This window comes from Podarcis liolepis (genome assembly GCF_965112155.1).
Source record: "Podarcis liolepis genome assembly, chromosome: 7".
Taxonomy (NCBI): domain Eukaryota; kingdom Metazoa; phylum Chordata; class Lepidosauria; order Squamata; family Lacertidae; genus Podarcis; species Podarcis liolepis.
In genome coordinates, this window is record NC_139561.1 from 85,903,836 (window position 1) to 86,147,628 (window position 243,793).

A 243,793-nucleotide genomic window follows, 5' to 3' on the forward strand; every position below is an offset into this window, starting at 1 on the left:
TGGTTTCTCCAGCAAGTCTTGCCCAAACCCCACTGGCGATGATTAAGTTGAAGGCTGATCACTGCCAAGGAATGGCGCCCAAAATGGGAAAAGCACATACCTCATACCAACGCATTCATATTGAGTCTCTGACTCCAAAAAGTAACACTTAAAAGCCCTCAGCTGCATTTAAATTCGACGTACAGAAAGACCCAGGACACAGGATCTTGCATGGCTCTTCCAAGCCTTAGGCTGGTTCCTGGCTCCTTCCCTAGGCTTGGGGGCTTTTGCTGTTTGGTGGGAGGCTGCTGCTGCTGCTCCTCAGTGCCAGGCCCTGGCGCCTCTGGGCAGGATTATTTACATCTTCTCAGAGGCCGGCACATCCCTTTAAACTGATACAGCGCTGTAGGGTTAAGGCCTATTAGGAGGCTAAATATACGCTCTCCTCGGGCCAAGTGAGGAAACTGGCTTGCATCTAGCGGGAGAGGGGTGCTAACCACGGGCAAAGCGGCCACGTTACCCTTTCCTGGTCCTCCGCAAAAGAGGATTCAGCGAGGAGGGGCTGAGAGCCACCAAGTGGCAACTTTTCATCTACATAAGCACAATGACTTATTGCTGCCAGGCTGCGACACCACAGCTCACCCCTCCAGGATCACACCTACTAAAAAGCACTAAAAAGCCAGGAAGCTACGAGGCAGCAGCTTTCTGCTGGCTGAAAGAATGGATGCTCCTCGAGAACACTGATATCTTGGATCTGGAAGGTTTTAACAATGCTTTTGGTTGGCATGCATATCTTTGGTATGATAAAGTAAACAGCGCTTTTAAAAATCACATTGTTAGGAAAGCATTGATTAATGTTTGGATAAGATACAAAGATCTATTGGAAAATAAAACCCCTAGATGGGTGTCACCAGTGGAGGCCAAAGCAGTGAAGAGACTCAATACGGAGGCCGGATGGCCGAAGTATTGGGAAATCTTAGAACAGGATGGAGACAAGTTCAGACTACAAAGTCAGGAGAAATTGAAGCATAAAGTTGGAAACTGGTTTCAATATCGTCAAATAATGGAATTTTTTAAACAGGACAGGAAAATTGGTTTCCAGGTGGAAAAATCAAAATTAGAAACTGAACTGTTAGAACCCAATACTAAGATTTTATCTAGAATATATAACTTGCTGTTGAAATGGAACACACAGGATGAAACAGTAAAATCTGCTATGATTAAGTGGGCTCAGGATGTTGGACATAACATCATGTCAGATGACTGGGAATGGTTATGGAACACCGGTATTAAATTTACGGCATGTAATGCCTTAAAGGAAAACATCATGAAAATGGTATACAGGTGGTACATGACCCCAGTCAAGCTGGCAAAAATCTATCATTTGCCTGATAATAAATGTTGGAAGTGTAAAGAGACTGAAGGTACCTTTTATCACCTTTGGTGGACTTGCCCGAAGATTAAGGCCTTCTGGGAAATGATCTATAATGAAATGAAAAAGGTACTTAAATGTACCTTTCCCAAAAAGCCAGAGGCCTTTCTTCTGGGCATTGTCGGCCAATTGGTGACAAAGAAGGATAGAACTTTTTTTATGTATGCTACAACAGCGGCAAGAATACTCATCGCAAAGTATTGGAAGACACAAGATTTACCCACTCTGGAAGAATGGCAGATGAAAGTGATGGACTATATGACATTGGCCGAGATGACAGGCAGAATCCGTGACCAACGAAAAGAGACGGTGGAAGAAGACTGGAGAAAATTTAAAAGTTATCTGAAGGACTATTATAAACTTAATGAATGTTAAAAATGTCGTGGTTTTCAGAAACAAGGGGGTACAGGGATATATGGTTAGAAGATAGAAAAGGACTAAGTTGACAGAGATTTGAAAGCAATAATTGGGAGTTGCTAGTTGAAGTATGGACATTGGGATGCAGAGAGGGGGGGTATGGGGAAGTCCAAGAAAAGAGGTTTATAAGAAAATATGTACGAAACTATGCGTGTTTGTTTGTCATTTTCATTGTTTGTCTTTTTAAAACGTTGTAAAACCAATAAAAATTTTATAAAAAAATAAAAATAAATAAAAAGCACTAAAAAGCCAGGAAGTGACAAATTGTGATTTTGTCATGCAGCACCTGAACTGTCAACGTGTTTACCTAAACCTGTAATTCTCACGCTGCGTCCCTAGGAAGTTTATCCGGGGCTTCTCTGGAAGATCAATAGCAGCAGCAGGTAAGCGTCCATGAAAAGGCAGCTTCTGGGAGCTTTTGCAAACTCTCCTTTCACACTGGACAGCTGCAGGTGCTGAAAACTCCTCCCTCTACTAACCCCAAGAATCTCCTGTAATACACAGGTGCAACTTAGCAGGGATAAAAATGTGGGAAGCGTTTTCCTTGGGACTGAAAGCTTGAAAAGCCCCGGCCTAGATGAGCCATTGTCATTTTATGGGCCTCTGCAGCTTTAGTGACCCTGGCAAACATGGAAAGGATGGCATAACGATGTGCTCTTAGGAGAAGGTAAAGGACAGGAGAGCTTGACTGACTCTATCCGAGACAAGGCCCTCTGCACTCTTTGCAAAAACAGGACACACTGCTGCTTTCTTGAGAGCCGAGAAAAAAACCAAGACAGCCTCCCCACAACTTGGAAACTTCTAGACGTCACTGTTCGGACTCCAATTCCCATAATCCCTAAGCAATGGTCTGGAGTCCATGTCCAACCTCTGGAGGGCACCAGGTTGGGGAAGCTTGCCCCAGGATATCCTGACCAAGTCTTCACTTGATACAATCCTCTGGTCCAATGGTGGCACCTCTGCTCCTTCTGCTATTGTTTTTGTCCTCCCAAGAACAAGGTCAGACTGCCAGCAAGGGCGCAGGTCAATTCCCCAACAGCCTCAGCGGTGAAACTCCCTTCTGCAGGGTCAAACGCTCACCTCAGTGGGGGCTTCATCCACTGTGGGGAACTTCAGCTGGCGCTCCAATCGCTCCGCTGCCTTCTGCTTCTTCAGCTCGACTTCGTGGGCTTGGAGGAGGAGGGCCTGCAAGGGGAAGGGAGCGGCGTGAACAGCGGAGGAACAGGCCTAGCCGTCCCTCGTGGGACCTCCGCTGTGATGCTTAAGAGACTGCTTCACTCATCCTGGAACGCTCTCTTCCAAGTCAGGCCCAAATGTGGCCCTTCAGCCCTCTCTGTCTGGCCCTCAGGATCCTTCTCAAGCTATGTCCCTCGCCAGCCCTGCTTCACACCCTCCCTGGATGCTGTTTCCTGGCTGCAATGCTTTATTAAACTGTGATATCACTCATTTGCCTGGCTGGCTGGCTGGCTGAGCCAGTGTGGCATAAAGGTTAGAGTGCTGGGACTATGACCTGGAAGAGGCCAGGGTTCGAATCTCCCACTCAGCCATGAAGCTAATGCTGGGTGACCATGCTGTCAGTCACCACCTCTTAGCCCATGGGTAGGCAAACTAAGACCCAGGGGCTGGATCTGGCCCAATCGCCTTCTAAATCCGGCCAGTCCAGGATTCAGTGTGTTTTTACATGAGTAGAATGGGTCCTTTTATTTAAAATGCATCTCTGGGTTGTTTGTGGGGCCTGCCTGGTGTTTTTACATAAGTAGAATGTGTGCTTTTATTTAAAATGCATCTCTGGGTTAATTGTAGGGCATAGGAATTAATTCATTTTTTTTTCCAGAATATAGTCTGGCCCCCCACAAGGTCTGAGGGACAGTGGGCCGGCCCCCTGCTGAAAAAGTTTACTGACCCCTGCTTTAGCCTAACCCACCTCGAGCTCCATGGAAGGTGAAGGTGGTTTATCAATGTAATACAACAGATAAAAAATAATGTGTGTATGTGCATAGACACCTCTAACTGAATCTAGCCCGCTGCACATAGCTGAGAGTCACAACTTCTGCGCTGTCCAAATCTGACTCTAGTCCTGCCTGCCACTGGCATGTGGCCCCTGGAGGCTTGCTGATGAGGAAATGTGGCCCTTGAATTGAAAACGGTACACCACCCTCACTTCAAAAAAGTGTGATGTGTTCCCCTGGCGCCTCCGTTGCCTATGCCCCCTCCCATTACCCATGGCTCCTTCCCCAATCCCTAGCAGTGCCACAGCAACATCCCCACAGGTGGAAAGGCTTGCAGATACCTGGTGGGCTTCGAAACTGGGGTTGTAGGACCCTCCTGGGGGAATGACCTCCACGGCCGGCAGCTGAGATCGAGGCTTCTGCAGACGCTCCGGGCGCTAAGGAGAGATAAAGGAAAAGAGAGGCTGAAGCGGCCCCTGGCTCCCCACGCAACCACCCCTGCTCAAAAGCGAAGGCCCCCACGTACCTTCACGGGCTGTTTTTTGGTCTGCTCCAGGAACCAGGTATCCTTCCCAGCCAGGGCTTTGTCCAGCGGGTCTGGGAAGACAAAAAAGGGAGGGGAGGGGAGGAGAAAGAAAGCATGTCACAAGGCCAGCGAGAGCCAGAGCTTCTGCTTCTTCTGAACAAGATGTGAGATGCAGCCTTTGGGGCTGCAGCCACTCAATTCTCCCCCCGTCAGCACACATACCGGCCTGCTCTGCTTTGGCAACAGTTGCCAACCTGGCCGGAGAGTGTGGGCGGGCAGTCACGTTCCAGCCACCCACGGGAACCGGGCAGTGGCCAGGAGGGAGGTCATTTTGTCCTCTGAAGCACTTAGATTAGCCCTGAACCTTTGACCCCAAGCAGATTGGGGGGGTGGAGGGGGGCAGGAAGAGAGGAGGAGGCGGCGGTAGCGGCAGCAGCAGCTGGGAAGGATAAACACAACAGGCACCTGAAGGTAGGGGAGGAAAGGGGAGGGGGAGCGAAGGAGGGAGGACTGTAGCTGCTCCAACCTGCTTGAATGAGTGTCAGCTGGGATGGAGAGAAATGCCAATCACCGCCCACCACCTTGTTCGCTGAGCCAGAAGCGCCAGGCAACTCCCGCTGGAAGCAACATGCGGAGCATGTGGGAGGGATTCCCCGCAAGGGGAAATCCCACAGAGCCAGCCTGGCCAACTGGGCACGTCTGCTTAGGGAGCCAACCCGGCAGATGACTCTCTCTGCCATCGGGCTGCCCTCTCCGGGTCACAGAAGAGAGTCCCAGAGGCCAGCCTGTGCTCTCTTCGTCTCCCCGCCCCTTCCCAGCCAAAGCTGGAAAGAGAACTCAAGACGAATAGCTCTCAGCATCTCTCCTCTAACTACCGGAAGCCCTCATAACTTTTAAGATATCACAAATTCTTAAAACAGCCAGGATTTATTTATTTATTTGGGGGGGAGGACAGAGGAAAAAAGAGACGCAGCAGAGATTCCACCCCTGGGTTCCTAAAAAAGATCATTTTCCAGCATGTCGCTATGTGAGTGCTGACCTCTCCTGGAGAAAGCTAGCATGACACTGGGCCATGACCTAGATAGAATCTGGAGGCCACGCTGACTTCCTTCCCCTCCCAGCTGAAGAGATTAAAAGCTGGAACAGGTACACATCTTGTACCGTAGAAAAGGCGGAGGGGATGAAGACAAAACCAGGAAGCCGATACAAGCATGTGATTACAGGTACGTCTACTAGAGATAAAGAGATTCAACCACGTGTTGGGGAGCGGGGAATGTACAGTGCATGTCACCAGAAGAGACACAAGAATCACACACACACACACACATGCCCCAAGACCACAAAGGATGACCATCTAGGTAACAGGCACACCTACATCAACCTGCGCAAGTAAGAAGTGAATAAACGGCACAGCGGGTGGTATCACGTCTGCATCACATCAAGCATGAAATGACATTTCAAATTGCTGCCTTTAAGCTTCCGTTCAGTCCTTGCAAACCAGGCACTTTCTACCCGCAAAACATAACTTTGAACAAGCAACCAGGTTGCAAAAGTCTCGAGAGGGCAGCCTGGGTGGATTTTGTTTCGTTTTAGAGAAACGGCATTGCTGAAAAGTGGAGTTGGGTTCAAGAAGCGTCAGATTAGGTGGTTGGGTTCCTCCTAATGGCAAGGTTTCACCCATGCCATTCATGGCACCGCAAGGCATGAAGCGGAGACGTGGAGAAGGGAAGATGAGCCGCAGAAAACATGACTGGAAGAGCAAGGAGCTACAGGTGAGAGGACAACCTGCTGCAAAAGGCACCAGCCGTTCCTTGCACAACTCTCAGGTGTTTCCAGGAAAAGCAACTACTGTTCTCAGCCCCCGCCAGCTATGGCAACGCAGCCAGGGACTAGATATGTGGAAGGGTGACACAACTTTGTCCTTCATCTCTACGGCAAATGTACCGTATTTTTCGCTCCATAGGACGCACTTTTTCCCTCTTAAAAACTAAGGGGGAAAGTCTGTGCGTCCTATGGAGTGAATGCGGGGGGGGGGGGGCAGGCAGGAAAACCCCCGAAGAGCCGCACACAAGCTTGGGCTTTCCCCCAAGAGGGAGAAGGGGCCGCCGCTCCCCGACCTGTTCTGGGGGCTGGGGAAGCTCGGGCTTCCCCCGCCCCCTGCCCTGCAAGCTCCGGGAGCGGAGGCAAGGCTGCCTGAAACCCTCTGAGCGCAGCGGCAGTTCTCACTGCGCTCAGGGGGCTTCAGGCAGCTATCCGCCTGAAGCCTAGGGAGCGGGAGGGGTCGGTGCCCACCGATCCCTCTTGCTCTCCATGCTTCGCTTTGCTGGAGAGGCGCTGCGCAGCTTTCCCTCTCTGCGCAGCGCCCCTTCAGCAAAGCGGGAAGAGAAATAGAAGGGGCTCCGTTTCTCCTGCCGCTTCGCTGAAGGGGTGCTGAGCAGAGAGGGCGAGAATATTTTTTTCCCTCTTCTCCCCCTCCTATGGTCCGGTGCGCCCTATAGAGCGAAAAATACGGTATTTGAGATGCTGGAGGGCCAAAGTAGCCTGCATTCATATAGGGTTCCACACAGACCAACATCCTATTGAATTAGCTGGACACCAACACCCTCACATGCCACTGGAGCTTCCCTCCAGATACACGCAAATGCTGCATGCAAAGGAACTGGCCTGTAGCTTACGTGATGCTTTACGTGAGAAGCTGGGCCACATAGAATGACCTTCAAAATATGGGTGGTACTGTGGTCTAAACCACTGAGCTTCTTGAGCTTGCTAATCAGAAGGTTGGCAATACAGGTGATGGAGTGAGCTCCCATTGTTCTGTCCCAGTTTCTGCCAACATAGCAGTTCAAAAGCACACCAGTGCAAGCAGATAAACAGGTACCGCTGCGGCAGGAAGGTAAACGGCGTTTCCGTGCACTCACGGTGTTCCTTTGTGCCAGAAGTGGTTTAGTCATGCTGGCCACATGACCCGGAAAGCTGCCTGTGGACAAACGCCAGCTCCCTCGGCTTGAAGTGAGATGAGCGCTGCAACCCCACAGTCGCCTTTGACTGGACTTAACTGTCCTGGGGTTATTTACATTTTACCCTTCAGGAGACCTGGAACCCCATTCAGGCCCAATACCCCATGAAAACTGGCTTGCTAACTGCTGGCTTATAACCAAAGCATGAGCTTATGCTCACCTGCTGGACCTTCCAAAAGGATGTAACCTCTACTCCACCACACCTGTTTATAAAGGGGGGTGGGGTGGCAGCAGTGAAACTCTCAAGTCCCACCCACCTACCTGTAACTCACAAGACTCCTCTCTCTTTCTAGAGCTAGGGATAGAATTATTGCACCTGACTGCCGTCTTGACTTACTTGAGTCTGACCACATGTCATAGAACGTCCTGGAAGGATCGATGCCGCTGCCTGCTTCTGCAGCTTTCACCGCCGGGGGCTTCTGCAACCTCTCCTGAAGGAGGCGCTCTTTGCGTGGCACCACCCCTTTCTCCGTCAACTTCTCCCAAAGCCGCTGCTTCCTCTTTAGCTTCTTGCCGTTGGGAACCTGGTGGGCGAGGATGCTAAGGAGAATAAAGACAAGTTCTTGGTCAAGCACAGGGGTCAGCAACCTTGTTCAGCCGTGGGCTGAACCTTTTTCAGCCACTGTCCCTCAGACCATGTGGTGGGCTGGACTATATTTTGGAAAAAAATAATGAACGAATTCCTATGCCCCACAAATAACCAAGAGATGCATTTTAAATAAAAGGACACATTCTACTCATGTAAAAATATGCTGATTCCCAGACCATCCACAGGCAGGAGAAGGCGACTGGGCCGCATCCGGCCCCTGGGCCTTAGGTTGCCTACCCCTGGTCAAGCAGGACTGCCATCAGCCGATGCTGATAATTATGAGGTAAATGGATAAATACTGTCTGATACAGTGGTGCCTCGCAAGACGAAAATAATCCGTTCTGCGAGTCTCTTCGTCTAGTGGTTTTTTCGTCTTGCGAAGCAACCCTATTAGCGTCTTAGCGGGGGGGGGGGGGGAGCGAAAAAAATCGCAAGACTCGCAAGACGTTTTTGTCTTGCGAAGCAAGCCCATAGGGAAATTCGTCTTGCGAAGCGCATCGAAAAACGGAAAACCCTTTCGTCTAGCGGGTTTTTCGTCTTGGGAGGCATTCGTCTTGCGGGGCACCACTGTACTGCAAAAGGCAGCTTCTTATTGAGAGGACCCGAACCAGCCTTTTCCCTCACTTCTCGAATCCTACATAGCAACTCAAAAAACCCTCTGGTCGCTCCCTCACTTTACTTCCCGATACTGTAGCAGCAGCACCTTTAATCTCAGGGCAGCAAGAACAGGGCCTCCTCCTCTGAAGCCCATGGGATGTTGGGTAGGCAAGCTACCTAAAGAGAATAGTAGTTCGAAGGAGGACATTGACCAGCTAGAAAGGAAGCCACAGAGCTGTAAGGTGTGCATCCTAGAGAGTCTAAGTCATATGATGAAAAAGTGGCTGAACTAAACCTTGTGGGGAGGAGAAATACTGAAAAATTCCCCATACTGAAAAGGTCAAAAAGTAGGAGAGAAACACTCACACTTCCCTGAGAATCTGACAGGCAACAAAATGGAAGGAAATTATTACTGTGAATTTCTATTTCCAGAGTCTCCTGGAGGAGTGCTTGCAATATGGTCATATGTAGAGTAAGAAAAAGGCTCCAATGTAGTTCAGTGAACCAAGTTGTGTAAAGAGACTCTGTGAAGGGCAGCCTGCTGCGTGTTATGCAAGTTAGCGCTGGCGCTCCCAAACTTACAACTTATCCTGCCTGGCTGCACCCTCCCTCTCTTGCCTCTAATTGTCTCCCTAAAGCTCAAAGGCTCAGATGGGGGATATCAAGAGCACCAGACAGGCAACGGCTTTCCTACAGTCTCTTCTGCACAACCCAGAAGAAGACGACTTACTCTTTGGGTGGAGGCACTTTGGAATCCGGCTGCAGGATCAAGTCGATCCTCAACGGCTTCTCTTTGCCACACTTCTGTTTTCGGCCTGGAAGGAAAATGCAAGCCAAGGATTCATCAGAGGCACAACCAACAAACAGCACGATGAAGCAAGTTGAGAGCAGGAGTCGCAAGTCCAGGAGGCAGCTTATACTGCACTCAATGGGAACACTTTTGATCCAGGCTCCAATTTCTCTGGTATTGACTCTTTTTGTTTGCTGCAGCCTCTTACCTTTTTCTTGAACGCCAGTGTCTACGAAGAAGAGGGTTTCATTGGGTTTCTCTGACACAGGTCCTCTGGAGAGAAGGGAAAAAATAAATTATCCAGCCAACAGCTACCATTCTGCTCCTGTATCGTAACTACACTGAGAGCCAGTGTGGTATAGTGTTTAGTGATGGACTAGGACCTGGGAGGTCAGGGTTTGAATCTCCACTCAAGTCATGAAGACCAATGGGTAACCTTGGGTCAGTCACCATCTCTCATCCTAACCTACCTCACAGGGTTGTTGCTGTGAGTATAAAATATGGGGGGGGGGGGGAGAACCACATACATTACATTGAGCTTCTCAGGTGGCATATACCGTATTTTTCGCTCTATAACACGCACCCGACCATAACACGCACGTAGTTTTTAGAGGAGGAAAATCCATAGGCATGCCACCCGTAGGCATTCCCTCCATAACACGCACAGACATTTCCCCTTACTTTCTAGGAGGAAAAAAGTGAGTGTTATGGTGCAAAAAATACAGTATATATAAATAATGCAATAATAAACACTGCCAATCCAAATCTCAGGCCACTCCACAATGCCCTCAAGATCTGCACCCACACTGGCTATTTGCACCAACAAAACATCTCCTCTCAAAGGTTTGGCTTCCTGGAGGGGGGTGGGCTCTACTCCAGCCCATAATATCTTCTGCACACCAGTGTCCCATAACTGTGGGTGCATCATCGTGTACTCCCTAGTAATTATCTCCCTGCACTTCTGCAATTGACTCCTCCCAGAACTATCGGTCCTTCAGCACCCCTCTGCTTATTTCATCTTCAACCTCTCCACTTCTCTACAAAGAAAGGCAATCAGGCACAAGAAAGGTGCATGAAGCCACACATGGGAAATGTGGATAGAGAGGTTGTTTCCGCTACCTCTTGTAATACTAGAACCCTATGGGGTCGATCCAATGAAGCCTGATAGGTGGGAGATTTGGGACAAGTGAAGAACTGCATCACACAACACGTAGCTGAGACCTCATGATAAAAGGCGGTATAAAAATTGAATTCACTGCCACAAGACAGAGGGATGGGCAGTTATAGGAATTCTAAGGTCTCAAATATAGAATAAATGTTGATAATTGCACAAGATAAACACACATTCATAACTATATAAACCACATGTCTAAAATAGTATAGAAGAGCAATCCAAAAGCCAACTTGGCTGGAAACTAAGGAGCACAAGGCTATCAGTAGCCATGACAACCAAGTCCTCCCTCCACTGAGTCCCTGAATACCAAAGACTGGGAATCACCAGTGGCGAGGGTTCCACCAGCATGTGCTTTCCATTTTTAAGTTCAGAATTTTCTTGGTGGTCAACATAAGAGGTTTAGAGACTGTCTCAAGGCAAGTCTTTTAAAATATTGTATAAAGACCGACAACTGGGAAACACTGGCCTGCGAGCGCTCCAGTTGGAGAACAGCCTTTACCAAAGGTGTTGTGGGCTTTGCAACAAAACAATAATAAAAAAATTCCTTCCAGTAGCACCTTAGAGACCAACTAAGTTAGTTATTGGTATGAGCTTTCGTGTGCATGCACACTTCTTTGAAGACACTTGAACTCAGGATGCAAGGGAGAAACGTGCTAAGAGGAAGGAAACAGTTTGACAAACCCTCACCATGATCAACTCCCACCCGGAAACCTATATCCCCACTATAGAATGACGTGTGGATCCAGAATTGGCCTCCACAGTCAATTACAGACTCACTGTTAAGACCATGTTCATGGAACACAATCTTACTCAGCTACGAGGGATCGCCAGAGAAGAAGAGCTTGTGGGCATCTATTTATCTGGCTGTCCCCTGTGAGAAAAGCCTGCTGCTGGGCGAGGGTCCTGACCCAGCAGGGGGCTGTTTGGGTCCTGGGTCTTGACCCAGCAGGGGGCTGTTTGGGTCCTGGGCCTCTGGGTCCTAACCCAGCAGGGGGCTGTTTGTCAGCCTATTCCAGCCCCGCTGGTCATGGCCAGAGGCCCCTTCAGAGGCAAACCAGGCTCGCCCCCGCCGGGTATGGTGAGGGCCCCCTTAGCCCTCCTGGAGGATGATATAGGCTGCCCCTGAACCTGGAGGCTCCAAGCTTCGACCGCCCCCCGCGCCCCCGCCGAGGAGATTCGGTCCCAGGCTCACCCCAGCTGCCTCAGCTCGGCCGCCTTCTCCTCCAGCCAGTCTCCCAGGTCCCGGCCGAGCTTGGCCTCCGGCCCCCGCCACCGCTTCCAGCCCTTCTTGCGGTTCCTGGCGCCCAGGCCCCCCGCCCGACGCGAAGGGAGCCGGCCCGGGTCGCGCGAGTTGGGGCCGAAGCCCAGGAAGGCCGCCTCGGCAGGAGAAGAAGCAGCACCAAGAGGAGCCGCCGCCGCCATCTTGGGCCACGAGAAAGAGCGAGTCGAGTGGGCAGGGCGCCGGCGTCCCTTTCCTTCTGCGCGGAACAGGAAGTGAGAACAGCCAACTTCCGGTGGCCATTTTGGGAGAGGCGGAGAGGCGCCCGCAATAGGAAGAGAGAGGGCGGGGAGTGGAGAGGGACAGGTGAGGTCAACTTCCGGTGTTGAATTTAAAGGCGCCGTCCTGCCATCATCATCATCATCATCATTGCATTGTAGAGTTGCACGAAGCCACGGGGGTCATCCAGCCCAAGCCCTTGCATGGCAGGGGGGTGAACTAGTTGACCCTCGGGTGCCTTCCCACTCTTCTATGATTCCAATGCAGGAACCTTTTGCCCAAAGCAGAACTCGAACCCAAAACCCTGACATAGAAGACCATCGTGTTCTGCTGAATGAGCTATCCCAGCAGCAGCCATTAAGCAATAGGAGTTGCAGTAACATCTATTTATTTATTACCCCCACTGGGCTCAGGGAATGTATGCAGGCTGAGCGGGGAGGTCGCTGAGATACTTGGCTTGCCCATTCCTCCTGAGCGATGTGGGCATTTGGGGTTTGTGAGTTTAGAGAGAGAAGGCGGGTAAGAAATGGCATGATTAGAAATGCACAGGGTAGAGAAAGTGGATGGCGGAGAGTTTTCCTTCCTCTTTCATAATGCTGAAGCTCCGATCTGGACATCCATTGAATCTGAATGTTGGTCCAGTGGAACTCCCTCCCACACATAGCTGTCAACTTACAGATTTGAAAATAAGGGACCAGCAGCCAAAATAAGGGATTTTGCTTGGCTTAATGAGTTCCATAGGCCCTTCCCCACCTGAGAGGGAGGGAGAGAGACTCTCGCCCATGCCGCCTGCAAGCCTGGCATGAGGTGGTTGTGGCAGCGCTGTGGCCGCTGAAGCGCCGCCCTTCTGTGTTCCTCCCCCCTCAGGCTGCCTCAGCCACCACCGCCACTGCTGACACCTCCGGCTTCCCCTGGCAGCGCGGCGGAAGTCCCGCAAGAGAGGGGCTGCCTGCCTGCCCACTGCCCCCGTCTCCTCACGACGCGCCCCTGAGGGGGAAAAGGGAGAGACGGAGACGCGGCAGCTTGTGCGCATGCTTTCTCACGGCGGAGGACCCCGAGCCGCTGCTTCCCTCCCGAGCCGGGCGAGCATGAAACCCGGGAAATTGAAGGGACATCATCAGTCCGGGACAGCAGCGGGACACGGCGCTGGGATAAGGGAGTTTCCCGCCAAATAAGGGACGGTTGACAGCTGTGCTCCCACCGGAGACTGATGGCCACCAACTTGGTTGGCTTTCAAAGAGGATTGGACAAATTCACGGCTGAGGAGAGGGCTCTCCGTGGCTACTGACAATGGGGAAGGGGAAGGAGGGTTAGTATTTTATGTTTTTGGAGAAATAAAGGGTTGTTCTTTCTTTAGGGGTGGGGAGAAAATGTGGGGCTGGACTAGATGACCCTTGTGACCCCTTCCGACTTTTCAAGTCTATGATTCTCCGATTCCCTACTCCTGAGGTATATGATAAATCAAAGTATGCACACATATGCATGTCCACTGTCAGTTTTGCATGCAGCCACTAGGGGACAGGCTCGTCCCAGTCCATCTGGGCTCTGGAGGGGCCGGGTGCTGGGTGTGGCTGGCAAAGGCCAGGGTGGTGAGTGTGTTTTTCCAACACTGCTAACTGTTTTCACAGGAGTTTGAGGGCTGGCGGATGTTTCCCCTCGGTATTCATGCCGCACCATCCGCCAGCTGGAAGATACAGGCTCCCCACTGTTGCTTAAGTCAAGAGTAATCCCCGTGGCGTCAGAGTAATGCCAGCCACCCCTACAAAACCCACACACCCCTCAAAATGTGTGCTTTCTGTTTGCACCGAAGGAGAAACATGTGAAAGCTGCAACTAGTTACAGGGGACAACCAGATGTGTGCATTTTGCAGAAATGGAAGAGATTACTTGGACTTGCGATACCATAATGTATGGATTATTGCAATCTGACTCATCATCCATTCCTGGTCCAGAGAGGGAAGGAGACTCCAGACAGATTTTTATTTTATTTTATTTTTTGCAATATGGTGCAAGTTTCCTGAGGCCTTTCGTTATCTGGAACAGAATCTTGCTCCATCATAATTGCAGAGACCAGTTGGGTTGACTGCCAGACTAATAGTTTGGGACTGAAAGCTTGGAGACTTCAATGGAGGGACTTCTATATATCTTGCTGCACTGAGGGATAGGACTTAGTTTATCTTCTCTGCAGACTCACACATGGCTGTTTTATCCCTGTTTTATTTCAGTGTGCTCTTCGATCATCGATGCCTGCATATCTTCCAGTGTGCGGTCTCACAAATCCTGCAAAACTTAGAGGTTCCTTGGGAGGTGAAGTGTTTTGTTGGCAAAAGTCCTGATGTCACTTTTGAGATTTGCACAGCAGGCCTGTGTGCTTGTCCCGGCACCCTTCCGCAAGTCTGCTCGGCATATAAATAAATACAAGATCGCAAAGCCACTGTAAAAGTCCAGCACTCTTCACTCCAAGTGCAAATTACCCTAAACCCCGGGCTGGAATATGTTCCTCATTCCCGGGTTCTGCCGTATTATTTCGGCTAGAAGTGCGGAAGCTGGCATTCCCTGTGTCCCCTTCTCTCCCTCGGCCACAGACTTTCCATAGAAGTGCACGCACAAATGTACTTGGCTCCCTCCACAATTTTCTGACTCACCTTTATAATTCTGACTCACTCCTTTTCCCTGTTCCTGCCCCACCATCTGTTTTCCACTGACCCCTGAAATGCTCTGGGTCTCGGCTCTGACCTCGTTCGCACCCCTTTTCTATGCGTGGGTAGAACCCAGAGCAAGGGTTAGGAGCCGCTCGCTCTCGGTCTCCACTTCTGTTCCAAAATCAAAAGCAGTGACTTGGAAAAGCAGTCAGAGAAGCAGGAGACAGCAGGGAATGCAGGAGAGAAGGGAAATCCTTTATTAAGGGGGACCAAATGGTGTGCTGCAAAAAAGCAGATTTTCCTAAGCAGGTTGGATGACAACCATTCAGTTGGGGTTAAAGGTAAAGGCACCCCTGACCATTAGAAACGCCGTTTACCTTCCCGCCGGAGCGGTACCTATTTATCTACTTGCACTTTGATGTGCTTTTGAACTGCTAGGTTGGCAGGAGCAGGGACCGAGCAACGGGAGCTCACCCCGTCGGGATTCGAACCGCCAACCTTCTGATCGGCAAGTCCTAGGCTCTGTGGTTTAACCCACAGCGCCACCTGCGACCCGCACAGAAGCTGTAATCCACCTTTATCCCAGATATACTGTCCTTTTGAGACTTTGGAGAGACGTTTTCCTTTGAGACTTTTGTGAGACGTCTTCCTTTGAGAGACAGCTTGGCGTGTCAGCTTCGCCTTTGAGCCAGTGACAACAACTGGGCTCAACGTCTTCAGCCCTGACTGGGCCAAGCGAGCTGCGAAAGCACTTCCAGAGACCTTCCACTGCGGGAAGCAGGTCTAAGTGCAATGGACTCACAACTTGGAGCTGTGAGTACCAAACTCAGTTCCAAAGTCAGCGGAGCACAGCAGAGTATAAACTACACGAACAACGGCTCTGAAGCATAACTTCTTTCATTCTTTTACAGCTACTGCGAAACTAAAATAAACTACTAAAGACTATCGGAGATGCTGAACTGCATGAGTGTTACAGTTGCTTAAGCAGTCATCTTATCTCTATACAGATAACACTCAGACTCCTTTAGGCTGGAGCGGAAGAAGCGATGAGCAGATTCCGCCCCCTCCTTTCTGAAACATTGTCAGTAGATTCTTGCAATGGGAGGGGGGAAATATCCACATCCTCCCCCTTTTCATGCCAACCATTGCGTTCCTCGCTATTGATTGATTTGTTTGATTCTTTCTTTGACTCATACATATAACAACTTGCAGTTACTTGTATATTTTGTGAGATGTGTTGCATGATATATAACATCATTTTGAAGCGGCTTATTCATATATTTTGAAGGACATCATAACCGATTATATATTCACTAACAGTTATTAGCCAGCATGTTGCGTTTGCATTTTTGTAGATCTTTGGAAATTAGCTGGAATCAGCTGATAGTTGTTATTGGGGTTTAGGGTTCACTTTCATTTTTACTGTTCTGAATGTGGTGGAAGCATAAATTGTTTAATATTGATTGTAGGTAAAAAGGTAAAGGACCCCCAGACGGTTAAGTCTAATCAAAGGCGACTATGGGGTTGTGGCGCTCATCTCGCTTTTCAGGCCGAGGAAGCTGGCGTTTGTCCACAAACAGCTTTCCAGGTCATGTGGCCAGCAGGACTAAACCGCTTCTGGCACAAAGGAAAACTGTGACAGAAGCCAGACCACACGGAAATGCCGTTTACCTTCCTGCTGCAGCGGTATCTATTTATCTACTTGCACTGGCGTGCTTTCAAACTGCTAGGTAGACAGGAGCTGGGACAGAGCAATGGGAGCTCACCCCGTTGCGGAGATTCGAACCACCGACCTTCTGATCGGCAAGCCCATGAGGCTCAGTGGTTTTGATCACACTGTTGTTCTGGGGAAGCGACACAGTTAAAACTGTTCCACTGTATGTAAACCGTCTTAGGAGCTTGAGTTTGTTAGCTGACTGGTACATAAATAGTAGAAATATATTTATTAGAAACCTGAATAGTGGATTACGCCCCATCCCCTATTTTCCTGCGTGCTTATTGGTCATAAGGAGATTCAAATCCATGTTAGTATAAATAGCCTCTGACCTGGTCGCCTATGGCGAATACTGATCACTTCCAAGCAATCAGGCAGAGAAAATGGTGGTTCTGGGTGTGGGTGGGCCACAAATGATTAATAATGTGAGAGCAGATGGGTTGCAGAAATTTGTGAAGGCTCCTTATTTTTGCAGACTGATTTGCAGGGCTGGTGTGTGTGTGTGTGTGTGTGTGCGCGCGCGCGTGCGTAATAGCTCTTAAACATAACACTAGGCTTGTTTTTCGTGCATTTAAAATCCTTAATATCTGCTAGAGCCTTTAAATCCTGCTGTGAACCATGTCCACATCCCAATCCAAAAGAGCGCCGGTGATTAAATCATGCCACTTGCAGCGCTCCCGTAATGGTTGCATGCACACCATACATAAGGCATTTAAAGCATGCCCACAAAGAATCATGGGAACCATAGTTTGCCCACCACAGAACTACAATTCCCAGCACCCTTAACAAGCTGCCGTTCCTTATGTTCTTTTCCTGTGTGCGCTTTAAATTTATGTGCATGGCCAATGTGTGTGCAGGCCCTCGTTCCTGGTCCTCCCATTGGACATAGCGAAGAAGTGGTTGCCAGACACTGGCTGGTAACTGAGCTTGCAATTGCTGGCCTGGTAGCACTGCAATCTGGAGGGGCCCTCTTGGATTTGTGGAGCCACCACGGCAGGATTTTACGGCACCTATCCAGAGCCCCACTCAGCAGAATGAGCAGGAGGGCCCCTGAGCTCTGGGTGACGAGGTTATTAAGTCAATAAAGTCATGCAAACTATCGTCTGTAGAGCTGCCCCGTTCAATCGTCTTAAATTAGCAAACCGCACCCACTCTGCCCCCCAAAGTCGGGCAGGGGCTTTGCCCCAGCGCTACCCCCACCGTGGAATCTCCATGTACTGAGCCGTTTGGTACCGCCTGTTCTTTTTGGCACCCGAGAGAGGAATGTGAAAGTTTCCTTTGGCCAGGCGAGGAGTGTTCTGGCCGGGGCCCAGTGGGTGAGTCACAGGCTGGGGACACTTGCCATGCCCTGCCAAATGGAGTGAAAAAAGCTACGTGGGTCTCCAAAATTTCTTCCCTCCCCCATGGCTTTGTACGGGACAAGTCCTGCAGATCTCTGGTTTCTCTCAAGGAAGAGAATGGTGCACACATGATGGTTCCTCAAGGGTTGATGGGAACTGTAGCTCTGGGAGGGCTCCGCTACAGTTCCCAGGGTTCTTTGGGGCAACAGTGGAGGACTTGGGATTCTCAAATTTCAGCGGTGCCCTTTGCCTCTGCTCAGGGCTCTGTCCTCTCCGCCATGCTTTTTAACATCTATATGAAGCCGCTGGGAGAGATCATCAGGGGGTTTGGGCTGGGTGTTCATCAGTATGTGGATGATACCCAGCTCTACCTCTCTTTCAAATCAGAACCAGTGAAGGTGGTGAAGGTCCTGTGTGAGTGTCTGGAGGCGGGTGGGTGTGGAGGACTCCCTGGTCCTGAATGGGGTAACTGTGCCCCTGAAGGACCAGGTGTGCAGCCTGGGAGTCATTTTGGACTCACAGCTGTCCATGGAGGCGCAGTTAATTATGTGTCCAGGGCAGCTGTCTCCCAGCTCCATCTGGTGCGCAGGCTGAGACCCTACCTGCCCACAGACTGTCTCGCCAGAGTGGTGCATACTCTGGTTATCTCTTGCTTGGACTACTGCAACGCGCTCTACGTGGGGCTACCTTTGAAAGTGACCCAGAAACTACAACTAATCCAGAATGCGGCAGCTAGCCTGGTAACCGGGGGCAGCCGCCGAGACCATATAACCAGTCCTGAAAGACCTACATTGACTCCCAGTACGTTTCCGAGCACAATTCAAAGTGTTGGTGCTGACCTTTAAAGCCCTAAACGGCCTCAAAGGCCCAGTATACCTGAAGGAGCGTCTCCACCCCCATCGTTCAGCCCGGACACTGAGGTCCAGCTCCAAGGGCCTTCTGGCGGTTCCCTCCCTGCGAGAAGTGAGGTTACAGGGAACCAGGCAGAGGGCCTTCTCAGTAGTGGTGCCCACCCTGTGGAACACCCTCCCTTCAGATGTGAAGGAAATAAACAACTATCTGACTTTTAGAAGGCATCTGAAGGCAGCCCTGATTAGGGAAGCTTTTTAACGTCTGATGTTTTATCGTGTTTTTAATATTCTACTGAGAGCCGCCCAGAGTGGCTGGGGAAACCCAGCCAGATGGGCGGGGTATTATTATTATTATTATTATTATTGGCTCCTGGAACCCTCCCCAGGCCACAGCTGCCGCACCGTAGCATACAAACGTAAAAAACTGAATACCACACTGCTAAACTGTCACACCAATGTGAGGGAATAGCCATAAGCCCTATGCTAGACAGATATACACACACACACAGAGGCACACAGCACTAAGATCCCAGGAAAAGCAAGCCAAACTCTGGCTGGTAAATACAACATGTTTTATTTAGGCTGAAATGCTGTTACAGTGACAAAGGCACATTGCGGAAGCAGCAGGGGGTCCTCTGCACACCTGGGTCTCCCAAGGAAGTGGATCAAGACCAGCAGAGGGGGTCTCAGTGAAGACAGTTGGTTCCTTATATTTCCCCACCACCACCTGGAATCAAACTTCTTGCCTCGATCCTGAGGTTTGACGTGGAGCTGTCTGTCTTCCCTTTACATCCCAGGGGACGGGGCAGCTCTGCTGGTGCAAAATCCTGGGATGCAGATCAGCTTTTGCCTCTGCGGTAAAGTGATTGGGAATGACCTTGCAAATACAGGGGTGCTGGGAAAAGTCTGGAAGCAGAACAAACTGGGTGAAACGGTGTATATATACACACACATAAGGATAGTCATATTTTGAATAGGTGGCTTGCATCATCTATTCTGGGTGCAGAGTTTGGAGTCTTTGGTTGCAGATGTTGGCATTTTAAGCACAAAAGGGGTGACAGCCCTGCCTACAGGATGGGGAACCCACAGCTTCACCAGTGGGCTAAGGGGTTTTCTAAGAGCACTCTAGGGATCTGTTTGGTCATGTAAGTGCCAAACAACTTCCGCCAGAACCAGGCCATCTGAATGTCAGCAACACGCTCTCTGCTCCCTGTCTGTTTCACCCAATCCAGAAATCTCCAAAGTCAGCATCAAGTCACTCCTAAAGCAAACGGCAAGCAAACTCGGCAGATAAATGCTGCTGTTTCAATGTGAAATAATACGCCCATGGCTTCTGCAATAGTAACAATAAGGCTGAATGGAGCGAACGAACAAGCTGGAGTGTGCAGCTGGAATACAGTGAAAGAGGGAGGGATCTGAGCCCAGCAGGTATACATGAAGCAATGCAGATGGAATAAAAGTGACAGCTATTCCCTACACACAGTGCTCACACGAGAACAAACTTGACCTGAAACAGTGCTACTGCGAAAACACAGCTGGAGAGGCCGGGAAGCAGATTTGAACTCCACGACTACTGGCAAAAGTTTGTTGACAAAGTAATGCAATGAATGAACGGAATGCTGTTTGTGTCGCACCCAAAGGATGACATGCCAGCAAAGGATTTTCTGCCCAACAAAGAGCTACGCATCTGAGAACCTCTCGATTCTTTGGTGTACTTGTTTTAAAGCAAGTTGCTAGACCTCATGGATTTGGATAAATGGTTGGAAACTTCTCCAAGTTTCTTCGCCTCCTGATGTTCTTTCTCATCCCTCTAACATACAGTGGTACTTCGGGTTACAGATGCTTCGGGTTGCAAACTCCGCTAACCAGGAAGTGGTTGCTCCAGGTTAACAACTTTGCCCCAGGATAAGAACGGAAATCCTGCGCCAGCGGCGCAGTGGCAGTGGGAGGCCCCATTAGCGAAAGCATGCCTCAGGTTAAGAACCGTTTCAGGTTAAGAACGGGCCTCTGGAACGAATTAAGTTCTTAACCCGAGGTACCACTGTACTTCTTTTGAACTCCAATGATTTGGGAGGGAGGGAGAAAATCAATTAGCAGGAAGAAAAAGTATGGAAGCATATGAAAATATACATCATTAGAAACTTGCAGAGAAGACTAGTTATGTTGAAGCAATAGGTGGAATCAACATCTCCTCTGAACCTCATTCCCACAGAACCAACATCTTTCTCATAAGAACCACGTAAATTGTAAATAGCCCCCTCTAACCACTAATGATCATGCACATTCTGTGACATCACAGCAGCTTAGCCAAGGTACTTGAGGGGGCTCGCAGACAGCTGGCAGCCAATATTTAGGTCAAGGGGGGACAACCTTTCAATATCAGAACATCTACATGTTTAATTGCAGCACAGGAAAAACAACCCAGGAGCTCCGGCTCAAAGGTCAAAAGATTTGGATAACACTGCAGGGACAAGCATCCTTTTACAATTCCTGTAATAGTTGTAAAGATATTATAACGTTGAAGGGTTGCTCACCCATGGCGTAAGCTCTTCAGTGTGTGGCGCAATATATTCCAAAGACTGAATGTGCAAATCACGAATTTGCAACATGGAAAATGCACAGCCCTGCCAGGGAATGCTTCACAGTCCTCCGGAGAACCATTGTGGAGTTAGCTGCCCAAGCTGCTCTGCAGCACCTAAGAAAGAGGATGGGGAACTATGCACCCCCTACTTGTCTCTATGGCTGGTTCTCCGGTTTTAGTCCTACTGACTGAGACACAGAGGCTACGTCTACACGACAGGCTTGAACTGGTTTACCAGTCACTTCCTCTCCCCCTGGTAACAGCAGGTTTGCAACAGGATCTTTAAGGAGATAATTCTCAGCACCCTAAGCAAGTGACAACCCGCAGCGTCCTTTGCAGGGAAGCCAGGATAGTGGAAACCCCAACAACCCAAAGCAGGTATATGTTCATTATGACATGCTCCCGGGTCAAAAGGAGCATCTTGGAAGCATCAAGTGTGGGCAGAACACTGCTTTGGTCTTCTCAGCAAGGTCTGGGTGAGGTCTGGACAGAATTACGAAAGAGGGCCCTCGGATCAGAGCTAGCACCAAAGGGCAGGCTTCCTATCAGTTGCAGAAGAGATCCAGGGTGCTGCTTGGGTAGAAATCCAGCTATGATGCCTTGTAAGAGGGTGAGCCTAAGGCACAGTGTTAGGATAATAAAAATGCAAAACTTTGGCACTGCTAATGCACAGATTTGAGGACCAAGACAGAAAATTTTATTGCATGAAAGCAATTAATGCGCATGGTTTTCATTACATCAAAAGCAGCTGGTGGTGGTGGGGAAGTAGGCTGGAGGGGAGCACGATAAAAGGCTGAGGCTGGGGTGGGTGGGGCTGCTCAGGCTTCCCAATGGATGGAATTTACACAAGAGCCTTGTGGCACCTTAAAGGTAAAGGGACCCCTGACCATTAGGTCCAGTCGTGGCCGACTCTGGGGTTGCGGCGCTCATCTCCCTTTACTGGCTGAGGGAGCAGGTGTACAGCATGTGGCCAGCATGACTAAGCCGCTTCTGGCGAACCAGAGCAGCGCACAGAAATGCTGTTTACCTTCCCGCCAGAGTGGTACCTATTTATCTACTTGCACTTTGATGTGCTTTCGAACTGCTAGGTTGGCAGGAGCAGGGACCGAGCAACGGGAGCTCACCCGTCATTCGAACTGCTGACCTTCTGATCGGCAAGTCCTAGGCTCTGTGGTTTAACCCACAGCGCCACCCGCGTCCCTTAGAGACTCACAAATTCATGATTCCAGAAAGGCTTGTGCCATAACAACATTAGTTGGTCTTAAAGTGTGGTGCAATATTCTGCCTTTGCTTTTGGTGCGACAGATGGGTAACTCAGACAGCCCTCTCAAAATCGCAACACAAACCCCCCGTGCTATGTTAATTGCGTAATTGCAGCCATCGCCAACCTGGTGCCCTCCGGATGTTTTGGACGACAACTCCCACCAGGCCAAGCCAGCGCAGTTGTTTTGCAAGCAACTTCCCCCAATATAAATAAGTCTTGTGTGTTAATTTCAGCAATATATGCATTTCTAAGCAGCGTCTCTGCTAACACATTCATCTTTTTATTTGGCTATAGAACAGAAAAGTGCAAATTTCAAGGGGTGGCTGCGTTTTCGGTTTGCATATTGTTTTGGGGCCTGCGGATTAGGTAGGTAAGTTCATCTTTAAGTGCAAGCTGAAGCAGATTGCTCCCCGATTCCTAACTTCAGGTGCCTTAGTCCAATGTAAGCCTCAAGCCATACACTTCCCATCTGGACATCAGCCCTTGTTCAGCTTTCTCAACCACCTCACCCTTGCAAATGGATGGAGATCTTCTGGGCTGTGAGGTCAACCCAGGCCCCTACCTGGCCTTTGGCCAGTAGAAAAAGCACGATGTTTGGAGGAAGCTAAATCCCAGGAGGCCTTGGGGAGTGGCCTCCAGCAGTATTCAGGCCTAGGAATGGAGGCTATTTCAGTAGTCAGCACAAACAGGCAGCCAGAGCAATTGGGGGGTGGTTTCTCAAAAGCCAGCAGAGGCTTTTGAGGAGTGGATGGGACGGCAGCAACTTCCTCACCGTGTCGCAGGCCTCTGTAGGGAACGACCCTGCTTGAGCCCAGAGAAGGCTCCAAGGCATTTGGTTTTCTGAGACAGAGAAAACAGAGCGGCAGCCTCCCCCAGGCATGACAAAATGTTTAACGACAAACGGAGCAAATGACAACGCCTTTCAGTGGTACCCACCCGGAATCTGGCCTGTGAACGTGAAGGCCAGGTTTCCGCCTCTTGCCTACCGGTAGGGCCGGCTCTGGCTTGAACCCAGCAAATGTGGGCTGAAGCAGAGCTTGCTAAGAGGATCAGAAGAGTCCTGCTGGATCAGATCAGTGGGCCATCTTGGGTTCACAGTGGCCAATCGGGTGCCAATTTGGGAGGTGGCAACAGCCATAATGGCTGATGGGGATGGACGGTGTTATCATCCATGAATCTGTCTACTCCTCTTTTAAAGCCACCCAGGTTGGTGGCCATCGCCACCTCTTTTGTTCCTGTGTAGGAGCTTCCAGTCCATATCCCCATAATACCCCATAACACTTGGGAAGGGGCTCCTAATAAGCTCTTGGTTCTGCCAACGTCTTCCTAGAAGGTGGGGCGGTTGGGGGAAATGCCTGTTGCATTGAGGCGAGCGCTCTTAATCCCGTCTCCAGGTGGAAGACGCTTTTGCCTCCCTGGTCTGCAAGGAGGGCCATCTCAAAGGCTGGATTTGAAAGGCCGCCACCTCAAACATTCTCTGCCACCCAGGGGGCATGGTGCCAGGAGGCACTTCCAACATCTGCTGGTCTCCTGCTGGCCCAACTCTCCTTGCTTTCCCTGAGGGATCTGCACATTCCAGGCAGGCTCTCTCTGTGAAGGGCACCCCTCCAATGGGAAGTAAGGGAGTTCTTTTAACTTGGTTTATCTATCTAGCCCATGGTTTCTACTTTGACTTCCCAAGCCAACAAAACACCCAAGGCATAATTTTCACTTGCGAGGATGGAAAAGAATCCCAGGCAAAGCTCTCTTCTTCCACCAACACTACCTGTGAAATGACAAGCCCCATCCATTTCTTTAGCCTCACCTGGAAATGCCGGGGACCTTCTGCATGCAAAGCGGGTTCCTTACCACTGAGCTATAGCCCTTCCCTAGAGGGTCCTGTACTCTGCATTTAAGGGTTGCTAGGTGAGCATTCATTCTGTGAACCTTGCTCAAAAAAGTGGACACTGTAGTTGAACCAAGCTTACTGATGGCAGGGTCAATGAATACTCTCTCCCTGATTTCTTTAAAGGCTTCCTGGTCAGGTTTGCACGTGGACCTGAGTGTGGACTGATGTTTCTGTCCTTTTCCTTGCCGGTCTTCCTTCACCCCTGCCTCACGTCTCCCCCCACCCTGACTGATGGAGTCCGGCAAGGAGTAATGGCGGCAGCAACCGCCACCAAGGAAACCTTCGACCGTCGCTGTCCATAAGGCCCTGCCGGAATAATGTCCCCGAGCAGCCTTGAGGTGTCCAGCTAGGGAAGTTCAATGTAGAGAAGGATTCTAATGGAACCAGAGGAATGAGAAGGGCACACATTGAAGTCTGAGCTGGCAACAAGGCCAAGACCCAGTGAAAAAAGGTCAGGATTCTTGGGTCAAGGTTCTCTTCGTTTGCGAGCGGCAAGAGAACAGTCCGAAGCTGGTGCCAAGAAAGCAGGTAGCTCAAGTGTGAGATAACTATTGCCGCATTGCTGTAGGAAGCCCTTTTTTTGAGAAAGGAAGACCTCCTGGGAAAGTCTGGCACGTGTGAGGGCCAACGGCCACTGGCCCAACTAGGCCTGGGAGAAGGAAGTGGAAACCTGGATTATGATACCAACTGAAGTAGTTGAAACGATGCTTGGAAGACTAAGGCCTACGTGAGGAACTGAAGCCTGCTGGAGCGGACTGGAACTTTTCTAGTTTTCTTTCGAGTCCAGTAGGGACGAAGAAGAAGGCAGAAGTGGTGACTGGCTTGAAGGAGGGAGCAGGAAGCGGGATCTGCCATGCTGTGCGAGAACGAGGCTTTCACGAGGGCTTTGAGCCAGATAAGGGTGGAAAATGAAAAGTCGGAGCCAAACCAAGGCCTACTGGAGCAGTTCAAGCCTTGGCGTAGGAATGGAGGCCAGCTTGGGGAGATTCCTTACTCTGCCGACCCCTTCTGCCGACGCTTGGAGGGCGGCACAAGGTGGCGGGGCAGGTCGGAGGGCAGGCCGTGGCCCTCCAGCTTGACCTCAATGAGGTGGCTGGCAAGAGCAAACTCCTCGTCATCCAGCATGCCGTCGCGGTCGACGTCGCTGAGCTTCCAGATCTTGCCGAGGACGGAGTTGGGCAGCTTGGTGGTGACCATCCAATTCTTGGCTTTGGTGCCGCTCAGCTTGCCGTCCATAGGGGACAGGTTGTAGAAGATCTCGTCGTATTTGGGCTTGTCCTTGGTCACCACCCACTCGTCGTCGTCCATGCCCTCGTAGGCCCCCTCGGTCGCTCCTTCGATGAAGGGGCCGTTGCGGGTGCCGTCGAAGGCACCGCCGTGGACAATCTGCTCGGGGACCTCCACCTCCTCCTGGCGCAGAAGGGGCATCAGCTTGGCAATGTCCAGCGTCAGCAGCTCGTCCAAAGCATCCACCATGCGCGGCTTCAGCCCGTGGAATTTGGTGAAGTCGTGCACCATGAGCATCTCCTAGAAAGAATTGGGAGAGGAGGAAGTGGCATAGCTTATGGGACTAGCCCTGTGGCACTCCTGCCTGCTTGAACTAAAATACAATGCTGTATCCTATGTACATTAAGTGATGCTGAACCACCCGAAGCTGGGTGACAGGAGCGAGCCAGCAGTAAATCACACTGAGCAAGTCGGAGTTAAAGGTAAAGGGACCCCTGACCATCAGGTCCAGTCGTGGCTGACTCTGGAGTTGCGGCGCTCATCTCGCTTTATTGACTGAGGGAGCCAGCATACAGCTTCCGGGTCATGTGGCCAGCATGACTAAGCCGCTTCTGGCAAACCAGAGCAGCGCACGGAAACGCCGTTTACCTTCCCGCCGGAGCGGTACCTATTTATTTACTTGCACTTTGATGTGCTTTCGAACTGCTAGGTTGGCAGGAGCAGGGACCCAGCAACGGGAGCTCACCCTGTCAGCGGGGATTCAAACTGCTGACCTTCTGATCAGCAAGTCCTAGGCTCTGTGGTTTAAACCACAGCGCCACCTGTGTCCCTTAAGTCGGAGTTAACTATTAGCAAAAACAGGATCAGGAGTGCCAGTAGGTCTCCAGTAGGTCTTGTTCACATGAAGCAGTTGCTGAGAGTGAAGGCGTTCTCACAGCTGCCTAAGTCCCCTCCTCTCCAGGGCTTTCCCCAAGCAATCTGAGACTGTGCCTGCATGAAGCTAACTTCTCCTCTGCCCTCTTCATGCCTCTTCTGGTTCTGGGAGACCAGGAGGGGAACTTGTTTCAGGAGGAGGGGGAGACCCCCTGGCTTCTTCAACAGCCTGACACATCTCTGCCTCTCCAGCCTCTGCTTCTGCCTCTGATTCTGGACTGCTCTCTGCCACAGCCTCTTCCCGCTCACTAAACCCTGTTACCTCTTCAGCTCCCCACACTTCCTCTTCCCTGTCTTCTCCCTCTGGCCGCTCATTGTCACCCCCTGGCTCTGAGCCTTCTTCCCCTGGGGGCTCCCCAGCTGGTGCCTCCCTCCCCTTCTCTGCATCCAAGCAGCCCATGACACTAGGGGAGGATCCTGCCTGCACACCACCAGCTACATTGGAAGGGACACAGATTCCTTACCCCTGACCTTGAGGTGAGGACCATGGCAAAAAAAGTAAAGGAGATGGGATCTGGTACAGTACAGGGAAACCTTTGTTGTTTTGCCTATCATGGCTGCTTCAGATGAGTGCGATGGGAGACAAGGAAACTGCCCTCACCTGCATCTTGTTGCAGTCAGGGAAATCGCCCGGTGAGATGTGATGCTCAAGTTGGATCTTGGCGAAGATGACGGGCAGCTTGGCGATCAGCGCTTTCTTCTTGTTGTCCTTGCCAAAAACGGATGGCATCTCTCTCTTCAGGTGGCTGATGATGTGAGCATGAACCTGGGTGGACCGAAGCAGCAGCTTATGAAGATTGGCTCTCAAGAGCAGCACGTGTGTCTGTCAGGCCACATTCACACCATGCCTTCAAAGGCCTCAAGCCCTGTTTACCTGAAGAAGTGTCTCCAACCCCATTGCTCAGCCTGGACACTGAGGTCTGGCTCCGAGGGCCTTCTGGCGGTTCCCTCACTGCGAGAAGTGAAGTTACACGGAACCAGGCACATGGCCTTCTCAGTAGTGGCACCCACCCCATGGAACGCCCTCCCGTCAGATGTCGAGGAGATAAACAGCTACACAACTTTCTGGAGACATCTGAAGGCAGCCTGTATCGGGAAATTTTTAATATCTAATGTCTGGCTGTGTTTTTACATTGTGTTGGAAGCTGCCCAGAGTGGCTGGGGCAATGCAGTCAGATGGTCAGGCTATAAGTAATAAATAATAATAATAATAATAATAATAATAATATGAATGCATTGGATACTGCCCATCAAAATTTATGGGAGCTGTGGCTATTTTGATGGGTCTGCTCTGACTAATCTTGGATACAACCCCCCTGTTCAGGATGAAAGTTAAGATATCGGCTACTTTTAAAATGAGGCTGCATTTTAAATTGCATTTTTAACCTGTATTTTAAATTGTCCCCCCCCCCATTATGTTTTTACTGTGATTTTATTGGTGTTAGCCACCCTGAGCCCGGCTCTGGCCGGGGAGGGCGGGGTATAAATAAAAAATATTATTATTATTATTATTATTATTATTATTATTATTATTATTATTATTATTATGTGCTGAGGGAGTATCTTGTAGCTTTTTTCTGTTCCTTCTTTCTTCGGTATCTTTCTTTTCTTTATTTCCTGTGGATTAGTTTGGGTTTTCCTCCCCTATTGTAATGTGAAAACTTCAATATATTCCCCCCCCCCAAAAAAGATACACTCCCTCGCCCCCTGCTCCTTGCTCGCCACTGGTTGCAAGGCTGGACCAAGCTTTTTGGCCACCTGAGGCTAAGATAGCGCTGCCTCCTATTCCATGCTCAAAAGCTGATCAAGCTGGCAGGAGGAGGTTCCTTCAGCACTGATGACAAGAACCTGTCCTCCACCACACCTGAGGGTTGTAGGCTGGCTTAGGGCAAGCAGGTCAGGCTTTGCAGCACACACCTAGCGACTGCCCTCCAACATTGTTTAGCTGTGCACACACACACTGGCACCTGCCGCCTTACTCTGACGAACGGTAGGACCAGCCCTGAGTGGCTGAGCTGTCGTGATATCATGGAATGTTCGCAGGCCCTCCAAGTGGGGAGCATGGAGACAAGCAAAAGGTTAAGTGACGTCAGAGCATTTCGGTGCTGAAGAAAGAGAAGGAGGATGCAGAAAGAAGTCAAGGCAGTAGGTGGGGAAAGAAAGACGTGCCGAAGCAGATATCCTGGACTTGTGCTAGGCAGGGTGTTCTTTCCAGGAAAAGGTGTTTTTACAGGGCCAGGAAGCTTGAGGTGGTAGAAGTCACCGACAACTTTTGAATGCTACCTTCAGGCTTCCAACAAAAGCATCACCAGCTTTCCCCAACTTGGTGCACACGAAAACTGATCGTGTTCCTTCCAGGACTTGAGCGATGCAGCACTGAAGAAGATTCTAGCATTTGAGAGCAGCCTAAAGCAGGCTTTGCAGTTCTGGACTTCTGGCTAGAAGATGGATTCCCTGAGGTCGCTTCCCCAACCACCAGCTGGATTTATGGCTCAGGACTTTCCTGTGCAAAGCAGCGCAGCTCATTGTCTGGAGAATAAGGAAATCTCCGCGTCGTTGGCTTGGCTCATCAACCCTTGAGGTGGCAGCCAAGCTGAAGCGGCTGACGTCTGGGGCGTGAGAAGGCTCAGAAGCCCAGGCAAGACAGGATGCAGGGGTTGCGGGAGAGAGATGAGCAGAGGAAACGTCCCCAAAGGGAGCCAGGAGCCAGGTTATAAATCCTGTCCTGCGCCTCTGATCAGAAATGGATAAAGTGAGGGTCCTTTCTAACTGTGCATCCTTGATGATTTGTGCTAGTGATGTTTGGAAGTGAAGTGAAAGCTGGACTATAAAGAAGGCTGATTGCCGAAGAATTGATGCTTTTGAATTCTGGTGCTGGAGGAGACTCTTGAGAGTCCCATGGACTGCAAGAAGATCAAACCTATCCATTCTGAAGGAAATCAGCCCTGAGTGCTCACTGGAAGGATAGATCCTGAAGCTGAGGCTCCAAGACTTTGGCCACCTCATGAGAAGAGAAGACTCCCTGGAAAAGACCCTGATGCTGGGAAAGATGGAGGGCACAAGGAGAAGGGGACGACAGAGGACGAGATGGTTGGACAGTGTTCTCGAAGCTACCAGCATGAGTTTGACCAAGCTGCGGGAGGCAGTGGAAGACAGGAGTGCCTGGCGTGCTCTGGTCCATGGGGTCACGAAGAGTCGGACACGACTAAACGACTAAACAACAACAACAACAATGATTTGTGCTCACGGTGGTGTGAGAGGGCAGTTATAACATCATCCCATTTCAATGCTATTTCAGCCTTCGATCTTTAGCGAGAAAAGTCCCACATTGCAGGGGGTTGGACTAAATGACCCTCATGGCCCTTTCCAGCCCCACAATTCTTTGAAATCTGTTGACTGAGCATTCATCCTGATTTATTTTGCGGGGAAGGGATTTTAATAGCTGCAGATGCACCGCAAAGTTAAAGCACATGGGATCTCCTGCAAAGAATATCGGGCCCTACAATTCTCAGCACCCTGGTATGCCCCGAGGAGGACCTCAAGGTCCACAAATAACAACACTTTGGAGGTCCTGAGTCTCAAGGAGGTTAGATTGGTCTCAACTAGGGCCGGGGCCTTTTCAGTACTGGCCCCGACTTGGTGGAACACTCTGTCACAAGAGACCAGGGCCCTGCGGGATTTGACATCTTTCCGCAGGGCTTGCAAGATGGAGCTGTTCCGCCTGGCCTTCGGCTTGCACTCACTCTGACCCCTTATATGGGATTTGGTATATAAATTTTCCCTTGGCTTTTTTTGCTGGCCCATGTAGGACCAGCATGGAGAGCTGGCTCGGGTGAATATCTGATGTTTCCTCCCTTTATGGTCTTGATTTATGGGCTACTACAAAAATGAGGTTGCATTTTAAGCTGTATTTTAAGCCGTATTTTAATTAACTGGCTTTTTTCTTTTTTCTATTATGTTGTATTGTAATTTATATTTGGTGTTAGCCACCCTGAGCCCAGCCCTGGCCAGGGAGGGCGGGATAAGGTAAAGGAAAAGGGACCCCTGACCATTAGGTCCAGTTGTGACCAACTCTGGGGTTGTGGCGCTCATCTCGCTTTATTGGCCGAGGGAGCGGGTGTACAGCTTCTGCGTCATGTGGCCAGCATGACTAAGCCGCTTCTGGCGAACCAGAGCAGCGCACGGAAATGCCATTTACCTTCCCGCCAGAGCAGTACCTATTTATCTACTTGCACTTTGATGTGCTTTCGAACTGCTAGGTTGGCAGGAGCAGGGACCGAGCAACGGGAGCTCACCCCGTCGCGGGGATTCAAACCGCCGACCTTCTGATCGGCAAGTCCTAGGCTCTGTGGTTTAACCCACAGCGCCACCCGCGTCCCATTATTATTATTATTATTATTATTATTATTATTATTATTATTAATGAACTACACTTCCCAGAATTCTTTTTTTTGGGGGGGGGGGAGTCATGCTCTAAAGGCACAGTGAGTACATTGGGTCAAAGCAAGCGCTATTGTTCCACGCTTCTCTCCTTGCCAAAAGTCTGATTTTTAGTGGGAAGGTTTGCTGCTCAGGAGCCCCAAATCAGCTTCAATCGTGCAGCCTGAATTTGCCAGCACGTGACTGAACCCCCACCCTGAAATAAGGGCTGCCTGGACGTGTCCTCAGTCCTCACTCAACTCCAGGGTTGGTGTGCCTGACACTGGAGAAAAATTCGCTGCAGAGGCCTTGACGTCCTTCCTTGTACAGCCACCCAGCTGTTTTTTGTGGGTTTGTGTTATTTTCTTTTTCCAAAGCCAGGAGGAAATTGCCACTGGAGGGCCCTTGTAATACAAACCCATCCTTACAGGTGACAGGAAAAGATAAGGCTGAGAAATCTGGGGGCGAAAACAGAAGCTTCCTGAACTTTTGGGTAACTGCTAGCTCATTTTCTGGGCAACTGAACTGAAGAACCTTGTAAATAATTTGCAAATCTCTCTCTCTCTCTCTCTCTCTCTCTCTCTCTGTGTGTGTGTGTGTGTGTGTGAGAGAGAGAGAGAGAGAGAGAGAGAGAGAGAGAGAGAGAAATGGAGGAGCCGGCAGAAGGAGTGATACCTCCTTGCTACTGGAATAGATTGGCTAGATTGGCTAGAATTAATCTCTGCAGTGTTTTCTAAGGGCAAATCACGGCAGCGGCTTCCCATATTTCCAAGTCACATCAATCACACTATACACCGAAAGCATGTGACTTCCCTCAAAGAATCCTGGGAGCTGTAGTATAGCCGCTCAGAACTATAATTCCCAGCCCCCTTAACAAACTATGGCTCCTGGGATTCGCTGGAGGAAGCCATGACTGTTGAAATGCTATAAGAGCGCTTTAAATGCACAGTGTGGACGTGACCTAAGTCAGCTATGTATGCCGGCAGAGGGGGACATTAAGGAGCTGAAACCTGGGCCGGCCCTGTCGTTGGACAAGGTGAGGCAAACCACTCTAGGTGGCAGATTTGGGGAGGCCATTTAAGCAAGCAGCAAGCAGCCAATTATCCAGGGCCAAAGGAGATGTGATTATGTGGCCTCTCGTCCCTCCAAATCTTCCGCTGGCCGGAGGTGCCCATCCAAAACATTATTCTAAGATGTGGTGATGCTGTCAGATGAGGATCCCACACAGTACTGTGTAAGTTATTACAGTGGTAAAAGGTAAAGGTAAAGGTACCCCTGCCCGTACGGGCCAGTCTTGACAGACAACAGGGTTGTGCGCCCATCTCACTCACTTCCGGGTCACGTGGCCAGCGTGACAAAGCTGCATCTGGCGAGCCAGCGCAGCACACGGAAATGCCGTTTACCTTCCCGCCAGTAAGCAGTCCCTATTTATCTACTTGCACCCGGGGGTGCTTTCAAACTGCTAGGTTGGCAGGCGCTGGGACCGAGCAACGGGAGCGCACCCCGCCGCAGGGATTCGAACCGCCGACCTTTCGATCGGCAAGCCCTAGGCGCTGAGGCTCTTACTCACAGCGCCACCCGCGTCCCACATTACAGTGGTACCTCAGGTTAAGTACTTAATTCGTTCTGGAGGTCCGTACTTAACCTGAAACTGTTCTTAACCTGAAGCACCACTTTAGCTAACAGGGCCTCCTGCTGCTGCCGCGCCACCGCAGCACGATTTCTGTTCTCATCCTGAAGCAAAGTTTTTAACCTGAAGCACTATTTCTGGGTTAGCGGAGTCTGTAACCTGAAGCGTATGTAACCCGAGGTACCACTGTATTATAATATGAAAATTAGGGATGTTAACCAGTTAAGAATTAAGTAATTTAGTAAGGGCAATTACACACACACACACACACACACACACACACACACACACATTAGTTTTTACAGATAATTTCCAAAAATCATATAACATACATTCTTATCTTATACAATGTTTTGGACTTCCATCAACTCCTTCACTAATAATTCTTATCATGGTTTTCTCTGCAATATTTCCCATAATCCTCCTTACAAAACTTCTTGCAATCCTACTAGCGTAATCTGTTGATTACAATGGCTTTTCAAATAATTCATATATTCAGTCCTCTGAGAATCTCTGGTCCGGCAGGTAGGGGCACTTACCGGGTCTATACACAGCCTTCAGGTGTTCAAAGTGCTTCCCGAGTATCACAGAAACATAGACTCATAGAATTGTAGAGTTGGAAGGCACCCCAAAGGTCATCTAGTCCAACCCCCTGCAATGCAGGAATCAGCCTTCCCCAACCAGGCGCCCTGCATTTTGGACTTACCATGTTGGCTGGGGCTGATGGGAGTTGGAATCCAACACCCGTCCCCTCACCATCCTTACAATAGTGGTTTGTTGCTGTTGCTGTTTCCTTTCAAAGGCCGTGTTCCCTTGGAATTAATCTGTTGGCGACTGCACGCCGGCGGTGGATAGTGACAGAACGTAAGTGGACTAGGCTGTGTCTAAAACTGGATGCGGACAGCACCCAAACCAGAAAAAGTGGGTCGCCCCTTCCCTCTCTATCTTGGCAATGGTAGGGCGGAAGGCAGGGATTCCAACAGCAGTTGGAGTCAGTGCCAGCGACAGGCAGAAGCAGCCGATTCTAGATTGGTACCCATCTTCTCTGCCAATTTCTACAGAAACTGAGGAGGGAGAAGATGACAGGCTGCGCTACTCTCTGGATTGGTCAAAAGCAAGAGGGCAGAGAGGTGTGGGGCTGGCTGCAGGCAGGCTGAGGTTGGTAGGGCAGTGTCCCTCACACCCTCATAGAGCAGCCTCCAGGGACTCAGACCCATGCCTAGCTTGCTAAACGACTGTCTTTCTGATGGGTCAGAAAATAGCTACTGCTGTTTGTGAGAAGTGGGAGCCAGGATTCGATCTATGGCTAGGACGGATCTTTGGGCGAGGCCAGGCTGCTCTACCCATCTCCGCTACTCTGCGTACGCAGAGCAGCAGGCCTGAGAGGAGAGAAACGAGGCAGCGTCATTCATCTAATTAAGACGGCGGAAGATGCCACCTCATCAGGAACGTGCTTAACGAGGAAACCAGAGCAAAACACAGAGGGAAGCGTTGGGAAATAGGAAAGGGGTGGTCGAGCCCATAAACACATTGTACCCTGAAGCACAATGCGGGCTTCCTCTGCGGGGACGGGGCCATTGTTCAGAGGGGGAGGCGCAATAAAGTCCCTTCCCAATTGCTCGGGAGAACAGGAAAAGCAGCAATTAAAAACTGGGCGTCGGGACAAGCCGCGGTCTCCTGCGACGGAGAAAAAGGGGAATGGGGGTGGTTTAGTGGAAGGGCAAGTGTGATCGTATTACTTAAGGTCAATCCTTTCAAAAAGGAAAAGCGGTGTAGTTGGAGGCAGCGGAAGGAGGGCGCTTGTAGGATGAAGCACGGCATGGGAGTCCATCCTCAGTATGGGTGAAGAGAAGTTCAGTAACGCATCTGGTGCATTAGCCAGATGGGTAAAGCCTGCCATTGCATGTCCTCTCCCCACAACCCCATTAAAACTCCGTATTTTCTCACTGTGTAGAGCATCAGCCAAGCCCTTCCTTCAGTCACAAACATGTCTGCAACGCTGGAATATCCTTCCATTCAATAATGCTTGCCATCTCCACCTAGCTGTGGTTGCGATGGGAAATTACCACACTAGCCAACAGTTCTGCAGTCATTAATATAGTGGTACCTTGGGTTAAGGACGCGAGTGGCACTGTGGGTTAAACCACAGAGCCTAGGACTTGCCGATCAGAAGGTTGGAGGTTCGAATCCCCGCGACGGGGTGAGCTCCCGTTGCTCGGTCCCTGCTCCTGCCAACCTAGCAGTTCGAAAGCACGTCAAAGTGCAAGTAGATAAATAGGTACCGCTCCGGCGGGAAGGTAAACAGCATTTCCGGGTGCTGCTCTGGTTTGCCAGAATTGGCTTAGTCATGCTGGCCAAATGACCCGGAAACTGTACGCCGGCTCCCTCGGCCAATAAAGCGAGATGAGCGCCGCAACCCCAGAGTCGGTCACGACTGGACCTAATGGTCAGGGGTCCCTTTACCTTTTACCTCGGGTTAAGTAATTAATTCGTTCCGTTGGTCCATCCTTAACCTGAAATTGTTCTTAACCTGAAGCACCACTTTAGCTAATGGGGCCTCCTGCTGCCGCTGCACCGCCAGAGCACAATTTCTGTTCTCATCCTGAAGCAAAGTTCTTAATCTGAGGTACTATTTCTGGGTTAGCGGAGTCTGTAACCTGAAGCGTATGTAACCTGAGGTACTACTGTATTCCTTCTCTCTCTCTCTCTCTCTCTCTCTCTCTCTCACACACACACACACACTGGGCTGTTCGGATGGGATAATAACTGCTCTTCCTTCAGTCCGCACCTCAGTGGAACACTTTAAGTATAACCTCCCTTGTGCCATTTATTCACACAACACACCCATATCACGGTCAACGTGAAGTTCTCTCAGTGGGCAATTCCTGTTCTCCTTTCCAATCCCATTTCAATGCGACTGTATCCTACAGGTGACTACAACAGAATTCCCACCCCAGCTCCGTTGCTGCACCTACCCCCATTGCAATGGGACATTTCTCCTGGCGGGAGCGCATGCCGCATTCTCCTGTTGGAGAAGATCCCTGCCTGCAACAGATCTCCCTTTGGGATCATTCGCCTTTCACAACCCAGCAAAACCATCTCAAGACACAATGCCTATTTGCCCTCCAATTCCATTGCAAAGGAATGTTCCACCGCCAGCCAAGGATGTTTTGCAACAGAGCATTCACAGCTGCAATGGAGTGTCCCTGAAATGGACAGAGGCCGCACTTCCCTTCCTCCTAATGGAACTGGTCCACAGGGCATCTCAAACTGGGGTCCGTGGACCACCAGTGGCCTGTGAGCATCATTCAGGTGGTCTGGAGTGGGCCTGCAAAAATACAATTAAAAATCCTACAACATCTAGCGCAGTGCGTGATACGTGCTACAAAAGGCAGGCAAATTCATAAGTGTCCGCCAAGACCAGGGGTCAGCAAACTTTTTCAGCAGGGGGCCGATCCACGGTCCCTCAGACCTTGTGGGGGGCCGGACTAGGTTTTTTTTGGGGGGGAATGAGTGAATTTCTATGCCCCACACATAACCCAGAGATGCTTTTTAAATAAAAGGACACATTCTACTCATGTAAAAACACGCTGATTCCCGGACTCTCCGCGGACTGGATTTAGAAGGCGATTGGGCCAGATCTGGTCCCTAGGCCTTAGTTTGCCTACCCATGGCCAAGACCCTCAGCGATTTTCAAGCACTCTGGTGGACAAGGGCGGTTTGGGAACCATCAGAACAGAACATTTTCTTACTGTCATTGACCAACAGCTTATTGTCATTGACCAACCACAGTGGTACCTCGGGTTAAGTACTTAATTCGTTCCGGAGGTCTGTACTTAACCTGAAACTGTTCTTAACCTGAAGCACCACTTTAGCTAATGGGGCCTCCTGCTGCTGCCGCACCGCCGGAGCACAATTTCTGTTCTCATCCTGAAGCGAAGTTCTTAACCTGAAGCAATATTTCTGGGTTAGCAGGGTCTGTAACCTGAAGTGTATGTAACCTGAAGCGTATGTAACCCGAGGTACCACTGTACTGGGTAATAGAATCATAGAGTTGGAAGGAACCCAGAGGTTCTAAACCCCTACAATGAAGGAATCTCAACGAAAGCATCCCTGACAGAGGGCCATCCAACCTCTCCTCAAAAACCTTCAAGGAAGGAGAGTCCACCACCTTCCAAGGAAGTCCGTTCCACTGTCCTAACACTTCTTACTGGCTGAAAGTTCTTGTCATGGGTCAGGAGTCAGCTTCACCTGCTGAACAGCAGCCTGAAGGAGAAGAAGGAGGAATGATGCCACCTGCAGCTGATCAGCCTTCAAGAACAGGAGAAGGCACTGATGAGAACCAGCTGGTTTCAGCCTGCTTAAGCAGAGCTCTCAGCAGTAGTCAGATACTGGAAACAATGCCTGTGGTTCCCGGCCCTGCCTTGCTGTTTCCTGCTCTCCATCTAGACCCTTGTCTCTGTGATCATCTGGATTCCCTGACCTCTGGGTCCCCTGACTTCATATGTGGATTCTGCTCTCAGGCAAGTGTTACTTGGAGCTCCTATCCCCTTCTAGATCAGCATCAGGACCCGAACAGGGCTATGACAGCTCTTCCTGATGTTTAGTCAGAACCTCCTTTCTCATAACTTGACACCCATCGCAATGCATTACCTGCGGCAGGGGGTGGGAAACGTGTGTGCCTTCAGATGTTGTCATATTACAACTCCCATCACCTTTGATGACTGCTGGGAGCTGGAGTCCAAGAACATCTGGAGGGCCACAGGTTTCCCCAGCCCTGATCTACCGAACATCTCCTTGTTGTCCTAGGGTATTCTTCTCCTTAGCCACCGCTGAGACCTTCCCTGTCTACCTTGTGGCCGCCCAAATACTCACCCTGACCAGACGGGCTCTCTTGACCAAATCGTTAAGCTTCCTCAGGGCAGAATTCCGGGGCAGGTTCTGGATGTCCGTGAACAAGTCCTGCTCCTCGAGCTCAAATAACCGTCGGTTATCGGAGATCATCAGGGGCTCCGACCAGAAGGACCCGATGTAGACACGCAGCACCTCGGGCGTGTTGAACACTTTGCCCAGCGACCACATGAGGGCGCCGTAGACCCGCATCAGCTGCTGCGTCTCCACCATGTCGGCCTTGTTCAGGACCACCCGGATCTTGTCCTCGTTGCCCTTGAGGGCCCGGATGGCCTCCGAGAACTCGTCTGAGATCTCCAGCTTGTGGGCGTCAAAGAGGAGGATGATGAGGTCCACGCGCTCGGCAAACCACTGCAACACCGCCGGGAAGTCGTAGCCTGCGGAGGAGAAGAGAGAGCCTTGCGGAATAATGTGGGATGTGAAACACAGAGCAGTCAAGTACAACATCCCTAGAGTGGACATAAAAAGGGGATGTCTGGACCAGCCAGTCGGAACTTCCTGTTTCCTCCTAGGCTGGGACAGACTTCCTCTACATGTGACCAGAGGTGGGCGTGGCCTCACCTGTGCAGGTAACTAAAGCATAGGACTGGCCGCCATCTCTCTCTCTGACTATATTCATCAAAGAAGCAACATCAACTTAGCCTAAGATGCTCTCTTGGCTTCCAGCCAAGAGAGGTCAAAGGGACTATCTCTTTATGGGATAGATTCCAGGTATATTACTTTTGTAACTTAAGTCTGCCTTCTGGGATCCATCTGTAAACAGAATGTTAGTGAGTAAACTCTTTTAATACTTTTATAGAAGACTGTGTCGTGTCTATTTCTTTTATGAGGGACTAAAGGGGAAATTACCAGGTAACTCATTTTAGAGGCTTTAGCGTGCCTCAGCAAACGCATCCTCTGTGCAAGTTTAAAAAGGGGAATGTTACTCTGCTAAATTGTTGAACTTGTTAACACAAGTTGGAAAGGATATAATTAAACAATATATCCTCTCCTGCATCCCTGAACATTCGCACAAATAAGAGGTTATTTTGCACACACACACACACCCCCCGCAAAGTGGCATCTTGGCTCACTTTCAGGGAAAGAAGCAGCTTAACAGCGGTTGCTGCCATTTTTATTTTTAAAATTTTATTTATGCTTTTCAGGTTTATACATTTCACTGATTTTACAATCATTTTAACATTTCAAAACTCAACTTTCTTCCCCCTCTTTCTGCAGTTCTTTAAATTTATTTTTAGTATTTTCTGCATATCCAAATTAACTTAATTTGCTCATTCATCTGCTTTAAATATATAGGTACTCTTATCAAACTACAGGTTAATACAATAATCTTGCCAATGTTCTTATCCATTTACAATTTATCTGTAAATATTCAATCAACCGTTTCCATTCTTTAATAAAAAGTTTGTTATCTTGATTTCTTATTCTTCCGGTTGCCATTTCTGCATATTCCATAAGTTTTTGTATGCATTCTTCCTTTGCTGGGACTTCTGCTTCTTTCCATGGGTGAGTAACGTTCTTGCCACAGTAGTAGCATACATAAATAAATTTCAATACAATTTTGGTAGTTCTGTCCCTATAATTCCCCAAAGGGTTGCTGCCATTTTTGAAGCTTCAGCTGCGTACAGACTGTGCCTTTAAGGCACATGACTATCCCAAAGAATTATGGGAATGGTAGTTTGCCCCTCAACAGAACAATTCCCAGGACCCTTAATAAACTAGTTCCCAGAATTCTTTGGGGGAAGCCATGTCCTCTAAATGTGCATGGAATGTGCTTTAGATCTATGGTGTGGATCTGCATCTTGCCAGACCAGTGGCTGTAGTCTTACTACCGTCTGCAAAATAGCTGGCTGTGGATTTGATAGGAGTCTTTTTGCACTCTACCCAGAGCTGCCGGGTATCAAATCTGGGGCCCCTCTGTTTTTTTCCTTTGCTCTTTGTCTCCGCTGTTAATAAAGCTTCTTAATTTAGAAGCTAGGGCTTGACTGTAAACATTAAGACATCTCAAGGATTTTTGCGTTGTGTGCCAAACTGCTGTTTCGTACTACAGTATGGAATGGGTTGAACTCACTCAGTGGCAAGTCCTGGGGAGTTAGCTGGTGTTTTCTACCACCACAGACAGAAAGCTGCCAGTCTTGTTGCCCTTGGTCAAGACCCTAAAAGGCAAGGATAGCCAATGTAGCGCCTTCCATATGCTTTGGACTACAGCTCCCATGATCCCTGACCATTCCTCATGCTGGCTGGGGCTGATGGGATTTGGAGTCTAACACCACCGCCATGTTGGCTGCCCCTGATCTAAAGTGAACAGAGGGGTAATGTCAGCAATTAAGTACAGTGGTACCTTGATTTACGAACTGAATCTGTTCCGGAAGTCCATTCTTAAACCAAGGCGTTCTTAAACCAAGGCGTGCTTTCCCATAACAGCAAGGGACTCAGTTTACAAATGGTGGGATTGTAATGAAGTTTAAAAAGTTTTGAGAAATGATATACAATGAACTGAAGAAAATGCTCCATCTAACATTTGTTAAGAAACCTGAAGCATTTTTGTTAGGGATTGTAGGAAAAGACCTGCCAAGGAAGCTGAAAAATATCTTTATGCACGCGACAACGGCGGCAAGAGTCTTAATAGCACAAGGATGGAAGAACGAGGAAATCCCGATTGAAGAACCATGGCAAGAGAAACTGATGGACCATGCAGAACTGGCAAAATTGACACATAAACTACGGGACAAGGATAACAGTGACTTTAAAGATGAATGGGAACCCTTTACAAAGTACTGAAAGAAACAACAAAGTGAACTAGACTCCTTGGCAGGTTTTGAATAAACACTCGCAAACTTTTTATTGACAATAACCAGTCAGATATATTAACGATAATTACAGTTTTGTAACATGCAGAGAATAGCAGTTGTAGAGAAACCAGAGATTGGAGCTGAGGGAAGTCGGGGGGGGGGAGGGGGTTATTATATGGGAGGGAATGGGGGGGGGGAATCAAGGATGATATGTTTTAAGATAATATGTTTTGTTTAAACTCTATCTGTGCATAACTATATACCCCTCGGTCATGTCCCCTGCTCCCAGCAACTTGGGTGCCCCTCTTCCTGTCCAGCAAAAGCAGTCCGTCCCCCCCAGCCTCTGTCCTGGACTCTCCTTCTCAGCCCCCTCCCTCTTCTCCATCCCTGCCAAATCTAAACAAGCTCTGCAGCTTTCGTAGATGTTGGATCAGAGCCACCCCTCTCAGCCTCTCTCACCCGCCTCTTGGCAGCCGAAGTTCAGAAGGGCTTGTTCCACAGCACCAAAAAAGGAAACCGAGCCGTTCCATAGGAAAGTCTGAGCAATGAGCCCTCATTGTTCTGACCGATTAAAGAAAAATAATAAAGATGGGAGATCTTAAATAAAAGAGGCAGGGTTGGCCGGCCGCGCAGCCTTATCTTAGAGAAGCACCGGCGGGAAAAGGGGTTGCCAGAGGTCACCCGAACGATGGCGCATGCATTGCCCAAGTGGAATATGCTGCTCCGGATTGGTGTCACAAGACAGAGATACAGAAGGTCAAGACAAAGGAACCATTCTCTGCTCCCTGGTTTGCCCCCGGGGCAGGCCTGGAAAGGATGGCGGGACAGGGTTTAAGCCCGTGTGAGCTCTGGCAGAGGAGCAAGGGTCCCTTTTTGAACATCGCAGCTCAGCCCCCTGGAATATGCGCTACAATAACAAAAGGTGAAAGTGCCCCTGAGTGTGTGCAGAGTGCATTTTGCCTCACCACTGAGCAGCTAGAGCCAGGCAGTACTGGGCTGGGGGGCCTGCCCCAGTATTTAAGGAATTAACTACTGCAGCATGGGAGTCGAGTCAGGAAATTGACAGTCATGGCTAATGGGCCCTTGTTACCCTTGTCAACTACTGCATTTCCGGTGAATTTTACAAGCCACATAAACTCTCCCTTCTTGCACACAAGAGCGGGATTAAAATAAATATATATATTGAGATTGCCTGCAAATTACGAGTTTAAAAAGTGCTGCTTTTTGCAGGTTTCTTTCCTTTCCCCTTCTGGTTTATTAGCACACCAGTGATAAGAGGCCAACTTTCTAGGCAGCCAGCCCTTGCCCTCTGGGTGATAGCAGGCTCCAGGGTTCTGGCCGGATCCAGTCCCAATTGATGAGCAGACTGTGGCTGGCAGAGGAATATCTGGCCCAGGAGAAGAGTGGGTGTTTAAGGAGCGAATGTATCTCCTTGGAGAAGGAATTTCCACCCTTCCCTGGTTTATTTAGTAAAGCAGAGGAGGTGGTGTGAAAACAAATGTTGCTAAGTCTTTCCTGCAAAATGTAATCTGACCAGAGAGCCACACACCCAGTGCTGCCAGAGGCACAAAAATTCTCATGCATGACTCCTGGTGCGAGATGTGAGGTTATGTGCATTCCTGTACATGGAAGTTGTCTTTGTCCATGGAGTTTTCTTGGCAGGGATACTGGAGTGGCTTGCCGGTTCCTCCTCCTCCATAGCTATGGCTATGGTTTTCCCAGTAGTGATGTATGGAAGTGAAAGCTGGACCATAAAGAAGGCTGATCGCCGAAGAATAGATGCTTTTGAATTATGGTACTGGAGGAGACTCTTGAGAGTCCCATGGACTGCAAGAAGATCAAACCTCTCCATTCTGAAGGAAATCAGCCCTGAGTGCTCACTGAAAGGACAGATCCTGAAGCTGAGGCTCCAAGACTTTGGCCACCTCATGAGAAGAGAAGACTCCCTGGAAAAGACCCTGATGTTGGGAAAGATGGAGGGCACAAGGAGAAGGGGACGACAGAGGACGAGATGGTTGGACAGTGTGCTCGAAGCTACCAGCATGAGTTTGACCAAACTGCGGGAGGCATTGGAGACAGGAGTGCCTGGCGTGCTCTGGTCCAGGGGGTCACGAAGAGGCGGACATGACTAAACGACTAAACAACACATGGAAGTTGGAGATTTCAGGGCCACTCAATGCTCCATTGACTGGTGGGCAGTGCCCCTGCAGATTACGGCATAGCTAGTTTCAAGCAGAGGTGCTGCCAAAGTTCGGAATGGCCTGGTTCAAAATGCCAGTGTGGTACAGTGGTTAGAGCACTGGACTAGGACCTGGGAAAACTCGGGTTCGAATTCCCACTCGGCCATGAAGCTCACAAGGTGACCTTGGGCCAGTTGCTTCCTCTCAGCGTCCCTTACTTCACAGGCCTGTAAGGGTTAAATGAGGAGAGGGAGAGGACCACCTATGCGACCTTTAGCTTCTTGGAGAAATAAGAAGGATATAAATGCAATGAAAAAGTTGTCCAATTCGCAACAACTCAGGTGTACAGTGGTACCTCAGGTTAAGTACTTAATTGATTCCAGAGGTCCGTACTTAACCTGAAACTGTTCTTAACCTGAAGACCACTTTAGCTAATGGGGCCTCCTCCTGCTGCTGCTGTGCCGCCGGAGCATGATTTCGGTTCTCATCCTGAAGCAAAGTTCTTAACCCGAGGTAATATTTCTGGGTTAGCGGAGTCTGTAACCTGAATCGTATGTAACCCGAAGCATATGTAACCCGAGGTACCACTGTATTTAGAAACTAAGCACCACATCCCTGGGGGATGCGGGTGGCGCTGTGTGTTAAACCACAGAGCCTAGGACTTGCCAATCAGAAGGTCGGCGGTTCGAATCCCCGCGACGGGGTGAGCTCCCGTTGCTGGGTCCCTGCTCCTGCCAACCTAGCAGTTCAAAAGCACGTCAAAGTGCAAGTAGATAAATAGGTACCGCTCCGGTGGGAAGGTAAACGGCGTTTCCGTGCGCTGCTCTGGTTCGCCAGAAGCGGCTTAGTCATGCTGGCCACATGACCCGGAAGCTGTACGCCGGCTCCCTTGGCCAATAAAGCGAGATGAGCGCCACAACCCCAGAGTCGGTCACGACTGGACCTAATGGTCAGGGGTCCCTTTACCTTTTTACCACATCCCTGAGGTCTTCTCCGACTGAGATGGTACAACAAGATTCTCCCTGTGTGTGGCCAGACTGAGCACCGCTGCTCTGGATGATATTCTCGTTGTTCGCTGTAAAATTATGTGACCAGACCATGTAACCGATCCGCTTTTGACTTGGCAAATATCTTCTCAATATGGGCCAGCTCCTTCCATTGTTTATCACTGCCCTCCATCCAGATCTTTGTTTCCAGGCTTGTTGTTTCGGGAGAAGGGAAGGGGCGCTCTATAGTTCCTAAGAGTAAGGTGCATTTGTGCGGCACCATTCAATATTATTTGCTGCGAATCACAGGTGAGGAAGAGTACAGTGGTACCTCAGGTTACAGATGCTTCAGGTTACAGACTCCACCAGCCCGGAAGTAGTACCTCAGGTTAAGAACTTTACCTCAGGATGAGAACAGAAATCGCATGGCGGTGGCAGCAGTGGGAGGCCCCATTAGCTAAAGTGGTACCTCAGGTTAAGAACAGTTTCCGGTTAAAAATGGACCTCCAGAACGAATTAAGTTCTTAACCCGAGGTACCACTGTACTGTTGTGGTCAGATCCTGGTTTGGGGCTTTCGACAGACCTCTGGTTGGCTACTGTGACAGCAGGCTCCTTTTAGGCGCTAACATTATCTGCTGGGATGAACTCTTGATAATGCTAATAATCTGGACCCTGCCAGGCCTGTGGAATCGCCAACAGCAAATTTCAGCAACCAGCAGAGCAGCCACGATGGACCAAAGCGCACCAGTCATAGCTCAGAGGCGGAACATGCATTTTCCATGCAGAAGGCCTCTGGTTCTCTAGGTAAAGGCTGGCAATGGCCCTTTCCTAAAATCCCGGAGTGCCATGCTAGGAAATACTGACTCAGTAGAAGCCAGCTTCCTATATGCAACTTTGTGCATGAAACAAAGCGCTGTTGTGCGGTTAAACCAATCGATTTGCGTCGGTTATAATTGGAAGCTCGTGGTTTTGCATCGTGGCGTCGTGCCTCGCTGGGTTTTGCTAATGAACAAATCCAAACCCCGATTGGGAAACCCAGTTAACTTTGGCGCATAGGCCAGCAAACGGCTTGGATTAGATTGCCAAATGAGCAGGGGAAAGGGGAGTTTCCCTCCACCAAGATGCTTAAGAAATACCAAGCAAATTCTGAACTGAACAGGGAAGGGTTTCCAGCAAAGAGGGAGTGTGGAATGTGCAGGGTTGGCTGGAGAGAGGGATGGTGGTGAGCCCCCGCCCCCGTCCCCGTCCCCGTCCCGGCTTTTATTGCTGTTGCTGCATCTAGAGTTGTTTTGCCGTGCAAAAGAGAAGGAGGGGAACCCTGCACATTTTTATACAAAGATAAGGAAGAACACGGCAGCCCTGCTCTTCCAAGGCATTTTTCTTTGGTTTGTGCAATCACTGATACTGTGTTGTTGTGTACTGAGTTGAATAGGATCCAAATTGCAGTCGTCTGATTGGTCCTAGAATAGGATTCAGGATGCAGCAGTCTGATTGGTCCTAGAACAATAGGATCCAGAATGCAGCAGTCTGATTGGTCCTAGAACAATAGGATCCAGAATGCAGCAGTCTGATTGGCCCTAGAACAATAGGATTCAGAATGCAGCAGTCTGATTGGTCCTAGAACAATAGGATCCAGAATGCAGCAGTCTGATTGGTCCACAGGAGCCACCCAATCCAACTCCAGGTGGAAGTGAATCCGCAACCTGATTGGCCTACAGGAGAACCCAGGAATGAGCCAATCACGTGGGGTCCATTGTGTAAATAATGTATATAAAGCAGACATTTCGGGGGAACTTCCATTCCTCACTACTATGAGCTGAATAAAGAAGCATGAAATCCACACAACTCTCAGTATATTTCATGTGTTTTAATTTGTTGGAAGCTGCCCAGAGTGGCTGGGGTAACCCAGTCAGATGGGAGGCATATAAATAAATTGTTGTTGTTGTTAGTGATGGTGGTGGTACAGGGAGAACCAGATATGAGGCAGCAGAGGCAGATGTCCAGGGCCCCCAGTTAGCAGAATGAGTAGGAAGGCACCCCAACCTGAAGCAAAGACTGCCTTACCATAGTTTGGCTGCGCAAACACACCATGCATTTCAAGCACGTGACTTCCCCCAAAGGATCCTGGGAACTGTAGTTTGCTAAGGGTGCTGGGAATAGCGGCTCTGCAAGGGGTAAACTACAGCTCCCAGGGTTATTTGGGGGAAAGCCATGCACATTAAATGTGCTTTAAGTGTACAGGGCGTGCGCAGCCTGCGCCTTGGTGCCAGGCAAAAAGGAATCTTTGAATATTAGAAAGATTATGAAGCCCACAGGTGTGTTTCCAAAGCCAGATGGTTGCCTTTTGGAGCTTTTGAGCGAAGGCTGGCAGAGGCAGCGGCGCATCCCCGAGAAAGAGCCGTAATTCACTTTGAAGGGCAGGCGGCTGACTCCGGCTTGTGCCGACTCGCTGCGAGGATTTCCTCTCTGCTCAGGAATCCCATGGATCCCTGGCTGTGCGCAGGAGAGGGAGCCAAGGAGCAGGGCGGGATCTGGACAGGCCTGGGCTGGCAAAACCATAGCACGGAAGGAGAAACTTTCACCATCCGTGGGGAAGAAATCTGTCCTGATCCACAATTGGGTTTTTTGTGTGTGTGTTTTTTAAGGGGGAAGATTTAAAAATACTAACAGCTCCTCATGTCTGAAGGCAGAGAACAAGAGGCCCGTGCTTTTATTGCGGGGAAATCTAGGCCTGTGTAAGTTGTAAGCTGCAAGCAGCCCAGGAACCTCGTACATTTTGGTGCTTTAGGAAGTTGCAGTTTCTGAGGTCCTCCCAGCTGGAGGTTTGCTGAGCTTTGCAGAATGTCATACCCAGTGGCGTAGCGTGGGGGGTGCAGGGGGGGGCCGGCCGCACCGGGCGCAACATCTGGGGGTTAGGGTTAGGGTTAGGGGGCGCAAATCCACGGGTTAGGGGGCGCAACTCCATGGGTTAGGGGGCGCAAATTACTTGCCTTGCCCCGGGTGCTGACAACCCACGCTACGCCACTGGTCATACCATACATCATGGGTAGGCAAACTAAGGCCTGGTAGCTGGATCCGGCCCAATCGCCTTCTCAATCCGGCCGGCGGACTGTCCGGGAATCAGCGTGTTTTTTACATGAGTAGAATGTGTCCTTTTATTTAAAATGCACCTCTGGGTTATTTGTGGGGCCTGCCTGGTGTTTTTACATGAGTAGAATGTGTGCTTTTATTTAAAACGCACCCCTGGGTTATTTGTGGGGCATAGGAATTCGTTCATATTTCCCCCCCAAAATATAGTCCGGCCCACCACATGGTCTGAGGGACAGTGGACCGGCCCCCTGCTAAAAAAGTTTGCTGACCCCTGCCATACATGGTTGGGGGGCTGTGAATCCAATTCACATCTAGATGAATCCAATTCACTAGATGATGTCGGGACAGCTACTGGCCGATGGGATTCCCCCCCCCCCCCCAAGAGCAAACATAAAAGAGGGGGTGTTGGGGCTCGAGGAAGTTGGGGCTTTCTAGCTCAGAAGCCCTGCTTGGCAATCCTAAACATACACAAATTCACCAGCAAGGGAGGTGTACTCCACACATGCTCAGAAGCACTCACTCTTTATTATCAGCACCACCTCATGCACCATTTGGAGACCAAAGGTTTGCACTGAAAGGCAGTTCCGTTTCAAACTAAGCCGTCGCGCCAACCAAATCTGAAGTGGAACTGCCTTTGAATGCAAGCATTTAATTCTTAAATGGAACTTGTGGCGTCGTTGTTCCGGCCTGTCTATAACATGTTTGTGCAAAGTTTGGCTGGGCAAGTTCAGGAGGATGAATTGGGACAGAGGTCGCCAAACGGAATGTGCCACCGATTCAGAATCAGATTATTGTGGAGGGCTATCATATAGTAGTAGGAAAATAATAACAGCATACAGTGGTACCTCGGGTTACATACGCTTCAGGTTACAGACTCCGCTAACCCAGAAATAGTGCTTCAGGTTAAGAACTTTGCTTCAGGATGAGAACAGAAATCGTGCTCTGGCGGTGTGGCAGCAGCAGGAGGTCCCATTAGCTAAAGTGGTGCTTCAGGTTAAGAACAGTTTCAGGTTAAGTACGGACCTCCGGAACGAATTGAGTACTTAACCCGAGGTACCACTGTACTGGTAATATTATCTCCCTGCAAGCAGAAAGTTAGCACGCATCAGAAAAAGAGCCAGTGTGGTGCAGTGGTTAGAGTGTTCAACTCGGACCTGGGAGAGACTTCTCTGCCTAACCTACCTCACAGGGTTGTTTTGTTGCTTAACTGAGGAACCACAGAAACCACCTTGAGCTCCTTGGAGAGAAAAAGGTAGGATAGAAATGCAATAAATAAATAAATAAGGAAGGCAAGAAGATGAAAGTAGAAGCTCAGAGCTCTTGTCTGCTATGCTGGTTTTCTGGTTGCAAGGAGCTTTCTGGTGCCCTGCAGATGTTTTGGACTACAATTCCCATCAGCCCCAGCATGCTGGCTGATAAGGCTACTGGGAATTGTAGCGCAAGGCACCTCCAGCGCACCAAGTTGGTGAACGGCTGCTGCAAAGGGCCATTCGGAAGCACTTATAATGATTTTTCTGCCCGCCGTTGCCATTGCATGGCTTGTAATTCTTATGACTTCTTCGATTTCTGTGCATAGCTGTCAACTTACAGATTTGAAAATAAGGGACCAGCAGCCTCGAAAATAAGGGATCAGCAGCCAAAATAAGGGATTTGCCAGGCACAGGTATGTTCAACTTCTGAGCCCTTCCAAGCCAAAGACAGAAAGCCCAGCCAGCAGCCGAACAAAGCCTCATCAATAAGGGACAGCAGCAGGACATGGCGCTGGGATAAGGGACTGTCCCGCCAAATAAGGGACGCTTGACAGCTATGTTTCTGTGTAATTTGCATGGCAAAGTCCATTCTACCACCTCGTTCTGCTGCAAATACAAAAACACTATGAAACACCAGCCGGAGGATGAGGGTAGCTGGGGAAGAAGGCCTTGCAACAGAGGGCTGCCCGTGCATTTTGTTTTGCATGCCAAGCTAATCCCAGCGCTTGCTCGGCCCACCCAGTTTCCTAGTTACAACTACCTTTGTATCTACACATGTGCACGCTTCGTGCTGCCCTGGAAATGTGCCCTTCCTCCCCCGTCCCTGGCATGCGGGAGACATTCCTCAGCGTTTCGCAAGAGAATCATCTGTGCGCTCCGTTGCCATGGAGCAAGGGCTGCTCTTTCCCACAGACACACAACTGGCGGAAGATTCTCTACCGCTCCCCATTTGTATCACAAACTCTCTTAAAAGTCCCTCCCGGGGCCCCCGGTCAGGGAGGCTGGCTTCTGTGCCAGTTAGGCCTCACCCAGGCTTCGGCCTGCAAAGTCATAATGGCCCATGGCAGGGGCGGAGGGCCATATGTCCTCCTGGGACAACTTTGAGGGCCACAGGCCAGTGGGGCCTCTAAGTTTAGCACTCTCTGGAACTCAGGGCTTCACACACTGGCGCCATTCATTGATCAAGGGGCTGCCCACCATTGGGGGGGCTTCGTGGCAAGGGGTGCGGGAGAATAACCATTGGCCTAAGAAGCAGCTGCTGTAGAAAACTTACTTCACCCTTCACTGCTAGAAAAAAGACACATTAGAACTCTTAACTAATGCTGAGGGGTTTTTTTTCTTCCTTTCCCTCCCTATCCCCTTTCCTTTTGTGTCATGTCTTTTCAGACAGCAAGCCTGAGCAGCAGGGGCAGTCTTACTCCCGATCATTATAAGCCTTTCTGGCTCACGAGCAGGGTCAAATAAATGACTATACAGTGGTACCTCGGGTTAAGTACTTAATTCATTCTGGAGGTCCAGAATGAAACTGTTCTCAACCTGAAGCACCACTTTAGCTAATGGGGCCTCCTGCTGCCGTCGCGCCGCCAGAGCCCGATTTCTGTTCTTATCCTGAAGCAAAGTTCTTAACCTGAAGCACTATTTCTGGGTTAGCGGAGTCTGTAACCTGAAGCGTATGTAACCTGAAGTGTATGTAACGCGAGGTACCACTACAAAAATGAATGAATGAATGAGGGGGACAGATGGAAGCACTCGGAGGTCTAGGTTTGTTGGAGGGGCTGCCAGCTATACTCAAGCTTTGCCATCAAAATCCAGTGGTTGTGAAGCCGCCTAGAACACGACACCTAGCCTAGAGCAAAGGATCAAAGACTGTGGTTGGTGGGCTTTATCCAGGTGGTCCACAGCCACCTCCACATTGATTTTCAACTACAATTTTTTAATCGCTTCTTTTGTTCTCCATACTGCATTTCATTGCACTACCATTCAAATCTGACAGAATGCAGATTCTAAGACTAGAAAATGGAATACAGTATAATGAATGAAAGAAGCAATAGAAATGCAATAGAAAAACCAATAAGTGCTCTGCCGTTTTCAAGTACAGTGGTACCTCGGGTTACATACGCTTCAGGTTACAGACTCCGCTAACCCAGAAATAGTGCTTCAGGTTAAGAACTTTGCTTCAGGATGAGAACAGAAATTGTGCTCTGGTGGCGCGGCAGCAGCAGGAGGCCCCATTAGCTAAAATGGTGCTTCAGGTTAAGAACAGTTTCAGGTTAAGAACGGACCTCCAGAACAAATTAAGTACTTAACCCGAGGTACCACTGTAGTCTTGAGTTGGGGGGAGTTGAGCATAGCTGTCACCTTTTTCTAAGGGAAATTCCCTTATTCCGAATAGGATTCCTTGCAAGAAAAGGGAAATGTTGACAGCAAAGGAGATGGGGAACCCCTAGTCTAGAACACCTAGTGCAGGGACTGATGGGGAGTTGTAGTTCAAACCATCTGGAGGGCACCAGGTTGGAGAAGCCTTGCCCCGGGATGCTGGACTAACACCCTGTTGCAGGAGAAAGCTCACAACCACACACCGTGCTACAGGGGTCAGAGGAGTGTCTCGTCCACAGGAACGCAGATTCTTGGCTAACGCTCCCAAATAAACAAGGCCATTTGTCCAGGGCGTACAGCCTTTCCCAGTTTCCACTTTGCCCTGTTCGCCGAGGCGGGGTCTATCCAGATTCCCCACATACTTTCATGTATAAAATGTGGAAAGAATGCAGCAGACCTGTGCTATCTCTGTACAGGGTTCTCCCGGGGGTGCCCCGGCAACCAAAGAAATATTGGGAGAGAGAGAGAGCTTGAGAGAGGCCTGCCTCTCCGCGGGAATTAAAAGCCACCCTGAACTGACCCATCCCACGCAGTGGAAGGCCAAAGTCCCAAGGGGAGACGAGTACAGGAATGTGAGCGTCACAGGAAAAGAATGAAAGGGCTCTCCCCACCCTGTCCTCTCGGGGGGGGGGTACTTTGCGGGGAACATGTCTGTCCCAGTTGTATCGGAAAAGAGCTAGATGCCCCATCCCCATAGCTGTCAACTTACAGATTTGAAAATAAGGGACCAGCAGCCGAAATAAGGGATCAACAATTACTTTTATAAAATAAATAAAAAAATTCCTTCCAGTAGCACCTTAAAGACCAACTAAGTTAGTTCTTGGTATGAGCTTTTGTGTGCATGCACACTTCTTCAGATACACTGAAACAGAAGTTGCCAGATCCTTCTATATAGTGAGAAGGTGGGGAGGGGTATTACTCAGAAGGGTGGTGGGAATGGGAGATTGGCAGATAGCTGAGATGAGCCTGTTGACGACTCTTAACGACTGTAATAGGTCTTACAGGAAAAGGCAAGGGGTGAGAAGGTTTTATAAAATACATATTTTGTTGCGTGCGAATGGCTTTAGATACCTATTAGGTGCATAAATTACCATATAGCATATATTCAACACAAAAAAAACTGCAACAATTTGTTGTTGACAAGGCAAGTTGGACATAGAAAGGGCCCCATTACCTTCAGTAGCTTATTTAAGAGACATCATCAATAAGGGACAGCAGCGGGACATGGCGCTGGGATAAGGGACTGTCCCGCCAAATAAGGGACACTTGACAGCTATGCCCATCCCTGGGAGCAAGGCCCACTAAATTCTCCCTGCAAGCAAAGGCTCCTTGCAGCTTTCTCTTCTGTTCATCCCCAACAACAACAACAAAACCCCTGTGAAATAGGAACTCCTTCAGGGTCACTGTTTATCCCGCATTCACAGGCCCCTCCAAGTGTCCAAATTTTCCAGGGACAGTTCCGGATTTACAGAAGCCGTCCCGGTTTCTGATTCAGTCCCTGAACGTCCTGCGTTTTCCTTAGGACGTCTCCCGTGACGTGCGTCCTTCATACACCCTTCAGACATTTTTGGCATCCCCTTTCCCCATCTCCCCTGGTACATGCTCACATCTGAACTCAAGAGCGCCCTCGACACACCTTGGAATGAGGATAGCACATCTCAGAACGGCTTTATCGTCTCTCTCGCTCTCTGGCACATTCTGTTCCCGCTCAATAGCTGCCTTTGTAACCAATTCCTTCCTACATCTGCTAAATGTTTCCTTGCATTTTGTAATCTTTGTGTGTGCGCGTGTGCGTGTGTTTAGCTTGTGCGGCCAACACAATTTGCCTAGCGGGTCGTGAGATGCACCCTACTGCCCCTTCTGCAAAGCCCCCACTCTCTGGACCTCTTGACAGCAGCCTTGCAGACAAAGCCAAACGCAGCTTATCAGCCAAATACGGGGGCCAGTCGTGGACTCTATAAACAGCCTCGGTTTTGCCATCTGCCTGGGAATGCAAAAAAACCAGGAGGTTGCATATCAAGCAAAGTACAGAAACAAAAGTATACCCTCCAACATTTCTCCAATATAAATAGGGGTGTCCTCTTCAATCATCATAATTTTATTATTTATACCCCACCCATCTCACTGGGATGCCCCAGCCACTCTGAGTGGCTTCTAACATATATAAAAACTTAAGAAAACTTTGAACTTAAAACAAAACAAAACCTTCCCTATACAGGGCTGTCTTCAGATGTCTTCTAAAGGTTGTACAGTGGTACCTCGGGTTAAGTACTTAATTCGTTCCGGAGGTCCGTTCTTAACCTGAAACTGTTCTTAACGTGAAGCACCACTTTAGCTAATGGGGCCTCCTGCTGCCGCCGCGCCGCCGGAGCACAATTTCTGTTCTCATCCTGATGCAAAGTTCTTAACCTGAAGCACTATTTCTGGGTTAGCGGAGTCTGTAACCTGAAGCGTATGTAACCTGAGGTACCACTGTATATACGTTTGGCTCAGGGGTTGCATAACTCCATACCCTCCAACGTTTCTCTGATGAAAATAGGGATGCCCTAAGGCAGGGGTCTGCAACCTTTAAGACAAAAAGAGCCACTTGGGCCCGTTTCCGAAGAGAAAAAAAACTGGGAGCCGCAAAACCATTGCGACTTTTAAAACAAATATAACACTGCATATATTGTTTCTTACCTTAATGTCTGACAGCGGACGGGAAGGTAACGTTGGGACGGTGCGTGACTAACGCACGCACCGCCCCCATGCGACGTCACAGCCAGTACAGCGCCCGCTACAGTGGGGAGTGTTGGGGCGCACAATGCACCTCCTCCCCTCGCTAGTATCCGCCCCGGAGCCGCGGCAAAGGTGTGAAAGAGCCACATGCGGCTCCGGAGCCGCGGGTTGCAGACCCCTGCCCTAAGGAAAAGTGGGACATTCCGGGATCAAATCAGAAACTGGGACGGCTTCTGTAAATCTGGGACTGTCCTTGGAGGATAGCGACACTTGGAGGGGCCTGTGAATGCTGAATAATGGTCCTGGTATCCAACTAGCTTTTACTCAGAGTAGATCCACTGAAATTGAGGCACCTAAGTTAGTCGTATTCATTGATTCCAACGAGTCCAACATGAGAGGATGCCATCTTGTCCTTTGACACAAGCAGTGAATTCTCTGTGGACCTGACTTCACATTACCTCTTGACTCTCATCTTCTGTTCACACAATCAGGGTGTGTGTGTTATGGTTGTGTTGTAAACTCTGTCCCCATCCCTTGGCCCTGCTCATGTTGACAGAAGCCTGACATGCAGAAATGTAGCAGGAAAAACCTTGTCCTCTCTAGCGGTGATAAAGTCTAGTGGAAACTTTATTTGCTTACAATATTTATTTAACCGCCCTTCCTCAAAAGATTCCAGGGCGGCGCACGAAGATGTGCAAATGAAATCTGCACAATGATAACGGAAGGGCAACGAGACAACTTTTTAAAAGCCTGCCAAATCTAAAAACAGAACCAACAACCCTCCATTAGCAATCTTAAAAGGCTTCTCTTCTTCACCTGTTCTGCTCCTGCATATATTGCTGGTGTCAGAGGCTGTGTACACACCATACATTAAAAACACCCCCTTTAATAATAATAATAATAATAATAATAATAATAATAATAATAATAAATCCTGGGAACTGTAGTTTACCCCAATGGCGCTATAGTTCCCAACACTCTTAACAAACTACAGTTGCCTGGATTCTTTGTGGGGAGGGGAATGTGCTTTAAAGTCACTGGGGAAAAACAGTTAAGATCACTGCGTTGGCCCATAAAAATACGAAATCTGTATTAGGTACCGTATTTTTCGCCCTATAGGACGCATTTCCCCCCTCCAAAAATGAAGGGGAAATGTGTGTGCGTCCTATGGGGCGAATGCAGGCTTTCGCTGAAGCCTGGAGAGCAAGACGGGTTGGTGCGCACCGACCCCTCTCGCTCGCCAGGCTTCAGGAAGCTCTCAGCAAGCCTTGGGAGCCCGCGGGAGTTCCCGTCGGGCTCCCTAGGCTTGCGGATAGCAGCCTGCATCTCGAAGCCTGGGGCGCGCTGCACAGCGCAGCCCAGGCTTCGGTTCCCCAACCTGGTTTGGAGGCTGGCAGCGGGGAGAAGCGCGCTTCTCCCCACCACCAGCCCCACAAGCTCGGGGGACAGCGGGGAGGCGGAGCGCCGCCATCCCACTGTTCCCCGACCTGGTTTGGGCTTCAGGCAGATATCCGCAAGCCGTGGGAGTCCGGCGGGAAGTCGCGCCGGGCTCCCAAGGCTTGCGGAGAGCTGCCTGTTCTGGGGGCTGGGGTTGGAAATAAAGTTTTTTTCTTTATTCCCCCCCCCCCAAAAAAACTAGGTGCGTCCTAAGGGGCGAAAAATACGGTAAATATCTTTATTAGGGCAACTCTAACCAAAAAGGGCTCATTCACATTTCCTTTTTGCCACAGTTTCTCGGCACAGGTCTGCTGGGTTTTTTTTGTCCCTGGGGAAACCTACTGATTACTGCTGAATCGGAACAAATATCGTTCCACAACCTGATTGACGCTTGTTCCGATTCAGCAGTAAACAGAGGGATTTCCTGGGAAAAGCAGTGGGACCAAGAAAAATCGCTTGGATCTGGGCCTATAAATCAGAGACCTGTTCCCAGCAATCGCAACAGGAGCAGGAGTGTGAATAAGGCCTTAGTGTGCAATATTTTGAATTCCCCAGAACTCTTTTAACTAGCTAGATCAGGGATGGCGATCCCCTGCACTTCCAAATGCTGTTGGACTCCAAATCCCCCCATGGGGAGGGTGGGGGGCAACTGGCAACCTTCAGTCTCCCCCCTGCCACCTCCTAACTCCACTTCTCCCCTCTCCGCCAGCTGCTTCCTTTGTTTTGAAATCAATACGCTGCGTGCTTTTGTTTCCTTTGAAATCGGCCTCTGAGATGGGAATCAACGTTTACCAGCCCCAGACCTTGCAGGCAGGAACATGGCAGAGCTGGTCTGGCCGGGGGCCAGGGAAACACCCAGGGATCTGTCACAGCCAGCGGCAACTGGGGACACAGCCAAGGAACCTACAGCTGCCGACACGGGGCTCTGCAGTATCGGGCGCGGGCTCAAGAGGAGAAACTGAGGCACGCAGTGGCAAGGGACGTGGCCAGAGTCATAACCTAGCACAGCCTTCTTTCAGCTGCTGTCCTCCAGAAGTCTTGGACTACAAATCCCATCAGCCCCAGCAAGCAGGAGGAAGGCACAGAATGGGGCTGGTGAGGCGTGAGGCCTGGAGAGAGCAGCAGGGGCCACACAGAGAGACTTGGAGGGCCACACTCATCTCCCAGGCCTGAGGTTCCCCACTCCTGCTTAAAAATGGATGGATTTCTCGAAAATTTTCTACGTATTTATGTTTTTCCTACTTTTTGCAAAGGGTGGCGCTGTGGGTTAAACCACAGAACCTAAGATTGCCAATCAGAAGATCAGCAGTTCGAATCCCCATGACAGTGTCAGCTCCCGTTGCTCGGTCCCTGCTCCTGCCAACCTAGAAGTTCGAAAGCACGTCAAAGTGCAAGTAGATAAATAGGTACCACTCTGGCGGGAAGGTAAACGGCGTTTCCATGCGCTGCTCTGGTTCACCAGAAGCGGCTTACTCATGCTGGCCACATGACCCGGAAGCTGTACGCCGGCTCCCTCGCCCAGTAAAGCGAGATGAGCGCCGCAACCCCAGAGTCGGCCACGATTGGACCTAATGGTCAGGGGGGCCTTTACCTTTTCACTTTACAACTCTGTGAGGGCAGTGCGCCATGAAAGGCAGAGGATGGATCCTTGAATTGATTAATAGAATTGTACAGCAGGAAGGGACCCAGAGGGTCATCCAGTCCCACTCCCTGCAATGCAGGAATCTCAGCTAAAGCATCCATGACAGACGGCCACACAACCTCTGCTTATAAACTCTCCAAGGAAGGAGAGTCCACAACTTCCCGAGGGAGACTGTTCCACTTCTGAACAGCTCTTACTGTCAGAAACATCTTCCTGATGATTAGCTGGAATCTCCTTTCTTGCAACTTGGAAGCCATGGGTTCGAGTCCTATCCTCCAGAGCAGGAGAAAACAAGCTTGCTCCCTCCTCCATGTGGCAGCCCTTGAGATATTTGAAGATGGCTATCACATCTCCTCTTTCCCGGGCTAAACATACCCAACTCCCTCCACCGTTCCTCACAAGGCTTGATTTCCAGACCCTTGATCATCTCGGCTGCTCTCCTCTGCACACATTCCAGCTGGGAACAAAATAAATGTTGCACCAAAAGAGAGTGGGGGAAACCCACACCGTGGGGCAGGATTAGCCTGAGCAGCTGAGCATCCTTGCCCTCTGTTAAGTTGTGGGCGAACATATCACACGACACAGCGGTTCTTCCAAAGCAGCCCTTTATTTGTAAGCTGGAACTGAACTGAACTGAGGAGCTCAGTCAGCCTGCTTATATAAAGCTCCACTAGAATGCAACAGTAACCATTTTCTGTAACTAGCCAATCACTGAACGTCACTTTCGATCCTTCATTTGCATGCAAACTATCCAATCACTGAACGTCACTTTCGAGCCTTCATTTGCATAACTATCTACAGTATCCCCCTGCTGGCCCAGGGTGAGAACTTCAGTACATAACACCCTCAATCCTGCCAACCGCGAGATGGTCTTACCTCGGCTCACACGTTGCTTGGCACCAGAAAGGATCCCTGGTGTGTCGATAAGGCTGATGCTCTCCAGAACCTGGTTTGGCAAGTGGGCACACATGAACCTATGGGGGCAGAAAGAGAGAAGGCCAGAGGCCAAGGTGAGGGGCTTGTGTAGACAGGAGCAGTGAGAAAGGAGGCTTAGAGAGATTTCCTGACTTAGAGATTTCCCCCCCCCCAAAAAAAAGTCAGTGATCTAAATCATATCAATTATCTAAATCAGTGGCTCCCAGCTGGTGGTAACCCACCCAGGGGCCCCGTGGCACATAATAATAATAATAATAATAATAATAATAATAATAATAATAATAATAATTTATTTATACCCCACCCATCTGGCTGGGTTTCCCAAGCCACTCTGGGTGGCTTCCAACACAATATTAAAATACAGTAATGGATCAAACATTAAAGCTTCCCTAAACAGGGCGGCCTTCAGATGTCTTCTAAAAGTCTGGTAGTTGTCTAAAAGTCTTTGACATCTGATGGGAGGTCGTTCCACAGGGAGGGTGCCACCACCGAGAAGGCCCTCTGCCTGGTTCCCTGTAACTTGGCTTCTCGCAGGGAGGGAACCGCCAGAAGGCCCTCGGCGCTGGACCTCAGTGTCCGGGCAGAACGATGGGGGTGGAGATGCTCCTTCAGATATACTGGACTGAGGCCATTTAGCCGTCAACTGTCCAGAACATCCCATTGGTCACATGACTGGCACACGAGTGCAGACCAGAAGACATGTGCCCCAGTTTTGCACTGGGACACACTGGAGGGTATGTTGGCACCATTCACATAACAAAAGCTACCACAGAGATAATAAACATTTTAAAAAGTTGTTGTTGTTGTTGTTGTTGTTGTTATTATTATTTACTTATATCCTACCCATCTGGCCGGCTTCCAAAAGGGTATTAAAAACATGATAAAACATCAAAAATTAAAAACCTCCCTAAACAGGGCTGCCTTCATATGTCTTCTAGAAGTCAGGTAGTTGTTTATTTCCTTGACATCTGGTGGGAGGGTGTTCCACAGGTTGGGCGCCACTACCGAGAAGGCCTTCTGCCTGGTTCCCTGTAACCTCACATCTCGCAGTGAGGGAACTGCCAGAAGACCCTCAGAACTGGACCTCAGTGTCTGGACTGGATAATGGGGGTGGAGATGCTCTTTCAGGTATACTGGGCCAAGGCTGTTTAGGGCTTTAAAAGTCAGCACCAACACTTTGAATTGTTCTTGGAAACGTACTGGGTGCCAATGTAGGTCTTTCAGGACCAGTGTTATATGGTCTCGGCAGGGGTCCATGGCTTGGCTTTTGAAAAACAGGGGATCCGCAGTGCAAACTGGGAACCGCTGATCTAAATGAACAAAAAGATAACTAAATGCTTGCTCAGTTGGCACATGTGACCCTCATAAATGCCTGTGAGTCGCATGTGCCTGCTGAGCGTTTAGGCACATTTAGCTATATTTTTTGGTTTAAGTGATTTATGCTTTTAGAGGGAGAAAAAACTCTAAGCCAGGAAACCACAAGGGAAAGCTCAGTGTGAAATAATAATAATAATAATAATAATAATAATAATAATAATAATAATAATAATTATTATTATTATTATTATTATTATTATTATTATTTATTTGTACCCCGCCCATCTGGCTGGGCTTCCCTAGCCACTCTGGGCGGCTTCCACAGAAACCAAAAAAACACTACAATATCATACATTAAAAACTTCCCTGAACAGGGCTGCCTTAAGATGTCTTCTGAATGACAGTCAGACAGTCCGCGGGCAGGTAGGGTCTCAGCCTGCGTACCAGGTGGAGTTGGTAGACAGCTGCCCTGGATACAGAATTGACCTGCGCCTCCATGGACAGCTGTGAGTCCAAAATGACTCCCAGGCTGCACACCTGGTCCTTCAGGGGCACAGTTACCCCATTCAGGACCAGGGAGTCCTCCACACCAGCCCGCCCCCTGTCCCCCAAGAACAGTACTTCTGTCTTGCCAGAGAGCCATGCCAATTGGGGCTTATCCACCCTTATCTTTTGCCCTGCACTTTCTAGCCACAAGTCTGTGCTTTGAACTTCCATGTCCAAGGGCTCCCCCCCCCCTTGCCCCAGTTCTTTCCACACAAAACCCACTCTTTTAACAATGAATCAAACAGCAATTTGAGTTTTCTGCGGATTGCAGTTTACTCCGATTCAGCGGTAAGGAGCAGGTTTTCACGGGGAAAGTTCTGCGGTGAAAACAAAAACCCGAATGCTTTAAACAGACCCTGTTAAGTGCCCCTATTTTCCAGGGACAGCTCTGGATTTACAGAAGCAGTCCCGGTTTCTGATTTAATAATAATATAATAATAATAATTTATTATTTATACCCCACCCATCTGGCTGGATTTCCCCAACCACTCTGGGCGGCTTCCAACAGAACACTAAAATACAATAACCTATTAAACAATAAAAGCTTCCCTAAACAGGGCCGCCTTCAGATGTCTTCTAAAAGTCTGGTGGTTGTTTTTCTCTTTGACATCTGGTGGGAGGGCGTTCCACAGGGCGGGCGCCACTACCGAGAAGGCCCTCTGCCTGGTTCCCTGTAACTTGGCTTCTCGCAGTGAGGGAACCACCAGAAGGCCCTCGGCGCTGGACCTCAGTGTCCAGGCAGAACGATGGAGGTGGAGACGCTCCTTCAGGTATACTGGACCAAGGCTGTTTACTTTAGTTTAATCCCAGAATGTCCCGCTTTTCCTTAGGACATCCCTATTTTCACCAGAGAAACGTTGGAGGGTATGGAGTTATGTGACCTCTGAGCCAAGGAGATAAGTCGCTATACTTAGAAGACACCTGAAGCAGCCCTGTATAGGGAAGTTGGTTAATTTTTATTATGTTTTTTATATGTTGGAAGCTGCCCAGAATGGCTGGGGCAACCCAGTCAGGTGGTCAGGGTATAAATAATGAAATTATTATTATTATGGAATAGCACATCCCTATTTTCATGGACGTGGCAGCTAAAAAAGCCAATGCAATTCTGGGCTGCATCAATAGGAGTATAGCATCTAGATCAAGGGAAGTAATAGTGCCACTGTATTCTGCTCTGGTCAGACCTCACCTGGAGCACTGTGTCCAGTTCTGGGCACCACAGTTCAAGAAGGACACTGACAAACTGGAGCGTGTCCAGAGGAGGGCAACCAAAATGGTCAAAGGCCTGGAAACGATGCCTTATGAGGAACGGCTAAGGGAGCTGGGCATGTTTAGCCTGGAGAAGAGGAGGTTAAGGGGTGATATGATAGCCATGTTCAAATCTATAAAAGGATGTCACATAGAGGAGGGAGAAAGGTTGTTTTCTGCTGCTCCAGAGAAGCGGACACGGAGCAATGGATCCAAACTACAAGAAAGAAGATTCCACCTAAACATTAGGAAGAACTTCCTGACAGTAAGAGCTGTTCGACAGTGGAATTTGCTGCCAAGGAGTGTGGTGGAGTCTCCTTCTCTGGAGGTCTTTAAGCAGAGGCTTGACAACCATATGTCAGGAGTGCTCTGATGGTGTTTCTTGCTTGGCAGGGGGTTGGACTCGATGGCCCTTGTGGTCTCTTCCAACTCTATGATTCTATGATTCTATGATTCTAGACATTTGGTGTAGACCAGGGTTTCCCGAACCTGGGCCTCCAGCTGTTTTTGGACTACAACTCCCATCACCCTTGACCACTGGTCCTGCTAACTAGGGATGATGGGAGTTGTAGTCCAAAAACAGCTAGAGGCCCAAGTTTGGGAAACCCTGGCGTAGGCAATACAGAGCTAAATGAACCAGTGGCTTGACTTGGAAAAGCCAGCATCCTCTGTTCGTTCTGCTTTTCCAGTAAGCCTGCCTTGGAGATTAACAACAAGATCGAAGAAGTCGAGTTATGGATGTTAACTACCGTATTTTTTGCTCTATAAGACTCACTTTTTCCCTCCTAAAAAGTAAGGGGAAATGTGTGTGCTTCTTATGGAGTGAATGCAGGCTATCCCAGAAGCCAGAAGAGCAAGAGGGATTGCTGCTTTCGCTGCGCAGCGATCCCTCTTGCTGTTCTGGCTTCTGAGATTCAGAATATTTTTTTTCTTGTTTTCCTCCTCCAAAAACTAGGTGCGTCTTGTGGTCTGGTGCGTCTTATAGAGTGAAAAATGCGGTATATACCAATTTGTTGTTTTTTTTAAAAGATATTTATTAAAATTTTCAAAATGTTACAAAATGAAAAAAGAAAAATACAAAATAAAAAAAAACAGTTAAAAACAACTCCATCTTTCCATTACTTATTTTTCATTAGCTTATTTCCCGGACCTCCTCACGCCTCCCTTTTTTGTGTTCCAATTCAGTTTCTTAGTTCAGCAAATCCTTCCCCTCTTTATTTATCCTTGTCTTTAATCTTAAAATATTGTAACATTAAATTTTTACCTATTAATAATCCATTTTTCATATTCCCTTATAGTATTACAGCTAAAAACCACTTAATTTCTATCCAACATCATTCTAACATTCATTGATTTTACAATATTTCTGTAAATAGTCTTTAAACTTTTTCCAATCTTCTTCCACCGACTCTTCTCCCTGGTCTCGGAGGTATATACCAATTTGAATGAACAAGCGATTGTGCCCTTCCCTCTCGGCTTTTCCCGGCCTGTTTCTTCTTTTTCCTTCTGCTCCGGGCTCCTAAAAGCGTTGCCACCCCTCCCCTCACTCCTCGTACGCCAAGAAGCAATAAGAGCAGCGCTCTGAGCAGCCAAGAACCAAGGGAGCAGCCCTTGTTTTCTCGTGTTCAGCGCTTGTCACTTTTAAAAACTCCCCCTGTTTCCAGTTGTGCTCATGACCCAGCAGCTGATGGAGATCACAAGGATCTCAGTTGTGCTGTGAATACTTCCCTGGAGCGTCGGGGCTGCCCTGGCCAAAAGCCTGCCGAACTGCTGCTACTAACTATCTCTGTGCCTCCTCCTCCTCTTTCCATATCTGTGTACACCAGGAATTTTGGCACCCCGGGAGGTTGCCTGCTTTGCTCCTGCAGTTTTGGCTCGCCCCGCTGGTTCCATCCATTCAAACTTGCCCTCCCTGGTTAACCCACGCTAGCATAAGCAACAAAGGGGGGCGGGAAAAAGCTGTTGGTGGATATCAGGAAGCTTTGATTAAAGCACCACGACCAGATGTGTTAGAGCAGTGGGAGGAAGGTAGCTGAGTGGCAGAGCACCTCTGCCTTGCACCCAGAAAGTCGCAGGTTCAATCCCTGTCATGGGTGTCGCGGCGGCAGGGTGTGTGTGTGTGTGTGTGTGGCAGCGCCCTCCTCAAATCAAGTAAATAAACAAAAGTACTTAACTAAAAGTAGAAATTGTAGAAGGATTTTGACAGGGTTTTTTCTGAGCACTTCAGGTCAAAAGAAAGTGATTTGAAACAACTCTTGTTATTTAAGGAATATATAAGACTATATTGTAAAAAAGATACCATCCTAGCAGAATTGAATGATACTTGTGTACAATAGATAAATGGAATAAACAGCTTAGAGGAATATATGGAAAAAGATATAAAACAAACAGTGAGACAAAATAAAGACGATAGAAAACGTATAATGAGAACGATTGGAAGTTTTTCACAGAAAACCTTATAGGCTAAGACGTTGTTGTATAAATATGTGGTTCTTTTAATTGTCTTTTTGGTTACTTTGAAACCTTTTTTCGACCTTTTTAAGGTGACAAATCCCTCTTCTTCTTCTTCTTCTTCTTCTTCTTCTTCTTTTGTGCTTAATTTTGTTATACTTATCTTTACTGTATGATTGTATTTTAAATTAATAAAGATTTCTATTTAAAAAAAGTGAAACGACTGTTGAGATATTTTATTCTGAATCTGCTAGAGACAAGGAAGAGGATCGTGAGTGGTGGATGTCCTGCCTGCCCCCAACATCAGCAGGGGGTTGGACTGGATGACCCTCAGGACCCCAACTCTACAATTTTATGATGCTGTGAAACTGTAGGGATTGTAGACGACTCAGCCTGGCCCGACTCAGTCTCCTTCTTTGGTGATCACTCATAGCCGAGTAAGATTGTCTTCCATAAACACGGTTTTAACAATGAGTCCCTAAGTGACCGTGGAAGCCAATTCTGGATCCACAAGTCCTTCCACAGTGGAGACATTGGTTTCCTGGTGGGAGTTGATCACGGTGTGGATTTGCCAAGTGTGCCCTCCTCCTAGCACGTTTCTCCCTTGCGTCCTGAGTTTGAGTGTCTTCAAAGCCCATGACACATTTGGTAAAGGCTGTTCTCCAACTGGAGCGCCCGCAGGCCATTTTATTCCCAGTTGTCGGTGTTTATACTACATTTTTTTAGATTTGCCTTGAGACAGTCTTTGAACCTCTTTTGTTGACCACCAGCATTATGCTTTCCATTTTTAAAATCCGGAATAGAGTAGTTGCTTTGGAAGACGATCATCAGGCATCTGTACAACATGACTAGTCCAATGAAGCTGATGTTGAAGAATCATTGCTTCAACACTGGTGATCTTTGCTTCTACACTGATATTAGTTCGCCTGTCTTCCCAAGTGATGTGTAAAATTTTCCGGAGACACCGTTGGTAGAATCTTTCAAGTAAAGATTAACAAACCTCGCAGTATTACAAACCTCGCAGATCAATCAACTAAAATTTTGGTTGATTAATCTAACATTCTCACCTGAAGCCCAAACACAGAGGGTTTTCCTGCAATGTGACTCGGCTGCGTCACGGATCGATATGAATTAACTTCTATACTGAATTTGTCGGGCGTTTTCATGGTGTTTTTCTACATTCTACGCCACTTCAGCGTTTTTATAAGCAACTTGTAAATTCATGGAATAAATAACCTGAATGAAATGTTGAAACAAGAAAAATTTGCAGCCCTGTTTGAAAGGGTGGAATAGATTCACCCATTTGTCCCCCAAAGAAAGGTGTTTCCAGAAATAACTGATGCCAGTGGAACTTGCTCCCAAGCAGGGGAAGGGGGGGACAGGACATGGGTTAGTTCTCGTTTTGCACCTTCCCGAATCAGTAGGTGACCCAAAACACTAAAAATGTGTGCAAACTTTGAAGAGTAATTGTGTTTCGGTTTGTCTATTGGTTTGGGAAATGAGGTTTAGCTGAGTTTCCATTAAAATGAGATATGGAAAAGGAATTTTTCCTCCCCCATCCCTACCTCTGAGAGAACAGGGATGGGCCAAGAAAGAACTGAGACAATCTGACTGCCTTCAGCGCCTGGGGAGGAGTTCATGTTTACAAACCCCTGGATGGAGGAAGGTGCACAGCTCAACCAGTATAAACAAGGATGCTAAAAGTAGAACCTGCCGGAAAATACCCAGGGACATCCAATTCCACAGTTTCCCACTGTCCTGGGCCAAAGTACAGCCAACAGTAGTTTTAAAGAAGTCTGTGCTGTTTGTTAGGAATACCCCACCCCCACACACATACATACAAAAAATGAGGACACAGTCTGAATCTGTTAAACCTACATAACAGGCAGAAAATCAACAGGTGGAGCTGCAGCAGTGGAAAACCAGTGGATTTCTGCCTGTACTACCCAGTGCCTTTGTTGGTAACAATGCACTCAGCTCTAGCATTCCTCAGCATACCCTCCAAAATCCTGCTCAAGCATCCCCAACCTTGGGCCCTCCAGATGTTTTGGACTACAATTCCCATCATCCCGGACCACTGGTGCTGTTAGCTAGGGATCATGGGAGTTGTAGGCCAAAACATCTGGAGAGCCACAGGTTGGGGGTGCCTGATCCTGCTGATTAAACTTGGGGTGTTCGTTTTTGGTCCCGAAACGAACCTTGCGGGAGCCAGGTGACTTGCGCCAGAACACAAGAACAAAAATGGGATCCAGTTAGAAGCTGTGATGGCTTTTGTAATTCCGGGGTGTCTCACTCAAATAGGACGGTTGACGAGTATGCCCCAGTCATAGAATTGGAAGGGACCCTGAGGATCATCCAGTCCAGCCCCGCCTTGTAGCCGAAAAGGACAAAAGGTTGCGTCATCCTAGTGCAAGCCCATGGGCTGCTGTGTGTAGCTAAAAGTCAAGGCGTTCTTTGGGCTTTCTCTTCAACGTCCATACCCTAATAAGGTCCAGTGTTTCTCCATTTCGCCCTGGCACTCATCTGCTGGGAACAGCTCCCATCTGTCCCAAAAGCCAGCACATCTGGAGGGCTGATTTATTTCCAGGCTGTTGGGACACGGGGTGTTGCGGGGACAACCTGGCACAGAGAATCGTGCTTTGTTCCAGAGAGTTCGGCTTGCATCCCCACTCCTCACCCCTGAAAGACCTCCAGCCTCCCTTTCTCTCCCTCTCTCTCCTTCTCTTCGCCCCTGCAAAGGAGGAAACAGGTGCCTTTTGTATTCCCTACACCCCGGTTCTGTGAAACAGCTGGGCAGCATCTGGAATGCTACACAAAAGGGCTGGAGAGGAACATCACAAGTCCCAGGACGAGCTCAAGAAGGGGAAGTAGAGGCTAGTGGAGGACCCATAAAATGGGGGACACATTGGGTTCAGTTCACATTCAAAGGCATCTTAAAAAAGGAGACATCAACTTGCCAACAAAGGCCCGTATAGTTCAATCTATGGTTTTCCCACTAGTGATGTTTGGAAGTGAGAGCTGGACCATAAAGAAGGCTGATCGCTGAAGAATGGATGCTTTTGAGTTATGGTGCTGGAGGAGACTCTTGAGACTCCCATGGACTGCAAGAAGGTCAAACCAATCAATTCTTAAGGAAATCAGCCCTGAGTGCTCACTGGAAGGACAGATTCTGAAGCTGAGACTCTAATACTTTGGCCACCTCATGAGAAGAGAAGACTCCCTGGAAGAGACCCTGATGTTGGGAAAGATGGAGGGCACAAGGAGAAGGGGACGACAGAGGACGAGATGGTTGGACAGTGTTCTCGAAGCTACCAGCATGAGTTTGACCAAACTGTGGAAGGCAGTGGAAGACAGGAGTGCCTGTGTGCTCTGGTCCATGGGGTCACGAAGAGTCGGACACAACTAAACGACTAAACAACAACAACCACCTAATTTTTGCTTTCCCAAACAATATGCAAACCGAAACAGCCATCTTTTGAAATCGCGGCACTCAAGTTTTGCAAACCAGTTGCAAACGTGTACACTCAGGGTTATGCTTGGGTAAAGAGAATATCTTAGGGAAAATAACATGCCTTGTGTTAGGCAAAACCGCTTTGCAAAAAATGTGAATAACGGGCAAAATTGCACATGTGTGAATTTGGAGATAGTTGCACAAATGCTGAATTGTTAGGAGCACTATTTAGAATGAAACACAACCTGTTGTTGAAAAGAAACACCAAAATTCCTAGTGGTTAGAGTGGGGTTCTGAAGCTGAAAGTCCTGGATATGATTAAAGCTGGTATCTTATTTTGGAGGGAATTTTCTTAAGGGCCTCTGTTCAATGGAAAGGGGGCGAATTCAATACACACCTGGCATCTAGGAATGGATCTGGATCAAAAAAGCATGAGGGATATCTCCTCTCCCTCCCCCAATTTAGAAGCATAGGAAGCTGCCAAGTATTGTCCTATTTTACTCCCATACCGAACGCAGCATGAACTGAAATCACCCATCAGGTCTCCTATACAGAAATGCTGGGCTGATGGAACTGGAAGGCCAATGACATCTGAAGAGCCACAGACGCACACACACCCCACCCAGTAACAAGGAGGACACATAGCAGTGAATGTAGTTTGGGATCCACCTAGTCCAGTGATGGGGAACTTATGGCCCTCCAGAGATTGAATCATAGAATCATAGAGTTGGAAGAGACCACAAGGGCCATCGAGTCCAACCCCCTGCCAAGCAGGAAAGACCATCAGAGCACTCCTGACATATGGTTGTCAAGCCTCTGCTTAAAGACCTCCAAAGTAGGAGACTCCACCACACTCCTTGGCAGCAAATTCCACTGTCGAACAGCTCTTACTGTCAGGAAGTTCTTCCTAATGTTTAGGTGGAATCTTCTTTCTTGTAGTTTGGATCCATTGCTCCGTGTCCGCTTCTCTGGAGCAGCAGAAAACAACCTTTCTCCCTCCTCTATGTGACATCCTTTTATATATTTGAACATGGCTATCATATCACCCCTTAACCTCCTCTTCTCCAGGCTAAACATGCTCAGCTCCCTTAGCCGTTCCTCATAAGGCATCGTTTCCAGGCCTTTGACCATTTTGGTTGCCCTCCTCTGCCTTGACTAGAACTCCCATCATCCTGGACCACTGGCCATTCTGGCTGGGAATGATGGGAGTTGGAGCCCAGCAATGCCTGGAGGGCTGCAGGCTCCCTGTGTTTGCATTAAACCCTGGCAAACCCTGACACCCGTACTTTCATCAGAGAAATGTCTGGACTAGACATTTGGTGTAGACCAGTTTCCCCTAACTTGGCTCTCCAGCTGTTTCTGGACTACAATTCCCATCATCCCTCACCACTGGTCCTGCTCGCTAGGGATGATGGGCATTGTAGTCCAAAAACACATGGAGACCCAAATCTGGGAAACACTGCTCTAGGCCACTGGTTGCCCATGGGGGAATTGCAAGTGGGCCATGTGCTGATCTGAGGTTGAGTTGCACACTATGTGGTACACTCAACATTTTCTTTTTGTCATCCTGCATTTTTTAAAGAGAAGGAGAAAGGCAGGTATAAGCTGATGCAAGAGAAGGCAGCCTCTTCTAGGGCTGGGTAGAAATCAAACTTTTGTTTGCATTTCAACAAGAGAAGCATTTTTTGAACCGATAAGCTAGCTGAAGCACAGTTATCCCTTGAAATCTGTGATTTGCTTCTCCAGCAAAACAGTGCACATGAAAGGGTACATAAAAATGCACACGAACGAACTTTACAAAAATGCATCATTTTAAGGGGGAAATTACGTACATTAGGAGAAATTTGCACTAAAACGCTGACAAACCTTCTAGGTGATACTTTTAGAATTAAAACCAGCAAATTGCTGGGGGAATGTGGAGAACTGAATTTAAGACAATCAAATTCAGCTTTTCTGTTTCTTATTTCCACCCCCACTTGAACCACGTATGCCATCTTGAGCTCGCTGGAGAAAAAGTGGGGCGTATAAATGTAAATAAGAGAGAGGTGTTGCATCAGATCAACACCGAGAGGGAAAATGGTCATATATGGTAAATAATAATAATGTAATCCAGTGTCATGTTGCATGTTCAAGTTAATAAAGTTGGGTCCTGAGACTGAAAGGGGTGAAGAGGAAGAAGGAGTTTGGATTTGATATCCTGCTTTATCACTACCTGAAGGAGTCTCAAAGCGGCTAACATTCGCCTTTCCCTTCCTCCCCCACAACAAACACTCTGTGAGGTGAGTGGGGCTGAGAGACTTCCAAGAAGTGTGACTAGCCCAAGGTCACCCAGCAGCTGAATGTGGAGGAGCAGGGAAGCGAACCCGGTTCCCCAGATTACAAGACTACCACTCTTAACCACTACACCACACAGCCATACAACACAAACACACCTCTCTGAGCTTAGCCTTAACAAAGAATGCACTCAAATGCCAGAAAATATGGTGAGGTGGCAGTTCTGGGGCACTTACCGGTTGAGAAAGGTGTTCCCAAAAGGGTTAAGTTTCCGGAAGGGCTTTTTGGGGTCCACGATGAGAGCATTGCCTGGAATGATGCCCTCCGTTTCGCCATGCATGACGGCAATGAAAGAGTCTGTGGTGGGCTCGGGCCCAATGCGGCTCCCGGGGATGTCCTGCTCCAGCAGGTATTTGATGAAGGTGGTCTTGCCGGTAGAGTACTGTCCCACCACCAGGACCATGGGCTTATTGTCAAAGTCGGCATCTTCCAGGGACGGGGAATGGAAGTCGTGGAAGCGGTAGTACTCTTCCACGGGCAGCAGCTTCCTCTTGTAGAGGTCCTTCAGGCCCTCTGTGACCGTACGGATCACTTCGGGGTTCTTCTTCTCGTTCTTCTTCATCCAGCTGAACATCTTGGCAGGCCGGTGAGAATGGCGCGGAGCCCGGTCCTTTGGAAGTGGACTGTAAATCGAAGAAGCTGGAGGTGCGGTGGAAGAGGAGGGGACTTTGGTTGGAGGTCGAAGTCTTGATAGACAGCCTGCAGACCTTTCAAGAATGAGATCAGGACTGGCAGAAGTAGCCAAGGGCCCCAAATCTGACCAAAAGGCTGTTGGAATCCAGTGAGCTAATGGGTCTCTAATCTTCCAGGGAGCTGAGATGAAACCGAGATTCTAGGGGTGGCGTCTGTAGTTCTACTATATCAGACTTTGGTGGGCTGGTCCAGAACTTTGAGGAGATCCCAAGCAAAAGGACCTCAGTCAAGAGATCTTCTGGGGGATATTCTTCCAGCTGTAAACTTGCTGATCACCCGAGCTTTAGGTGTAAAAGCACCGCATGCACCTTGCCGCTGGATATAAGGACTCCGGATCAGAAATAAATACTCCTATGTGTGAATCGCTGTGTTTCTTCTTCTGCCTTTCGAAGAGAAGACGTCACTTTCTTCTCCTAAATGCGGTGGAGAGAGGCTGTAAGCCAGCACACAGCGGTGCAGGCAAGGGAGGAGTAAGGGAGACACGAATGCCAGTTTCAGATGGAAAATCCCTTTTGGTTGTTTGGGAGGGGTTGGTTTTTTTCAAATAAATGTTGGTTTTCCTTCCCCACTTCTGGGGTCCTGAGAAGCTTCTGAAGGGGACTCCCGCTTGGAGGAAGGCGCTGGCTGTCGGGACGAGCAGCTGCCAAGAAACAGGGTGCAGAATACATTAGCATAAATTATTCCGGAAGGGAGGGTGACGCCTGGGATGTCCAAGAACTTGAGAACAAGTAATGCGCAAAAAGAAAAAAAGAGATACACACATTCCCAGCTCCTCTCCAAAGTTGCAAGAATGCAGGCTTGGCAAATGACGGCCTCTGATGCCACCGTGTGGTATAGGAAGGAAGGAAGGGCGAGACCAAAAGAAAGGTGGAGGAACAAGATGGGATACAGTGGTACCTCGGGTTAAGTGTTTAATTCGTTCCAGAGGTCCGTACTTAACCTGAAAAGCTGTTCTTAATCTGAAGCACCACTTTAGCTAATGGGGCCTCCTGCTGCTGCCGCGCCACCAAAGCACGATTTCTGTTCTCATCCTGAACCAAAGTTCTTAACCCGAAGTACTATTTCTGGGTTAGCGGAGTCTGTAACCTGAAGCGTATGTAACCCGAAGCGTCTGTAACCCGAGGTACCACTGTATATCAGGGGTCAGCAAACTTTTTCAGCAGGAAGCTGGTCCACAGTGCCTCAGACCTTGTGGGGGGCGGCGGACTATATTTTGAAAAAAAAATATGAACAAATTCCTATGCCCCACAAATAACCCAGAGATGCATTTTAAATAAAAGGACACATTCTGCTCATGTAAAAACATACCGATTCCCGGACCGTCTGCAGGCTGGACTTAGAAGGCGATTGGGCCAGATCTGGCCCCCAGGCCTTAGTTTGCCTACCTCTGGGATATATCACAGGCTAGCAGAGTTTGAAGGGACCATGAGGGTCATCTAGTCCAACCCCCTGCAATGCAGGGATCACCCAACATGGGGCTCAAACCCACGACCCTGAGATTAAGAGCCTCATGCTCTACAGACTGAGCTGACTCTCAGGTCCATTGAGGGATGTCCCAGGATAGGATCCTGACAGACTGTGAGCTCCTGTGGGGAGACCACATGCTTACAGAGCATTCATCTTGATTTGCTTGCCCAAGGCTGATGTGGAGGTTAGACAATACCCACTCTTTCTCATTGCAACTGCCTTATTAAAGCAGCTGGCTTGTTTTCCTGGCAGATCCCTTTGTAAGTTACTCAGCGTGTAAAGCAGTCCACACTCTATGCTTCTGTCTCTCAGACCTCAGAAGAGCATAATGGTCTTAGAATAGCTCTGATCCTCACTTCCAGCGGCATGAATTTCAAGCATCTTCTAGGCAGTGAGGATTCTAAAAACCTGATGTTTGCCATCACACACATCACCCTTCAATGAACAACTGATTAGTTCAAAATTGGGAAAGGAGTACGACAAGGCTGTATATTGTCTCCCTGCTTATTTAACTTATATGCAGAATTCATCATGCGAAAGGCGGGAGCTGGATGAATCCCCACCTGGCAAATAGAAGGGGAAGAAGTGGAGGCAGTGAGAGATTTTACTTTCTGGGGCTCCATGATCACTGCAGATGGTGACAGCAGTTACGAAATTAAAAGATGCCTGCATCTTGGGAGAAAAGCAATCACAAACCTAGACAGCATCTTAAAAAGCAGAGACATCACCTTGCCAACAAAGGTCCGTATAGTTAAAGCCATGGTTTTCCCAGTAGTGATGCATGGAATGAGAGCTGGACTATAAAGAAGGCTGATTGCCGAAGAATTGATGCTTTTGAATGATGGCGCTGGAGGAGACTCTTGAGAGTCCCATGGACTGCAAGAAGATCAAACCTATCCATTTTTAGGGAAATCAGCCCTGAGTGCTCACTGGAAGGACAGATCCTGAAGCTGAGGCTCCAATACTTTGGCCACCTCATGAGAAGAGAAGACTCCCTGGAAAAGATCCTGATGTGGGGAAAGATGGAGGGCACAAGGAGAAGGGGACGACAGAGGACGAGATGGTTGGACAGTGTTCTGGAAGCTACCAGCATGAGTTGGACCAAACCGCGGGAGGCAGTGGAAGACAGGAGTGCCTGGCGTGCTCTGGTCCATGGGGTCACGAAGAGTCGGACACAACTAAACAACATCATCCTTCAATGGTCAAACTGGGAAACTTTACTAACAATAAAAGGTAGTTGAAAACTGGCAGAAGGTCAGAACAAAATTCAGAATAAACGTAAGCACTGTATCTCTTCCTGCTTTACTCACAGGAAAGCAGTGAGATAGTTCATCATAACAGAAGGTCCAGTATGGATGCTTGATGCCCACACTCACAGCTGGGCCATGTTCCTCCAGCCTCATGAGGAGACCTTTGTGGTGCTGGTGAGTGTGGGCCCTGCCCCCTAGGCCAGGTGGAAAGGGCCTTGCAGGGAGCGGCCTCAACACCCCACAGCCGGGCAATGTTCCTCTGGCCTCATGAGGAGCCTCTTCAGTGGGGCTGGTGAGTGGCCTTCATCACACTCACAGCTAAATTTAGCTGTACAAGCAAGCAGAGGTGAACACCAATTTCAAAATCCTGTAGAAGAAATATGGTGTGGCTGTTAGGGTAAACTTTCTACAACTGGTAGTTCATTGATCTGTTTATGACATTCCTATCCCACCTTTTCTCCAAGAAGCTCAAGGTCCTTCTCCCCTCTTTCTCCTCACAACAACCCTGTGAGGCAGGTTAGGCTGAGAGTGTGTCAGACCCAGTGAGCCTCGTGGGGATTTGAACCCTGGTCTCCCGGGTCCGAGTCTAGCACTCTAACCACTCTGCCACACTGAACCTCCTAGAACCTGGGCATGGTGGTCGTGCGTTCTAGGCTAGCAAAGGTGGTTGCACAGCCATGGAATGTGCAACTGTTTGAACTGAGGTTCTCTGATCCTCAGCGCATACAGAGCTTTGGTGTATTTACCCTTTTCTAATTTAGTGGAGAATATGGCTTCTGATGAATTCCTGGCAGTAAGTGAACATTTCCAGTAGACTTAGCTCCCGAGGTCTATTCTAGGTGTGCTGGAGTGACACAGGCATTGGAAGACAGAGGTGTGTGGCCTTTACCATGGCACAGAGCAGAGGGATCTCACACCCAGAGGCTGAAGGCAGCCCTCCAGAGATATCTAGCTGGTCCTTGGTGTTAAGTTGTGGGTGAACATATCAGACGACACAGCGATTCTTCAAACAGCTCTTGTTTATTCACAGGCCAGAACTGAACTGAACTGAAGGGTTCAGCCAGCCTGCTTATATAGAGCTCCACTACAATGCAACTGTAACAACTTTCTGTAATTATCCAATGACTGAACGTCACTTTCAATCCCTTATTTGCATATGTGGACCTGAGTGAAAACTATCTACAACACGGGTGTCAAACACAAGGCCCGCGGGCCGAATCCGGCCCGCCAGACCTCGTCATGTGGCCCATGTAGCCGCCGCCGGCCTTCACCTTTTATTCTCGCTTTTTTTGACACAAGAAAGCTGCCTCTTCAGCGCATGCGTGGCAGCCTACAAGACAGAGAATGTCTGCCCTCTAGTGGCGTCGGCGTTCTACACAGGAAACCTCCACTTTACATGCATTCAGGAAACCTCCACTTGTTTTTATATTGAGCGCATTTGAATATCTACTTGCCATTATTCTGACTATGTTTCTGCTTTCAGAGCTAGTTATTACAAAAAAAACAGTAATAATTGAATGCAGTGACAATAATTTATGATAATAAAGAGTGGACACATAGTCCTACAGATACAACCGGCCCTTTGAGGGTGACCAAACTGCTGATGCGGCCCCCGATGAATTTGAGTTTGACACCTCTGATCTACAGTATCCCCCTGCTGGCCCAGGGTGAGACCTTCAGTACATAACACTTGGGATGGTCCTAAGGCCACCTCCCTTCCCATTCCACCAGGGAACCCCTTCACTGCCCGGCCCTGCAGAGATTTTGCCTGGGTGTGCCCTTGAGCGGTGATGCTTCCTGTATAGAGAGGAGTGTGAGGTGAGGCCTTAGAAAAGAATGAGAGAAGAAGGTGTGTTTGAGGATGTGCTCAGCCCAGGAATCCATTCGCAGGACAAGAGCCGAAATTTGTGTAAAACTGTTTTACACACCAAGCTGTTCCATTTTATTAAATTTTCAAAAGTTTAGTATAGTTCAATACATAAATTTGTCTTTTCCTGACTTCCCATCCCATTGTCTATGGTGTTTGAATTTCTCCCCCTTTGCTGCACAATACCTTCTATTTCTTATACCAGCATTTCAATACTGTATTCTCTAATTCTTTCTGAAGGTCTGATGTTTGGCACCAGCTTGGCTGCAGGAGTTGCCATAAGGAGGTTTACAAGGTGCCATCCTACTGTCTCAGGGACTCCAGGCCGGATTTGTGAAAAGTTTACTCCATTTCTTCTCCTTGACGTTTGGACCCACTGTTGCTCACATCCCATTCAATCTGCCAGAGCCTGTCTTCACCGGCAGGAGAAGTTCCTATGTCGCCAATGGCTTCCCACATGAGAGGGTTCCCAGGGTGTGGCCACTGTCAAATGCTGACAGCTTTTAGGAGTCAAACATGAGAACCGAGGGCAAAACTGAGGGCAGGGTGGAGACCAAGAGTGGACAAACTACCCCAGGAGCACAATGTGTCCCCCACCAGAGGTACTGCGCAGTTCTTAAACAATGGGGCAATTGCTTCTCTGTGCATTCTGCCAGTTAGCAGCAATCTTTTCATTTTCAGGTATTTTTTAAAAAAATTAATGCATTTCCAAAAATGCATTATGAAAACATGCATTCCCATACATACACCACAACTTATAACCATAAGGTAAAGGTAAAGGGACCCCTGACCATTAGGTCCAGTCGTGACTGACTCTGGGGTTGCAGCGCTCATCTCGCTTTATTGGCTGAGGGAGCCGGCAGAGACCTTCCGGGTCATGTGGCCAGCATGACTAAGCCGCTTCTGGCGAACCAGAGCAGCACACGGAAATGCCGTTTACCTTCCCGCTGAAGTGGTACCTATTTATCTACTTGCACTTTGATGTGCTTTCGAACTGCTAGGTTGGCAGGAGCAGGGACCGAGCAACGGGAGCTCACCCTGTCAGCGGGGATTTGAACCGACGACCTTCTGATTGGCAAGCCCTAGGCTCTGTGGTTTACCCCACAGCACTACCCACGTCCTACTTATAACCATATGTGTCTGTAAAACATGGGGTGAGCAGCAAGCTGGTCTTTGGTTTTCTGGAGAATTTGTAAATGAAATAAAGCTCTGCCATTCTCTTGCAAAAGTATCTTTGTGCTTTGTTCCTCTTGCCAGGTATTCAAGTTCACACCGTTTAAGTCCTTCTAGAATGTGATTATAACCACACGTGTTGCCACTGAGAGAAATGACATTTGTGGTTTATCCATCAAGTCCTGATTCTCATTTAAATGCAGATTAGATAATGCAACCTCTGGAGACTTTGTGATATGCTGATGAGTAATTTTTGTGCCTATAGCTGCCTTTGCCCCCCCCCCGACCTAGTATGTTTATGCATATGTGAAAGTTTAACTGGGGTTAAGTACTGTTTCTGCATTATCTTCAAAATGGGTCCCTTAATCTGAGATGCTTTTATAGGGAAACTGCTTACTCCAAGACCTGTTGGTGTCTCTCCTTGGTGAAAGTAATCCGAACTTCCTGACATTATGATGCAAAGCCATTGCTCACATTGTATCATGATTAGCCACACCCCATATCGTATATATTCTGCAACCACCTGAGCCAAAATTTGGTATCTAGTGTTGCAGCTGCTCTGCTTAGATATATCTTTCACTGGAAGGCTCCAGACAGGTTCAGTCCATGCTTATGCTGACTTTTTACCAGGTAAGTAGTGATTTTTTAAGGGAATAAAAGAAGAAGGCAGGTCAACATTCTTATCTGGAGATGATTTATGTACCTACATAGATGCTCCAGCTTAGGGACTAGAGCACAAACCTAAGCATGTTTATTAAGAAGTCCTGCAGAGTTCACTAGGATTTTCTTCTTAGGGTTGCAACACAAATTGTTTAGGAACACCTCCCACCTCAAACCACACTTCAAAGCAACATGATTTTCACTTTGTGTGATGGAAGATTGTGTAGGTTGGATGGGAGATTGTTCAGGTTACAGACGCTTCAGGTTACAGACTCTGCTAACCCAGAAACAGTACCTCGGGTTAAGAACTTTGCTTCAGGATGAGAACAGAAATCGTGCTCCGGTGGCGCGGCAGCAGCGGGAGGCCCCATTAGCTAAAGTGGAACCTCAGGTTAAGATCAGTTCCAGGTTAAGAACAGACCTCCAGAATGAATTACCGTAAGTTCTTAACCCGAGGCACCACTGTATTTACTTTGCACCTGTTGGTTGTTCCAGTTCTTAAGCGATGTTTGGGTTTTACTCAGCATATATTTGTGGGAATGTGCAGGAGACAGCACAACAGAGAGGGGAAGAGAAAGTGCTTGGAGAGATGGATTCTCTCAGTGCCCAGTGGGATATGCCAAGACTACTTTCCTTCCTGTGCCTTAACAGCTGTCTAACTATAAGACTGTCTGGCTATAAGAAGTTCAGCAAGTTCCTTCATTGCAGGCTTTTAGGCAGAGCTTGGGTGTCTGTCATGGATGCTTTAGGTGAGATTCCTGCATTGCAGAGGGTTTGGACAAGGGGCATTCCCTTCCTTCCAAGTCTACGATTCTATCTCCTCTCCTCTCCATGAATAACCCTGCTGATTTTCTGCCTTTTCTGAATACCAACCTGCAGATCCTCCTTGTTTTATATTTTTTTAAAAACCCGTTGCCAACGACTCCTTTGTGGAAGCTGAATGGCCCTGTGATAGTATGTCCACGTCCCGAAAGCACCCTTGAAGGCAACCCCACATGGAGCAGGGAGGCTATGAATCGTCTCCATTTTCTCTTCTTCCCATTGTTCCCTCCTGTCTAGGGATTTGCAACCATTTGCTCACCACACTCTGCCACTGCCAACTCAGAAAGGAGCCTGTGAGGGGAGTGGGGAGTGCTGGTACCTGTAGGCAGCCCAATTTGAGGAAGGGGGTATGTGTGAAGACCACCACTGTCTACCCTTTCTTCAAAGCAACCTTCCAGACAAACTGGAGGCCAACCCACGAGGGAGGTCTATTTATTCAATTTATTTACTTGACAGAGTTGAGCAGCTGCTGAAGGTGAGGCTTTTGGGCACAAAAATGAGTGACAAGGAGCGTCAATCACTGCTGGAAGACCATCCAGGTGTGCTGTTATTACTAAATCAATTTTCTGTGCTTTTTCTGCTCAGGTGCTGGGGTCATGGGGCTCTGGAAGAAGTGGGCCTTTGTGGCCATTTCAGGAATAGTTCCTTTTTTAAAATAAAGGTTTTATTTATACTTTTTCATGTTTATACATTTAATTAATAATAAATTATTATTATTCAACTATCTGACTTTTGGCAGCTGTTTAGGGAAGCTTTTAATATATGATGAATTATTGTATTGTCATATTTTGCTGGAAGCTGCCCAGAGTGGCTGGGGAAACCCAGCCAGATGGGCAGGGTAGAAATACATAAATTTATTATTATTATTATTATTATTATTATTATTATTATTAGTTTTACAATCAATTGAACATTTCAAAGTTTGACTTCCTTCCCTCTCTTTCTGCGGTTCCTTAAATTTATTTTTTAATATCGTCTGCATATCCAAATTCATTCAATTTGCTCATTTAATTATCTACTTTAAATATATACTCTCATGAAACTGCAGGTTATTACAATAATCCTGCCAATGTTTTTATCTGTTTGCAATTTATTTGTAAATATTCAATCAACTGTTCCCATTCTTTTATAAAACGTTTGTTATTTTGATTTCTTATTCTTCCAGTAAGTTTCGCCATTTCTGCATATTCCATAATTTTTTGTATCCATTCTTCCTTTGCTGGGACTTCTGCTTCTTTCAGTAGCGTTCTTGCTGCTGTAGTAGCACGCATAAATAAATTTCTATACAATTTAGGTAGTTCTGTCCCTACAATTCCCAAAAGAAAAGCTTCTTCTTCTTTTTTACAAAACTTCTTTTGAACATCCTTTTCAATTCATTATATATCATTTCCCATTAAGCTTTAACCTTACTACAAGACCACCACCTTCTTTCTCTTTACATTTCCAACACTTGTTTGATTTAGATTGATACATTTTTGCCAGTTTCCTCGGTGTTAGATACCAACAATATATCATTTTCATAGAATTTTCTCTTAAACCGTAACACGCTGTAAATTTCATATCCATATTCCACAATCGTTCCCATGCTTCCATGCCTATGTTATGACCAACATCTATTGCCCAGATTTCAGGAATAGTTCCTGGCATGAGTTTACCCACAATCCACGGCATTGCATGTCTCATGGGTGCAGAGGGGGCAGAGTTGAGCGGGGGCTATTTGAGGTTGCTAAAAGGCCAAGCCCCTGCCCCTGTCATCCAGGCATGCCTTGATGTTGGTGTTGTCAGTGTTGGCCCAGCGCCTTAATGGACAAAAACGGAAATCCAACTTGCCCTTGCAGCTCTTCAAAGTGATTCTATTCATCTACCTGAGGTGAGGTGTCCCTAGTGTTAGAGGACTTAAGAGAAGAAGAGCCACTTGGACCCGTTTCCGAAGAAAAAAAAAACTGGGAGCCGCAAAACTCGTCATTATAAAAATAACTTTTTTGTCACTTTTTTATTATTTCTTTGTTTGACCCCTCAGAATTACTCCTCCTCATAGAAATAAACGTTAAATTAACAAGTTACCTTTTTGTGTGTGTGTGTTCTTCACTCCCCTTCAAAACAGTGACCAGCGTACATGCCCCCTTTCAATGCAGTGACCAGCGTACATGCCCCTTACAATGTAGCGGGAGGGCGGGAAGGTGACGCCAGGACGGTGCATGACTAATGCACGCACCGCCCCCATGCGACGTCACAGCCAGTACAGCGCCCGCCAAAGTGGGGAGTGTCGGGGCGCACAATGCGCCTCCTCCCCTCGCTAGTATCCGCCCCGGAGCCGCGGCAAAGGTGTAAAAGAGCCACATGCGGCTCCGGAGCCGCGGGTTGCAGACCCCTGACTTAGCCCATGGGTAGGCAAACTAAGGCCCGTGGGCCGGATCCAGCCCAATCACTTTCTAAATCCGGCCCGCAGGCGGTCCAGGAATTAGTGTGTTTTTACATGAGTAGAATGTGTGCTTTTATTTAAAATGCACTTCTGGGTTATTTGTGGGGCATAGGAATTCATTCATTTTGTTCCCAAAATATAGTCCCCCCCCCACAAGGTCTGAAGGACAGTGGACCGGCCCCCTGCTGAAAAAGTTTGCTGACCCCTGATTTAGCCTCTTGCCTTTGACAATGAGATGTTTTCTGAATGAAAAACATACCAAATCACTCTTATTCTTTGGCGATCACTTGTAGCTGCGTAAGAATGTCTTTCATAAACACAGTTTTAAAAGTGAGTCTGTAAATGCCTGTGGAGGCCAATTCTGGATCCACTCGTCCTTCCACATAGGGTGGGGACATAGGTTAAAAATTAGTAACTTCTTTGCTTTATTTCTTCTAGGAAAAGACAATTCTACAGATGGAATCAATGAAGACATTTACTGTGAAGCCCTGGCAAATACTCTAAGACATGTTACGGTACCAGTGACGGTGGGATTCTACGCGCCGTGGGGGCGAAACAAAAGACGACTCTTAGATAAAATTGAAATTGAAATGGAAAGTAAGTACCACCAGTTCCCATGACAACCATCAAAGCCACATGAAAAAAGCCCAGAGAGGGAGGAGGCAGGATGTAAGGAGCGTGGAGCCATAAAATCATAGACTCATAGAACTGTAGAGTTGGAAATACCACAGGAGTCATCTAGTCCAAACCTCTGCAATACAAGACTCTTTTGACCCAATGACCCAGACATTAAGAATCTCCTGTGAATTGGCAAAACACAGGCCCTTTCCTCTTTTTGACGATTTGGCACCCAGGAAGCCAAATGTTTGGTGCCAGGTAAATGCAATATTTAGTACGCAGAAGCAAAAATAATTTCTAAAAGTGGCATAGTCACCTGTCTTCTTCTTCTTCTTCTTCTTCTTCTTCTTCTTCTTCAATCCCTCGTAGCCGAGGAAGATTGACTTCCATAAACATGGTTTTAACAAGGAGTCCGTAAGTGACTGTGGAAGCCAGTTCTGGATCCACACGTCCTTCCACAATGGGGACATTGGTTTCCAGGCGGGAGTTGATCACGGTGTGGATTTGCCAAGCTGTTCCTTCCTCTTAGCACGTTTCTCCCTTGCGTCCTGAGTTCAAGTGTCTTCAAAGCCCATGACACCTTTGCTAAAGGCTGTTCTCCAACTGAAGCGCTCGCAGGCCAGTGTTTCCCTGTTGTCAGTGTTTATACTACATTTTTGTAGATTTGCCTTGAGACAGTCTTTAAACCTCTTTTGCTGACCACCAGCATTACGCTTATGGGCCACACACGTACGCAATCTAAATATAGACAAAATAAAACAGTGTAGATGAAATATCATGTGCTCCCGTCCCAAACCAGCTTGTTAGCCAGCAGAAGGAGGCAGCCACCTTGGGTGGAAGAATTCCAAGGCATGGTGCTCCTGTCGGAGAAGCAAGAAATAGCAGTGGTCTCTGGGTTCCCGAGAGACCTCTCACAAGATCCCACTGGAACCCAGAAACTGCAATCAGGTGATCCTAGTAAGTGAGGCTTCAGCAGGGGCACCCTCCCATTTTGCTGCCCCTGACCAGCACACTACAGTGGTACCTCAGGTTAAGTACTTAATTCGTTCCAGAGGTCTGTACTTAACCTGAAACTGTTCTTAACCTGAAGCACCACTTTAGCTAATGGGGCCTCCTGCTGCCGCCACACTGCCGGAGCATGATTTCTGTTCACATCCTGAAGCAAAGTTCTTAACCTGAAGCACTATTTCTGGGTTAGCGGAGTGTGTAACCTGAAGCGTATGTAACCTGAGGTATCACTGTATTATTATTAAGCACATGCAAGACACTACTAAACCTTAGGTGACCTAAATACAATCCTGGTAACAACACACACAACGTAACAGGCTGTTTTTGACTATGTAACTCCTATTTCAAACACAATTCAACCTATAATATCTCACAAAGTGTAATTCCATAGACCAACACATCATGCAAAAAGAACATATCAAGAGAAATTAAAGTCCAATGGATGGTCAGGAGATAAAGTCCATTCGGTTCCTAAATTTGAATATTGTCAATATTGGTTTAATCCCTGGTATCTCCAGGTAGGGCTAGGAATGTCCCCTGCCTGAAATGCTGGAGAGCTGCTGCCAGTCAGTGTAGACAATACTGAGCTACATAGGCCAATGATCTGATTCACTATAAGGCAGCTTGATATGTTCCTAAGGGATGACCACAAAAAGGCCCTCCCGGCCCTCTGACCTGCAGCAAATGTTGCGCTGGTACAAATGTTGTTCTTCTTCCTTTATGTTACAGAGGGGGAAAGTAACAGGAAGTGCGGATGGAGAAATGGAGGAATGTGTTCTCAACTTTGGCTGGCTTTGAGCATGATTTTTTGTTACCCGGTTTCCGGTTCCAAAGAGATCAAAAGTCACAGCACGCAAGAAGTCGATTCTATCCAGTACATCTTCATCGATTTTGATGCCTGGGAGTTTGTAGGATGTGACCGTATCTGGGCTGGCCTTGTTACTACGCTGCTTGATGAAATTGAAGGAAAGAATAAGTTTCATTTTAGCCTTTTTAGGGCCTTTGGTTGCAAAGCTATGGAGAAAGGTGAGAAAAGGAAATGGTTTTTTAAAGGAAGGAGGGGGCTGGTCATTCCCATTGTATCAGGTTTGCTTATTCTTTTAGCGGCATGCAGCAATCTAATGAAAGATGCGTTCCAGGAGATCTTCGGATTCGTGGCTATAGCAGGGAGTCTTACGTTGATTTCTCCTTTAATACTTGCTTGTAAAAACTTCTACTTCACACTGAAAAAGGAACTTCTGACAGAAATGGACAAAAAGGCTCTCAGTGCCCAGCTGGGCTTCATGCACGTTGTGAAGGAAGAGGTGAAAACAATCACAAAGTTCCTCCAGTTCCTGGGATGGATAGAGAAGCGAGAGATTCGGGTGGTTCTGAAGATCACCAATTTGGACAAGTGCACTCAGGACAAAGTGGTAGGTGTTCTGGACGCCATCAATATACTTCTTTCCGACAAGGATGCCCCATTTATCTCCATCTTGGCTGCCGATACAAGCATCCTTGTGGAATGTATCCAAAAAAATAAAAACACGAATGGCTACTTGTACTTAAACCGAATTGTGTCCTTGCCCTTCTCCCTGCCGCAGATGACCCCTAAGGATGAAGAAGTCAACAATAAGGAAATTATATTTATCCGTGATCAGTTGAAGAATCACAGGTACATCCCAGCGGATTCTGCCCAACTGAAAAGGGTGCTGAGCACAGTCCTGACCATCTGTTCCATGACCAAGGTGACACCGGAGACTGAAGCCGAACATAGAGAAAAAATAAAAGTGGCGATAGACTGGGTTGTTCTTGCCAACTGTTGGCCTTGCCGCCTGAGCTGGATTTTGCAGTGTGAGGAAGATAATCGACAGCAAAGAAAACTTGAGGAAAGCCAGGCAGCAAACCCAAATGTGAGGCAGGGCAATGGCAGAAGACACCAACAAGGGACGCAAGCCGAGAAAACGTTACTGCAAATTTACAACGACCACAAGTCAGAATTGGCTGAGTATGCTGCGAAAGATAATATACAAAGCCTCCTGGAACTTGATGGAGATCCTGATCTTTTCATGAGCTTCTTGGTCAACAAGGAGAGGAGTTTCACAGCAGAGAAGGTCAGTGTTTTTGCAAACCTTCTGCTCAATTTGGATTACTCTTTGAAAAGGCCATTTGAGTTGCTCCGAGGTCGGAGGAACATACGGAAAAGTGAGGAACGACAAGAAGAGCTGGCAGAAATAGTCACCAGTCTTTGAAAAAAGTACCAGTGGAGATTTGTGGAGAAATGTATGACCACCCAAAAGATTTTATTTGCATTAACCAGACAGTGATTCTTAGGATTCATTATCAATACATTATCAATACCTTGGTTCTCAAACTTAATCCGTTCCAGAAGTCTGTTCCAAAACCAAAGCATTCCAAAACCAAGGTGCACTTTCCCATAGAAAGGAATGCAAAATGGATTAATTGGTTCCAGACTTTTAAAAACAATCCCTAAAACAGCAACTTAACATGAATGTTACTATCTGATGAGACCACTGATCCGTAAAATGAAAGCAATAAACAATGTACTGCAGTCACACAATCAATCAATCAATCAGTAGCTGAACACAGTCACAAAAACAAAACAAAAAAGCCGCAAAACAAAAATGCAAAATAAATAGCAAAAACAGACAAACCTCGGCGTAACACTCAAAACAGAAGTGTGGCACTCAAATCGGAAGCGTAGCACTCAAAATGGAAGCATAGTCCAGCCCTCTAACCACCACACCACACTGGTTGTGTTCAGAGGTTTTATCCCTTATGTGTTTGTTGGCCTGGGCTCCTTTGAGAGGAAGGTGGGATATAAATTAAATCGCCGCCGCCACCGTCTTCATTAAGGTATAGTAACAGCAGCAGTTTGCATCTAGGCAAACCATACTTTGACATGCTTTCTTTTGGCTACAAACTAGTGCTACTTATGGCAGGTTGGCACTTGCTTAAAACATTTTTGTTGAGGTAAGCCCATCCAGGCACATAGATTCTGATGTCTTTTCTGTTCTTTTCCTGTTAATTTGAATGGCTTTTGAACGTTGCTAATTGATCGTTTTAACATTACTTATAAACAGCTTAGAGGTTTTACTACAATCAAGGGGTATATAAATTCCGTGAAACAAATTAAACAGAAATTAAACAACCTACATTTAAATAGAAATGTCACATAGCGTAAGGTAAAGGATGTATGGTACTAAATGTTTGGGTTTAGTAGATATTAGCATTTATTACAGGCTTCCTCAACCTTGGCCCTCCCATTGTTTTTGGCCTACAACTCCCATGATCCCTAGCTAGCAGGACCAGTGGTCAGGGATGATGGGAATTGGAGTCTCAAAACATCTAGAGGCCAAGGTTGAGGAAGCCTGATTTATTAGAACTCGTACGTTATAACTGGGATGTGCTCTGAGACAGTCTCAGTGTGTATTAGAAGGGTGTACTGTAATGGGTTTGAGGTGTTTAATTAATACTGATGTGTAAAGACTGTGTATCAGACCCTGAGAATGGAATCAAGACCAATGGACCGCCTCTCCTGGTATGCCCCCCAGAGGACCTTAAGGTCCATGAATAATCATAGTTTAGAGGTCTTGGGCCCTAAGGAAGTCAGATTATCCTCCACCAGGGCCAGGGCCTTCTCAGTGATGGCTCCGACCTGGTGGAATGCTCTGTCCCATGAGACCAGGGCCCTGCAGGATTTAACCTCCTTCCACAGGGCCTGTAAGACAGAGCTATTCCGCCTGGCCTTTAATTTGAATTCAGCCTGATCTTTTATTTCCCTTCCTTCTCTCCCCCTCCCCTTTTTATGAAGATTACCCGCTCTGGGGTCCCACAGCTAATTCTCCCCTGGTCTCCTCGCTGGCCCAAATAGGACAAATTTAGCCAGCTAGACCTGGTGGCCATCTAATGTTTATTGGATGGATTTCCCCCTTAAATTCATTTTTGAATTCTGAATTTTTTGTTATTCACGTTTTATACTGTATTTTGTGCTTTTTGTTTGTTTGTTTTTGCATCAATTAAGTGTTTTAAATTTGTTGTTAGCCGCCCTGAGCCCGGTTTTCTGAAACAGGAAGGGTGGGGTATAAATAAAAATTTATGTGTATTGGAATAGGTCTGTGGATGCTATTCTGAGCATCAACAGGCTCTGACAGGCTCCATTGCAGGGCTGCCTCCACCTTTGCCTTCACACACGTGGGTCACATATTTCTCCCAGGAGGAAGAGGCAGCCCACCACCCGTGTGATGGAGGTGGAAGCCCTGTGAATGGAGCCTGACAGAGGCTGACTCTGGCTCCCGAGGAGACCCCCTCCCTCAAAAAAAGCCGAAATATAGCCTCTTTGGGCTCTGAGGTGGGTCTTCTGAGGGAGGGGCATCCCAGCATATTTTGACGTAGAAAAACCCACTGCCACTAACCTTCACTTCATCTGAGAGCAGGAGGCTGGCTTGGAGAGCGCAGGCCAGGCCAGGCGGCAGACAAAGCTTTCCTCCCAGGAAGGGGGGGGGGTTCCTAAAATTAAAACTGGAATTTTGGTGATGTTTTCTATCACTCAACCGAAATATCTCAAGGACCACCTCAATCATCTCAAGCCCTTCTTCCTCTGCAAGGCCTCCAGAGGGCAGCAATGCCAGAACGGGGCCTTTACTGCGGTGGCTCCCCATTTGTACAATGATCTCCCCAGGGAGGCTCGCTTGGCGCCTTCCTTACATATCTTTAAGCGCCAGCAAAAATATTTCTCTATTACCAGATCTTTGGCTGAGTAACATGTTTGTTTGTGGGTGTGGGTGTTATTGGTTTGTTTTTGTTTGGTTACATACGGTATTTTGTGTTTCATTTTGTATTTTTATGTTGTGTACTGCCCTGTGATCTTGATATATACAACGGTATACACATTTAATAAATAATAGTAATAATAATAATGGAGTACTTCTCCTCCATGTTTCTTCCACTGTAAGCCACACGGGAAATCCATACATTGAGGGGAGGGATATAAAATATAGGAAATTTGTTAAAAGGGGGAAAGAATTACATAGCCAACTCACTGCAACACTCCACCTTTACAACATCTCAAACTTTGGGATTTTTGAAATATATACAACAAAAAATTCATAGAATCATAGATAGAATCATAGAGTTGGAAGAGACCACAAGGGCCATCGAGTCCAACCCCCTGCCAAGCAGGAAACACCATCAGAGCACTCCTGACATATGGTTGTCAAGCCTCTGCTTAAAGACCTCCAAAGTAGGAGACTCCACCACACTCCTTGGCAGCAAATTCCACTGTCAAACAGCTCTTACTGTCAGGAAGTTCTTCCTAATGTTTAGGTGGAATCTTCTTTCTTGTAGTTTGGATCCATTGCTCCGTGTCCGCTTCTCTGGAGCAGCAGAAAACAACCTTTCTCCCTCCTCTATGTGACATCCTTTTATATATTTGAACATGGCTATCATATCACCCCTTAACCTCCTCTTCTCCAGGCTAAACATGCCCAGCTCCCTTAGCCGTTCCTCATAAGGCATCGTTTCCAGGCCTTTGACCATTTTGGTTGCCCTCCTCTGGACACGTTCCAGTTTGTCAGTGTCCTTCTTGAATTGTGGTGCCCAGAACTGGACACAGTACTCCAGGTGAGGTCTGACCAGAGCAGAATACAGTGGCACTATTACTTCCCTTGATGTAGATGCTATATTCCTATTGATGCAGCCCAGAATTGCATTGGCTTTTTTAGCTGCCGCGTCACACTGTTGGCTCATGTCAAGTTTGTGGTCAACCAAGACTCCTAGATCCTTTTCACATGTACTGCTCTCAAGCCAGGTGTCACCCATCTTGTATTTGTGCCTCTCATTTTTTTTGCCCAAGTGCAATACTTTACATTTCTCCCTGTTAAAATTCATCTTGTTTGTTTTGGCCCAGTTCTCTAATCTGTCAAGGTCGTTTTGAAATTAATCAATTTGAGTCATACTAGACCCCAGCGTTTTAACTAATGTGGACTAAATTTGCTACTGGGGCCCCTCCAGGACTGAAGGCCCTGAAGCTTCATTAGTTCTACAGTAGATCCACCTCTGCGTGTGGTTTCAAGAATTTGAGAGGGCACCTTTTCGTGTCTACACAGAGCCCTTGTAACTGAACTCCTGCCTGAGGGGTGATCTTGCTGCATATCATATTGAAATCTTTTTCTTTTTTAAATTTTTTTAATTCAAAATTAAAACAAGACATATTATCCCAAAACATATCAACCTTGTTTAACCCCCCATTTCCCCCCCCCCCAACTTCCCTCCGTTCCAGTCTTTGGTTTCTCTGAGAATGCTGTTTTCTGCATGTTACAAAGTTGTACAGATCCTCAAACCATTTAGTTGATTATTATCAATAAAAAAGTTTGTGAATGTTTATTCAAAACCTGCCAAGGAGTCCAGTTCGCTTTGTTGCGTTTTCAGATACTTTGTAAAGGGTTCCCATTCATCCTTAAAGTCACATTTATCCTTGTCCCGTAGCTTATATGTCAGTTTTGCCAGTTCTGCATAGTCCGTCAATTTTTCTTGCCATGATTCTTTAGTTGGGATTTCTTCCGTCTTCCATCCTTGTGCTACCAGAACTCTCGTGACCGTTGTCACATACATGAAGATGTTTTTCAGCTTTTTTGGCAGGTCTTTCCCTACAATCCCCAACAAAAATGCCTCGGGTTTTTTAACAAATGTTAAATGGAACATTTTCTTCAATTCATTGTATATCATTTCCCAATTTTTTAAAATAACATTACAATCCCACCACATATGATAAAATGTCCCTTCCTTTTCCTTACACTTCCAGCATATATTTGAACTAGTTTTGTACATTTTCCCTAACTGCACTGGTGTTGTGTACCATCTGTACATCATCTTCATGTAATTCTCCTTCAATAGGAAACAATCTGTAAATTTTAAATCAGTTTTTCATAATTTTTCCCAATCTTCCATCACAATGTTGTGACCTACATCTTGTGATCTTATTGAAATCTTTCTGTACATACCGTCGATCCCAGCTTCAGTGTGTTCCCAGGCTGAAGAAGAGGATGACACCTGAAGGAGGACGTGGGTGAATCTGAAAGTGAACGAAGCACATGAGAATGCAAAATGTGTTGTTTACTGTTTACGTGGTGCAGAGAGGTTAAGACTGGTGTCTTTGTTAGGAATATTAGCCTCACTGACAGCATGTATGTGTTGCCACCCAAAATAATGTCCTTCCAAACTGGTAAGGATTGTTTATGTAGTTGCAGCTTTTCATATGTAAGATTTCACGAGAAACGCCCACTCATACGCCTGGAGGAAAATTGCCATAGGAAAAACTCCCATCTACTTGGAGTCAATTGCCTGTTCCTTTGTATTCCTGCTGTTTTATCAGCTGCCTTCATCCAATAAATATACATATCAGAACTTCCTTCTGGGAAGGGCTGCAGGAATGTTACACAACGATCAGCCGAATAAAATCGTAAAACAGCACAGCCAGAAAGGATACGAAGACTACCTAATGTTTTGCTGCCTGGCATGATTCATTTCTGAGCACAATTCTAAGTGTTGGTGCTGACCTTTAAAGCCCTAAACGGCGCTCTATGTGGGGCTACCTTTGAAGATGACCCAGAAACTGCAACTAATCCAGAATGCAGCAGCTAGATTATTGACTGGGAGCAGCTGCTGAGACCACATAACACCATTCCTAAAAGACCTACATTGGCTCCCAGTACGATTCCGAGCACAATTCAAAGTGTTGGTGCTGACCTTTAAAGCCCAAAATGGCCTCAGTCCAGTATATCTGAAGGAGCATCTCCGCCCCCATCGTTCTGCCCGGACACTGAAGTCCAGTGCTAAGGACCTTCTCATGGTTCCCTCGCTGCAAGAAGCCAAGTTACAGGAAACCAGGCAGAGGGCCTTCTCGGTAGTGGCGCCTTCCCTGTGGAACGCCCTCCCACCAGATGTCAAAGAGAAAAACTACCAGACTTTTAGAAGACATCTGAAGACAGCCCTGTTCAGGGAAGCTTTTAATGTTTAACAGACTATTGTATTTTAATATTCTGTTGGAAGCTGCCCAGAGTGGCTGGGGAAACCCAGCTGGATGAGCAGGGTATAAATATATTATTATTATTATTATTATTATTATTATTATTATTATTATTATTATTATTATTTGGCTGTGCCCCACCTAAGCATCTCTAAAATCCTGATTCCCACCCCACCCCCGTATATAATTTAGGAAGCCTAAAAGGCCATTAACTGTTAATAACTCATTCTCGAATCGCCCCCCCCAAAGCAAATTGCTCCGCTGTGGGGTGTGTGCCCCACGTTGGGAACCACGGCTCTATATGAAAGCACTGGTTACGTAAGCCAAATATAGCAGCCACAAATGCTTCCATTTCCTTCTGCCTTCTGGGATTATTAGAAAATTTTGAACTTTTAATTGCAGTAGTCCAAGCGGGAGATAACTAGAGCATGCACCACTCTGGCGAGACAGTCTGCGGGCAGGACACTTCAAAACAATAATTGCCTACTTTGCATCTTCCTGCCTATTACACACCCACTGAGCTTCTTGAAATAGCCCCAGTGAAGCACCAGCTGTTTGGCTCACTAACAGTATTTACACCTTGCAAAAGAAGGCAGGGCTTTTCCTTAGAAGCAAGGCGGAATTGGTTAGGTAGGTGCCAACCTTTCAGATGTAAGATTTCCTGATAAAAGCCTACTCCTGTCCCCGAAGGATTATGCCAGAGCAGGCGTACCAATACAATCCCTGGCTGCCAAGATCGCATTCTCAAATGCTGTGCAATAGCATGTTTCTGAATTTGTGTTGTTGGCATCCGTCAGTCTTGAGAGACAATGGAGTGTGCCTCTGTGGGTGAAGCAGAGGCAGGTTTGGGGCTGTGTGACCTGTTTTGTCACACCGGGCGTGGAGCCTTGGAGTCTCTGCAAGGGGCACTGCAACTATGATGTAGAATGAAAGGAGAAAGGTGGGGCTTGTTGTTGTTTAGTCATTTAGTCATGTCCGACTCTTCGTGACCCCATGTACCAGAGCACGCCAGGTACTCCTGTCTTCCACTGCCTCCAGCAGTTTGGTCCAACTCATGCTGGTAGCTTCGAGAACACTGTCCAACCATCTCGTCCTCTGTCGTCCCCTTCTCCTTGTGCCCTCCATCTTTTCCAACATCAGGGTCTTTTCCAGGGAGTCTTCTCATGAGGTGGCCAAAGTATTGGAGCCTCAGCTTCAGGATCTGTGCTTCCAGTGAGCACTCAGGGCTGATTTCCTTCAGAATGGAGAGGTGTGATCTTCTTGCAGTCCATGGGACTCTCAAGAGTCTCCTCCAGCACCATAATTCAAAAGCATCAATTCTTCGGTGATCAGCCTTCTTAAGCCTACATAATTTTGGCATCACATAGGGTGCCCCTGAAATTTGATACCACAAATTTCTTCACCACTGGGTGAAGTCAAACTCCTGCGCTAGCAGCAATGAAGTGACCTCCCTGGGGCACAAGTCTGGGCAGTGTAGATGGAGGTCCTGGGCAGGGCCGTGGTGCAAAGCTCCCTCTGACGAGCCCCCATCCCATTTCCCAGAGTTTTTAAAAGAGGACAGTGCTGCCGGCGGGGCTGGAGGAGGCGGCTCCTCCGGCGGGGAAGAGGCAGAGGCTGGACGAGGCGCCTTCCGGTTCAGCTGGCCGCTTCGTGCTGCGGTGGCCACGGCAGACGGAGGCTCTGGGCGCAGTGCTGCTTCGTCACCGCATGGTGGAGGCGGGCGAGGGCGGCAAGCTGATGCTGGGAGGTGCCGCGTCCAGCCTCCGTCTCTTCCCTGGCGCCCTCCAGAACTTGGCACCCTGGCGCCCCACGCCACTAGCCTCTGGTCCTGGGCTGCCCAGACAACAAGACTCCCCTCTCAGTCTCACTGATGGGGTCCAAAGGAAAGCAGAGCAAGGTGTTTGCACCAGATGGGTTGCAGGAGAGATGCGTTTTAAAGAAAAGGACACATTCTACTTGTTAAGTTGTGGGTGAACATATCAGATGACAGCGATTCTTCAAACAGCTCTTGTTTATTCATAGGCCAGAATAGAACTGAACTGAAGGGTTCGGCCAGCCTGCTTATATAGAGCTCCACTACAACGCAACAGTAACCATTTTCTGTAACTATCTAATCACTGAACGTCACTTTCGATCCCTTATTTGCATATGTGGACCTGAGTGAAAACTATCTACAGTATCCCCCTGCTGGCCCAGGGTGAGAACTTCAGTCCATAACACTACTCAGGCAAAAACACCAGGCAGGCCCCACAAATAACCCAGAGATGCATTTTAAAGAAAAGGACACATTCTACACAATCCACAGGGGTGTGGCGTGTGTTCTGGGTGTATGACACGCCGCCTGTGGGGGTGTGGTGCCTGGTGCGCAGGGGGGGGCACAGCGCATGTCCGGGGGGGCTGCCACGATGGCACCCTACTGGAATAGTGGTGCCGGGGGCAGTCCGCTTCCTCCGCCAGTGCCCGCTGTAAGTGATGCCCCCCCCCGTGGTGTGGCACCCAGTGTCCCCCCGCCAGCTATACCTTTGCTCTTGATTGATTCCAGCAATACAATTTGTTGCTGTTAGGCATTCATTTTGGGCTGATTGCTTCTCTGAATTAACCTGACAGTTAAAAATGCCACAGACTCACATAGCCCATCGCCGTTTTCTCACCCCACCCCCGTCAGCGATGACACCCAGGGCGACCCGCACCGCCCCTTCCTACGCCACTGTAGCCACCTTTCCTTCGTTGGAGAAGAGACCTGGAGGAAGGCCTCCCAAGACCATCACGGGATGTGGACAGTTAGTTGGGAGAAGACATTCTTATAAGTACTCCGGTGAGGTAGAGATTTAAAGGTAAACACCAGCTCTGAAGAAGAGAAGAAGAAGAGTTTGGATTTGATATCCCGCCTTTCACTCCCCTTCAGGAGTCTCAAAGCGGCTCACATTCTCCTTTCCCTTCCTCCCCCACAACAAACACTCTGTGAGGTGAGTGGGGCTGAGAGAGAAGTGTGACTGGCCCAAGGTCACCCAGCAGCTGCATGTGGAGGAGCGGAGACGCGAACCCGGTTCCCCAGATTACGAGACTACCGCTCTTAACCACTACACCACATTGGCTCTGAACAGGCTACAAGGAGTGCAGTTCTTAAATGCCAGGGCAATTGTTTCTCTGTGCACAGTGCCAGTTAGTAGCAATCTTCTTTTCACCTTCATTTTCATGTATTTCCAAAAATATAATGTAGTTCCAAAAATACATTATGGAAACTTGCATTCCCATACACCACAACTTGTAACAGTAAGCATTTGTAAAATGTGTTCTTATTGAGTGGGCGACGAGCTCTTCATAAACTTTCGGAACTGGTCTTTGGTTTTCTGGAGAATTTGTAAATGAACTAAAGGTCCGCCATTCTCCTGCAAAGGTATCTTTGTACTTTGCTCCTCTTGCCAGGTATTCAAGTTCACACCATCTAAGTCCTTCCAGAACGTGATTATAACCACACGTGTTGCCACTGAGAGAAATGCCATTTGTGATTTATCCATCAAGTCCTGATTCTCATTTGAATACAGATTTGATAATGCAACCTCTGGAGACTTCGTGATATGCTGTTGAGTAATTTTTCTTATCTCATTAAACACTTGCTCCCCAAAATTTTCCACCACAAGTGCCTATAGCTGCCTCTGTTCCCACACCCCTGCCAGCACCTAGATGAAGTATGTTTATGCATATGTGAAAGTTTAACTGGGGTTACCATTTCTGCATTCTCTTCAACATTGATTCCTTAATGCGGTCTGAGATACTTTTATAGGGAAACCTGCCCCACAGCTTACTCTAAGATCTGTTCTCTCTTTGGTGAAAGTAATCCGAACTTCCTAACATTATGATGCAAAGCCATTGCTCAGATTGTATCATGATTAGCCACACCCCATATGGTATATATTCTGCAACCACCTGAGTCAAAATTTGGTATCTGGTGCTATAGCTGCTCTGCTTAGATATATCTTTCACTAGAAGGCTCCAGACAGGTTCAGTCCATGCTCACACTCCCTTTTTACCAGGTAAGTAGTGGTTAACTTACGCAGGTTTATTGAGAAGTCCTGCAGAGTTCACTAGGATTTTCTTCTTAGGATCGCAACCCAAATCATTTAGGAACTCCTCCCACCTCAAAGCAACACAGATTCTACACTTTGAAGAAACACATGCTTCACTTTGTGTGATGGAAATAAAATAAGATTGTATATATTTACCGTATTTTTCGCACCATAGGATGCACCGGACAATAGGACGCACTTTGTTTTAGAGGGGGGAGAACAAGAAAAAAAAATTCTCCCCCTCTCTGCCCAGCGCCCCTTCAGTGAAGCAGCAGGAGGCGCTGCGCAGAGAGGGGGAGAACTTTCCCCCTCTTGTTTTCCCGCTCTAAAACAAGGTGCGGTTTAAGGTGCGTTCAGGCGGCTACCTTGGAAGCCTGGAAAGCGAGAGGGGTCGGTGTGCACCAACTCCTCTCGCTCTCCAGGCTTCAGGTTCCTTTCGACCTGCTCTTTGGGGCTGGCGGGGGGAAGCCCACCACCAGCCCCAAAGAGCAGGTCAGGGAGCAGCGGAAAGGCGCAGCGGAGAGGCTTCTGCCATAGCCGCGCGTCACCTCTCCAGCTGGGAGAGGGTCGCGGGGGGCTGCTTTAGCCCCCCGTGCGCGCTCTCCCGGCTGGAGAGGTGACACGGGGCTGTAGAGGTTCCTGCCATAGCCGCGCGTCACCTCTCCAGCCGGGAGAGGGTCGCGGGGCTATGGCGTCTTCGCTCCATAGGACGCACACACATTTCCCCTTCATTTTTGAAGGGAGAAAAGTGCGTCCTATAGAGCGAAAAATACGGTACTTTGCACCAGTTGGTTCCAAGTTCCAGTTCTCAAGCGATGTTTGGGTTTTACTCAGCATTTATTTGTGAACAGGTGCAGGAGACAGAAAACAACAGAGAGGGGAAGAGAAAGTGCTTGAAGAGTTGGACTCTCTCAGTGCCCAGTGGGACATGCCAACACCACTTTCCTTCGAAGAACTTCTGTGCTGTCTGGCTATAAGAAGACCACCCCCCAAAAAAAAATAGTCCCGCCCCCCACAAGGTCTGAGAGACAGTGGACTGGCCCCCTGCTGAAAAAGTTTGCTGACCCCTTCAATAGAGCCTGAGTGGAAGAGAGAGCTATGTTTGTCAGCTCTGAATATAAGTTAAAGTTACTTATATGATGCTGAGCCTGTGCTGAATTGCACAAGACATTGCTTGGATATTTGGGATGTATCTTTGATGCTTTTGTTATGGTTTTGAAGAAAGTTCTGCAAATAAAATTTTGAATGCTCACTTATGGGTCTGGACAGTGCTTCCTTCCAAAAGGAACAGTTTTCATGCTCTCAGCAAATGTGGTTAATGAATAAAGCATCATGCTTAATGATATCACCAGGGCCCACCCATATGCTGGATTCCCCCCCCCCACACACTGCATTATCCCCAGATCAGGAAGGGCTGAATTAAACAGAGAGATTGTGTAGGCTGTCATTTGAATGAAGACAACACATACATACAGGATGGGCCAAACCCACTTTAAACTGCTGTGTCCACCGTCCCAGCCATAGCTCTGACCTACTGCAGATTCTGCCTGATGTTGCTGCTCCAGCTGCTTAAGAAAACTTACCCTTGCCCTCCAAGCAGCTCTTGTCTCCTTAGCAGCCAGAGTTTTTTTTTTAAATATATATTTTATTCAGGATTTTCTTGTTTTACAGAAGTGTAGTGCCTCGTATTTTTATTTTTTTTCATGTAACATTTTTACAAATCCGTTTCATTTGTTGAGGCATTAGGGGGAGAAGAAAAGAAAAAAGAAAAAAGAAAGGGAGGGTGGGTGGAGAGAGGGAAGATGGATAGGGGTGGGGTCGGGTGGCGGTGTTTCTATTATGTTTAATTTATGTAGAGTTTGGTGTCAGCGTTGCTTGTGTTGTTCACTTGTGTTCCTTTGGTAGTGAGAGAGGTTGGGGTTGACCTAGGGTGTGATTGTTTGCTTGTGATTGGCTGTGGTGATCTTTGTTTTCGTGTGTGGGTGAGGTGGGTGGGTGTTTTGGATCAGGTTAGCCATATTGATTTGTATGCTGTTGGTGGATTATTGTCACTGTCCTGTTGGGCTGTGGTGTATGTGATAACAATGCCCACTTACACCACAAAGAACTCATAACCCACCTGCTCTCAGCAGCCAGAAACACCATAACCAGACACTGGAGAGACCTGTCAGGAGTAAGCATGGACCAATGGTACCAAATAGTATGGGAAACAGCCCTACTAGAAAAATTAACCAATAAACTGAAACTGACACGGGGACAAACAGAAGAAGACGCCTTCACCCCGGTATAGCAGCCAGAGTTGAAGATCCTGGAGTGTGGCAGCTGCTTTGTTGCTTCTTCCCCAGCTGTCACTTGAAATAAGGAAGGAACTGTGATTGGTGGGCTATTGTCTGTGGCACAGCAATGAGATAACACCTGGTGACTATTCTCACCTCATTGGCCCTAATCAGACAGTGCTATTGGCCAAACAAACAACAGGAATTGTCTCCTGAGCATGACTTCCCAAGGCAAAAGAGGCTGGGCCAACTGGATGTGCTGTTGCGGCACTTAAAAGGTAGCAGAGTTTGTGCTGAATAATAAAGACATGCTTCCTTCCAATAATCTCAAGGTTGCCAGGAACAGTATTCTTCAGTCACCGAATGCCTGGGTAAACAGGAATGTTTTCAAATTCTTCCTGAGAGGTGATAATGATTGAGTCAGGCTAGGGAAGGCATTCCACTGAAAAGGCCCTGTCATGGATCAGCAACAGCCAGGTGGCCCATGGCAGTGACAACAAGAAGGGCAGACCCACATAGAGTACACAACAGTAGCAATAATAATAATAATAATAATAATAATAATAATAATAATAATAATAATAATAATAATAATAATAATTTATTTATACCCTGCCCATCTGGCTGGGTTTCCCCAGCCACTCTGGGCGGCTTCCAACTGAATATTAAAAACAATCCAGCACCAGAGATTAAAAACTTCCCTAAACAGGGCCGCCTTCATTTGTCTTTTAAAAGTAAAATAGTTGTTTATTGCCTTGACATCTGCTGGGAGGGCGTTCCACAGGGCAGGCGCCACTACCGAGAAGGCCCTCTGCCTGGTTCCCTGTAACCTCACTTCTCGCAGCGAGGGAACTGCCAGAAGGCCCTCAGTGCTGGACCTCAGTGCCTGGGCTGAATGATGGGGGTGGAGACCCCCATCCAAGCAGTCCGAGCAGGAGGCCACTACAGTGTGGACAACTGAGGCCAGACTCTCCCAGGCCAGGAATGGCTATAGCCGGTGAACCAGGCTTAGCTGGGCACAAGCATTCCTAGCCACAGAAGCTGCCTGGAACTCCAGTGACAAATTGGAATCCAGGAGAACTGTCCAACTACAAACTTGGTATATATATAAAGGTAAAGGTAAAGGTAAAGGTAAAGGTAAAGGTAAAGGTACCCCTGCCCGTACGGGCCAGTCGTGTCCGACTCTAGGGTTGTGCGCCCATCTTACTTAAGAGGCCGGGAGCCAACGCTGTCCGGAGACACTTCTGGGTCACGTGGCCAGCGTGACAAAGCTGCTCTGGTGAGCCAGCACCAGCGCAGCACACGGAAACGCCGTTTACCTTCCCGCTATAAAGCAGTACCTATTTATCTACTTGCACTTAGGGGTGCTTTCGAACTGCTAGGTGGGCAGGAGCTGGGACCGAAAGACGGGAGCTCACCCCGCCGCGGGGATTCAAACCGCCGACCATGCGATCGGCAAGCCCTAGGTGCTGAGGTAATGATGATCCACCGTTTTAACCACTTCTTATGCATTTCTTAACTTTACATTGCCTTTAAATCTTTTAACAAATCATCCTTCCTCTTATACATTTTTGCAATACTTCCAATAATACTCCTCACAAAACTTCTTGCAAACCTACAAACGTCATCTGGTCTTCACAAATACTTTTCAAATAATTTACTCCAGTATTCCGTGAATTTCTGGTCCCGCTGGTTTCGAATCCTTCCTGTAAATTTATCTAGTTCTGCATAGTCCATTAACTTCATCCTCCATTCTTCAATCGTCGGTAATTCTTCTTGCTTCCATTTTTGGGCCAGTAATATTCTTGCTGCTGTTATTGCATATAAAAAAAGCTTACATTCCTTTCTATTTATATCACTCCCAACAATGCCCAGTAGATGCTCCAGAGACTTTCAATAAACCTGAAACAATTGCAGCATCAGGTTCAGCATGGGTTCAGGTGATTCTGTCCTTAAAAGTGAGTCACAGGAGGATATTGACTGGTCCGTTGTCAATGATACCACACGGGTCTGCCGCAGATGGCTTCCCACTCTAAGCAATTCTGCTGGGTGATTCATATTCCTTCTCTCTCTCTCTCTCTCTCTCTCTCTCTCTCTGCTTTAGAGTTCATTCTTGCACCAAGTCTTTCGAGGGATATTTGACTCACTCACATCATTCATACAATGAAGTCAACAAAATATGTCTTTTCCTTAGAAGCAATGCAGAACTGTTTAGGTAAGTGCCAGCTTTTTAGCTGTAAGATTTCATGAGAAATCCTTGTTCCTTTCAGTAGGAGCAAGAAAATCATGTACCTGTTTCAAGTGAATCCAAGTGAATGGAGAATCTCCTAATGCAGAGTGAAATTCTTGTTCAGTTACAGGTCCATCATTAACAAAAAATGTTAATATAATAATAATAGCAGCAGCGTAAACCAGATACCAAAAGGAGTCCAAACATTTAGGTATACTGTATATTAAAAGCTCTTCTTGATGCCACTATGGGTGAGCTTTCCAGGAAAAAGGGTTCAGTAACTGGGGTGGTGGCACCAACAACGGATAAGTCCTTCTTTGTTGTGGTCAACCCCTTCCCTCAGTTGGCGAGGACACCTGGAGGAAGGCCTTTACAAAAGTCATGGACAGTTTGGTTTGGGCGAAGACATTTCTACAGGTTCTCACTTCCCAAGCCTTAAAGCCTTAAAGGTAAACAGCAGCTCTGAATTGTACTTGGGAACAGGGCAGAAGGCAATGAAGTTCTTAAACATGGGGGCAACAGTTTCTCTCTCTCTTTTTTATAATTTAAATTTTATTAGTATTTTCCACACAACAACAACACAAAAAATATCGAAAAATAACAATACACAAAACACAAAAACCAACATACAAAAAAACCAAATCCATATCTGTCAGGGGCTCAGGAACAGAGGCACAGGGGAGGAAGGAAATGGAGAGCGAAGGGGAAGAATCTGAGGGCAGCGTAGGGGAGTATGACAGTGACCCGAGAGATTCCATGAGCTTCTCCAGCGAATCGGAAGGAGGCGCCGATGGTCAGGGCAAGGGGGGTCCCAGGGGGGACGCACCAGAAACAAGGGGACAGCGGGGACTCCCAAAGCAGCAGCGGGAGATCAGGACAAGCTTCCCCACCAGAGCGTAGTGGGGGGGGGAAGAGTCCCATGTGTCAGGGCCAGCGTCTCCTCCAGCAGGGAGAGAAGATGAGTCAGGGCTGACCACGCCTCTATCGGAGAGTGGGGGAACGGAGGGGAGGTCAGGTCCAGCTAGCCCCCCCCGAAGGGGGAAGCAGTGACAGGAGCAGTGTAACGGTCAGGAGGAAGGTTGCCGGCTGGGCGCGCGCGCCAAGTTCGAATGTACAGGCGTGTGGGACAGCAGAAAACCCGGATTGGGAACCAGGTCCTAAAGCCCGCCGGAGGCAGGGGGAAGACTCAGGGGACTCAGCGTCAGAAGAGTCTAGGAAGGGCAAGACCCAGCGGACGGGCGGAACCAGAGGAGGAAAGAGCAAAGGAAGAGGTGGAGCAAGGCCAGAGTCTTAAACTGGTGTCTGGGGGGAGGAGATTCAGACGGAGCTTCAGCGGTCTAGAGTTTCAGACGTAGAGCTGCGCGCTGCGGCTGTGAAAGCGAAACTGAACTTCAATAAAGACTTTTGTATATAACAACGAACCGGCGTTGGTCCTTTGTGAGCTGGGACCTCGGGCAGCTCTGACAATATCTTACAAGTTAATAATATAAACACTAAAAGGAAACACTAAAAGGTATCTGAAGAAGTGTGCATGCACACGAAAGCTCATACCAAGAACTAACTTAGTTGGTCTTTAAGGTGCTACTGGAAGGAATTTTTTATTTTGACTAAAAGGAAAAACAAACATTGACTTCCACCAATCCCACAACACCTCCTTTACCTCTCATTGTGTCTTCCTGTCTTCCTGATCATCTCTATCCTAGCATCTAGATATGAATCCCTCTTTCTTATCCTTTCACTTCACAAGGTTATTGCAGACTCAGCCAGATTTCTGTCCTCGAACCTTGACTTTTAAGGTATTCATTTAAACACTCCCATTCCTTTTTCACTTCCCTTTTTGGTTTGTGTCTTATTATTTCTGTCAATTTGGCTAATTCTAAATACTCTGAAAGCTTACATAACCATTCTCCCCTAGTGGGTAACTGATTCCCTTTCCAATACTTAGCACCAGGATTCTTGCTGCAGACGTCACGTATAAGAAAAATTTAGTTTTGTCTTTTGGAATATCATCAACAGTTTCTCAATGCACGGTGCCAGTTAGCAGCAATCTAGCTGCTGTATTCTGTACTGACGGCAGTTTCCAAACAGTCTTCTTCAAAAGGTAGCCCCATAAACAGCACATTACAGCCATCAGTTGAGGAAGGTTTCATCTGCTCAGAGATGCTGTATTTGTAGGGCTGAAGAGGTTGAACATAACCCTCATTTTCTGTTCTGTTTTCAAGTAACCAAAGTCTAAGTACCTGAGTCAATTTCTCATTGGTCTACCATTGGAGAAATAAAGAAAACAACAAACTTTTGCTTGCTGCAACTAACAGGGTAATTATTGAAAAAGTACCTTAATTTGATTTTAAAAAGAAAAAGTAGCTTAATTCACTTGGTTGAAGGAAAGATACATCTTACCAGGATGTAACTAATGTTCTTGAGCTATTCTAAGTAATTTTTTTCATCCATGCACGATGCTGACTTTCGTTAAGACCTATGGTGATGATAATTAAATTATTGACTTATGACGTGATAGTGGTTTACTTTCTGTTAACTTATTACCAAGCAAATTGGGTTCACGTAAACTTACTTCCCATCATTGTGATGCAAAGATATGGCTCATATGGTGTCATGATTAGCCACATCCCATTCAATATATATTCTGCAAGATTCTGAGCCAAGAGTCAGTGTCTGGGGTTACTGCTGCTCTACTAATTCTGTGGCATGTATTTCAGCTGAAGAATCCAGGCAAGTTCAGTCCACGCTCACATTGGATTTTTACCAGGCAAGTGTTTTTAATGAGTAAAAAGAAGGGAGGCAGGGATTGACTTTCTTATCTGGGTATGATTTATGCACCCAGATAGATATTCAGGATCAGGAAATGGAGCACATCCTGAGATAAATATTTTTTTATTGATTTTTCCATGTATACTTCTTCTAACAATATATCTTTAACAATTTTTCATATTTCAACCCTCCTCCCCTGGACTTCCCTCATACTCCTGTTTTGTTTTATTTCCATATTGTTCATCCTGCGTATTGTTTCCCCAAAATTTTCTCAATACATATAGTCCTATTTTTTGTTGTATGCAGTTGTGATTGTTTACTCAAACCCTGCCAATGAGTCCATTTCTTTATGTTGCCTCTTCGTATATGTTATAAATGGTTCTCATTCTCTTTTAAAGTCTTTGTTGTCCTTTTCATGTAATTTTTCTGTTAGTTTTGCCAGTTCTGCATATTCCATAAGTTTCCCTTGCCATTGTTCTTTCCTTGGTATTTCTTCTGTCTTCCAAGTTTGTGCTAATAAAATTCTTGCCGCTGTTGTTGCATACATAAATAATTTCCAGTTTTCTTTTTTTACATCTTGGTCTAAAATTCCTAGAAGGAATGCTTCTGGTTTCTTAACACAAGTCTTTTTAAACATTTTTTTTCAATTCGTTATATATCATTTCCCAATAATTTCTAATCTTTTTGCATTCCCACCACATATGATAGAATGTCCCATCTTTTTCTTTACATTTCCAACGGGTTTTTGATCCCTTTTTATACATTTTGAGAACTTTCTCTGGTGTTATATACCACCTATACATCATTTTCATATAATTCTCTTTCAATAAGATACCATCTGTAAATTTTAGGTTCACCTTCCACATCTTTAGGAAATGCAGCACATCCTAAGCATGTGCACTGAGAAGTCCTATATTGTCCAGCTCAGCTTTAGCAAGGTGGTGGTCTCCTGTATCTTCAGAGTATACCCTAGGACTTCTATCCAGCATGACCATTCCCAGTCATCAGTCTAGCTGCTGCATTCTGAATTAGTTGTAATTTCTGAGTCATCTTCAAAGGTAGCCCCACAAAGAGCCCATTGCAGTAGTCCAAGCGGGAGATAACTCACCTCTCTAGTGAGACAGTCTGCAGGCAGGTAGGCTCTCACCCGGTGTACCAGATGGAGCTGGTAGACAACTCTGGACCCAGAGTTGACCTGTGCCTCCATTTACAGCTGTGAGTCCAAAATGACTCCCAGGGGCATAGTTACCTCATTCAGGACCAGGGAGTCCCCCACACCCACCCGCCCCATATCCTCCCAAAACAGTACTTGTCAGGATTCAACCTCAATCCATTAACTGCCATCTATCCTCCAACCTTGGACGCGGGTGGTGCTGTGGAGCCTAGGACTTGCCGGTCCGAAGGTCGGCAGTTTGAATCCCTGCGACGGGGTGAGCTCTCCTGCCAACCTAGCAGTTCGAAAGCACGTCAAAGTGTAAGTAGATAAATAGTAGGTACCGCTCTGGCGGGAAGGTAAACGGTGTTTCCCTGCACTTCTGGTTCGCCAGAAGCAGCTTAATCATGCTGGCCACATGACCCAGAAGCTGTACGCCAGTTCCCTCGGCCAATAAAGCAAGATGAGTGCCGCAACCCCAGAGTCGGCCACAACTGGACCTAATGGTCAGGGGTCCCTTTACCTATCCTCCAACCACCCTCAGACACTCACGCACATAAATGCTGGAGAGATAGTTATTCAAGTATCCAGGCTTTAACCAGCACCCTTTAACTGAGCCTGCAGATGACCGGGGAGATGTGTAGGGATGGTGGGACTTGTCAGCAGCCCAGCGTGAATTGACTGTGTACAGCCCACCACTTTCCACACTATCTTCAAAGTAGCCTTCCAAGCAAATCAGTGCCCAAAGACACTCACGCTATGTATTTTTTTGACAGCTGCTGAAGTTCGCTAGCCACAAAGATGAGTGATCCAGAGCACCAAGCACTGATGAGGGACCATCCAGGTGTGCCTTTATTATTACATCAGTTTTCCCTCTCAGCTGCCAAACCCAGAGGGCTCTGGCAGCGATGGCCCTTTCTGATCACTCCAGGAATGGGTCCCGGAGTGCCACTGCCTACAAATCGTCCTACTGCATTTTGGTACAGAATGGGTGGAACTGAGCAGGGGGCCATATTTGCCCATTCCGTTCCCCTCTTGGCATCTTCAAATCTTTATGTTGTCTGTGCTAAAGTGGTCAATGGTGCCGTCTTTGATCACCTTTGTTGAATTTGCTTCTCTTCCATTGATAGCAGAAATGTCATGGTTTACTGTTGCAGCCCAGGTGCTTTCAGGGGTAAATGTGTCATTAAAGTCAGCCTTCTGCCAGTCCACTGTTTGGTCACCATAATGGGCCGTTCCTCATTAAATAGCACTTAGGGGCTATTACAAATCATGGCTTCATGTGGCTGGGGATGAATGTGTCCTGGTTTGGTAAAGTGTCTTTTTTGCACTGAATCTACTGCTAGCAATTTGGGTTTTGTTAGCGAGGAAATATGGCGGACTCGACATTTGGAGCTTTCCAGCCCTATGTTAGGCCATTTAAGGACCCACATTGGTTATAGTTCCACCTGACGTGCATCTCACAGTGTTTATTGGTGTCTACAGCAGGCATGTCCAAAGTCCGCTTCGGGGTCCTAATCTGGCTTGCCGGTCAGTTTATTTCCTTATTAAAAAACCTCAACAACTCCAACCCAATTTTTCAATCCTAAAAAAAGCTCAACAACTTGGGTCAGCCCTTTGGTCAGCCCCCACGGCCCTTCACTTCATCAAATCTGAAAAAAGTTTGGACACCACTGGTCTACAGCATGGTCCTTTGGGTCAGTCAGAGGGTGTACAAAACTGCTCACTGAATGCAGTTCAGTCTCAGTCACTGCGCTTCAGAGCATTGGGTGGGCAGGCGTTGTATGAGGTGGGATTGCCTCCTGCCCACATAGTTTGACCCTGTGCTTTTGCAGCATCCTTTTCAGATCCAGGTCGTTCATGTGAGTACCACAATTTGAGGTTGCTAAAGGGCAAAGACCTTGTCACCCAAACCTGCCTTGAACTCTTTATTTCATGCCTATGGTTGCCATAGGATGTGCCCACTTAAACTCCCTTTGTTTGCTGCAACTACTAACCACATGGTTTTTAAGATAATAATTTTTTTGCTTTCTTTTTTCCTGTAAAATGGGTTATAATTGTACAGTTGAAACCCATGAAGCCGTTTACTGCAAAGCCCTGGCAAAGTCTCTGCAAAATATCGACCCACCAGTGACAATGGGATTCTACGCACCATGGGGAAGAAGCAAAAGAAGACTCTTAGATGAAATTGAAAGTAAGTACCATTGACTCAAAAAAGAATAATCAAAGCTGTATTTAAATATCCCAGAGAGGGATGCAGAAGGTAAGGGGTGTGAAGTTAATTGGCAAGGCATGGGATCTTTCTTGCAAAGAAATCATGCATCAGGGAAGCTCAGTGGCTCAGGGCCAGGAGAACGCCAGATTAAGTACTCAACGCACAATTATTATTTTTAAGTCATACTTCTAGTAATTTGTTTATAATAATGTGTATACCCTATTTTTCCTCCACGGAGCTCACCTTTTATCAAAACAAACCTGTGAGATGGCTTGGGCTGAGAAGCAGTGATTGGCCCAGTGAGCTTCATGGCTGACCTATGATTTGCACTTTCTTCTCACAGGTCCCAGTCCAACAAACTAACTACTAACTCCACATTCTTTTACATTGCTGTGTCTCCATACCCACACCAAACTGGTATCCGGAGTCAGTGGCGTAGCGTGGGGGGTGCAGGGGGGGCCGGCCGCACCGGGCGCAACATCTGGGGGTTAGGGTTAGGGGGCGCAAATCCACAGGTTAGGGGGCGCAAATCCACGGGTTAGGGGGCGCAAATTACTTGCCTTGCCCCGGGTGCTGACAACCCACGCTACGCCACTGTCCGGAGTTTTGTGATGCCCTGCTAAAGCACATAGTCTAGAAACAGACTAAATAAAAGAACAGATTAAAGAGGAAGTGGTCTCCTGTTCGAAACCAGCTTGTGAGCCGGTAGATTTCTGTTATTAAGGTTCAATCCCCAGCATCTCCAGTTAGGGCTGGGAATATCCCCTGCCAGAAAACCACTGGGGAGCTAATGACTGTCAGTGCAGGTAGATATGGAGCTATATATCCAGAATGTGGCAGCTAGACTGGTGACTGGGAGTGGCCGCCAAGACCACATAACACTGGTCTTGAAAGACCTACATTGGCTCCCAGTACGTTTCCGAGCAAAATTCAAAGTGTTGGTGTTGACCTAAATGGCCTTGGTCCAGTATACCTGAAGGACTGTCTCCACCTCCATTGTTCTTCCCGGATGCTGAGGTCCAGCACCGAGGGCCTTTGGGCAGTTCCTTCATTGTGAGAAGCAAAGCTACAGGGAACCAGGCAGAGGGCATTCTTGGTAGTGGTGCCCGCCCTGTGGAACGCCCTCCCATCAGATGTCAAAGAGACAAACAACTACCTGACATTTAGAAGACATCTGAAGGCAGCCCTGTTCAGGGAAGCTTTTAGTGTGTGACATTTTAATGTATTTTTAATCTTTGTTGGAAGCCAGCCAGATGGGTGGGGTACAAATAAATTATTATTACTACTACTACTACTACTACTACTACTACTATATAGACCAATGGTCTGATTCAGTATAAGGCAGTTTCCTATGTTCCTAAGTGATGACCAGAAAATGACCGACCCCCCCCACCAGCTGTGGACTGCAGCAGACTCATCCCACCTGTGATGATGAGTACAGATTGGTACAAATGTTGTGTTTCCCACTTTCTTTTACAGGCCACATGCCCACAGAGGGGGAGAAAAGTGGGGGAAAGTATTCCCTGCTTTCACTCATTTGGCATATGATTTTTTGTTACCCTGCTTCCGGTTCTGAAGAACTCAAAGGTACGCGGTACATCTTCATCCATTTCGATGCCTGGGAGTATGTGGGATGTGACCACATCTGGGCTGGCCTTCTTACAGCGCTGCTTGACGGAATTGAAGGGAAGAACAAAGCACTTTTTACGATTTTTATGGTCCTTGATGGGCAATCTCTGAAAAAAACAAAGAGAAAGAAATGGGTTTTTAAAGGATGGGGGAAGCTCTTAATTCCTGTTATAACGGGTTTGATTCTTCTTTTACTAGCAGTTAGCATGTTGATAAAGGAAGGTAATTTAAAGTCGCTCTTTGGATCCACTGCTTTAGTAGGGGCTATTCTGTTTATCGCTCCTTTCATACATGTAATGACCAAGTTCTACTTCACACTGAAAAAGAAGCTTCAGACAGAAATTGACAGAAATACCCTCAGTGCCAAGCTGGGCTTCATGCATTTTGTGAAAGAATTAGTGGGAACCATAGCGAATTTCCTCCAGTTCCTGGGATGGATAGAGAAGCGAAAGATCCTAGTAGTCCTGAAGATTACCAATTTGGACAGGTGCACTCAGGACAAAGTGGTGGATGTTCTGGATGCCATAAACATACTTCTTTCTGACAAGGATGCTCCATTTATCTCCATCTTGGCTGCCGATCCAAGCATCCTTGTGGATTGTATTCAAAGAGAGAAGAAACACACGAATGGCTACTTGTACTTAGACCGAATTGTGTCCTTGCCCTTCTCCCTGCCGCAGATGACTCCCAAGGACAAATTAAGGCTGGTCAATGAGATTCTGAAGGTGGATTATCATGCATGCTCTTGCGACGAAAGCAACATCAGGATCAAAGTGGTAGGCTTAGAAGACCCCAGCTGTAGCGAAAAGTTAATTATCTGTAAGCACTTGATGGATAACGAATACATCCCAGGGAATTCTGCGCAACTGAAGAGGGTGGTGAACACAGTCCTGACCATCTTGTCCATCACCAAGCTGGAATCAGAGGCTCCCTGGAAATATGAGGAAAGAATCAGCATTGAAGAACTGATAGACTGGGTTGTTCTTTCCAACTGCTGGCCTTGCCGCCTGAGCTGGATTTTGCAATGTGAGGAAGATGCCAGACAGCAAAGAAAGTTTGAGGAAAACCAGAAGGAGGAAGCAGATAGAAAAGACGGAAGCCGACTATGGAGGGAAGAAGAGGGAGATGGCAAAACATTATTGGAGATTTACAATGACAACGAGCCAGCACTGGCTAAAATTAAGAATGATATAAAAAGACTACTGGAACTGGACAGCGATCCTGATCTTTTCAGAAATTTTTTGGCCACCAGATCCCAGATCACAGCAAAGTGGGCGATATATTTGGCACATTTCCTGGTCAGTTTGGATTTCTCTTTGAAAAGGCCATTTGAGTTGCTACGGGGCCTGAACAGCATAACAGCAGAGGAAGAAACAAGTCACCATCCATTGAGAACAGTGTCACAACAAGAAATCAAAATCCCAACAGTTTGAAAACACATATGCTTAGCAGCCAAGACAGTCCTCCTAAGCTGTGCTAGACAGACCAGTGGAAGTTGTATCTAGATGGCACTAGGCTGAGCTAAGTGATTTGATCTTTGCCTCTTATAATTACTGTAAATCCACAATTACTAGGGGGTTACCACAGTTCACAAATAAAGCCAAAATTGCATATTGTGGGATTACCAAAGCCATTCCACCCCCCCGAACCCTACCCTCTTTCCACCTGCTTTTTAAATTTATTTATTTTTTGCCACACCATAAAGCTGAATATACTTAATAAGCTGAATAAAGCTGAAATTAAATGTGCGGAAGTTGTGGGCTCCCTGTACTTAAGAGTACAGGAACAAAACACTAAATTACCTCAAAACCACCAATATCCATGAACCGCAAACGTAACCTCAACTAATACTAGTTTGCCATTTGGTAGAAACATTTAACAACTTTGGAAGAATCCTGGTTTGCCAGTTAAGAAGCGATGTCTGCTCTCCTAGCATTTCCTCCCCAAAGCACCTTTTGCTCTGTATCTTACAAAATAGACTCAAAGCAGGATTGGAAGGGAGGAGAAACCCACCCCAAAACAGGCTGGATGTTGAAGCCTGGAGTTCCGCATATAGACTCAGTGTGAAGAGGGAGACTGCTGACTAGGTCAGGTATTAGGTTATAACTAGGATTTTGGGGGAAGCAGCAGAGGTAGATACCTATTTCTGAAAGCATTAGGCTTTGAACTTGTGGCCTTCTAGATGCTTTTGGACTCCTGGCCTCCAAGAGTCTACTTCTGAGATTTCCAAACTTTTCAGGTTGGTGACACGCTTTTTAGACTTGCATCATTTCGCAACACAGTAATTCAGTTTTACTAGCAAACCAGAGGTTAAACTAACCCCTTTCCAGCCCCGGGAGGAACGTGGGGAACGTTCACACGACACACCTACACACTGTGGCCGACGCACTGATGTGTCGCAACACACAGTTTGGAAAAATCTGGTCTACTTTAATATTTAACTTATTTTATCTTTTATTGTTATGCTGCTATCTGTTTCTTGAGATTGTATTGTTGCTATTACTCTGCATTTTTATCTTTCATTGATTTACAGTGGTGCCCCGCAAGACGAATGCCTCGCAAGACGGAAAACTCGCTAGACGAAAGAGTTTTCCGTTTTGGAGGTGCTTCGCAAAACGAATCTCCTATGGGCTTGCTTCGCAAGACGAAAATGTCTTGCGAGTTCCTGCGGGTTCCCCCCCTTTTTCTAAGCCGCTAAGCCGCTTATCAGCTGATCCGATAAGCTGATAAGCCGCTTAAAGCCGCTAATAGCGCTAATAGCGCTAATCCGTCAATGGGCTTGCTTCGCAAGACGAAAAAACCGCTAGACGAAGAGAATCACAGAACGGATTCTTTTCGTCTTGTGAGGCACCACTGTATTTAAGGTTTTTATTAACACTTTTCAGGCAATCCTCAGTGTAGCTTACATTAAAAACTCTTGTGTCAATAAAAATGTATCTTTATGCATCATTCTTTAATAATAACAATAGTATTTCAGAGTTCAAAGCATTTCTTCATTGTCTTGGTTCCTCCTTGCAGAGGTTGGCTGATATTTGTGTTTCTATTTATTCCAATTATCCATTAAATTTCTATCCCACCATTCCTCCCAAAGGCCCTAGGGCGACAAACAACAAAGCTGCAAAACTATAAAAAATAAAAATATACAGCTAAAAACATGTTAAATATACTAAAATTGGGTAAAACAGAATCCTGGCTCGAGTTGCTACTTTATATCGGGCTGGTGGGAAATGGTGAGGTATGAAGCAAGCTTCTTCTCAAGTAAACCTATAATTCTATAATCCATTCAAATATATTCAGGGCTATATGTTTAGGGATGGAAACCAGAGTGAGCGAAAGCAGGGGAAATATATCTTAGGAATACCTGATTTGATGTGAGGCAGTTGATTTGCTGTGGGCTGGAATATTATGCTGTTTGCTTTCACCTATGCCCAACTTGTATTTTTGTAAATATATCCAAATATTACCAACTGCCATCAGTCTCCAGTGATTTATCCTTCCTGTTGGAGCTGAACCCAGAAAAGCACCGTCCCTGAAGTTTATTGCCATTTGGAGTGCGGAACCTATAACACTAATGTGTGAAACCAAAAAACTACAGGAACCGAAAAAAGAAAAATGTGGACGATGTCCCACATTCTGTTTTGAGCTATACTTAATAAAGATATGCCAATCCAACCAACATGTGTTTTTTTGTTTCATTCCCCCTTGATATTTTTAGTTTAGTAGTTAATTTTTCTATCAGCACCAATTGCCAGTCTTTTAAATACATGTGGTCAATGTCACAACCTATATACCGTACTTTTCCATGTATAAGACTAGTGTTTTGTTTTCTTTTTTTACTTTAAAAGAAGGTCAAAAATCTGGGGGCATCTTATACACGGATAGTGCATATGCCCATTTTCTAAATTTGGGGTCCCCAAAAGTAGAGGGTGTCTTATACACAGGGGCGTCTTATACATGGAAAAACCTGTAAATTTCAAATAAATTTCAGGATCCAGCTATTACAAGCCATGATGCTAATAAAAGCTGGCCAATAAGAAGCTTAAAATGCAGGTGCATATTGTCCCCTATGTAAAGTTTAAATAAAGCCTCTGTATATATTTTCTTTCACAATGAACTCATTTAGTTAACAGAGTCTGTGTGGGGTGTGAATCATCTCTCCACAGCAGCACTTTAAGCATGGCGTGGTCAGATAGCTCCTTGGACCTCTCTCTGCTATTTCCACCCTCGACACCAGACTGGAGGAAATCAGTATAAAATAGATTCTTGTGTAAACAGCATGCCTAGGAGAGGAAAATGTGTGATTATGCTCTCCATGCTGTAGGTGGCGCCAGGTGTCCACTAAAGCATGTTCCTCAAAATGTTTAAGCCCAGTAAAAGGTAAAGCTGCTGCTTGTCCACCAGGTTTCTCTTATGCACAGCAACCCAGGCCTTGAGGGCAGGAAGGGGGGGTTGCAGTGATTTTTAGGAAGTCATTAGTTTGCACCAGGCATCCTGTTGGGAAGACCAAGTTCTCTGATTGCATGTTCTGGAAGTTGGGCAATAGGGGCAGTATAGGATTCCTTTTGGTGTACCGACCTCCCCACTGCACCAAGGATTCCCTGCCCGAGCTGCTTCAGGTTGTGGCGGATGTTCTCCTGGAGACATGTAGTTTTGGTTGTCCAAGGAGATTTTAACATCCATGCCGACACGACCTTACAAGCGGCCGCTCGGGACTTCGTGGAAAGCATGGCCTCCATGGGGCTGCCCCTGAATAAGTCTGGCCCAACTCATAGCTGCAGACATGCCTTGGACCTGGTGTTTACCTCTATGGATGTTGGTGATCTGACACTAAGTAAAAGCGAAACTAAAGAAGTGCCATGGTCAGATCACTTTCTGGTGCAACTGGACTTCTCCACGACCCTTCCCCTCTGCAGGGAGGTGGGACCGATTCGGATGGTCCGCCTCCGCCACTTAATGGATCCAAATGGTTTCCAGAGAGTGGTAGGGGATGTTTTATCCCATGTTGATGGCCTTTCAGCTGATTCCCTGGTGGCCCGCTGGAATGGGGAGTGTTCTTGAAGCTACCAGCATGAGTTTGACCAAACCGCGGGAGGCAGTGGAAGACAGGAGTGCCTGGCGTGCTCTGGTCCATGGGGTCACAAAGAGTCGGACACGACTAAATGACTAAACAACAACATTGACTGTTTGGCTCCGAAGCGCCCTCTCTGATTGCATGGAGCCCGGATAGCCCCGTGGTTTTCCACAGATCTAAGGGCAATGAAACAATTGCTGAGAAGGCTAGAGCGCCGGTGGCGGATAACTCATTCTAAAGCTGACCGGACACACGTTAAAGCTCAATGTCGAGCCTACCAAGTAGTGGTAATGACGGCAAAGAAGACTTTCTTCATCGCCTCTATTGCATCTGCAGAAAACAGCACCAGGAGACTCTTTCAGGTGGTTCGCAATTTAGTGGAACCATATGATCTCCTGCAATGATTTTGCAAAGTTTTATTGCAGATAAAGTCGCTCAGAACTGGGAAGAGGTAGACTCCACTGTGGGACCAGGGCCGGGGCGGGAGAGTGCTAGAGTCCTGTCTAGTCAAGTTGCGTGGGGTCAATTCCAATCTGTTACGTCCGAGGATGTGGACAGGCTGTTTGGACGAGTGAAACCAACCACCTGTCTCCTTGATCCTTGCCCATCCTGGCTTATAAAAGCTTAAAGGCTGTCAAATGGCTGTTAACCTGAATTAGGGTTGTAAATTGAAGCACAGTTGACCCTGCAATAATTCTTTAAAAAAGATGAGACAACTGCCATCATCTGCTGGAGCCCCATGCCTCCTAGTGATTTGGATGAACCTGGAGAGGTGAATTGCACACTGTGCCCTTGATGTTTAAGCAAACAATTGGCGGGCCTCTTTATGGTGGGTTTCTTGTAAGTACAGACACACCCATTTTCTCCCTTTAAATCAAAACCAAAAACAAACAATAGATTTTAAACTTTAATATCCCTCCCTACCTCCAAAAAATTAGGCCATTGGGCAATAATTTAATTGGGACCGTCAAAAATGTTGCAAAATGATGTGCAAGGTTTTGAGTTCTGCAAACTCTTCATCAGGTTTGATGGTACACAAATAGGGTTGGAAGGGATCAGACCCACCCTCCCCCGCCCCCAGAAAGAACTAGGCTGGATGCTGAACTCTTGAGGTCTGGATATAAACTCAATTTGAAGAGGGAGATTGCAGATTAGATCAGGTAGCAGCTTATACCTGGCATAAAAGCAACAATGGCTGACCCCCATATTTGAAAATGTTAAGCCTTGCTGCTACCCAGATCTGTCTCATGTATTAAGCCAGGTTTGGGGAAACTGTGCCCCCCCCCCCAGATGCTGTTAGACTCTCAACCCCCAAGAGTTCACAGGCAGCACAATGAATGGTCAAGGATGATGGGAGCTGTCATCCAACAACAGGGCCACAGGTACCTCATCCCTGCCTTACATGAAACACATCTCCTTTAGGCAGAAAGCAGTTGTAAAGAGGAGAACAGATGTCTACATCACCAAAGCCAGTAATTAGATTTAGGTGGTGTATGGAGGGTGAAACAGTCAATTGCAGCCAAATTGTATAGTGTTACTTAGTGACTGTTAGCTAAAGAACACAGTCCATCTCACCGTGGGATCCAGTTTAGAATAGAGATGATGATGATAATAATAATATTTTTTTATTTAAACCCCGCCCTTCCCAGTTCAGAAAACCAGGCTCAGGGTGGCTAACAACAAATTTAAAACACTTAATTGTAATACAACATAGAAGCAACATAAAATACAGTAGAAAAGCAAGAATAACAATAAAATTCAAAGTTCAAAAATCAATTTGGGGGGGAAACCATCCAATAAACATTAGATTGGACTAGCTGGCTGAATTAGTCCGACTTGGGCCAGCGAGGAGGCCAGGAGAGAATTAGCTGTGGGGTCCCAGAGTGGGTAATCTTCATAAAAGGGGAGGGGGAAGGAAGAGAAGGGAAGGAAAATAAAAGATCAGGCTGAATTCAAATTAAAGGCCAGGTGGGATAGCTCTGTCTTACAGGCCCAGAGAAAGGAGGTTAAATCCTGTAGGGCCCTGGTCTCCTGGGACAGAGCATTCCACCAGGTCGGAGCCATCACTGAAAAGGCCCTGGCCCTGGTGGAGAATGCAGAACCTGTGGCTCTCCAGATGTTGTACCACAACTTCCATCACCCCATACTATTTCGGTATTCAATAAATAATAATAGAAACACAGATATTGGTCAGTCTCACAGGGGTGTTTCTAAGGAAGAACCAAGGCAATAAATGAAGTGCTTTGAACACTGAAACGCTACTGTTGTTATGAAATAAGTAGATAATTATCAGACTGCCTTACGGGGTTATTCGCCAGGATGAGTCAAGAAAAATGCGTAATAGCTTGCCTGAGCCACAGCTGCTTCATCTAGCTCCTTCCTCTCTGCTCCTGGAGACCAACAAGACCTGTGATGAAGGGAGTGAGGAGTACGCAGCTGGGTGGGCAACTGACCACCCAAGTGCCAGCAAATGTGGGAGTGAGGTGGGACGAAAGGCAGAGGGAACAGCCACAGTGACCTAACTAGAATTAGAATTTTATAGGAAGGAGTTGTTTGTTCCTATACTTTATATGCCGCCCTTCAGTGCAAGTATTTCCAGGGTGGATTACAGCAAAAAAAAGTGGGGAAGGCAGAGCTGCCCATCATCTCTCAGTGGTCCAGCTGGGGTGTTACTCCCTCTTGCACTGTCCCCACAGGACTACTCAAGAACCATCTTGCACTAAGTAGGCCAGTGCTGGGGAGACGCAGCTGTCCACAATTTTTTTTTTTTAATTCTCTTGGAGCTTGGTTCAATCACTTTATTATATAATTTTTATTGATACTTGTCAGAGTGGTTGTCGGGAGCAAGTCAGCAATAACTCGCACAGTGTCAGTGAAGCTAGCTCTCTTTATTCAAAAAACAAAACAGCTCAGGAGGCCAGGCCCAGTGAGCACAGCAACTCTTCCCAGTCGATCTTGCCCCAATGAGACAGTTGTGAGGACTGACGAGCCCCGCCTTCCCACAGCTCTCTAAGTCTCCTGCTCCCTCAGGTCCTTCCCAAGCAATCTGAGACTCTGACACCTTGTCTGTCTTTGCTCCTCCCTCTTCATACCTCTCCTGGTTTTGGGAGACCAGGGAGGAGGGCAGCTGGTTGCAGAAATGGGGGAGACCCCCTGGCTCCTTCACCAGTCTGACTCATCTCTGCCTCTTGGCCCCTTCTCCTCTTCAGCCTCTGCTTCTGAACTGCTCTCTGCCACAGACTCTTCCTGCTCACTAAATGCTGTTGCCTCTCCAGGATTCAACACCTACTCCTTCCAGTCTGCTCCCTCTTCTCCCTCCCATTGTCATCCCACCCCACCCTGGCTCTGAGCCTTCCTCCTTTGGGGGTTCCCCAGCTGTTGCCTCTCACCACTCCTCTGCATCCAGCCAGTCCATAACAATCTTTAAGACTTTTGTGTAAACCACTCCTAGCTTTAAGGGCTCCTGAGACAATTTACAAACCTGGCCCTTCAAGGAAGTGTAATCCCTTGCAGAACAGGATGTGTACCTAGTTTCTGGATAGGAGAACCATTCACCCAAATCACTTCCGTCTCATCAGGATTCAGCCTCATTTTACTGGCTCCCATCCAGTTCATCACTGCCTCCTTCTGATGGAATGGAGAGATAAGAGCTGCGTGTCTTCAGCATACAGTTGACACCACACTCCAAATCCCCAAACAACTGCTCCCGATGGTTTCATGTAGATGTTAAATTGAAAGGAGACAGAATGGACCCTTGCGGGACTTCACAGTCCAAAAGCCATGGAGCCAAGCAACAATCGCCTAGTACTACTTCCTGGTACTGACCCTGCAGGTAGGAATGAAACAATTGCAGTACAGTACCTTCAGGGTTGCATTCCCTTTGTCTCTCTCCCAAGAGAGGTCATCGGTCAGAGTGACCAAGACTGATCTGCTGCCAGAACTAGGTCTGAAACCAGACTGGGATGGAGCTAGATAATCAACTTCCTACAGGCATACCTGCGGCTGGGCAGCCACCACCCTCTTGATCAGCTTGCTGAGGAAAGGAATATTAGAGAGCGGACAGTAGTTCTCAAAAACCTCTGGATGCTGGGAAGACCCTCTTCAAAGTGGTAGCTACGGCCTCACTGTGCAAGGATCCTGTTCACACCTGTAATTCCCTGATGCTCCAGAGACTTTCAATAAACCCGAAACCATTGTGGCATCAAGTTCAGCATGGGTTCAGATGATTTTACCCTAAAAGTGATTCACAGGTCTCTCCCAGCAGGCTATTGACTGTCAATGATACCACACCGATCTGGACCAGCCGGTTTACCACTCTAAAGAGCTCTGCTGGGAATTCATACACACACATTCTCAGCATTGGAATTTCATTCTTGTGCCAAGTCTTCATGAGTGATATTTGACTCATTATGTCATTAACACTTAGCCAAGAAACAGACCGTTTCCTTAGAGAGTAGAACTCATGAGGTAAGTGTCATCTTTTCAGACATAAGAGTTCTTTGGAAAAGACTCATATCCCCATCTCGAGGAAAATGCTAAGAAGGAAGGATTACCAGTTATAAAGGACAAAAACAATGCATTTGTTCCTTTTCCTGGCTGCCAAGATCACTACCTCTAGTGTGGTTAGCTATGCAATAGCTTGTTCCTTAATTTTAGTATGAGCAAGAAACTCATGCACCTGCTTCCTGTCAATTCAAGTGATGAGTGACTCTCCTAATGCAGGGTGAAATTCCTATTCACTAATAACACATTAACGAAATAATAATAGGATAATCAATAGCAGCTTTATAAACCAAAGACCAAAATGAGTACTGTATTAAAAGTCAAAAGTCCTTCATGCCACACTCCAAAGATGAGAAAGTGTTCAATAAATGGGGTGGCACCTACATATTAGTTCTTCTCGGTTGTGGTCAGAGTCAGACCCTTCCCTCAGTTGGTGAGGACACCTGGAGGAAGACCTGCAAAGAGGATCACAAGACAAGGGCAGCAGTGGCGTAGCGTGGGGGGTGCAGGGGGGGCCGGCTGCACTGGGCGCAACATCTGGGGGTTAAGGTTAGGGGGCGCAAATCCACGGGTTAGGGGGCGCAAATTAATTGCCTTGCCCCGGGTGCTGACAACCCACGCTACACCACTGAAGGGCAGTTTAATATGAGGGGAAGACGTTCCTACAAGACAGATCCCAAGCCATGTAGAGCTTTGAAGGGAAACATCAGCTCTGAACTGCACTCGGGGAAACCAGTGCAGTTCTTGAACAAGGGGGCAACAGTTTCTCAGTGCAAGGTGCTAGTTAGCAGCAATCTAGCTGCTGTATTCTGCACCAACAGCAGTTTCCAAACAAACTGTTTGGGAGGTAATCTTCAAAACGTAGCCCCATAAACAGCACATTACAGTGGTACCTCGGGTTACAGACCCTTCAGGTTACAGATGCTTCAGGTTACAGGCTCCGCTAACCCAGAAATAGTACCTCAGGTTAAGAACTTTGCTTCAGGAACAGAAATCGTGCGGTGGTGGCGTGGCGGCAGAGGGAGGCCCCATTAGCTAAAGTGGTACCTCAGGTTAAGAACAGTTTCAGGTTAAGAACAAGCCTCCAGAACAAATTAAGTTCTTAACCTGAGGTACCACAGTACAGTAGTCTGTTGAGGAAGGTTCTCTCTGCTCAGAGATGCTGTATTTGTAGGTTCGAAGAGGTTGAACATAACCCTCATTTTCTATTCTGTTTTCAAGCAACCAAAATCCAAGTCACTTTCTCATTGGTCTGCCACTGGGCAAATAAAGAAACAAATACCTTGATTCTGCCACAAATAATAGGGTGATTACTGAAAAAGTAGCTTATTTTGCTTGTGTGAAGAAAAGCTACACCTTACCAAGATATTACTAATGTTATATAACTAGCCTAAGAAATCTTTTTTCATTTCTGTATGATGGTTACCTTTATTAAGACCTATGGTGACAACAATAAATTACTGGCTTTTATGAACTGATAATTGTTTACTTTCTGTGAATCTACAGCCAAGCAAACTTCTCACCAAGCAAGCTGGTGTAATCCAAGTTTCCTTTCATTATGTTGAAAGCCACAGCTCATATTGTGTCATGGTTAGCCACATCCCATTTAATATATAGTCTGCGAGATTCAGAGCCAAGAGTCAGTGTCTGGGGTTATTCAAGCTCCACTAAATCTGTGGCAAGCCTTCAGGTGAAGGATCCAAACAAGTCCATGCTCGTGTTGTTGTTTTTTCCAGGTAAGGTGCATTCTTTTTTAAGGCAAAAGGAGAAGAGAGGGTGGGATTAACTTACTTATCTAGGGATGATTTATGCACCTGCATAAATGTTGTGGATCAGGGAATGGAGGACAGTCCCAAGCCATGAGAATTCCTATGTTGTCTAGCTTGGCTTTAGCCTCATGGGTCTTCAGACCATATCCAAGGATTTCTATCCAGCATGACCATCATGTCTGTGGCTAATGGGAGTTGTACTACAAAACATCTGGAAGGACACAGATTAGGAGAGGCTGATCTGGGTGCTGCATTAACAGGGTGCTACTTGTTCCCAGCTGCACCTCACCCATTGACCACAAGGGACAGTCAGGATCATAAATGCCGATGAGATAATAGAATCATAGAACTGTAGAGTTGGAAGGGACCTTGAGGATCATCTAGTCCAACCCCCTGCAATAGCCAGAATATGTAGCTGTCCCGTACGGGGATCAAGCCTGCAAGCCTGGCACCATGCTCTTACCCACTGAGCTATACAGATAATGTTTAAGTAGCCTGGCTTTAACCAGCACCTTTTAACTGAGCCTGGAGATGAATGGGGAGACATCTAAGTATGGTGGGAATTGGCAGCATCCCAGTGTGATTTAAGCAGTATGGCGGCCCACCACCACTTACCCTTCCTTTAAGCTAGTGCCCTGCCCCAAAATGTATTTATTCTATGTATTTCTTTTTTGACAGAGTTGAGCAGCTGCTGAAGTTGAGACGCTTTGCCACAGAGATGAATGACCCAGAGCACCAAGCACTGATGAGAGACCACGAAGGTGCACCATTATTACTAAATCAGTTTTCTGCACTTTCCCCTCTCAGCCGCTCGGTCCACAGGGTTCTGGTAGCAGTGGGCCTTTGTGGCCACTTCAGGAATGGGCCATGCTGTATTATTTTACTGTTGTTAGCCGCTCTGAGCCCGGCTTCAGCTGGGGAGGGCGGGATATAAATAAAAATTGATTGATTGATTGATGATGTGCCTTTACCCACAAACTACTGTGCTATTGCATGTTGGTTGGCAAAGAGTGAGCTAAGCAGAGCAGGGGGCTATTTAGGCCCATCCCACCTCCCTCTTGGTTTCTTCAGATCTTTATGGTACATGCGCCTCTGAGGAAGCCTTGTGGAGGAAAGAGAAACCACATGTGGCAGCAGTGGTGGTATGAGTCTGTAGCCAGGCTGCTTTAGTTTCATGCTTAAGACAGTCAGTGCTACATCTTCCCTGTGGCCCCTGAAGCAGGAGGTTCAACCCCATCACGTTTAGCAGTGGTCCCAGCACAAGGGGCAGGTGGTTAATGATGCCCCTCCCTGATCACCTTTGTTCAGATTGCTACATTTGCTTTGATAGCGGAATCATCATGGTTCACTGTTGTCGCCCAAGGTGTTTTCATAGGTAAGTGCGACATGAAGTCAGCCTTCTGCCTTCTGCCAATCCACTGTTTCATCACCACGATGGGAAGTTCCTCATTAAATAGCAGTTTGGGGCCGTTACAAATCATGCCTTGACATGGCTGGGGATGGATGTGACCTGTTCTGGTGCACAATCCTTTTGCACGGCTGCTGCATATACTACTGCTGGCACTTTGAGTTTTGGCAGCAAGGATATACAGGCCATGGTGGACTTGACATTTGGAGCATTCCAGCCTTATGTTAGGCCATCTAAGGGTCCACATTGGTTACGGTTCCACCTGACGTGCATCTCACAGTGCTTACTGGTGTCCACAGCATGGCGTTTTGGGTCAATCAGAGGGTGTAGAAAACTGCTCAGTTTGGGTTCAGTCTCTGAGCTGCAGTGCACTGGATGGGTAGGCGTTGTATGAGGTGGGATTGCCTCTTGCCAACATGGTTTGACCCTGTGCTGCTGCAGCACACTTCTCAGATCCTTGTCATTCATGTGGGTGCAACAATTTGGGCTTGCTAAAAAGCAAAACCCTTGTCACCCAAGCCTGCCTTTAACTTTTCCTGAGGCGTGCCTCTTTATTTCACGCCTCTGGTTGTAATAGGAGGTGCCGACAGCAGCTGCTATCCACCTGGTTTTTTAAAAAATAATATCTTTTGCTTTCTTCCCTGTAAAATGGATTGTGATTGCACAGTCGAAACCCACGAAGCCCTTTACTGCAAAGCCCTGGCAAAGACTCTACAAGAGATTGACCCGCCAGTGACAGTGGGATTCTATGCACCATGGGGAAGAAACAAAAGAAGACTCTTAGATGAAATTGAAAGTAAGTACCACCAATTCCCATGGGAACAGAAAGCCCAGATAAGGAGACAAAATGTAAGGAGTGTGGAATAAAGTGGGGCCAGGAGAAATCAATATTAAGTAATAACGGGTACAGATTAATATAAATGGTGTGCTTCTGCTTTCTTTTACAGGCCACATGCCCACAGAGGGAGACGAAGGTGGAAGAAAGTATTCCCTGTTTTCACTCATTTGGCATATGATTCTATGTTACCCTGCTTCTGGTTCAGAAGAATACAAAGGTACCCAGTACATCTTCATCCATTTCGATGCCTGGGAGTATGTGGGATGTGACCACATCTGGGCTGGCATTCTTACAGCGCTGCTTGATGGAATCGAAGGAAAAAACAAAGCACTTTTTACAACTTTTATGATCCTTGATGGGCAATCTCTGAAAAAAACTAAGAGAAGGAAATGGGTTTTTAAAGGATGGGGGAAGTTCTTCATTCCTATTATAATAGGTTTGATTCTTATTTTACTAGCAGTTAGCATGTTGATAAAGGAAGATAATTTAAAGTCGCTCTTTGGATCCACTGCTTTAGTAGGGGCTATTCTGTTTATCGCTCCTTTCATACACGTAATGACCAAGTTCTACTACACACTGAAAAAGAAGCTTCAGATAGAAATTGACAGAAACACCCTCAGTGCCAAGATGGGCTTCATGAACTTTGTGAAAGAAGAAGTGGAAACCATAGCTAATTTCCTCCAGTTCCTGGGATGGATAGAGAATCGAAAGATCCTGGTGGTCCTGAAGATCATCAATTTGGACAGGTGCACTCAGGACAAAGTGGTGGATGTTCTGGATGCCATAAACATACTTCTTTCCAACAAAGATGCCCCATTTATCTCCATCTTGGCTGCCGATCCAAGCATCCTTGTGGATTGTATTCAGAAACAAAAGAAAGACACAAATGGCTACTTGTACTTAAACCGAATTGTGTCCTTGCCCTTCTCCCTGCCGCAGATGACTCCCAAGGACAAATTAAGGCTGTTTAATGAGATCCTGAAGGTGGATTATGAGAATCCAGCTGCATGCTCTTGTGAAGAAAACAACATCAAGATCTCGGTGGTAGGTTTAGAAGACCCCAGCCGTAGCGAAAAGTTAAGTATTTGTAAGCACCTGATGAATAATGAATACATTCCAGGGAATTCTGTGCAACTGAAGAGGGTGGTGAACACAGTCCTGACCATCTTGTCCATCACCAAGATGGAATCGAAGGCCCCTTGGAAATATGAGGAAAAAATTGACATCAGAGAGGTGATAGACTGGGTTGTTCTTTCCAACGGCTGGCCTTGCCGCCTGTGCTGGATTTTGCAATGTTTGGATGATGCCCGATACCGAAGAAAGCTTGAGGAAAGCCAGAGGAGGGAAGCAGATAGACAAGGAAGAAATCTGCTATGGAGGGAAGAAGAGGAAGACGGCAAAACATTACTGGAGATTTATGATGAACATGAGCCAGCATTGGCTAAGATTAAGAATGATATCCAAAAACTTCTGGAACTTGATGGAGATCCAGATTTGTTCAGAAGCTTCCTGGTCACCAGGTCCCATATCACAGCAAAGTGGGCCAGATATTTGGCAAATTACCTGATCAGTTTGGATCTCTCTTTGAAAAGGCCGTTTGAGTTGCTACGGGGCCTGAACAGTATAACGGCAGAGGAAGAAAAAGCAGAGAAAGGAACAGTAGAGGAAAAGGCAGCAAGTCACCATCCATTGAGGGGAGAAAGACTTTGTGCTGGCCATGAGGCAATGGCTGTTCCCACCTGCCTTGCCCGACGCCCCACCTCTAGGAGTATTCTTCATAAGGAAGCTGTTCTGAGAGGAAGAAATGTGAGGGGGGAAAGACTCTGTGCTGGCCATGAGGCAATGGCTTTTCCCACCCGCCTTGCCCGACGCCCCAGCCCTAGAAGTCTCCTTCATAAGGGAGGTGTTTTCAGAGGAAGAATTATGAGGGGGGAGAGACTTTGTGCTTGCCATCAGCCAAAGGCTTTTTCCACACGCCTTGCCCGACGCCCCAGCCCTAGGAGTCTCCTCCATAAAGGAGCTGTTTCCGAAGGAAGAATTATGAGAGGGGAGAGACTTTGTGCTGACCATCAGACAATGAATTTTCCCACCTGCCTTGCCCCACCCTCCAGTCTTTCCCAGACCGTGACTTTAAGAAAAGCAGAAACATCTGAGATGAGAGAAGATGAGTTCAGAAATATTTTTTTAAAATAACTTTGTAAGTTGTGTGCCTTTGTTTCTCAACTTGATCCTTTTACAAGATTTTGTATGTATTGTGGTATTTTCTTCATTGTGAATTGCTGTTACTTTTACAGATTATAGTTTAGTAATTATTTATTGTAATTGTTGAGAGTGAATTTCTGTTTAATTATTATTTGCTGATACATAATGTTATTGTATATGTAATGGGTTATTGAATGTTACTTTATTTGATATAAATTGTTTATTTTAAAAATATATTTTTATGATGACTTTTTTGTATTGGATCAAATTGATATAAGGTGTGTGTGATCTTTGTTGTATATTTTGTTGTTCCTTCAGCTTGTAAACAGACTTGTGTATACTAATATAGAAAGGCGGTATACAAATTAAAAGTGAAATGAAAAAAATGAAATGAAATCAAGAACAGTGTCACAACAGCAAGCACAACCCAAACAATTTGAAAATGCATATGGCTACAGGTATGAGACAGCCTTCTGCAGTTGTGCTGGTCGAGGCTGATGGGAGTTGTAGTCCAAGACATATGGAGGGCACCATGCTGAGGAAGGCTGAGCTTAGAGAGTCGAAGGGCTCTACCACTTCTCATTTCTCAAAAGGGTTAAAAGCAGTGCTATTTTTCTAGAAAAAGAGGTGCCGGGACTCACCATGAACACCTCCCTTGTTCTCTTAGAATGGCAATGGCGCCCACCTGAGAGGTGTCGGAACTGAGTTCTAGTGACTTCCCGGGCTGAAAAAAAGCCCTAGTTAAAAGAACCAAACACAAAAATACCCCAGAACCACCAATATCCATGACCCAGAAATTAAACCTCAACCAATACTAGTTAGACATTTGGTAGACAATTTTAACAACCCTGGGTCAATACTGGCTTGCCAATTAGGATGTTAAATCAACTCTCACATTATATCTCAAATGCTCCTATCTCTATGTTTCTTATGCAGGAGGTTGTCAAAGAAGGCATTAAAAAGCAACAAGACAAATATTTTTAACATGCATTGTTTTAAATCAGTAGTTAATATATCGAAATGGCAGAGCTTGAAACTCAGATGGGAATCTCCCCCACCAAACCCTGAAATGGCACTGCTGCATGTGTATCGCTGGAAAATGAAACACTGTGAAAATTAGGGGGTCTGGTGTCTTTTCGGGACCTACCTGAAGACTCTCTTGTCAATAAGCTATTTCCCAGTCTGCATTTGTATTGGGGTTGTTTCTGGATATTTTAATTCTTATTTATTTGCCGTCCTGGGCTCTTCTCAACTGGGCAGGAGGAGGGTGTTCTAAAAGTGGGAGATATTGACAACAGCACATGGTCAGATCATTTTCTGTTGAGATTTATGTAGGTATAGTAAAGGCAACATTTCAGCACTTGTGTTTTTGTTTAGGCAAGCCTACTTAGATATATAGATGGTGATGTATTTTAATTTATTTTACTGATAATCTTTTAATTCATTTTTATTACTGTTTTTAACTGTTGTTTACGATAATTTTAATATTTCTTGTAAGCACCTTAAAAGCGTCAATACAATAACGTGGTATATAAATTTTATTAAATAAACCAACAAGCGCTGGTGTGTGTGTGTATTGAAGTATTTATACTTAACTATAAATGTCACGGAACATAATGTTGGTGAATTTGCTCTCTGATTTCCAGGATTAGTAAAAGAGCGTTATGGGCTAGAATTGATATCTGGACCCAGCCCAATACATTTTGATGTTTGAAGCAGGTTATTAGCAGTGCTGAACATGCCAGAACACAGTTCCACCACCTTTTTTGGAGGGGAGGAGACAGGGCGGCTCTCGGACCTGTCAGAACATTGCGCCTCCTTCCCTAAGCTGGGCAAACGTTTTCTGAGCTTAGGGAAGGAGGCGTAAGGCTCTGACAGAATCCTGGAGCCCTGCTGCCTCGTTTCCAAAGCTGGGAGGGCTTTAGGAAGGTGGCAGGATGGCTCTTGGACCCCCTCAAAGCATCGTGCCTCCTTCTCTAAGCTGTGCAAATACTTCCCAGGATTGAGGTAGGAGGTGCAAGCCTGTGTCCCAGCAGAATGTTGGATGGCATGACCCTGTGGTGAAAATAAGCATGCAGAGTCAGGTACTGAGAGTGCAGAAAAAGTTGTGGTATTGCCGCAAGTCATTATCATGCATCATGTAATAACTATATACCAGGATCATAATGAAGTTTCAGTAGAACATGCATTTGTTTAACATGTAATTGTTTCTCCTGGCCCCAGGGAAAATTTGTGCCCAGAGAGTACTGGCACCTTTTTTTGCAGAAACAAAGCACTGCCTATAAGATCCCCACCCCTCACCCCATTCCCATGTATACATTCTGGCAGTAAAATCTGACTTCAGCTCCGGCAATGGGTCAGCATTCCCCACTGCATCCAAGGGCAGCAGGCTAACTTAGTGAATGCAGAGGAGAGCATCTGGCACACAAAGCTGCCCTCCAACTGACAGGAAGAGCTGCCCCTGCTTTACTCCCACCTGCAGCACCTGCCACCTGAAGCAGTTGCCTCACTCGGCCAAATGATAGGGCAGGCTCTAGTTTAATAGAAATGGTGGGAATATGAAAATCATTTCAAAAGAGATTACACATGCCTTTTCTGACTGCTTCACCCCTATCCAGCACCTATGGGTGAGGCTCGAGATCTGTGTGTGCAGAGGACAACAGAAGCATTTTGGGAGAGGCAGAAAGACACAGAGAGAAAAAGAAGGAAAAGAAATAATATTAATAATTTATTATTTATACCCCGCCCATCTGGCTGGGTTTTCCCCAGCCACTCTGGGCGGCTCCCAACTGAATATTAAAAACACAATACAGCATTAAACATTAAAAACTTCCCTAAACAGGGCTGCCTCCAGATGTCTTTTAAAAGTAAGATACAGTGGTGCCTCGCAAGACGAAAAGAATCCGTTCTGTGATTCTCTTCGTCTAGCAGTTTTTTCGTCTTGCGAAGCAAGCCCATTGACGGATTAGCGCTATTAGCAGCTTTTAGCGGCTTATCTGCTGATCGGATCAGCTGATAAGCGGCTTAGCGGCTTAGAAAAAGGGGGGGGAGGAAAAAAAACCAGCAGGAACTCACAAGACATTGTCGTCTTGCGAAGCAAGTCCATAGGAAATTCGTTTTGCGAAGCACCTCCAAAACGGAAAACTCTTTCGTCTAGCGAGTTTTCCGTCTTGCGAGGCATTCGTCTTGCGGGGCACCACTGTAGTTGCTTATTGCCTTGAAGGGAGGGTGTTCCACAGGGTGGGCACCACTACTGAGAAGGCCCTCTGCCTGGTTTCCTGTAACCTCACTTCTTGCAATTTGGGCGATTATATCTTGGGGAGTGCTGGATCCAGGGAATTTGATTGTAAGGCAGTAAATTTACTGTGGGAAAGAACGCTGTGCTGTTTGCCTCTTCCTGTGCTCATCTTGCATAATTGTACATAAATACAAACATTGCAAACTCACATAAGCATCCAGTGATCTCTCCTTCCAGGAAAGCAGCACCCCTGAAACCTCTTGCCATTTCGGGAAGTGGGGCACCTGTAAAAATAATGTGTGAAACTCTGCAAATTGGTACCATTTATATTTGAAACTCTATGATTTATTATTTTTTAATGGAGACACAATATAGGTTTTCTTTCCCAATGTAGAAGAGAAAGGGGCCCTGGCTCTCTGGAGGGACAGGAAATGGGGAGCAAAGAACATATTTGGTGTTAAGAAGGAAGTGGGGTCTTTGAATGGAGCCCAAATACATTTACAGTGGTACCTCGGGTTAAGAATTTAATTCGTTCTGGAGGTCCGTTCTTAACCTGAAACTGTTTTTAACCTGAGGTACCACTTTAGCTAATGGGGCCTCCCGCTGCCGCCGCACGATTTCTGTTCTTGTCCTGAAGCAAAGTTCTTAACCCGAGGTACTATTTCTGGGTTAGCGGAGTCTGTAACCTGAAGCGTCTGTAACCTGAAGAGTCTGTAACCTGAGGTACCACTGTATATGGTACACTTGAGGTTTTACCCCAAGCAGGGCAATATTTGCCACACAGATTGGTGACCTCAAGCAAAAGCTCACCTGCTAACACTTCCTGTCATAAATAAATTGCAGAGAGATGAGGGAGTTGGTGTCCACGGCTCAGGAGAAATGGGGCATTGGGAGCCTAGCAGGGTTTATGACAACCCTGCAGTGCGGTCCAATACTACAAATATTATCTTTGTGGTTTATGGCAGCCCTGTCATATCACTGTAAGATGGTCCACACTGAACATGGGTCTCGGAGCTGGAAGCGAGCAGTTTATGACAGGCCTGAACTCTTAGCCCACTGTTCATATTTTCATATGGCAGATTGAGCGGAGCTTTGAAATTAAAACGTCTTTTTCCTTCCTTCCGCTCGTCAGTCACACAAGCGAAGCTTTCCTCGGTCCTAAATGGTCCTAAAACTGGAACCATGGAGACGTTTTCTGCACTCAACCGCTTTTCTCTCTCTGTACAGTGTAACGTACTGTACTTGGCTCTCCTGAGGTAGAGACTACAATCCCCAGCATGCAACGGGGCAGCCCAGAGCTGAGGAAAGCGATTGCATCTCCCAGAATGCTCTCGGGAGACCAATCAGAAGGATGAAGGTACCCCGTAGAATACCCGATGGGTCACGAAGGACCTATCCTGATTAGCAACGTACCCGCCTCACTTCATAACGACATGCGCCTCGGCCAATCCCTCTCGAAATCTCCCCGCGGAGGGGCGGCGCTACCGAGGAGAGGCAGCCCACGCGGCCTATCAGCGCCAGCCCCGCCTTCCGCGCCTGACAGGGGCGGTCTCTCCGCACACCGGCTCCTTAGTCTTGAGCCTTTCCCGAGGCCGCCGCCATGGTGCTGAGCGGGGCCTGGTGGAGCCGGGCCGTGGCGCGGGCGAGAGGGGCCGGCGGCCTGTTGAGGGGAGAGGCCTGGCCGTGGAAAGGGAGGGCGGCGAGGCCCAGCTCTGGGCGGGGCCCGGGACCTCCCGTCGTCTCGGAGCTGGACAAGGCAGACGCTTGGCTCCTCAGGAAAGCTCACGAGACCGGTGAGGGAAGGGCGGCGGGCGGGGGAGGGGGCTGAGTCGCGCGCAGGGAGGGGGCGGGGCCTGCGGAAGGCAAACGTGGACGGGGCTTCTAAAGGGGCGGGGCTTAAGGTCTGTTGCAGGAAGTAGACGGATAAAGACGTTCCAGGGCGGGAACAGGGAGGCTTAATGTGGGCCAAGGGTCACCTCTTAGGAGCTTGCTTTTAAAAATAACTCCATGTTTTAGATATTTTACATTGCATGTTTAACTTTAATATCCCCCAAGAATATTATATACATATATGCGCTATTAGGCATATCAATGTGCAACGTTAAGAGTTCGGCAGAGCTCATCATCAGGGTAGGTCAGGTATAGGCAAACTCCGGCCCTCCAGATGTTTGGGACTACAATTCCCATCATCCCTGACCACTGGTCCTGTTAGCTAGGGATGATGGGAATTGTAGTCCCAAACATCTGGAGGGCCAGAGTTTGCCTATGCCTGGGGTAGGTGGTGCACAATGCAGAGTTGAAAGGGATCAGAAACACCCGCCTCCCTGTAGAAACAATTCTGTACTAACAGCAGTTTCCAAACTGCTGGTTGGAAGGTAGTCTTCAAAAGGTAGCCCCACAAACAGCACATTGCAGTGGTACCTTGGGTTACATATGCTTCAGGTTACAGACTCTGCTAACCCAGAAATAGAACTTTGCTTCAGGATGAGAACAAAAATCATGCGGCGGTGGTGCAGCAGCAGCAGGAGGCCCCATTAGCTAAAGTGGTGCTTCAGGTTAAGAACAGTTTCAGGTTAAGATCGGACCTCCGGAATGAATCAAGTACTTAACCCGAGGTACTACTGTACACTGGATGTTGAGTCAGAAGATGCAAGGCTGCAGGCTAGATCAGGTATCAACCTATAAGCAGGATTCTAGGAAGCAGCAGCAATGGCTAATCCCCACTTTTGAAAACATTAAGCTTTGTGTATCTGAAGAAGTGTGCATGCACACGAAAGCTCATACCAAGAACTAACTTAGTTGGTCTTTAAGGTGCTACTGGAAGGAATTTTTTATTTAAGCTTTGTTGTTACCTCAGTCTGTCTTGTGCCAGGTGTGGGGTACCTGTGGCCCTTCAAATGTTGGTCCACAGCCAGCATGGACAGTGGTCAGCGCCTGATGGGAGTTGTAGTTGGAACATCTGGAGGTCTGCATTATCTTCTTTAGTCAGACATCATTTGTGAAGAGAAACATAGCTAGCTTTAAATCAGCAGAGCTCGTGACTGATTTTATGTACAGTACTAGGCAAAACAGTCAATTGAAGCGTTGCCTGTTGATTTTAACTAAATATTAAAGATCCTCTTATGTGGAACATGATTTAGAACAGGGATGCAGAACCTGTGGTCTTTCAGAGATTGTAGGGCTGTAACTCCCACCAACCCTTACCATTTCAGTTTATAGGAAGTGCCTTTTCCTGGATTAGGCCATTGGCTGTTCTAGCTATGAATGGTCAGTTTTCTTGAATGGAACCTTCTCACGAAGGGATCTCTGCACCATCTGCTTCTTCACCCTTTTAACTGTAGGTGTCAGGACTGAACCTGGGGCCTTCCACTGGCACCTGTGGTTTGTTTCTTTGCCTGCCCCCTAGCTAAGACTTCATTACAGTATTGTTCAGGGTCTTTAAGTACTTTTATCATTATGCTGTTTCTAGCTACTGCTTCAGATTTTGTTGATGCTGGGACCTGGGTGGTGCTGTGGGTTAAACCACAGAGCCTAGGACTTGCCGATCAGAAGGTCGGTGGTTCGAATCCCCGTGACGGGGTGAGCTCCCGTTGCTCGGTCCCTGCTCCTGCCAACCTAGCAGTTCGAAAGCACGTCAAAGTGCAAGTAGATAAATGGGTACTGCTCCAGCGGGAAGGTAAACGGCGTTTCCGTGTGCTGCTCTGCTTCGCCAGAAGCGGCTTAGTCATGCTGGCCACATGACCCGGAAGCTGTACGCCGGCTCCCTCAGCCAGTAAAGCGAGATGAGCGCCGCAACCCCAGAGTCGGTCACGACTGGACCTAATGGTCAGGGGTACCTTTACCTTTAATCTTGCATTCTTTCATGTATTTAAGATGTTTATATGCCACTTTTCAGCCAGACCTTTCAGAGTGGTTTAAGAACATACCAATAAAAATTCTATAATAAAACCAATTCGCTTCAGGAGAATAATGTTCACTATGATTCTTGAGTGGTGATGGTTGCTGTTGTAGAGGAAACACCCAAACTGGACTACTGCTCGGTGTTTGGCAGCTCATTGGGCTCTTCTCTCTTCCCCACTTTTCTTTTGTTGTAAACCACCCTGGCATTGTTGGGATCAAGGGGTCGCATATATGGAATAGGAACAAACAAATCCTTCCTATGAAACGTGAATGCTTATTAAATCACCATGGCTGTTTCCACTGCCTTTCAACCCACCTTGCTCCCACAGTTGCTTGCAGTTGGGAGTTGCCCACCGAACTGCCTGCTCCTCCCTCCCTTTTCCCTCTCAGTGGACAGAGAGGGAGGAGCCAGGCAAGCTGTGGCACAATGGTCTCAAGTCATCCTTACAAACAGTATCACGAAGTATAACATAAAAACCAACTAAAACATTAACAGCTAAGAACATTTAAAGATATTCAGAACTGAAACAACAGCAGCACGTTTATATCTGTTTTTGAGTGTTCAGAACGCTTCATGAATACAGTGGTAGCTTGGTTCCTGAATGGCTTGGCTCCCGAATGCCCCAAACCCGGAAGTATGTGTTCCGGTTTGCGAAAAGTTTTTTGGAAGCTGAACGTCCATTTCGGCTGTTGGCATTGTTTCCGGGCCAATCAGCCAACCAGAATCCGTGCCTTGGTTTGTGAACGTTTTGGAAGTCGAACGGACTTCCAGAACAGATTGAGTTTGGAAACCAAGGTATCACTGTATTGTCTTAGTTACCGTATTTTTTGCACCACAACACTCACTTTTTTCCTCCTAGAAAGTAAGGGGAAATGTCTGTGCGTGTTATGGAGCGAATGCCTGCGGGTGGCGGGGGGGATCTGCTGCAGTCGTGAGCAGAGCATCCATGGTTCCCCTTCCTTCCCTCCTCCGTGGTTACAAAGCATGGATCCACATGGATCCTCAGGCTTTTTGCATTGGGCTACTCCAAACTTACTGTCAGATCACATGTCTGTGGCCACAGCATGAACCACAAAAATCATATATCCACTATTTCGTTTAGAATATTTTTTTTCTTGTTTTCCTCCTCTAAAAACTACATGCGTGTTATGGTCTGGTGCATGTTATAAAGCGAAAAATACGGTAATCCTTGTAACAACCAGTTCTGTAAAGTAATGTGACAGTTATGTTTATTAACAGTAGCACTGGACTATCATATTTTACAGGCTTACCTTAGAGTATGTCTCAGTGGGGCTTAATTCTGAGTAGATATGTGTAGGGTGTACTATTAGCATTCTTAATATGTATTGATTTAATCTGATAGAAACCATGTCTGCTGAAACACAGAGGAGACGGTTCTTATTCCCTTCCTCCTTTCTCACCAGGGTTCCTCTCCTGGTTTCGGAATGGCTTGCTGGCTACTGGTGTTGGAGTGATTTCTTACGTTCAGAGTGACATGGGGCGCGAAGCAGCTTATGGTAGGTAACAAGCAAGTCGATACTCAGGGTGGAGTGACAGGATATTGGCAGATCTTAGCTTGCTGCCATGGATAAAGGAATCATTCCATCAAAATGTTGCTGGCATCATTCTTCCAAGAGGATAACAATCATAGAAGGGGTTACCTGTGTCAACAGGCCAACACCCTTTCCTTAGGGAAAAGGGTGAGAAGGCACAAAGTCAGCTTACATGGCTCTGATTCATTTATCCTTTGGATCAGAAACTTGCATCGTGGGTTCATACAGGCCATACAATTGCCTCATCTGCAGTGTGCAGTGATGTGGAGCGGAAAAAATGTTGATTCATAGGATGGTTAGTAACAACAAACGGATGCCCACTGTAACCACAGTATTAGGCAAGCTTGACGGTTTGAACGCTTTTAGCCTTGTTTACTAAATACAGGTGATATATGCTAAATTACATCACTCTCCAGTCAAGGGTATCGGAAAATTTCCCCAATTTGCACAGGACACTTTTCTAATTCAATTCAATTTTTAAACATCATTAGCAGTGTTCGAAATTAGCCAGGCACATTTTATGACTAGGCGTGGGTCCATTTGGGACCACGTGGCGATTTGTGGGTGCCAAGTTGGCCACTGAGGAAAGCAAAATGTCACGGAGAGAAGGATCTGAAATATTTCCCTTGTAGGTTGAATTCATTTTATTCTGCGTTGTTTTATTTGATGTTTTAATGTGTTGTAAACTGCTTGGAGATTTGTTCTTTAAAGTATAAAGCAGTATAAGAATCAGAATAAGAATAATATCATTATACCATGGAGTGGGGGGGGGGAGAGACATAACCTCGATATTCCATTATGGTGACCGCAGCCCAGGTTTAAAGTGTCATTTGGCTATTAGATTATATATCTGAGTTTCTAACACTGATCACTGGTTATATGAGAATAAATTACAGGCCTGCCTTTCAGGGCCGTGGTAAGGATAATTAACACTAAGGGTGGGTCCCCATGGGTCATTTTCTGAGACTTGGTCAAGGTCTTCCAATATAGCTGATGAAATAGAAGGTACCTAGCCTCTGGTCTTCTGCCCCTCTGCTCTTCAGAGAAAGGATGCAACCACAAGCGGTATAGTTTGCACATGTAGCAGGAGAGTAGGCCTGGGTGATATATTGATATACAGTGGTACCTCGGGTTAAGAACTTAATTCGTTTTGGAGGTCTGTTCTTAACCTGAAACTGTTCCTAACCTGAAGCACCACTTTAGCTAATGGGGCCTCCTGCTGCTGCCGCCGCGCTGCCGGAGCACGATTTCTGTCCTCATCCTGAAGCAAGGTTCTTAACCCGAGGTACTATTTCTGGGTTAGCGGAGTCTATAACCTGAAGCGTATGTAACCCGAGGTACCACTGTATTGCCCAGGACCAGTATATGGGGGCAGGCCGCAATGATAGCTTCACTCAGCGGTATTTTCCTGGTGAAACTATCACTGCTCTTGAGTCCCTTTGCCCCCAGCGTGCTGAGGGAGAAACAAACTAGCTGGGAGCTAGGGGCAGAAGCTGCGGCAGTTTCACCAGCAATATACCGCTGGTGAAACCACCATCGCACTCTGCCCCGACATAGGGAGAATCAAGCTGAATCGGTGGGGTGCCGTTTCAGCTTGTTCCTTCCTCCGCTTCTTTAAACTGCATGGCTGAGGAGCGTGCTGCTGTCAAGCAATTTTATGGAGCCCCCCCACCCGCCGCAGTCCCCGAGGCACTGGGTGAAAGCGCCTCAGCTCCCACGACGAGAGCTGCAGCAGTTTCACCTGGCATCTCGCTGGCTGGGGCCAACACAGCTTTTTTCAACGTCGCGGTATATCGCCAATGTCGACACACCGCAGCTGTAACTCTGGAGCTCAGGAAGTGGACACTAGCATCACAGCCTGTTTTGCAAAACAGACCTGTTTATTTGCCCTGCTGCAGGTGGGGAGTCAAAATGGCTTTAAAAGTGACTGGATTGAGAAGACTTTGCAAACCAGAAAAGAGCGGTCTGTTCTTCTAGGGCTGTTGCCGTGTAGCAAATGACTACTTGAGATGCACCTTGTGCAACATTTGTCTGTAGACACTGTACTGTCTACGACTGGGGCAGTCATTCTTCCAACATTTGGAAGAGCTAATTGATGGTTAGAGCCAGAAAGAGCTTCTCTGAATAAGTGAGTCAAAAGACAAGAGGAACCTTAATAAGTCTCAATTGACATTTCAGACACTAATAGCTCTTGTGATGTCATCTTCTGTAAACGGCACTCAGAAGAGCAAACGATTCTACAGCCTTGAAAGTCAGACAGGGACTGTTTCAGCGACCTTGGACAGTTTGCTTGTCCCTAGGAAAAAGATGGGTGGGGAGACGTAGCCGACTTTAAAAGCTCAAGGCCAGCAGCGGCAGTTAGAGGCTGAGGATCCACTGAGTTGCAGGTGTATTCCCTTTGCCCACATGGAATGCCCAGGAAGGGGTAGCAGGTGTGCAGAGAGGAAGGTAGCAGAAGCAGAGGGTTTGTTCTTTGAAATGGGCGGCTTGAACTCTTTAAGCCTGAATAAAACGGAAAGTCGAAATTGATGTGCCCTGAAGTCTGTGAAAAAAGCAGGGAAGGAGACAAGAGGAGGCAGGGTTTGACTGCATCAGGACTGGGGAACCTGTTGCCCTTCCAACGTTGATGGACTACAACTATAACAGTTGACCATTGATGATGATAATTTATTATTTATACTCTGCCCATCTGGCTGAGTTTCCCCAGCCACTCTGGGCGGCTCCCAATTGAGTGTTAAAAACAATACATTAAATATTAAAAACTTCCCTAAACAGAGCTGCCTCCAGATGTCTTTTAAAGATAAGATAGCTGCTTATTTCCTTGACATCTGAAGGGAGGGCGTTCCACAGGGTGGGCGCCACTACCAAGAAGGCCCTCTGTCTGGTTCCCTGTAACCTCACTTCTCGTAATCAGAGAAATGCCAGAAGGCCCTCTGCACTGGATCTCAGTGTCCAGGGCTGAACGATGGGGTTGGAGACGCTCCTTCAGGTATACTGGGCCGAGGCCGTTTAGGGCTTTAAAGGTCAACACCAACGCTTTGAATTGTGCTCGGAAATGTACTGGGAGCCAATGCAGATCTCTCAGGACCGGTGTTATGTGGTCCCAGTGGCCACTCCCAGTCACCACACTAGCTGATGAGGGCTGGAGCCCAACAACATCTGGAGGTCACAAGTTTCCCTACTCTGAACGGCATTCTTGCATGCTTATAAGAAATCTACATTACAGGGGCCCAGCAGAAGTCCTTTGTGAGATGCTGGCCCCCTGGCCTTCCGGTCCCTAAGCACCAGGCTGTGCCAGGTGCTTCTCTGTCCTCTTCGCTCCATTTTTGTATGTCCACCTACCCAACAGGGTAACAATATCTCAATTCTTTCTCCATTTACTTGCCCCCCCCCCAGCACACCAGCACTTGCAGTCAGGCCAGCACTTAAGGCTGATGCTGCAAAGAGTAGCACTTGTTCCTTTCCCTAGATGCTAGGGCACCAGAACATACACTTGGCCCCTTAAAGTGGTTCTCCCTCTCTCGCCCCTCCTTCCCCATTTTAAAGGAAATTCAGCACGCTGATAATTATGCAGATTGCAGTGACCTATGAGCTTGCATAATTCCGCCATCTTCCAAATGCAAATAGCTTTTCCTAAAAACAAGCCATAGTTCTGCAGATAAGCTGCATTTTGTTAATTGGCTTTTCTCCACATACTGGGTTTCTTTACAGTATCGTCACCTCTTTCACCTCAGTGCAGTCAGGAGAGGGAGGTTGCTGGATGGACTCTGTGAGAAGGCAAGAAGAGTAGCCTCAGACTGTCATGTGTCCAGCACAGTGAAGGGGGCAATCTGAAACTATGGACAAGTTTGTTTTAATGTACCCTCCTCCATATGCAATGCAGAAGCTAGGCGCGCAAGTAGAAAACCAGTTTTAGGTATAGCATCCTCTTGAATTGCACCAGCTTTGGTAAAGGTCCCACTCTTTCACAGACACTATATATATGTGTAGTGGGTGGGAGAGAGAGTAGCAGTTACACAGCACAGTCAATATTGTTGGGATATTGAGGGCTGCCTGAAAAAGATTTAGTCACTGCTGACTCTTAAATCTGTCAACTGGTTCTAAAACAGCGTTTCTCATTTATACCACAGAAGGGCAGTGGATCCTCATACTTGAAACTGAGCTACAATTAGTTGTGTTGGTGTTCCCAGTTTATAAACGGCATTTATGGTTTTGAGAAATGACAATAGTTGTGCAGGTATGAAGGGGTGGTGGCGCGGAATAATTCTGGGCAAGCTTTTATCTTTGAGGAACCAGTGGAGTAGGCATGTTTTGTTTTTTGGGTTCATCATGCTGGAAATAGGATATTACCTCTGCAAGACAGTGTGCGTGTCAAACATTCCAACTGAATCCCTCTTACCTCCCCAGGCTTTTCACACCATATTCCCTGTCCCAGTGGGATCTTGCCCTCCACCACTACAGCAGGAGACTTGGAGTGGGTCTCTTTGTGTATCAAATAACCTCCAGATTTGGAGGAACAGATTAAATACTTAATTTTCTGAGCCTATGCCACTTCAGGTGAATACGGAAACTCAGTAGAGATCGGTAACCATATTAATTTAGAGACAGGAGGTAGGCAAGATTAACAGGGACCTATGCAGGCTTTAGAGTCATGTAGAACTTTTCATCAATGGTTTGTTTTTTCACCCCATGAAGAGCTTGTCTTGTCTTGAAGGCATGTGTGCTCCTAGCTCAAACTTAAGTTGGTCTAATAAAATTTCATGTTACTTTTTAATGTCAGCTTGAAGGTCTGAATGTATAAAGAATACAGCGGTAACCTCAGGTTACAGACGCTTCAGGTTACAGACTCCGCTAACAGTACCTCGGGTTAAGAACTTTGCCTCAGGATGAGAACAGAAATGGTGCGGCGGCAGCAGGAGGCGCCATTAGCTAAAGTGGTACCTCAGGTTAAGAAGAGTTTCAGGTTAAGAATGGGCCTCCTGAACGAATTAAGTTCTTAACCCAAGGTACCACTGTACATAAGAATTAATAAGCGATTTCTCCCCTCCAGTATAAGCCCATCCAGACACACACAGGGTTTTTTTTTTTGTTTTAGTAGAAGGCTGTTGAGTTGTATAGAGAGGCATATTCACTGCTTAGTACTGCCCCAATGCTGACTTTTGTACCTCCTTGCAGGTTTCTTCATCCTGGGAGGAATCTGTGTCTCGTACGGCAGCGCCTCCTACCTCGTCAGCCTCTTCCTCCTCCGTCGCACCATGATGCTCTCCTTTTCCACGGCTCTCCTGAACTGTGCCGCAGTCACCACCGTGGCACTGTTCTGGCTGTGCGCCATCTCCCTCTACATTGGGCGCTTGGAGGTGGAGATCATCCAGGACGACCCCAATGACAAGTGCCAGGACAAGAAAAAGGAGGACGGGAAGTCGGATAAGTGAAGGCCCAGTTGGCTTGTGCAGACACGCGGTGGTATTCTGTGGACTGCAGCTTTGAAGGCCACCCCACCCGGCATGTTTGAATCCTTCTGCCTTTGGGGCCGAAGGGCAAGGACAGGCGGCTTCCTTGCACACAAGAGACAAGCGGATGTGTTGGCTGCTTTGTATTTATTTCAGGTTTTCCAGATGGGCTCTGGGAAAGTGACAGTAGCAAAAATCAGGTCACCGGCAGCGACAAAGAAGGGAATTGTTCAGAGGACACTCTGCTGAGCCAGCAGCACGCACTCTTGCTGAACTGGGATCTCTGGCACGTAAGCATTCTGTTGAAGTTGGTCTTGCTCTGCTCTCCCCCCCCCCCTCAACCAGTTAATTGAAGTGCTAGCTGATACTTATCAGCTGAAGATATTGTAAGAAATGTCCTGCTCTCTTGGCATCTCCTGTAAAGCTTGGCCCTGCTTTCCCAGTGTTGCTTATGCTCCCCAATCCTGCTCCTCACATATCAGGTGTATCTCTTCTGCCACTAGCCCATGCCTTCTTTGTTCCACCTGTCCAAATCAGTTGACATTTGTATTAAAGACACCAAAACCAAATCTCCTACTTTTAAAAAAAACCTGGGGACAAAAAACTGCTCACACTCTTTCCTCTAATAGCAGCCGGGTATGCAGTTCTTGGGTTTTAGCTGGGGAGACTTACGTCTACGTACAAAAACGATTTCATACATTCTGCCAGTTGGTACCTAAGGCCATCTTCTCCCTTCATAAAGGTAAAGGGACCCCTGACCATTTGGTCCAGTCGTGGACGACTCTGGGGTTGCGGTGCTCATCTCGCTTTACTGGCCGAGGGAGCTGGCGTACAGCTTCCAGGTCATGTGGCCGGCATGACTAAGCTGCTTCTGGAGAACCAGAGCAGCGCACGGAAACGCTGTTTACCTTCCTGCTGGAGTGGTACCTATTTATCTACTTGCACTTTGATGTGCTTTTGAACGGCTAGGTGGGCAGGAGCAGCAACCGAGCAACGGGAGCTCACCCCATCATGGGGATTCAAACCGCCAACCTTCTGATCGGCAAGTCCAAGGCTCTGTGGTTTAACCCACAGTGCCGTGTTCCTTTCTCTCTTCATAAAAAGGTAAAGGTAAAGGTACCCCTGCCCGTACGGGCCAGTCTTTACAGACTCTAGGATTGTGCGCCCATCTCACTTACGAGGCCGGGGGCCAGCACTGTTCGGAGACACTTCCGGGTCACGTGGCCAGCGTGACAAAGCTGCATCTGGCGAGCCAGCGCAGCACACGGAAATGCCGTTTATCTTCCCGCCAGTAAGCGGTCCCTATTTATCTACTTGCACCCGGGGGTGCTTTCGAACTGCTAGGTTGGCAGGCGCTGGGACCGAGCAACGGGAGCGCACCCCGCCGTGGGGATTCGAACCGCCGACCTTTCGATCGGCAAGCCCTAGGCGCTGAGGCTTTTACCCACAGTGCCACCCACGTCCATCTCTTTTCATAGTTTCCCACAATTTTCACATCAAGGTGTGAGGATGGTTCTTGAGATAAGGTGGGACCCTTGAGGCATGGAACCCAGAAGTCCCCTTGCATGCCTGCTCTAAAGGTTGGCACAACCCTACTCTTCACATTGTAGCTCGCTACTCCAGTAAAGCTGCCAGGGCCCACCACCACCACGAATGCCTGCCCTAGCCACTCGCCTCCTCCCCACAATGCCGGGCAGCTGCGTCTACAAGCCACCAGTTAACATTTCCCAGCATGTCCTGGAGAGGCACTACATTGAGCATTCTGGAGCACTGAGAGAAGCTGGAACTACCCCCCAAGCCTCGCTTGGAGCACTGCTCCCAGCAATGTTTCTACCAGAAGTGCCAATAGGGCACCCACAGACCCAAGAGGCAGCTCTTAGTGGAGCTGTCTGTGTGTTTGCAGGCCTTCCCCTGTTGAGCCTCGTTTGAGCTGTGTTGCTCCTAGGGGCCAGGGCTTTGTCATGTACTTATAATAGGGAAGATGAGAGCTCTTCCCTCCAGACATGGATGCACAGCATGCAGCTGACGTAGATGGGAAGGGCTGTGATTTGACTTCATTCCCCCCTCTGGGTACGTAAGAAAAACCATGTTGGATCAAGTCAAAGGCCCATCTAGTCTACAGCCTGCTCTCCCTGGGGGCAACCAGATGCCTGTGGAAAATGAAGCAGGATCCGAGCACAACAACACTTCCCCCATTTGTGTGTCCCAGCAACTCGGAAGCACCCTGCCTCCAACAACAGAGCCCTTGTGGCTAACAGGCACTGGAAGCCTTATCCTCCGTGAATTGCTTAAAAGTCTCTTTTAAAGCCACCCAAGTACGTGGCCATCACTACCTCTGGGGAAAACTGCTTTCATAGTTTTATGTGCTGTGTAAAGAAGTCCTTCTTGAATCTTCCAACATTCAACTTCACCAGATGGCCCCAACTCCTAGTATTATGTGGGAGGAAAATTTCTTACCTATCCAGCTCTGTCACGTTTCACCTTATACACTTTACGTGACCCTGTGCACAGTAGCTCTTGTCCTATTTGAATGTTTGAGCTGGCAACGAGGAAGGCAGTCGCTTTTCTCGACGGTATGTGAGACCCTTCCTTGTGCTTTAGCAACGCCAAATTTTCGTTTCAGGTAATTGCTCACAATTTGCCAAGGCTGCTTTGAATTTCACACCTGTCCTTGATGGCACTTGGCAACCACTTCTGCTTTTATCGCAGAATCACAGAACTATAAAATTGGAAGGGATCACGAGAGTCATCTAGTCCAACCCCCCTGCAATGAAGGAATCTTTTTGCCCAAGATGGGGCTCAAACCTGCAACCTTGAGATTAAGAGTCTTGTGCTCTACCGACTGAACTATCCTGTCACTAGCAAATTTGAGAAAACACACTTTGGAATTTTTGATCCAGATAACTAACAAACATTTCAGGGGAGACCAGACTGCAGAGGAATCATGCGTGTTCAGGCTGGTGTGTGCCCTAAAAAATCATCATGTTGTTATTCCAAGTACTTTCAAATATGTTTGTATTTCTCTTTGGTGTGTGTGTGGGGGGGGGATCCTTTTGTTAATTAACTCAGAATGAGGATACACAACAGGCATTATTACAACAAGATCTTACTGCTATTAAGCCTGCCAGGAAAAATGGTTGCGCCTACTGAAATCTTTTTAGGCAGGAACAGAGTCCCATTTATTTTCATTTTCTCTGAAACCCCAGATCGCCAAAAGAAGCAGCAAAATGTCAAGAACAAGTGAACAGTGGAAACTACATTCATCTATCCAACGAGAACCGTAGGTTAATAAAAGAAAAAAACGCACACACACAGATCTTTAGCGATGAGTTACACAGAAAAATACCACGTCATCCAAGTGCTACTGTCTCGCTGTGGGTTTCCCCCCACCCACCCTTTCCCACCGAACTGTACAAGTAGTCATTATTCTGAATAAGTGCTAAAAGTTATGGCGTAACATTTTTTAACCTTTTTAAGTGCTGTCATCACATACGATGACGACCTACCTGTTTCCATCCCTTTTCTGGCCTGCATTTTGGGCTCTGGATGGAAAAGGTCCTTTTCATGTCCCAAAGGGTCTCAATGGTGGAAGCTTTTTTCTACTGAGTACAGGATCAAAGCAACAGCTGTGTTTGCACAGTGATGAGAGGAAGAAGCAACCTTGCAGGATTGGACCATCAAAGAGGTCATCTTGTCCACCATTTCCCCCACCTCCCAACAGTGGCCAGGCAGAACCTTCTACCCCACCCCAAATCTGTCACTATGGTAGACAGCCTCTGCACACAGAATTTCCATTTTGCTACAACAGCCACTGGTAGACAAATGGGCGGATGAGAAGTCTTAACACCTGGTAATTAGAAGAGCAGAATCAGCACCCTGTCAACTGTTTAGAACTGTCCATGCTCAATTATTGGTTCATCCACACTGCATCTTCCTTAACTTTAAGAAGTTTTAACCACTGGGAAATTAGCCGTCCCCCTACTGGCACCCACATTTCACTTAAGACTGTTAAGCTGGTGGCAGAACTCTTGGCAACAGGGCAGTTAAGACAGCTTTAGTAATCTCTTTCCCCTTTGATCTGAGCACACAGAAAACATAAAAGCTATTAATCCATTATTTGCAGAAGGGGGAAGCATGACGAAGGTGAGGCTATACGAGATAAGAGGAGTGCCCAAAGGGTTGATTCACTCAGATATACTTGCCACATCTGGATTTCTTGTTTATAATTCAGAGCCGGACTTTTGAGCAATCGCTGTGCTGTAAGAAAGAGTGCAGTGTGGACAGAACAGAAGCAAAAGTGGTAACGTTGATGTAATCACACTGGGGGGTTGAGTCGGGGGTGGTGACACCCTGCTCTTCATGTGCAGGTTTCTTCGAGTTACACTCGCCTTGGCTAGCAGACAGGTGGTCCTCTCAACAGAAAAACCTGCAGGGCCTAAACATAACCCCCATACATACAAAAAAGCCCACCCCAAAGTCCCCAGCAAATATGGTGGAGGAAGGAAGTCAACTTGTAGCAGCAGGAAGACAGACGAGAACGAATGTAGGATACCTCTTTCATCTTTCCCAGGAAAGTTGCACCAACTTTGCCCTGGGTTAAACTCCCAAACTCCGCATTTGCACTGGGCTAACTCCTGAATTCGTTCCGCAACCAGAACAGCAGTTTCAAACAGCATCTGGGTGGCCAGGCAAGGAGCAAGAGTGGAACACAAGACTGCCGAGGAGATGGTCACACTACTAATTTGCCAGAGGTTTAGAAAGGAGTGCTATGAAAAGATGAGACACGCAGGGATTGGTTAGAGAACAAAGATTTCTCCCCCTGCGGCAGGGAAGTTGGCACTGAGCTTTCCTCTAAAAGGGGCACGCAGGACCTTTTATTGATGGCACAGAGTTTGGCCACATACTCAGTCCTCCTTGCGTTCCAAAGCCGAGGCACCGTGGACCCCGCTGCCGGCCATCGAGAAGGGCAGCGTGGAAAACAAGGAGTCCGTCGCGGCAAAGGCTCCCCCTGAAATCTGGGCCAAGCCCGCCGAGTTCCCAAAGGGCGCAACCATGTTCAACCGCTGCAGGTGGTGGTACATAAGTTCCCGGGGCGTCTTGGCCTCGGCGCCTCCGATGTCCATGAGGTTGATGGGGTGGGAGGGCGGCAGCACGTTGCTTTGCATACCGAGCGTCATGTCGGCAGGGGCGTACCGGATGGTGCTGGTGGCGTAAAGGCCCTGCGAGCCGGATGTGCCGGCATGCGGGCCACCCAGCTGGTGCACCAGCGGCACAACCACGTTGCCCGCGTGGAACCGCTGCAGCACCTCCATGTCGGCAGGGTAGAGGAGCGGCGTGAAGGGCGTGGATGTGGCCCTCTCCTCGCATGGGGAGCCCGAGAGCGGGGGCGAGAGAGTGTCCGCCGAAGAGGAGGCGGCCGGGATGGTCCGGGGAGAGGTGCCGAAAGGCCCTTTGGGGGCGCCGCTCTCCATCTCGGGCGGGGTGAGCACAGAGTCCGGGATGGAGACGTACAGGTGAGAAGAGGCCGGCCGCAGAGAGGGCTTCTCTAAGCTAAGTGCTTTGTTCACAGTGTAAGGGCTGCCCTTCTGGGCGGCGGGACAGGTCCAGGGGGCTCCCTTGGCACCGGGGGGCTGCTCAGATTTAATGCTAAGTGCTGGGGTGGCTTTCAGAACGGTGCTCTTCTGAGTTTGGATGACGGAGGCAAACTCCGGGCGGCCGGGCCCTGCGCTCCTCCGCCCTCCGGCGTTGCAGCCGTTGGCTTTCCTCGCCAGGGGCGCCCTCTGCTGTGGGAGGAGGCCCAGCTCCGATTCGCTGCCACTGTCCGACTCCTCAGAGCTGGCCTCCTTTGCCTCCCGCGAGGGGCTCTCTGGCGGGAACTCCAGCTTGATGCGCTTGCTGGGCGGTCCCTCGGTGTCACTCCCGGCGCCTCCGTCTGACAGCTCCTCCTCCCGGTAGCTCGTTTCAGGGCCGCTGGAATCGGTCTCTGCCAGGCGGCACCGGGCACCGGCCTCTGCCACGCTCCGGGGATAGGCCTCGGCTAGGGAGCCAGGTTTGCTGGGGGAGTAAAGCTTTCTCCCTTGGCTGCTCTCTTTGGCAAGGCTGCTCTCTGAAAGGGAAATCAGGTGGGGAGACAGGAGGGGGGGAAATCAACTGAGCGAGGCAGCAGGGAGCTAAGCATCTTCCCACGGCCAGGAGTTGGGCAGATTTATTTTGCCAAGCAAAATTTCTATCCGCAGAAGACCTGGGGGAGAGTTTAGACCTCGCTTCAGAGCAGCTTCCTGCCAGCAGCGCAGCTAATAATCACCACCACAGGGCAAAGCTACTCCGGAAAGCCTTGAAGTGGATGTGGGCACAGCAGGAACTCAAAAGCCAGCATGGCAGAATTTCCGCCTTGGAGAGGGGGGGGAACCTACTCAATAAGGTTGCACATCCTCCCTGTAATTTCATTTATCCCTTTACGTATTTTCAAAGGAACTAAAGGGGGCTAATAATAATAATAACGATAAATGCAGCAATCCCCATCAAGAATCTTAAGGCCAAGCCCCCATAACAATATACAAAACATCCCCTGAAACTGGGACGTTAAAGGTGAATCAGCAGAGAATCTTTCTAAACAGCCACGTTTTCACTGGCCACTTATAACAGTGCAGTGCCCACATCTGGGTGATGTGGTGAGCCACCAAGCAGGGTGGAGAATCTTTTTCAGCTTGAAGGTTGCACTGAGCCATGCCTTGGGCTGTTTTAAGATCCTAAACCCTTTTAAATATGTTTGGGGGGGTTATTGGTTTATTTTGTTCTTGTTTTTATTATGCATTTTGTTTTTAAGCTGTAAACCCCCTTGAGACCTACAGATGAAGTGCGGTATAATAATAAATAATAATAATAATAATAATAATAATAATAATAATAATAATACCCTCAAGGGCCACTTTCCAGGGGCCACATACCAGCAGTGGGCAGGGCCAGAGGCAAAAGTTACAAGAAGCAGAATCCATGCAGAGGAAAACCTTTTGCCCAGCAGCCTATATTCCAGCTGCAATAAAGGAAGGGGTTGCTACACACTGGACACCAACGCACAAGGCAAGCGAGGAGCATTGGTCCAGTCCACATTCCGGCCTTTGCACTGAGAAGGGCACATAGCAGGGCAGTAGGATCGTGACCTGCAGTGAGACCCGAAGGACCAACCTGAGGTCCCTCGCTCCTGTCTTGAACAGCTGCTTCAACAACAAACCGTTACTTCTGGCTCCATGATTTGTTTGGGAGAAAACAAACCATGAGGACTAGTTCAGTTACTGCAGTAGGGCAGCCGCCCCCAACATGAATCCTGGTTGGGGTTGCAACTTGTTTATTATGTATTTAAGGTCTTCATATTGTTTTTTAAAGTTGTGAACTGCCCTGGGATCCTTGGATGAAAGGCAGCATGTAATTTAATAAACGAACTAGCAAACTTCCATCAGCTCCAGCCAGCATTAGAGATGATGGGCATTGCAGTCTGAAACCTCTAAAAGGAGCCCGGTTGGGAAAGGCCCTAATAAGCCAAGACTAGCGATTTGTTGCTGCTCCCTAGGCCAAGGCAAGGAGCACAGAGGGAGAGTGATTGGGCAGCGTGCAGACTTCTGATGGCTCAGCACCATGGCCAACAAACAGGGCCTGAGGCACCCCAACTGGCAGGGCGTGTGCCACAAGGTCAGGACCATAACCGTATAATAATAATAATAATAATAATAATAATAATAATAATATAATATTATAATAATAATAATAATAATAATAATAATAATAATAATAATAATAATAATAATAATAATTTACTATTTATACCCCGCCCATCTCTGGGCGGCTTCCAACAGAATATTAAAATATAATAATCTATTAAACATTAAAAGCTTCCCTAAACAGGGCTGCCTTAAGATGTCTTCTGAGTGTCAGATAGTTGTTTATCTCTTTGACATCTGGTGGGAGGGCATTCCACAGGGCAAGTGCCACCACCGAGAAGGCCCTCTGCCTGGTTCCATGTAACTTGGCTTCTCGCAATGAGGGAACCGCCAGAAGGCCCTCAGCGCTTGACCTCAGTGTCCAGGCAGAACGATGGGGGTGGAGACGCTCCTTCAGATATACTGGACAGAGGCCATTTAGGGCTATAAAGGTAGTGCCCACTGTGCTTCATGGGGCTGAGGGCTCTGTGATGTGAGAAGATGACTGGAGCATGCAGGGCAGAAACACGCAGAAGCAGGCAATCCTTCAGTTTCCCTGGGGTCCCAAGCCCCTGAAAGCTTAAAACAGCACCTTGAATTGGGGCCAGAGAAACTAAACACCACCTGCCTGCAGCAGTTCACCAAGGGGCTGAGAAGAGCGAAGGCAGCGCCTACACCAGGACTCTCTTTTAAAAAAGCACGCTGGTAAATAGCGGGAGGCAGTGGAGGACAGGAGTGCCTGGCGTGCTCTGGTCCATGGGGTCACGAAGAGTTGGACACGACTAAACAACTAAACAACAACAACAACAACAAATAGCAAAAGGGGCCCTTTGATTTTTAAAGGGAAAATAGTAGGTTTGCTATGTTTTATCAGCAGGCAAGAACCTAAGAGCTCTGCTGAAAGAGACAGCCCACACCTGTTTGCCAAAATCTCTTCTGCTAGCAATGCACGGAGCTCGTCTGCTTGGCAAACTAACCTCCCCTCCCTGTCCAAGGCTTCATTTTATTCACCTTTGAATTCTGGCCCCACCTCAACGGCCTCCGTCTGTCTTGCGGGAATCCCAGGCAGCTGGAATATGTCCAGCACGGTGTTCTTACACTCCGGCTTGCTGGAAAGGGTTAAAAGTGAAACAAGGAAAAAAGGAAAGCAGAAGATTAAAGAAATGCACATGTGAGGATCGTTCCAAAGCTTCAAGATATATCTTCGTCTTGCCAAAGGAGGCTCGTTCCCCTGGAAGGCACTTTGCGAGGTTCAGAGGTGATGCTGGGGTTTCGGATGTTTCGCCGGCGTTAAGCCAAAGGCCGGGGCCCAGGAGATGCCTCGAAGGAGGGGCCGTTTTTCCATTCCGCCCGCAACAGCTTGGAGGATCGCCAGAAAGCAGTATAAAGAACTTCAGAGTGGAACACCTCCAGTGGTGGCCGGGATACAGAAGGCAGCAGAATTTGTGCCAGGATGCAAAGGAAGTTCCATGTAATTCTCTCTCCTGTACACATTCCCTACCATTTCCACCTCTGGGGCACTGCTCTGCACCATCCCTCCTTCAAGAGGAGGCCTTTGAAATGGCGCTGGGGACTTTGGCATCGTGAAGGATCGTAGCTGGATCTTGTTAAGCGCGGCCGCTTGGTGGCAGCAAGGAAGCCGAGACAGAGAGAGAGAGACCCATTCTCCCTGCTTAGCAGCCATGTGGCAATGCTGAGAGGCCAGGGATTAAAATAAGCGCCGCAACTCCCTCCTCCCACCCTCTTGCAAACCAGAAGGGGACTGAAGAAAGCCAACTTGAATAAGAGCTGACACATCCAGCCACCTGCAGGCTAGAATCAGCGGAACAGCCGAGGGACCATTGGCGCTTCATTGTCCAAGAACAAACAAGGATAGATTGAAATCACAAACTCTCCCTTGTGGATTTGGTTGTGTGTGTGTGTTTTGAAAAAAACACCCTACACGCACACATACCAAAAACAGCAGGGTTGGGGGTTTTATTGTCAAGCGAGCAAAGCTGGAACCAGTTCAAGTTAAGAGTCCCTCCCCCCAAAAGCAAGTTATGGTCGCAGGGCAGCCGATGCAATGGAAGGAGGCGATTCGGAACCCAGGCATCGTTCTTCCCTGGAGCCCCAGGACCCATTTGGGATGTCGGGGGCATGCGAAATAAAAAGTGAATATGGCAGTCCAAACGTATCTGGGGCTTGGGCTCTAGGGAGTGAGAGAGAGTTTATGTCTGACACCAGTGCTCACTTTTTCCCATCGACAACCTCTGTGCTGCTATGCTCGCGCTACTCTCAGGCACCATTCCCTGCTCCCAGGGGTCTTTCCGAATGATGCTGCATCGCTATATAATTGAGGAGACCAAATCTGGGGGTCAGCGCCACCCGCTAAGTTCAGCTGCTTTCCCTCCCCAAAACTGCCAAACTGTCCTCCCCGCAACTTACAAATGGTGTGTTCCAGCTCAACACACCACTTTGCTCTTCCTCGAACACAGAGCCTTCCAGCCCGGGGAAGTTTTTCTCCCCTGTCCTGTCCAAGGAACAATCCAGCCCTGTCCCGCTTTGCAAAGTGGTGTTGGTTTTGGCGGGGCGGTGGCAGCGGAGAGGGAAGCAAGCAAGTTTGCAGGGAGGCTGCAAGAAAGTTAATTAGCCTCTAATTACAGCACTAATTAACTAAAATACTAATCACCCTTACAAATCATACATTACCATCGGCAATTGCTTGCAGGATTAACATAATAATGCTTCCCTTTGCTTTATCGGGAGGGAAAGGGGGAAAGTAGTCATTAATAACCATCTGCAGTAGCCATTCACAGATCCCTTTTATCTGTTTGGAAGGGTGGGCAAGCGTGGCAGGCTGGGAAGAGGGAGAAAAAAGACTTCAGCAGAGAATATTTGGTAGTTCTTAAGTAGATTTTAAATGTTGCACCTGGGGCAACAGAGATGGGGGTGGTCTTGATTTGAAGAGTGGCACTGTGGGTTAAACCACTGAGCCTAGGACTTGCCAATCAGAAGGTCGGCGGTTCGAATCCCTGTGACGGGGTGAGCTCCTGTTGCTCGGTCCCTGCTCCTGCCAACCTAGCACTTTGAAAGCACGTCAAAGTGCAAGTAGATAAATAGGTACCACTCCGGCGGGAAGGTAAACAGCGTTTCTGTGTGCTGCTCTGGTTCGCCAGAAGCGGCTTAGTCATGCTGGCCACATGACCCGGAAGCTGTACGCCGGCTCCCTCGGCCAATAAAGCAAGATGAGTGCCGCAACCCCAGTCGGCCATGACTGGACCTAATGGTCAGGGGTCCCTTTACCTTTACCTTTAAAGGACTCAAGATCCGAAGGGCTGAGTGTGGTGGAAGCTCTTGATGAACTTTTGCCACTTGAGACCTCAGGGAGCGGGGACTGAACCTTTGAAAAATACTAGATTTAAAAAGGCAGCCAGGCACCCTGAACACACAATGTCCATTTGAAAAACTCCCTAGTGAGCTCAGTTTCTCTACTGAGCTTGATGGACCAATGGCATTACTCTGCGTAAGACAGTTTCCTGAGATCCTAAGGGTCCCTCTGAATACCTAACTTTTGCCACACCGGTGGGAGAAGGCCTGCTTCAAGAATAGCCTGCGTTCTTGCAGAATAACCACTTGCACACATGCTCACTGCCAGCTTTGGGGTTGTTGTTTTTCGGGAGGGAGATGGTGGGGGCTTGAGCAAGATAAATAAATAATAATAAATATTTTTATTATATATATGCCGCCCATCTGACTGGGTCGCCCCAGCCACTCTGAGCAGCTTCCAGCAAAATATTTAAAAAATAAAAAAAATGTCCAGGTAGCCCCACATAGAGTGCATTGCAGTAGTCCAAGCGGGAGATAACCAGAGCATGCACCAGTCTGGCAAGGCAGCCCGCGGGCAGGTAGGGTCTCAGCCTGCATACCAGATGGAGCTGGCAGACAGCTGCCCTGGACACAGAACTGACCTGCGCCTCCATGGACAGCTGTGAGTCCAAAATGACTCCCAGGCTGCGCACCTGGTCCTTCAGGGGCACAGTTACCCCATTCAGGACCAGGGAGTCCTCCACACCTGCCTGCCTCCTGTCCCCCAAAAACAATACTTCTGTCATGTCAGGATTGAACCTCAACCTTGACTGGGATGCACTGATGGCAACCCCTGGTGCTGGGAATTCTGCGCGGTGGCAAGCTATTAAAAAATATGCCCCCGTTTGCTCTGAACTTTGCACGAATTGAGACGGGACGCCTCACCTGAGGATGTAGTTCACCCAGACCATGTTCTTCTCGGTGGGGTTCTTGACGTTGACAGAGATGGTGGCGCACGACTGGACCCACACGAAGCCCCCGTTCTTCTGCAGCCAGCGGTAATACTGGGTCACCACCTGCCCCTTATTTAACACTAAATGAGGAGGAGAGGAGGCAACAGCCGTTAACAACAGTTTTAAGAAGAAAAACATTAAGTGTGTCTACCCCAAAGCGTTGAGGAACAGTGGCGAAGACTTGCCCGGACTGTACCACTTCAGGTCACCAGGGATGGTTGCAAGCTGGGTAGAGAGCAAGCCTTGAGCTTGGCTGAAATTCTTCACTCTTTCACAACACATTTGTTAAATGCAAGGAGGGTTTTTGGTTTTTTTTAATGGAGGGGGCAAATCAAAAATTCAACAGCCCCCCCCTCCCCACTTTGTTGGAAGGTAGTACAGTCCAGGAAGAGCTTTACCGCTTGATTCTTCTAACTGCAAAAAACTGGTCCTTGGACAATCTGCTTTTCATAGGCAGCAGAGCTGAAGAGGTGCCAGGGTAGGAGAAGAATCATAGAACTGTGGAGTTGGAAGGGACCCCGAGGGTCATCTAGTCCAACCCCCTACAAGGCAGCAATCTTGACTGAAAACGGATCAGGAGAAGCTTATAGAGATGCAGGGGATTGCTTTGGCCGAAACAGTGACCCCTTTGGTCTGTAATGGGGGGAGGGACCCGTTGCCCTCCAGTTGATGCTAGACTCTGACACCCATCACTCCCAGCCAGCACAGCCAACCGCAAGGGACGATGGAAGCTGTAATCCAGCAAGCAAGTCTCCCTTCAGTAGAAGTACGGACTTCGCAAAGAACTCTTAACTTCTGGCTCCGCCTAAACTCAACACACACACACACACACACACACACACACACACACACACACACACGGTTTACTATCCTTAGTACTTCAAGACTCCCATAAAAGTGCCTGGCTTAAAACCGTCTATCAAAAACTTCACCCTTGTGGCCTATCCCCACAACACCAACTGGGCCCTACTAAAGCAAACAGTCTAATTGCTCAACGTTTGAAAGATATCGAGCATCAGAACAACCTGGACACTATAAGGAAATTCTGCCCTTGGTATGTTCATTTTCCACCTTTCCATTTTGATTCTCTGGCCCCATATCTGCACAAACCTATTATCCCAAAATACGGACGTGCTTTTACACTTGCAAGACTGGATGTTTTGCCATCTGCGGCACTTGAGGGTCGATTCCAAAAGATCCCGCCTGAGAAACGCCTTTGCCCCTGTGGAGATGGCAGCACCGAAACAGCGGCACACGTCCTCCTGTCTTGCGCTCTCTACAAAGACCTGAGGAACGAGATCACCACCCCACTCGACCTAACCATCCCAGGGCGCTCAACCACTGCCACAATGTCCTTTCTTCTATCAGATCAAAATGAGCAGATAACAGCAAAGGTGGCTAGGTTCATAGCAGGGGCAGTCAGAATAAGGGCCACTAACTGAATGCTAATTCAGGACTTTAAATTGTGCTGTTATATCAAATTTCCCTTTCTGCGTATACTGTAATGTTTTATTGTTGCTATGGCCATTGGCTAATGCGAATGAAGTTTTATCAATGATTCCAATGATCCCAGCAAACACCAGGAGGGCCATAGACTGCCCAGCCATGTTCTAGTAACGGTAAAGGGACCCCTGACCATTAGGTCCAGTCGTGGCCGACTCTGGGGTTGCAGCGCTCATCTCGCTTTATTGGCTGAGGGAGCCGGAATACAGCTTCCGGGTCATGTGGCCAGCAGGACTAAGCTGCTTCTGGAGAACCAGAGCAGTGCACGGAAATGTCATTTACCTTCCCGCCGGAGCGGTACCTATTTATCTACTTGCACTTTGACGTGCTTTCAAACTGCTAGGTTGGCAGGAGCAGGGACCAAACAACGGGAGCTCACCCTGTCACGGGGATTCGAACCGCCGACCTTCTGATTGGCAAGTCCTAGGCTCTGTGGTTTAAACCACAGCGCCACCCGTGTCCCAAGCCATGTTCTAGAATGACATAAAAAGCTCAGCCGATAGAGCATGACACTCTTAATCTGAGGTTTGCGGGTTCAAGCACCACATTGGGCAAAAAATCCCTGCATTACAGAGGGTTAAATGCAGTCCCTTCCAACTCTATGATTCTAAGCGGAGCCCTGGAGCACCAGACCAAAAGCCAGTCTAGCCCAGAACTCTGTTTCCCAAAGCAGCCAAAGCCTCTGAATATCAGTCCCTGGGGAATCTAAAGGGAAAGAGGGTGGTTTCTGCTTGTGGACTTGCCAAAGGCTGCCTGTATTTAAAGTACATGGACTCCCCTGCCCCGAATCCTGGGATCTGTAGTTTGCTAAGGGTGCCAGGAATCCTAGCTCTCGGAGGGCATGCCCTGAACTAGATGGGAGCTCTGGCACAACCCAGGAACGTACACAGGATGCTCTAAAACAAAAAGCCTATCACCGTCAGCACCATTACGAAGCCAACATACAGTCCAGGTGACTTTGCCGTATTCCCTCCACATCCTCGCCGTGAATGAACCGGTAGCAGCTTTTGCCCACGAGCTCCGAGGGGGTCAAGTCCATATAATCGCTGATCCTGGGGTGGGGGTGTCAGGGGAAGAGAGAGGAAAAAGGAAGATAAATTACGGAAGGGCTGAGCAGGAGATCCATTTATTCATACGGGGCCATCTGTGCGTACAGCACCTTACAAGAAAGAGATGTGACAGAGCCCTGCCCCAAGGAGCTTACAATCCAAACTAGGCAGAGGGAAGCAACAGAAGGAACGTGGGCGGGGGAAGGAGTTAGGGGGAGGATATAGGATCAATTATCTGGACTTTGGCTCAGATACAATATGGGTGGGGGGCTGGGGGACAGGAGCAGCAAATCCAGAGGCAAAAGCAGAAACCAAGACAGGCAGAGAAATAAAGACCACAGAAAGCCACTATCTTTTGAAGTGCTGTGTGTGTAACTTCGATTTCCAACTGACTCTGGCGCCGTGACTTTTCCAGCCATCTCTTGCCAACAGATGCCCGCGTTCCCCGAGAATGGCAAAAAGCAGCCCAGGGGGCCCTGGCAACCCACCTGCTCTCGCAGTACACGATCTGCAAGTCCATGTTGACCCGGAAGACAAACATGTGGCACTCGATGCGCACCTCGCTGAGCGTGGAAGGGGGCAGGGTGTGGGCCAGCGCCACCAGCCCCATCACGCGGCCCAGCAGGGAGTGGGCGTGGGAGAAGGAGGGCAGCCGGGGGCGGAGGCGGCCCGTGACGTGGATCACCTGCAGGGGGTGAGGGAGAGCGGGAGAAGCGGGTTTGAAGGAGGGGGCACAGACAGGAGAACCTCATCATCATCATCAAGAATGGCGCATAGGAAGTCATTTAAACAAAGTATTAATCTGGAAATAATTGGGATAATCGGAATAAAATTTGGGGAATCAACATAAAATTACAATATAAAAAACACTTAATAAAATACTTAAATCCATTAATACTAATGAATACAAACTAATTAAAATATAGTGGTACCTTGGTTTACAAACTTAATCCGTTCTGGAAGTCCATTCTTAAACCAAGGCATTCTTAAACCAAGGTGTGCTTTCCCCTAGCAGCGGGGGACTCAATTTACAAATGGAACAAACTCAACAGGAAGCGAAACATGTCCTTATTCCAAGGCAAAGTTCACAAACCAAAACACCTACTTTTGCAGCGTTCTTAATCCAAGTTGTTCATAAACTAAGCTGTTCTTAAACCATGGTACCACTGTATGCTTAATTAGACAACAATTTAAAGTATCCCCGTCTCCCTTAAAAACATTAATCTTACCAGAAGGCTGCTGGCTCATGCCCGCATTCCACCCCCAAAATGGGTTTCAGAAAAGGAGGGACTCCTCCATGGAGCTATTGGGGGAATTTTGCAAGGAAAGGATCAAGTGTTTCAGTTTAGGAGCTGGGGGGCAACTTGGATGGGAAGTCATGAAAATTATGGGTTGTATCCAACATTAGGGAGAGTAGACCCAATGAACATAACTAGCTTGAGTTATGAGTAGACCCATTTTAGTGAGTCTACTCTCTGAGCAGAACTTTGTTGGCTGTAACCGTACAATGGGCATGGAGAAAGCCTTGTTTTCCCTCCCTTCCGTAATATTAGAGCGTGGAATTGCTCAGTGAATCTCAGCATATTAGATTCACTGAATGCGAAAGAACACTTCTTCACAAAAGTGTGAAATTTTTGCTTGTGGAACTCAGTGCCACAAGGCACTGTGCTGGCCAGCGACTCGGGTGGCTTTGAAAGCAGATTAAGCCCATTCACCGTGGACAGGTCTATCGAACAGCGACTAACAGTGATGGCAAAATGAAACCTCCAGATTCAGAAGGAGTCTACCTCTGAATCCCAGGTGCTTGGGGATGTAAAGGAGGGAGGGCTGCTGCCTTCATGCCCTGCTTGAGAGCTTCTGGCTGGTCCCTGTGGGAAAACGTGGGACACTGGAGTAAATGGACCTTTGGTCTGATCCGGCATGACTCTTCATTTCAAGGTTGTGGGTTCAAGTCCCACTTTGGGTGATCCCTGCATTGCAGGGGGTTGCGCTAGATGATCTTCATGGTCCCTCCCAACTACGATTCTACGATTCTATCGTCACGTGCCAGCAGCAGGAATCCTACCTCATTTTGTTTCATTTAAATCCTGGTCCAGCCACAAGCACCTCTTTGGCTCTAAGTGGCGGCTTATGTATTCTGCGCAACTACCGTATTTTTCGCTCTATAGGACGCACTTTTTCCCCTTCAAAAATGATTTCGTCTAGCGAGTTTTCCGTCTTGCGAGGCATTCGTCTTGAGGGGCACCACTGTAAATAAAGAGGAAGTAAGACCCACAGCCGGAGCGGGCGTCATTTTACCTTGTAGCCGGAGGTTTTCACGTGAAGCCCTCTCTTGGTCAGGGTGGATTTCAGACGGATGAAAAAGGAGCGGTCCAAAACGTCGCCCTCAGCAGGATGGGAGCTGGCTGGATCTAAGATACAGAGACAGGCAGGTGTCACACCTTCAATATTAGGAGCTGTTCCAAGAACATAAGCAAAGCCTGTTGGACCAGGCCAATGGCCCACATAGTCCAGCATTCTGTCCTCACAATGGCCAACCAGCAAGCAGGATTCGTACCTATACAGTAGAGGGACGCGGGTGGCGCTGTGGGTTAAACCACAGAGCCTAGGACTTGCCGATCAGAAGGTCGGCGGTTCGAATCCCCGCGACGGGGTGAGCTCCCGTTGCTCGGTCCCTGCTTCTGCCAACCTAGCAGTTCAAAAGCACACCAGTGCAAGTAGATAAATAGGTACAGCTCCGGTGGGAAGGTAAACGGCATTTCCGTGCGCTGCTCTGGTTCGCCAGAAGCGGCTTAGTCATGCTGGCCACATGACCCGGAAGCTGTACGCCAGCTCCCTCGGCCTATAGAGCAAGATGAGTACCGCAACCCCAGAGTCGTCCATGACTGGACCTAACGGTCAGGGGTCCCTTTACCTTTTACCTATACAATAACCCTGCGAAAATGTCCAGGAGGATGCCAGCGTGGTTAAACAGCTGTGTCAAGGACACCGTAAATGGTGAGCGGAATTCCTTTTAAGAAGCAGAAGTTTTTGCCAAGTTTGGACACATTAGGAACAGGAAACCAGGGAGCCAGAAGATCTTTAGATGACTTTCCATAGAATGGAGAGTTTTGAAGAAGAACGGCGCATTGTATTTGTGTGTTGGCCTTCCCCGTGGAAGATGTCCATATTTGGGCTACTGTTTTCACGCGGGGGGGGGGGGGTGAAGAGAAGCGTTTGCAGAGCTATGTCAAATAGAGGTGACAAAGAGTGAACTTTGAGAGCTAATTGACAAATCACAAACTAACAAGAAGTCAGAGCCAGATGGCATTCACCCAAGAGTCCTTAAAGAACTCAAATGCAAAACTGCTGATCTTTTAACATAAATATTCAGCGTTAAAAATCAGATTCCTTCTTCCCAGAGGAGTGGAAGGTAACCTAAGCATTAAGGAATGTGGTGGGCATTTGCTATTACAGACTCACTACCTTATTTTTTTTCTCCTAGGTATATTTGCAGGGACCATTATTAAAGCTAGTATTTTTAAGTAAATGGAAGAACAAGCCATGCTGAGGAAGAATCAGCACGGTTTCTGCAATGGGCGGTCCTGCCTCACTCTAGCCTTTTGTAATTGTTTGTGTGTCTCAAAAATCACGTGGCCAGGGGTGATCTGATAGACATGAGAGGTTGGATCAGATGCTAGTCATACTCAGATCCACTGAAATTAATGGGCATGACCAACCTAGATTAATTCCACGGGTCTACTTTGAGCAGGACTTAGCTGGAAACAATCTTATATAGCTGAACATTCCAAAAGCTCATCAAAGGCTCTTGAGCGAACGACAGTTATTGGGTAAGAAAGAGATCCTTATATGACTCAGAAACTGGTTGAAGGCCGAAAGCAGAGAGTAGGGGTGCAAAGAAGGGATGCAAGAAGAATCTGTGTTGGTACCAGCTCGACTTAACTCCTTCACAGATGCTCTGGAGTTTGTGGGAAGAACAGTGATGTGGCCAAGAGCTACATCAGATTGTTGTTGTTGTTTAGTTGTTTAGTCATGTCTGACTCTTCGTGACCCCCTGGACCAGAGCACGCCAGGCACTCCTGTCTTCCACTGCCTCCCACAGTTTAGTCAAACTCATCCTGGTAGCTTCGAGAACACTGTCCCACCATCTTGCCCTCTGTCGTCCCCTTCTCCTTGCGCCCTCCATCTTTCCCAACATCAGGGTCTTTTCCAGGGAGTCTTCTCTTCTCATGAGGTGGCCAAAGTATTGGAGCCTCAGCTTCAGGATCTGTCCTTCCAGTGAGCACTCAGGGCTAATTTCCTGAAGAATGGAGAGGTTTTAACTTCTTGCAGTCCATGGGACTCTCAAGAGTCTCCTCCAGCACCAGAATTCAAAAGCATCCATTCTTTGGCGATCAGCCTTCTTTATGGTCCAGCTCTCACTTCCATACATCACTACTGGGAAAATCATAGCTTTAACTATACGGACCTTTGTTGGCAAGGTGAGGTCTCTGCTTTTTAAGATGCTGTCTACAATGAACTATTGAAGGTCATAAAAACCAAAATCTGGATTGCACAGCCACGAAGCTCAGCTAGTCACTACCTCTCAACCCAGCCTACCTCAGCGGGTTGTTGTGGGAATTAAATGGGGGAGGGGATTATATATGCCAACTTGAGCTCCTTGGAGGAAGAAGGTCGGATACAAATGTAGTGAAATAAACAAAGAAACCCTAACCTAACCCAACTGTAACGAAACAAGCAACCACAGGAGGCTGCAATCAGGACTCACAGATCAGCCTTCATCAACCTGTTTTGGACCACAACTCCCATCCACTCCCATCAAAGCACAATTTAACCTATGGAACTGCCTGCTACATGAGGAGCTGGTTCCTGGCTTAGCTTTTTAATTGGGGGGGGGGGGAGAACCTTGACCAAGTATATATTTAATTTTAACATTCTGCAGCTCCAACGCCTACATAGGACATCAGGTCTATAAGAAATGTTTTTTCTGAGCAACCTGAACTCCTTTCATTTTCCTTCTCTCGGTTGTGGGGATCCCTGCTTCTCGCGTTTATAAAAGGGTCAGCCCTTTCGGCTGTTTTGGACAATTCCCAGCAGCTCCCAGAGTTACACAGCCACATGGGAACTGTAGTCCAAAACAGCTGGAAGGGGGTTGGGTTGGGGTGAAAGCTGTCCTAGAGGAATCTAGCTAGCCAGGCCATATTGAGAACAAGACTGCTGGATGAGACAGACCCCTCATCTGATCCCCCCCCTTTCCTCCCCCCACATTCTTATGAGAACACACTCAGGGGCAGAACGCTGATCTCGTATTCTCTTTTACTTTCCAGTTCTGTATAAATCTTTCACAAGTTCCCTGGATAAAAGCCGAGCAGGCGGATGCCAAACGAGAAAGGAGGAGACTTGAGATACCGCTTCGCTCCTCTCTCTCTCTCCCTCGGTGTCCTTCGCAGGTGTGCAAGTGGGTGGGGGCAGAGGGCAAACCGGGCACCCGGTGGCAGCCTCTGACCCGCCAGGTCAGCTTGCAGAGAAGCAGCAGGGAAGAGCTACTGGAGACTTGGTGCCTGATCCCGGGCAGCAACGTCCCATCGGCCCAATGGCGCTTGCAGCCAAGCAAGGGCAAAACAGGATCAAAGCAGCACAGGAAAAACAGAGAAAGATGCCTTGTACCGAGGCCGCATCCATACCATACTTTTAAAGCACTATGATAGCTCAGTTGGTATAATAATAATAATAATAATAATAATAATAATAATAATAGTAATAGTAATTCGTTATTTATACCCCGCCCATCTGGCTGGGTTTCCCCAGCCACTCTGGGCGGCTTCCAACAAAACACTAAAATACAATAACCTGTTAAACATTAAAAGCTTCCCTAAACAGGGCTGCCTTTAGATGTCTTCTAAAAGTCTGGTAGTTGTTTTTCTCTTTGACATCTGGTGGGAGGGCGTTCCACAGGGAGGGCGCCACTACCGAGAAGGCCCTCTGTCTGGTTCCCTGTAATTTGGCTTCTCGCAGCAAGGGAACCACCAGAAGGCCCTTGGCGCTGGACCTCAGTATCCGGGCAGAACGATGGAGGTGGAGACGCTCCTTCCAGTATACTGAGCCGAGGCCGTTTAGGGCTTTAAAGGTCAGCACCAACACTTTGAATTGTGCTTGGAAATGTACTGGGAGCCAGTGTAGGTCTTTCAAGGTGTTATATGGTCTTGGCAGTGTTATGTGGTCTCGGTGGCTGCTCCCAGTCACTAGTCTAGCTGCTGCATTCTGGATTAGTTGTAGTTTCTGGGTCACCTTCAAAGATAGCCCCACGTAGAGTGTATTGCAGTAGTCCAAGCATGAGTGTGAGACTCTTCATCTTGTGGGTTCGAGCCCCATATTGGGCAAAAGATGATCCTAGTGGTCCCTCTACAATTTTGTGACTCTACAATTCCCCTTTGAGCAGTCACGGCTTCCCCCAGAAAATCCTGGGAGCTGTAGTTTGTTCAGGGCACTGAGAATTGTTAGGAGACCCCCCTGCTCCTCTCCCAGAACTACAATTCCCAGAGTTCCCTGGGAGGAGGGATTGATTGTAAGACAATCTGGGAACTGTAGGAGGGGGAACAGGGTTAAGCCTTAACAGGCAACAGTTCTGAGGTTTCTTTGGCAAAAGCCATGTCTGCTTAGAGCTGAATCACAGCATTTTAAATTTACAGCGTGAATTGCGCCAGAGTCATTTGTTCACCCAGGTCGGTGTTGCCTGCTCTGGCTTTCCCCCAACCTGGCACTCTCCAGGTGTTTTGAACTACAACTCCCATCAGTCGCTGCCAGCATGACCCATGGCCGGGGATGCTAGGAATTATAGTCCAACACATCTGGAGGGCTTGAAATTGGCAGCCCTTGGTCTAACACTGACCGGCAGAACCCCTCCAGGGTTTCAGGCAGGAATCTTTCCCAGCCCTACCTAGAGACACCAAGGTTTGAACCTACAGCCTTCTGCACAAATCGCAGATGCTCTAGCACTGAGCTATGACCCTTGCATGGATTGTCTTCCAGCTCTGGGGAAAAGGAGTGAGCTCCACTGTTTGGAAGAGCAGAGGCCTGTTCAGAAGATTCTGTGCCTGCATTTCTGTTTGCCGTCAAAAATAAACTGGTACAAGATAAATAGACACGTAGCTTTAAAAATTAATCATGTCGGCTATTCAAAAGATTTATTTTCTACCAACTCCCTAGGGAGGGAAATGCTGGCCATGGCCAGTGGTTAGAGCTGGGGGGGAAGGGAGTAGACGGGGGTCACTGTGCTCCAATTATGCACCCAGGTCTCTCCCCCTCTGTCTGCAAGAGAAAATAGTGTTCTGAAAGAGGCTTCCTGGCTGCCTTTGCAGGCTAGATTGATTCACGATTCCAGCTTCCCACGAGAGTTTTCCTTGGGAGAAAACCCACTGGGGCCGCAAACCCACACAACTGCATGCGATGACGTTTGATCCCAGGAGCCTGAGCTGGAATACTCCAGGTTCAACCATTGCCACGGCCACAAATTCACTTGGTTATAGGCAGGGCCGTCTTACCCATAGGTGCTAGGGGTGCGGGGCACCCAGACGTCAGGCTCTCATTCCGGGGCAGAGATTTGGAGTCCGGGGATTGGGAAGAGCCGACAGCCGCTGCCGAGGAGAGCAGAGCGCATCAGAGCGCCGCAGCTCTTCTGCTGCGGGCAAGCGAGACGCTGAGGCAGCCGGCTGGCTCTGTCCTCCTGCGCACCTGGGATTGGCGGGCCATCGAGAGGCCCACCCAGCGCATACAGTTCACATGAGCAACCCAGCTTCACTCAGTCGCCACCGCCGCGGGCCCAACCGTTGTTGCACTGGGCTCTGTTTGCCCACCCCCTCCCCAGGCGCCCGGCCCCGGCCTTGCTCTGTTGCAACTGCCGCCTCGGGCTCCTCCGTTGCTGCTGAGGCTTCGACAACCTGGGGGGGGGGGCGCGCCGGGTGGATCTTTGCACCCAGAGCTGCATATGCTTAAGATGGCCCTGGTCATAGGCATGTCCTTAACCTCAGCGGCCCAATCTGCAATGTCAAGACTGCAGGGGTGGTCTACCTCGCCGGGGTGTTGTAAAGATTGCTGAGCTAATGAAGGTGAAATACTATATAGCCAGTATTATGGAAGAGGAGGAGACTGGGTGATTGGCTGCCAAAGCTGACAAAAAGAGAGAATCGGGTGGGGGTAGGCTGGTTCGGGAGCAAGTTTTAATTCATTTATAAAGGCTAGTCTACACTGGACATTGCACTGGGATGTGGGTGGCGCTGTGGGTTAAACCACAGAGCCTAGGACTTGCCGATCAGAAGGTCGGCAGTTCGAATCCCTGTGACGAGGTGAGCTCCCGTTGCTCGGTCCCTGCTCCTGCCAACCTAGCAGTTCGAAAGCACCTCAAAGTGCAAGTAGATAAATAGGTACCACTCCAGCGGGAAGGTAAACGGCGTTTCCGTGCGCTGCTCTGGTTCGCCAGAAGCGGCTTGGTCATGCTGGCCACATGACCTGGAAGCTGTACACCGGCTCCCTCGGCCAGTAAAGCAAGATGAGCACCGCAACCCCAGAGTTGGTCACGACTGGACCTTATGGTCAGGGGTCCCTTTACCTTTTACACTGGGCATTAAATGGGCTTCAGTCATCATGGCTCTTAACCAAGAAACATTTGATGAGAGCCATAAACGTCAAAACGAAATTCCCTGTCGCTGTTCCTTGGAGCCATGGGTGGTCTCCCCCTTGAAACAGATGGCTTTGCTCTAGCCCTGGAGGTGAGAGGGAGCCTCTGAGCATGCGCCAAGTGCCTGTTCCCCATGAGCTGAGCAACCACACACAGCTTCCATGCTTGCAACACGCCCATTTCCCGGTGTGCTTGAAGCATGGGCACGCAAGAAAGTAAGAATAACCTGCTGGGTCGGGCCGGTAGCCCGTTGAGTCCAGCATCCTGTTCTTGCAGTGGCCAAGCAGACGCCCGTTATGGGAACCCCACAAGCAGGATCCAACCACAGGAGCCCTCTCCCCTCTTGCTGCTACCGAGAAGGCATACCAGATTCAGAGGTCTCCGTCAGCCCAGAAGAGGAGGTGGCAGTGGCCAGGGTGGGCGCTTTCTGGCGCGTCGAGTGAGACGTCTCCGAGGGAGCCTTCAGGCCCAGCTGCTCAGCGACCTCAGGGTGGTCTCCAGGGTGGACGTAATCGAAGATGCTGCTCCCCGTCAGCTCCACCTGGAAGACAAGGAACACCTGGCTGTGTCAGGAACAGGAGCAGCATCTTTCGGGATTATTTATTTTGTTTTGCTTTGACTACGGCAGACCAACACGGCTACCTACCTGTAACTGCTCTGGGTTGCAATGCGAAGTCGCTGCCTCCAATATGAGACCAATGGCCCGTCTAGACCAGAGCTGTCCAGCCTGACTGGCAGCTGCTCTTCCAGGCTCTCAGAGAAAAGAGGTTCCTCCCCTCACCTGGCGCTACCTGATCATTTAGCCTGCCAGTGGTACCACTGGCGATGAGCCCTTCTGCATGCCAACGAGATACTTTTCCACCTTTAAAAAAGGATCCACCGTTTGGGGGGGGGGGTCAATCTCCTGGCATTGTAACTCACTCTACATGGGGCTGCCCTTGAGACTGACCCAGAAACTCCAGCGGGTGCAGAATGCCGCGCCGAGACTCCTTACAGGGTCCTCGCCACGGGATCACATTCACCCGGTGCTATACCAGCTGCACTGGCTCCCAGTGGAGTACAGGATCAGGTTTAAGGTGCTGGTTTTAACCTTTAAAGCCCTATACTGCCTAGGACCCTCGTACCTACAGGACCACCTCTCCTGGTATGTCTCACGGAGGACCTTACGGTCTTCAGACAAAAACATCTTGGAGGTCCCAGGCCACAGGGAGGTTAGGCTGGCCTCAACCAGAGCCAGGGCTTTTTCAGCCGTGGCCCCGATCTGGTGGAACACTCTGTCACAAGAGACTAGGGCCCTGCGGGACTTGACATCTTTCTGCAGGGCCTGCAAGACAGAGCTGTTCCACCAGGCCTTTGGCCAAGACGCAGCCTGACCCCCTCCTTTGGCAATCCTCACAGGACTCTAGCCCAATGGTTGCCATTAATTTGATTCTGAATTGATTTTAGAATGTATTTTAATTAATTGATTGTGATTTTATGTGAACTCTATTACTTTTATTGTTGCTAGCCGCTCTGAGCCCGGCTTTGGCTGGGGAGGCCAGGATATACAGTATATTTCGCTCTATAAGACGCACCTAGTTTTTGGAGGAGGAAACCAAGAAAAAAAATATTCTGAATCTCAGAAGTCAGAACAGCAAGAGGGATCGCTGCGCAGCCTGCATTCGCTCCATAAGACGCACACACATTCCCCCTTACTTTTTAGGAGGGAAAAAGTGAGTCTTATAGAGCAAAAAATATGGTAAATAAAAATATTATTATTATTATTATTATTATTATTATTATTCCTCAATGCACTTGGCAATCAAGCTGCAGCCTTCTTGCCCGGTGCGATGTCCCTTGTTTTGTGGCTCCGCCCTAGATTTTGGGGGAATCTGGGTGTACCGGCACATCTGCATGCAGAAGGGGCTTACCCTGCGCAAACATCGAGAAGCGGCAGCTGCATTCGGCTGCTGCCCGAAAGCAAACCCCCCCCCCCGCAGAAGCAGCTAGGAGCACACAACCCAGCCCTCTCTGTTAGCCGCCACCCTCTCCCCAGGAATAAAATAAAATAAAAAGGTAGGCCCCCACCCCCGTGACCTCCGAGCCACCCTGCCTGCCGACCCAACAGCACCTCATCAGCATGCAGCCAGCCAGGGAACCGCGCTGCCTGATTTGAATACTAAAGGTCAGCACTTCGGGTTAACGTTTCCCACATCGTAATGAATTGGGAGGGGGAGCGGACAGGAGAAAGGGATCAATAAATAATAATGCCGAGGTATCGGCAGGGTCAGGTGCATTCGAAAAGAGCTGCTCCTCATTTAAGATGCACCAGCAAAGGGCAATTTGACTGAAAGAGGAGAGGAAGGCGGAGGAAGAAGGAGGGGGCGGCGGCGGGTTAAGGGGGGGGGACACAGAAAGCAGGCCGGAGGAAAGGAAATATATTTGCTGCCCCCTCCTGCAGGGTCAAAGACCTCTAAAGAGCCGGGGCTTGTTAGCAACACACCTCTGGTCTGGCTGCTCAATTCTGTACAGCACCTGGCACCGTCTTCCCCAATGGCTACTAGCCACAACAGGGGCGCTCTGCTAATAATAATAATAATAATAATAATAATAATAATAATTTATTTATACCCAGCCCATCTGGCTGAGTTTCCCCAGACACTCTGGGCAGCTTCCAATCAAGTGTTAAAAACAATACAGCATTAAATATTAAAAACTTCCCTAAGCAGGGCTGCCTTCAGATGTCTTTTAAAGAGAAGATAGCTGCTTATTTCCTTCACATCTGATGGGAGGGCGGGCGCCACCACCGAGAAGGCCCTCTATCTGGTTCCCTGTAACCTCACTTCTCGCAATGAGGGAACCGCCAGAAGGTCCTCAGTGCTTCCATGGTTGAAGGCGGCAATGCTTCTGAATGCAGAAGGGAAGAGGGCTTGTGTTCGAATCCTGCTTGAAGGGTTTCCCAGAGGCATCTGGTTGGCCAGGGCGAGAACAGGGTGCTGGACTCGTTGGCCTGATCCAGGGGGCGCTTCTTATGTTCTTAAGGATGCATCTCCACAGCAGGAAGACGGCCACAGATTAGATTACCAAGGGAGGGGAAAACAGGCGATGCATCCGACCATCACATCCTGCTTGCAGTGTCTTGCTGAGCTGATGGGTTGAGGGCCAGAGAGCAAAGGGCTGGGCCAAGGCTGGCCCAAGACGTTCTGCTGCCAGAGGCAAATGCCCAGATCACACACACACTCCCTCTTCTGTGTGCAGAATCCGACCGGGCTGGGAGATGCCTCTTACTTCAACTCTGCCAAGCGTCCTCTTCTGCACCTGAGGGCAGCAGGGTAGCTTAAGAGATGCAGGAAGAACCTTGTGCCGCACACAACTCTGTTCCCTCCAACGCCTTCAACCAAGCAACTGCTGCCTGAAGCGGCCGCCTCCCACTACCTAACGGTTGGGCCGGCCCCAAGGAGATAAAGAACCACGTTGGCCAGGCTCAGCCTTAAAGCTGTGGTGTTGGTTGGTTGGTTTCTAAATGTAAAGGCTGAGAAAGGCAGGAATTTGGGGGGAAAGAGTGGGTGGGATTCGAGGGGGGCACAGAGATGACGGAGAGGCGTCTCCAGTGCATTTGAAGCTCATGTTTGAAGAGGGGAGAAGAATTCGGGGATGCACGAGACCCAGACAAACCGACTCCATTCCAGACCCAGTATGAGAAGGAGCTGCCCAGTAGAGTCCTGATGAAATTTAGAGTGGGATGCAAGAGTCACCTTCCCTCTACACACACACACACACACACACACAGAGAGAGAGAGAGAGAGAGTACCTGTCTTCTTTTCCTCTCACCCCCGCCCCCCGCCAGTCCCCTCTGCCTTTCTCCTACGGCCTCCGGCAAGGTCTTCTCCATCACAATTTAATGCTATATCAAAGGCTGCCTTCTCCTTGCCCGGGGTTTGCTCCAGTCTGGAATCTTTGCCAGAGAACAGGTTGAAAGTGCCCAGTTTGTAAGTGGGGGCCTCGGGGAGCAAAAATCAGCTTGAAAAGCGGAGCGGTCGCCTTGTCTCTCCCCGCGCCCTCCCCCCACCCCGCAGCTGTTCTCAGGCACACCCCAACCAGACTGTGGAAGGGGGGGGGGAAGCACAGGAAGTAAGCCACCCAAAGAAAGAAGAAGTGGGTGGGGATGAACCAGACTCAAGATTCGTTATTTACAACGGCTTCCCCATAATTATTCCGTGTACACTGAAAAGAAATCCTGAATTCCAGACAACCAGGAGGTGTGTTTTGGCTTGCAGGGTCTCTCAAGATCTTCCCAGGACCAAAATAGGAATAGGCCCCATACACATGGGCATTCGTTCTGCCACCCTTCTCTGCACGGGGGCAGATAAGGCCTAATTCTGACCCAGTTGCCTCCATGGTATATTTTCCCAGAGAAAAGCGGCCCACACCGTTTTGCAGCCAGGACGAAGTCCGAACGGCGCTGCAAGCTCTTGGCCTCCGTTCAAAACTCTTCTCTGAAGAGTTTGGTTCCTGGCGGGTTAGAGCAAAGGATTCTGGGGGCTGGAACACGGCCGCCTAAATTCCAGCACCAGAGTTGGGTTTGTGGCAAAGCGGGGTTCAGATGCCAACTCTGGGAGGCAGGTGTCACTCAAGCCAGTTTTCCCCTAGGGTCTTCTTCGCTCGAGGCGCCCTCCCCCGTCTCTGCCTCAGTTTCCCTTCCTGTATAGCTGGACTCCTCAGGAATATGAGGAATCGGTTGCCAGCATCCTCTTTCTCCTCCTCCGAAAGGGAGATGTGCTGATGGAACGAGGCAGCTGTCACTCACGCTGCACAAACTGCCGTTGCTGGGCCCGGCGCCAGCCGACTAACACCTCCTAACAACAGGGCTCTCCGCTGGGGGGGGGGGGCTGGTCCCTTGCCTCCCCTTACCCCTTCATCCAGCTCTAATTGCTTAAGGGGAAATGGAAAGTTGAAAGGCAAAAGAGGTCTCGTTCGGCACTGCGCGGAGCGAAATTGGCGCTATTGATTGGTCGGGGCCGGAGCACGTTCCCCTCTGCTGATATTCAAATCCCGCCGTCAGCCCCCTGCTTTCACATTCTTGCCTTGTTGTCAAGGTGAAAATGAAAAATAAGAAAGCTTAAAAAGAAGAGGGAAAGCTTGTGGGGTGTTATGTTGAGCGTCGAGCGACTTTCGTGCGCAGGAAATGGGGCTTGCCTCTCAAGAGAAATGGCCATGGTCGTTTTACGATTCACTTTACGAATCTGCAGCTCTTCTGCTGCTTTTATGGATGATTCCTTCACAAGAGGCTAGAGTGGGGGAGCGAAGACTTGGTTGCAACCTTTCGTCTCTGTCCCAACTCTCGAGAAGGGAGGCAGGGTCGTGCCATCGACTGTGCTCACAAACCGGCTCCTTTCGCTGTCGGCTCCCCAGGAGCACAGTTCCCTTCTCAGCTGCTTGCTACAAGAGATTTGAAACTCGAAGAGCCAAGCTCGCTTTCTCCCCTCCTCCCTCCTCCTCGCCTTTTCCTTTCATGCCACGTATTTTCAGACTGCAAGCTGTGGGAGGTGCGGGGTCCTTTTTGGCCGAAGGGTCGAACAAAAAACGCTTTAAACAAACGCGTAAGTGACACTGGGTGGAATCAGCTTGCCACCCCCTTGCGAGGTCACTCATCAAGCAGCATGGCACCTGGGACAACAGTGGGAGTCCCGGCAATGGCAGGCAGATGTTTTTGAGGGTACAAATAGGGACACGGGTGGCACAGGTGGCGCTGTGGGTTAAACCACAGAGCCTAGGACTTGCCGACCAGAAGGTCAGCGGTTCGAATCCCCGTGACAGGGTGAGCTCCCGTTGCTTGGTCCCTGCTCCTGCCAACCTAGCAGTTCGAAAGCACACCAGTGCAAGTAGATAAATAGGTACTGCTCCGGCAGGAAGGTAAATGGCGTTTCCATGCACTGCTCTGGTTCGCCAGAAGCGGCTTAGTCATGCTGGCCACATGACCCAGAAGCTGAACACCAGCTCCCTCGGCCAATAAAGCGAGATGAGCGCCACAACCCCAGAGTCGGCCACAACTGGACCTAATGGTCAGGGGTCCCTTTACCTTTACCTTCCCTTAGGCCAAACCACCTTTAACAGGGTGCTTTGCAAGGAAGATGCAGGCTGGGTGTGTGGAATCTGGGTTTTACAGTTTGCTCCCTCCTCCCTCCTCCCCAAGGTCTCCTGGAAAACATGCGCGTGTTGGGATATGGCGGGGGATGACGACGGTCTTCTCTTCTCCCTCTCTCCTAGCTGCAACCCATCAATCGCAGCTCAGAAGGAAGGCCGATCATCAATTATCAGACAAAGCATGTTTAAATTGCATCGTTTGTAGCAGAGATAATTACCACGATTAATTATTCATGCGGCAAGGACTGTGAAGTGTTTATTGGAGGGGGGGCTGGAAATCGGCAGACCAGGAAGGGGAGAGATGTTCTCTGTTGGGAGGTGGGACCCAGAACGCTAAAAAGCGTGGGGAGAGCACACCTCGCCAGGAGGCAAAGGGTGACGCTGGGGCCGGGCGAAGCCTTCGGCTCAGAAGTTTCTCATGCAGCCAGGCCCAAGGAAACATCCTGCGGAACTTGGAAGCTCGCACTCTGGAGCTTGAGCACACGAAGGCAGCCCAATTTAAGGGAGAAAGAGAGAGTCCCCAGTGCACCACACTCTCATGGATCATAGAACTATAGTGTTGGAAGGGAACCCTGAATGCCATCTAGTCCAACCCCCCGCAATGCAAGAATATGCAGCTGTCCCTTACAGGGATCACAGACATACATCTGAAGGCAGCCCTGTTTAGGGAAGTTTTTAATGACTGGTGTTTTATTGTATTTTTAATCTTTGTTGGAAGCCGCCCAGAGTGGCTGGGGAAACCCAGCCAGATGGGCAGGGTAGAAATAAATTATTACTATTACTATTATTGTTATTACTATTATTATTATCCTTGCGAAACTAAGGGCGTTTCCAAACCGCCCTGTTTGTTGAGCATTCATCCAGATTGGTTTGCAGGGAGCTCCGCTACACTGGCTATTTAATGAGCAATCATTTTGATTTCTTTTCAAGAGGAGAGTTAAACTGCTGCCGCATCAGAGCAAGTGTTATCCCACACTTTCCCATGCACCTGCCTTTAGGCGTCATTCTGGGTAGCTGAGATCATATCTCACTGCATTTTAGAAATTGTATTCGTATGTATACATTTCTTTGCCAGATTAAAGTTGCATTCTTACTCATTGTACACATTTCAGCAGCGTTTTATGTCCACTTTGGGGGGCTCTTGCCCAATCCTGTTCACTCTCCCAGAATCACTTGTGGAGTCCCAAATCTCTGGCCTCCAGATGTTTTTGAGCACAACTGCGCTGGCTGGAGCGGATGAGAATTGCCGTCCAAAACAGCTTGTAGGAGTGCAAATATCCAGAGATGTAGTGATCAGGTGGGATTGCTATGAGGAATTATAACAGATATAGAGTAAGCCATCTGTGTCAGCAATGAAAGCATTGCGTTGATTGGGTTTAAACTATTTTGATATGATTCTTGATCAATCTACACCTCTGCATCTCTGGCCATTTCCTCTACTGCTCATTTCTCTTGTCACGTACACAGCCCAGTTGCTTAGACAGGCAGGCGTCCTGGGTCCTCAAAGATAGTGGGCAAGTTTCTTTGATGTACAGTGGTGCCTCGCAAGACGAAAAGAATCCGTTCTGTGATTCTCTTCGTCTAGTGGTTTTTTCGTCTTGCGAAGCAAGCCCATTGACGGATTAGCGGATTAGCACTATTAGCGGTTTATCGGCTTATCGGATCAGCTAATAAGCGGCTTAGAAAAAGGGGGGGAAAGGGGAAAAAACCAGCAGGAACTCGCAAGACATTGTCGTCTTGCGAAGCAAGCCCATAGGAGATTCATTTTGTGAAGCACCTCCAAAACGGAAAACTCTTTCGTCTAGCGAGTTTTCCGTCTTGTGAGGCATTCGTCTTGCGGGGCACCACTGTATATTAATCTTAGGGCCAGGAAGCAGTTCTCACGTTAAGGGGATAATGGTCACTGTCCTCCTGGGCCATCCTTCTTATCATGTGTATTGCTTGTTTATTACCTCCGGGGTTGCCAGATGCTCTTCTTTGTCGTTCTGTTCTTTGTTTACCCCAGAAATATTTGTGCTTAATTAGCTTTAGTCGTTTAACTTCTCCCCACGTGGGTTTGTGGAAATGCTCAGAAGAAATCTTACGAACACTCTGTAAAAAGTTTTTTTGTGAATAAAAACGGCCTGGGCCAGGGGCTGCACATCGGACAAGCAGAGAGAGACACAATTATACGCACCCTTCCCAGAGTCTTGCTGGTTCAAGTCTCTGTGTGTATTCTTATTAATCAGAGTTCAATCCTTCCTTTACTTTGCAAACGCAACACAGCTGGAGGGCACCAGGTTGACAAAGGCTGCTCTAGCACGTCTGGTCTCAAACTCCTAAGCTAAACAAGTCAGCTTCCTTTATGCATGGGCAAAAAGGACTGTCCTCATGAGGACTACACACATGCGCTCTCTCTCCCTATTAAAATGGCAGCAGAGGTTCCCAGAAGTCTGCAAGAGCTCCCAGCTTTGCATGCTTAGAGAATACCATAGTAAGCAAATTATGGGTTGGCTGCAACCATTCCTGCCCATTCCAGCTGCCCAACGGTATCTGGCTGCAGCCTGCAAAGTATTTGGGAGCCTGTAGATTCTCCACCTTGCAGACGCCGCAGAGAATAATTTTGCCTGTTCCCAGCGCAACCCCCACCCGGCTGCATAATACTCATGCGCTATACATCTGGCCGCATGAGTGGGGTTCCCCCCCCTCTTTTATTTCCAGTCTGTGCATGTATTATTCACGTTTTAGCACACAGCTCACACAGCTCCTACCTGAGAGAGCCCAAGGTAAATAGACACCGTCTCGGAGATGTAAAGGAATTTTCCCTCCTGGTTCAGTGCAAACACAAAGCCATCCAGAGACTGTGGAGAGAGAGAGAACACAGAAACAACATTTATATTATATAGATGTGTTTCCCCACCCCCCAATTTCAAATAATACAGGCTGGTGCTTTTGCCAAGCAGAGGGGGGAAAGGTGGAAAGAAAGTTATGTGTCACACCAACACAGCTGGTCCAGGTGTAGGGAAGATTCCAAAATCAATATTATTATTTTAGTTATTAGATTTGTATTCTGCCCTTCATCTGAAGATCACAGCGTGGTTCACAGCATAAAACCTTGTTGCAAAACTCCCAGGGCATCACGTCATAGGGACTAGAAACTCTACCCCAAATCAAACCTTGGTAAATCCAATTCCTAATTTGGTTTAGTGCCCAAACAGATCCAGGGTAGCAACCCAATGCGCTAAAAATAGGGTAGCAAGCTTTAAAACAATTGATCAGAGCAGATATTAACTGCAGCTTAAAATGATCCCATTGATTAATTAATGGGTGAGACTGGATCTCGCCAGCTTCCAAGCTGGATGGCAAACAAAACATTGCAGAAGGCCTTTTTCCTTCCTTCCTTCCTTCCTTTTTTTTAATATATATATATATATATATAAACTGTTATCTGCCTCACATTTAAAGATGGGGAGGGGTCTCTCTCCTCCTCCAGAGATGATTTTACAACATGCAAACAGTGTTAGAAACTCAGCAATATAAGCCAGCCTCCAAAATGGCACCTTAAACCTAGGTTGCGGTCGCCACAAAGGAATGTCTACTTCCAAGGGGTTTGGACTAGATGATTCTCAGGGTCCCTTCCAACACTACCATTTTACAATTCTATGATGTCTGCTATATAGCTTGACTGCAGCTTGCTCTTACAACAATTCACTTGTCCCTGTATGCAAGGAGCAGAGACACACGCCATGGAAATGGAACTGGTATTAACTTTAATACCAGTTCCATTTCCATGGCGTGTGAAGGAAATCAGTCCTGAGTGCTCACTGGAAGGACAGATCCTGAAGCTGAGGCTCCAATACTTTGGCCACCTCATGAGAAGAGAAGACTCCCTGGAAAAGACCCTGGTGTCGGGAAAGATGGAGGGCACAAGGAGAAGGGGATGACAGAGGACGAGATGGTTGGATAGTGTTCTCAAAGCCACCAGCATGAGTTTGACCGAACTGCGGGAGGCAGTGGAAGACAGGAGTGCCTGGCGTGCTCTGGTCCATGGGGTCACGAAGAGTTGGACACGACTAAACGACTAAACAACAACAACATGGACTAAGGCAGAGGTTTTTAAACTGTGGTGATCAGCCTGGCACCCAGAAATCTCCACGCATCCCCAATTGGACCCACACCAGTAGCAAAATGCACCTGACGCCCTGGGGAATTTTGAACACTGCATGCAAACATATTTAAGTTCAGATCGAGGAAGCAAAATGGGGGTGGGGATAAATTACCGTATTTTCCGCTCTATAAGACGCACCAGACCATAAGATGCACCTAGTTTTTGGAGGAGGAAAACAAGAAAAAAAATATTCTGAATCCCAGAAGCCAGAACAGCAAGAGGGATCACTGCTCAGCGATCCCTCTTGATGTTCTGGCTTCTGAGATAGCTGCGCAGCCTGAATTCGCTCCGTAAGACACACACACATTTCCAATTACCTTTTAGGAGGGAAAAGGTGAGTCTTATAGAGCAAAAATTACAGTAATTTAAAACAGGAAGCACTTTCAGATTGGCTGGCAGCCGATATTAAAGACGTACCGTACTTTTCCGTGTATAAGACAAGGCTTTTTTTTACTCCAAAATAGTGTTAAAAAATGGGGGTTGTCTTATACACGGAGCGTGGGTAGGTAGGACATGTGACTGCCGCAAGCTGCAGATTGTCACAGGCGATTGGTGGCTGTGGCAAAGGCTGGTTGTATTGACTGGTGCCGCGGCAATTCTGCATGCGATTGTCAGCCACTGCTGGCGATCGGGCAGATGCTTTTTGGATTCTGCGATGCGAGCGATTGTCAGCACCTATCCATTGGGTTAGTGATTTACTGCATCCCCCCTCCCCCCCGGAAGAGCTCCAGGCAATCCTCCCCCCAAAAAGATCAACAAGTAGGGGGTATGTTATACACGGAAAAATAAGGTATGTGCAGAAAACCTGGCAATGGCAGGTTATGAAGGTAAGCTGTTGCCTTGACCAGAGACAAACCATTGGCCCATATATAGCCAGGCTTGGCCTGCTCTGGCCGGCAGCGACTCTCCAGGCGCAGGGCTCTTCCACAACTTTCCCATCCACCACAGATTGCTTTTCACGAGGACTGAACCTGCAACCTCCTGCAAGCAAGATATGCGCTCCACCATTGAGTTAGGGACTCCTCTAGCACCAGGTTAGTAGGGACGTTATGGGCTGTTTCTGAGTGGATTTCCATCTCCCTCTCCTGACTCCCAGGCTTCAGCCCCAAAAGATGAAGTCAGGCACTAATCTGCATGTGATGAAGTGGACTCTCGTTCACGGAAGCTTGTTAAACTACAATAAATGTGCCCGTTGTTAAGGTGCCACAAGGCCCTTTGTCGCTTCTGCCAAAACAGGCGGCATGGCAACACCCCAGGAACGCTATTTGCTACAGGAGAAGTACCCCATAAAATAGCTGCTTGCAAGGGCTGGGCAACATCAAGACTAGAGCCAAGTCAATACCAAAAGACCAAGAGTCACCTAAAGCAGTCCTGGAATTAAGAATATTAGGAAGTGAGAGCTGGACCATAAAGAAGGCTGATCGTCGAAGAATTGATGCTTTTGTATGCTGGTGCTGGAGGAGACTCTTGAGAGTCCCATGGACTGCAAGAAGATCAAACCTCTCCATTCTGAAGGAAATCAGCCCTGAGTGCTCACTGGAAGGACAGATCCTGAAGCTGAGACTCCAAGACTTTGGCCACCTCATGAGAAGAGAAGACTCCCTGGAAAAGACCCTGATGTTGGGAAAGATGGAGGGCCCAAGGAGAAGGGGACGACAGAGGACGAGATGGTTGGATAGTGTTCTTGAAGCTACCAGCATGAGTTTGACGAAACTGCAGGAGGCAGTGGAAGACAGGAGTGCCTGGCATGCTCAGGTCCAGGGAGTCATGAAGAGTCGGACACGACTAAATAACAACAAGAATATTAGGGTTCGTTTTGAGCAAAAAGGCATTCCTAAACCTCGTCGTAGCGAAGGCAGACTCGGAAGAGAAAGAAGAGCAGTTGTTGGTATAGCATGAGACCCTTACTCTCAGGGTGGTGGGTTCAAGCCCCACATTGGGCAAAAAGATTCTTTTTGGTTGGTTCCTTCCAACTCTATGTCAACCAACCCATCTCAAACCTTCACTGGCATATAGACGAGGTTCCAAAAGGTTCAGTACAATAAAATCGCAGCAGTATCTGCATCTAACAGTTGAAATACTGTGACGTTTGCGAATCCTCACTGCGTGTTGCAGAAACTTGGCTGCTATCTCCATCTCATCCCCATGCTGAGTAAACATTAGGAAGACTACCTTGCAATTGTCCGATGGCCACTACCTGCTAATTAACCAGCTGATTAATGAACACAAATTGAACTGTCTGATACAAAGGGCAGGGCAAAAGAACAATGGTTCTATAAAGTCTCCGAAGCCAGAGGGGTTGCCAAATAAGATATTCAGTGTTCTGGGGGGTGGGGCTTAAGACCCTGAACAGCTCCTGCCCATCTATAGCTACCCACCACTCAGGCTGCGTCCAGCACCCACTGCCAGAGGCAGAATGCCCTGGATACCAGCTGATGGGAATCACAAGCCGGGAGAGTCCTGGTGCAGCGAGATTCAGCTCGAAGGTTTCCCACGTGGGTATTTGGTTGGCCAGTGTGAGAACAGGGTACTGGACAGAATAGGGTCCCTGGCCTGGTTCAGAAGAGTTCCCTCTTACTCTCTGGTGCTGGCAGGAGCAAGATAAAATACCCCAAAACAATTGCTGAAAACCAAAAACGGGGCCTTTTCTGCAGTGGCTCCCCGTTTGTGGAATAATCTCCCCAGAGGAGTTCGCCTGGCGCCTTCATTATACGCCTTTAGGCGCCCGGTGAAAATGTTCCTCTTCAGCCAGGTCTTTGGCTAACATCCTATATCCTGTTAAATGTGTTTGTTGGGAGGGTTCTTTTGTTTGTTTGTTCTTGTTTTTATTATGCATTTTGTGGTTTTTTTTCTCTCTCGCATTTTCATGCTGTGAACAGCCTTGAGATCTACAGAGCCAAGAGCAGAGCACCTATTTAATAAATGAAAATAAATAATGAGAAAGCCTTGTAAATCTGCTTTGTTCCCAACAAGGTCACAGAAGCTAGCCTCTCTCTGGTCAGGGTTTGGGTTACCTTGACACAGAGATCTGACAGAGAGCTTTTGTGGGCGTGTTTTTCTTTTAAAGCTCAGAGTACACCTTGCATCCCAACAGAGACCTCTGGCTTAAGAAACAGATTTGAAAGTGCATATAAATGTTGACGTTATTTCTCCCTAACTAGATTTGCCTACTTTGCTTTTGAAGCCACCCAGAGTTGGTGGCGATCTTTACCTCTTAGGGGAGCGAATTAACCCTGTGCCGTGCAAAGAAATACCGTATTTTTCGCTCTATAAGACACACCAGACCATAAGACACACCTAGTCTTTGGAGGAGGAAAACAAGAAAAAAAATATTCTGAATCCCAGAAGCCAGAACAGCAAGAGGGATCGCTGCACAGCGAAAGCAGCGATCCCTCTTGCTGTTCCGGCTTCTGGGATAGCTGCGCAGCCTGCATTCGCTCCATAAGACGCACACACATTTCCCCTTACTTTTTAGGAGGGGAAAAGTGAGTCTTATAGAGCAAAAAATACGGTAACTTATTTTGCCTGCCCTGAAGCTTACAGCTTTCAGCTTCGTTGGCCGACTCCGGATTGCAGTGTTTTACTGTGACAGGAAGGACAACTTCCTTTCCGCCTTCTCCAAATTGAGCATAAATTTTATGCACCTCCGCGTGGATTTAAGATCTGCACAGCGCCTAAAGAGGCACCTAGAAGCAGCTGTTTAAAAGTGCAGGAACATCTGGAAATTCCCTGGGCAAAGAGGAGAGAGGCAGCAAACCCTCTCTGCAAAATAAGGAGCAAGAAAGCCCTGAATATTTGTGATGAGCAAAGACCAGACAGAGAGAGAGAGAGAGAGAGAGTGCAACCTCTTCAGGGTTCATCCAGGGAGGAGAGCCGAATAAGGCCGAGAGGGGGAGGGGAGAAGGGCCACAGCCAAAAGTTTTTTCTTCCCCCTTTGCTTCTTCACCCCCACTCCAAACTGTTCCAGAAAACAGGAAGCTGCTCCCCAAGGAGACACAGGACGGAAGCTTCAGACGTCCCCTTTGAATCTCGCCATGGCAAATGTTAGCAAACGCCAAAAAATGCCCAGTTTTCGGGTCCCCGGCCAAATCCCTTTAAAGCTGGATGATTATGTCCTCTCCTAAGGCAACGTTTGAAGCAGTTTACGAAACCGGTCCCAGGGCAGTTGGGCAGAAAGGACTCTGCGAGCTCCAAGGGGAGGACTTTGGGGGCGCAACGCTGAGTTCGCCCTCCTTTCGTTTTGCAAAGTCCGGGCGATAAATCCCCGTAAGGAGGGATGAATGTTAACCTGCCCCCTCTGTGGCTGCAACAATGCCCAGGGCTGGAAAGAGGGATTGGGGCCAAAGCTGTCACCACTCCCAGGGCCAAAGGACATGTTATATGCCAACTTGTGTACTGGTCGCAGGGGGATGTGGGGTATGGTGGGGAAGCGGACTTGAAGCATGGAAGTGGCTAATGTAACCCTTTCCTCACCTTCTTTGCCCTAAACTCAAAATCAGCTGCATCTCTCCCCCCCCCCCGTTCAAAAGACATTATTTACCCTCAAGACATCGATTCCATAAAACATATTTTGTTGCATTGTGTAAAATATGAGCAAGCCAGGGCTGAACTGATACTACCCTTGCTGGTACCTTTCCCAGGAAAATCAGAGGCTCACTATGTCAGGTTCCTATTGGAAGACCGGACAAATGTGAGAACATTAGCAGTGGCAAAGTTATTATCGGTGGTTGCAAGAACAAATAATCCCTATATTCTGAACAAAATGCTTGTTTAACCTGGAGGTAGGCTGTATGAATTGTGTATTGCTTTGTAAGGATTTGTTGGGTCTCTGGACCGTAATAAAGATTGATGATAATTTACCCTCACAAGCACACATTTAAAAAGGTGGAAAGGGGGAGTCATCGCCATTTGCACAGGAAGAAGTGAAGCACCCCACTTTGCTTCTCTGCTCTAGATTGCCTGTTCCCGAAGAAACTTCTCAATCAAAATAAACAGTGTGGGGGGGGAGTCTGTTAGGGCACAACACATTTGCCTTTGAAATGTAGTTTCACTCTGAAAGGAAGTTTAAACAAGCAGATGTTTGGCAAAATTTCTAGTCCAATATGATTGCCAGGATAAGCTAGAGGATGAACCAGAAGTGCCTAATGAAATATTTGGAGCCCAGAGAAAGGGAGTTTTCCAACTGGGGTGGGTTACCCTGGTGCAAAATTCAGACTCCCAATATTGCTTCACACCCGAAATAAGTCAGATGTGCTTACACAGTCGGCATCTCTCAGATGAAGTGAGCCACAGACAGTGTCTTTTCCCGTAATCAAGTACAGTGGTGCCCCGCAAGACGAATGCCTCGCAAGACGAAAAACTCGCTAGACGAAAGGGTTTTGCGGTTTTTGAGCTGCTTCGAAAGACGAATTTCCCTGTGGGCTTGCTTCGCAAGACGAAAACGTCTTGCAAGTTTGTTTCCTTTTTCTTAACACTGTTAATACAGTTGCGACTTGACTTCGAGGAGCAACTCATAGAACGCGGTGTGGTAGCCTTTTTTGAGGTTTTTGGTGATTTTTGAAGCTTTTCCAAAACTTTTCCGACACCGTGCTTCGCAAAACGAAAAATTCGCTAGATGAAAAAACTCGCGGAACGAATTAATTTCGTCTTGCGAGGAACCACTGTAGCTTTGTCTGCTCTATTTTGCCTTGCTCAGACCACACCAGGACTCCTGTGTCCAGTTCTGGGCACCACAATATAAGGAGGACATTGACAATACAGGGCGTGTGCAATGGAAGGTGACAAAAATGATCAAAGGTCTGGAAACCAAGCCTTATGAGGAGCGGTTGAGGGAGCTGGGTATGTTTAACCTGCAAAGGAGAGGAGATGTGATAAGGTAAAGGTAAAGGGGACCCCTGACCATTAGGTCCAGTCGTGGCCGACTCTGGGGTTGCGGCGCTCATCTCGCTTTATTGGCCGAGGGAACCGGCGTACAGTTTCCGGGTCATGTGGCCAGCATGACTAAGCCGCCTCTGGAGAACCAGAGCAGTGCATGGAAATGCCGTTTACCTTCCTGCCGGAGTGGTACCTACTTATCTACTTGCACTTTGACATGCTTTCGAACTGCTAGGTTGGCAGGAGCCGGGACCAAGCAACGGGGGCTCGCCCCGTCGCAGGGATTCGAACCGCCGACCTTCTGATCAGCAAGTCCTAGGCTCTGTGGTTTAACCCACAGTGCCAGCCATCTTCGAATATCTCATGTGGAAGATGAAGCAAGCTTGTTTTCTGCTGTTCTGGAGGGTAGAACTCGAACCCATGGCTTTGAGTTACAAGTAAGGAGATTCCAACTAAACATCAGGAGGAGCTTTTTGACAGTGAAAGCTGAAGGAGACAGTGGAACAGTCTCCTTCAGGAGGTTGTGGACTCTGCTTCCTTGGAGGTTTTCTAAGCAGGAGTTGGATGGACATCTGTCATGGATGCTTTGGCTGAGATTCTTGCTTTAGCTGAGATTTCTGCTTAGTATACCTGAAGGAGCGTCTCCAACCCCATCGTTCTGCCTGGATGCTGAGGTCCAGCGCAGAGGGCCTTCTGGCGGTTCCCTCACTGCGAGAAGCCAAGTTACAGGGAACCAGGCAATGGGCCTTCTCGGTGGTGGCGCCCGCCCTGTGGAACGCCCTCCCACCAGATGTCAAAGAGATAAACAACTACCTGACATTTAGAAGACATCTGAAGGCAGCCCTGTTCAGGGAAGTTTTTAACGTGTGAAATTTTAATGTATTTTTAATCTTTGTTAGAAGACGCCCAAAGTGGCTGGGGAGACCCAGCCAGATTGGCGGGGTACCAACAAATTATTATTATTATTCTTGTTGTTGTTGTTGCTGTAGGGGGTTGGACTAGATGACCGTTGCCGTCCCTCCCAGCTCTACCATTCAACGATTCTATGAGTCTCCTCCCCAAAAATAAAAATTCTGGAGCTTGCACTACCAGAATCCCTGTCCTGGGGCATGGGGGCTCCTCTTAGCCCCCCGATCTCTCACCCCCTGCCTCTCTCCCAAGGTCTGCCCTGCAGCAACAATGCCTCTTTATACCAACGGGATATATTTGCACAATTACGACGTTTCCCCCACGAAGGAGCCTGGGTGGTGGGGAGGGGGAGAGGAAGGGAGAGAGGGGAGAGAGAGAGAGAGAGAAATAGCAGGAGATGAATAGAACCGACAGCCACGTTAACGTTCCAGCACGTTAATTACTGCTGACAGATAAAATTGCTTTTTTTATCATCATCAAGTGGTTTCGATGTGCCGGCCGGAGGTCATTGCTGTGGCAATTAAATGGTTGACACCACATGACGGGGACGTCTCTGCGGGGGGTGGGGGCTGCAAACAGTGAGGAAGAGAGGTATGCATGGATCAATCCCTAGATTTCATTTTGCCAGATTTTCAGCACATGCACATCAAGAAAAACACGCTTGGCGCAGGTAACAGAAGTAGCAGAAGCAGGGGAAGAGCAGTTTGAGAGAGACAGAGAGAGCCGCAATGTAAGCTGCAGGTTCTGGGGGCCCCTCGTTGGGGGAAGGAGCTCTCTGTGGGTCCCCTGCCCCCCACATCAGTGAACCAACCTCCCCGCAGAACTTCTCACCAGCTGCTGAGCAAGCAGGCTGCATTGACTCCAGCCTCTGCTTTTCTCCTAAGAACACAGGCAGCTACAGGTACATATATTCATTCATTCAGACTTTATTGGCATGATGGGTACAGACCACTGGGTTCAATCTTGCTCTGTGCTGCCTGCACTGGGTGGCAGCAGTGTCTGTCTGGGGTTTGGGGCATGAACCTGGCTGGCAGCGTCACCTGGAGAATCCGTGTAACCATGGTACGCTCCCATTGCTCTGTCCCGGCTCCTGCCAACCTAGCAGTTTGAAAGCACCCCAGTGCAAGTAGATAAATAGGTACTGCTCCGGCGGGAAGGTAAGCAGCATTTCTGTGTGCTCTGGTTTCCATTGCGCCAGAAATGGTTTAGTCCTGCTGGCCACGTGACCCGGAAAGGTGTGTGGACAAACGCCGGCTCCCTCGGCCTGAAAGCGAGACGAGAGCTGCAAGCCCATAGTTGCCTTTGGCTGGACTTAACTTTTTACCTTTATCTTTTTATGCAGGTGGTGCTATGGGTTAAACCACAGAGCCTAGGACTTGCCGATCAGAAGGTCGGCGGTTTGAATCCCCGCAATGGGGTGAGCTCCCGTTGCTCGGTCCCTGCTCCTGCCAACCTAGCAGTTCGAAAGCACGTCAAAGTGCAAGTAGATAAATAGGTACCGCTCCGGCGGGAAGGTAAATGGCGTTTCCATGCGCTGCTCTGGTTCGCCAGAAGCGGCTTAGTCATGCTGGCCACATGACCCGGAAGCTGTACACTGGCTCCCTCGGCCAATAAGGTGAGATGAGCACCACAACCCCAGAGTCGGCCACGACTGGACCTAATGGTTAGGGGTCCCTTTACCTTTACCTTTTACCTACCAGGGATCAAACTGCCTGCAAGGTCCCTGAGCCACGGCCCATGCCAGCTGGGGCAGATGGAAGCTGCAGGCCAAAGAATCCAAGATCCCCCAGGCCTGAGGTTGGAGGGATTGTGCCAAAGACTTCACAGGAACGAGGGGCTTCAAGGAAGGGTTTGGAGGAGCTGAGAGGAGAGGCCTCTGAAGCACCATTTTTCCATCCCGCAGGTGAGGAGCTGCAGGACCACGGAGAGCTCCAAACAGGCAACTTGCTCAGCAGAGTCTGAGAGCACAGAAATCTCTCTGTCCCAGGCTCTGGGCCCTGGCAAATCCTTCAAGGACAAACCACTGAGAAGCTTCATGTGTGTCACAAACTGGCAGGACAACAGGAAAGAGAAAGAGGATCTGGGCGAGGGGTGTAGCTGGGACTTGGGGAACAAGGGGGCATGCTGGGAGGTGGGGAAGGAGCGGTTGGTGTAGGAAACTACTCATGGGGTGATGGAGAATGACAAGGGGATGGGGGCCAGTGCACAGGACCCAGAGCCAGAGCAGCCCCTGTCTCCATGAACACAAAGGGCTCTGAGACATAGGGAGAAGCAGCGGATGGGGTGCTCTAAGAGGCTGAGGCAGGCAAGGACCCACAGGCCAGCTCACCAGCTGAGCAATGCAGCTGGCTAGCTCTGAGAGGAAGTCTTGATGGATTCTAGGCAGGTGTTTTGAGGATGCAACAAGGAAGCAGCAAAGGGGAAAGGATACAGGAGCAGAAAGATGGGTGGGTCAAGCCCATGGTGGTCCTGGAATCTAGGAAGATGCCTGCTGGATCAGGCCCATGGCCCATCGAGTCCTTCCTGTTCTCATAGCGGCCAACTAGATGCCTGTGGGATCTGAGCGCAAGAACCCTCTCCTGTGGTTTCCAGCAACTAGGATTCAGAATTACTGCTGCCTCCAAACATGGAAGCAGAGGATCGCTGTTTGTGGCTCATAGCCATCGATAGTCTCATTCTCCTCTGTGAATTTGTCCAATCCTCTTTTGAAGCCATCGAAGCTGGTGGCCGTTGCAACTTCTGATTTCTGATGGCTACGGGATCTGATTTCTTTCCGCAGGGCCTGTAAGACAGAGTTGTTCCGCCTGGCCTTTGGCTTGGAATCAACTTGATCCCTCTTTCCTTTTTCCTTTCTCCTTCTGTGATGGAACTCCTATTTGGGGACTTCCTTGGCTTTTTTCTGGCCCACGTAGGACCAGTTTGGATATTTGGCCTTCGTGAAGATCTGACGTTTTCACCCCCCCCCCAAGGTTTTTGATTTGAGTTTCTGCTGAAATGAGGCTTCATTTTAATGTTGTATTTTAATCTTGTTTTTAAGTTGTATTTTAATCAATTGTTTTATACCTGGTGTTAGCCGCCCTGAGCCCGGTCTTGGCTGGAGAGGGCGAGGTATAAATAAAAAAAATTATTGTTATTATTATTATTATTATTATTATTATTATTACTTCTCTCAAGAGCAAGTTCCATGCTCTGACTCTGCACTGGTGTGAAGGCTTCCTTCTATCTCTCCCAAATCTTCCCAACATTCACATGTCCACAAGTTGTGGGAGTTACGAGAGAGGGAGATAAACTTTTCCACATTCGCTCTTCTCCATTCCGTGCATCGTTCCACGGAATTTCTACCGCGTCACATGGGGCGGAAGGACAAAGGGGCTTGTTGCCGGATCCGAGAGCGGTCAGGAAGCCAGGAGAGGGATTTTAAGGCCCGCGTCCCATGGTCAGAGCAACGAGAAAAGACAAATCATTCTGGCTACAACAGGGCTGGCGGAGGAAGGAAGGAATCCGAAAGGGGGAGGATTAGCCTTGTTCGTATAAAAGCAGAGTCCAGCAACCAGCTTCCACTACCCTGTGAGGAGCTATGGCGCTCCCTCCAAGGTTGCACATGGAGGGCTGCCCCCCACAGCAGTGCTTTCTGTCAGCCAGCTGTTGGCGCAACATCTGCATCCCCCTCACCCTCCCTATACGTAGCCCCCTCCTCACGCACACCAGCGGCCAAATCAGATTGCTTCCAAATAAACCTGAATTAGTCTCTCACACTTAAAAAAACCAAGCCCTCGAGCTGGAGACAGTGGGCTGTGGAAAGGAAGCCGCCACACCTGGCCAAGGAGCCAAACGAGGTTAACACCTCCATTCCCCCTCTGCGCAGAATCCTCTAACTCAATTGATCCAGCTTGCTCGCCTTTTCGCTCCTGCCTCTTCGCACCTGCTCTGGCTGTGGGCAAAATTAGGTTCCCTTTGAAACAGCAACCCAGGAAAAGTTTGTAGCCAAGCCAGTACACCGTGCCCAGAAATAGAGACGTCTAGTGTGGTGTGTGCCTGTTGCCTTTGTCCATGGAGTTTTCTTGGCAGGGATACTAGAGTGGCTTGCCAGTTCCTGCTCCAGGTGGATCATGTTTGGTCTAAACTCTCCACTATGACCTGTCCATCTTGGGTGGCTCTGCACAGCATAGCTCATAGCTTCTGTGAGTTATTCAAGCCCCTTCGCCTTGGCAAGGCAGTGATACATGAAAGAGAAAAAGCAGGAAGGGGAAAAAAGCAGAGACATCACCTTGCTGACAAAGGTCCAAATAGTTAAAGCCATGGTTTTCCCAGTAGTGATGTATGGAAGTGAGAGCTGGACCATAAAGAAGGCTGATCGCGAAAGAATTGATGCTTTTGAATTCTGGTACTGGAGGAGACTCTTGAGAGTCCCATGGACTGCAAGAAGATCAAACCTATCCATTCTGAAGGAAATCAGCCCTGAGGGCTCACTGGAAGGACAGATCCTGAAGCTGAGGCTCCAATACTTTGGCCACCTCAGGAGAAGAGAAGACTCCCTGTAAAAGACCCTGATGCTGGGAAAGATGGAGGGCACAAGGAGAAGGGGACGACAGAGGACGAGATGGTTGGATAGTGTTCTCGAAGCTATGAACATGAGTTTAACCAAACTGCGGGAGGCAGTGGAAGACAGGAGTGCCTGGCATGCTCTGGTCCATGGGGTCACGAAGAGTCGGACACGACTAAACGACTAAACAACAACAAAAAAATGTGGTGTATGGGGTCCAGCAGTCAAAGAAGGCGGTTTCTGCACATTCTGTAGAAGAGGGGCGTATGGGGCAGATGGGGCTCGTCCACCTGGGAAGGGAGTCCATCTAGGGGATGGAAAACTCTGATCATAAACCTAAGGGCTGCCTTCAGATGTCTTCTAAAAGTCTGGTAGTTGACATCTAGTGGGAGGGCGTTCCACTGGGCGGGTGCCACTACCGAGAAGGCCCTCTGCCTGGTTCCCTGTAACTTGGCTTCTCGCAGTGAGGGAACCACCAGAAGGCCCTCGGTGCTGGATCTCAGTTTCTGGGCAGAACGTTGGGGGTGGAGACGCTCCTTCAGATATACTGGACCAAATGCCTCCTTCCGGCAGCAGCTGCAGCCAAGATGATGCCAAACGTCTTGCTCTGATTTCCTTTGGACCACATTGGTGGGGCCGAGAGGGGGGTCGTGTCATCTGGGCAGCCCAGGACCCCCCATACACACTGCCCAGACTTGTGCCCCAGGGAGGTCACTTTAGTGCTGCAAACCCAGCGGTTTGACTTCACCCCCAGAGGCACACTCCATTGTCTCTCGAGACAGACGGATGCCAGCGAGAAGTGGTGTACAAAAGTGAGTGGAAGATGTGTGTGTTGTTCTGAGCTCTGTTTTGAGCCAGGAGAAGGGAAGTACAGCATCAGCCTCCCAGGCAGCAAGGCCCCCTCAAGTTCCCTACCAGGTAGGGCTTGGGAGAAAGCCCTCTCTGAAGCCCTGGAGAGATGCTGAAAGTCAGTGTGGGCAAGGCTGAACTAGATAGACCAAGGACCTGACTCAGTGTAAAGCAGCTTCCCAGGGAGAAGCAGAGCAACCTCGTTATGATACAGGTTCTTGTGTTAATTACAGGAAGGCAGCCAGCAGTAGTAGGCTGTTGCCTTCATGCCCTGCTGGTGATCTCCTGCAGCAATTGGGCTCCCCCTGTTGGAAGAGCTTGCGCTTAGAGATGATCTTAGAGATGATCCAGCAAGACCAGGGGTCAGCGGCCCTTTTCAGCCGTGGGCTGGTCCACTGTCCCTCAGACCATGTGGTGGGCCGGACTATTTTTTTTGGGGGGGGGGGGAATGAACGAATTCCTATGCCCCACAAATAACCCAGAGATGCATTTTTCAATAAAAGGGCGCATTCTACTCATGTGAAAACACCAGGCAGGCCCCACAAATAACCCAGAGATGTATCTTAAATAAAAGGACACATTCTACTCATGTAAAAACACGCTGATTCCTGGACCGTCCGTGGGCCGGATTGAGAAGGTGATCGGGCCGCATCTGGCCCCCAGGCCTTAGGTTGCCTACCCCTGCGCATGACAATTTGTTGCCTTTAGAAATGAGTTAATTGCAGGGCACACTTCACTGATCTGTGCCTGGAGAAGAAGATGAAGCATGGGAGGTTAACAGCTAGGGATGTGGAAATGGCCAAGATCCACTTGTTAGTCCCGTGTCCAGAACAAAAATGCACCTGGCAAATAGGATCTGTAGTCGCTGTTGTTTTCAGTCCTCAAAAGATACGCGACCGATCGCTCTCCCCTCCACCTCATTTGCATTCTGCTTCCTTTGCACGGACATGAATTGGGGCGGGGGGGGGAAGAGATATCCTAATGAAAACATCATTAAGCATGTAGTTAATTACGCGAAGTTCCACCACAGAGGACAGCAAGGCAAACAACATTCCCCCGCCCCAGAAGCAGGACAGCAACAAATGCAGAGCGGATCAGAAATCAGTGCTTTCCTTACACCCCTACCTATGGCTGATTTGAAACAGAGGCAGAGGGAAAGGGAGCCTCTCCTTCCAACTGTGGATAGCAGCCATGAAATTAAAAGACGCCTGCTTCTTAGGAGAAAAGCAATGACAAACCTAGACAGCATCTTAAAAAGCAGAGACATCACCTTGCCAACAAAGGTCCGTATAGGTAAAGCTATGGTTTTCCCAGTAGTGATGTATGGAAGTGAGAGCTGGACCATAAAGAAGGCTGATCACCAAAGAATGGATGCTTTTGAATTATGGTGCTGGAGGAGACTTTTGGAAGTCCCATGGACTGCAAGAAGATCAAACCTCTCCATTCTGAAGGAAATCATTCCTGAGTGCTCACTGGAAGGACAGATCCTGAAGCTGAGGCTCCAATACTTTGGCCACCTCATGAGAAGAGAAGACTCCCTGGAAAAGACCCTGATGTTGGGAAAGATGGAGGGCACAAGGAGAAGGGGGCGACAGAGGACGAGATGGTTGGACAGTGTTCTCGAAGATACCAACATGAGTTTGACCAAACTGCGGGAGGCAGTGGAAGACAGGAGTGCCTGGCGTGCTCTGGTCCATGGGGTCACGAAGAGTCAGACACGACTAAACGACTCAACAACAACAAACAACAACATATCGTCAGAGACCGTTTGCCTTTTTACCTGGAATGGGAGGTGGGGAATACCCATTCTGACGAGGCTCAAAAAAAACCCCAACGAACAGGTTGTAATGTTAGAATTTTGGAAAGATGAAAATGTAAATTAAGAGGGAAGTGTCATCCTGGCTTAATTTAAACCTTGGATTGACTCCCGTAGCCTCTTTTGGAAAAGAGCAAAGCTAAGTCCTCTCCTAACACACACACACACACACACACACACACACACACACACACACACCACCCCCTGCCAGTCCCAAGTTTGTCCCAATCAGTGAGTCAAATGCAGAGCAATGATGGCAGGCTGCTCTCAGGCTATGGTGCAGACAAGCCCTGGGTCAACAGCTGCCGAACTGCCTCCAGCCTTTCCCCTCCCAAGATAAATGGCAGGGTTCTAAAAGCTGGGTGGTCGTTTTAAGCAGGGTGGGGCAGGTAAAGAGAAGGGGGCTGGACAGGCAAGCTGGAATCTAACGGGGAGGGGGGCTAGGTCCGGGGTCTCTGGAAAGAGAGGGACCCCTGGGAAGAGAAAGGATCAGGCCTTCTTGGTGGTGGCACCCGCCCTCCCATCAGATGTCAAGGAAATAAACAACCATCTGGCTTTTAGAAGACATCTGAAGGCAGCCCTGTTTAGAGAAGTTTTTAATCTTTGATCTTTTATCGTGTTTTTAACATTCTGTTGGGAGCCACCCAGAGTGGCTGGGGAGACCCAGCCAGATGGGTGGTGTATAAATAAGAATATTATTATTATTATTATCATCATCAACAACATCATCTTCCCTGCCAAGTTTCGATGGACAGCGTTTGGAAACATTGAGGGGGAAACCAGAATCAATCTTTCCTTCTTTTCTTTTCTTTTCTTTTCTTTTCTTTTCTTTTCCTTTCTTTTCCTTTCCTTTCCTTTCCTTTCCTTTCCCTTCCCTTCCCTTCCCTTCCCTTCCCTCTCTCTCTTTCTGACAGCTCCTTGAGGAGAAGGGGCAAGAACATGCCTCTATTGAGAGGGCTTTAAAATGAAGTGAAACTGCATGACTAGCTGAGGTAGCAGAAGGTAGAAGGAAGGCCAAATCCTGACCGCTGCCAGCCACACCAAAGAGGCCAGCAGAGTACCCAATCTGCCCTATAAGGTAAAGGCTTGCAAATAGCCAGTAATTAAAGTAAACAAATTGCATTTAATTGATTATGTGCATCAGCAGGGAGTGCCCAACTGGATTTTCTCCCAGAGCGTCTTAGTCTTTCAACAGTTTCCCTAGCAAAGTTTTCCAGTAGTGTGAAAAAACAAATAAATATTTCTTCCAGTGTGGATCTGTGGCTGCGCTGCTACCAGGTGAGGCTATACCTAACACTAGCCATACTGTGAGGAGACCCAGTCAAATGAATGAACGTGGCTACGGTGCATTAATTTGAATGGGACTTCTCTGAGCAAGTCTCTCTCTCTCTCTCTGTCTAGCTAGCCTACTTTGCAGGGATGTTAGGAAGATGAAATGAGCAAACACCATCTACGTAGAACAGGATTGGACTCTGATTTTAAAAGCTACAGATTAAACCACATCCAGATTTGAGGGGACCTGCTGGAAACATGATGAGGCAAGTCTCCCAGATCCTTCATGTGCGTGGGCTTGTGGGGCACAGATGTAAGGCAGGGTCTGTTCCCCTGCTCACACACTTCCCCTCAGCTGTCACGAGCCAGGCTGTGCAACAAGGGCAGCCATCGGCTGGGGATTGATAAATTGCTGTTTAAAATATTACCATATGCCACTTCTGATAATTAGCCCACAGCCCCAGGAGACAGCAGTAATGAGCGCTCTCAAGAAATAATTAGCCCGATCCGTCGGCTTCACCGGTGCCTGCCCTCAAAATGTCAAGACTCGCAAGATGCATGGATAGCGTCGTGGCATCGCTTAGCCACTGGGTGGCGCTGGACTTGCCTGGGTCACTGTGGAAATCAGGAGCTTTCTATTCTTCCCAGGAAGAGATAATGAACAGTCCTGCTTAGCTTTGCGGTAGGCTCCTTCTCTGAGCCAGAAACTGTGAGCTTCCAGATGTTGATAGACCTCAGCTTGCCTCACCCCTGACCATTGGTCATGCTAGCTGAGGCTGATGGGAGATGGAATCTGTAGGGCCTCCCAGCCCTGACTCCAAGCCTTGTGCAACATGGTGTAAGAAGTCGAGTTTTAGACCCATAAACTCCTAACAAGGAAATCAAAATGGCACAGCTCCCTGCTCCAGAAATGTTCTGCTGTAACAATAGGTGGCATGAATATTCAGCCACTCATTATTGAGGGGAAGTGTGTGGAACAGGTCTCGGTGTTTCGATTTCTGGGAATGGAGTTGAGAGATGACCTAACCTGGGGAGGAAACAGTAAAGACCTGGTGAAGAGAGCACAGCAGAGGTTATATTTTCTGAGAATCCTCCAGAAAAATAATCACTCAAAGGACCTGCTGATGGCATTTTACCATTGTACTGTGGAGAGTGTATTAACTTATGGCCTGTGTGTGTGGTTTGGGAGCTGCACGGTCGGGGAAAAACAATGCTGTCCAGGGTTGTAAAGACTGCGGAGAGAATAATTGGGTGCACTCTTCCCACCTTGGATCAAATCTATGCTTCCAGGTGTCACAAGAAAGCTGCAGAGATAGCGCAGGATAGTGCGCACCCCGGAAATGATCTCTTTCAGCTTCTGCCTTCTGGAAGAAGGTCCAGGGTTATAAAGACCAGGACTAGCCGCCTGAGAAACAGTTTCTATCCAAATGTGATTTTGGTTTTAAACGCAGTGTAACGTAGTCTCTGTGGGAGTATACTGTATTTAATTATGGGGTATCTATCAGAGATTTTAGGGGGCCAACCAGGTTGGGATAGCTGGGATAGCAGGCATGTTGGTTTTGAATGTCTGGTGTAGATTTTTAAAATTTCGTTGTTCTGTATGGGACAATGACAATAAAGATTATCGTATCGTATCAAAGGGAGGGGGAAACTGGCTTCCTTCCGCCTGGCCACAAAACTCCACAAAGAGGGAAGAACTGTGTAAGCAAGCTCACTTCCCTCCCTTCTCCCAAAAGTAGCACGAGCAAACTACCGTATTTTTCTCTCTATAAGACGCACCAGACCACAAGACGCACCTAGTTTTTGGAGGAGGAAAACAAGAAAAAAATAAATCTGAATCTCAGAAGCCAGAACAGCAAGAGGGATCACTGTGCAGGGAAAGTAGCAATCCCTCTGGCTATTCTGGCTTCTGGGATAGCTGCGCAGCCTGCATTCGCTCCCTAAGACGCACACACATTTCCCCTTACTTTTTAGGAGGAAAAAAGTGAGTCTTATAGAGCAAAAAATACGGTATTTTCAAAATTGGATGCCTCAAGGATTTTCTGCAAAATACGTTTGACCCCCCCAAAAAAAGTATTGAACGCCAGGATACCAATGCATAAAAAGTGAAAACACACACAAATAAATGCACTAGTGGAATTTCAATGCAATATGGTGGCTCAGGAAGGGGGCGGAGCCTGCCCAGAGATTGGAGAAGAAGAATCTTTCAGGTGAAGCGAGGGAGATCAGACAGAATCTGGACTTCATTGGCTCTTCACAATAATTAATAATAATAATAATAAATTTTATTTATACCCGCCCTCCCCAGCCAAGACTGTGCTCAGGGCGGCTAACAGCAGGCATAAAAACAATTGATTAAAATACAACTTAAAAACAAGATTAAAATACAACATTAAAATGCAGCCTCATTTCAGCAGAAACTCAAATTAAAAACTTTTTGGGGGATGAAAACGTCAAGTCTTCACCAAAGCCAACTATCCAGACTGGTCCTACGTGGGCCAGAAAAAAGCCAGGGAAGTCCCCAGATAGGAGTTCCATCACAGAAGGAGAAAGGAAAAAGGGATCAAGTTGATTCCAAGCCAAAGGCCAGGCGGAACAACTCTGTCTTATAGGCCGTGCGGAAAGAAAACAGATCCTGCAGATAACTGCCAAATAGAGTCAGACCAATAAGAGACAGGCAGGTCACGTGATCCACACTCACCTGTAGGATGTGGCCCCCTAAGTGCTGTTCAAAGAGCTCTGTTAGCAGCGTGTTCACATTCCTCCGGCCAGCAGCTGTCAAAGAGAGAGAGAGAAGGAACCTGCTATCAGAGAGGTCACGCCTTGGACACCCCACCACCCAGTATTTGGCTCCACACTTGCCAGGGAGAAGCTGCTGGTGCCATGGCACTGAGACTCATGGTGTGACCAGGAGGGCAGGGATTCAAGAGGCTGAGAACTTGCAAAGCTACAGCTTGGGGGGAGCGCGGAATTTGCCAGCCCTGGGAGATCCTTCTTGGACCCCCAAAATAATCACAACACGTATTGCAGGTTTGGCTCCAGCACGGAGCTTACCCAACCCCCTTAAGCTGGAATTGCAGAACTGAAGATCTCTCTTAGCAGCAAGAGATTTGTCCTAAGAGAGTTTAATCTAGGGGTCATCAACCTTTTTCAGCCAGGGGCCGGTCTACCATCCCTCAGACCATGTGGTGGGCTGGACTATATTTTGGAAAAAAATATGAACGAATTCCTATGCCCCACAAATAACCCAGAGATGCGTTTTAAATAAAAGAACACATTCTACTCATCTGAAAACATGCTGATTCCCAGACCATCCGCGGGCCGGATTGAGAAGGCGAATGAGCCACATCCGGCCCACGGTTGCCTACCCCTGGTTTAATCCACAAGATACCAGCTACTTCCTGCTTACGTTTGCAAAGGAGAATGTACTTCTGAACATAAACAGATTCCCTTGCTGCTTCCTGATCCCACTCCCACATCTCTGAGGTCAGGAAGCCACTTCCAAAAAGAGAAAGGAGGAGGAGGAGGAGGAGGAGGAGGAAGAGAGGAGGAGGAGGAGAAACTCTCTTTCATCTTATATTTGTTAAATTCAGGGGATAATGGTCAGGGACTGACAACCAAAGTTTCAGTGTCCCCACAATAAATAAATGAAGTGCAAAGATAATTTTTCCCACACACCAACCTCCTCATTTTTCTAAGGCCTTTCCTTCGTTCAGCAGTGACAAGCGTGCGCATGCTGTGACATCACAGCAGCCCAGCCAGTGCTTGAGGAAGGCTTGTAGACCATCAGCCGTCAAGTGTTTTAAGGTCTGTATATAAGCATGTCAATCCTAAAGCTCATCCATCTTGCTCAAAGGCAAGAAAGCATCTCAAGCGACTGAACCAGGGGGTTAGAGGTCAGCTGCAGACAGAGACCCTCCTCCCCACAGCTTCTTCTGGTCACCAAAGAGCAAATTCTTAAGCCCTGAACATTACCAAAAAAACAGAAGAAGGAGGAATGGAGGGGCAGAAAGGTTGGGATTCTTTTCCAGAAGTAATTTAAAGGTAGAAGGGAAATGTGAAGAAGAGGAGAGAAGCCTCAGACAGAGATCTGTTCCAAAAAGAGATTTACCAAGTAATTCGGCAAAACAAGAGCTGTTACTAAGAGGGGCATTTGCATCTCAATTCCGGGACAATTTTATACAGGGACACACAAAACAACAACAAACCAAGCCTGTCAACCAAATTTCCTCTCTTTACATGCATGTGCAAATCTGTGCACATTGATGTTTGCACAAACCCCAATGTGGGGTGGTGAGCGCACACAAGCAAGGCCCAGGCACTCACTCTGGGGGAAGACAAGGACAGAGCCCTGGGGGTGTGGAGGGGGAAGTCTGGAGGGGAGAGAGAGGACCTGCCATTGTGCTCTGCACATTCCTGGGAGATGGGATTAGAATACTTATCAGCTCCGCATTCACTGCTCCCCAGCAAAGCTGAAAAGCTCACAAGACCCCGGCTTAACCTTCCTTTCAGCCCCTTCACTCCCTTGCAGCGAAGTTCCCTGGCTCAGAGGCCGAAAGAGAGGGGGTGTTGGGGAGGGTGACTTGCGGACGAGGACACCCAACTGTGAGATGCCAAGAGGAGAGGCCCTTGGAGAAATCCGCACGAGCCCGAAAAAGATGGCTTCCATTCCGCCACCTTTCTGAATTCCTTTTTAAAAAAATATTTTTAATTAATTTTTGAACATATTAATTGTCATACATACCACAAAGTTTCACATCTTATACAATCTTTTGGGACTTCCATCAGCCCCTCTGATCGTCTCCCATTTTTATCATTTCTTCTGCATTTCTTAAATTCACATTGCCTTTAATTATCTTAACTAACATCTTCCTTTTGATCCAGTTCTGCAATAATTCAAATTATTCAGCTCACAAAACTTCTTGCAAACCTACAAATGTAATTTGGTTATCACAATTACTTTTCAAATAGTCCGTAAATTTACACCAATCTTCTGTGAATCTCTGGTCCAGCTGGTTTCGAATTCTTCCTGTTAGTTTGTCTAGTTCTCCATCAATTTCATCCTCCAGTTGCCACCTTTCTGAATTCCTGCCCCCATCCTGGGGCTGTTTTGACGCAGGTGGGGAGGGGTTAAAAAAAATCCGCCAGGAGTTTGCCTGGGCAGAAACCGGATCATTTGGTGCTTTGAGGTGGGGTAGCAAAAGGGCACCTCGGATCATAGAAATGTAGAGCCAACCTGCCAATTAACCCTGGGCACACCAAGGGTCCATCAGGGAAACTTCCTGTGCGAGCCCTGCTGAAGTCAACGGTGGGGGGGGGGGAGAGAACAGGGCAAAATGCTGAGCCCCCCCCCCCGTTAGTGTCAATGGGTCTGCCCAACTCTTGTCTGCCATATTAATTAAAGGTAAAGGTAAAGGTAAAGGGACCTCTGACCATTAGGTCCAGTCGTGACTGACTCTGGGGTTGCGGCGCTCATCTCGCTTTATTGGCCGAGGGAGCCGGCGTACAGCTTCCGGGTCATGTGGCCAGCATGACTAAGCCGCTTCTGGCGAACCAGAGCAGCGCACGGAAATGCCGTTTACCTTCCCACCAGAGTGGTACCTATTTATCTACTTGCACTTTGACGTGCTTTCGAACTGCTAGGTGGGCAGGAGCAGGGGCCGAGCAACGGGAGCTCACCCCGTGGCGGGGATTCGAACCGCCGACCTTCTGACCGGCAAGTCCTAGGCTCTGTGGTTTAACCCACAGCGCCACCCGCGTCCCGCACCGCTGGTTATGACAACTTAAAAATCGGAGAAAGTTCCATTTTGCAATTCTGCTCTAATCTTCTATCCTATCTGTCAATGGGATGCCACTGCATAAGTGGCTGTGGGAAATAGCTGGGCTTCCAGATCTGAGCTTCCAGACTCCTGTGGCAAGGGGATCATTTGCACCCGGTGCCACAGTCTTGCCCCGGCTCAGCAAATACTACGGAAAACCCACACCTATCTGTGGGCAGGTGGCTTTGCTTGAAAGGGGCACAGACGAAACGGAAAGGCTGTGAGTCTGTGGCAGAACATCTGGTTTGCACGAAGATAGTTCCAGGTTCAAATTCCAGGTGGAGCGAGGAATAAACCCCTGCCTGAGCTGCTGCCAGCCAGTGTTGACAATACTGAGCAAAATAGACCAATAGTTTGACTCTGTATAAATTGGTATTCTATATAACCTTTTGGAAACGAGGGTTTGGAGCTCAGCCCCCCCTCCAACTCCTCAGTTGCACAGTTGGTACAGAATGAGACTCTTACTCTCAGGGTCGTGGGTTCGAATCCCGCATTGGGTAAAATATTCCTGCATTGCAGGGGGGTTGGACTAGATTGGCCCCCGTGGTGCCTTCCCATTCTACGATTCTTCAAACGCTCAGAAACACCACTTGGCTTCAGTGAAATTCTAATTATACGCCTGGTTTTCATACATACACGTGAAGCTGCCTTGCAGGGAGTCACACCGTTATCCTGCTGAGGTCAGTGGGCCCTGCTCTGGCTGGCAGCAGCAGCCCTCCGTGGTCTCTGGCAGGAAATAGACATCCTTATCGCTGCCTACCTCATCCTTTTAACTGCAAATGCCGGGAAAATGGACATGGGAGGGTTTCTGTGTGTAAGGAAAGGGCTCCAGCGCCCAGCTTGCCCTCAGCCATAGGAAGCAGGCTGTGGGTTTAAGCCCCGGGTGAAACCTTGCCCCCCAAATTCAAATGGTCACCCATTGCATCTCTAAGGCTCTTTCAGTCTGATGCTTGACTAGGCAGACACAGACCCACAAAACCATGTTCCTGGACTTACTGGGGCAAAAGGAGGGCAGGAAGAGAAACCAATTCTCTTTCAGAGCTCACTTTCAAGGAGAAATATTATTTTTACAAGGAGAAATATTATTTTTACAAAGAAAATCTCTCTCTCCCCCTCTTTTTTTTTTTTTAAAAAAAGGAAAAATAGCTGCAGCGCCAGGCAGCCTCGGAGATGGCATTTATAATGGCTGTCTCCGTTATCTGTACGAATTTACTTGTAACTAACAAACAGAGAACTCCCTTGACAGACACTCGGAACAATACCAGCACCGCTAATTGCCGCAATTTGCTCTGTCATTTTCTTTAATTCCTTCATTTTTCTCTCTTGAAATAACCCCGCGGGTCAGACAGAATGCTCCTATAATTAAAAGCATTTAATGTAAGAATTAGAAAGCTGCTAGGATTACGGAGGAAAGAAGGGTACGGTGTGGTGGGGGGAGAGTGAAAGAGGAATATATGGGGAGGGGGGACAGAAATACACCCCCCCAACACACACGATTGCAACATCGCCAGCTTTTAAATCCGTAAAGCAGGGGGAAACGACAACCACAGGCTGCCCAGAAAACACAAGCACATTATATTATTTTATTATTATTAGCGGAAACCTCTGAAAGGCAAAGGCAGAGAGACAGTGGAAGCTGCTGGCGTGGTGAACTTGGAGTGGGATGAGCCGGGTTCGAAATGTGATCAATACACAGTATGAACTGGCAAGGGAGTAAGACAGCCGACTCTACAGGTGGAAGGAAAAGGCCAGCACATCAGGTCATTGGTCTCCAACCAGCGGGCTGGGACCCACAAATGGACCACAACAAAACTGTTGAACTGTTGACCAGGCACCCTAATTTGATCAGCTTCCACGAGGGCTGCCATGTGGTCAGAGCCAAGGTGGTGTAATGGCTAGGGTGTCAGACTAGGACATGGGTAGGCAAACTAAGGTCCAGGGGCCAGATCCGGCCCAATCTCCTTCTAAATCCGGCCCGCATATGGTCCAGGAATCAGTGTGTTTTTACATGAATAGAATGTCCTATTCAAGAAGGACACTGACAAACTGGAACGTGTCCAGAGGAGGGCAACCATAATGGTCAAAGGCCTGGAAACGATGCCTTATGAGGAACGGCTAAGGGAGCTGGGCATGTTTAGCCTGGAGACGAGGAGGTTAAGGGGTGATATGATAGCCATGTTCAAATATATAAAAGGATGTCACATAGAGGAGGGAGAAAGGTTGTTTTCTGCTACTCCAGAGAAGCGGACACGGAGCAATGGATCCAAACTACAAGAAAGAAGATTCCACCTAAACATTAGGAAGAACTTCCTGACAGTAAGAGCTGTTCGACAGTGGAATTTGCTGCCAAGGAGTGTGGTGGAGTCTCCTGCTTTGGAGGTCTTTAAGCAGAGGCTTGACAACCATATGTCAGGAGTGCTCTGATGGTGTTTCCTGCTTGGCAGGGGGTTGGACTCGATGGCCCTTGTGGTCTCTTCCAACTCTATGATTCTATGATTCTATGTGTCCTTTTACTTAAAATGCATCTCTGGGTTATTTGTGGGGCATAGCGATTTGTTCATTTTTCTTCTTCAAAATGTAGTCCGGCCCCCCACAAGGTCTGAGGCACAGTGTCCTGGCCCCCTGCTGAAAAAGTCTGTGGACCCCTGGACTAGGACCTGGGAGAGCAGGGTTCAAATCCCCACTCGGCCATGTAGCTCCCTGGGTGACCTTGGGCCAGTCAGTGTCTCTCAGCCTAACCTCCCTCACAGGATGAAATGGGGAAGGTGGAGAACCACGTACAGTTGTACCTCGGGTTAAGAACTTAATTTGTTCCGGAGGTCCGTTCTTAGTCTGAAACTGTTCGTAACCTGAGGTACCACTTTAGCTAATGGGGCCTCCCGCTGCACGATTTCTGTTCTCATCCTGAAGCAAAGTTCTTAACCCGAGGTACTATTTCTAGGTTAGCAGAGTCTGTAACCTGAAGCGTCTGTAACCCGAAGCGTATGTAACCTGAGGTACAGTGGTGCCTCGCAAGACGAAATTAATTCGTTCCGCAAGTTTTTTCTTCTTGCGAGTTTTTTGTCTTGCGAAGCACGGTTTCCCATAGGAATGCATTGAAAATCAATCAATGCGTTCCTATGGAGACCGTCCAGGGACAGAGGAGAAGCGCCGCTCTGTCCCCTCTTTTGAAGCAAGGGGCTGCGGGGAGAAGATCGCTTCTCCCCGCCGCCCCTTGCTTCAAAAGAGGTCCGGGGACAGCGGGGAAGATGCGCTGCGCTTCCCGCTGTCCCAGGAGCTTGCGGGGCAAGCTTCGTTTTGCGAAGCAAGCCCATAGGGAATTTCGTCTTGCGAGGCAACTCGAAAACGAAAAAACCTTTCGTTTTGCGAGTTTTTCGTCTCACGAGGCGTTCGTCTTGCGGGGCACCACTGTACCACTGTACACAGCCTTGAGATCCTTGGAAGAAAAGGCAGTATATGAATGTAATAAGGAACTACTAGGGCAGGAGAAAGGCAAAGTCCTTTTTCCAATAACATATTTCTGAATACTAGAACTGAGGGGAGAGAGACTTTCTGCAGGCAATGGCTTTTCCCACTCTCCTTGCTCTGGCCTCCAGCCCCAGGAGCCTTTCCCAGATCATGGCTTTGAGAACAGCAGCAGAAGCAGCAGAAGCTGTGAAGAGAGGAGCTCAGGGATAGTTTTAAAAAAAAAAAAATTATAAGTTGTGTGTCCTCGTTTCTCAATTTGATCCTTTTACATGGTTTTGTACATTTTGTGCATTGCGATTTCCTGTTATTTTTATTGATTATAGATGAGTAATTCTTTATTGTAATTGATAGGTGTAAACTGTTTAATTATTATTAGCTGGTGTTTAATTTTACTGTTTATTTTTGGATTCCAATGGATTATTAAGTATTGCTTTATTCGATATAAGTTGTTTGTTTTAAAGTTATTGTGACTTCTTATACTGAATCAGATTGTTACTATTAATGTTTAATGTTTTATTATTTATTTTTATGTTTGTTGGGTGCTACCCAGTGTGACTAAAAAGGGACGCGGGTGGCGCTGTGGGTTAAACCACAGAGCCTAGGACTTGCCGATCAGAAGGTCGGCGGTTCGAATCCCCGCGACGGGGTGAGCTCCCGTTGCTCGGTCCCCGCTCCTGCCAACCTAGCAGTTTGAAAGCGGGAAGGAAGGTAAACGGCGTTTCCGTGCGCTGCTCTGGTTTGCTGTACGCCGGCTCCCTCGGCCAATAAAGCAAGATGAGCGCCACAACCCCCGAGTCGGCCACGACTGGACCTAATGGTCAGGTATCCCTTTACTTTTACCTTTTATCCAGTGTGACTAGGGCAACCCAGCAAGATGGGTGGGGTATTATTATTAATAACAATAACATTATTATTGTTATTAATAATAATATTAGGTATTAGGTATCTGAAGAAGTGTGCATGCACACAAAAGCTCATACCAAGAACTAACTTATTTGGTCTTTAAGGTGCTACTGGAAGGAATTTTTTTATTATTGTTGTTGTTGCTGTTGTTACTACTACTATACTATCCTACGGCTCTGCCTCTGATGAGAGAGCTTTCTATGGAGCAGGGGCACTCTGTCCATTTTACAGTCTATTTCTATGGCTTCTCTTCAAATTTATTGCATTTATCTCCCAATTTTCTCTTCAAGGTGCTCAAGGTGGCGGTACCTATTTCTCCTCCCCCTTCTCCACATTTATTCCCCACAACAGCCCTGTGAGGTAGGGCTGGGCTGAGAGGCAGTGACTGGAACAAGGTCTCAGCCAGTGAGCTTCATGCCCAAGTTTGGGGGCAGGGAGTGGGGGATTTGAACCCTGGTCTCCCGGCTCCAGGTCTGGTCCTCTAACCGCTGCACCAACGCCGGCTCTCTATGAATGAAATGAAAGTATGCTGAACGAAATGAATGAATGGAAGTACGCTGAGGACCAGAATGCTGAAATGGCCATTGCGGTGGGATAGCTTGGATGCCATCATGGCTGAAGGTGGCGGAGGGAAGGGGGTCAGAAAGTTGCTGTAAGAGTCTGCAAGATGTGAGACTTGGAGGGAGCAGGGATGCCACGTCAACTTCTCCCTGAATCTAGGGCAGGCACCCCCAAATTCTAGGGCAGGCACCCCCAAATTCCAGACCCCGGCTGTTTTGGGACCACAATTCCCATCATCCCTGACCACTGGTCCTGTTAGCTAGGGATGATAGGAGCTGTAGTCCCAAAACAGCTGGAGGGCCGAGTTTGGGGATGCTTGATCCAGGGTCTGGAGGCAAAGAGCAGGGGCCATTTCCAGGTCTCTCTGCGCGGGTTGTCAACTCATAATGCCACAAGCAGTCCCTGATTGACACACTCCTTTTTCAGAATATCAGTCCAGGCTCACTTTGCTTTTTTGAAGTTCCTGTTTTGGAGAGCTACGAGGGGCAAATGCTGAACTCGGGGCAGATTTTCAGCGCAGGAAGGAGGGCAACGAGGGCATCGTAGCTGTTTCTGTCGTGAGCGGGGTGGAACGGCTGCAAAGGCCTCTAGGAAAGGCAGCAGCAGCAACAGCTGGAATAAAAAAGGTGAGTGGAAGGAAGGATGGAAATTGTGAGAAGGTGGAAGAAGAATGGCAGCCGAGTGGACAAGAGGAGGGCAGCTGCTGACGGAGGGCTGAGAAAGAAGTTGAGGCGAGGGAGAGAGGGGCAAAAGAGACAGGGCAGAGAAAGGCAGAAATTTAGGAGAGAGGAAAGCAAAGACTAGATGACAGAGGACAAAAAGTTCAGGAAGGAAGGGTGAGAGAAAAGTACCAGCAGATGACAGAGGAAGGAAGGAGGCGGAGAAAACGAGGGAGAGTTGAATCGTTTTGGATGCCATCGCTGCTTTTTAGTGTAAGACAACACAAAATATAATGGTGATTCTTACTTTTCCCTCTCTTGCTCAGTGTCAAAAACAGGGTTCACTAAAGAGTAGGGGAAATCCAGAAAGAAAAGAGGACACCACGGCTAAAAGGACATGAAAAATTTGACCAGCAATGCATGGAAATAGGGGTTCACTGGGACTGAGGGGGAAATGGCATGCCAGTTCCTCAGTGTGTGAAATGTGGAGAGATGCTGGCAAGTGGAAGTTTGAAACCATCGAAGCTGCCGAGGCACTCAGAAACAAAGCTTGCCAGCAAGCCATAATAAGAACGGACAACCAGTTTTTGAAAAACAAGGAAACTTTGCTCCCTCTAAGGCAGCAGGAGAGGGTGGGCAGAGCTCAACTTGTTCTCAACGTTGCTCCAAATGTAACTTGGATTTCGGTTAGTAAATAATACCCAGAATTGGCAAGTGAAGCAATCTCTCATCTGCTGCCACTTAAAAAAAACCCAGTTTAGCCGTAGGAAATTAGTTGTGAGTTAGTCTTTCTAATAACTCCCCCCCCCCAAACCATAACAAAATCTGGAAGCACAAACTTGCTCAAGTGTCCCACTTAAATCGTCAGCCTTCTTAAAAACCACGGAATTAAAAATTCAACGGCATTTTAGTCTTTTGGTTAAGATCAAGTGTAAAAATCACTGGTTTTCATTTGGCAGTAATGCAAAGGCAGCTCTGCGTGCATTGCCATGTGAATGGCTATTTTAGGATTAATAATGTGCCTTATTAGCACTATTAAACGTCAAAAGTGAAAATGGGTCCAAAGTTGGAATTCAGAGGTGGGTCTCACACTTGGACCAGCTGAAGACCACGACATCAGATTATCTGCAATTTCTGTGAACAACCAAATTCTGCAATCAGAATTAAGCAATCTGGAATGATCTGCAAAATTTTTATTCCTTTTGCAAAACATGTTGGATAAGGGATGAGTAGAGAAAGGGACTTGACATTTCCAATTATTATTTCTAGGGAATTTTAGACACCCGAGAGATGGGTCATTCATGTGCCCATTTCACAGACAGAGAATAACAAAGGCCTAGGAGTGACTTGGGACGCGGGTAGCACTGTGGGTTTAAACCACAGAGTCTAGGGCTTGCCGATCAGAAGGTTGGCGGGGAGAATCCCCGCAACGGGGTGAGCTCCTGTTGCTCGGTCCCTGCTCCTGCCAACCTAGCAGTTCGAAAGCACACTAGTGCAAGTAGATAAATAGGTACCACTCCGGTGGGAAGGTAAACGGCGTTTCCGTGCACTGCTCTGCTTCGCCAGAAGCAGCTTAGTCATGCTGGCCACATGACCTGGAAGCTGTACGCCAGCTCTCTCGGCCAATAAAACGAGATGAGCGCCGCAACCCCAGAGTCGGTCACGACTGGACCTAGTGGTCAGGGGTCCCTTTACCTTTACCTTAGGAGTGACTTAGCTTAAAAGCCCCCAGAGAGTTTGTGGCTCTTGCTAGATTTGAATCCAGGACAGTGATGTAAACCTCGTCCTCACCAAGGTCATCAATCCATACTGTTTCTCAGGCAGCAAGGAACAGACAACAGAATACTCCTTCAAGTAACCAGCTCCCCTGAATACAGAAAAGTAACACCTGACAGAGAGGGATATTCAATCCTGGCTTTCCCCCTGACATGCTAGCTTACTATGTGTGGGGAGTTTGGTTAGATGGAGGAGCATCAAGGAAGGGTATCAAGGAAGCTCTCAAGGGAGTTCTGAGCAAGCGCAGCCCAGGCAAAGTTCGACCTCATGAGAACTGTGGCGAAAAATGCAAATTGGATAAATTTTGGGTGGGCTCCCACTCAGTCTAGAACTGAGGCAGCCTTAGGCACTGATTCCTGTCAGTCTCATCCCCCTCTTTCCCCAGCTGCTGAATGGGGCTTCTAAGAATAATACAAGCCTAAAGAATTGATGCTTTTGTATTATGGTGCTGGAGGAGACTCTTGAGAGTCCCATGGACTGCAAGAAGATCAAACCTCTCCATTCTGAAGGAAATCAGCCCTGAGTGCTCACTGGAAGGACAGATCCTGAAGCTGAGACTCCAATCCTTTGGCCACCTCATGAGAAGAGAAGACTCCCTGGGAAAGACCCTGATGTTGGGAAAGATGGAGGGCACAAAGAGAAGGGGACGACAGAGGACGAGATGGTTGGACAGTGTTCTCGAAGCTACCAGCATGAGTTTGACGAAACTACGGGAGGCAGTGGAAGACAGGAGTGCCTGACGTGCTCTGGTCCAGGGAGTCACAAAGAGTTGGACACGACTAAATGACTAAACAACAACACCACCTTTCAGGGCTGTTGTGAGAATGATTGGCCTAGTGTTGGTCTCCAGGCCCATCAGCCCCAGCCGGGTCTCGGGGGTGATAGAATCCAGCCATATCTGTGGATAGTCACAGGTTCCTCATACCTGAGCTTTATCTCGGTCCTAAATTCTTGCCCTGCCTTTGGGAGTTCTATTTCCCCCTTCCCTTTCGCAGCTTCCGAGTTTGTTGGGGGGAAGAGGGTTAAAGACAGAGCCGACTTTCCTAAATCTCCATGTGGCCACACTGAGGCCTAGGAACTTACTTTTTACCAAATAAATTAAGGAATTCAATGCAGCGCCCATGTGCCCCAGTGTTAGCGCAGCAGCAGCCCAACGGCAGCCGCACCTGAACGAAAACAGCAACCGAAGAACTGATTCCGCGGTGTGCATTGTGCAAAAACAAGGCCCACAGCGGGGGAGGAAGATGGGGGGTGGGGGTGGACAGCACATGCAAGCACCATCACAACCGCAATCCACACAGTAATTTTGTCCTGTCAACGTGCAATAATCATAATATTTCACCCTCCACTGAACAATGGTTCTTAATCTCTTAAAACATGTTATTTTTTCCCTCCCTCCATTCCACGGCAGGAGGAAACTCTATTTAAATGAATTTATTTTGCTACGCCTAAGACCTAGCAGCGCAAGGCCTGCCTGCTCACATCCTGGACTTTTTGCTGACTTTCAGGGGAGCAAATGGCACACAGGAGAGAAGGGTCACCATTCACTTCTATGGAGGGGAGTGTTACAGAAATTACAGGGCAGGGGGCACTGTTAAATGTTACAAATATTATGCCTGAATGTATCCTTCCGACTTGACAGCTCAGGGAAGATACCTAGCTTTATAAATCATATCAAATCAACCCCTTTACCGAGTTCCTCCATTCCAACACCATTTTGCCCTTGTAAAAAGGACTCTTCCTCCTGCCACCTCCTGCCATAATCCCTCAAGCGTGAGGACACGAAAGGTGATGTATCAATGATGATGTACGAACTGTATTCTGGGATATTGTGGGAAGTTTGAACCTGTTGCCCAACAATAAAGGATATAAGTCTACTGACTGCTGTTTTGCTCCAAATTACCGTATTTTTCGCTCCATAAGACGCACTTTTTTCTTCCTAAAAAGTAAGGGGAAATGTCTATGCGTCTTATGGAGCAAATGCATGGTCCCTGAAGCCGAATTGCCCAGGGGCGAAAAGCAGATCATGCAATGGTGCAAAAATGTGGTTACAAAGCACGGATCCACATGGATTCTCAGGATTTTTGCATTGGGCTACCCCAAACTCACCGTCAAATCACATGTCTGTGGCCACAGCATGAACCACAAAAATCATAAATCCACTGTTTCATTCCAATTTTTCCCCCCCTTGTTTTCCTCCTCTAAAAACTAGTTGCATCTTATGGTCAGGTGCATCTTACGGAGCGAAAAATACGGTACTTGGCTGGAATTTCCTTCTTTTACTGACCACATGGACCCGTGGGGGACCTGTATCCCGGCGAGCCGGGCTGTTGAGTAGTCTCTCAAGCTGAAATTTTCCTTATCAGAAGTAAAGGGTTGTTCTAAGGCAGCCAGATTCCTGCCCTGCAGCCATTTAGAAGCCGAGTCTCTACAGTGGTGCCTCGCAAGACGAAAAGAATCCGTTCTGTGATTCTCTTCGTCTAGCGGTTTTTTCGTCTTGCGAAGCAAGCCCATTGACGGATTAGCGGATTAGTGCTATTAGCGGCTTATCGGATCAGCTGATAAGCGGCTTAGAAAAGGGGGGGAAGGAAAAAAACACCGCAGGAACTTGCAAGACATTTTCGTCTTGCGAAGCAAGCCCATAGGAGATTCGTTTTGCGAAGCACCTCCAAAACGAAATTTCGTCTAGCGAATTTTCCGTCTTGCGAGGCATTCGTCTTGCGGGGCACCACTGTATTTGCTGAGCTCCACCAATTATTTTCCAGGCCCAATTCAAAGTGCTGGTTTTGACGTATAAAACGGCTCAGGACCCCAACACCTCAAGGACCGCCCCTCCCCCTATGAACTGACCCAGACCCTGCGGTCATCATGTGACGCCCTTCCTTGTGTGCCCCCTCCACGAGAGGTCAAGAAGGCGGCAACACAAGAACGGGGACTTTTCTGCAGTGGCTCCCTATTTGTGGAATTCTCTCCCTAGGGAGGTTTGCCTGGTACCTTCATTACATATATTTTTTAAAGGGCCAGGCAAAAACCTTCCTTTATATCCAGGCCTTTGGCCTTCGACTATCTGTGGCCTTTTAGAAGTGGATGTTTTTATGCTATTTCTATTTCCTTTTGCCTTTAAAGCATCCAAGTGGTTTTTTTTTTAAATTGTTTGTTTGTTTGATGCTTTGGTTTGCCCTGGCGAAGACAAAGCAGCTAACAAATTTAATAAAAAATAAATAAGCAAACGGACGCCTCCTTTCTCATATGAGCCCACCCGCTTTCTGAGATCACCAAAGGCCCTGCTCTTGCTTTTGCAGGTCAGGCAGGCAGGTACCAGGGACGGGGCCTCTTTAGTGGTGGCACCCAAGCTGTTGAGTCACCTCACAAGAGGCATCTCCCATCCCATATGCGTTAAAACTGTTTCATTTGAGTTCTTAAACAAGAGGTAGCTGGAAACTCCTGTTCCATTTGTTATCTTCTGGAACTGCTTATTTGAATTTGTTATTTCCATCTCACCGCACTGGCCTTTGACACCCGAGATATAATTTCCCCTCACCTTCTGATTGTAAATTGTTTCCTCCGATTTAAATATTGTGTTTTCACCTTGTTGCAACCCACCCTGGGACCTTATGGCAAAGGGCAGGCCCAATCAGAGAGAAAAGTATATAGTGAATCCAGTTCTCCAACAGGCTGATTAGAAAACACACACACAATTTTAAGAATGGATTCCCTCCTGTTACAAAACCCAGAGTTTTCTTGAGGAAGCTACTGAATCATAGAATCATAGAGTTGGAAGAGACCACAAGGGCCATCGAGTCCAACCCCCTGCCAAGCAGGAAACACCATCAGAGCACTCCTGACATATGGTTGTCAAGCCTCTTCTTAAAGACCTCCAAAGTAGGAGACTCCACCACACTCCTTGACAGCAAATTCCACTGCCAAACAGCTCTTACTGTCAGGAAGTTCTTCCTAATGTTTAGGTGGAATCTTCTTTCTTGTAGTTTGGATCCATTGCTCCGTGTCCACTTCTCTGGAGCAGCAGAAAACAACCTTTCTCCCTCCTCTATGTGACATCCTTTTATATATTTGAACATGGCTATCATATCACCCCTTAACCTCCTCTTCTCCAGGCTAAACATGCCCAGCTCCCTTAGCCGTTCCTCATAAGGCATCGTTTCCAGGCCTTTGACCATTTTGGTTGCCCTCCTCTGGACACGTTCCAGTTTGTCAGTGTCCTTCTTGAATTGTGGTGCCCAGAACTGGACACAGTACTCCAGGTGAGGTCTGACCAGAGCAGAATACAGTGGCACTATACTGCAGATGGAAGTAGCAGGACGGCTGTGCTAACTAAATCAAAGCAAATATTTTGCAAGATCGTTCTTCTGGCATCAAGAGGAAAGGTAACTCAGGAGTAGCAGTTGGTGTAGGGGTAGTGGAACCTGACTGGAGGCCAAAAACAACAACAATTGTACTCTACTCATCTGATTGGGTTGTTCCAGCTGCTCTGGGCAGCTTCCAACAGATATAAAAAGACAATAAAACATTGAACATTAACAACTTCCCTAGACAGGGCGGCCTTCAGATGTCTTATACAAGTCAGGTAGTTGTTTATCTCCTTGTCATCTAGTGGGAGGGTGTTCCACAGGGAGGGTGCCACCACCAAGAAAGCCCTCTACCTGGTTCCCTGTAACTTCACTTCTCACAGTATGGAACCACCAGAAGGCCCTTGGAGCTGGAGCTCAGTGTCCGGGCTGAACAATGAGAGTAACTGAGCCAAGGCCTTTTTGAGCTTTAAAGGTCAGCACCAACACTTAGAATTGGGCTCAGAAACAAACTGAGAGCTCTTAACCCCCTGACTTAGTGGAGGCTTTCATATCCCCACGGGGACAAGGAGCTTGCTTCAAAAGAGAAGTATGTTTAAGAAGCCACGGATTCTGAAGAAGCTAAAGATCACCAGATTCAAGGTGGAAACCTGAAAAAAACCCCAACAAAATTAAGAGGCCCCGCCTTCCAAACTCCACTCAAGCTGCCAAAATATTGTTAAGCAGTTGTTGCTTTGACCCACATCGGATCACCATCATATCCTGATTGACACTGCTTTTAATCCATGGTAGATTTTTGCCAGTTCCTTACTACCATTCTGGGTTACACTGCTATCTAAACTGCGAGGATTTTTTTGGGGGGGAGCGCAATCTGTGTAAAGCCAAAACTAATTTTTGCACTCTGTAAAAATTAGGCACATCTGCATATATTTTCTCATTTGTACTGATGGGCAAACTCTGCTCAGCAATCCTCATAAAAGCTCTCATGGATGAAAAAAATGAAATCTGAAAAATTAAGGGAACACCTGTTTTGAGGACCAGATTTTTTTTTTTAAAAAAAATGCCCTTCTTGAGAAAAAGAAGTCACTTACCCTTCCCCTCCTTTTCCAAAAGTTAAGCTTTCTTGGCTCAGAAATGGACCTCATTCTATGCCAGGCCACACTCTAGAGCAGGCACAGGCAAACTCAGCCCTCCAGATATTTTTGGGGGACTACAATTCCCATCATCCCTGACCACTGGTCCTGTTAGCTAGGGATCATGGGAGTTGTAGTCCCAAAACATCTGGCGGGCCAAGTTTGCCTGTGCCTGCTCTGGAGGTCCCAGCTATAATCAAGTAGCTTTTCAATTTCAAATGGGGAAGCATAGGTGCCGGTTCCCTGGGGCTCAGAGCACCCACAAAATTCCCCATGAAGGGGCCAGGCACCCACAAATTTTGGTGCCAGGGTCATGCATGTTATATGGCACCCACGGCCCCCGGGCACCCACAGTCGAGGGGCCAAGCTGGAACTCCTGTGGGGAAGGGTTGGATTTCGGTGGTAGAAGCTTGCATGCGGAATGCCTCGGGTTCAAATGCGGCAGCATCTCTACATAGGACTGGGAGACACCACTGCCAGAACCACTGGAGAACAGCTGCCGCTGAGTGCACACAATACTGAGCCAGATGGTCTGATTCAGTATAAGACCGATATCCATGTATATCACATTTATATATCACATTTGCTCCCATTACTGGCATGATTTATACTACTTGCGGGTGGGGAAGAAGAGTTTGGATTTGATATCCCGCTTTATCACTACCCTAAGGAGTCTCAAAGCGGCTCACAATCTCCTTTCCCTTCCTCCCCCACAACAAACGCTCTGTGAGGCGAGTGGGGCTGAGAGACTTCAGAGAAGTGTGACTAGCCCAAGGTCACCCAGCAGCTGCATGTGGAGGAGCGGAGACGCGAACCCGGTTCCCCAAATTACGAGTCCACTGCTCTTAACCACAACACTACTCTGGCTCTCTAGAGAAGCAAGGCCCCAAATCCATCCTTGATTACTTTAAAACCTGCTCAGCTCCTACCCCTCAGTTTTCAGAGGTCAGCTGCCTGCACACTTGCAGGTTTCTCCTTGTAAAAGTGGTATTTTTCTCCCTGGAAGAGTCTGTGGACCCCTGGACTAGGACCTGGGAGAGCAGGGTTCAAATCCCCACTCGGCCACCTTGACCTTGGGCCAGTCAGTGTCTCTCAGCCTAACCTCCCTCACAGGATGAAATGGGGAGGGTGGAGAACCACGTACAGTTGTACCTCGGGTTAAGTACTTAATTCGTTCTGGAGGTCCGTTCTTAGTCTGAAACTGTTCGTAACCTGAGGTACCACTTTAGCTAATGGCTGCTGCGCCGCTGCCATGTGATTTCTGTTCTCATCCTGAAGCAAAGTTCTTAACCTGAGGTACTATTTCTGGGTTAGCGGAGTCTGTAACCTGAAGCGTCTGTAACCCGAGGTACCACTGTAGCCGTGAGGGCTGAGAGCATCTTTCGTTGCAAACAACAGACCCAGAAAAACGGAGACTGCCTGCAGGCCCAATCCTGCACACACTACTATAACCTCCTAAAATTTTGGAGGGCACGGAATATTATCCTTTCCTAATCCAGTGGAGTCTCCCTTCTTCCGGCAAAAGTGTAAGGAGGGGGGAAGCGTTCCCTCCCCCTTTCAAAAAAGAAGAAGCAGCAGAATCCGCGAGGGGGTTAATGTCAAAATCTGGCGGGATTATTGGAGTCAGAAAAAAGAGAGTCGTCCAGAGCTGGAGCAATCACTGAATTCTTCCCCCAAGTGTGTAATTATGTGGGAGAATAAAGCCAGTGGAATCGCGGCGGATTACGGCCGAGCAGCTGCAAACCCCCTTTTGCGCAGTCGGAGCAGCGGGAGAATTAGCTGCAGCTGAAAGGCAAAAGAGCAAACCCGTCTCTTGGCTCCTTGCTGGCAAAGTTAGCTGGGAAGGGGTCTAACCGATGCCTCATAATTTGGAGGTGGGAGGGCGACAGTAGGGGGAAGAAAGGAGGGAATAATATTCTGCACCGCCTGGCCAAAAGATCCTGGAACTCTGGGCCTGGCTGTAGAAAATGCCTCCAGGGAATTACTGGAAAATATCTCCAGGAATATTTTGAATTCTGGTGCTGGAGGAGACTCTTGAGAGTCCCATGGACTGCAAGAAGATCAAACCTCTCCATTCTGAAGGAAATCAGCCCTGAGTGCTCACTGGAAGGACAGATCCTGAAACTGAGGCTCCAATACTTTGGCCACCTCATGAGAAGAGAAGACTCCCTGGAAAAGACCCTGATGTTGGGAAAGATGGAGGGCACAAGGAGAAGGGGACGACAGAGGACGAGATGGTGGGACAGTGTTCTCGAAGCTACCAGCATGAGTTTGACCAAACTGCGGGAGGCAGTGGAAGACAGGAGTGCCTGGCCTGCTCTGGTCCAGGGGGTCACGAAGAGTCGGGCACGACTAAATGACTAAACAACAACAACAACATCTCCAGGGAAGACCAGATGCAAAGTCGTAAGCCCTTGCTTAGTCTTTATACACAGCTGTGGAACCTTTTTCATGCATCCTCAGCAAACCTTACAACAGCCTGGTCCATACCCGCCATTTGGCAGGTGGGGACCTAATATTGAGAAGGAGAGAAGCTGCAGTGTGAATCTTTTGCAGAGAAACACGCCAAGCCAGGGACAGCACCGTGTCGTGGACAGAGCGCCCAATTAGTACTGGAGAGACCTGAGTTCAAATCTGTCCTCAGTCGTGAAGCTCACTGCATGCCCCTGTGCAAGTCACTTGTCTCTCACCTTAGCCAACATGGCAGGGTTGTTGTGAGGATATAAGAACAAAGTTGTCCAAGCTCCTTAGAGGATGACCAGGATTAAAATAAGGCATCGCAGTCACCAGCCACCAACACCAGCAGCACAAGAAGGGGGCATTAGGCACAAAAATGGAAGCAAGAAGAATTACCGACCAAAGCCGAATGGAGGATGAAATTGAAGGACTATGCAGAATTAGATAAATTAACAGGAAGGATTCGAAACCTGTGGGATCAGAGATTCTTAGAAGACTGGAGTAAATATATGAACTATTCGAAAAGTAATTGTAATGAACAGATTACGCTAGTAGGACTGCAAGAAGTTTTGTAAGGAGGATGATTTGAAATATTGCAAGAAAGACTGTGAGGGAATTATTAGTTAATAACAATTAAGTTATTAGTTATTAGTTATTATTGTTATTAGTTAATAACAATTAATAACAAATAAGAGAAATTAAGAAATGCAGAATAAGTGATAAGAACGAAAAATCATCAGAGGTGTTGATGGAAGTCTAAAACATTGTATAAGATAAGAAGTTATGTTATATGACTGTTGGAAATGATATGTTAAAAAACCAATAAAAATGTATAAAAGAAGAAGAAGAGGGGGCATAGGGGCAAGACAGGTGGCGCTAAACTTATGCTCACTTTGTTCCCATAATCCGCACTCGCCTGCCCTCGCCTGTTGTCTTGCTCCTACGTTGCAAGCCAAATGTATCCCATCTTCCCGACTCACACACCAGTCAGGGGACAAGGGGGACTCCACACATCCAGCCAACGAAAGGCAATCTGGGTCAATTAGATTGAGTGGCCCGGGGGTGGTGCAACCATGGATGGAGGCCAAGCGTGGGCGAGTCACTTTTGCAAGGGGGGAAATTGAGGCATCAGACATTCCTCCACCTCCCTCCCTCCACCGGGCTGGTTGGGGGTGGAAGAGACAGGAGTCGTGGTAAGGCTGGGCTTCAGCAACTGAGTCTGGGGCTGGCACCTGGCTCTCCGCCAGGCTGAGGGCGATTCGGTACCCACTGAGAAGCGAGAGGACAGGGCGTGCAGCCAAGGGACTTGATGGCAAACGGCGGGTGCCTAAATCGTCACGCACCCAGGTCCATCCATCTCTCTCTGTCTGTCTCTCACACCCACGGCCGTGGTCTGCTTACCGGGGAAGAGAGCAAGGACGTAAGAAGCACCTTGCTGGGGGAAATCTGTCTGAGATAATAAGGAGAATCTGCTGGATCCGGCCAATAGCCCTTCCAGGCCAGCATCCTGTTCTCACAGTGGCCAAAGAGATGCTTCCCATGGGAAGCACACAAGCAAGACCTGAACACAAGATCAACTCTCTACTCCTATGGTTTCCAGCGACTGGTGTTCAGAAGCTTTGCCGCCTCCAACCGTGGAAGCAGAGCCTCGCTGACAGCCTTACAGAATGCCGCGGCGAGACTCCTTACAGGATCCTTGCCGCAGGATCACATTCACCCAGTGCTATACCAGCTGCACTGGCTCCTGGTGGAGTACAGGATCAGGTTTAAGGTGCTGGTTTTAACCTTTAAAGCCCTTCACGGCCTAGGACCCTTGTACCTACGGGACCGCCTCTCCTGGTATGCCCTGCTGAAGACCTTACGGTCTTCAAACAAAAACATCTTGGAGGTCCCGGGCCACAGGGAGGTTAGGCTGGCCTCAACCAGAGCCAGGGCTTTTTTGGCCGTGGCCCCGATCTGGTGGAACGTTCTGTCACAAGACTTGACATCTTTCCGCAGGGCCTGCAAGACGGAGCTGTTCCACCAGGCCTTTGGCCAAGGAGCAGTTTGACCCCTTCCCTTGGTAATCCTCACAGAACTCTAGCCCAATGGTTGCCATTAATTTGATTCTGAATTGGTTTTAGAATGAATTGATTTTAGAATGCATTACAATTGATTGATTGTGATTTTATGTGAACGGCGTTGCTTTTATTGTTGTTGGCCGCTCTGAGCCCGGTTTCGGTGGGATATAAATATTTATTTTATTTTTATTTTTATTACTATTACTATTACTATTTACCCTCTTGTGAATTTGACACTCCCACCGCCCCATCCAGAACGTGATCGAGGGCAGCAACGCTTGAGAAGGAAAAGTCGCACGCATGGGAGGTACCGTATTTTTTGCTCTGTAAGACTCACCTTTTCCCTCCTAGAAAGTAAGGGGAAATGTGTGTGCGTCTTGTGGAGCGAATGCGGGCTGTGCAGCTATCCCAGAAGCCAGAATAGCCAGAGGGATTGCTGCTTTCGCTACGCAGCGATCCCTCTGGCTTTTCTGGCTTCTGAGATTCATAATATTTTTTTTCTCGTTTCCTCCTCCAAAAACTAGGTGCATCTTGTGGTCTGGTGCGTCTTATAGAGCGAAAAATACGGTAATGGGAAATGGAAACGCAGGGAGCTGCTTCCACAGACCTCAGTGTTGCCCACAATGACTGGCAGAAGCCGCTCTCCATGGTTTCAGGCAGGGGACGATTCCCAGCCCTGCCTGGAGACGCTGCCAAGGACCTTCTGCATGCAAACCAGGTGTCCTGTCAGTGAGACGCAGCCCTTCACCAATACAGGCAGAGGGAGAAGGTGGGGGAAATGCCCCTGGGTGAGGACAAGGACTTCTGTCCCAGATCCCGAAGAGGCTGGGTAGAGAGGCCAGCTGCATGGGCTGTCAAACAGCAGCCCCACTGGATCTGCCCATATTCAGCTGTTGTGTTCTTTCGCTTCTCCCCTCCTTCCCCAACTCTTTCTGTTATAAGCTCTTCTGGGAAAGGGCTCTCCCTCCGTTCGCACTGCCGGGCGCATTGTCATGCATGCAGCGATGGTGCTATTAAAATGAGAATGCATGACGAAAATAAGAATGCAGGGTGGAACTGCAAAACGCAACGATTTAAGGACAGGGAGTCGGCCACCAGCAGGCAGAACTGGGCCAGCCAAGGGCAGCTTTCTCCAGCTCCCGATCCTCTGACCCACATTCAGGCAAAGTACAGGCGAAACTTTCCCCGTTGCAAGGAAGAAATAAACATTTTCAAGCTGTCAAACGCGTCTCCCCCTTACGTGCTCATTCATTTGGAAGATTCGCGAAGGGCTTAATGAAAGAGATCGCTAATGGTGTGCAAAAGGACAAAACAGGAGCTGAAATCTGCAAGACCATTCAAAAAACAAATTTATGCACATGCACTGCAGGGGGTTGGACTGGATGACCCTTTAGGTCCCCTTCAAAATCTATAATTCTATGAAACTATCGTGACTGAAACACAGATAAAAATCGGAAAAGCTTTGAACATAAGGATAGGCAACTAAATGATGCCCCTGGGTGGGCTCTTAGATTGTGTCTCTCTTTTTTGATTCTGAGCACGAGACACCCATTCTGTACTCTGATCGGAGACGGGAATTTTTGCTTCCATCAGGGCCACATTCCCTTGGGTGTCATCTGTCAGGGGCTCTGCTCAGGACAGTCTCTCTGGCTACGTTTGCACCACAAATGTTAAAGCACTATGATTCCACTCTAAACAGCCACAGCTCCCCCCCCCCAAAGAATTATGGGACCTGTACAGCGGAACCTTGGTTCTCAAACTTAATCCGTTCCAAAAGTCCGTTCCAAAACCAAAGCGTTCCAAAACCAAGGCATGGTTTCCCACAGAAAGTAATGCAAATGGATTAATCTGTTCCACCACTTTTAAAAACAACCCCCAAAACAGCAATTTAACATGGATTTTACTATCTAACGAGACCATTGATCCATAAGATGGAAGCAATAAACAATGTGCTGCAGTCAAACAATCAATCAATCAGTAGCTGAACCGTGTTCCACACAGTCGCAGAAACAAAACAAAAAAGAGCCGCAAAAACAAAAACGCAAAATAAACAGCAAAAACACACAGACCTCAGCGTAACACTTAAAACGGATGTGTGGCACGCAAATCGGAAGCCTAACACTCAAAACGGAGCATGTTCGGCTTCCGAAAAAGGTTCACAAACCGGAACACTCACTTCCGGGTTTGCAATGTTTGGGTTCCAAGTTGTTTGAGTACCAAGGCGTTTGAGAACCAAGGCACTACTATAGTTAATTAAGGGTGCTGAGAGGTGTTGGGAAACACACACACACCCATTCCCCTCTCCCAGAGCTACAATTCCCAGAGGGGTTGAATCCCTCTTCCCTCTGGGAACTGCAGCTCCTAACAGCTCTCGGCACCCTTTGCAAACTACAGCTCCTTTTAGGCAGGGCGTTAACGGTTGAAAGGGAGCTCCTTGAACTAAACCCAGAAACTGAACTGGCGACAGGGCAGCTGGTCGAGGACTGGCCTAATGTGATGTGAACTGCTTGCTCCGAACAAAATATCCTGCAGGCTGCATTCTGGATAAATCAGAATGATTTTCCTGTCTGTGCCTCAAGCCTCGTGTTTGGTGATGCTCCACAACTCTGTCACCTAGACGGGGCAAACTTTAATTCGGAGCCTGATCTCTCGCGGGGGACAAGGAAGGAGCTCATAGCTGTCAACCTTCCCTTTTTTGCGGGAAATTCCCTTATTCCAGCACCATTTCCCGCTGCTATCCCAGATTGTTAGCTATCCCGTAGACCAGGGGTCTGCAACCCGCGGCTCCGGAGCCGCATGTGGCTCTTTTACACCTTTGCCGCGGCTCCAGGGCCGATACTAGCGAGGGGAGGAGGCGCATTGTGTGCTCTGACACTCCCCACTGTTTTAAATGTCTCAATGGTTTTGCGGCTCCCAGTTTTTTTTTCCTTAGGTCCAAGTGGCTCTTTTTGTCTTAAAGGTTGCAGACCCCTGCCGTAGACTGTCCCCGGGACAGGTGAGGCTGCTGATCCCTTATTTTCAAATCTGAAAGTTGACAGCTATGAAGGACACTCTTTTTATTTATTTTGCAAAACCCACATACCTCTGGATCGTAGTAAGACCTCCAGGGGTTTACAAGAAATATTAAAGTTCCAAACCCTCCTGGCTTCCCTCTCTCATTTCCCCCATGTCAAATTTTAGAACGTAAGCAACTAGGTGGCAAGAACGTGTCCCCTTTGAACTCTGCAGAGCACTGCAAACACTCAAGACCCCATAAAATAACCCTAAGCAAATTCAGTTTTATACTTGCTGTCCCCCACACCCCTTCCTTCATCCCATTTCTTCCACACTGGGTGACTGGGGGCGGGGGGGGGGGAAGAGAACTGAAAAATCAGGCTCCATTTTACTTGTCAAATTAGGGCCAATTTAAACAATTGGTCTCCCTCCAGATGTTTTAATAAACCACTGATTGATTAATCAACATGACCTTAATATTTTTCCCTGGCTAAGCCCCGGGAAGATCTTTGCTGGCGGCATTAAAAACTGCTGCTAATTGCGCTAATGCGATTGATTAGGAAATTGGCCCCGGGTCAAAGATGGTAATTAGTACAGGGGAAATCGCTGGCCAACAGCCTCTTTTGCGGATGAGGGTTGTTGGGGGGGGGGGGGAGAAGAAAGAGAGAATAATTTGCCCGTCAGGCAAGGTGCTGCAAGTCAGGATTCCTGGGTTCTAGTTGCTTCTGCCCAGAGGCGACATTTGCAGGTGGTTAAGAGTTTTACAGGTTGTTATTTGAGGACGGGTGAAATTCAGGCTTCCGGGGCCTGCGTTCTTTTTCTTCCTCTAAAACTCCAAGGTCCACTCAGAACCAGCACAATTATAAGGCAGAGGGAGGCACTCACCTCAGGCAGTCAAATTCCAGGCATCTCTGCACCATAGATTCTAAGTACAGTGATACCTTGGGTTACATACGCTTCAGGTTACATACGCTTCAGGTTACAGACTCCGCTAACCCAGAAATAGTGCTTCAGGTTAAGAACTTTGCTTCAGGATGAGAACAGAAATCATGCTCCGGGGGCGTGGCAGCAGCAGGAGGCTCCATTAGCTAAAGTGGTGCTTCAGGTTAAGAACAGTTTCAGGTTAAGAACGGACCTCTGGAACGAATTACCGTATTTTTCGCCCTATAGGATGCACTTTTTCCCCTCCAAAAATGAAGGGGAAATGTGTGTGCGTCCTATGGGGCGAATGCAGGCTTTCGCTGAAGCCTGGAGAATGAGAGGGGTCGGTGCGCACCGACCCCTCTCGCTCTCCAGGCTTCAGGAGAGCCCCAGCGCCAGCCCCACAAGGTCGGGGGACAGAGGGAGGCGGAACGCCACCATCCCGCTGTCTCCCGAAGTGGTTTGGAGGCTGACGGCGGGGAGACCCTGCCGCCAGCCCTGCAAGCTCTGGGGACAGCTGGGAGGCGCAGCGTGTCTCCCCGCTGTCCCCGGACCTGATCTGAAGGCGGGCAGCGGGGAGAAGAGCGCTTCTCCCCGCTGCCTGCCCCGCAAACTCCGGGGACAGCTGGGAGGCGCAGTGCGTCTTCCCGCTGTCCCCAGACCTGATCTCAAGGTGGGCTGTGGGGAGAAGAGCGCTTCTCCCCGATGCCGGCCCCACAAGCGCCTGGGGGGAAAATAAATTTTTTCCCCTTTATTTCCCCCCCAAAAAACTTGATGCGTCCTATGGGCCAGTGCGTCCTATGGGGCGAAAAATACGGTAAGTACTTAACCTGAGGTACCACTGTACTGTTCTACCAAGGCTGCCTGCAAAGAATTCTGGGAACTGTAGTTTTTTAACGGTGCTGTGGGGAGACCCCACCACCACCATTCCCTTCCCAGAACTAAAATTCCCAGAATTCCGTGGGAAGAAGGATCAATCGTTAAATCATTCTGGGAATTGCAGCTCTGTGAGAGGACCAGCGGGGTCTGCTAGCAACTTTCGGCACCCTTCGCAAACTACAGCTCCCAGGCCGCTCTGGGAGGAAGCCACGACTGCTTAATGTGGAATCATAGCATGTTAAATGTATGGCGTAGCTGCAAATCGTTATGTAACTAACGGTTCTGGCATTTTCACTCCCAGGATAAGGTACTCGGGCAATTTTTCTACCTCAAGTGTCAAAGTAACTCAGCCAGCCTTAATTTACTGTATTTTTCGCTCCATAAGACGCACTTTTTTCCTCCTAAAAAGTAAGGGGAAATGTCTGTGCATCTTATGGAGCGAATGTGTGGTCGATCGCTGGCTCCCTTTCTGGCCCCGCCCCCTTGCCCCGGCCTCCATCGGTGAATGTTCTGCAGACGGAGGCTGTTTGTTTCCCCAGCGACGTGTGACTGGCTGATTTTCTGTCTGGAAATTGTAGAAATGGCTCCCTTTCCTTTCCTAAAGAAGCTACAGAACTGTGAGTCGAACCCCATAAAAACAGGATTTTTTTTCCCTTTGCAAAGTAAGCTCAACAACTTTGAGCTGATCCTCAAAAAAGGGGGTTTTTCCCCTTTGCAAAAGAAGCTGCACAACTGTGTGCTGATTACCCCAAAAACAGGCCTTTCCCCCTTTCCTCCTCTAAAAAATAGGTGCGTCTTATGGAGCGAAAAATACAGTGGTACCTCAGGTTGCATACGCTTCAGGTTACATACGCTTCAGGTTACAGACTCCGCTAACCTAGAAACAGTACTTCAGGTTAAGAACTTTGCTTCAGGATGAGAACAGAAATTGTGCTCCGGCGGCGTGGCAGCAGCAGGAGGCCCCATTAGCTAAAGTGGTACCTCAGGTTAAGAACAGTTTCAGGTTAAGTACGGACCTCCAGAACGAATTAAGTACTTAACCCAAGGTACCACTGTACATCAATTTGAGTAGGAGAAGCAGAAAATGGGACGGACCATTTTCAGCACACCCACACGTCTTCCTGTGAGATCTCAGTGCAAAATCACAGCACCCTAAAAGGCAGCCATGCTCTTGCATGAGAAAACGGAATGTCCTGTTTTTTCTTTTAAAAAAAATTCCTTCCAGTAGCACCTTAAAGACCAACTAAGTTAGTTCTTGGTATGAGCTTTCGTGTGCATGCACACTTCTTCAGATACACTGAAACAGAAGTTGCCAGATCCTGGAGAGACCTGGAGAGACCTGGTCTGAACAAAGACATTGGATTCTTATCTCATTATACATGACTAAGCCATTTTTCACCTTCTCACCCCTTGCCTTTTCCTGTAAGACCTATTGCAGTCGTTAAGAGTCGTCAACAGGCTCATCTCAGCTATCTGCCAATCTCCCATTCCCACCACCCTTCTGAGTAATACCCCTCCCCACCTTCTCACTATATAGAAGGATCTGGCAACTTCTGTTTCAGTGTATCTGAAGAAGTGTGCATGCACACGAAAGCTCATACCAAGAACTAACTTAGTTGGTCTTTAAGGTTCTACTGGAAGGAATTTTTTTATTTTGACTATGGCAGACCAACACGGCTACCTATCTGTAACTGTTTTTTCTTGGGACACTTGCGGGGTATGTTTTCTGCTCTACCTTAGGCAGCAAAATGTATTGGGTTAGCACCCGCCAATCAGAGCCAAGCGAAGTACAAAATAATGGGGGGCGGACCAAGCACAAAATGGCTGACTCAGGGAGCAGGAGTCAAACCCATTACCCTTTCTCCCCGGCCCCTCATAAGTCTAAATATTTGGATGTCCTGTAGCCGGGATGGATCTTCACCCAAGTGACTAAGATCAGAGATCCTTGCAGAAAATTAGAAAACCTGCCAGCAGATTTGCATCAAAGAACCAATTAATATTTATGCTTTGCAGGTGAGAAAGAAAGTGGCCGTGAGATTCAGTTTTATGAAATGGGAAAGTTCTGCAAACACTGGTAAGCATGAAGTCCCATTTTACAGCTGGGGAACACTGAGGTTCAGAGAGACACAATGCTTCCAGGGACAGGGGCAAACAGGACATTTGCACTTTCCTGAAACCCTGGAGAGTTGCTGCAGAGAATACTGAGCTAGAGGTCTAACTCTGTATAAGGCACCTTGTTATGTTCCTATGATACTGTAGCAGCCGGCAGTACCTTGGAAAAAGGAAGCTGCAGTTTTTGTTAAGTGCCTTCTTTAAAAACAGATTTCCCACTCCACCTCCCCACCCCTCTCGCCAGATCTGATTAATTAATTAAATCATATTAATTAGTTTTTGCTTGGTGGAAATGCCCAAGTCAGACTGTTTGGTCAATTCTTAGAGAAGCTGGAGGAGGAGGAAGTTGTAAAACAGGATGCAACCTAAGAGGTATCAATCTAACATCAGACAGACAGGTCAGTGCAAGAGGTTAAAGAAACAGAGATGATCTGGGGATCTGGAGGTCCCAAACTCTACCTGTCTTAACCCCTTTTTTGCAAGCTGAGTTGCACCCAAAGTTCCAGAAAAAAGGAACCTGTAACAGTTATGTTAGAATTATAGTGGTGCCCCGCAAGACGAATGTCTCGCAAGACGGAAAACTCGCTAGACGAAGGAGTTTTCCGTTTTGGAGGTGCTTCACAAAACGAATCTCCTATGGGCTTGCTTCGCAAGACGACAATGTCTTGCAAGTTCCTGCTGGTTTTTTTTCCTTTCCCCCCCTTTTTCTAAGCCGCTAAGTCGCTTATCAGCTGATCCGATCAGCAGATAAGCCGCTAAAAGCCACTAATAGCGCTAATCCGCTAATCCGTCAATGGGCTTGCTTCGCAAGACGAAAAAACCGCTAGACGAAGAGAATCACAGAACGGATTCTTTTCGTCTTGCGAGGCACCACTGTACAGAACCGTACTGTTGGAAGGGACCTGAGAGTCTAGTCCAACCCCCTTCAATGCAATGTTGGGCTCTAACTCCCAGCCGCGCTGGCTGGTGCTGGTGCGAGTTCTAGTCTAGCAACATCCCTGGGGTGGACACAGGTTCCCCAGGCAAGGCGTGAAGGCAACAGCTCTCCACTGTGGATCCAACACCTGATATTCAGAGATATGCTATTCCCAAGGCTGGAGGCTCCATGGAGCTATAGACTTTCCCTCTTAAAAGAATTAGCCTAAACCTTTGAAAATAAAAACGGCATCTAATGTAGCGCTCATCACCCACATCTTGAAGCAGTGAGTTCCACAGGTTAATTGTGCATTGTTGTGTGACCAATATTTCCTTCTGCCCACCCTGAATCCAATTTCACTGGATGAAAGCTGCCACTCCCAGCTACTAGTATTACCTTCCCCACAGTTCAGGGCCCCAACATCAATTTCCACACTGCTTTCCACTTACTACGCCACTAGTCCTCATTGTAAAAAGCTAACTCACGCAGCACACTCTGCCCATAAATTAAGCACTTGGGCATCCCAATTCTCTGTTCTGACCCCGCTTTGGCCCTCCAACACCACTCTCTATTTTTAAACCCTCTTCCAGGACACAGCTGCAGCAGAACAATGGGGGGAAAGCCCTTCCATAGTTTTATAAAGTTCTCGGCGCTCATTTTCCCTAGCTGATCATTAACAGAATTCACTCTGCAGAGATTTTGGCTCCTCTTGCAAACAGGGTGCCTAGGGGTGGGGTGCAGAGTTCGGCTCAACAGCAAAGTACCCCTTTCTCAGTGCTGGAATTTGCTTTTTGAGGAGGGGGGGAGAGGCAAAGGGGGTGCAGGAAGAGGGGGAGAAACGGACAGCACCTCGCCCAAGCCTCTCCAAACAATAGGCAGATGTTTATCCCTATTTCATGGAACACTCGTTATTTGGCTGATAATTACCCCGCGGGTAATGATAGTAATCAGAAATTGCTGCAAGCCTGTATTCTTCCAAGGCAGTTAATTTATTTAATTACACACTTTGAAGCGGCATTATTTAAATGGTGATTTATTGCATGGCTAATCAATGCTATTTTATCTGGGCAAGCGCCTTTGTGCGGTGCGTGCGTGAGCGCATGGGTGTGTTGGAATGAAACGGCGCCCTGGCCTTTTCTGCGAGGAATTAGGGATATGGGGAGGAGAGGAGGAGGAGGAGGAGGAAATGAACAGGCTCTGGGGGAGACGAGATTTAACTGTGTCATGCGAAGGGGGCGCCAAGGACACCGGTCTTGCGAGAGCATGCAGAAGTCATAGAATCATAGAATCATAGAGTTGGAAGAGACCACAAGGGCCATCGAGTCCAACCCTCTGCCAAGCAGGAAACACCATCAGAGCACTCCTGACATATGGTTGTCAAGCCTCTGCTTAAGGACCTCCAAAGGAGGAGACTCCACCACACTCCTTGGCAGCAAATTCCACTGTCAAACAGCTCTTACTGTCAGGAAGTTCTTCCTAATGTTTAGGTGGAATCTTCATTCTTGTAGTTTGGAGCCATTGCTCCGTGTCCGCTTCTCTGAAGCAGCAGAAAACAACCTTTCTCCCTCCTCTATGTGACATCCTTTTATATGTCCACAGGTTCAATTTCCAGGTAAAGGGATCTCAGGTAGCAGGTGATGGAAAAGACCTTCCTCTAGCCAGCGGTCCCAGAGAGTCACTGCCAGTCAAAGCAGACTGTACTATAGGGTTGCCAAATTCCAAACAGTGAAAATCTGGACCCAAAAGTTGTTGAGGGCTGGCAGCATTGAGATAAATTCAACAGTGCAAACAAGTTTTGATGGATGCAATAATGGAATACTGAACGGTATAGTTTTTTTGTCAAATATGCAGGGATTTATGATTTGTAAAATGAACCGTGGAAAGAGAAGAAGGGGAGTCACTGATATCTTATGGATGTAAAATAAATATTTTAAATTGTGAAACAAAACTTAATAAAAAAAATTATACACACACACACGCACACTGCTTGTTTTCTAAGGGGGACGCATACCCCTAAACATTTTGTGAATATAAGTTGGGCCTCACTGAGGGGCAGTATTTCAATATGGGTAGGAAAATGAGAGTACCCTTAAACATTTTTTTAGGAAAAAAGCAGTGTGTGTGTGTGTGTGTGTGTGTGTGTGTGTATATACACATATACACAAACACACAAGTTGTTGAGCTTTGTTGTTGTTTTGCCAAAGTTGTTGCTGAAGCTTTGAGCAATTTTTAAGGAGATTCGCCAAAATCTACACTTCCGGCATGGGTTGCCACAAACCCAGATTTCCCCTTACGTTTCAGCGAATTCCACCTGGGACGCTGTTTATGAGGGCCAAAACCCAGCTATGTCTGAGAAATTCTGGACGTATGGCAGCCCTCGATGCCTTTTGCCCTGCTAGGGGGCAACTTCTTAGGATCTAAACAAAGGGGGAGCCCAAAACCTTTGGCTCCAGCTTCCTTCCAGAGGCAGCGATGGTCATTGCCACTCTTACATCTAAAAAAAAAAAACCAAGGCGCCGTCCCTCATGGCCCATGGACAATTCCACGCGCATGTGCCACCCACCTTTGCCAGGCGGGGAAGGCCCCTCCGCCCGCAGGCTCCAGGGCGGGTCTCCGTGGTTGGCAAAGTCTCGCATCTTGAGGTAACTGATGGTGAGCCGGACGATGGAGGCCTTGTCCAGCTGGCTGGTGATGGCTCCGGGCAGCGGCAGCATCTTGGCCAGTTCATAGAACTCGAAATTCTCCTTGCCCCGGCGAGAGCGTGCAGCGTTTCGGGACTTCTCCTTGCGCAGGGCCTGGAGGCTGTGGAAAAACCACCGTCGTTATTACAGTGGACGTTCGGGTTGTGAACGTGATCCGTGTGGGATGCACATTCGCAGCCTGCAGCGGCACGTCTGCACATGCGCGGGTTGCAATTCGTCGCTTATGCGCAAAGCGCGATTTAGCGTTTCTGCGCATGCGCGAAACCCGGAAGTAACCCATTCCAGTACTTCCGGGTTTCGGCAGGTCCATAACCCGAAATAACGCAACCTGAAGCCGAGGTATGACTGTATTTTTATTTATTAAATTTATCTACCACCCCCTTCACCCGAAGATCCCAGGGTGGCTTCCGGTATAAAAACACAAAATACGGATCATAAGAGCCACAAAAATATTATTATTATTAAGACATCTGAAGGCAGCCCTGTTTAGGGAAGTTTTTAATATTTAATGCCGTATTGTTTTAACACTCGATAGGGAGCCGCCCAGAGTGTCTGGGGAAACTCAGCCAGATGGGCAGGGTATAAATAATAAATTATTATAAATTATTATTAAATTGTTATTATAACCACCAGCCTCCTGAACAAGACAAGAGATACGGGCCTGCCCTTACCAAATGCCAACCGACAGGATAGAAAGCCTTTGCCGGCCATTTGACCGCTCACGGAGCGGCAGGACCAGCCGTGAATGGCAGAAAAGGCCGACAAGGTACACTTAAAACTCATAGGGTAGAGTTGGAAGGGAATCTCGCTTCTGCAAAAAGCGAAAAAGGGTTTCCATTTGCTTCTCCCAGCCCCCACTTTTCCTCAGAGGTTCCTGTTCAAAATACTAAGAGAAAGATGGTGGTTATATCGTATGAAATGTCTCAGAGGAGACACCTGTACCAGGGTGGATAAAAATCAATGTTGTTGTTTTTTTTATTTAAATTGGGTTTTTAAAATAAAGTGCTTTTGGAGGGGAAATCTTTCTAAAGATAGTTTTCTATTTAAGTTACATTATACTCCAAAGGCTATCCATCAGGAAATAAGGATTTGTTTTAAGTTTTTCATGTGTGCTAAAACTCAGCCTAAGGTTGTTGGTGGTTTTTTTTTTAAAAAAATTGTTTAACCATGTCAGTTAGCAAACATGGATATATATGCTATAATGTTATTGTTTTAGTTAAATAAATTGTTTAAATTGTTATTAAGGAAAAGATTCTTTTTCTCCTTCCAATATAAAGTACACCAGAAAAGTTGCAGATTTTTCGGGGTACGTACGGACCCCTGGAACGAATTACATTCATATCCAGAGGGTCCACTGTATTAAGATTATACCAGCAAGAATAAGTCTTTCTGTAAAAAAAGAGATTTGAATCAAGTCTTACTGACTAATGATTTCAATCATGATTTCAATCAAATTGATTTAAATCAAATCCACCCTGACCTGCACCACACATTTAAAGCACTTTGGTACCTCTTTAAACAAACATGGCTTCCCGCAAAGGATTCTGGGAAGTGTAGCTTGACAAGAGCACTGAGAGTTGTTAGGGGACGCCTGTATTCTCCTCAGAGAGCAACAATTCCCAGAGTTCCCTGGGAGGAGGGAAGGATTGTAAAACCACTCTGGGAATGTTAGTTCTGTGAGGGGAATAGGGGGTCCACGGACAACCCTCAGCAAACTACAGCTCCCAGGATTCTTTGGGGGGAGCCAAGCCTGAGCTTTAAATGCATGGTGTAGGTTTGGCCTGTCACACGCAGTCAAGCCATGCGTCCATAATCCTCATTGCTCGACATGAGACTGCCATGTTTGGCTTCTGCCAGACATTTTTTTTAGAACTAGGGAGCACCACAAAATGGACAGAAGGAACTGAGGGCTTGCAGGGTCTGATGGGAGTTGTAGTCCAGGACGCCTGGACAGCAAAGACTGCTTTCTAAGGAGTTCAGGGTGGGTGTTTGCCCCAGCTAACCCTCCAAGCGGGGCTGTCTTAAGCATATGCGGCGCCGGGTGCAAAATCCGCCCAGCACCCCCCCCGGTTGACCAGTCCCAGGCGCGCAGGAGGGAGGAGCCGCCCGGCCACCTCAGCGTCTCGCTGACTCGGGTCGCCCCCGAACTCGCGGCGCAGACCTGCCCGCAGCAGAAGAGCCCGCCACAGCGCTTTGACGGGCAGACGGGCTCTTCCCCGGACTCAACTCTCGGGCCCCCGACTCTCGGCCTGGTGCGCCTGAGAGCCCTGCGCCCGGGTGCCCCGCACCCCTAGCACCTATGGGTAAGGCGGCCCTGCCTCCAAGCAACCCTGCAAGATGATGATGATGATGATAATAATAATTTATTTATTTATACCCAGCCCTTCCCGGTTCAGAAAACCGGGCTCAGGGCGGCTAACAACAAATTTAAAACACTTAATTGATGCACAGCTGTCAACTTTTCCCTTTTCTTGCGAGGAATCCTATTTGGAATAAGGGAATTTCCCTTAAAAAAAAGGGAAACGTTGACAGCTATGAATTGATGCAACAAAAACCAGCACAAAATACCGTATAAAACGTGAATAACAATAAATTCAGAATTCAAAAATGAATTTAAGGGGGGAAATCCATCCAATAAACATTAGGTGATCACCAGGGCTAGCTGGCTAAATTAATCCAGGGAGGCTCGGGCTGCGAAGAAGGAGCAGCTTCATGACCGAGCAAAGACTTGAACTCAAGATCTCCCCAATCCATGCCACAGCGGCTATGAAATATTACGTCCAGTAGCCCCAAGAAGGGAGGCAGTAAATGGGAGGCGTCTTACCAAGGCACCGGCTGGTTCTTCACTAATAAGCCTTGCAGGAAATCCCATTCCACGCTGACGCATTTCACCTCGCTGCCGTACAGGGCTGCCATCTCAACCCCGGAACCATCCGATTTCGGGGCAGCCTCAACGCGTCCTCCGATGGCTGATTTCCGTTAGGGAAGGCCACAACCTTCTGGAAAAAGAGGGAAATTGGGGTTACAATAGGGGGATCCCCTGTCCTTGCCTTTCTTCTCCCCAGTGTTCAAAATTCCTCAGGTGCCAGGCAAGTTTTGCAACTGGCGCGGGTTCGATGGCGAGATCTCTGGATGCCAGGCTGACTGAAATCTGCATCTATCTGTTAAATTTGTATACTAACCCTGTACCCGCAGGTCTCAGGCCCCAGCCTGTATATGAAACATTAAAATCCTCCTGGCCAGAGAATTATAAGTCATACTGCTGTTAGGCTGTACACTTGATCTGCTGCTCAGCAAGGTTTTGTTGGGGGGTGTTTTTTGTTATTGAAGCCTCCCTCAAAGAACATTTTGAGCAACTAAATCTAAGCACAAGGAAAAGCCAAGACCAAATTCAGCATCTCTGGAATATGCAGCGCTTTTTTCCTTCTTCCTGTGAACTCCGTTTTCCCACTGCAATCACTTGGAGCCAAAACTGTATACAATGCTGTGTATATTCTCTCACACACACTCACACACACCAGCCCAAAAGAGAAGAATTGAGTGCCCAGCGCAGAATCTTTTCAGAATCAGTGCCAAAAAACAGCACTGAAGTTTCTAGTCCTCATGCCCATAAACATTAAATTCGATCTGAAGAAGAAGAAGAACAGTTTGGATTTGATATCCCGCCTTTCACTCCCTTTTAAGGAGTCTCAAAGCGGCTAACATTCTCCTTTCCCTTCCTCCCCCACAACAAACACTCTGTGAGGTGAGTGGGGCTGAGAGACTTCACAGAAGTGTGACTGGCCCAAGGTCACCCAGCAGCTGCATGTGGAGGAGCGGGGAAGCGAACCCGGTTCCCCAGATTACGAGACTACCGCTCTTAACCACTACACCACACTGGCTCTCAGATCTGCAAGTCTCAATCAGCAGACTAATCAACAAAAGCTTCTGTCCAGGGGTAAGGAACCATTTAGATACGGCTGGACAACAACTCCCCTTGCATTGCAGGGGGTTGGACTAGATGACCCCTAGGGGACCCCTTCCGACTCTATAATTCTACAATCCCATGGTCCCTGAGCGTTGGCCACACTGACTGATGGGAATTGGAGTCCAACCGCCTTGCAGGGCCCTCGCCCCCCGCTTGAGCCAATCAAACGGCAAAGTCTGAGAGCGAAGGGCAAACACGAAAACGTTTTTGTCCTGGCGCATTAACGGTCATCCAGAATTGGAAAGGAAAATGTCTCCCGACAGTGACTGGCAGCACGTTTACTCCAATTATCATTTTAAAAAGTGCCCCGTGCCATGATTCCAGAAATGGGGGGATTGGTTTCAATATTTCAGCAGCGCATGCACCGGCTAGTCAAACCGAAATGCCAGGAATTTTTCTACACATTTCAGAACCTGCCCTGTGCCAATGGGGTGCACTTATTTCTCTGGCACCCCCCAACATTGCACCTGCCGTACGTGGCTCCGTACATCCCAGCCCTTCTCTGAACAGTGTGGATTGCGGCGGAAACTGCTGCGATTTGTTTGCAAAAACGCTTTGCAGAGGAAAAACTCTGCCGCCTCATCTGACTTGGCTCTGCATGGCAACAGCCTCTGGGTTCCATGCTGGGCTCCCCCCCCCCAGCTCCTTGGGGTGGCTACGGGTGAACACCCGCTGTTGCCTTTGTCCAAACTGCCGGGCCACATTCTTGGAAGGGACACCAAAGGTCATCTAGCCCAACCCCCATGCAATGCACTTATTTCGCAGCAGGAAATAGCTGTGAGCTACTCCAGGCTGCAAATCAACCGACCAACTTGGGGCACAAATTTTAATTCTGGATTGGGGAACCGTTTTTCACCCAAGGGCCCTATTCCTCTCCCCAGGGGCCACATGGAAGCAAAAGTGGGTGGGGCCATGAATTTGGTTTTTAACCCTTACACGGTAGGCTAGTTTCTACTCGCACTCGCCTCTCTGGCTTCCATCGAGATTAGAGCAGAGTTCAAAGACAGCTAGGCAAAAACAGTTGGGGTGCGAAAGAGGGCCAGTGAAAGGGTGGGTCCTAGGGAAGGTTCCAAGGGCCACATAGAGAAGCCTGGAGGGCCACGCTGCCCAAGGTTCCCTAATCCCGTTTCACAGAATCTGATGGTGGATGACGGATTCAACAAAGTCATGGAGCAGGGGGTCTGTGGATGGCGATTAGATGGAACCTGCCGATTCAGAAGCAGTCTACCTCAGAATGCCAGTGGCTGGGAAGCAGCAGTGTGACGGGAGAGATGTCTGGGGCATCTGACTGACACCTGTGGAATTGCGGGAGGATGACACACTGGACTCCACATAAGTAAGTAAATTTTTATTTATACCCCGCCCTCCCCGGCCAAAGACCGGGCTCAGGACAGCTGACATCAAATATCAAAGTACATTAAAACACAATCAAACAATTGATTAAAATATAGCTTAAAAATTAGAATCCGTATAAAATTAAATGATCGCCCACGAATTACAACCATAGGGGTCGGGAACCTCAGGGCCAGCTATCCATGTTGGTCCCACATGAGCCGATTAAGGGCCAAAGAGGTAACTTACAGGATCCCATAGAGGGGGGGTCAAACTGGGCCCGGACCAAAGGCCAGGCGGAACAGCTCCATCTTGCAGTCCCTGCGGAGGGATGTCAAGTCCCGCAGGGCCCTGGTCTCCTGCAATAGAGCGTTCCACCAGGCTGGGGCCAAAGCCAAAAAGGCCCAGGCCCTGGCCCTGGTTGAGGCCAGTTTAACCTCCCTGAGGCCCAGGACCTCCAAGATGATATTATTTGCAGACTGTAAGGTCCTCTGCAGGACATACCAGGAGAGGCGGTCCTGTAAGTAGGAGGGTCCTAGGCCGTAAAAGGCTTTCAAGGTTAAAACCAGTACCTTAAACCTGACCCTGTACACGACAGGACCTAACGGTCAGGGGTCCCTTTACCTTTAGAGTCCCCATTAGCTAGATCAGGCCAAAGGAGACTTCCCTAGTGTCGCACCTTCTTCTCGCCTGGCCACCCCAAAAGTGCACATGCAGGGCAAGAGATGCGCTAGCCGTCAGCTGAAGCTGGAGAAGCAGCGAATTTAATCCTGCCCTAGTCGTGCCTTGAATTTTGGATTCGCTATTCTGCTCCTTGCTGTGAAACAGCTCGGAGAGAGTTATACTGCTGAGCTGCCTATACAGTCAATTTTTTGAAAGTATACATATTTACACTCACATTAATTTAGGGAAAGTGACATATAGAAAAGTCGTATGACACTGGGGGGGGTGGGGGAGAGAGAGAAATCTGCCTTTTGGGATGCAGAAAAGAGGCCCTGAAATAGCTCTCCATTTGTACGGAGAGCTCTCTGCAAGAAAACAAGTTTGCTTTACTCGGGTGGGAGGAAGCGGCACAGAGGGAAGAATGGAAAACTGCAGGGCTGACAAACTCTCCGAGCAGCAAGAAGCTGAGCTCGAGAGAAGAATCTTGCTAAAAAGCCACTAATTGCAAAAAAAAAAATTATTAGCATAAACTATGACACAAATTTAGCTCAATTATCGCTGACTCCCTTTGCTGGAGTTATAATTAAAAATCCACAGAGCTGGCAGTAAAAACCCAGAGAGAAGGAGACCTTCCTAAAAATAAAATATAAATAAATCGAGCGCATCGCCATATTCTTCGGAGACAATAAAACAAAGGGGCCACAAGGGATTTCAGGGTGGGCCCCGGGAGACCCGAGTTCAAATCTATCCTGTGGAGTCAGCCTTGGCTAAGTCACTAGCTCTCAAGCTCAGCTTCCCCACTGTAAAAATACATCTAAATATATTCGTGGGTTTCCTCTCCCCCATTGTAGTTCTGAACTGTCTTCAAGGGCAGCCCCTTGTGGAGAATAGGGCAGTAGCCAAGCCTAGAGTTAACCAGGGCATGGATGTTTGACACACAATCCTCCAGGATATCAGGGGTGAAAAAGCGAAGGATTGCCAAGCACTTTGAATAACAAAAAAGTGGTACTACCAACATGAGAAGTCACCTCTTTTCCCCCAGTTTCCCTTGAAAGCTTCTACCTAAATGGCTGGGCAAGAGTGAACAAAACATCCGGGAAGTCCAAAGTAATAATATATCGCAGGGGTCGGGATCCTGCACTCTCCAAATACTGTTGGACTCCCAATGGCTCCAGCCGCCATGGCCAACCATCAGGAATTACAGGAACTGGAGTCTGGCCAAAGAACTGGAGGGCCACAGGCTCCCGGGCCTCGTACTTTCGGAACTGTTCCTCTGGGCATGCACAAAGGGCCTTACCCTCACCGCTTGACAACTGCCACCTGCCCTGCTCCCCCTTACATATCAGGCAGAGACCTCTGTCCCAGCCAGACAACGAAAGGATCACAGAGACCTCCGCCCAACATGTATTTATTTCAGAAATGAAATTTTGCTTTTGCCAACCAGGTGCCCTACAGATGCAATGTTAGAAATGAGTCAGGCACATTTTGAGACCGGCGCGGATCAAATTGCGATCTCTGGATGCCAGCTTGGCGACTGACATCTCCATCTGGCTGGCCCCTCCAGCTTTCTTAAGCAGGAAGAGCTTATTTGCTGCATTTATATTCCATCCGTTTCTACAAAGTAGTACCCTATAAGGAAGGTTAAGAGGCTGTGACTGGTCCAAGGTCACCCAGCTGGGTGGGGATTTCAACCCTGATCTCCCAGCTCCCAGTCCGACACTCTAACCACTACACCACACTGCCTTCCACCACTGCTATGGGGCAGTATAATAATAATTTCTATAGGTTTTTTAAAAAGTGCCCAGAGATTCCGTTTTGGGACCACAACCTAGGTCAGTGTTTCCCAACCTTTTTTGGGCAAAGGCACACTTGTTTCATGAAAAAAATCTCGAGGCACACCACCATTACAGCCCCGTGACGTCAGCGCGCAGCGTCACGCCGGGAGGGACGCACGAAAGTGTAAGTTTCAATTTTTTTCCCTCCCCCTTGCCTTCCTTCTGTGCCAACCGCCAAAAAGCCAAGAATCGCGGGACCGCCGGCGGAGGGGGGGGAGGGCGAGCGGAGGCAGCGACGAGCCCCATTCCTCCCCATCCGCCCCATTCCGTGCAAGGAGCGCGAACAGGTGTGAGAAAGGGGTCAAACCTGCGGGTCGGCGCCGGGGAACCTCCAAGCTTTGGGGGTGGGGGGGGAGGAGGCAGCAAAGCGAGGCAGGAAGGAGAGCGCGGCTTGGCTGGGTGAGCTTTGGCAGGGGCAGGGAATGAGAGCCGCGAGGCGGGCGCTGCGGACGGAGGCGCTGCCCGCCGAGCTCGCAGGCTGCCAGGCAGGCAGACGGCGAGAGCCCCGCGCTAGGCGGCCTCTCCTCGCCGCCGCCGCCCCGCCTCTCGCCGCCCGACTCACCCGCCTCCCTCCAGGCAACATCTCGCGGCACACTAGTGTGCCGCGGAACAGTGGTTGAAAAACACTGACCTAGGTCTAAGGTGCCATTTGGCGGTCAGCTTAAATATTTGCGTTTCTAGCACTGCCTGATCCCACAGGACTCTACTTAAGTGACTGACCACACTGGTTAAGAATAAAGATTCCAAGACCAGAGGCAGTATACCATAAGGATTGGCCGGGGGCCCAGCTGTGAGAGTTGTAGTCCAAACAGTCTGCAGGTCGCCTGGTTGCCAAGGCCTGGTTTAAACGGACTGCACATCCTCATTCTGCTTAACCTCAGCTAACCTCGGTTTCCAAACAAAGGTCCGTATAGTTAAAGCTCTGGTTTTCCCAGTAGTGATGTATGGAAGTGAGAGCTGGACCATAAAGAAGGCTGAATGCCGAAGAATGGATGCTTTTGAATTATGGTGCTGGAGGAGACTCTTGAGAGTCCCATGGATTGCAAGAAGATCAAACCTCTCCATTCTGAAGGAAATCAGCCCTGAGTGCTCACTGGAAGGACAGATCGTGAAGCTGAGGCTCCAAGACTTTGGCCACCTCATGAGAAGAGAAGACTCCCTGGAAAAGACCCTGATGTTGGGAAAGATGGAGGGCACAAGGAGAAGGGGACGACAGAGGACGAGATGGTTGGACAGTGTTCTCGAAGATACAAACATGAGTTTGACCAAACTGCGGGAGGCAGAGGAAGACAGGAGTGCCTGGCGTGCTCACGAAGAATCGGACACGACTAAACAACTAAACAACAACAACCTCGGTTTCAAAGCGACAACCTAACCAAGAAGAGACTCGCGACATCCAAGCCCCCTTGGGCTGTGCCAAATAAACTTCTCGCCCTGGGGTGCAATTCGCCAGAAGAGGAGGAAGGCTGCCCAGTTTGGCCCAGCTGTGCAGAACAGTCTATCGGAAAAGCTGAAATTAAGTATTATCTGCAGTGGCTGGAAATTCAAGAAAGCAGGAGAAAAAGGGGCTCTTTTTCAAGCATCAGCATAGAGTCGGCTCTACCAGGCAGGCTCTGGAGGGGGGGCACGCACCCCCAAGCCTCTCCTTTCTCCTCCTCTTCCCCGCATTCGATGCGTGAGTGCCCACGCATACCGATCCAGAAGCACGCATAACTGCACCAGCACCCTCTCGCACATACCAATACAAAACCCACACCTCTCTCGCATATAAAATCGAGATCATCAATAGACACTGCACACCGCGCATACCAATGCCCTCGCAGGCCCGCCGGTTAAACACCTTTGCATGTTGAGGATGGCATGGAAAGGACTGGGGCGCCAGGAGACTTTGGAGCAGAAGGCGGGGGGTGTTTTTTTTGGGGGGGAGAGGATGGAGACACACTCCATCGGGGACTTGTGCATGCCTGAAACTTTCAAGCCAGGAAGGCGGAGTGGTGTGTGTTTTTTTGGAAAGGAGCATCCGTTTGGTGCGCCAGCGACAGCCATGACAACAAAAGGGGTGAAAGCGACTAACTAGGACGAGGGAGAAGACTAGGGAAAAGGCAGCCTGCAACTGGGGAGAGATCACCCCGCAGAGGGCGCCGAGGAAGAGCGGAAGGGCACACAAATTAGTTTCCAAAGGGGAGTTCAGGTAGGGAGGCAGCTTAAAGATTATTGGCACGGCAGCGCTTCACTGCACCAAAAAAAAAAAAAAAAAACCCTGAGAAGAGATAAAGTAGCCAAAAGAGCTAGAAGGAAAGCTTTCTTTGAAACGCCAATATCGCATTCCTAGCGGCAAACATTTTAAGCAGCCACAAGACCAGAAGTTCCCCAGGTTTATGAGCACCGCCAGGGCTATAGCTAAAGCGAGACAAGATTTTTTGGGGGTGCAGAGAAGCAAAGAACAATTCCTGGGGTGCGCACCCCCCATCGTCCCTTGCAAAACCGGAGAACGGAGAGTGCAACTTGCGGAACCTGCTCAGTCGGCAGCATCCTCTGTAACACTGAGAGGGATCTGAAAAGCACCTCTCCAAACGCCCACAGCTGATGGGGCAATGAAATATTTGGGGCCAGACCTCCAGAGAGACTGTCCCAAACGCGGCAGAGAAAGTTGGAGAGGGGGAGCTGTTCAAACAACACGGGAAATTAAAGAAAGCCCAAGCGGTTTTGAAAACACATGCAAGGCTTGAAAAAGAGTTGTGGTATAAAGCCAGGATTTGATGGAAAGAAATAAACAAGCGAGCCCTGCAACAAAAAGTTGCAGCGCAGTGTGTTGCCACCCAGCCAGCCATGCCTTCTTCCAGGACACTCCACTGCATCTCTCCTCCCTGTTACTCTTCAGTCTACTCTGCCCCTCCAAATCAAGGGTCAAGTCAGGTCGTACCTGCTGCCTGCCAACTCTCTCTTATGCAGGGATCTGGTGGTGTTTTAATTGCAGAAAGACTTTCGCTCAGAGAGAGAAATTCAGCATCGGTATACAAGGCAGAAAACGAAAGGGAAATAAATGCCCTTTTGCTCAGAAACACGACCCAAGTGGCAGAGAAGACACCCAGCTGAGAAACAGGGATTAGGAAACGCTGGATTGCACTCTACCAAAATCATTCACGCCACCATCTCTGACGGCTGCAGCAAGGAAGCGAAGCCCCTGGAGGACAAGGATCTCCCATTCGTTCCAAAGGAACCATTCGTTCCACATAGAGCCCCTCAAAGTATTCTGATGCATCAGTACTGCCTACAGGGACTGGCAGCTGCTCTCCAGGGTTGCAACTAGAAAGAGACCTTTCCCAGGTCTCACCTGCTGGGGACTGAACCAGAAACCTTCTCCACGCAAGACAGATGCTCTATCACTGAGCCTGCCTTCAATCTGGCCCTGAGACAACCTGCGCCGATTCCCCCACCCCAACAAAAACTTGCAGGGGGCTGGGCGGCACAGAGCACACTTTGCCAGAAACGGCAACCCCTTTCCTTTTAAACCTGGCAAGTAAGAAAGGGGGAGATTGACTTTTTTTTTTTAAGAATACAAACCATTTGCTTTCTGCAGTTTTAATCAAAAATTGGGGGGGGGTAGGGTTGAAGAAAAGTTCTGCTAGCTCCTAAAATAAAAGAGCATTTTTTTTACAAGAGAGTTTCCTGCTGGCAGCCCAGACTCGAAGGGAAGTGTAGCGCACAAGGCTGGAGCATCCACCATCAAACACACCGCGCCCATCACTTCTAGCACATCTGAAGGCCTGATAGAAACACGGGGAGGCTTTCCCCTCCTCCCCACCCACCCTGGGGCATGCAAAAGGTCCCGGGTTCAATTCATGGCTGGAAAAGACTCCTGGCTGAACCACTGTAGACAATACTGAGTTAAGTGGACCAACAGAAGTAATATTAGCTGGCCAAAAAGCAGTCCAGTATGTGGCTGTTTCACAAGCCCAGTTAAAAGGTGTGGAAGCGAGGAAGGGACACACACCTGTGTTATAAGGAGTCCCTGAAAATGATAGCCAGGAGGATGAAGGCAACTCTCTGGAGCTTTCTGCTCTGCTTTTCGTTATCCCTGAGCTGTCCAAAGCCCTCAACATCCAGGTTTTGGCACAAGCTCCACACGAGACGCCCAAGCTGTATACCTGCATGCAACCAGATTCTGAAGCTCTGCAACCCAAACACCTTTTGACGTCTGTGTTCCTTCCACAAAAGCCCAGGTAAACCTGGAGCACTGTTTCCAAAAGCCTTTGGATCTCAGGAACAAATGCACACACTGCGAAGTCTGAGTTCCCTCGCTTTGCTTCTGCCCTAAGCAAAAAAACCGAAAGCATCCCTTTCCAAAGCTGGAAACTCTGTCAGGACAACATCTCCTTTCGTGAGGATCCAACCAACTCAGCCAAGACCCCTGTCCAGCCTTGAGCATTGCAATTCGTGACCCCAGTACTCAAGACCTGCAAACCTGTTTTCTGCCGTCAGCTGTTGGACGGGCAAAGTTGCGGTGAACGGAGGCTGCAACCTCTGAACATGTGCAGAGTGCCTTTCCCCCTGACTGCTCACTACACCCGAGACGCCTGCAGCTGAGAGGGGGAGAAGGCAGCCAGCAAAGCTGGGAATGGGGAGCCCCAGCACCTCTTTCACAAAATTAACCAATTCTTGGCTCAGTGCAGAGAAGGTATCATAGAAAACAGTGGCCACGATTCAGAACCTCAAGGGCCAAATTGGGGGCAGGCGATGCACTTCTTGCCTGATCCAGATTTCACCAGGGTGACTGCCTAGTTGACTGTTCAGCGGTGAGTCGATTTATTTATTTGCTCATGCCCATCTTTTGCTTCTGGTGGAGCAAAAACAAGCAACAATTGTTTCCCCCCCTCCTCCGCCCAGGAAAAAAAGCCCTCAAGTTTGGCACAAAGCAAGGCTGGGACCATGCAAACCACTCTGGGCAAATACAGAAGTCACCAGACAAGACGCCCGCAGTTTGCTCTTTGGCACCCCAGAAAGATAAGGGGAGAGGAACATCCCGGGCCAGAATTTACAGGAAGCAAACTTCGCACTTACCTTTTTCGCTTTGGCTGGATCCTGTAAAAAGCTCCTGTTAAGTCACTCACTGAACCCACCACCCTGGATTATGGGGTTCAAGCAAGAATTATGGGGGTGGCCTTGCTTCTTCTGAAGTGGGGGGAGGACTCACCCCACCCCTCCAAGCCTAAATCTCATCGGAAGTTGGGCACAGGGAAAGCACCAGATGGAAGAGGAGGGTCAGGTGGTGGGGAAACCCCACACTGGGGGAAATAGAAGGAGGACCCCACAGAATCGAGGGCAGGGAGGATCTCTGCCAAGGGGCAGAGGGACCCGGCAAAGCAGCCAGGAAGCAGCCAAGCACCACCATCCAGCTCTGGGGCAGTGCAAGGAGGCCGGATTCCCAAAGGCTTTGACTCTGCATCCCCAGGCAAACCACGGAAAGGAGACATCAGACATTCCTTCACAACAGCTTGACCCATCTATGGGTACCCACCCAGTGCCTAATGCAAGTCACATGACCCCAGGAACCTCTCATCAAGCGCCCCCCCTCCTTCAGGGAGACATCCACCCCCCACTAGGAACTTTGTGCTCCCTTCCTATATGTGGTTCTCTCTCCCCGCCATTATCGGAGACATCACTGCTGCTCCAGACAATTCAGACGAGCCAGGTCACAGCTCCGTGGTAGCCTCACCACTCCCTCCACCACCACCCCCATGTAAAAAAGTGGGTGCACCCACTTTCAGGCAGCCTCCATCGAAACCCCCTCGCTTCCTGAATTGCAGGGGGTTGAGCTGGATGACCCTGTGGGGTCCCGTCCCGCCCCAGATCCTCCACCCAGTCCCAACTTCGCGCCTCCGTCCCACTTTCTTCACAACCGTCTTTCTGCTCCTCACCCCAAACCCCGTCTAGGGGCTCCCCCAAAAGGCGGCTCCAGCCTTCAGAAAAGCTCTCCTGCGCCACCTCGTCCCCTTTCTTCCCCCAATCTTCTCACCCTCCCCACAAAACCACACGTTGCCCTACGGGGCCCCCAAAACTTTCCCCCTCTTCGTCCCTGAACCCTCACCCTCGGAGGGGTGGGGGGTCCCCAATCACCTCGCCTCCCGCTCTCGGATCCCCCTCCAATCCGCCCCCAAACTTTCCCCGACGACCCCACCCCAACGCGCCCGGCGCGCACGTGCTCCGCTCCGGGGCCGCCGGGGGCTCGTCGGGGCGCGCCAGGCTCCCCGCGTCTCACTCACCGGGCGCGCATGATGGCAGCATAAGCAGAAGAAGCGGTGGCGGTGGCGGCGCCCGCCTCCTTCTCCTCCCCGCGCCCGGGACGCCCCCGCCGGGATCTGCCCGTCCAGCGCGGCCTCGGGGCGGCCCGGCGGGGAGGCTCCGCCATAGAGCGGGCGATCGAGCGGGCGCGCACGAGGAAGGGAAGGGAGGCGGGCCGGCCGGCCGGCGAAGGCGCGTCCGCCCCGGCGAGCCCCGGCTGCGCTGCGCTCTCGCTGGAGCGGGTGCAGAAGCAGCAGGCGCCGCCGGCGCGGCTGCCTTTCACATGGTGATGAGCGGGCGCGGCGCTGCGCATACTGATGCCGCCTCCGCCCCTCCGCCGACTGGACGGGGGGGGCGGGGGAGGGGGGAGGAGGAGAAGGAGGAAGGGGGGGTCGGCCCGAGCCGAAGTTGAGCGGCCAGGGCGCTCTGTACGCGCGCAGGGGCGCTCATCTCCACGCGCGCACGCACCGAACACACACAAGCGCGCCGCTGGATTCTGGAAATGCGCGCAGGTTCGGAGCGGGCAGGCAAGGAAGATGGATAACCGCCTTTTGTTCTTGTTGCGGGAATATATACGAGCAGGAGTTGATCAATCGACAGCTGATGGATAATGGGAAAGGGTTTTTTTAAAAAATAACAATAATAATAAATTGTAATTGTAATATAAGGAATGAAATAGGGATCAGAAATCAAAATGTAATAGCAAGCGATGGGGGAAAGCAGGGACGCGTCTAGGACGCAAAGTGGGAAGTCAACTTTTGGGGGCGATTGTGTTAAATTTGATGTGATTTGGCACTGATGTTGTCCAAAATTGGGAAAACTAATAAATGTTATTTGGCAAAAAAAGAAGAAATGCGTGCAGACCAAAGCCAGAAAGCGTCCATGCATTGAAAGAAGAGCAGCAACCATAGAATCAGAATTGTACAGTAGTGTGGGTCCCCCAGAGCCATCTAGTCCACCCCACCCCCACCCCCGCACTGTAGGAATGTAGAAGCAACACCAAAGGTGTTTAATTTAATCATTCTTTACTTTTGTACAAAGCCAGTTGTTGGAATTGCCTCTGAGCATACCAAGAGTTTGCACTCAAAGACATGAATTTAACATGGACTTCTGCTGGATCATGGAGCTCCCCTTTGGGGCTAGTTACATTTTATTTGCCAAATATTCCTCTAACTTGCGCTCTTGAAGGAATCATTATTCACTATAAAGGTTTGTTCCTTGTGTTAAGGTAAGGAAGCTCAGTATCTCTTGTCAGGGTTTTCCATTTATTTATTCTAATACTTATTCTTGTTAATTCCACATATTATAGTTTACAATTCCTGTTTCTTTTTCCTATGGAAGTTAGTATACATTACAGGGGTCAGCAAACTTTTCAGCAGAGGGCTGGTCCACTGTCCCTCAGACCTTGTGGAGGGCCAGTGGCGTAGCGTGGGTTGTCAGCACCCGGGGTAAGGCAAGTAATTTGCGCCCCCTAACCCGTGGATTTGCGCCCCCTAACCCGTGGATTTGCGCCCCCTAACCCTAACCCCCAGATGTTGCGCCCGGTGCAGCCGGCCCCCCCTGCACCCCCCACGCTATGCCACTGGTGGGGGCCGGACTATATTTTTTTTGGGGGGGGATGAATTCCTATGCCCCACAAATAACTCAGAGATGCATTTTTCATAAAAGGACACATTCTACTCATGTAAAAACACACTGATTCCCAGACCGTCCGCAAGCCAGATTTAGAAGGCGATTGGGCCGGATCCGGCCCACGGGCCTTAGTTTGCCTACCCATGGTATACAACAACCAAAATAAACACGACGACAGAATTTGGCCTGGATTGTCTTGGGACCAGGCAGTTTGTCCCACCTATCTTATCTATCTGAACCCTGAGGTCATTTTGGGGGGCCCATTTTCGGTTCCCTAAATGAGTACCAGAGGAGCGAAAAGCCTTTTTGGTGGTGGCACCCTCTCTCTCAAGAAAACCCCACTTGGCAACTATTCCAAAGTATTTTCAACACCAGATCTTTCAAACTTGCTTCAGTTTTCTAAATCTATACCAATTCTTAGGTTTAGCTTAGCTTTCGGTTTGTGCAGTGTATTGTCTGTTCCTAATCTGTTTTATTTCGTTTTGTAAAAACAAATCACCTCTGTTATAGGGTGGTTTATAATCATCGTAATAAAATCAAGGGTGGTTCACCTTTTGTCTTCTGGCTCTTGTTGGACTCCATTTCCCATCAGCCCTTCTGCCAGCAGGGCCAAAGTTCAGGGAGGCTGAGATTTTGTGGTCCAAAATGTTCGGGAAGGCATCAAGTTTGCTGTCAAAGGTCACCATTTTTATGTTGTGTACCACCCTAAGAACTGCAGATGAAGGGCAATATACAAATTTAATAAATCATCATCATCATCATCACAGTGTAAAAACAAGAGGGGGAGTGCACATTATAAAATGAATGAGGTGAGAAGTAAAATGAGTTTAATTAAGCGCAAATCAGAGTTAAAAAACAACAACTCTGTGCTTTGGAGAAAATATGTTTATCATGGCTAGAGTGTTTTGTGTGTGCGCGCGCGCACACATTAGATAAATAAATAAGCCTGGCTGTCGACCCAACAAATAAGACAATTGCCAAGTCCAACTCAACCACTTACATACCTAAATCTTAATTTTAAATTTCCAGTTTTATACGTAGCAATTAATCATAACGAGAAATTTGACATGAAAGAAATAAAACTGAAATAATCAAGCTTTTCCAGTAGAGTCTAGGTTGTGGGCAATGCCACCTCTACTCAGAGAAGACCCACTGGAAATAAAGGGCGTGACTTAAGCCTATGGATTTCAATAGCTAGAACTAAGTTGGCAATCACCCACTTTTACATAAACTTTGTAAAATGGGACTTGTGCCTTAGGAACTCTTCCCAATGTGTGATAGCCATATTAAGACAGTATTTTTTGAAAACCCAGCCTTGTCTTTTGACATTCCAAGCAATACTTTTTTCTCCAATGTGTCAAGGACAATGGACAACTAACTTGGGTGTCCAGCTGTTTTTTGGACTACAAATCCCATCATCCCTGCTAGTTTGGGAGGGGGCTGCGGGAAACTCAAGTTTGAGGAAACCCTGGGTTAATGTGTTGGGCTAGGACCGGGGAGATCAGGGTTCAAATCCCCATTCATCCACGAAGCTCCCAGGATGACCTTGGGCCAGTCACTGCCTCTCAGCCCAACCTACCTCAAAGGGCCGTTGTGTGGAGAAACCATGTGTTCCACCTTGGGCTCCTCGAAGTAAAAGGTGAGATATAAATAAATAAATATAGTAAGACATGGAGTTTTCTTGGCAGGGATACTGGAGTGGCTTGCTGGTTCCTGCTCCAGGTGGATCATGTTTGGTCAAAACTCTCTACTTTGACCTGTCCATCTTGGGTGGCCCTGCACGGCATAGCTCATAGCTTCTCTGAGTTATTCAAGCCCCTTCACCATGGCAAAGCAGACAGCATCTTAAAAAGCAGAGACATCACCTTGCCAACAAAGGTCCGTAGTCAAAGCTATGGCTTTCCCAGTAGTGATGTATGGAAGTCAGAGCTGGACCATAAAGAAGGCTGATCACCAAAGAATGGATGCTTTTGAATTCTGGTGCTGGAGGAGACTCTTGAGAGTCCCATGGACTGCAAGAAGATCAAACCTCTCCATTCTGAAGGAAATCAGCCCTGAGTGCTCACTGGAAGGACAGATCCTGAAGCTGAGACTCCAATCCTTTGGCCACCTCATGAGAAGAAAAGACTCCCTGGAAAAGACCCTGATGTTGGGAAAGATGGAGGGCCCAAGGAGAAGGGGACAACAGAGGACGAGATGGTTGGACAGTGTTCTCAAAGCTACCAGCATGAGTTTGACCAAACTGTGGGAGGCAGTGGAAGACAGGAGTGCCTGGCGTGCTCTGGTCCAGGGGGTCACGAAGAGTCGGAAACAACTAAATAACAACAGTAAGACATAGACACAGGGCATGGCACCCACTTTGGGGTGGTCTCAGGCCCCTTCTTCCTCCACAAGCAGCTCACCAAGAAACCTTGGCTGGATCCAGACACATCAAAGCAGCGTTTCAGGAAAACGTGTTGTAAACTTTGTATGAAAAATCGAGTTGGCAAAAAACGGAACTCCACGGCGCCCTCTGGTGTCGCAATGTTATATTGCATATACAACGCATATAAAACACCTTTTTCTTTACCAATCTAGCAGAGTCCCTAGTTGCTGACCAGGCGTTTGCGGCGCTGCAGAATTTTCTGCCCTCTGAGAAGCCCGCCCACCCTCCCAATTGCCCCTTTCTGGAGCCTGTGGAAATCCTGCAACTTTCAAAGGTCCCTCCGGCCTTCCTTCCTCCTTGCAAGAGGAAAGATGAAATCCATGACAGAAGAGGGAGAGAGGGGGGGTAAAAACATGGCAAGCTTTTGTCTGCACAGCAGTAATTGGCCCTGACAGATGCAAATAAAAACACATCTCCCTCAGCCAACGTGATTGGCAGCAAACACCTGATTAATGCAGAGAGATTAGGAGATAATGGACATCTGTCAGCCGTAATGACCAAGGACGGCTTGCCATGTCACCCTGTGCTTGATTGACAGGCCGTTGCGTGTGGGGTGGGGGTAGGGAGAAGGGAGAGGCAGGAGCCACGTGGGCGAGGGGGGCCGCCCCACATGCTTGCGGTGGTTCAATGAGGGCAGAACATGCCGCTAGTCCTCTCAATGCTGTTTGGTACCCAAGTACAGTACACAGCTTCCAACACTATCTGGAGAATTCTCCCCCCCCCCCGCCCAGATTTTCTGACAACTCATCCCTCCGAAATCAACTTGTCAGATACGCTGTTGTCATTTTCTAGTTGTGCAGAGTGGGCGGGGAGTCCACGTCCACCTTTATCGCGGCGTGTCCTGGAATGAACAATGCAGGCATTTTTAAAAAATATCTGTTCCTTTTTTCCCATCAGCGGATAAAATTTGACAGTCCGAAAGGCGTCGGCGACAGGGAGGTCAGTCAAAGGGCCAGAGGAATTTCTGGATGTGGGAAGTTCATGGCAGGACACACACACACACACAGAGAGAGAGAGAGAGCACGTAGTTTAAACTGCGGAACTCTCTCCCACAGGAGCCAGTGATGGCAGCTGTAAAAGAGGACTGGACAAATTTACGGAGACTCATAGAATCATAGATGGCTGAGGCAGCCCAGGGAGTGACTGGGACAAGCCAGTCAGATGGGCAAGGTACAAATAATGAAATTATTATTCTTATTAGAGTCGGAAGCAACCATGAGGGTAATCTAGCTGAGGAGTGGGCAACCTAAGGCCCGGGGGCCGGATGTGGCCTAATCGCCTTCTCAAACCGGCCCATGGACGGTCCGGGAATCAGCGTGTTTTTACATGAGTAGAATGTGCCCTTTTATTTAAAATGCATCTCCGGGTTATTTGTGGTGAATAGTAATTCGTTCATTTTTTTCCAAAATATAGTCCGGCCCCCCACAAGGTCTGAGGGACAGTGGACCGGCCCACGGCTGAAAAAGGTTGCTGACCCCTGATCTAGCTATTAGCTACGACGGAGGCTCTGTTTGCCTCCACAGCTGAAAGCAGCAATGCTTTCGAATAAAGGTAAAAATGGCAAAGGACCCGTAGATGCTTAAGTCCAGTCAAAGGAGACTATGGGGTGTGGTGCCCATCTTGCTTTTCAGGCCAAGGGAGCCTGCGTTTGACCACAGACAGCTTTCCAGGTCGTGTGGCCAGCAGGACTAAACCACTTCTGGCTGAATACCAGTTTCTGGAAACCACAAAAGGGGAGAGGGCTCTTGTAGAGGAGGGTCTCAAAACCAAGCCTGATGAGGAATGGTTGAGGGAGTTGGGAATGTTTAGTCTGGAAAAGAGGAGACGAAGAGGAGCTACGAGAGCCATCTTCAAATATCTCAAGGGCTGTCCCACGGAAGATGGAGCAAGCTTGTTTTCTCTTGCTCTCGAGGGTAGGACTCGAACCCATGGCGTCAAGCGACAAGAAAGGAAAATCTGACTAAACATCAGGAAGAACTTTCTGGCAGCAAGAGCTGTTTGACTCCCTTGGGAGCTGGTGGACATTACTTCACTGGAGGTTTCTAAGCAAAGGTTGGATGGCCATCTGTCATGGATGTTTTAATTGAGATCCCTGCATTGCAGGGGTTGGACTAGATGACCACAGGGGTCCCTTCCATCAATATTTTATGCTATGACTTTCTTTCACCCTTATGTTCTGTAATAATGTGTGAAAATATTTTCCATGCAGCACTCTTTGCTGCATATATGTTATGTTTGTGTGTGTGTGTGTGTGTGTGTGTGTGTGTGTGTGTGTGTGTGTGCTACAATATTAGATCAGAGCATATATTTATAAATTTTTGTGAACATCAACGTCACACACTCAGTTTTTCTGGGAATCCAGGGCTACAAATTGGATTTGAATAGCTATGCAATTAATCGTTACTGTTCTGAATGCTACTGTGTTCTCTTCCGTAGTGGATCGTGAAAAGCATTATTCAGATAAATGCTTTTTACAGCATAGGGGAGCACTAGAGATGAGTTTATGGAACCAAATCGGCCTGGAAAAAGTTTGGGGACCACTGGATTTTCACATTCCTTTGCCAGGAGTGATGTGGAAAGTAACAAGCCCTGTTCCACCTCGTTTTGTTAAGAGAGTCTTGCATCCTATGTGTCAGAAGCTGCTCTGAGCAATGCAAATGTATCGGAAGAGCAGGGTGCAAATCTTCTGGGACTGACAGTCAAGAACTTCACATCAGGGACTCCAAGAGAAGCACCTTCCTTACAACACCATGGGGCCCCTGGGCTTTTGGTTAAGAGCCAGTGTGGTGTAGTGGTTAAGAGCGGTGGACTCGTAATCTGGGGAACCGGGTTCGCTTCCCCGCTCCTCCACATGCAGCTGCTGGGTGACCTTGGGCCAGTCACACTTCTTTGAAGTCTCTCAGCCCCACTCACCTCACAGAGTGTTTGTTGTGGGGGAGGAAGGGAAAGGAGAATGTGAGCCGCTTTGAGACTCCTTCGGGTAGTGATAAAGCAGGATATCAAATCCAAACTCCTCTTCTCTTCTCTTCTTTGAAGACTGGGAGGCAGAAAGTTAGCTTGTGGGTGTCCAGTGTTCCTGCAACTCCTGGACTCCCCATTTCTAGTCCACTTGGTGGCCGGAGGGAAACTTACAAATGCTGCTGCAGGGCCTTCTTGGTGGTAGCTCCCAGGCAACTTTGGAACTCCCTGCCCAGAGATTGGCTCCCTCCTCCCTTTAGCAGCAGGTGAAGGCTTTTATTCTGACAAGCCTTTGGGAACTGTTTGGGAGTTGTTATGTTTTTTAAAGGACTTTTAATAATGCCGTGCTGTTTTTATTATCTGTATTGTAATAGATTTGCTTCTTTATATATAGTTTCAATTCTGTAAGAGTCTAATTACCTTTTAACGATAGTCTTTTGCATGTTTTTAGCTCGTTTCCCTATTTTTGCATATTATGTTCACTACTGAACATCCATTTGAATGCGCTCTGTACTCTAGCATATGCCAGTTTATATACACATTACTTGGCTGGAGAACCACATTGTTAGCTGCACTCCAGGGGGCTGGACTAGATGGCCTTTGGGGTCCATTCCAACTTGACCATTCTACGTTCGCAAAATCCAGAGAAGTACAGATTTCTAAGGCAGGTTGTCTTTCAGTTCCAGTATTGTTTCGGAAAGCACAAATCACAAATCAATAGTGCCACTGTATTCTGCTCTGGTCAGACCTCACCTGGAGTACTGTGTCCAGTTCTGGGCACCACAGTTCAAGAAGGACACTGACAAACTGGAACGTGTCCAGAGGAGGGCAACCAAATTGGTCAAAGGCCTGGAAACGATGCCTTATGAGGAACGGCTAAGGGAGCTGGGCATGTTTAGCCTGGAGAAGAGGAGGTTAAGGGGTGATATGATAGCCATGTTCAAATATATAAAAGGATGTCACATAGAGGAGGGAGAAAGGTTGTTTTCTGCTGCTCCAGAGAAGCGGACACGGAGCAATGGAGCCAAACTACAGGAAAGAAGATTCCACCTAAACATTAGGAAGAACCTCCTGACAGTAAGAGCTGTTTGACAGTGGAATTTGCTGCCAAGGAGTGTGGTGGAGTCTCCTGCTTTGGAGGTCTTTAAGCAGAGGCTTGACAACCATATGTCAGGAGTGCTCTGATGGTGTTTCCTGCTTGGCAGGGGGTTGGACTCAATGGCCCTTGTGGTCTCTTCCAACTCTATGATTCTATGTGAGTTTGCCTGTAAATGCAGACTGAACCAACCTGCTCCCTGGTCCACGGTGGACATTGTGTGATGTCTGAATAACTTCTGAGTACTCTATGAATTGACTCCTTTTGCGACCATTGAGGCTACTTTTAAATTGAGGCTGCATTTTAAATTGCATTTTAACCTGTATTTTAAATTGTTTTTTCTTTTTTTTCCTATTATGTTTTTACTGTAATTTTACTGGTGTTAGCCACCCTGAGCCCGGCTCTGCCCGGGGAGGGCGGGGCATAAATAAAATTTATTATTATTATTACTCAGAGGAGGCCCATGAAAAGCCACGAACATGACTAAGCTGGGTCCAGCCGTTTCAGTGGGACTACTCGAGGGAAACCTGGCCAGAGATGACCCGCCGTGTTCGGAGCAGTGTGGAAACTCCACGATGCTGTGGATCTGAAAAAGCCCATTCACATTCACCGTGCAGAAAGCTGCCACCCGATTCTGCAACTCTCAGACAACAGATCATACCCTCTAACATGTCTCCAATGAAAATAGGGGTGTCCAGCGCAGTTTTTCTATAAGGTGATGTCCCAGAACCCACCTCCTTCGTTCTCTTTGAATGGAAATGGCTGTCCACCTGAGAAATGAATTCTGGAGAGTCCTGGCTGTAAAGAAGCCCTAGACCACGGGTAGACCCTGCTGAAAAAGTTTGCTGACCCCTGCCCTAAGGTAAAGGTAAAGGGACCCCTGACCATTAGGTCCAGTCATGACTGACTCTGGGGTTGCAGCGCTCATCTCGCTTTATTGGCTGCGGGAGCCAGTGTACAGCTTCCGGGTCATGTGGCCAGCAGGACTAAGCCGCTTCTGGCGAACCAGAGCAGCTTCCTGCTGGAGCGGTACCTATTTATCTACTTGCACTTTGATGTGCTTTTGAACTGCTAGGTTGGCAGGAGCAGGGACCGAGCAACAGGAGCTCACGCCATGACGGGGATTCGAACCGCCGACCTTTTGACTGGCAAGACCTAGGCTCTGTGGTTTAACACACAGCGTCCCTGCCCCCTGCCCTAGGGACATCCTATTCCATACCCTCCAACATTTCTGCAATATAAATAGGGACGTCCTATGGAAAAGCGGAATGTTCCAGGATCAAATCAGAAAGCGGGACGGCTTCTGTAAATCCGGGACTGTCCCTGGAAAATTGGGATACTTGGAGGGTTTCTTGTGATGGCCTGGGATTTGGATTTGGATGCTGAATCTGAGGGATCCCAGCCTGCACAGGATTCCCTGCCTCCAGAACCAGCTGAGCCGGGGCTGGGGCGTGAGCCTGAAGGGTCCTCACCTGTGCTGGATCCTCAGGTGCAGGCATCAGCTGAGTCTGGTCTTGCTCCTGAGGTGATGGAGGACCCATTGCCTGCAGGTGCTCCACTCTCAGCCCCGTCAGAGGAAGCTGGGGTTGCCTCTGGGTCCGGTAACCCTCCAGTCTCTCCTGAGCTGCAGAGGCTCAGGGCAGAGAGGTGGAGGGAACTAAGTTCCCGCAGGAGGAGCGCTCGCCTCCAGGCCAGGAGAGGTGAGTCACCAGAGGATTGGGGCCACCCTATGCCTCGGGGCAGATAAAAGCCGGCCAGGCCCAGTCCCAGGTTGCGGGAGCAACATTGCTGGTTGCTAGTTCCTGCCTGAACCCTGTACTGCTCTTCTGCCTGACCCGCCCTGGCTCCCTGCTTGCAAGCCTGTTCCTGACTTCACCCAACTCCCTGCCCTGCACCCAGCTTCAGCTACTACGGACTGCCTCCTCGTTGCACCTTTGACCACGGACCGGACTTGGACCTCGCCTCTTGGGTAGCCCACGGGACCAGCACAGTTCTGGAAGATGTGCCATGCAGAGAGCATCTTATGTTGCATGAGGTCTGCCTCCTTTGGGGTTCTGCCATGCCCCTCCACCCCACCCGATGTGGCCAAGGGTTTTCCTTCCAGCCGGGCCTCGTCTACAGCGGGTGCGCCCATCCGTGTGCGCACAGGCTCCCTTCCCTGCATACTTGAAGAGGCTCCCGGCCAGCGGAGGAATGCGAGCGTGATCAGGAAGATGAATGGGGAAGGGAGGCGCTTGGTGATGCAGGGTGCGCACGGCAGGAGGAGGGGTGGGCTGTGGAAAGACCCATCGCCAGAGCTGCCTGGAGGGACTAGGCCCAAGCTTGACCCGTGTGGCTCCGCTGGGAAGCCCTTTGACTCCGGCAGAGCCACGGCTGTCAATCAGGCAGTTTTCAATCCATGTCAGATGATCCCTGGGGGGCCCCTGCGCTGCCTCATAACCACGCAATGGTTTCCAGACACTGCCAGCCGCTGACACATGCCTGACCTCCGTTAACTCTTTCAGGGCTAGGATAGAGGGGGGAGCAGAGAGGAGACCCAAAGAAGACTGGCTCGGGAGTTAACCCTTTGAGCACAGCGGCGCAGCCCGCAGCGTCTCCGTTTCGCCTCCATTGGTGAAATACCAGTTCCTCACGAGTGGGGGAGAGTGTGAATCGATTCAGGTCCTGTTCCTGGGCTTCCCGACAAAGGATCTGGCTGTGCATTCTGAACGCTGGGCTAGGAAGCCTTTGCCCTGATCCAGCTCCTGATGTTCTTATCTCGTGTATTGGTAAAATTGTCGTGGAATTGTAGTCTTGGAAGGAACCTCCAAGGATCATCCAGTCTAACCCCCTGCTAATGTTGTTGTTTAGTCGTTCAGTCGTGTCCGACTCTTTGTGACCCCATGGACCAGAGCACGCCAGGCACTCCTGTCTTCCACTGCCTCCCGCAGTTTGGTCAAACTCATGCTGGTAGCTTCGAGAACACTGTCCAACCATCTCGTCCTCTGTCGTCCCCTTCTCCTTGTGCCCTCCATCTTTCCCAACATCAGGGTCTTTTCCAGGGAGTCTTCTCTTCTCATGAGGTGGCCAAAGTATTGGAGCCTCAGCTTCAGGATCTGTCCTTCCAGTGAGCACTCAGGGCTGATTTCCCTAAGAATGGAGAGGTTTGATCTTCTTGCAGTCCATGGGACTCTCAAGAGTCTCCTCCAGCACCAGAATTCAAAAGCATCCATTCTTTGGCGATCAGCCTTCTTGATGGTCCAGTTCTCACTTCCATACATCACTACTGGGAAAACCATGGCTTGAAGTATACGGGCCTTTGCTGGAAACAACTAAATGACTAAACAACAACAAGAGGGAAGTGAGGGGCAGGTGGGGCTCATCAACTTGGGAAAGAAAACTCTGATCCTAAATCTCTGCTGCCTTGTGAGATATCTTCGGGAGAAGCAGACACTACACGAACCCAGAGTGGAGTCCCTAAGACGGTTGGACGGCGCCTTGCAGGCCTCCTGCCGGCAGCCCAGCTGGTGCCAAATGTCTTGCTCTCTCCTTTGGACGCCAGCAGTGAAGACAAGAGGATTTTTCTTTTCTCATCTGGGAGGCCCAGGGCCTCTCTACACACTACCCAGGTTTGGTAACGCAGCAAAAACAACACAGGAGGCAGCAGTTACCAGCTTCTGCAGCCCCGGCAGGTGCTGTGATTCTCCCACGGTTTGCCTTCATCCCCGGAGGCACACTCCATTGTCTCTTAAGACAGATGGATGCCAGCCACAAGAAGTCTAGAAATGCAAACTAATCAGTAAATCTGATGTAGATTTGTCTCCTTTTCAATCACGGCTCCAAAGCAAAATAAAGCAACACTGCCACCTGCTGGCCATGTAGTTACTGCACAATGCGCTTCAGTGAGATGAGAAACATTTTTTTAGCCTGAGCGCTACATGTTCTTGCCAGGGGTGGGTGGAGCCAGAGGCCAAAGTGGGCGGAGAAAGGAACATATATTTGACCTAGTTACAGATAGGTAGCCGTGTTGGTCTGCCATAGTCAAAATAAAAAAAAAATCCTTCCAGTAGCACCTTAAAGACCAACTAAGTTAGTTCTTGGTATGAGCTTTCGTGTGCATGCACACTTCTTCAGATACACTGAAACAGAAGTTGCCAGACTCTTCTATATAGTGAGAAGGTGGGGAGGGGTATTACTCAGAAGGGTGGTTCTTATCTCATTATACATGACTAAGCCATTTTTCACCTTCTCACCCCTTGCCTTTTCCTGTAAGACCTATTGCAGTCGTTAAGAGTCGTCAACAGGCTCATCTCAGCTATCTGCCAATCTCCCATTCCCACCACCCTTCTGAGTAATACCCCTCCCCACCTTCTCACTATATAGAAGGATCTGGCAACTTCTGTTTCAGTGTATCTGAAGAAGTGTGCATGCACACGAAAGCTCATACCAAGAACTAACTTAGTTGGTCTTTAAGGTGCTACTGGAAGGAATTTTTTTATTTTTATATATTTGACCTGTTCGCCATAGGCTGATTTCTAAACACACACACACACACACACACACACCCCTTTCTTTAGCCTCTACTCAGGTAAGCAAGAGGCATGAGCGGCACTCAAGGAAAAGCACTCACGAAGTGAAGCAGAGGCAGTGAGGGGTGTGGCTCAGGGGGTGTTCCAAGTGCCAGGTAGGCAGGCATGGAGGGCCACACTTGAGCCCAAGGTGCCCCATAACCCTGGGTTAACTCATGTTGTCAATGCCTCTAGGACAGGCATTGGCAAACTCCAGCTCTCCAGATGTTTGGGACTG

At 48.3% G+C, this 243,793-nt stretch overlaps 6 protein-coding genes and 3 long non-coding RNA genes across 18 annotated transcripts in view; 5 read left to right on the forward strand and 4 right to left on the reverse strand.

Moving 5' to 3' along the window:
- NOP53 (NOP53 ribosome biogenesis factor) overlaps window positions 1-11,938 on the reverse strand; it is a 24,718-nt gene extending 12,780 nt beyond the window's left edge. Inside the window, exons 1-7 of the mRNA XM_083515920.1 lie at window positions 11,663-11,938; window positions 9,505-9,569; window positions 9,237-9,321; window positions 7,658-7,860; window positions 4,304-4,374; window positions 4,119-4,214; window positions 2,909-3,013 (exon numbers count right to left, since the gene is read on the reverse strand). Coding sequence (XP_083372046.1) covers window positions 2,909-3,013; window positions 4,119-4,214; window positions 4,304-4,374; window positions 7,658-7,860; window positions 9,237-9,321; window positions 9,505-9,569; window positions 11,663-11,892 — 855 coding nt within the window. The 5' untranslated portion in view covers window positions 11,893-11,938. The remainder of the gene's footprint in view (window positions 1-2,908; window positions 3,014-4,118; window positions 4,215-4,303; window positions 4,375-7,657; window positions 7,861-9,236; window positions 9,322-9,504; window positions 9,570-11,662) is intronic.
- LOC310712743 lies at window positions 4,381-7,891 on the forward strand. Its single transcript, XR_014528975.1, has 2 exons — window positions 4,381-5,526; window positions 7,614-7,891. It is a non-coding gene; the product is annotated as an uncharacterized lncRNA (long non-coding RNA).
- A 7,131-nt stretch (window positions 11,939-19,069) lies between the features above and the next one.
- EHD2 (EH domain containing 2) lies at window positions 19,070-70,202 on the reverse strand. The gene is made up of 5 exons (XM_083515901.1): window positions 68,296-70,202; window positions 56,716-56,813; window positions 37,332-37,744; window positions 27,009-27,173; window positions 19,070-25,774 (listed from the first exon to the last, which is right to left on the reverse strand). The coding sequence occupies exons 1-5, from the start codon at window positions 68,691-68,693 to the stop codon at window positions 25,238-25,240; spliced, it is 1,611 nt and encodes a 536-aa protein (XP_083372027.1). The 5' UTR covers window positions 68,694-70,202; the 3' UTR covers window positions 19,070-25,237.
- A 4,696-nt stretch (window positions 70,203-74,898) lies between these two features.
- On the forward strand, window positions 74,899-85,018 carry LOC310712631 (NTPase KAP family P-loop domain-containing protein 1-like). Its single transcript, XM_083515896.1, has 4 exons — window positions 74,899-75,199; window positions 76,508-76,590; window positions 78,912-79,070; window positions 80,829-85,018. Exons 2-4 carry the CDS (start codon window positions 76,548-76,550, stop codon window positions 82,328-82,330), a joined length of 1,704 nt encoding a protein of 567 aa, XP_083372022.1. The 5' UTR covers window positions 74,899-75,199; window positions 76,508-76,547; the 3' UTR covers window positions 82,331-85,018.
- An 8,762-nt stretch (window positions 85,019-93,780) lies between these two features.
- On the reverse strand, window positions 93,781-124,904 carry LOC310712742. 5 transcript variants are annotated; one of them, XR_014528970.1, is made up of 8 exons: window positions 124,304-124,904; window positions 123,703-123,777; window positions 121,403-121,527; window positions 114,423-114,493; window positions 104,395-104,569; window positions 94,625-94,866; window positions 94,473-94,543; window positions 93,781-93,802 (listed from the first exon to the last, which is right to left on the reverse strand). It is a non-coding gene; the product is annotated as an uncharacterized lncRNA (long non-coding RNA). The 5 variants fall into 5 exon arrangements; XR_014528974.1 differs by lacking the exon at window positions 93,781-93,802 and adding an exon at window positions 122,846-122,896 and having other exon boundaries at window positions 94,291-94,866; XR_014528971.1 differs by lacking the exon at window positions 93,781-93,802 and having other exon boundaries at window positions 94,291-94,866; window positions 124,731-124,904.
- LOC310712611 (NTPase KAP family P-loop domain-containing protein 1-like) lies at window positions 115,569-121,812 on the forward strand. Of its 2 annotated transcripts, none has more exons than XM_083515844.1 (4): window positions 115,569-115,774; window positions 116,486-117,182; window positions 117,883-118,011; window positions 118,163-121,812. In XM_083515844.1, exon 4 carries the CDS (start codon window positions 118,168-118,170, stop codon window positions 120,244-120,246), a length of 2,079 nt encoding a protein of 692 aa, XP_083371970.1. In that variant the 5' UTR covers window positions 115,569-115,774; window positions 116,486-117,182; window positions 117,883-118,011; window positions 118,163-118,167; the 3' UTR covers window positions 120,247-121,812. The 2 variants fall into 2 exon arrangements, with proteins under 2 accessions (XP_083371970.1, XP_083371969.1); XM_083515843.1 differs by having other exon boundaries at window positions 116,486-116,568.
- Window positions 124,905-125,090: 186 nt separating the features above from the next.
- TMEM160 (transmembrane protein 160) lies at window positions 125,091-134,966 on the forward strand. The gene is made up of 3 exons (XM_083516040.1): window positions 125,091-125,286; window positions 128,819-128,911; window positions 134,123-134,966. The coding sequence occupies exons 1-3, from the start codon at window positions 125,094-125,096 to the stop codon at window positions 134,377-134,379; spliced, it is 543 nt and encodes a 180-aa protein (XP_083372166.1). The 5' UTR covers window positions 125,091-125,093; the 3' UTR covers window positions 134,380-134,966.
- A 2,583-nt stretch (window positions 134,967-137,549) lies between these two features.
- NPAS1 (neuronal PAS domain protein 1) lies at window positions 137,550-231,196 on the reverse strand. Of its 5 annotated transcripts, none has more exons than XM_083515815.1 (12): window positions 230,879-231,196; window positions 219,643-219,817; window positions 216,680-216,918; window positions 185,853-185,926; window positions 166,492-166,581; window positions 157,985-158,159; window positions 151,243-151,355; window positions 149,433-149,629; window positions 148,841-148,947; window positions 146,325-146,472; window positions 143,103-143,200; window positions 137,550-140,503 (listed from the first exon to the last, which is right to left on the reverse strand). In XM_083515815.1, exons 2-12 carry the CDS (start codon window positions 219,732-219,734, stop codon window positions 139,302-139,304), a joined length of 2,535 nt encoding a protein of 844 aa, XP_083371941.1. In that variant the 5' UTR covers window positions 219,735-219,817; window positions 230,879-231,196; the 3' UTR covers window positions 137,550-139,301. The 5 variants fall into 5 exon arrangements, with proteins under 5 accessions (XP_083371941.1, XP_083371943.1, XP_083371942.1 ...); XM_083515817.1 differs by having other exon boundaries at window positions 219,643-219,814; window positions 230,879-231,072; XM_083515816.1 differs by lacking the exon at window positions 230,879-231,196 and adding an exon at window positions 229,677-230,331.
- On the forward strand, window positions 220,442-239,818 carry LOC310712765. Its single transcript, XR_014528997.1, has 3 exons — window positions 220,442-220,755; window positions 221,920-222,121; window positions 239,463-239,818. It is a non-coding gene; the product is annotated as an uncharacterized lncRNA (long non-coding RNA).
- The last annotated feature ends 3,975 nt before the right edge of the window (window positions 239,819-243,793 follow it).

Bases quoted from the DNA above. Each gene is read 5' to 3' on its own strand.
- EHD2 (XM_083515901.1), bottom strand. From the start codon at position 68,693: ATGTTCAGCTGGATGAAGAAGAACGAGAAGAAGAACCCCGAAGTGATC. The intron at 37,745-56,715 runs GTAAGACCATCT...TCTCCTCCGCAG, and splicing joins CAAGCAACGTGTGAGCCGAG to GCTACGACTTCCCGGCGGTG. The intron at 27,174-37,331 runs GTGAGTATTTGG...CGGTCCACCCAG, and splicing joins AGAGAGCCCGTCTGGTCAGG to GTTCATGCTCACATCATCAG.
- LOC310712631 (XM_083515896.1), top strand. From the start codon at position 76,548: ATGAGTGACAAGGAGCGTCAATCACTGCTGGAAGACCATCCAG. The intron at 76,591-78,911 runs GTGTGCTGTTAT...TATTTCTTCTAG, and splicing joins ACTGCTGGAAGACCATCCAG to GAAAAGACAATTCTACAGAT. The intron at 79,071-80,828 runs GTAAGTACCACC...TTTATGTTACAG, and splicing joins AATTGAAATTGAAATGGAAA to AGGGGGAAAGTAACAGGAAG.
- LOC310712611 (XM_083515843.1), top strand. From the start codon at position 116,526: ATGAATGACCCAGAGCACCAAGCACTGATGAGAGACCACGAAG. The intron at 116,569-117,882 runs GTGCACCATTAT...GTGATTGCACAG, and splicing joins ACTGATGAGAGACCACGAAG to TCGAAACCCACGAAGCCCTT. The intron at 118,012-118,162 runs GTAAGTACCACC...TTTCTTTTACAG, and splicing joins ACTCTTAGATGAAATTGAAA to GCCACATGCCCACAGAGGGA.
- TMEM160 (XM_083516040.1), top strand. From the start codon at position 125,094: ATGGTGCTGAGCGGGGCCTGGTGGAGCCGGGCCGTGGCGCGGGCGAGA. The intron at 125,287-128,818 runs GTGAGGGAAGGG...CTTTCTCACCAG, and splicing joins CAGGAAAGCTCACGAGACCG to GGTTCCTCTCCTGGTTTCGG. The intron at 128,912-134,122 runs GTAGGTAACAAG...ACCTCCTTGCAG, and splicing joins GGGGCGCGAAGCAGCTTATG to GTTTCTTCATCCTGGGAGGA.
- NPAS1 (XM_083515815.1), bottom strand. From the start codon at position 219,734: ATGGCAGCCCTGTACGGCAGCGAGGTGAAATGCGTCAGCGTGGAATGG. The intron at 158,160-166,491 runs GTAGGAGCTGTG...CTTGTCTTCCAG, and splicing joins TTTACCTTGGGCTCTCTCAG to GTGGAGCTGACGGGGAGCAG. The intron at 151,356-157,984 runs GTATGCCTTCTC...TCTGTATCTTAG, and splicing joins GACGGAGACCTCTGAATCTG to ATCCAGCCAGCTCCCATCCT.